Source organism: Bombina bombina, chromosome 1 (genome assembly GCF_027579735.1).
Source record: "Bombina bombina isolate aBomBom1 chromosome 1, aBomBom1.pri, whole genome shotgun sequence".
In the NCBI taxonomy this organism is placed as follows: Eukaryota; Metazoa; Chordata; class Amphibia; order Anura; family Bombinatoridae; genus Bombina; species Bombina bombina.
The window spans coordinates 1,397,416,133-1,397,704,490 of record NC_069499.1 but is presented as its reverse complement, the minus strand read 5'-3'; the positions used below and the strand labels follow the sequence as shown (position 1 = coordinate 1,397,704,490).

Below are 288,358 nucleotides of genomic sequence, written 5' to 3'. Positions count from 1 at the left end.
TTTAATTTTGCTTTCTCTTCTGCTCGGGGAGTTTCAGAACTCTCGGCCTTGCAGTATGGTTCACCTTAACTTATCATACATGCTGATAAGGTGGTTCTTCGTATAAAGTTGTTTTTCTTCCTATAAGTGGTTTAGGATAAAATTATTTCTCAGGAAACTGTTGTTTCTTCTCTATGTCATATTCCTTCTTCTCATAAGGACTGTTTGTTGCACAACTTAGACGTTGTGCGTGTTTGTCAGTTCTACCTTCAGGCGATAAAGGATTTTCGCCATTCCTCTGTCCTGTTTGTTTGTTTGTTTGTTTCTCAGGACGACGTGAAAGTCTGAAAGCTCCTGCTACTTTTTCTTTTTCTATGGTTGAGAAGTATAATTCGTTTGGTTCTTGAGACTGCTAGTCAGCAGCCTCCTGAGAGAATTACAGCCCATTCCATGCGGTCTGTCTCTCTTTCCTGGGCTTTAATAAATTAAGCTTCTTTGGAACAGATTTGCAAAAATGCAACTTTTCGAAATTTTACAAATATGATTTCAAGCAGTGGTGCCTTCTGTTTAGGTCTGCCTATCTTGTTCTCCCTCCCTAGTCATCTGTGTCCTCTAGCTTGGGTATTGGTTCCCAACAGTAATTGATGACGTTGTGGACTCGCCATATCTTAGGAAATAAAACACAATTTATGCTTACCTGATACATTTATTTATTTCCTGGATATGGTGAGTCCACGCCGCCGCCCTTTTTTTTATCAAGACTGATTTTTGACTAAACGTCAGGCACCTTTACACCTTTGTGTTTTTCCTTTTCCCTGCGGTCGAATGACTGGGGTTTGTGGGAAGGGAAGTGATACTTTACAGCTTTGCTGTGGTGCTCTTTGCTTCCTCCTGCTGGCCAGGAGTGATATTCCCAACAATAATTGATGACGTTGTGGACTCACCATATCTGGAAATAAATACATTTATCAGGTAAGCATAAATTTTGTTTTTTTTAAACCCTAGTAATTCTTCAGAATCTATTAAAAGCTGTATTCTGTAACTGGTGGTATCTGAGCTTCACCTTATAATACCTTCTCATTTATATTCTTACTGTTATTTTTATCATACTTTTACATTTGAATCTATGTTTTTCAGATGCCAAGAAGCAGAAACAAATGACCCCACAGGAGGCGCTGGGTACCAGGGTTCCCATACTGATTGTTCTAGAGCAGAGTCCCCAAGAACTCAACAGCGCACCCTACTGGGACCTGTCCCTCTGACCGTAACTACCCGTGCCTCCACCCTCAGGGATCATGAGGATGAAATATTTAAACTCTGACCTCAACATGCAGTGCTGATTTTTTTTTATAGCCTTTGTTTTTATTGTGATTTTTATTGTCTCTGAATGTTTACAAACTTATAAGTAATGTGATCTAGAGCCACAATGAACACGTCTACCCCCAGTTTCTCAATCTTCCTTATAACTAAAGCAGAAAAGCCTTGTTTTTATTCTAAGCTCTCATGAAAATCCGTAAATTATTTTTGGTCATATGATTTTAATATTTAATTTTTAAGAAAAGACACTTTCAATTAGCTCTTACTCTAATGCACTTTCTGAACAATTATTCTCTTTTGCACTAGGACAAAATTTAAACTTTCATGAGTTAAATAGAGTATGTAATATAAAAAACAAACAAACACATCAACTTTCTAATATACTTATATTATCAAATTGCCTATGTTCTCTTGGTATCATTTCTTGAAGAGCATACTTAGGTAGGCTCAGGAGTGTGCATGCGTTTTATGACTATTATGGCAGCAGTGTTTGCAGCAATGTATCAGTGTTATATAATACAATAATTGCTTTATATAGTGTTGAATACACTTGCAGACTCCTCAACATACATTTAAAATTGCACGCTATATCTGAATCATGAAAGATTTTCATTTTGACTTTTATATCCCTTTAATAAAAAAAGATTCTGTCAAAGCTGTTTGATTTTAAAGATTGTGGCCTTAAGGATAGAACAATGTTTTCTACATTTAAAAAAACTGGAATTCCATCTTTTAGTTGCAACACATTTAAAAAAAAAGTCTTTTATAGGACATCATTATACGATACAGAGCAGCGAATTAACTAGCTGGGTAATTAAACTGTCAATTTACTTGACAAATAAAGTGGTTAGTTTTTACTTAAAGGGGCATTAAACACAGAATTTACTTCCCCATAAATGGCCGGATTATGAGTGGAGCACTCCACTTGTAATACCAGTGCACTGGTATTATATAGAGCGCAATGCGAACGCGACCTCGCCTTCTATAGGCTCAAATGGGAGCCTTGTTCTCATGCTGTGAGACACGGTAAAGCACTTACCGCCGTGAAGGGGTGTAAGTTGCGCACTGATGGACAGCAAAGGCGCTATATATATATATATACACATATATATGTGTGTTTTTATGTGTATGTATGTATATATATATATATATGCATATACATTTATAGGAATAACACATTCCTCATAGACCGCAATGTAAAGGCACTTTTCAGTACCTTTTTCCCCCAACATCCCACACCCCCTCACTTTAACCCCTTAAAACTGCTTTGTACAGTTATATTTAAAAAAAAAATAAATAAATAACAAAAGTGAACAAAACTCTTTTTTTGGGGTGGGGCAATTGGGGGACGTTTTTAAAATTAACCTCTGACCTCTGGTTAATTTTCGGAGCGCAAATTTCTACCGCGAGCTTGCAATTGTAATCTAGCCCAAAATGTTCAATTGATGAAAATATAACAACATTGCAATATATTTGTCTTTTTTATCTTTCTTTTGTTGTAAAATAGCTGATAATTGTGCTTGTTTCACTTTCTTCTAGAAAGGTTTGAGCTTAAATTGTGTATTTAGGGACATTCCCAATACATCATTTTGATAACTTATTGTTACACACCAGAGTAGCATCCTGCAACCTGTCCTACATCTATAAACTTGTAAGAAGTACATGAAACATGTAAATATTCATCGTTTTATAGGAGCCGAAAATGACCACCAAGCTCCGCCCACCTACTCTGTGTATATTTTGGTATATTAAGGTTCAACTCGTCAATATGTTTTCCTACTCGCACACGCTGATTTGTGCATGTGCAATGTGAAATAGCTTACTTAAAAATTTTAATTGTACACTGCTAAACTGTAAGAAAACAGCTAACTTTACAAGAAGAAGGCTGTGGGCGGAGCTTGGTGGTTATTATTTAAAAGTTTCATGTACTTCTTACAAGCTTATAGATGTATAAGTAATAAAGCATAAGAATTGGGGTTAGACTGTCCCTTTAAGTATGCTGAGCAGTACACAGTGTTATATACACCTAGCCCTTATTGGCCACAAAAGCAGATATGAAGATTATGGTTATAAGAGGTGCATAAACAAAAAACTTCTAATAAATCATTTGTGGCAAATAATGTTTCTTCATAATTAGTTTGTTAATGAAAATCTATTCCCTTTGGGGAAGATCTTCAGGGCAGGAAATTAAACTAAAATAAGAAGTGAGTGCTATTGCTAGAAGCCAGCAGCAGCACAAAAAAGATTTTTTTTTTTTTTTTTTTAATTTTTGGATTTAGGATTGGCCAATTACAAAACTTAACATACTTACTGGCTGACACAGCAATGAATAAGCTAGCAAGGGCGTTGCTCAATCATTGTATAAATTTGAAGCCTTTCCCACCTGCAGAAAAGCCTTTCTGTCTTTAGAGTAACAGTTTTAATTGCATGAACAAATCAAAAAAAAATTTGTGTTGACTTGTTAAAGGGACTTCATTTATTGTATTTCTGATGAATGCAAAAAAAAAGTGTTAATTCTAATCTTCATGTGAAAAAAATGCACTTGTAAAGTGTTTATTCTTTTGATTTGCAAAACTATATACACTGTGCTTTAAAAGTTACAGCTTTAAATGTTTTTAATAAGTTATTGTGAATGCAAATCAATGCATTTTATTGATTGATTGCTAATTAAATACTATGCATATATACTAACAGCCAATAACAAGCCTGGATGGAAATAGAGAGACCTGTGCGCTTTTAAAGGCTATCTGATTCATTCTAGCGTGTTAATTTTTTCACTACTTACTGCTGAACTCAATTTAACCCTTGCCACACTGAACAACCCAGTTAGCCAATTTAGCAATGGCATTTGAACAAACCTGCCAATCACCAGCTGTGTTCAGTTCAGGAGCTGAAAATGCTTGCGTCTCCCAGGCAGAATTTTACCAATGTGCTTAACCCCTTTGTGTGGGTTAAAAGCAGAGTTCAGCAGTGAGCACTAAATTACATACACTAACAAATTAGATTAAATTGTAACATTTTTGTGCATATTTTTATTAATAGTCCTTCATGGCAGCTTACTGTAAGCAAGGCTTTTCTGAGTTCCCATATGATATATTCTCAGCAGTTATTAATATACATTTAGCATATTTATTTGTAAGGTATTTTTTCTTTTGTGGTATAAAAACTAGGGATCATCGGCAGAGTATTTTGAAATGGATAATGGACTTTGATGTTTTTAAGAAACTTTCTACAGCATTAAACCACAAGGTGGTGCAGATGCTCTCTTTGTGAAGACTATCAGATTTGTAGAAGACTTTCCTATGTACTTGAATGGCTACCGTACCGTGCACGAATTGTAAGGGAAGATAAGGTTCAGATGCTTCTAAACTGTCCACACAAGAATAACCCAGAATCATATTGAAAATAGAAATGTGTTTGTGACCTCGCTGGACACATTATTGTCACTGCTGATCTCAGTGCTTTAGGTCAAAGATGAGTCAGGTGTCTGGTTTGCTTCATTAAACAGTGGATTATCTCAGTTGCAGTTACAGTATAACAAACTGAGGACAAAAGTACAGCAAGAACTAGCCAGCAATAAAGTGATTCTCAAATTTGTGGTCTCAAGGGTTATTTGGGAAGATCTGTGTCCAACTTCAAAAGTCACCACACTCAGGAAGGTGTGGTGGTGGGTTCACTGTGTGTGTAAGTAAGTGTCTGTGTGTAAGTAAGTGTGTGTGTGTCTGAATATGGGGTGTATGTATATATATATATGTGTGTGTGTATGTGTCTATATGTGTGTCTGTGTAAGTAAGTTTATGTGTCTGTGTTTGTTTCTGTGTGTGTGTATGTGTCTGTGTTTGTTTCTGTGTGTGTATGTGTGTGTGTGTCTGTGTTTGTTTCTGTGTGTGTGTATGTGTCTGTGTTTGTTTCTGTGTGTGTGTGTGTGTATGTGTCTGTGTTTGTTTCTGTGTGTGTGTATGTGTCTGTGTTTGTTTCTGTGTGTGTGTATGTGCGTGTGTATGTGTCTGTTGATCAATTTGAACAGCTTTTACTTCATATTTCTAAAGGCAAAAAGCAACGTTTAGTTGATGATCTTTTATTATTTTATTTTTAAGTACAATGTCCCTTTAAAGGGAGATCAAAGCCAACATGTAAATTTCATAGAGAGTGCAATTTTATGTTTAGTTCTGTTATCAAGTTTGTGGACAAACATACCTAGATGTGTCTTGAGCACTACTGGGAGCTAGCTTCTGATTGGTGGTCTACACACATATGCCTCTTGTCATTGGCTCACTTTACGTATTTCGCTGGGTACCAGTAGTGCACTGTTTCTCTGGTGTTGACTTTAACTATGTGTTTAATCAATTTGCATAAATAAAACACCCAGTTTTATGTAAATGATATTGCAATAATAAAATGTACCAAGACATTAGTGGATTTTCATTTTGTAACTTTTATGCCTTTTAATAAAAGTTTTAAAGTGATAGTGATATCATAGCAGTGATATTAAAGGGATAGTCTAGTCAAAATTAAACTTTGATGATTCAGATAGAGCATGCAATTTTAAGCAACTTTCTAATTTACTCCTATTATAAATTTGTCTTCTTTCTCTTGGTGTCTTTATTAGAAAAAGCAGGAATGTAAGCATAGGAGCCGGACCATTTTTTGTTCAGCACCTGGGTAGTGCTTTCTGATTATTGTCTAAATGTAGCCACCAATCAGCAAGCGCTACCCAGGTGCTGAACCAAAAATGGGCTGGCTCCTAAGCTTACATTTAAAGTGAAGGTAAAGTTATTGGACCCATCAATCATAATTATAACCCTTTTACTAACTTACATACAGTCGCTAGTTTTTTTTTTTTAAAAAACATTATTGATTTATGTTATTTTCTCGATACATTTTTCTTACGGTTCCCTTCCGTTTCTCCTCCCATTCTCCATTTCCTGGTTTGGAATACTGTGACGTATAGAGCGGCCCCACCCGCTCTATACGTCTCTACTCTGCTCGTGCACATCGAGCATTGAATAACCGCGCATGCGCCTCATTTTCAGACTGTCATATTTGCGCATGCGTTAATAGCGGCTGCTGCTCTCTACTACGCATGCGTCAATACTTATTATGCTGCAGATAATGCAATCGTTTTTTACTTACCAATATAAAAGAAAAGAGCGATACAAATGTTTCTTATAGCTTGCCGCCTGAGTTCCTATGCTATTCCAAATATGCCCACTTGGAAAATGCTGAGTAGAAGATCTTACGCATGCGCATCTACATCCAACTGGTGATGACGAAATTTGACGGCCGCCTAACGGCCAAAGAAACCATTGGATGGCTGAACAACGTGATCGTTGTCTAAAAAAAAAAAAAATTCACGGGTTGATTTTCGGATAGCCGAATACATAACAAGAATATAAAATATCGCAGGTAATATAAAGATTAGAAAAAATTGATGAATGAAAGTTATATTTATTTTGCTGGATATATGTAATTCTTTATAATACAGCGTTTGACTTTACCTTCACTTTAAATAAAGATACAGAGAGAACAAAGAATAATTGATAACAGGAATACATTAGAACGTTGCTTAAAATTGCTTTTCCTAGCTGAATCATGAAAGTTTATTTTTGTCTAGCCTATCCCTTTAACTGCGGACTAACTGAGGTTACTAATCACAAGGGGTGGAACAAGCTTCTGCTTCTATAGTTTTATAAAATAAAATGTTACAGTGTAACTGATTAATTGCGGCCAATGACTCTATTTTAAGCAAGGAAGTATTCCTGTTTATCACTTGTGGTATTCCCATTTCTCTTATTGAAAATGATAATCTTTCTGTAAAGTAACTTCAAGCTCTTATTACCGTATTACACCTAAATGGCATAGAAAGACAGAACAAAAATCTGCATGGGTGCTTTTCAATTTTGAAAAGAACATTTTATTTTGCAATGTACTTCTATTAGCAAAAATACTTCTAGTAAAAGTTATTAACCCCACTCAAAGGGATCCAATCAGCAGCGCTAATCGTACAACTCAGATGTGCAACTTGCGCTGCTGATTGGATCAGAGGCAGTTTCCACTTGGACCAGCATTCTTCCCGGGTCCCGAGCAGCACTTCTACTATGTGTTTAACCCCTTTGCGGTTCATAGTCTTAAAATTACATTGTCTAATGAATTAGAGCATGTCATTTTGTTTACTATGACCCTTTTAACGTGTCCAATTTTGCTGTATAAGACCTGCTTTTCCCCTAGACGTAGATGACATAAATTGTCCTTTAAAGGACATTTAAACCACATAAAATCTTTAATTAAGGAAAATAAATTATTGCAGTTTTTGATGATAAATACTTCTATTCCACTTCCTTTAGAAAAGGTAGCTTAAGTTCAGGAATATGAAAGATAAAATTAAACTTTCTTGTTTCAGACAGATAATTATATTGTAAAAATCTACTTCATTATCTTTGCCTCCTTGGTTGAAATTTGCCCTTTTTCATGAGGTCATACTAAAGACTCAGGAGCGTGCACGTGTCTTGAGCATTATATGACAGCAGTGTTTGTAGCAATATTATACAAGCAACCTTTAGAGGGAGGCTGCAGCAGGAGGTGCTGAGTGACAGAAGGGAACACATAAAGCTTTGTCTTCACTTTATTTCTAGTACACACTGTGTAGATGTCTTCTTTATTAAACAGTACAGAAAGTGTTGAAAGTGGCGGTGCTGTGTCACCTCCAGGGAACCAAGCTGCCCACGGGGCTGGGAGCTGGAACCGGGGCTGGCAGCGAGCACCTGAAGGGAAGTGCTAACATTGCTTCATACTTTATCCTTTCTAATACACTTTATTAAACAGTAAATCTAGCTATACAGCTGTCATAATCACTATCTAGATTACCATTGAGTTTTACCATAGAGTAACTAAAGCTGCTGCGCTCTTAAGCTCCCTCTACAGGTTGCTCATATACATTGGTACACTCACTGCTGCCAAGTAACGTTTATGCTCTCACTCCTACACCTCATGACAAGAGTTCCAGTTTAAACCAAGAGAAATAGATACATTTAAACAAATAAGTAGATTAGAAAGTTTTTTTTTTTATTATCTCTAGTTGAATCAGAGCACAAACCTATTTACATATGTCCCTAAATTCCAAACAGTAAAGGCAGCACGGAACATGAATCTGCCAGGCTTTTCAAGAGGTGTATTCCTGAACTGTCCTTGATTTTTAAAAACTTGTAAACAATGTTAACAAAATGAAAGAGGAAAGTGTAGAATGATTTAAAAACAGTTTGCAATGCAAATACTTGAGCGCCTCTTTAATAGATCAGTCCTGCTGGTCTCCTTAGATCAGATCTTTTATCTTAAATCATACAGCATTTTCAATGCATATCACACCTGTGACATCCATCTACTGTTAGCTAACAGGAAGTATGCAAGATTCCCTAATTTGTGCTTATATCAGACTTGGCTCAAGTAAATTTATCTTTAAATCGCAAAAAAGATGCTTAAAGGGACACTAAACCCAAATGTTTTCTTTAATGATTCAGATAGAGCATATCTTTAAGTAGCTTTCTAATTTACTCCTATTATCAATTTTTCTTTATTTTTGGTTTGCTAAATGTAGCCACCAATAAGCAAGCTCTATCCAGGGTGCTGTACCTAAAATGGGACAGCTCATAAGCTTTACATTACTGCTTTTTAAATAAAGATAGAAAGAGAACAAAGAAAAATTGATAAAAGGAGTAAATTAGAAAGTTACTTTTAATCGCTTGCTCTATCTGAATCAAGAAAGAAAAAAACTTGGTTTATTGTCCCTTTAATAGATCATCATATGAGCCGGAAAAAAATCACAATATTTTTCCATATCGGGTAAGAAGTATTCCAGAAAAGCTGAGTTTGGCTGATAAAGAGGTAATTTGCAAAACATTACAGGAAGAGGAGTAGGTAGTTGGAATACTCTTTAAAGGGATAGTAAAGTCAAATATAACTTTCCTAAATAAGATAAAGCATGCAATTTCAAACTACTTTTCAATGTACTTATATTATCTAATTTGTTCTTTCGGTTTACTTTGTTAAAAAACATACCTAGGTAGGCTCAGGAGCAACAATTAGAGTTAGCTGCTGGTTGGTGGCTGCACATATACTGTATGCCTCTTGTCATTAGCTCACACAATGTGTTCAGCTAGCTCCCATTAGTGCATTACTGCCTCTTCAACACAGGATTCAAAGAGAACAAAGCAAACGTAATAATAAAAGTAAATTTGATTTTTTTTAAATGGTATATTCTATGCAAATAGTGAAAGAAAAAACTGGGCTTCTTGTTTCTTTAAAGGGACATAAAACCCAATTATTTTCTTTCATGATTCAGATAGAACATACAATTTTAAACAACTTTCCAATTTAATTTTGTTATTAAATTTTCTTCGTTTTCTTGTTATCCTTTGTTGAAAAGCAGTAAAGTAAGCTTATGAGTGTGCCCGTGTCTTCAGCTCTGTATTACAGCAGTTTTGCAACAATGTTATACATTGTCAGAGTATATGAATATTATGATGAATATTACATATGTATACATATATATGTGTATATATATATATATATATATGTATATTTTATACACTGTATATGTTAGATGAGACCTCAGGATTAATTGAACATGAGTTTGTTGAACACAGCTTCTAATCCACAGGGGGTCCCAACCCCCTTACCAGATAGCTGGATGAATACACATTTATCAGGATTGAAAATCAGCATAGCCTTTTGAAGCACGACCCCTGAGGTGTAAAATACACAAACATTTTTTTTCTAAAGGAACTAACTCAGTGACCCTATTCATTTGACTATATATGCAGAGTTTTATAACTCCAAGACATTTGGTGATGAGAGAAAAATATGCTTGGAAGCCCTCTGGTATTTGTCACCTAAGTTTTGTGATTTCAAAGTAAGGTTTGTTGCAAATACACAGCTAGGGGGAAGATGACACAGATAGAGTTGGATGCATTTTGCAAGGGGAACAATGTCAGTTTTCCATGCATGTTTGGAATGATTCATGATATATATATTGAAATTAAGCACATTGTATTAGGTGGATGATTGCTTCATGGTATATTCATATAAGAAAATAAATACAAGACATACATATTTTGAAAGCATGAATATCTTAGCCTCTGTGTGTTTAAGAATATAAATAGATGTTTGTGGGCCTAAAAGTAAATGATTAATAATACTTAATTTTATTTCAGATGGACCATAGACATATGAAATGCTTGGATCCCTTCTAATAATTATTTCTATTTTTATTGCAGACAACCATTGGTCATGAGCATCAATCTATGCACTTAGAAAGAGATGGAATGCCTGCATGAAATGAAATGTCATATCATATGAATGTGCAATAAATGTTTATAAAGTTTTAAATACATCTCTTAAAATATAGTGAGATGAAGATATGGAAGTTACTTTGATGTGATATGACTATGAAATATACATTTTTTTTGTTAGGCTAAATGAAATATAAATTATTTTAATATAATGTTAGATATATGTGATGTTTCATATCAAAATGATCAGAAAAGTCATTAAGATATAACTTATCCAAAGCAAATATTGGGAATAGTTGTTGCAGTAAATTATGATAAAATGAATAACCATTTCATAGAAATACTGATTTAAGTTGTTTCAAATGTTGCTGTGTCTGTCTGTGATGCCACCCAGTGTTGCCATGAGAGAACTACAGCCAGAAAGCTTTTTGGCTGTTGGAAATGGGATATTCAGATTATCCAATAGAGGGACACGGTTTCGAAGGGCCACCCATATTTCACACCTGTGATTAGACAATAAGTTGTATGCAGAAGGAAGGAGGAACACTGGCTGCAGAGTTTTGTAACTGACTGAAACTTTGCGTGGGACACTGTCAAACTATAAAAACAAAGTGGGCCATACTACTCCTATTCCATTGCAATTACACTTATTTTATATGAGGTGTGAAAAAATCTTGAAGTTGGATCTCATTTTGGTAACGTATATATATATAGAGTATAAGAAAAGGGCTGCTAATTACATGTGATATTTTAAAGTCACTGCAGTTTAAAGATACAGTTTTCTGGGTTTTGTAAGATAAGTCATATGCATAGCCTTTACAGTTAATAGATTTAAAGAGCAGATTATACTTTTAAACTGTGTGTCATTGTCCTAGATAGCTCTTAGCCTACCTATTTGTATGCAAGCATTTAAAGTAAACAATTACTATTGCTGGGCCTGGCAGAGTCAAATAAATAAATTGTATTTTAAATTGGTAATCCCAGCCTAGATATTATTTAAATTTGTATTTGGTAGACTAAGTGATTTATCTGTGAAAGTTCTGGTGTTTTAAGTCAATATTGTATTAGGATAAATTGCAGTTAAATAGCAGAATATATATATTATCCTATTGTTTTATAAACACTGTTTAGAATTGTATTGCTTGGATGTTAAAAGACTTGTATATAAGGCTGGTTTCTTAAGATAAGCGTGTAGGAATTTTGCATAGCATATTTAAATAGTTTTCAAGCGCCTATAATATTATTTAGTTTCCTTTTATTGCAAATATACTTCAATATGTTCATGGATATTAACTAAATAAAAGAATTCAGGTATTTATATTAATTGTATGGTCTAGTAGATGCATGGTTGATTAGGGTTGCTATTTTTTTGTATTGTGTTTATAACCCTGCCATAAACTGATATATTATTTTGGATAGCACTACTAAGATTCTTATAAATATACTGACATAATAATTGGAGGCACTGCTGAGATTTAATAATATCCATCATAATTGATATAATATATTTGTAAGTAAATAGAAATTATTATAAAAAAAAAATAAAAAAAAAATCATATTTCGATATTAATATTTTGAAGATATAATTTTTGAAGAGTTGAAATATTGAATTTCATATTTCGAGATTGATGTTAATATCTTGAAATATTATTAAAGATTAATTTTGAAAAATTAATAAAAATTAATTTTTCATATTTCAAAATTAATAAAAAATATAAATTTTTCATATTTTCAAAGTTAATCAAAAATATTAATTTTTCATATTTCGAAATATTAATTTTTCATATTTCAAAATTAATAATATTTTTTTTTTGAAATATAAATTTTTTTTTCTTCTCTCTTTTTATTGGCAAAAATTGTATTAGCGTTTTAGTTTAACTAAGTACTAAACCAATACAATAATGTCTGTAGCCAAAAGTGACTCATTTAATTCTATACATAGCGATGAAATTGGTCCCATTACAATACCCATTACTAATGGTCAGGTCCTTAAGAAAGATATCTTAAGTTACATTAAAAGGAAGTTAAATATTGCTCGTGAATTAAATGATTTTGTGGATATGCTTGAAACTAGGGCTAAAAATATTATCGTTAATAATAATATGTGGAATGAAGAGAATGAATTCTTCCAGGAATTATTAATGATTAATCAATGCAAGGCTCTTAAAAAGCGAGACGAACTAATACTAAAATGCTGGCCCCTTTTAATATGCATTATTGACGAAATGTCGTTTTGTGTCACAGACAAACGACTGCAAATACAGGAGCTAGAAAATAGTATTCGTTCCTTGCGCAGACGCGAAGAGGGTTTAAAAATAGCCAAAAATGGGGGCGGAGCCAGCTTCAGAAGAGATAGGACGTATACATTTTGAGCTCCTGCAAAACCATCAGATATTAAGCTTATAATACATTTAATTTATACTCCCTAACAACAGTAGAGTTCTTCTCTTATAAGGAGGAAGGCAACCTTTTTATAACTTCTGTTTACTGCGGCCTCCAGCATCTTTTCTGGCACCTGCACAGCGACGACCTAACAGACATCTCCGTGTGGCAGCAGGGATTACTTGATCTACAGCCATAACCTATTTTACTCTAGACCCTGGACTACACCACCAAATATGGCAGGCTTCACTGAACTAGCACAGGAGTCGCTACGGACACTGATGCAGCAGATGGACAATAACTTTCATGATCTAAAACTTGTACTAAGAGATCAATGTCACACAGGAACTACTCCTCTATCTAAAATGGCGGCTCCTACAGATCCCGACAAGTGCGATGAGACCTCGCAGTCTAATAACAGTGCACCAGCATCAGTGCCAGAGATGCCGCGGACCTGCATAGAATTTTCAGTACAAGACGTACGTTTAGGTGCAAAGAGGAGCCTGGAAGTGAAGAGGGGTCCAGTCCTATTAAAGCCGGATGGAGGTGAGCTGAGTGTTGGGGATAAAATGCCGCAGATCGCTACTACCCTGCTTTTGACAGATGTCTATTTCCCTGAGAGCTGGATTCCGGATTTCAGAGCAGCCCTGGATGTCTTGCAGGCTGATGACTTTCGGAGACCGTTCATTGCGGCAGGGTCATTGCAGGGTGCTTACCGTAAAGATTTAACGCTACCAAAAATTGCTATGGGGGATTTACACTCTTCACCTGAAAGGGGGAAATACCCAAATCCCATCCAAATTTCAAAAGGTCTTAGAGGGTCATGGCGACGCCCGGTACTCCTACACTTGGCAATGGTAATAAAAGATCTAAGCCGCTTACTAAGTTGTTCACAGAAGCCAGTTGCAGATCTCCCCTCAGAATGGCAAACAACATGGAGGATCATCAGGGAAATAGCTGAATGCCTTGAACTCTGTATTTTTTTTGCTCACAAGTTCGGTGTAGGCTGAAAACTCCCTTGCTATGAGAACATTCATTTATCATACCGTACATAACTCCAAATGGTGTGATGTAGCCTGTAAATGTTTATGTTCTCCTAGACACATACCTATTTGAAGTTAACGTAGTTTATGTCGACCCTCAATGCTTGCTTGTTTTGTCCCTCTTTAGAGTGACTTTATATTTCTATGTTCAGTTAATATCATTAATGATCTAGAGCTGGTATGACTGATTGTAAGTGAGATTGCATTAGGCTTGACCTATAGTGAGTATGCACAGCATACACATGAAGGCTACTTATGTGGCACTATATAAGACACTCTCTTATCCACTTTAACTTCATGCTGACTTATTCTTTACATGAGCTTTAATGATATTTCATGTTCCCTAAAATGTATTTTTGCCTATATAAAATTCTAATATCCTGTTAACCCTTAACCTGGGGTCTTCTCTCTTTAGATTATTATTAAGTAACCCCGCCCCCTTTACAACTTGTTTAGCGATAGGGTTTGCTGATGACTTCTCACTATGATTTTTATGCTGCAGCCATGTTAGTAGCTGCCGTTGCAATTTCACATATGATAACTTAACTGACAGCGCATAGATCAACTCCAGTTATTTGCAGTTTGTTTTTTATTTTTGTTAATATGATATCTCATTCTCTCCATCTGCTCATAATTCCTATATGTTGTTACCCGTGTTACCCATGTGTAAACTGCTAGTTGTGTTATGTCACTTCTGAAATATTTAGCAAGTTCCCTATTTTTGAGTTATTTTAAACAATTCTTAGTATGCAGCCCAGACTAAAGTGTTCCCTAGGTTGAGATGCAGGTTGACTCAGTTTCATATGTGGTTCACTTGATATTTGGTATTGTAGCAAATTATTACTATGCCTATCCTCTCACGCTCCTTTCCCAGCCTGTCCTAGACGACATATCTTTGGTTATGATGCGTACCATGTAAGGATGAAGTATAGTCTACTAGAGCCTCTACATATACTTGAGAGTTCAGAGTACTGCGCAATCTGTGGTAGTTGGCGTCTTAGTTAACATTATGCTAGTTCCCAAGCTGTTTATTGTACAAGAGACATTTATCATGTAGACATTAACGTCTGCGATATCAGAGTATAAGTGTCATATCCTGACTGTTTATATAAATACTTATAATGATAAGACTGGTGATACCCAAAAGTTAGCTCTAGGGAGAAATTACTGTTAAACTTGTCCCCGTAAGTTTACATATAGTAACAAGTCTTATATGGGACCCCTCGTATATGGGCATATATTATGTATAGTAACGAGTTTAATACAGGGCCTTTAGCATATAGATTTAACTTGTGTGCAGTTATAAGTGTTGTATTGAGCCCTACAGTATAGGGATGTAGATTGGGTATAGCAAACGGACTAACACAGCGCCCCCAGTTTAAGCTAGCAATAAGTCTAATATAGACATTTTTGGCCTCTGTTGAAATTTTTAGTACACGTATAACCCTTTAAGTACGGCCTCCAAAATGATATCTGCCCCCACCAGTTTCATGTGTCGTTCTCAGACAGGTCACTTCTTTCCTTTTTCTTATCCTAAGCTCCTTGGGCACAGCGTTCCTGCTCATTTAATCCCTGAGATAAAGATTTTTAAGCTTTGCATGATTCTGTTGTTAAGTCTGTTTGAACTTCACTCGAATGTATATGCTCTCAAAAATGCCTGCGTCTAGAAAGTTTCTAATTTCTCTATAATTTTTACATCTAATTCCTATAGTGATACACTAGTAGATCAATGGCCAAGTCCCTAGAGCATAATCTCCTAATCCATGTGGAAGTATACTAGATAGCCTTAACAGAGAAAGAACCTGGCTGCCATATATCATATGGAACATTATCTATAACCCTCAAATAGAACCTAATATACTGGCATATAAACGGGATTCTATGGAAATGTTGTGCCCTTTGGATACACCTTATGTTGCTCATCACTATACTCTGAGTGAACCCTGTCCCTGCCTTTCGACTGAACATACAAGAACTTATTTATTTGATGTATGCCCCTCTGTTTATAGAAGGTGACCTTTGTTTACTCCCTCCGCTTTCAGAACTTGACATTTTGCAGGACTCCGCCCCTCATTCCCCCTCCCCCTTTATTCCACTGTGAGCGGCTCTCGCCCGCTGAACTTCCTTTCCCCCTCCCCGCTAACTTGGTCCAAAAGTGGCCAAATAAAATCTAACCCCCAATTGCCTCAAACGTTGTCCCTTTAACAGATTAAATAAATGTATAAACAGCAATTTGGGGACCATTTCCATCATATATAAAAAAGAGGTTCCATTTCCATTACCATCTATCTCCACTCAGGTTATATTTGTCTAATAATTGTACTTTTGTTTGCTGGATTCTGATTGTAAATTTCGTTGTTTATAATGACAGTGAAACAAATACTTGACACTGTTCTTTATCATATAGATATGGTTCTGATTTTCTTCCAGAGATGTACAAATTTCATGCCCAGAATGGTTTTGTCTTTATCTCTCTGATATGTTTTAGGGTATATAATTACTGATATATCCTTATTGTCAATGGATGAATATTTACTGTAATGTGCTTTACAACCTCAATAAAAAATATATTTGAAAAAAAAAAAAATAGCCAAAAATGAAATGGATGAACTTGCCCAAAACCTAACAGCCTTAGATAAGCATAATACAGACTTAATCGCACAGATACAAGATTTAAATAAACAGCTTGCGCAAAGCCAGAGAGAATTAAGCGATTTAAAAAGGTCATAATGAAAACCCCTATATTAGCAGTGAGAATAATGCAGATAATGCTAACTCCTTTAGCAAACGCGTCAGGGACGAAGTACAAAAACATATGGAACAGTATAGACAAATGACCCCTAACGGGTCAGAAATAGATTTCCCGAATAGACAATCCCCCCAGGATGTAAATCCAGAGGACAGCTGTAGCGCAGCTGATGCGGGGGAGGGAAACTCTAACAGAGAATCCCAAAATAAGTCTGATAAAGTCTATGATTCCCATAAAATAATCACCTTCGTACAACGCGCAGTACCTATATTCTCCAATAAGGGAACAACGTCTGTAATTGATCATTTACAGGCTTTTGAAAATGCTTTAGCTATAATGAATGTTACAAGTGAGAAATTGAAAATTTAATTTCTGCCCTGGGTATTTGACAGTAAGCATCACAAATTCTTTGCTTCACTAAAGGATATGAATATTCATTCCTGGAATGGGGTAAAACGACAATGCAGAAAAGAATTCGGGAAATATCGCACTAAAACTGCCGCGAAAATAGCGGTATATGGTTTAAAGTGTCGTGCGAATCAGAGTCCAATCGAATTCCTTTCTGTATTGAAAAATGCGTACAGTATGGCTGAAGATAATCCCAAATTTGATCACTCAGAATTTGTAAATTTATTTTTTGAAGCACTGCCTACACCCATCAAAATCAACTTATCTAGAGATTTTGATGAGGACTGCTCATTGGAATGGCTGATCAAAGAGAGTACGAAGTTATACTCTATTCAGCAGTCCAGTGAGCAGGGGGTTAAAAAGGAGTCAAAACCCAAAATTGTGGCAGAAACTAGGGTGTCACCTAGCCCCCTCAATTTGGAATCTAAAAAGAGGACTTATGCAGAGGTGGCCAGTCAAAACAGGCCATCTCCACAGAGGTTTAATTCTGCCCCTCCCCCCACACAGGTTGAGGCGCAGGGAGACTATAACCAAAGTGGGGGACATAATCAGGTGAATAATTACTCACAAAGAGAATACTCACCAAATAATTGGTATCCGCGCAAGGGTAGATACAATAGGCGGAGAAGATATTCTCAGGGTAACCAGACACCCCAGGTATATAATGCTCCCCAAAGTACTAATACTGAACAAGCTGAACCCCAGGGGCAACCACGCCAGAATAGAAATAGCGGCCCTGATTCTGAGGGAACCCAATGGTCCAGGAATCAGTACAATGGGGCACCAAGAGATAGGCCCAGGGGTAGAGGTAACTTGTACAATCAGGTAGATATGCTGTTTACCCAGTTAAATCGGTTGAGCGAACAAATCGCTAATATGAGTCAAAAATTTACGGCTCAGCAACCGAACAATACTTTTTTAGGGGTACAGCCAGTGGTCAGCAGTGGACCACAGGCACAGTCATAAATACTGCAGTATCACCTGAAGGGGAGGGGAGAGATATGCAAAATGTAGTAATAAATACCAATGATACTAATCATGTTCTCTCCCCACAGACCGAAAACGGACAATTTAACTGTGGTGACAAGCAACCTTATCCGGGAAAAGTTAACAAATCTCTTCCCTTGCAGCTCTCTCCTAACCTTATCTCCACAGATGCAGTACAAAAGAATCCAACCGACCCTGTCATAGAGGAAACAGGTAGGTATGAAGGTTCCTCTGCATCGAATGACACAGCGAATTCAGGTAACACGTGGCAAAGCCCACAGATGTGTGAGAATGCCAATTTTATGTGTGAAATGGTAGAAACTGCAGGAAGATATTATGTATTAGTTGAGCTGCAAGATTCAGTCTCCAACCCTATCAGGGGATTAATTGACACTGGGTCACAGGCAACTATCTTATCCCACAGGTACTACACACAGCTAAATGAGCTAACACCCCACAAACCTAAAATAAGAGAATTTGACAGTTCTCTAATAGGTGTTGGGGGTGACTCCCTAAAAGTCTACGGTACTGCCTGGTTAAAATTTAAATTGGGGAACAGGGTCATAAGACACCCTGTCATTATAGTGGATCTGCCAACTGATCGTTTAATTATTGGTAGTGATATCCTGAAACGATTAAGCACCATAATTGATTGCATAAATAATGTAATTTGGTCACAAGTTAAACGGCCTATCAATTATGAAAAATCTGGTATATCTCGCACCCGACATAGCTGTCACGTGGTGGAAGAGAAACCAGATGCTGTGGAGATTCATTTCAGGAATAACTCTGTACCTGAAATCACTATTCTACAAATAGATGATCAGACTTCTTTTAGTGGCTCTGATGGTAATACTTTTAAAATATCGCCTGGAAAGATAGCGAATATTTCCCTAGATGGCGATGTATTAACCATATCACTCCACAAGGGGGATCATAAAATCCCTAAGGGGGGAGGCCACACTCAATACCTCACAGGGATTGAGAGAGTTAAAGAGGATCTATTTATCCCTATACAAGTACATGAGCTTGGTAAAACCAAGTATGCTAAAATAAACTTAAAACAGGAAGCTAGCTATATAAGCGAAGGTTTATTAGCGCAGATAGCTGAACCTAAAGTGATTAAATATCTTTCTCCCCAAGACCACTGTGTCAACGGCCTGGATGACAGGTCTGAAAGCTATAACATCACAGCTAAGTGCTTATTATCTATCTCTACTGGCAATAAGTCAGTGAAGCACCTGTTTTTAGTTTTAAATACTCCCCATAATCAAATATACATTGGCAATGATATCTTACATAGATATGCCATACAAATAGATTTGATTAATTCTTGCCTCTGGAGCAGGTTAAAGGGGGACCCTGAAGTATTTCAGGATGAAAATGCAGCCCTGAAATCAAACCAGCAATTGCCATATGCTGTGAATATGCAGGTATCTAGCGATGTTATAATTCCTGCTCGGGCTGATAAATTTCTTTTACCCTTACAGGTAAAGAGAGGTCATAAATTAAAAACTTCTGAAACACTGATTTGCCTCTCCCATAGAATACAAAATCTGGGTGTCACAGTGACTTACACTCCTATGGTGAATATTGGAACTATTCCAATACAAATTATTGTACATAACATGACCCCACAGGATATAACCTTATCCAAGGGAACTACCATAGGATATGCACTGGAATCAAGTTATTACACTTTTGGATTCCAGAATAATGTAATTGGGCTAATACCTGAAGGATACCTAACTGAAGAACAATTAATAGAACAATCCTTTGCATCTATGCCAGAGGGTCTATTTAATGTTCAGTTTATTTATCCCTTCAGCTCAGAGGAAGGCATCTGTAAAATTGAAGAAGCCTCTCTAGTGTTTGATCAACCAATCAAACAGCACGATTACCCCAATACCCAGAGTCATGGGAGCAATGTAAATTATAATCAAGGGGATCTCACCTCTAGGTTGGAAGAAGCCTATGAAATAGGACAGCCTGAAATCTTTCCAGGATTTCAGCAAATAGTCGAGGAGCAAATATCCTTAGCTAATGGCTGTTCCAGCGATGATGAACGCCAACAGCTGCGAGAACTCCTGATGGAGTACAAGGATATTTTCGCTAAGGATTCTTATGACTGTGGTACTACAGACTTGCACATTGCAAGGATACAAACAGATCCTAATGCGCCACCTGTATTTGTCAAACAATACAGACTTCCCTTAGCCTCATATGATTCTCTTGCAGAGATCATAAGGAATTTGGAAGAAAGAGGTATTATCAGACAGGTGCACAGCTCTTATAATAATCCTATTCTAGGTGTCCTTAAGCCCAATGGACAATGGCGTTTGTGTGCGGACTTAAGACAGCTAAACAAACGAGTATACATGTCTGGCTGGCCTGTACCATACATTGACCAATGCTTAGCACAAATGCAGGGATCCAAAATATTCACTGCCATTGATTGTGCACAGGGATATTGGACCATAAAGGTACATGAAGAGGACCAATATAAGCTAGCATTCTCCTTCCAAAAGGTTCAGTATGCATTCCAGAGACTTCCATTTGGATACATAAATTCTGGACATGAATTTGCTGTATTCATGCATAAGGCTATGCCTGACGCACTGGAAAGGGGGACCTTATCTTATGTTGATGATGTTTTAATCAAAAGCACAGACTTTGAAAACACATCACAGAGCTTAAACACGTCCTCAGCCAACTTAAAAGGGCAGGTGTCAAATTATCCCTGCAAAAAGCTCAATGGTGCCGCACTCGTGTAAACTTCTTGGGACATGAAGTTACCTCTGACGGATTAAATCCCCAGAAGAAAATGGTGGAAGCTATAGTGAATTCTAAAAACCCAACTAACTTAAAGGAATTGAGATCATTCCTGGGTATGACAAATTATTCTCGCAAATTCATTGATAATTATGCGGAATTAGCTAAACCGCTACTACTTCTCCTAAAGAAAGAGGTGAAATGGCACTGGAGTGAGTCTCAAGAGACAGCCATCAGAGAGCTGAAAAGAAAACTCACTCAAGCACCTTGCTTAGCGTACCCTGAAGGTGGTAAACCTTTCTTCTTAGAAACCGGTTACACAGATGTAAGCATGAGTGCTGTTTTATACCAAAAGCATGATAATTTGAACAAAGCCATTGCTTATGCGAGCAAAAATCTATCCCCAGTAGAAATAAAGTTCAACGATAGCGAAAAAGCCCTCTTATCTACCATATGGGCTCTACAAAATTTCCGCAGCTATATACAGGGCGAGAAAATTATTGTAGAAACGGCCCACCAGCCTTTGCTATATTTGCAAAGTGAGAGAATAAGAGATGGGAATTTGTCTAATAGCCGCATAACAGCGTGGACTCTTTCCTTGCAAGGCTGGCCATTAGAAATTCGCTACAAGCAGAATAAAAAGAATCCAGTCGCACAAGGGCTTGCTGATCTCCACGACTGTACTGCTAGAGATCCTGGGGAAGAATTATCAGAAGATGATTTTCTGGAGGAACAATTGCTTTCCCCATATAAAATGTACAATGAGGACCATTGTCAAACATTAACTTGGGTATATGTTGATGGTTGTTCTTACCATGCCACTATTGATAATGAGCGCAGATTAGTCGCTGGCATTGGTATAACTGGAGCAAATGGATTCCCAAATATATCTATAGGTTTCAACATTGGACCAAGATCCAGTCAGGTTGCAGAACTAACTGCTGTTTTCAGAACCATTGAAATGGCTATTGAACATGGTATTCATGAATTTGTGATCATAACTGACTCAAATTATGTGCGTGACAGTTTTGTTGAATACCTGCCAACTTGGAAAAGAAATGGCATGCAGAAAAGCAATAACAAACCAGTCAAGCATGGCAAGTTGTTCTGCGAGATTGATAATCTGGTAGTATCCAATGATTTAACCATACACTGGAAAAAGACCAAGGGTCATTCCAGAGTTCTAGGTCCTGATAAGGAAGGCAATGACCTTGCGGATTTGTTAGCCAAACAAGGATCCATAACTGGAGAACTCCTTAATATTGACCACTTAATGGGTGCAATTCAGGTAGAAGCCATTACCAAAAACCAGGCAAAACAATAGAGTGAGCCTAATTTGGTACAATGGAGTCAGGATTCTCCTAGTGAGGACCTGATCACTAGTCAAAAAGAAGACCCCATTGTAGGCATCTTCTATAAACACATAGAAGATCCTGAAAGCAACCCCATCTCAAAAGATGATTGTATTGGCAAGGAAGATCTTAGAATCTTAATAAAATCTAAATCACAATTCAAGTTACAGGAGGGTTTGTTAATTAGAACCTCCAAAACTGGCATCCAGCAGTGGGTAGTACCCACCAAGTTCAGAGGTCTAATGCTTCAACATGCCCATGATGCTCCCACATCTGGTCATCGTGGTGCCAAACTCACGTATGAAATATTACGTGATTATACTTTTTGGCCACATATGTTGAAAGTTGTTCAAACCTACTGTCAAGGTTGTTTAATCTGTCCACAGTTCCAACCCACTGCACCAACGCATAGAGCACCATTGCAGAAAAGGGGGATGGTAATGCCATGGTCAGATATACAAATTGATTTTATTGGCCCAGTAACAAGATGATCAAGAGGTAACAAATACATGTTAACCGTGACATGCCTGTTCACTAAATGGGTAGAATGCATTAGTGCACCTAACAATAGTGCTGAAACATGTGCAGCATTGCTCATCAACCATGTGTTTTCCAGATTTGGTTTGCCCCAAAGAATCGAATCAGATCGGGGGACCCACTTCACTAGCGAAGTGATGACCAAAATGTGGAAAATACTAGGGGTTAAAAGAAAGCTCCATATTGCTTATAGAGCTGCCTCAAGTGGTGGTGTAGAGCGTTACAACCAGTCCATTGTTAAAATCCTCAAAAAGTTTGTGAGTGAAACAGGTAAAGACTGGGATGTAAAACTACCTCTAGTCTTAATGGCATTAAGAGCAACTCCAAGTAGTGCTACCAAGATGTCACCTTTTGAACTGATGACTGGTAGAAGAATGGTTCTACCTCAGCATCTACTGTACATCAGACCAAAATTTGATAAACGCTGCCAATACACATCAATATGTGGAGAACTTAAGAAAACACCTGCAACATGCCTTTGCATTTGCTCAAAGGAATTTAGAAAGAGCCGCAACTGCCACTAAAACCTATTATGAGCTCAAAACATCCAAAAAGGAATATGAAATAAATGATAAAGTTTATCTTTATAACTTTGGAAGAGATCAGGTTAGGGAGAAGAAATTTCTTCCCTCATGGAAAGGTCCTTTTGTCATTACTGACAAAATATCTCCAGTGGCCTAAAAAATAAGGATCCCCAAACATGAAAGTTTCATAGATAAATGGGTCCATATCAATCAATTGTGAGCGTGTCATCCAAGATCCCAACTACAAGTCATAGAGGGAGAATGAAGTGTCATATCCCAAAATGAACTAAAGACCGACTGTAGTTTAAAGATGACCAACTGATAAACATGAAGGCTCAAAATAACAAACTTTCTACATAAGAGACTGTCTATGAGGTATACGGTTGATCCTCATCAAATACCACTGACTTTAAGCCAATTCAAATACATGTGTCCTACATCTATTTGAAGTTGGAAGGGGGATTTATGTCAGAGTATATGAATATTATGATGAATATTACATATGTATACATATATATGTGTATATATATATATGTATATTTTATACACTGTATATGTTAGATGAGACCTCAGGATTAATTGAACATGAGTTTGTTGAACACAGCTTCTAATCCACAGGGGGTCCCAACCCCCTTACCAGATAGCTGGATGAATACACATTTATCAGGATTGAAAATCAGCATAGCCTTTTGAAGCACGACCCCTGAGGTGTAAAATACACAAACATTTTTTTTCTAAAGGAACTAACTCAGTGACCCTATTCATTTGACTATATATGCAGAGTTTTATAACTCCAAGACATTTGGTGATGAGAGAAAAATATGCTTGGAAGCCCTCTGGTATTTGTCACCTAAGTTTTGTGATTTCAAAGTAAGATGTGTTGCAAATACACAGCTTGGGGAAAGGTGACACAGATAGAGTTGGATTTATTTTGCAAGGGGAACAATGCCAGTTTTCCATGCATGTTTGGAATGATTCATGATATATATATTGAAATTAAGCACATTGTATTAGGTGGATGATTGCTGCATGGGATATTCATATAAGAAAATAAATACAAGACATACATATTTTGAAAGCATGAATATCTTAGCCTCTGTGTGTTTAAGAATATAAATGTATAGATGTTTGTGGGCCTAAAAGTAAATGATTAATAATACTTAATTTTATTTCAGATGGACCATAGACATATGAAATGCTTGGATCCCTTCTAATAATTATTTCTATTTTTATTGCAGACAACCATTGGTCATGAGCATCAATCTATGCACTTAGAAAGAGATGGAATGCCTGCATGAAATGAAATGTCATATCATATGAATGTGCAATAAATGTTTATAAAGTTTTAAATACATCTCTTAAAATATAGTGAGATGAAGATATGGAAGTTACTTTGATGTGATATGACTATGAAATATACATTTTTTTTGTTAGGCTAAATGAAATATAAATTATTTTAATATAATGTTAGATATATGTGATGTTTCATATCAAAATGATCAGAAAAGTCATTAAGATATAACTTATCCAAAGCAAATATTGGGAATAGTTGTTGCAGTAAATTATGATAAAATGTATAACCATTTCATAGAAATACTGATTTAAGTTGTTTCAAATGTTGCTGTGTCTGTCTGTGATGCCACCCAGTGTTGCCATGAGAGAACTACAGCCAGAAAGCTTTTTGGCTGTTGGAAATGGGATATTCAGATTATCCAATAGAGGGACAAGGTTTCGAAGGGCCACCCATATTTCACACCTGTGATTAGACAATAAGTTGTATGCAGAAGGAAGGAGGAACACTGGCTGCAGAGTTTTGTAACTGACTGAAACTGTTTTGCGTGGGACACAGTCAAACCATAAAAACAAAGTGGGCCATACTACTCCTATTCCATTGCAATTACACTTATTTTATATGAGGTGTGAAAAAATCTTGAAGTTGGATCTCATTTTGGTAAAGTATATATATATATAGAGTATAAGAAAAGGGCTTCTAATTACATGTGATATTTTAAAGTCACTGCAGTTTAAAGATCCAGTTTTCTGGGTTTTGTAAGATAAGTCATATGCATAGCCTTTACAGTTAATAGATTTAAAGAGCAGATTATACTTTTAAACTGTGTGTCATTGTCCTAGATAGCTCTTAGCCTACCTATTTGTATGCAAGCATTTAAAGTAAACAATTACTATTGCTGGGCCTGGCAGAGTCAAATAAATAAATTGTATTTTAAATTGGTAATCCCAGCCTAGATATTATTTAAATTTGTATTTGGTAGACTAAGTGATTTATCTGTGAAAGTTCTGGTGTTTTAAGTCAATATTGTATTAGGATAAATTGCAGTTAAATAGCAGAATATATATATTATCCTATTGTTTTATAAACACTGTTTAGAATTGTATTGCTTGGATGTTAAAAGACTTGTATATAAGGCTGGTTTCTTAAGATAAGCGTGTAGGAATTTTGCATAGCATATTTAAATAGTTTTCAAGCGCCTATAATATTATTTAGTTTCCTTTTATTGCAAATATACTTCAATATGTTCATGGATATTAACTAAATAAAAGAATTCAGGTATTTATATTAATTGTATGGTCTAGTAGATGCATGGTTGATTAGGGTTGCTATTTTTTTGTATTGTGTTTATAACCCTGCCATAAACTGATATATTATTTTGGATAGCACTACTAAGATTCTTATAAATATACTGACAACATTAGCAGGGTCACTAGATGGCAGCACTATTTCCTGTCATGTAGTGCTTCAGGCATGTGCACGCTACCTACCTAGGTATCCCTTCAACAAAGAATAACATGTGAACAAAGCAAATTTGATCATAGAAGTAAATTTGGAAACTTTAAAAAAAATTGTATTCTGTATCTGAATAATGAAAGAAAATGTCTGGGTTTACTGTCTCTTTAAGCAGAAGAGATGTGTTATTAGGGTGACTATATTGCCGGTTTAAAAAGGGACACAAGAAAAATACATGTCAGGGCTGTTTTAAGAAATGTTTTGTATAAGAACCCTGACATATGTATTTTTCATATGTGTCCCTTTTTAAAGCGGCAATATAGTCACCCTATATGTTATGCATAATCTTATATTCATATCTGTCCTTTTTTCTTTTCCTGAACACTTAAAGGGACAGTCTAGGCCAAAATAAACTTTCATGATTCAGATAGAGCATGACATTTTAAACAATTTTCCAATTTACTTTTATCACCAATTTTGCTTTGTTCTCTTGGTATTCTTAGTTGAAAGCTTAACCTAGGAGGTTCATATGCTAATTTCGTAGACCTTGAAGCCCACCTCTTTCAGATTGCATTTTAACAGTTTTTCACCACTAGAGGGTGTTAGTTCACATATTTCATATAGATAACACTGTGCTCGTGCACGTGAAGTAATCTGGGAGCAGGCACTGATTGGCTAGACTGCAAGTCTGTCAAAACAACTGAAAAAAGGGGCAGTTTGCAGAGGCTTAGATACAAGATAATAACAGAGTTTAAAAGTATATTATTATAACTGTGTTGGTTATGCAAAACTGGGAAATGGGTAATAAAGGGATTATCTATCTTTTAAAACAATAAAAATTATGGTGTAGACTGTCCCTTTAATTATTTTCTCTTCCCTGTACCAAAGTACAAACCCTCTGGAAATCTATTTGTCTTCCCAGACCAGACCTATATATTTTTTTCAGGTGAGAACTCTGCAGCTCTGTCACGTTTATCACCCCCTAGAACGCATGATCCAGCAGAACTTTTTTTTTAATGGTTATAATATATATATATTTTTTTTAAACACCCTCTTTCATATACATGATAGAAATGTTTAGAGTTTACTGTCCCTTTAAGAAACCGTTTAAGGGATATTAAAGTAAAAATTAAATGGTTCAGACGAGTTTTTTTTAATAAAAAAAAAATAACGGGTCCATGCATTTAGGAGGACCTGTTGTTTTCCTTTCTCAGTCCCACTATTATGTGTAGTGAGTTACGTGTAGTGTACCATGAGACTATATTCAATAAGGAAAAGTGTGTTACTTCACAGCATGAGATCACAAATGAAAGAAAACAATGGTTCCCTTGCAATGCACAGGGCATCTTATGCTATTATTTGGAGGCAAAGCCATACTCCCTAACTACACCCCTCAATAATGAACCTGCCCCTAATATTTTTTGTGGTTTAGCACCTGGCAGTGTTGGAGGGTGTGAGCTCTGTCCAGGTGTCATATTTTGTTTATACATGGTCTCAAATTCCATATTTCACAAGTATAATGACAAAGCGAATTTGTTTTTCTCTATATTATCCACTGACTTTGCACCAAGCCATTTTTATACTGAAGGTGTAAAATATATTAATATATATTATTCATGTTACTAAGAAATATTTTACCTGCTTTATAACAAATGTATTTATTAATATTGGAAAAACAAAAAAGATACTTTTATCTATATATATTTATAGTATAATGATTGGGTACATGGGATAATTCACTAAAACCATCCCCATTCTAGTTAGTGGCAAACTATCACTTCCACAAAGGACGATATTTGCTCTCCACTTAGTAATACTAGATCACGCAAATGTGGACTAGTATTACAAGTTAGGTGCAATGCGACGTGACCTCATGTTCGCATTGCACAGAAGCTTTGCGCTCATGAGAGCGCGCTTCCATGGGCATGAGAACCTAGCGCAGCGAAGGGGGAAAGTCGTGCAGTGATGGGCAGCAAATATTGTTGAATATATACATATTTGTATATGTTTATATGTGTATAAACACATAATAACATATAAATATATACATATATATTTATAGAAAACACCCAGTCCCCATAGACCGCAATGAAAAGGTGCTTTTTAGTGCCGTTTTTTTTCTAACACCGCAAGCTCACAGTAGCAATAACCAGTCACTTGTAATGGCTAGTTATTTATCGCCAGCCTGTTAATGGGCTAATTTGCCTGTTTACGGGCATGCAATAAATTAGCACTCTACTTGTAATCTAGCCCTTAGTCTCTTCTATTTAACCTTTCATATTTTATTATATGAAGGTGAGTAACTTAAAATAGAGAGAGGGGTGAAATTTAGTGAATTAGATATATACATTGGAACTGGTAAAGTTTGAGAGTTTTTTTTATTTCATTTATTAGCGGTTAAGTAGAGATACAACATAAACAGTATTGTATTTGCATTACTTGTACATTGATAACATTTACATAAATAGAAACATTGCAAAAAGATGGAATAAAGTAGTACAAACAGTAGCAGTCTATCTCGTTCTTGAGTCTTCTATATTATTAAACTAAGTTGTATTAAAAGTGGGGGGAGTCTGTAATAAACTAAGTGATGGCAGATCTATGCAAATTCACCTTTCTGATTTCAATACCAGAATTAATGTCTGATAAGTCTGTCTCAGATGAGACCTGTGTCAGTGTTGAGACTACGGTTTATGAGCTCTTACAATTTCCATATGTATGTTTTTGGAGTGAAGGTTTGGTAGTCAATTTGTGTGTGAAGACTTGCATTGATATCAGGTTCCTCTGAGAGAGTTCAGATTCTGCCAATTTGAAATGATTTATGTACTGTAACTTCAAACTGGGGTTTAAACTGGTGTAGAGGGGAAATGGAAGGGGAATGGAGAGGGAAGAACAAACAAGAAAACAAAACAAGGAAACTAAACAAAACAATCCCAGCCAAGATCGGCCAAAGCTTTATGAAGACAATTCAAAGTGCTATTGTGATCGCTCATCTATGCATACATATAAAGTTAGCAGGCGAAAAACATTTGCTTAGTAATAATAATAAATCTGCTACCAGTGCAAAGATTCTATCTAGAGTATTTCCAATATCTTAGTGAGGTAATTGTGGTCTCCAAGACTCACCCACTGGTGCTGTCCACACGATGACCGTGTTTTCTAGAGGGGGAGGCATAGAACCCGCCCAGTCATCCGCCAGTAGTCTGCGCTGAAGTGTACACTGAAATGTCTCTAAGTGTAGGGATATGTGTTGAGAGATATAAAATACTTTCTCTCGCCAAGAGGGAGGGGGAAGATAGGTAAAGGTGTTCATTTGTCTGTATTATTTATGAGCCAACGACCCCTAAGCTGCTCAGTCATAAAGTATATGCTTTTCAAAAAGGGAGACAATATTTGTGATCTTGCAGTTGGAGGGAGATGTAGCAAGTATGGCTCCTATTTGCTTAGAAAAGACTTAATCCTGCCTTCTAATTCCTATTTGACATCGGCCTGTTCTATGAGGAGTTGAGTGTGTACTAGTCGAGTAAGTTCTGTTAGGTGCGATGGTTTGTGAGATGTCCACTTCCTAAGGATTAATTTCCTAGCTAGTAATATGGAGGTGTTGAGAAGTTTGTCTTGTGGGGAGGGATGAGTGAAGGTGTCAAGCATGGTTAAACTTATGTGTTATCCACACATTTTTGTTAGCCAATGCTGTGTCTTGTGTCAGAATTGGATTATTTTAGGGCAGAATAGATGTGTAACACCTGAGTTAATTAAGGAGCATTTAAGGAATTTGTTTACGGCTCCTGAAACCCACTTGGCACATCATTTGGAAGTGATATAGCTGAGGTATATGAATCTGAGATGCATTTCTCTAAGATCCATTGCTAAGGAGGATTGGGTCAGTTTCTCAAAGCTAGTAATTATGGTTTCTTCATCAATGTCTATGTTGGTGTTTGTTTACCATCTATGGCATAGCTCTTGTGTAGCTGAAGCCATTTTAGCCGTCATGATTGAGGTGTAGATGTCAGAGATATAGTGTGTTCCCTGCGTAGCTAAAGAGCACATATTGTCTATGGGAGTATTGACTGTGCAGTCCAGTCTGTCAGTTAAAAATTTGTGAGCATAGTGTGTGCTTTGTAGATATGCAAAGATACTATGTCTTGGAAGGTTAAATTTGCCCCGTAGGTCTGTGAATGAAAGAAAGTTGTTTGTGCCTGGTTCAAATAGATGGGCTATTGAGGTTAGTCCTTTGTTTTCCCAGTCTGTGAACATTTGAGTAGTCATTCCCGGTAGTAAGGTGGGATTTCCTTTCAGTGGTAAATGTTTAGTCATTGTATGAGGTATTCCTGTCAGGGTTTTTTCCCTGTTGTGTTTGCCATGTGCTGCTGGCAGCCATTTTACTCACCTTTCTTCCTGACTATGGTGCATTGTGGGGGATGCTGCTCACTTCCTGCACTTCCTTTTATGGCCAGACTGGTGTGCATCATCCATGTGAGACAGGATGCAGTCTCAGAATTGTGATGTCATCACTTATTATTTAAAGGGCTTCTGTTCAGTATGCTTTGCCTTTGCGTTGTCTCAGACCTGTTTGTGAGAGTTCCTGTGTATTACCTGGCTGCCTGACGTCCTTCCTGGTTCCTGATCCCTGGCTTGTTCCTGACTCTGCTGTTTTCCTTGTTCCTGATACTGGCTCGTCTGACTATTTGCTTTGGCTTCTGACTCGGCTCGTCTGACTACCAGCTCTGGTTTTGACTCCTGGCTTGTTATTTGACTTGTGGACTTTTTATTATTTTTTGCTATTAATAAAGGTGTGATTATTTTTGCACTTCTCGTCTCAGTCTGATTCCTGGCACTCTGACATTACGCAAAGGCCATGAATCCTGATGGTGCTAATAATCCACCTTTACCTGCCATCATTTCCAGGATGGATGAACAGGATCACCTTTTGGATCAATTTGCACTAGCCCTGCAAACCCTGCTGACTCGCACTGCGCATTTGGACCAAAGTGTTCCGCAAGTTATGGCTGCTCCTGTTTCCGCTGCTGCACCTATGCCTACCAGGAGCATGTCCGGTTCTGCACCACTACCCCAGTGATATGGAGGCGATCCTATTCAGTGCAGAGGGTTTTTGAACCAGGTGTTACTTTGAGATGTTACCTCAGGCATTTCCCTCTGACAGAGCTAAGGTGGGATTTCTCATCTTGTTACTCTCTGACACAGCTAATCCCTTGTGGGAGACTGGGCTAATCCCTTGTGGGAGACTAATAAACCTGTGATTTTAAATTACCCTGAATTTGTGGCCTCCTTTCGAAGGGTATTTGATGTTCCGGCTCGCTCCTCCTCTGCTGCTAAATGACTCATGTCCATTCAGCAAGGTACAAGAGCTGTTGCTCAGTATGCTATTGAGTTCCGTACGCTTGCCGCAGAGGTAGGTTGGAAAAATGAAGCCTTTGTTGCCGCCTTCTTTCATGGGCTCTCTGATGCGATTAAAGACGAAGTTGCTGCCAGAGATTTACCAGAGGATCTCGAGGCATTGGTGTCTTTTTTGATCCTAATTGACATCAGACTCAGAGAGAGGCCCTCTTTCAAGGAGCGTTTGCGGAAGCCTCCTGTTCCATTGTCTCCTACGTGTTCGTTCCCACCCATGCCTCCCTCTCCTCCCATGCCTCCTGGTCCAGAGTCACCAGGTACTGCTGAGCCGATGCAGCTGGGATTCACGCATCTCTCCGCGGCGGAGAGGACCTTTAGGAGGAGGGAGGGGCTCTGCCTCTATTGTGGGTTACAGGGTCACCTTTTGAAGTCTTGTCCTACACAGCCGGGAAACGCTCACACCTAAAGTCCAGTAGGGGGCAGACCTTGGGTGGTTTTTCCTCGTCCCAGGAACCGCTTAAGGAGAAACCTTTGGTCACGGTTGTCCTTTCCTGGGTGGGCTCCTCCATAGTCACTCAGGCTCTGGTTGACTCCGGTGCTGCGGGCTATTTCATTGACAGTGCTTTTGTATCAAAGCACTCCATTCATGTTTTGCCTCAGTCCGTACCACTTGCTATTGAGGCCATTGATGGCAGGCCCCTTCAGCCGCACTCGTTACTCACGAAACTGCTCTGTTGTCCATGGCTGTTGGGGCTCTCCATTTTGAAACCCTCCAGTTCCAGGTGATAAACTCTCCGCATTTTCTGGTTGTTCTGGGTTATCCCTGGCTCCAAAAGCACAATCCCAGTCTCGACTGGCGCAGGTCCGAAATTTTGTCGTGGTGCCCACAATGTATTTCCACTTGTCTTCGGAAACCAGTTTAAGTCTTGTGCACTTCTTCGGTATCTCAATTGCCAGAGGAGTACCGAGAATTCCTAGACATGTTTGACAAGGTGCGTGCCGGTACGTTGCCTCCTCACCGGTCTTACGATTGTGCCATAGACCTGCAACCCGGAGCCATTCCTCCTCGGAGCCGGGTGTACCCTCTGTCTGTTGCAGAGAATTGTGCTATGGAGGAGTATGTTGCCGATGCTCTGTCGCGGGGGATCATCCGCAAATCCTGCTTTCCTGCAGGGGCTGGCTTCTTTTTTGTGAAGAAAAAGGGTGACGAGTTAAGACCATGTATCGATTATAGGGGTCTTAATCGTCTTACCATTAAGAATGCTTACCCTATTCCGCTTATTACGGAACTCTTTGACCGCCTCAAGGGAGCTACGGTCTTTACTAAACTTGATTTGAGAGGAGCGTACAATCTCGTTAGGATTTAGGAGGGCCACGAATGAAAAACAGCATTTAACACCAGGAGCGGGCATTGTGAGTATCTTGTAATTCCCTTTCGCCTATGTAATGCTCCTGCTGTTTTTCAGGAATTTATTAATGATGTCCTACGAGATATGTTGCAACAGTGTGTTGTGGTGTACTTAGATGACATCCTCATACACTCACCCACACTTGAGGCTCATCGTTTTGATGTTACACGGGTTCTTCAGAGACTATGTGAGAACGGCCTGTTTTGTAAACTCGAGAAATGTGAGTTCCATCAGACTCAAGTAACCTTCCTAGGTTATGTTATCTCCGTTGCAGGGTTCTCCATGGATCCTGACAAGTTATCTGCAGTTCTGCAGTGGCCTCGCCCAGTTAATCTTCGGTCTATTCAACATTTTTTGAGGTTCGCCAATTACTATAGAAAGTTTATTAAAAACTTTTCTTCCTTGGTCAAACCTATCACAACATGACCCGTAAAGAGAATGATCCACTCCATTGGTCACCTACTGCCATTAAGGCCTTTGATAGTGTTAAGACTGCCTTTGCTGCCGCTCCAGTTCTGGCTCATCCTAACCCTGTCCTGTCTTTCGTTCTTGAGGTCGATGCGTCTGAGACTGGAGTAGGTGCCCTCTTGTCTCAACGTCCCACGCCTGACGGTTCCTTACATCCGTGTGGTTTCTTCTCTAAGAAATTGTCTCCAGCTGAGTGCAATTATGAAATTGGCGACAGGGAATTACTGGCCATAATTTTGGCACTTAAGGAATGGAGGCATCTTCTCGAGGGTACTAGCGGGCCAGTGCTCATTCTTACTGACCACAAGAATTTAACTTATCTATCTGAAGCAAAACGTTTGTCGCCCCGACAGGCCAGATGGGCGCTATTTTTGTCTCGGTTTAATTATGTGGTCTCCTACCTGCCTGGTAGTAAGAATGTTAGGGCTGATGTCCTCTCTCGACAATTTTCACCTCTGTCCAAGGAGGAGTCTGTACCTACTCCTGTTATACCTCCTGACCATATTTTGGCTACCATACGTACTAATTTGACTTCTCCCTTGGGGGAGGAGATCCTGGCTGCACAAACCAATGCACCTCCTGAGAAATCTAGTGGTAAGTGTTTTGTTCCTGAGAATCTTCTAACTAAACTTTTGCACACTTACCACTATTCTAAAGCCGCAGGTCACCTAGGCAAGAACCAAATGATTTGGTCTGTCACTCAGCAATTCTGGTGGCCAGGTCTTCGTTCTGATGTTGCTGCGTATGTTGCCTCCTGCTCAGTTTGTGCACAGAATAAGACTCCTCGACGTCTTCCTGTGGGTCTTCTTCAACCTATTGCTAATGGTGATCGTCCTTAGACACATCTTTCCATGGACTTCATTGTCGAGCTCCCTGTTTCCAATGGCAAAACTGTTATCCTTATGGAGGTTGACCGTTTTTCTAAAATGTCACATTGCATTCCCTTAATGAAGCTGCCTACCGCTCAGGAGCTTGCTTCAATTTTTGCCCGGTAGGTCTTACGTTTACATGGGTTACCCAAGGAGATAGTGTCGGACCGGGGTAGCCAGTTTGTCTCCAGATTTTGGCGTTCCTTTTGTGCTCAAATGGGGATCCAGCTTTACTTCTCCTCTGCATATCACCCTCAATCCAATGGGGCTGCGGAATGGTCTAATCAAGCTCTGGAACAGTTCCTCCATTGCTATGTCTCAGATCACCACAATAATTGGTCTGAACTGTTACCTTGGGCAGAGTTTGCTCATAATAGTGCTATTAATGCTTCCTCCAAGTTATCCCTGTTGATGGCGAATTATGGGTTACAACTATCCTTATTGCCCGATTCATTCATGTCTCAGGGTATTCCGGCTTTGGAGGAGCATCTCCGGCAACTCCGTTCCACGTGGGTGCAGATTCAAGATTGCCTTCATCGTTCTATGCAGCGCCAAAAGTTCCAGGCTGATCGTAGGCGTCTGCCCGCACCTTCCTACCAGGTTGGTGAGAAAGTTTGGCTGTCCTCCCGCAACTTGAACCTTCGTGTGCCTTCCAATAAATTGGCTCCCCGTTATGTTGGTCCTTTTTGAATACTCCGATGGGTTAATCCTGTGGCCTACGCTCTTGACCTTCCTCCTGCTATGCGCATCTCCAATGTTTTTCATGTCTCCCTCTTGAAACCATTGGTTTGTAATCGGTTTACCACTGTGTTGCCTCGTCCCGTCCTATTTTTGTTGACAAAAATGAGGAGTATGAGGTCAGCAGCATTATTGACTCTCGTATGTCCAGGGGCCGTGTACAGTATTTGGTTCACTGGAGGGGCTACGGTCTGGAGGAGCGTTCTTGGGTTCCCTCCTCTGATGTTCATGCTCCCGCCCTCCTCCGTGCCTTCCATGCCCGTTTTCCCAATAAGCCTTTTGTCCTCCCGCGGGGGAGGGGTTGTTGAGGGGAGGGTACTGTCAGGGTTTTTTCCCTGTTGTGTTTGCCATGTGCTGCTGGCAGACATTTTACTCACCTCTCTTCCTGACTATGGTGCATTGTGGGGATGCTGCTCACTTCCTGCACTTCCTTTTATAGCCAGACTGGTGTGCATCATCCATGTGAGACAGGATGCAGTCATCACTTATTATTTAAAGGGCCTCTGTTCAGTATGCTTTGCCTTTGCGTTGTCTCAGACCTGTTTGTGAGAGTTCCTGTGTATTACCTGGCTGCCTGACGTCCTTCCTGGTTCCTGATCCCTGGCTTGTTCCTGACTCTGCTGTTTTCCTTGTTCCTGATTCCAGCTCGTCTGACTATTCGCTTTGGCTCCTGACTCGGCTCGTCTGACTACCAGCTCTGGTTTTGACTCCTGGCTTGTTATTTGACTTGTGGACTTTTTATTGTTTTTTGCTATTAATAAAGGTGTGATTATTTTTGCACTTTTCCCCACCATCTACAAAGTCTGGACCAGGCCCTCAGGGGGTCTTTAAACAATATGTTATCCTTCACCTTAGGTGGGAGGGAGTGAAGGGAGGCATGGGGTAGGAAAGCTAGATGGAGCGGGTACATTAAGATGGTTTCCAACTGCCTATCATTGAATAGCGAGGTGCCCGCAAGCCATTCGAGAGCCAACATGGCCAGCGAAGACCAGTTGTACCACTCTACATTTGGGAGTTTTAGTCCTCCTCTGTGCTAGCTTGTAACAACTAATGCGTTGCTTTGTGGAGTTCCAGATAAACTTGGAAAATGCCCCACTGACAGCGGTTGGATCAGCTCTCGTCATTAGTAAGGGTAGTAGTTGCAATGGATGTAAAAGTTTGGGCATGGCAATCATTTTTAATAGTTTGATTTGTCCCAAGAGGGGCAGTGGTAACTTGGCCCATCCGGCCAATAAAGAATGAAGTTGTGTGAGTATAGGGGAGATATTAAGTTTGTAGATGAGATTGGGATTGGCGTGTAGTTGAATGACTAGATATTTGAATGGACCATCTTTACTTTGAAATGCTGTTTGTATCAGTGGGGAGTTAGTGGATTTCTTTAGGAAAATAAATTCTAATTTGGTAAGATTTACTTTGTACCCCAAAATTGCCCCAAATTGGTGAAAAATGTTAAGGAGTCTATGGATCATTTGATTTGGATTTTGTATGTATAAAAGAAGGTCATCGGCATAAAGGGATAAGTGTAATGAGTGCGGTCCAATGTTGACGCCTTCTACTAACTTTCTGATGTATATGGATAGTTGCTTAATAGCCAGATTGAACAAGAGGGACGATAACGGGCAGCCCTGCCTAGTACCTCTTTCTAAAATAAAGGGTTGGGAGACCTTGCCATTGATTAAGACTGATGTTCGCAGTCTAGTGTACAGAGAAGGTTATGGAAGTCGTCCTTATTACCAAATTTGTCTAGGGAGAACAGTAAATGGTCCCATTCGACCCTATCAAAAGCCTTCTCCACGTCAATGGCGAGAAGGCACGCATCTGGTAGTGATGTGAGTCACCCTTCTCCTCTAGCCTGCCAATAGTGGGAAATTACTGTGAGTGTCCTGCGTATGTTAGTGACTAATGAGCGGTGTCTCATGAATCCGGTCTGAGCTGCCTGTATGATGGTTCCCACTACCCCAGCCAGCCTCTCCGCCACGATGGCAGTGAAGAGTTTATAGTCGTTGTTTAACAACGATATGGGCCTATATGAGGCTGCCTGGGTTGGATCCTTATCCGGTTTTTATATTAAACACACATGTGCGTCTGCAAAGTCATCTGGGCGGGAGGCTGTTCCTTTTAGGTATACTGTAAATGTCTGGGCTAGTAATGGGCTTAATTAGTTTTGTAGAATTTTATAATATTTGATTGGGATTTTGTCTGGTCCTAGGGCCTTGCCTAATTTAGCTGCTCTTAAGGCTCTCCTCACCTCTAGTGGGAGTATAGGGGTGTTCAGTGTGTCCAATAGCTCAGATGTTAATGTGGGGGGTTTAACCTGCGTCCAGAACCTGTCTCTGTCAGAAGGGAGCACTGTTTGCTTAAAGTGCTGTGTAATAGTGTACAAATTCATCCATGATCTCCTTGTTGTCAGTATAGGTAGCATTGTCAGTGGTGATGGCTGTGATTAATGATTTAGGTGAGGTTAGTTTTACTACATTAGCAAGGAGTTTTCCTGTCCTATTACCATATCAATAGAATCTACCTTTTCTGTGGTGTTGAAAGAGCATGTCTTGATGTTTTAGAGCATCATCTCTGAGTTTCTTTAGCTCATAATATTGATTTATATTGGAAAGGGATGGGTGCATCAGGTAGTTATTGTATGCCGTTGAAACAGCAGAGTGTGTAGTGGTCTCTATGTGTTTACGTTTAGTGTTATAGTGAGCTGTGAAGTTAGTTATTTGTCCCTTCATAATCACTTTAGTGGCTCAGCAAAAGAGTCCCGGCGTAACAAGATGTTGAGCGTTGAAAGTGTTGTAGTCTAGCCATTGGGCCTTCAGGTGGTTTTGGAATGTTTTGTTATGGTATAGATACGTAGGAAATCTCTGAGCTCTCTGTGGGGGTTTGTGAGCTGTAATTGTAACCATATAGGAGCATGATCTAAGATTGGGATATCTGAGATTGTGATGTTTGGGACCTGTCTGTGCAGTGGAGGGGAACATAAGAAATAGTCGATGCGGGAGAGGGATCCATGCGCTTTAGATATGCAGGTGAAGTCCCTTTGTGTCGAGTGTCGTGCTCTCCACAAATCCATAATTCCTAGTGTAATTTTAAAGGAGGAGATCATGTCAGATTCTTTCTTGTGTGTTTTGGCAGTGGATTTAGTTTGATGTTTGGTGTGCGAGTCGGTTTTGCGGTATAGCGGTAAGGTTTGGGCCAAGTTGAAATCTCCTCCAATTAGGAGGGGTTTATCAGCGTGGTGCATTAGGTCAGTTTGGAGGGATTGCCAAAAGAGGGGAGCAGACGGTTAGGTCCGTATACATTGCATAAAGCATAGGTTTGTCCTGCTACCTGTAAGTCAGCAATGATGTAAATACCACCCGGGTCAATTTTAGTGGCTGTGATCTGTATTGGTAAACCTTTTTTTATTAAGATGGCTACCCCTCGTTTTTGCCCTTCATTTTGTATAGAGAATTTTGTCCACCCATCTGATTTTTAGTTTTTCGTGTTCAGTGTCTGTTAGGTGCATTTCCTGTATTAGGGCAATGTCCGTATGCAGGCATGCGAGGTGTTGTAGGACTATGCTCCATTTTGCCGGGGACGTAATGCCCCTTGACATTCCAGGACACTATATTAAGTGGGCAGGCCGTTTATAGTTTATAGTGTAGGTGAGAGCTGTGTGTTTTGCGGTGGGCGTAGATGATAGTTTGACTGTCATTGTAGGAAAGTATCAGTGAGGGAGATACGTTTATTGCCTTTGAGTCAATGTAACCAGGGTATATAAGGTACCATCCGAGGGTCCATGTATATATGTTTGTGATTTCTAGCTTACCAATCAGCATAATAGATGATGCTGGTTTATCTTGTCTATGGTCTGGCATCTGACTAGGCGGGTCCCCGCAGCCCACCCACGGGCTGGTGACATAAGGAGAAAGACACACACAATCAGTGGATGAGTGAATTCAAGATATGACTGGGAGGCCCAGCAAACACAAATAGGTAGCGCAAACACATATGAATTATAAAAAAACTGTAGGAGCTTTATATAAGACTCTAAGGCCTAGATTTAGAGTTTGGCGGTAGCCGTGAAAACCAGCGTTAGAGGCTCCTAACGCTGGTTTTAGGCTACCGCCGGTATTTGGAGTCAGTCAGGAAAGGGTCTAACGCTCACTTTTCAGCCGCGACTTTTCCATACCGCAGATCCCCTTACGTCAATTGCGTATCCTATCTTTTCAATGGGATCTTTCTAACTCCGGTATTTAGAGTCGTGGCTGAAGTGAGAGTTAGAAATCTAACGACAAAACTCCAGCCGCAGAAAAAAGTCAGTAGTTAAGAGCTTTCTGGGCTAACGCCGGTTCATAAAGCTCTTAACTACTGTGCTCTAAAGTACACTAACACCCATAAACTACCTATGTACCCCTAAACCGAGGTCCCCCCACATCGCCGCCACTCGATTAAACTTTTTTAACCCCTAATCTGCCGACCGCCACCTACGTTATACTTATGTACCCCTAATCTGCTGCCCCTAACACCGCCGACCCCTATATTATATTTATTAACCCCTAACCTGCCCCCCACAACGTCGCCGCCAGCTACCTACAATAATTAACCCCTAATCTGCCGACCGCCACCTACGTTATACTTATGTACCCCTAATCTGCTGCCCCTGCAAAAAAGCCGCGTTCAGATCCTAACGCAGCCCCATTGTTTGCTATGGGGAAACACTTCCTACGTCTGCACCTCTTAACATGTACCCCGAGTCTAAACACCCCTAACCTTACACTTATTAACCCCTAATCTGCCGCCCCCGCTATTGCTGACCCCTGCATATTATTATTAACCCCTAATCTGCCGCTCCGTAAATCGCCGCTACTTACATTATCCCTATGTACCCCTAATCTGCTGCCCCTAACACCGCCGACCCCTATATTATATTTATTAACCCCTAATCTGCCCCCCTCAACGTCGCCTCCATCTGCCTACACTTATTAACCCCTAATCTGCCGAGCGGACCGCACCGCTACTATAATAAAGTTATTAACCCCTAATCCGCCTCACTCCCGCCTCAATAACCCTATAATAAATAGTATTAACCCCTAATCTGCACTCCCTAACATCGCCGACACCTAACTTCAATTATTAACCCCTAATCTGCCGACCGAATCTCGCCGCTACTGTAATAAATGGATTAACCCCTAAAGCTAAGTCTAACCCTAACCCTAGGGAATAATTTATTTAATAAGAGTTAATTAATTTCGTTAGATTTAAATTATATTTAATTTAGGGGGGGTGTTAGTGTTAGGGTTAGACTTAGCTTTAGGGGTTAATACATTTATTAGAATAGCGGTGAGCTCCAGTCGGCAGATTAGGGGTTAATGTTTGAAGTTAGGTGTCGGCGATGTTAGGGAGGGCAGATTAGGGGTTAATACTATTTATTATAGGGTTAGTGAGGCGGATTAGGGGTTAATAACTTTATTATAATAGCGGTGCGGTCCGCTCGGCAGATTAGGGGTTAATAAGTGTAGGCAGGTGGAGGCGACGTTGTGGGGGTCAGATTAGGGGTTAATAAATATAATATAGGGGTCGGCGGTGTTAGGGGCAGCAGATTAGGGGTACATAGGGATAATGTAAGTAGCGGCGATTTACGGAGCGGCAGATTAGGGGTTAATAATAATATGCAGGGGTCAGCGATAGCGGGGGCGGCAGATTAGGGGTTAATAAGTGTAAGGTTAGGGGTGTTTAGACTCGGGGTACATGTTAAGAGTGTTAGGTGCAGACGTAGGAAGTGTTTCCCCATACCAAACAATGGGGCTGCGTTAGGAGCTGAACGCGACTTTTTTGCAGGTGTTAGGTTTTTTTTCAGCTCAAACAGCCCCGTTGTTTTCTATGGGGGAATCGTGCACGAGCACGTTTTTGAAGCTGGCCGCGTCCGTAAGCAACTCTGGTATCGAGAGTTGCAGTGGCGGTAAATATGCCTGTACGCTCCCTTTTTGGAGCCTAACGCAGCCATTCTGTGAACTCTCAATACCAGTGGTATTTAAATGGTGCGGCCAGAAAAAAGCCAGCGTTAGCTATGCGGGTCGTTACCGACAAAACTCTAAATCTAGGCCTTTGAGTGCAAATAGCAGTAATAACATTAATAACAACATTAGAAAAATGATGGTATTAGCCAAGGAAGGAAACTCTTCCCTTCCATTTCCAGGAAGCCTGTTCTGGCGGATGCCAAAGAAGTATTTCACGTTCATGTTCAATCCAAGTGAGAGCCAAACAGTATAGCTTCTTTCAAACTTCTCCATTTGGAGTCTCAGAGTCCAGATATTCTTGTAGTTGCTGGGGAGTTAGAAATAGCCTGGGACCCCTGCTTGTCACCAGTCTTAGTTTGGCAGGATAGAGTAGGGAGGCTTGTTTGCCCATCTTGAGTAATCTGGAGCAGAGAGGAGCAAATTCCTTCCTTTTTCTGGCAACGTCCGCCAAGAAGTCTTGGAATTTATTTTATCAAAATGATTTTAAATTTGTTATTAATGTGACAAAAGAATAACGAAAATAAATGTTTTCATATCTAGTGGTAACAACACAGTCAACATTTAAATTTATAGTGTAATTTAAGAAAAAATAATTAAGTGAGAATGTAACAATAGGACAAGGGTGGAAAACCTATAAGTTCCCAAGCTGGCGTGGCATTCTGCTGTAATTGTATTACCCAAAAGTGGCAGTGCACTGTAAAATTGTTGATGTTCCACGAGGGGTGGATCAAATGAACAATGATATTAATAAACTGGAGGTCAGGGTAAATGAATGGGATCTGAAATGTAATATTACCAAGAGCAAAATTATGCATATAGGATCCAAAAACCCAAAGGCCAATTATAGTTTCAATGGTACATTACTGACTGTAACTAAAGAAAAATGGGACTTGGGAATAATTATTTCAGATTATTTAAAATTTGGTACACAATGCCGCAGTGCAGCGAGTAAGGCCAGTCAAATACTTGGTTGCATTGGGAGAGGTATTAGTATAAAATTTATGAGAAATTGCTCTTTTAAGTTAATTTTGAATAAAAAAAACCCAGCTGGTTTTGTTCTTTCACACGACAATCCATTAAAATGGGCTGAGTGTGTCTGTATACCTAAGCCCAATATGAAGAGAGAAAAACTGAAAACATTTCATTACTTATCTCTCCTACCCCTGCATTGGGAGTGTAAATTCTTCTGCGCCTATGTTTACATAGCTTTCCTATAGCCAATACTGAAATACGCACATTTTCAGTATAGGTGAGCATACCACAGGCAAAAGCAGCTATTTCAAATGTCAAAATAAAAAACTCTTTGTAAATAATACACCCTAGCAGGTAAAATTGATAACTGGGAACAAATTAAAGGCAAGATATTTTACAGTACACTGTCCCTTTAATATATTATTTTGTTTTATGAATCTGTGATGTATATCAGGGATTTCAAAGAGATTGATCAAAATACTAGAGAATGTTTAGCATTTTTGCCATTACTCCTTTTAAACAGATAAAGAGCCTTTGTTTTGTTTTTATTTACCTGTCAAAAATATATATATATTTTTAAGTAGACAACCCAAGGTATTGATCTAGGTTCATTATTTCACTGCCAAATGTGATTATATAATTTTTTTAAATCTTTTTCACAAACTTTTGATTTTGAAACTATTTACATGCCGCTTGTGCAATCATGGCACAAATGATTGTAAAAGCTTCTCTAGGATCCCCTTTGTTCAGAAGTAGCAGCTTTGCCATTGATTTTTGGTAATTAGAAGGCCGTTAATTGCAGCTGCGCACTAAACTTCTATTATTCCCAGCAATTAAGGAGTTAATTAGGTAGCTTGTAAGGTTAATTTTAGCTCATACCCCTGATTCCTACCTGATCCCTCTCTAACAGCTTTACTCCCTCCAGTATGCTGTTTAGTTTGTGTTTTTTTAATTATTATTTTTTTTCTACAGTGTAGTGATCCTCCTCAACCCTCCCACCTCCCTGATCCCCCCAAATAGCCCTCTAACCCTTCCCCTTCCAATATTGGCGACCATCTTTAGTACTGTCTGCCAGTATCTATAGATACACATATATTTTTTTTATTTTTCCGTTGTATAGTGGTCCCCACACCTCCCATCTCTGGCGATCATTAGTTAGGGCCCACCATTCCAACTTTCTTTTTGTAGTGTAGCTTACCATCTCTTCCTCTTCCTTAATTTTTTTTTCTGTAGTGTAGAGCCCATCCCACTCTCTCCTCCCTCTGCTGCTGGACCGCCCACCCACCTCCCACTTTCCCTCTCCACTTCCCGCCGGCACCAGCAGATGATCCTTACAGACGGTGACAGTCACACACAATACCAAGGGGCTTAAGAATAAATAAATTCCCTACTTATGACATTTTGGATAAAGACTTTATTAATAGATGGAATCAAGCTCTGACGGACTGTTCCCTTACCCTTATTTCTCTGTTCATTGAGTATAAGGATGTCTTGCTCTTGGAGGTTAAAACTAAAATTGCTAGTGTACAGTGTGAGATGGATAGATTTAAACAATATGAGATTTATGTGAAGTTTGATACTATTTTCAAAAAAACAATTGAAGAATCAAAGAAATTGGTTATGCAGACAAAACACACAAAAATTTGAAGGGATCAAAAAGATTATACTCAGGGAGTTGTGTATGTATGGCGGCGACGCCAGAGAAACAATCCCTAATGATGCCAATTTTAATGTGAATGGTAACCATAAGAATAAACAACAAAAGAATTGGAGACATCGTAGGGGTAATAGGCAGAGGGCACAAATTCCTACACATGAACCCCCTATGAATTTATGCACAGCCCAAGAGTTTAAAAATAAGGGAATTTTAAAGAGTACAGATAGTCAAGGGGCTAGACCAAAGGTCCATTCTACAACTGTGATCCCAGGGACTGCCTCCCAACATCCCAATGTGCAGGTTTTTCACAAGGCCCCAAGACAATTTCAGGGGGAGGAAACTTAATGGGAAATACTCAGAGTACTCAGGGAGGGAATTCAGATCAGGCAAGATACTCTCTAAGGGTGAAGAACAAGAAACAAAAAAAAGTACCAGTGAATATGGTGATCAATATACAGGGAGTGCAGAATTATTAGGCAAATGAGTATTTTGACCACATCATCCTCTTTATGCATGTTGTCTTACTCCAAGCTGTATAGGCTCGAAAGCCTACTACCAATTAAGCATATTAGGTGATGTTCATCTTTGTAATGAGAAGGGGTGTGGTCTAATGACATCAACACCCTATATCAGGTGTGCATAATTATTAGGCAACTTCCTTTCCTTTGGCAAAATGGGTCAAAAGAAGGACTTGACAGGCTCAGAAAAGTCAAAAATAGTGAGATATCTTGCAGAGGGATGCAGCACTCTTAAAATTGCAAAGCTTCTGAAGCGTGATCATCGAACAATCAAGCGTTTCATTCAAAATAGTCAACAGGGTCGCAAGAAGCGTGTGGAAAAACCAAGGCGCAAAATAACTGCCCATGAACTGAGAAAAGTCAAGCGTGCAGCTGCCAAGATGCCACTTGCCACCAGTTTGGCCATATTTCAGAGCTGCAACATCACTGGAGTGCCCAAAAGCACAAGGTGTGCAATACTCAGAGACATGGCCAAGGTAAGAAAGGCTGAAAGACGACCACCACTGAACAAGACACACAAGCTGAAACGTCAAGACTGGGCCAAGAAATATCTCAAGACTGATTTTTCTAAGGTTTTATGGACTGATGAAATGAGAGTGAGTCTTGATGGGCCAGATGGATGGGCCCGTGGCTGGATTGGTAAAGGGCAGAGAGCTCCAGTCCAACTCAGACGCCAGCAAGGTGGAGGTGGAGTACTGGTTTGGGCTGGTATCATCAAAGATGAGCTTGTGGGGCCTTTTCGGGTTGAGGATGGAGTCAAGCTCAACTCCCAGTCCTACTGCCAGTTTCTGGAAGACACCTTCTTCAAGCAGTGGTACAGGAAGAAGTCTGCATCCTTCAAGAAAAACATGATTTTCATGCAGGACAATGCTCCATCACAGGCGTCCAAGTACTCCACAGCGTGGCTGGCAAGAAAGGGTATAAAAGAAGAAAATCTAATGACATGGCCTCCTTGTTCACCTGATCTGAACCCCATTGAAAACCTGTGGTCCATCATCAAATGTGAGATTTACAAGGAGGGAAAACAGTACACCTCTCTGAACAGTGTCTGGGAGGCTGTGGTTGCTGCTGCACGCAATGTTGATGGTGAACAGATCAAAACACTGACAGAATCCATGGATGGCAGGCTTTTGAGTGTCCTTGCAAAGAAAGGTGGCTATATTGGTCACTGATTTGTTTTTGTTTTGTATATATTGGTTTTTTGTTAAGTTGCCTAATAATTATGCACAGTAATAGTCACCTGCACACACAGATATCCCCCTAAAATAGCTATAACTAAAAACAAACTAAAAACTACTTCCAAAACTATTCAGCTTTGATATTAATTAGTTTTTTGGGTTCATTGAGAACATGGTTGTTGTTCAATAATAAAATTAATCCTCAAAAATACAACTTGCCTAATAATTCTGCACTCCCTGTATGTAAGAGATACTTCCCATGCCCTAGAGATCATGGAAAATGTGAGATGGAGAGAAGGGTACAGTTGGCTGACAATTGGTGTCACGTCACTGTACTCTTTGATCCCCCACTCCTTTGGTCTTAGGGCAGTTGAGTTCTTCTTGGACCTATATACTGATTTGCCATCAATCCTCAAAGAATTTGTGTTACGAGCTGTTAAATTCCTTTTGGAACACAATTTTTTCTTGTTTCAGGGACGCTACTATCTCCAGAGATGTTGGACCGCTATGGGAGCGAAATTCGCTCCTTCCAATGCCTACCTCTTTATGGGGTGGTGAGAAAGGTCCCACATCTATGGAGATAGTGGCGGTCCGTCATCTGGGTATATAATCAAATATATACGCTTCATTGATGATTTGTTGCTAGTGTGGTCGGCTGACCATACGGAGGCTATTGACTTTGTTGATTGTCTTAATGTTAATGATGTAGATTTAAAATTTACCTTTGAATGGCACCGTGAGACCATTACTTTCCTGGACGTCACACTCAAGGGTGTTTCCACAGAGAACAGAGTGGAGTCTGCTCTCTTCCGAAAATCTATTACTGGGAATAGTTTGCTTCATGCTAACAGCAGCCATCTGAAGCATGTCTTTAGAGGCATTGCTAAAGGACAGTTTATAAGGGTGCGGCGAAACTGCACCCTTGATAATGTATTTTTGGAGGAGAGCAGACACCTTAGTGAAAGGCTGTATGAAAGAGGATATCCTAAATCTGTTGTGAATAGTGGCTTTCATCAGGCCAAAAGGATGGACAGAAAGTCACTTTTCAATAAATCTTCAAACAATCATAGATTGGAGAATGATGCTCATAGATCAAAACCTAAATTCATCACTTCATACTCCAATCAATATGACCAAAATTGTAAACAAAAATCTGTCAATACTGATTGGAGACAAACAATTGAGGAATACAGTGACAAATAGGTGCATGTTTGTAGCCAAGAAAAATGTGTCACTGGGTAATATCCTCTCTCTCAGTATGCTGAAAGAGGATAACTCTGAGAGTTCCTGGTTAAGGAGTACGGGGACCTATAGGTGTAGTAGACGTACATGTACCTCATGTGATCATGTTAGAACTGGTAAAACCTTCACCTCATTTCATACAGGTGAAAACTTTGATACTTTGATAAATAGGGCACACATTTGTAGCTCATTATGTCTATGATTATGGTCTATTGACCGAAACCTGTCAGACAAGTTATTTGTGCTGGATCAGCTTGCCGTTTTTTTCTGCTTCATTTTATACTTTGGAATAAAGGTTTTTTTTATGCTCTAATCTTTGTGACTTCACTTCTCTCTTTTTTTCAAGTCACACACAATGTCACCATCTGTTACAATCTGGCATCTGCCTTCATATGGAACTGGAGCACCAATCGTTCCCTGGTTCCATATGCAGGCAGATGCCTGGAGCTCAGGAACTCCAGGTCTCGGTTGTAACTTTACAGCCAAGACTGCTGGAGCTTCCTGCAGCTCAGATGTATATATAAATTATGCAGTACAATGAGCTTTGTACCGCATGACATATATATATATATATATATATATATATATATATATATACGTCAGATTGGGTCAAGGGGCTAAAGGGACAGTAAAGTCAAAATTAAACTTAAAGGGACATAATACTCATATGCTAAATCACTTTAAACTGATGCAGTATAGCTGTAAAAAGCTGACAGGAAAATATCACCTGAGCATCTCTATGTAAAAAAAGGAAGATATTTTACCTCACAATTTCCTCAGCTCAGCAGAGTAAGTTCTGTGTAAAAAGTTATACTCAGCTGCTGCTCAGCTGCAGGTAAAAAAAAAGAATGAAGAAATGAACTGCAGCCAATCAGCATCAACAGTGCTGAGGTCATGAACTCTTTTACTGTGATCTCATGAGATTTGACTTAACTCTCATGAGATTTCATGGTAAACTTCCTTAAACTGAATAGGTAAATAACATGAGTGTGCACGAAAGCTCACTCCCTTAGCTGTCCCGGGACAGACATACTGATTTGCTGCTTAAAAGTCCTTTACAATGGGATGTGGCTACTGAGGAACTTTTGAGGTAAAATATCTTTCTTTTTTACATAGAGATGTTTAGGTGATATTTTCTAGTCAGCTTTATACAGCTACTGCATCACTTTTTGTTTCAACATTTGGGTATCACGGCCCTTTAATGACTCAGATAGAGTATTCCATTTTAAACAACTTTTCAATTTACTTATGTTATCAAATTTGCTTTGTCCTTTTGATATTCTTTGTTAAAGTAAAAAGCTAGGTGGGCTGATAGGAGCTTAGGAGCGCGCACTTGTCTTTAGTATTCTATGGCAGCAGTGTTTGCAACTATGTATAACATTGATATAAACATTGTTGCAAACACTGCAACCAGATGGTTAAAAGGATAGTGTACACCAATTTTCATATAACTGCATGTAATAGACACTACTATAAAGAAGAATATGCACAGATCTAAAACTCCAGTATAAAACCTTCTAAAAACTTACTCAGAAGCTCCCAGTTTAGCTCTGGTGGTGAGGTAGTCTGGGACACCCACTAAAAGGGGATGGGTAAACAAAAAGAGCAGACACCACCCCCCTGCATATGAAAAGACAGATAACATAAACAGGAGCCTGTAGGAGTCTGTAAACGCACGTATACATCTGGCACCGTGAGGCTTGGTTAGGAGTCTGAAAATCAGCACAATGTTATTAAAAAATAAGCAAAACTATACATTGTTACAAAAACACTCCCAGATGGGGTATATAAATGGATCATCTACAAAACATTTATGCAAAGAAAAATCTAGTGTACAATGTCTCTTTAAAGACATGTGCACGCTCCTGAGCTCACCTAACTGCATTTTAATAAAGGATACCAAGATAACTAGGCATAGTTGATAAAGCAAATTGGAAAGTTTAAATTGCATGCTCTATCCAATCGATTTAACCCCTTAATGACCACAATGTACCCTGTATGTCACTGGTCGTTAAGGGTTTTTTCAGGACATAATAGCACAAGTCTAGCAAGAACACGCTATTAATGCACTCCTCCAGCAGGCTTTGTGGAATAGAGCAGTCTCAACGCTGGTGGCAGGACCGCGCTATAAAACAATCAAGTCCCAAAAAAAGGCCAACGACATACAGGGTATGTCGCTGGTCCTTAAGGGGTTAAGTTACATTTTGACTGTAATGTCCTTTTTATCTTTAATTGCTGACATATATTAGAGTTACCCAGTAACAAAAATAATTGTAATGTTTCTTTACTGTCTCATAAAAAAAAGAAGTAAAATGCGTATGAAGATTTCTTTAATAAGATTATTGTCAGTTTGGACACACTATTTTAAAGTTTTTCTACTCTAGCTCTTAGGCTTTCCTTGTTTTTTCTTTATCAATTTGAGTAAAAGCTTAAATTATATAAAATATTTTGTCACTAAGGCCTCAATAACAATCTATCTGCAATTTGCTTCCAAAAATGTTTTTGATTTCCGACCAAATTAGTAATTGAGTTTTATCAAGTGATCACAATGCTACATTATTTTACTTTGTAATCCCTGTTAGTTACATTCACATTGCTATATTGCACATAGCTATTGTTTGAACACTTTTTCTTTCCCTAACTGACCTCAGCAGAAGAGATAAGGGAAAACTGTGTTTGAACAGGGCAGTGCCCAATACATTAGAGAGTAAAACTTTACACTAAAATTAATTTTAAATGAGAGATCTGAATAGTATTCTCTTGCTAATCTTTCATACAGATATATATATATATATATATATATATATATATATATATATATACAATGCCATTTTAAAATTGTGATTTAAAATTAGTTTGACAAAAAGCTGTGTAAACGGATAAAAAAAAAAGATCCAAAGTGTAGTATTTAATAAGTCAAAAATGCTTTCACTAAATGAGAAAAAAATAGTTTTCTAATTGATTTGAATGCTGGTATTGTGTCAATGCAACGTATTCAGGTCACACAATTGAAAATTAATAGGTGAGCTATTGTGAAGCCTTCAAACATTTTGCAATGGATTTGAGTTTAAAGGATCGTGCAATGCGCTTTGCAAAGGAATTGTGAATGATTGGAATGGACTGCGATGGTTGTTTTTTTCATTAGCACATGCTGTCTCATGACATCAGCATCCTTAATTCTCTACAGTTAATACATGCACGTGATTGCAAAAAAAACACATTACATTTTCAAGATAAGCAATAGATTTTTGATATATTGTGTAAATTACCTTTGATTGACCTTTTTATTAATACATAGACATTACAGATGACTCAGAGTCAGTTAAAGGGACATTAAACACTTTGAGATGATAACATAAAATGATAAATTACACACACACACATATATATATATATATATAAACTTTGCCATATACATATATTATTTATTTTGTCCCCTTTTCCTGTAATTCTATTCTGAAATTGTGAGCTTGTCAGTTCCTGTTAGAAATGGAAGTGCAGAACACTGTTATATTCCACACAGCCATTGGCTGCACACTCTAGTGACCTATTTAAAACTGTCCCTAATTGGCCACAGCAGAGAAAGTAACCTAAGTTACAACATGGCAGCTCCCTTTGTTTTATAGATACTAAACCTTTACACTTACTTTGTTTATATTTAAACAGCTAATGAAACTTAAAAAAATACATCTACATGTTATTCTCAGACTAATCTTTTCTTTGAATGCATCATTCTATCTAGCATTTATTTAGTGTATAATCTTCCTTTTTAAGCCTGATAGTAATAAATTAAACCTTGTGCTGAAACAGCTGAGGATTTATTTTGCACATTTTTAAAAGTGCCATAGCCATAACTGCTCTAATGTAGCAATTAAATGGGCATGGAAGTTGGAATTGAATTTGTGCTATTCAGATATAAGAATTAGAATACGTTGGGCTCCTCACAGCGCTTCCTCTATATCCTACTAGCTCCCCAGAAAGAGCAAGACACCTAGTTTGTCTTCAGATTCATAAACAGTTTAGATTAAATCTAGGGAGCGCCTCACAATGGGCAGGGATATTTTTAAACAACACTATACAGATAGAGGTAAAATAGTACAAATTTATTAATACATACACGATAAAAAATGTTTAAAATTAAACTGTGTTAGAATTACTCAACACAAAGATACATATAGTCTCATACAGTTATATTAATAAATAAAAACACCAACATTTTTCATGGATCCATGAATACAGTAAAAAATATGAATAAAACATATAGCTGTTACAAGAAAAAGTACAATCCTAAATGGTAAAAAAAAAAAAAAAAAATCTCAGTGGTAAGGGATTACTTGATATAAGTGTGTATATTATACAGTGTGTTGTGTCTCCAAGTGTGGTAAAAAAATCCCTGAATCCAGGGTATGGGATAATCTTCCAAGTTCCTTAGGGGCGATCCAGCCCTGTGATGGGTTTATCCTATGAGTAGTAGATGTGAAGGTGTCCAAGAAGGTGGTGATAATAAAAATGTGCCTTTAAAATGCAACAAAAATGGTGTCCTTGTGGTGTGGCCAAAAAAATAAAAATATAAATTGTGATGAAAATGTTATTTATGAAAAATAAAAATATATAAAAAATAAGTGATAAAAAATAATTCCAATATAGTCAATCTTAACTCACAAAGAAGTGAACAAAAGCAGATAATGCTGAAGTGTTCGTTCTGATATCCTAAATCCAAATGATACAACACAAAAGATTCCCAGTGTATCTGTGGAATACAAAAAACAAATAGTGCAATGACGCTAAAATATTCCTAAGTTAAATGAAATGAGGCTTACCATCAATAGCCAACGCGTTTCGGCCCTTCCTTGTGCCTTTTTCAAGACTGTATTGTACAGTGATCCCATACCCTGGATTCAGGGATTTTTTTACCACACTTGGAGACACAACACACTGTATAATATACACACTTATATCAAGTAATCTCTTACCACTGAGATTTTTTTTTTTTTTTTTTACCATTTAGGATTGTACTTTTTCTTGTAACAGCTATATGTTTTATTCATATTTTTTACTGTATTCATGGATCCATGAAATTTTTTGGTGTTTTTATTTATTAATATAACTGTATGAGACTATATGTATCTTTGTGTTGAGTAATTCTAACACAGTTTAATTTTAAACATTTTTTATCGTGTATGTATTAATAAATTTGTACTATTTTACCTCTATCAGTATAGTTTTGTTTAGAAATATCCCTGCCCATTGTGAGGCGCTCCCTAGATTTTAATCTAAACTATTCAGATATAAGTAAACGTTTTTTTTTTTTTAAAGTGTACATGTATATATACAATATATACAGTATATACCATATGACGTTTTACATACACATATTATATATAATGTAATTTTTTTTTAGTATCTTGTGTACAGTATGAGTCCTTTGGTTTCCACAGTGGTCTGTAACACCGTATTACACAATGTGTTACAGCTTTCTTTGTCAGCCAAGCGGTTAAAAGGGATAATGTTATACAATAACTATTTTGATAAAATACTTTTCCATGTCTATTTAACCCTTTCACTACTGAGACATCCAGACAAAAACTTGCCCAAAATACCAGAGCATTTTTAGCATTACTCCATTTAAACAAAAATAGAGCCTTGTTTTTTTTTTATTTACCTATCAGATCTATATATATTTCTTTCATGTAAATGGCAAGAGTCCATTAGCTAGTGACGTATGGAATATACATTCCTACCTGGAGGGGGCAAAGTTTCCCAAACCTCAAAATGACTATAAATACACCTCCCACCTCACTCATACTTCAGTTTTACAAACTTTGCCTTCGTTGGAGGATGGTGAAGCAAGTCGTGTTTCATTTCTTCTGTGAAAGGTGCTTCTAAGCATTTTGAAGCCCAGTTCCTCTCAAAGTACAGTGTTTGTCACCTATGGGAAATCTATTCTAAGGCTCTCTGTAAATTCGGTCGTGGGGATTCATCTGCCACCTCCCTTTACAGATTGACATTATACTCCTCTACCATTACCTTTGCTAATATGTTTCAGTACTGGTTTGGCTGTCTGCTATATGTGGATAGGTGTCTTCAGGTAAGTATATATCTTTTTTTAAGACACTCTCAGCTATATTTGGCACTTTATATTTTTAAAGTTTTAAATATATATTGCATATATTTGCCATGAGTCAGGTCTATGTTTATTTCCCTTTGCAGTCTAACAGTTTCAGCATGGAAAATTATGTTTTGGGAGAAATTTTGTATATTTTTTCTTACCTGAGATTTTTTTGCTAATTGTAACTTTGTTTTTTTAAATTTTCGTGGGCAAATTCGGCTCGCGATGGTGCAAAATACTTCTATTTATTGTGTCATTCTTGGCACAAATTTTTTTGCCACAAAGTCGCGCCTGTTATGACGTGAATTATGTCATTTCCTGTTAACCTTTGCCCAAAAGTTTTTCTCTCGGTATTTACGTCATCCTTGTTAGCGTCATTTTGGGCGCCAAAAAAGTTGTTATATTAAGTCTCTCATCTTTTCCTCTCTGCTTTCATTTGTTACAAAGGGCTATGATGTTTGCTTCTGCATATAAGTATTTTTTATAAGCATTTTTTCCCATTCCTGAAACGGCTATTTTGAGGAAATTTGGATATTTGTTTAAATGTTATTTTTTCTTTTTTGTTACATTTTTTCAAGATGTCTCAAACTGATCCTGCCTCTGATGTTACTGTAGGAACCAAGTTGCCTGAAAACATATCAACCAAAGCTAAGTGTGTATGTTGTAAATTGGCTGATCTTCCTTCTTCAGCTCAAGTATGTGGCACTTATGAGGAATTGTTTCATGCTGATAATGTTTCTATAAGTACAAATACATCTACTGTTCAACCTTTACAGTCTAATGTACATGATATTCCTGTAGATATTAAAGATTGTATTGCTGCAGCCATAGAAAAGGCTATGACTGCTATTCCGCCTTAAAATAAACGTAAAAGGTCTCATTACTTCTCATAAATATGATGAAGTTTGTATTTATCAACAGAATACTGAAGCATTGTCTTCTGATGAGGTATATTCTGACTCAGTGGATCATACTTCAGACTCTGAAATTGATAAATCATCTTTTCTTTTAAAGATGGAATATATACGTTCTTTGTTAAAGGAATTGTTTACTTTGGGTATTGAGGAATCTAGTCCTCTTGATAACAAGAATAGCTAACGTTTGAATTCTGTTTTTAAAACTTCTGAGGTTACTCCTGAAGTTTTTCCAATTCCAGATGCTATCTCTAATATGATTAATAAGGAATGGTCTAAGCCTGGTACTTCTTTTAATCCTTCTTTAATTGTATCCTTTACCTGTGTCTAATTTTGAGCTTTGAAAGAAAGTCCCTAAGGTTGATGGCACTATTTCTACTCTTGCCAAGCATACTACTATTCCTATGGAAGATAGTACTTCTTTTAAATATCCCTTAGATAGGAAGATTTAATCTTATCTTAGGAAGGCATATTTAAATACTGGCTATATTCTTAGACCTGCTATTTCTTTCATGTAATTGGCAAGAGTCCATGAGCTAGTGACGTATGGGATATACAATCCTACCAGGAAGGGCAAAGTTTCCCAAACCTCAAAATGCCTATAAATACACCCCTCACCACACCCACAATTCAGTTTTTACAAACTTTGCCTCCTATGGAGGTGGTGAAGTAAGTTTGTGCTAAGATTTCTAGGTTGATATGCGCTTCTCAGCATTTTGAAGCCCAATTCCTCTCAGAGTACAGTGAATGTCAGAGGGACGTGAAGGGAATATCACCTATTGAATGCAATGGTTTTCCTCATGGGAGATCTATTTCATAGGTTCTCTGTTATCGGTAGTAGAGATTCATCTCCTACCTCCCTTTTCAGATCGACGATATACTCTCTTCTGATAACCGTTTCAGTACTGGTTTGGCTATCTGCTATATGTGGATGGGTTTCTATTGGTAAGTATGTTTTCATTACTTAAGACACTCTCAGCTATGGTTTGGCACTTTATGTATTTATATAAAGTTCTAAATATATGTATTGTACTTATATTTGCCATGATTCAGGCGCGAGATTTTTTGGCACAAAGTTACGTTCGATGACGCAATTGGTCACTTCCGGCGTCTTAGTTGACGCCGAATCCTTTTACAAGGTTGCGTCTTCAATGACGCGAGTGTGTCATTTCCGGATGTTGTTAGCGCCAAAAAAAATTCTTTTGAGCCTATGCATTCTTTGGACATTAAACTACTTTCTTGGAAAGTGTTGTTCCTTTCGGCCATCTCTTCTGCTAGAAGAGTTTTTGAATTATCTGCTCTTTCTTGTGAATCTCCTTTTCTGGTTTTTCATCAGGATAAGGTGGTTTTGCTGACTTCATTTAAATTCCTACCTAAGGTTGTGAATTCTAACAACATTAATAGAGAAATTGTTGTCCCTTCCTTCTGTCCTAATCCTAAGAATTCTTTGGAGAGATCCTTACATTTCTTGGATGTGGTAAGAACTTTGAAATATTACGTTGAAGCTACTAAAGATTTCAGGAAGACTTCTAGTCTATTTGTTATCTTTTCTGGTTCTAGGAAAGGTCAGAAGGCTTCTGCTGTTTCCTTGGCTTCGTGGTTAAAGCTTTTGATTCATCAAGCATATTTGGAGTCGGGTCAACCCCCGCCTCAGAGAATTACAGCTCATTCTACTAGATCAGTCTCCACTTCATGGGCTTTTAAGAATGAAGCTTCAGTTGATCAGATTTGCAAAGCAGCAACTTGGTCTTCTGTGCATAAATTTACTAAATTCTACCGTTTTTATGTATTTGCTTCTTCGGAAGCAGTTTTTGGTAGAAAAGTTCTTCAGGCAACTGTTTCAGTTTGATTCTTCTGCTTATGTTTTAAGTTTTTCTTTTCATTTATGAGAATAAACTTATATTTTGGGTTGTGGATTTATTTTTTTTCAGCGAAAAATGGCTGTTTTTATTTTATCCTTCCCTCTCTAGTGATTCTTGCGTGGAGTTCCACATCACAGATATTGCTATCCCATACGTCACTAGCTCATAGGCCTCTATTTAACAAAGTCTGGCAGACCTGATCCGACAGTGCGGATCAGGTCTGCCAGACCTCGCTGAATGCGGAGAGCAATACGCTCTCCGTATTCAGCATTGCACCAACAGCTCACAAGAGCTGCTGGTGCAATGCTGCTCCCTGCAGACTCGCGGCCAATGGGCCGCCAGCAGGGAGGTGATCGTACTCAATCGGGTTGATTTCTGGCGATGTCTTTCCACCTGCTCAGAGCAGGCAGACAGGTTATGGAGCAGCGGTCTTTGTGAACGCTGCTTCATAACTGCTGTTTCTGGCGAGTCTAGCTCATGGACTCTTGCCAATATGAAAGAAATGAATTTATCAAGTAAGTTCTTACATTAATTATATTTTCTATAGCTGATGTTGCTGCTGCTTCAACTTTTTGGTTGGACATTTTAGCAGAGCAGCTATTGGATCCTGATTTGTCTAACGTTGTTTTTCTTCAACATGCTAATTATTTCATTTGTGATGCTATATTTGATATTATTAAGATTAATATTAAATCTATGTCTTTAGCTATTCTATCTAGAAGAGCTTTATGGTTTAAATCATGGAATGAAGATATGGTTCTTAAATCTAGATTACTATCATTATCTTTTCAAGGTAATTATTTATTTGGTTCTCAATTGGATTCTATTATCTCCACTATCACTGGGGGTAAGGGAGTTTTTCTGCCCCAAGATAAGAAATCTAAGGGTAAATTTAAAGCTCCCAATCGTTTTCGTTCCTTTCTTCAGACTAAAGAACAGAAAACCACTCCTTCCCCTAAGGCCTCTGGTTCCAATTGGAGCCCTTCCATGAATTGGAATAAATCCAAGCCTTATAAGAAACCAAATACAGCCCCTAAGACTGCATGAAGGTGCGGCCCTCAAACCAGTTCAACTGGTGGGGGGCAGATTTAAATTATTTCAAGACATTTGGGCAGATTCTGTCCAAAGTCAGTGGATTCAGGATATTGTTTCTCAGGGGTATCGAATAGGTTTCAGAATTCGACCTCCCATGGGAAGATTCTTTCTTTCCCATGTTCCAACAAAACCCTGTGAAGGCTCAGGCTTTTCTGAAGTGTGTTTCAGACCTAGAGCTTTCTGCAGTGATTGTTCCAGTTCCTCTACAGGAACAGGGTTTGGGTTTTTATTCAAATCTGTTCATTGTCCCAAAGAAGGAAGATTCATTCAGATCAATTCTGGATCTGAAAACTTTAAATCGTTTTGTAAGAGTTCCAACTTTCAAGATGGTGACTATAAGGACTATTCTGCCTTTTGTTCAGCAAGATCATTTAATGTCCACAATAGACTTAAAGGATGCTTATCTTCACATTCCGATTCATCCAGACCACTATCGATTTCTGAGATTTTTTTTTCTAGACAAGCATTACCAATTTGTCGCTCTTCCGTTTGGCCTAGCGACAGTTCCGAGAATTTTTTCCAAGGTTCTTGGTGCCCTTCTATCTGTAATCAGAGAGCAGGGTATTGCGGTGTTTCCTTATTTGGACAATATCTTGGTACTAGCTCAATCTTTTCATTTAGCAGGATCTCACACAAAACAACTTGTGTAATTTCTTCAAAAACATGGTTGGAGGATCAATTTACAAAAGAGTTTTTTGATTCCTCAGAAAAAAGTCACCATTTTAGGTTTCCAGATAGATTCAGTGTCCATGACTCTTTCTTTGACAGAAAAGAAACAAATAAAGTTAGTGTTAGGTTGTCTAAACCTTCAGTCTCTTTCATTCCATTCAGTGGCTATGTGCATGGAAATTTTAAGTCTCTTGATTGCAGCATTGGACGCGATCCCTTTTGCTCATTTTCATATGAGACCTCTTCAGCTTTGCATGTTGCACCAATGGTGCAGGGATTATTCTCAGATATCACAGTTGATATAATTAAGTCCCAACATTCAACAATCTCTGACTTGGTGGTTAGACCATCATCTTATTGTTCAAGGGGCCTCTTTTGTTTGTTCTACCTGGACTGTGATCACAACAGATGCAAGTCTTACAGGTTGGGGAGCTGTCTGGGGGTGTCTGACAGCACAAGGGGTTTGGGAACCTCAGGAGGCAAGGTTACCAATCAAAATTTTAGAACTCCGTGCTATTTTCAGAGCTTTTCAGGCTTGGCCTCTATTGAAGAGAGAATTTTGTATTTAATTCCAGACAGACAATATCACTACAGTGGCATATGTCAATCATCAAGGGGGGGACTCACAGTCCTTCAGCAATGAAGGAAGTATCTCTGAGAGTGGTCTCTTCGTCCGGATGTGTTTTTTCAATCGATACAGATGTGGGGTCCCCCAGAAATAGATTGGATGGCCTTGCATCTGAACAAGAAGCTTCCAAGATACCTTTCCAGGTCCAAGGATCCTCAGGCGGAGATGGTAGATGCTCTAGCAGTTCCATGGTCTTGCCAACCTGCTTACATTTTTCCGCCTCTGGTTCTTCTTTCCAAGGTGATCTCCAAGATCATAATGGAACAATCTTATATGTTTCTGATAGCACCAGCATGACCTCTCAGGTTTTGGTATGCAGACCTTGTCAGGAAGTCCAGTTGCCAACCTTGTCCACTTCCTTTAAGGCCAGATCTTCTGTCTCAAGGGTTGTTTTTCCATCAGGATCTCAAATCTCTAAATTTAATGGCATGGAAATGGATCGCTTAGTGCTTAGTTATAGAGGGTTTTCTGACTCAGTGATTAGCACTATGATACAGGCTCGTAAGTCTGTTTCCAGGAAAATTTATCACCGGGTTTGGAAAACCTATATTTCATGGTGTTCCACTCATAATTATTCTTGGCATTCTTTCCGAATTCCTAGGGTTTTACAGTTTCTTCAGGATGGTTTGGATAGGGGTTTGTCTGCAAATACTTTGAAAGGAGAAATTTCTGCTCTTTCTGTCTTATTTCATAGAAAGATTGCTAAACTTCCTGATAATAACTGTTTTGTTCAGGCTTTGATTCAAATTAGAGCTCTCATTAAATCTATTTCTCCTCCTTGGCGTCTCAATTTAATTTTGAAAAATTTGCAGGCTCCTCCTTTTGAGCCTATGCATTCTTTGGATATTAAATTACTTTCTTGGGGGGAGGAGCTGACTACCACTGAGGCAAAACGCACATTTTGGGAGCTCCAGAAATATTTAATGATTTTTTTGTTTTTATTGCCTATATTTTCAGTTTTTGAGAATTTGAGATTCATATGGAATACTTGCTTCCTACTACTACTTGGGGACTTTCAAGAGATAGATGCTCTAATTAATGCAACCCACAATCTCAAGTTCTCTCTTGCCTATCACAGAAACAATAGATGTGAAGCTATGGCCGCTTGTATTCTGCATCGGCTCAATGAGTGGCTAGATACCTGCAGTACAGGCTTTCAACTCGCCCGTTATCTACATCGCCTCTTTAGGCTTGACGCTGAATTATGTTGCACTGTTCCGAACTGACTGCTATTCTACTACCCAAATTGGATCTGCTGATGTCCTTTGTGACGCTCACTGGTTTAATCTATTCAGTTTTATACTGCAAGATACGGTTAATTTGCAGACAGCCTTTGTGCCCATAATGGGAGAAGCATGTGTGACCATCGGGACTGTGTTATAATCCACATTCAGACTGTGTCTTCCTCGTTATTTTTAAGTGACAAGCTTACTGTTATGTGTTTTGCACAGCTCTGAAACTTGTTTATATACAAAAATTGTTTATTTACAAAATGTAGTTCATTTACTTCATGTTCAAAAATGGTATGGTCACTGCTATAATCAGTTCAGTTTAGATAGTGTTCTACTATAGCTTTTCTCCCTCCATGTGACATTTTAAATGAAACGGTGAGAGGCCCTGTAGTTAACTATTTTGAGTTACTATACAAATTTTAACTTTCTCCATTAGAGGGAGGTCAAAGCTTAGATATAGATTCATATCTTAGGCAACTGGTGTTACTATGCTTTAGAGAACAACACGCCCAATGATTGCATGATATACTATGGTAGTAATGTTTCTTGACTATTCCTGATCTATATTGCTATAATCAGATACTAATGACTCTTTTAATGGCATGGTAGGAGAGATATAAGATTAAAACCCTAGATGCTTATAGATTAACTTATCTAGTCTACTATACTACTATGTCCCTGTGACAGCTAATATGTGCAAAGCCACTAGACTGTATAAAAGCTCCTCATCTAGGTTTCTACATCTTGTATTTTGTTGATCCAGCATGACTAACTTAATGTACTAACTTAATGTACTAGATAGCTAACACTAGGCTCCATTTGTTTTCATAGACTGACTGTTATTATATAATGATGATCCTCAGTTTAGATTTTAATAATCATAAAGCATAGTCTACTACAGTTTAGGTGGTTATACACTACCAGTAGTTGGTTGATGCTTCTCCGCAATCATATTGTCTACGGCTGTTAACAAACACTTATGCCAAAAAATGAATGCTTAGGAAGTTTGTTCTAGCGCTCTAAAACTTATTACTTCTAAAACTATGTACAGTCACTTATGTAAGGTTTGTGTACTATCTTACTCTGGAAGATTTTTGTTGATTGAAGCAGCCACCTGTTGATGGGTATAGAGCCCATGCCCAGTTGGCAGGGTTGGACTCGGAGAAAAGATAGAAAAGTTTAATTCCCTATATCTAAGGAAACAAAACCAATCTTTATATAATATATATGCTGAATCTATTTATTTTACTTCTATAGAGGTTGGATATACCCCTGAGCCTTATCCTTGTCATTTCTAGTATAGTATTGTTGTAATCTTACGGTTGTTGTTTGTAGTTCCAGTAGTAGTTGGCTAGTTCAAGGCTGAGATTTCCTATCCCTGAGTAATTGATTATATGTGCAACAATACTATAATTGGATAATTGAATATTCTCATGCCTTCGTACATTCCTACTCATTGAGTTTATTACCTTTTGTTCAAAATAATGTTTTAAAATGGCCTAACCCAGACCCTGGATTACCATCTATAACTTGCCCACACCACCCGCGCTCCCCCCCACTTACTCCATTGGGCTTACATTGTAAGCATAGGAAATTGCATCCTATAGCAACTCCAACCCCATATATCTTCATTTGTTGTATCTCCCTATCTTATCCTCAAGTCACTTTGTAATCATTCCAGAGGTCCAAGAGTGATTGCTACCTTCACATGAGGTATGCCATTTATCTAGTTCATTTCTCTAACCTACTTTAAGGGAAATTGATAACGCCTACATTACCCTGAAAAATATGACCAAAAATAAATAAAAAGAGATTTGGTTGAGCAAATACGGGTTACCTAACTAATAACAATTATCTTTATGTGTTAAAATGTCGTACTATGCCTGTACGATATAAGATACACAGTGGTGACCTTTTATATCACTCTAATGTAATATTTTGAAACATATTTATGTCACTGCTTGAAATGTAACCATATGACTGTCTTTATGTTATATAATCTTATTCTCAAATAAAAAATAATTTGGAAAAAAAAAGAAAATTGCTTTCTTGGAAAGTGTTATTTCTTTTGGCTATCTCTTCTGCTAGAAGTGTTTCCGAATTGTCTGCTCTCTCTTGTGAGTCTCCTTATCGGATTTTCCATCAAGATAAAGCTGTTTTGCGGACTTCATTTAAATTTTTGCCTAAAGTTGTGAATTCTAACAACATCAATAGGGAAATTGTTGTTCCTTCTTTATGTCCTAATCCTAAGAATACTCTTGAAAATGTCTTTACATTCTTTGGATGTGGTAAGGGCATTGAAATATTATGTTGAGGCTACTAAAGATTTCAGAAAGACTTATAGTCTATTTGTTATTTTTTCTGCCTCCAGGAAATGTCAGAAAGCTTCTGCCATTTCTTTGGCATCTTGGTTGAAACTTTTGATTCACAAAGCTTATTTGAAGGCGGGGCAGTCTCCGCCTCAGAGAATTACAGCTCATTCTACTAGATCAGTTGCCACTTCTTGGGCTTTTAAGAATGAAGCTTCAGTTGATCAAATTTGTCAAGCAGCAAATTGGTCTTCTTTGCATACTTTTACTAAATTTTACCATTTTGATGTGTTCGCTTCTTCGGAAGCAGCCTTTGGTAGAAATGTTCTTCAGGCAGTTGTCTCAGTTTGATTCTAATGCCTTTTTTATTTGATTTTTTTCTGACATTTTTAAGAAAAACTTAATTATTTTTTTGGATTTAATTTTTCAGTGGATTTAGCTGTCTTTATTTTATCCCTCCCTCTCTAGTGACTCGTGGATTTCCACATCTTGGGTATTATATCCCATATGCCACTAGCTCATGGACTCTTGCCACTTACATGAAAGAAAACATAATTTATGTAAGAACTTACCTGATAAATTAATTTCTTTCATAGTGGCAAGAGTCCATGAGACCCACCCTTTTTTGTGGTTTGATTTTTTTTTTTTAATAAAGCACATTATTTTTTCAAGTTCCTCTTTTTGTATGCTTTTTACTCCTTTTTTACACCTCACTTCTTGGCTATACGTTAAACTGAAGTATGAGTGAGGTGGGATGTGTATTTATAGGGATTTTGAGGTTTGGGAAACTTTGCCCCCTCCAAGTAGGAATGTATATCCCATTCGTAAATTATGTTATTTTTTAGTGGACAGCTTAAGGTATTGATCTAGGCCCATTTTGGTATATTTCACCGCCAAATGCCATCAAATAAAAATATTTGGTACCTTTTTCACAAACTTTGGGTTTCTCATAGGAATTATTTACATACTGCGTGTGCAATCATGGCACAAATTTTTGTAAAAGTTTCTCTGAGATGCCCTTTGTTCAGAAATAGCAGACATATATGGCTTTGCCATTCCTTTTTGGTTAAAATTGCAGCTGCGCACCACACTTCTATTATTCCCGGCAGTGAAGGGGTTAATTAGGTAGCTTAAAAGGTTAATTTTAGTTTTAGTGTAGAGGATAACCTCGCACCTGACAGTTCCTACCCCCTGATCCCTCCCAAACAGCTCTATTCCCTCCCCCACCCCTCACTGTTAACCCCGATCTTAGGTACTGGTAGACAGTCTGCCAGTATGAAAATATGAGACTTTTTTATATAAAATATAAATATTATTTATATATATTAAATATTATTTATATATATTATTTGCAGTGTAGGATCCCCCTTAGCCCCCAACCACCCTGCCCCCCCAAAAAAAGCTCTCTAAACCTCCCCCCCTCTAACTGATACCCACCATCTTAGGTACTGGCAGCTGTCTGCCTGTACCTATAAACTGCATTATTTAAAAAAAAATAAAAAAAAGCTTTTTTATTATTTTTTTAACAACTTTACTGTAGCGTAGTGTCCCCCCACCCACGATCTTTAGTTAGGGGGGACCCACACCTTCAGATCCCCTTTCCATTAGTGTAGCTGCCCCATCCTTTCCTGTCCCTTTGGTATTTTTTTCTGTAGCATAGGGCCCCTCCCACCTCCCTTTTTTCCGTAGCGTAGGGCCCCTCCCGTATCCCCTGCTGGGCCTCCTACCCGCCAGCCGCAGATACCTCCCGCCGGCACCAACAGAAGATTGTTGCAGACGGTGAAACATGCGGTGTCACCGTCTGTAACGATCAGGCATCTGCCCTCATATGGAGGCGGAACACCAAATCGCGTTTCGAATCCATATGAGGGAGATGCCTCAAACTTAAAGGGACATGAAACACAATTTTTTTCTTTTGGGATTTAGAAAGCGCATGTCATTTTAAACAACTTTCTTATTTACTTCTATTATCTCATTTGCTTCATTCTCTTGATATCACTTGCTGAAAAGTATATCTAGATATGCTCAGTAGCTGCTGATTGGTTGCTGCACATAGAGGCCTTGGCTCACACATGTGCATTGCTATTTCTTCAACAAAGGATATCTAAAGAATTGAGCAAATTAGATAATAGAAGTAAATTGGAAAGTTGTTTAAAATCACATGCCCTATCTGAATCATGAAAGTTTAATTTTGACTAGACTGCCCCTTTAAGGAGCTCTAAATCTCGGCTGTAACTTAACAGCCGAGATTGCTGGAGCATCCTAAAGCGACGACGTGTATATACGTGGTGCGGTACGATAGCCAAAGTACCACACAACGTATATATATATATATATATATATATATATGTCGTTTTGGGTGAAGGGGTTAATGTAAAGTAGCTGCTAGTTAGATCTGCACTAGTTATATGCAAATTATTTAAATAACAAGGTGTTAATTGTAAACATTTTACAGATGCATATTGAGATATAGAAAAGTGTCCCTGAGAAGTGCAAGGTCAAAATAAGTCAAGGCATCACTCTGAAGCCATTTTAAATTTGCCAATATAGCAGCATTAAAGGGACACTAAAGTTAAAATTAAACTTTCATGATTCAGATAGAGCATGTGGTTTTAAAAAAACTTTACAATTTATTTTCATTATCAAATTGGTCACAATCTTTTTATATGCACTTTCTGAGGCACCAGCTTCTACTGAGCATGTGCAAGCTTTCACAGTGTATATGTATATAAGTCTGTTATTGGCTGATGGCTGTCACATGATAAAGGGAGCCTGCAAATTAAAATAAAATGAAATGTAAGTACTATTCCCTTTTTCTTTTATGCACTTGCTTATTACTTAATTCTACTGTATTTAACCCTATAACTGCTGAGCCATTTCCACCAACTCTGCTAAGCAGTTTGGAGTTTTTAGATGCTGCTCACATTTAAGCTCCACTGTAGGTCATTTTCAGTGACAAACCCACACATATACTAAGTTTTTTTCTTTCTATAGACCCTGCAGATTAAACATATACCATTATTTTATGTATATGTCACAAGAGTAAGAACACTCAATCAAAATGTGTAAAGCAATTAGGGTTGCCACCTGTCCAGGAATGACCCGGAAAGTTAGGGTTTCCATTTGTGTTTTCGGGCTTGAAGCTGAGTCAGACCCGAACATGCACATGTCTGGGTTTGGTAGGAAACAGCTAAAGCCAAAATGATTACAATGTGCTTTTATAACATACTGCACATGTCTACAGTTATTTCTCTCTTGAGTGTGTGTGTGTGTGTCTGTGTGTGAGTGTATCTGAGTGTGCAAGTGTCTTTGTGTGGGAGTGTGTCTAAGTGAGTGTGTCTGAGTGTGCAAGTGTCTTTATGTGGGAGTGTATCTGAGTATGCAAGTGTTTTTGTGTGTGATTATGTGTCTGTGAGTGTGTATGAGTGTGCAAGTGTCTTTGTGTGGGAGTATGTCTAAGTGAGTGTGTCTGAGTGTGCAAGTGTCTTTATGTGGGAGTGTATCTGAGTGTGCAAGTGTTTTTGTGTGTGATTATGTGTCTGTTTGTGAGTGTGTATGAGTGTGCAAGTGTCTTTGTGTGGGAGTGTGTCTAAGTGTGAGTGTGTCTGAGTGTGCAAGTATCTTTGTGTTTGTCAGTGTCTTTCTGTGCGTGTGTCTGTTTGTGTGCGAGAGCAGAGGCGTAACTAGAAACCACAGGGCCCAGGTGTAAGAATCTAAGAAGGGCCCCCCTACCCCCCACCCCAAAAACGTGAATTTGATACATATTTGTATATGTATTTGATACATATTTTTTACATTTAACACAGAAAAAAAAGTGAATCAGATTACGTCCGCAAAAGGAAGTACCCTGTGCCCACAGTCTGTGAGATGGTCTGACCCCCTATTAATGTATATAGTGACACTGTTTAGCACACCAGTACTCTATATAGTGAGTCAGTGACACAGTCTGTAATCTGCCAGTGAGATGGCTGGCCTGACCCTACCCGCCCCAGTACTTTATAGAGTGACCACAGTAGTCTGTGACATGGTCCAGCCCCCCTGTACTGTATATAGTGGTACTGTATAGACTGACACTGTTTACCCCCCGCCCCCCCCCATGCTGTTGTAACAAGATCTGTAATTTGCTGGTTCCACAAACATACACACATACATGCATAAATACACACACAGTCACATACATACACACATACATGCATAAATACACACACAGTCACATACATACATACACACACACACACATACATGCATAAATACACACATAGTCACATACATACATACATACACACACACACATACATGCATAAATACACACACAGTCACATACATACATACACACACACACACATAAACACCAATGGGTAAAACAGAAACACTAACCCCTGCAGTCAGAGACACTAGTGAAGCATCATGTCACTCTCACATGATATCAGTGTAGGCAGTGGCAGGTCAAGTCCCTGTAGTTTCGCCCCTGTGCGAGAGTGTGTGTTAGTGTGTGTGTGTGAGAGTGTTAGTGTCTTTGCGTGTAAGAGAGAGAGTATGTGTGTGTGAAAATATAAATTGCATTAAAAGTTATAGGGGCTCAAAGATATGAGGTCTCAGGTGTTAGAAAAAAAGGCCTGCAAAGGGCTTCCACATGGTAAAACATACATACACATGTCTAAATATATGTATGTATTACTAAGGTATATATATTGTACCAAAATACCATGAGATATATATATAGAAATATGTATTTATAAATAAACAAAACATATTCTTCTATGTGAAGAACTTTGGAATGTGAAATATTAATATTTCATGTCGGGTTAGCGCACCTGGTTAAAAGCATTGGGGTTTGCGGGACTTGTTGGGTGTTATATTTTTTTTCACTTTTCACACTCCATTGAAGTCTATAAGGGAAAACATTAGCGCGGTCACAATATTTAAAGTCTGACTTTTTGGGCTAGTGTGCGAGCAAAAACTTGTTACTTTCAACTTGTAATATGAGTGCTATCCAATGCACGCAAAAAGCCGAAGTCAAGCACACTTGACGCACGAGGGGGAGCGATAACTAGCGCTTCACTCGTAATGTAGCGAATTGTGTGTACTCTGCAGAATTTTTTTTCCTGTGCTGTGCATGGCACAAGACTGTTCGGGTTTGGCCTGAACTAAAGGCTGCAACCCTTGAAGCAATGTATATGTTCATTAAACTTTAAGGCTGTTAACAATTGTGTGTGAGTTTTTCTTTTTAAGCACTAAAGTTAGGATTGCCACCTCTTTCTAGACAAAAATACCGGCCATGCTAATTTGCATAAATAATTATACAGCATAACTTAGGAACTAAAGCTGCTAGGGCTGATATTAAATAATTAATGGTTTACAATTAGATTCTAAAACGTTTCCACATGATATCGTCTTTATTTAATCTTTATTAGGTGGTAACCCTAACAGCTGTGCCTAGAGACCACCTTATTAAAAAATAATATATATATTAAAAAGTTATTAAACAAGGTTGCAAACAATGGTCTTCTTTTCTTATCTCTAACTCTAAGTAACTCTATAGTCAATCAAAACAAGAAGGGGTTAACCTCATAGAAATTGGGGCCTTTGGGTGTATTCATATAACTTTGATCTACACATAGGGGCTCCAATTGACACCAGATGATCACTGTTACCACAGTAACTTAGATAGCTTTATATTATTATTAGAGAGTTGCCTATGAGCTTTATAACAAGGGGTCATGGGGTCTCTAGGCTTTTTTGATGGCCTACTATAAGTGTAAATGTATTTAAATATAAAACTGTGGGTCTTAGGTGTTTCTAGTACTTAAGAGAGCTGAAATCGTGGGGTTTCAATACTTACTTCTCTATCCAGCTCCCTTAAAGGGACAGTGTACCCTAGCATTTTCTCCCCTTTAATTAGTTCCAATTATCTATTTTACCTGCTGAAGTGTATTAACATGTTTACAAATACAGTAGATCCTTTGCCTTTATTTCAGCCTTTATTCCTTTGGTATTCCTACCTATACTGAAAGTATAGGCTATTGGCTATAAGCTGTGTAAACAAAGACAGCATAAGAAATTACACTCCCAGTGGAGGTTGGGAGAGTCAGGGACGTGCACTCATAGGAGGCAGGGGAGGCAGCGCCTACCCTGCCATATGTGGCCAGAGCTTAATTAAATTTTAATTAAAACAAAAAAAAGTCCAAATTCCCCCCCCCCATGTAATGCTATGGAGAGGCAGGTACAGGAACGCTTCTCTCCATTGCAGTACATGGGTCAAAGGAAAAGCTGTGCTGCAGCGCCACCTGTGTTCTGTCAATATATTAGCAGCAACAATTGGGACCAATAGGAGGCACCCCTCTTGATGCCTCCTAGCAAGTAAAGGATATATAGATTAATCAGGATGCAGTGAGCAGGGTCATGTGACACAACTGGAAGCTGAGGTAACCTAAGAACAGATGACACCAAGCAGAAGAGTAAAATAGTATTCTACATCTCTTGTGATTCACAAATTGTGTTCAGATACAGCTCATTAACAGGGGGGACAGTAAGTGAGCATAACCCAATACTGACAGGAAGTCAAAGGGTCAATTCAAATTTAAATCCATAATTTAAAACCCAGAGTTTGAAGTTAAGTGTGCAGTGTCCACATTATTTAAACTAAAGTTTTTGACATTGAATATTGCTAAGCCTCCCTTTTTCATGGTTATTTGATTTAATTAGGTACAAACTCCATAAATGTTATGTCTGTTAAGTCAGAGGATGCAGTATCTATTTTTATTTTTCTCTGTGTCTCCATTTATTTAAAGACTGCTGTTAACTTGTAATTCACAAATCAATTGAAAGCTGTTGCATTGTGTTTTTAATATGTGCTGCTTTTATACAAGTTTATATAAATAAAAGGAGATAATGAGTCATTTAAAAAATAAATGTAATTATTGCAGTTGTTAAATGTTTTTAGAAATAATGCCACTGTAAAGTAACTGGTTAAACACATAGTCAAAGGGAGACATTTAAAATTAAACTTTCATGAATGAGGTAGAGCATGCTATTCTAATAGACTTTACCAGTTATTTATATTTTGAGAATTAGCATCAACTGTTACTGGCCCCATGTCAGCAAATCAAATTAGTTTTTGAAAGGAACATGAAAGTCATAATTAAATTTCCATCATTCAGATAGAAATTGCACACACAAAAAATAAAAAAACCTTTCTATTTTACTTTTATTATTATGTACTTCATTCTTTTGGTATCCTTTGGTGTCCTTTGTTGAAGAGCATACCTAAGTGTGCACGTGCGTTTCTTGAGCACCATATTGCAGCAGCTGTGTTGGCAGTATTGATAACTTGTCCTTTGTGTAAAATTTGTATGGTAAATTATTTCTTTTTTTACAATAAAGTAGTGAGTAGAGAAGAGATTGTGTATCATTCTAATTGCTTAGTAACTGGCACTGTGCCACAGAAGTGTGTGAGTGTGTATGTGAGCAGAGTGTGTGTGGGTGTCAGTGAGCAGAGTATGTGTGCTTTATTCTCCAGGTAATCAATACATTTCCGATGAGCTGCTGCTTTAGTGCAGTGTTTCTCAACCATGGTCCTCAAGTACCCCCAACAGGCCAGGTTTCCATTATAGCTGAATCAGTGCACAGGTGAAGTAATCAGTGGTTACTAACTTGCTCTCACCCATCAGCTGATTATTTCACCTATGCACTGGTTCAGGTATCATTTAAACCTGCCCTGTTGGGGGTACTTGCGGCCCTCTTTATATGTGTTTCTCCGGCGTATCATATCTAGTTGCCTCACCAGCTTCTGACCTCACTGCACGTCACTGGGGAGAGTGTGCGTATAGAAAGGGATACAATAAAGAGATCTGATTTCCCTGCAAGAACAAACAATTTTAATGGGTTGTGGTTGCAAAGAACAAAAACTATTATATTAAATTGTTTACAAATAGCTTCCTTGCTATTATGTCGGCATTTACAATAGCTGATTTTGCCTGTGGTATACCTACCTATACTGAAAGTTTCTATACTTAAAAAAATTTCATGATTCAAAGAAACATTTTCTCATATATTTTATGCTCTGCAGTTGGTATAACAAGTCATTGGAAACACATCAAGGAAAAACATATGTACAGTATACTGAGCCACTTCGTAAGTGGGGGTGTTTGTGTGTGGGGGGTGAGATTAACTCCAAGGTACAACATTTCACAGTATAAGGGACACATATCTTCAAAGAGTTTAGTAACTTGTGTTTTATTAATGCAATTTTTTTTGGCTAAATTGAAGAAACCAGAGAAAGGGGAGTTTAATAAAAAACTATTACTATTTCCTGTAGTGTGAACATTCTTCCTCCCCCCCCCCTCTCTCTCTCTATATATACAGACACACAAACATATACATGTACTGTAGGTGAATCTATAGTAATTTGTTCACAACTTGTTCTCCTATAAATATGTTGGATCATAATGCCCACTAACTTTATTTTAACTGGATGGGGTTACATTTTCAAAAGGCATGTTTACCATTCTTATGATTTCATTATTCTATTTTTAAAGTCTTTAGTGTCTTAAAGGGACAGTGTACTGTAAAATTGTTTTTCCCTTAATGTGTTTCCAATGACTTTTTATACCAACTGCAGAGCATAAAATATATGAGAAAATGTTTCTTTGAATCATGAAAGTTTTTTAAGTATAGAAACGTTCAGTATAGGTAGGTATACCACAGGCAAAATCAGCTATTGTAAATGCCGACATAATAGCAAGGAAGCTATTAGTAAACAATTTAAATTATTCCAGCAGGTAAAATGGATAATTGGGAACAAAGGGGCAAAAAAATTAGCGCCAACCAACCTTTTAAATTAGGTTTAAAAAAAAAATGATTTGATGCAGTTGATTAATATTTTATAATGTATCTTTCAATATTGTTTAAATTGTAAGCTGGCACTGGACAACCCTGCCATAGAATATAGCTTTATAAAAAAACAAAATTCACAAAATCAGACACAAATGTATTTAGGCAGAGACCTGCTTGTTTCTCCAGAACATGCCCCCTTGTTCAAGGCCAGACGTGTTTGTATCAGTTGATTCCCTTTCTTTTTCTCTACAAACCCATCAATGATTGAATGATGTACATTTACAATACATTCAGTTCTCTTGTATTTAATAGAAACCTTCCCATATACACTAACAAATAAAAAAACACATAAGTTTATTTTATCTTCACAGCCAGATTCCTTTGTAGCAGTGGCAGCTGTAGGAATGGGCAAAGGGTCAAGCTGGAAGATGGATTTGCTCACAGAAATTCAGTAGGAAAAAGACTCTGCAGTTACACAAATTATCTACAGCTGAACCCTTTAAAAAATAAGCACAGTGTTCATCTGTAAATGGATAAAAGGGCTCATTTGAGAGCCCATGAAAAAAGTGTATAGATGAACAGTGTAAAGTGTAAGAGACTGGTAGAGCACAAAAGATGTTAGATTTGGAAATTAATAGGAGATTTCCGAGCATTATAAAAAGTTGAAGGCAGCAGTGGTTCTAAGCGAGTTGCTATGTACTGTAGAGCTGAAAGGTTCCAGATACACAGTAGTGCCTTTTTACCATATCCAGTACTCTACACAGAGCAAGGAGAGAGGTAAAGGAGAGAGAGTAGTAGGTTGTAGAAAATTAAACCACAAGTTACTCCTGCATCCTTGATTTTTGTGGTTTAAGGGATATGAAACCCAGAAATATTCTTTTGTGATTCAGACAAACAATTTTAAGAAAGTTTCCAATTGACTTCTATTATCTTATTTGTTTGGTTCCCATGGAATTACTTAGGTAGGCGCCTGGAGCACTACATGACATAGAAACAGAGCTGCCATCTATGGGTAACTTTCTTGCAAAACTGCTGTCATATAGTGCTCCAGACACGTACACATGCCTGAGCTTAAGTCCCTGCTTTTCAACAAAAGATACCAAGAGAAGGAAGAACATTTAATAATAGAAGTCAATTATAAAATCAGGAAAAAAATGTTGAGTTGGATAGAAATATAGAAAGGTGAAGAATGCAAAGAGGAGGGAAATAAGCAGAGGGAAGGAGGGAAGAAAAGAGAATAAATGGATATGAGAAGACAAGTAAAACATATATATAAGTGCAGGAACAACATGGGTCAGTAGTTACTGTGACCACATAACACCATTGTATAAACATAACCAGGAGCACAGGTGTGACGGGAATTCATGGTCACAGGGAATCCGTAAATTAGACAAATGCCTGGATGTGTCCGCACTGTGATTTCAGTCACTGATATAACACTGACTGCTATTCAGGCTGGTGCCATTTGTTCAAATAATGTAACGTCTGTGCACATTCAGTCCAAGAGAAAAAAACATTACTTTGCATCTTCTCTAAACAAAAAAATAATATTTTGTAAAACCGCTGACATATAATCCGCTCATTGTTAGTCCATTTCCCAAAGGCAGAAACTGGTGTACCCCAAGCATAAAACAGTAAAAACTCCAATAAGACGATAGTACTCCTATTTGGCAACAACAGGTGAATGTTTCTGGGATTGCTGTACTGTTGTTAACATGGAATGTTCATAGAGTGGAGTCATGATTCCCACATTCTGACCTCCTATACATCTTGTGTTTATTCCAGAGTCTCTCACAAATTGCCCTCTTCAAGCAATTTGGTTATTCCATTGCAGATTTTTTGCAGATGTGGCCGTAAGGTGCTTTTTGGATCATAGAGTTGACTAAGCAGCTCGTGGTCTCCAAAGTGGTTGAAAACATGCTGGATGCGCCCAAGGGACTTTGGCTTTAGGTGCTTCTCCACCAGCCGCAGGAGCAAATTCTTACAATCCATAAGGATGTCAGATAGCACCTCCTTCTCAAAAGTGTACTCTACCTCGTAGAAGCTTATGGCTGTCATGGCGCCATTGTGCAGCTTATTTTTGAACTCATCGGCAAGAACAAGCTCTTCAGGGCTGAATTTGTTGTGCCGGTACAGGACACCTATTTTCACTGCAATCTTAATCAGGTTCTTGATGACCTTATGAGACTCAGTCTTATTCTTGGTGTACTCTTTTGATACCCGGTACATCTCATCGAGAATCTCGCTGCTGGTCTCATCAATAAACATATTAACCATTGACTTGGTGGCCATATGGCTCAGTATCTTTTTTTGTGCCTGCAGGGCCATATCTTTGGAGCTGAACTCCATGATCTGCAGGGTGACTAGAAAAGAGACAAGAAAGAAATTACAGACCTCATCTATACAGTATAAAATATAAATTACAAGTCACATCTATACAGCTTAAAGGGATATGAAACCCACAATTTTTCTTTCATGATTCAAATAGATCATGTCATTTTAAACAACTTTCCAATTTACTTCTATTATCTAATTTGCTTTGTTTTCTTTGTATCCTTTGTTGAAAAGCATACATAGGTACGCTCAGGAGCAAGTAGCTAGCTGCTGATTGGTGCCGCCTGTCATTGGTTTACTAATTTGTTTAGCTAGCTCCCAGTAATGCATTGTTGCTCATTCAATAGAGGATACCACAAGAATGAAACAAAATTGGTAACAGAAATAAATTGGAAAGTTGTTTAAAGTTGTATGCTCTGTCTAAATCAGAGCTTTCCAAACTTTTCATGTTAGTGACACACTTTTTACACCTACATAATTTTGCAACACAGTAATTCAGTTGTACTAGCAAACAGGGGGGTTAAACTAACTTGTTTTAAGAGATACGGACTCATACATAAATTATATAATAATGAAATGTATTTACAAGTAACAGTATGTAAGTATGTGTAAGAATTAGAAAAAAGTTTAATAACACCAATAGCTACTTACTATTTTAATGGGATGTATGAGGTTGATGGGATGAACACAGTTTCTGAATATTTGGTGGAATATTAGATAAAGACACTCGCATTTCATCATCAAGCATTTTTAAGCTTCCACTTCCTATCCATATATCAAGAGCAGCAATGCACTACTGGGAGCTAGCTGCAAAAAACCCCCCCAAAAAACACTGACTTCTGCTCAGCGTTTAAGCTGCCGCCCTAGTCCGACTGACTACTGCCCGTGCTGCAAACACATTGCTATCCCACTCACTGACTACACATGCAGTCATGAGCCGATTGAGGAAATTACACGTGCAGTCAGGAGCCAATGTGCCGCCAAAGCCGCCAATGGGAATAGTTTCAGTTCCCCGTGAGCTGCGCCACTAGGTTAAGATGATCTGTAACCCACTAGGTATCAATAACGTGTCAACCACGTGGTATGCGTAGCAGGCAGACAGAAAGTCGGAAACCCCCCAAAAAAATTAAAAAAATTTAAATTAAAAAAAATGTGTGCTGAAGCAGGGACACACCTACACACTACCGCCGACACACTAACGTGTCACGACACACAGTTTGGAAAGCACTGGTCTAAATAACGAAAGAAAAAAAAATTGTGTTTCTTGTCCCTTTAAATCCACAACCAGGATACACTTGGTAGGACTACCAGAGAACACTTCATATTTATAAAAAAACAAACAAACAAACAACCCCCCCCCCCCCAACAACTTACAGTCTCAAATTTGCTGCTCTTTTGAATCAATTATATATGTTTTGCTGCTTGTGTTTTTAAGGCATTAGTATTTTATTAAAAATATATATTTTTTTGCATCTGCTGTGTAGTATTATTATGTCTATTGTGTGAATAAAATATTTTCTTCTTGTGTAATTTTAATTCAAACTTAAATTTTCCATAAAATAGATTTTTGTTATGATTAGAAAGAATTTTGTTATGATTTTAATGCGAATAAACACATTTTAACTGCTAGGGTTGACATCACCAGTAAAAAGGGGTTCAGTAAACACCTAATTACAAGACATTTTTGTTCTCTTGCTATAAAATAATATCAGCCAAGTCTAAACTTTTTTTAAACAAATTAACATTTTGTTTGCTGCAGCTGTTTTAAACTCCACCCACCACCACCACTTGCTTAATTTGCTTCAATCTGAGCTTGAATCTGCAGCTGACAATGTTAGACCCAGTCATATGGTTAGTATAAAGTGCACATTTTTGCAGTTCTTATCTTTTAAAGCTAATTAGGGAAATATAGCAAGGATACAGTTGATAAGTCAGCAGGTTTTTGAGAATAAGAAAAGCCTCAATTTTCAGAGCTAAATGGTACGAAAAGGGGACAAAATAAATAAAGTGGCATTAAAGGGACAGTCAAGTCAAAATTAAACTTTCATGATTCAGATAGGGCATACAATTTTAAACAACTTTCCAATTTTCTTTTATCATCAAATTTGATTTGTTCCCTTGGTATTCTTTGTTGAAAGCTAAACCTAGGTAGGCTCATAAGCTGTCTAAACCCTTGGAGGCTGCCTCTTATCTCAGTGCATTTAGACAGTTTTCCACAGCTAGAAAGTGCTAGTTTATGCGTGCCATATAGTGGAGTTACTTATGAGTGAGCACTGATTGGCTAAAATGCAAGTCTGTCAAAATAACTGAAATAAGAAGGTAGTCTGCAGAGGCTTAGATACAAGGTAATCACAGAGGTAAAACGTATATTAATATAACTGTGTAAGTTATGCAAAACTGGGGAATGGGTAATAAAGGGATTAACTATCTTTTTAAACAATACAAATTCTGGAGTAGACGTTCCCTTTAAACACTATATACATTTTATCATTTATTAAGCATAGTATTGAGGTTATTTCCCACCTCCCCCTCCCACCACCATGTTGAAATGTATCTTTCACTACATTCTAGTGTTGTCGTGTTTGCACATGAGCAGCAACTCTCCTTGATACTTGTAGTGTAACCTAGGTAACATAATAGCACCACCCAAGATTAGAGGGAGGTGCATAAATGTTTAAGGGACACAGGCCCTTTGAAATTTCCCTAGACACATACAAAACACGGAATTAGTCTTACGTGGTGAAAACCAATCTTCATGGCATTTGAGAAAGATGCCTGTGTGGCATCGAAATGTTATGCATATACTGTCATAATATTTAAAATTTTATAAATATATACATATATATATATATATATATATATATATCAGGGCTCAAAGCAAGTAGTGAATGATAGTGAGTGATTGTTAAACAATTACTCTCTATCAAAGGCTGGGAGTGTAGGTGCAGCAATGAAATACTGCTGTAAAGATGGAGCATTGATTTGAAAGTGGAGCGTTGCCGCGACGGTGGAGCACAGTTGCGCTGAAATTAAGCACGGGTGAAGTGCAGAGGCATCATCAACAGGATTGCGGCTTATATGAGATAAGTTGGGCCCTGATCTGGCTGATTTGAGGTCTGGGAGCAATACAAAATGAGAGGATAGGAGGCCATATGTAAACAGAGAAGGCTGATTGGTCGTCAGTAACAATTAAGTATCATTTCTGAATTTAGGTGGTTGAATTTTGGAGCTGTATGCATATAAACTTGAGCAACAACAGAAGTTTAAGAGATTTTGAAGGCTTTTCAGAGATTTTTGCTTTCAGATATCCTAGTCAGGTTGCAAAGAAGGGGAATTTGCTTAAAACATGAATTTATAGGACTATTGTGGGGAAATAAGAAATGCTCCTTCTGTACCCATAGAACAGTTCATTTTTAGCAGATAACTCCCTTAAAGGGATAATGTATTTAGGCACACAGCTAATACGTTTTTTTTGTATTCAAAATAACTACTGGGACACTTTTTCTTCTTCCCCCACTGCCACTACCTCTTGATTACATAGCTTTTCTACAGCAATACTGCAGTGTTGGAGAGAAGAGTAGCAAAATCAGCTATTTCAAATGATTGTCCCCTTTATGAAGCTAAAAGCCAGCTATGGTTAGTTGTCCCGGGTTATTACCCAAGCAAAATAAAAAAAAGAAGAAAATTGGACACTAAGCAGATTTGTTTCATGTCCCTGCTGCCTTAGATTAAACCTGCCCTGGTTTATACCACTGTGCATCATGTGAGAGGGCGATAAATGCTGTCTATACACTTCCAAATGTACAGTAACTGTATAAATGTTTAATAATTGTATTAAAAGGAGTTAATTTGTAATGGGTTAAAATAAAAAAAATAAAACAACTGCACAATAAGGTGTTTGACAATAGCTAAACATATACAAAGAGATGGTGGCGTAGTGGGTGTGGTGTGGGCGGGTGAAGGGTTAGATCAGTGGCGAGTAACATTTTGACCTTGCTAGTAGCATAGGACTTGACATTTTGAGCCCTTTATATATATATATATAATCTATATACAGTATCTCACAAAAGTGAGTACACCCCTCATATTTTTGTAAATACTTTATTATATCTTTTCATGTGACAACACTGAAGAAATGACACTTTGCTACAATGTAAAGTAGTGACTGTACAGCCTGAATAACAGTGTAAATTTGCTGTCCCCTCAAAATAACTCAACACGCAGCCATTAATGTCTAAACCTTTGGCAACAAAAGTGAGTACACCCCTAAGTGGAAATGTCCAAATTGGGCCCAATTATCCTTTTTCCCTCCCCGGTGTCATGTGACTCGTTAGTGTTACAAGGTCTGAGGTGTGAATGGGGAGCAGGTGTGTTAAATTTGGTGTTATCGCTCTCACACTCTCTCATACTGGTCACTGGAAGTTCAACATGGCACCTCATGGCAAAGAAATCTCTGAGGATCTGAAAAAAAGAATTGTTGCTCTAAATAAAGATGGGCTAGCCTATAAGAAGATTGCCAAGACCCTGAAACTGAGCTGCAGCACGGTGGGCAAGACCATACAGCGGTTTCACAGGACAGGTTCCACTCAGAAGAGATGAAAAGGTGTTTGGAGTTTACAGCGCAAATAAATGCTTAAACCTGTTGAAATTATATATATATGTTCCCAATTTTGCAGAAATTGCGAGTAATAGATTTCTCAATTACTAATATTTCCAACCTTACTTAGTGATGTGTTTGATGTGCAGTCCCTAATTAGGGATTGGTAACCATCCAATTAGTTAATCTTATGCAGTATGGAGTACAGCTTGAAAAAGGCCGGTGTATATGGCTGAAACGCGTAGCTCCTACTGCTTTGAACTGCTTTGAACTTACTCAGCCTCTGTGCTGAGACCACTTTTTACCCGTCATTTGGATATTTAAAAATCTGACATCCATCGGACCGTCGCTGATCACTGCTCTGACCCTGACACAAGATTGAATCTAAGACCGTAGAGCCCGAAATACCAAATACAAAAAACCCTCAAGAAAAACTTTCAAGACACCCGGACCAGACAGTTCACAGAGACTCAGGTAACCCAGGCTCCAAAATCGGCTTGTAGGAATTGACAGAGGCAGACAGTAAGTGAAACATTATCACATTCTGAGACTGCATCTCACCGCGTTGTCCTCATTTGACTCCACACATCATACTGTGCTGTCCTCACACTCACAATGGGTTGCGAGTGTGACATGCTATCACTTCACTAAAGACACAAGGATTACCCACATTAGGCTCTAAGACCGCTTCGCTGTGTTCTACATGGGCAGACAGTGAGAGGATCAAAAAAACTATTTTACACTTCTCTTGTACGCTATTCCTGGACTTATCTTTCAGTTGAATTATTTACTGATGAACTTTCCATGTTCAGTTAAATTATTAACTGATGAACTTTTAAAATCAATATTATATTGAGAAAATACACTTTTTTTTTTAATCAGTCGGCCGACTGCATTCTATTGTATCTGTTTTACTCTGTTCTCACATTGTGGTATTAATTGAATATATCAATTTTATGTCAATATCTATTTTTTATCTTTTATTTGGAACATATAAACTTCATATTTTATATCAACTTTGTTTTAACGTTTTATTGGTTTTTATTTGATCAGTTGATGTAATAAATTTATTTATACTACACCCAAAGAGAACTTGATGTTTCCACACCTATATACTGCATAAGATTAACTAATTGGATGGTTACCAATCCCTAATTAGGGACTGCACATCAAACACATCACTAAGTAAGGTTAGAAATATTAGTAATTGAGAAATCTATTACTCGCAATTTCTGCAAAATTGGGAACATATATATATATATATATATATATAATTTCAACAGGTTTAAGCATTTATTTGCGCTGTAAACTCCAAACACCTTTTCATCCTTTCACACCTCTGTACAAGATATTCATAGGGGAAAATCATAGGAGTTTTTAGCTTACCTAACATTTGGCAGCGCAAGAAAGTTTTTAAATTTCTTCTTCCACTCAGAAGAGGCCTTGCCATGGTCGACCAAAGAAGTTGAGTGCACATGCTCAGCATCATATCCAGAGGTGGTCTTTGGGAAATAGACGTATGAGTGCTGCCAGCATTGCTGCAAAGGTTGAAGGGGTGGGGGGTCAGCCTGTCACTGCTCAGACCATATGCCGCACACTGCATCAAATTGGTCTGCATGGCTATCGTCCCAGAAAGATGATGAACAAGAAAGCCTGCAAACAGTTTGCTGAAGACAAGCAGACTAAGGACATGGATTACTGGAACCATGTCCTGTGGTCCGATGAGACCAAGATAAACTTATTTGGTTCAGATGGTGTCAAGCGTGTGTGGCGGCAACCAGGTGAGGAGTACAAAGACAAGTGTGTCTTGCCTACAGTCAAGCATGGTGGTGGGAGTGTCATGGTCTGGGCCTGCATTAGTGCTGCCGGCACTGGGGAGCTGCAGTTCATTGAGGGAACCATGAATGCTAACATGTACTGTGACATACTGAAGCAGAGCATGATCCCCTCCCATTCGGAGACTGGGCCGCAGGGCAGTATTCCAACATGATAACAACCCCAAAAACACCTCCAAGATGACCACTGCCTTGCTAAAGAAGCTGAGGGTAAAGGTGATGGACTGGCCAAGCATGTCTCCAGACCTAAACTCTATTGAGCATCTGTGGGGCATCCTCAAATGGAAGGTGGGGGAGTGCAAGGTCTCTAACATCCACCAAGTCCATGATGTCGTCATGGAGGAGTGGAAGAGGACTCCAGTGGCAACCTGTGAAGCTCTGGTGAACTCCATGCCCAAGAGGGTTAAGGCAGTGCTGGAAAATAATTGTGGCCACACAAAATATTGACACTTTGGGCCCAATTTGAAAATTTCCACTTAGGGGTGTACTCACTTTTGTTGCCAACGGTTTAGACATTATTGGCTGTGTGTTGAGTTATTTTGAGGGGACAGCAAATTTACACTGTTATACAGGCTGTACACTCACTACTTTGCATTGTAGCAAAGTGTCATTTCTTCAGTGTTGCCACATGAAAAGATATAATAAAATATTTACAAAAATGTGAGGCGTGTACTCACTTTTGTGAGATACTGTATATATGTATGTGTATATATATCTTACATACATGTAACAGACAAAATTTAGAGATAATTGCTTATGATTTTGTCTCTTACCGTTTTTAATATCCGGTGACTGTGAAGAATTTTGACATTTCATTACTGCAGATTATTATTAGCCCAGGGTGACAAGTGAAGGAAAATGGGGAAAGTGGTGACAGACCGATCAGAACGCTAATCCCCTCATTGTGTTACTGACAAATGTTATTTGAAAAAAAAATTCATATTAAATATCTTGTAAATATTGACTTCCTCACAGACGATGCTATCTTTATTGCTTTCATTTACAAGTGTAATTTTAGTCAAATGAAGAGATTATATAGTGCTTTTGCAGGCAAAACTTTCCATAAGGTGCATTTAGAACATGTTAAGTCAAATTTCAGCAATAAAAGACAACAGTAATCATGCTTTCTAGGATTGTGGGAAATACGTCTTCCATTTTAAAGACATCAATTACTTAATGTTACCCTATTAAAACAATCACAGCAATTAGTTCAGCTTGTTCCTATGTCAGCCTGCAACATTAATTGATCTGTGGCTGCCTGTAAATGAGAATTTAACAGACACGCTGAGGGCACTCCCTCTTCCTGCAAGCAAACACCTAGCAAACAGAGGGTCACGGACGCCTAATTCCACTGATGTGGTACAGGAAGTGGTGAGGGTTTATGCAAGTTACACCCTCACCCATCTCTCATCTGCATCTAACTTCTTTTAAAGGGATAGAAAGGTCAAACTTTAAATATGTATGGGTGCTTTTAAAGTGAAGGTCCATTTTGATGAATTAGTGCCCGGTTTTTAATAAACCTATTAAAAACAAGGGCACTTTAATTAATCAAAATTGACATTTCATTGTTTTCTTCAAAAACGTACCTTTTAATCCTGAATGCCGCTCCAGCGATTCACCCGACCGTCGGAAGCCTCTGCAGATGTCAGAAATGACGAATCAGGCTTCCTCCAATCACAGCTTTCTTGGCCTGATGCAACGCTGTGATTGGAGGAAGCCGGATTTGCTTGCGACGGGCGGAGGAAGTGCTGGAGCAGCTGCCAGGATTAAAAGGTAAGTTTTTGAAGAAAACAGTGAAATGTCAATTTTGATGAATTAAAGTGCCCTTGTTTTTAACAGGTTTATTAAAAACCGGGCACTAATTAATCAAAATGGACCTTCACTTTAAATAAGAGCATTTTTACAATATTCATCCATTAGCAGAAACTGCTCCTAGAAAATGTTATTAATGGTTTTCAGTAGCATACGCATATATGCTGTGAGTGCCCCATGCATCAGCATTCACCACACCTCAGAGTCAGCAGGGGCTTCACTGATGCAATACACACCAGCACCTACAGGATTCTGAGCAGGCATGGTGTTTGAATCTTTGCTTTAGTAACATATGGCATATGCTGCTGAAAAAGTAATCGCTTTTACTAGAAGCATTTTTGCTAATTGAAGTATTTTGTAAAAATGCTTCTATTTAAAATTGAAATTCACCCATGCACTTTTCAAATTTGACCTTTCGATCCGTTGAACGGAATTTTTTAGACATGTGCACAGCAGAAAAATTTGTCTCGGTTCATTTCCGACCGATTCAGATTTTTTTCGAATTTCGTTTCGGATCGATTCGAATTTGGATACATTCGAATGTATTCGTTTCGGATTCATTCGGATTTGAATAAATTCTATATATTCATTTATCGGATTCGATTCGTAAATTCGGAAGATCGGTATGCGTTATGTTGATTCAGATGGTTCCAAGTTACACAAACGGAATTATTTCACTGTTCTTTCTCACTAAATTTATTATCTCACTAAATTTATTTTTAATACTGAATTGTTATTAGTCCATGGCCATTCGAATGTAACAAATAAATCCAAACTAATTCGGATTTATTCATTACAAATGCATTCGGATTAGTTTAGTTTCGTTGCTAGGGTAATTCGGAAATTCTAATCTCCGAATTTGGCGAATTCGTCCGAATTTAGATTCGGAACGAAATGAAACGCACATGTCTAGAATTTATAGATAACCCAACCCGTCTCTACACCTCCTCACATATCAATAGGGATTATATACATTTCAGTGTTCTCCACAGAAAAGTTTGCACGCTGGGTGGATTTATAAAGTAGCGGGGTTGGGGCTGTGAAATATTTTTTAATATTATAACATTTTCTGCATAAATTAATTGCCTAATTTAACATAAATTTAATTAATGATAATTTGTGCAGTACGCATTGGAAATTAATATTGACTAATATTTTAGCTGTGTGGTCTGTTAAATCAGCCGGGTTGTGTACACAATAAAAAGGTCCTGCATTTTCTAAGCACCCTACAACTAATACAACCTCTCTCTACATCACATACATTGTAATTCATAAACAGATTTTTACCTTGTTTCAATAAAATAATTTTGTGAAACTAATACTTTGTTGGAGAAAACTCACAGCAATATTGACACTCAAAAATGACAAAGATTCATAAAGATTTGTAACCCCTCCTTGTCACAGCAAGTTCTGCTCCATTATTATCAATGGAGCCACATTTTTCTCACTTATTACTTGGAGGATAATGGCATCAGAAATATACTTTTAAACCCTTTAAGGACCGTGAATTTGAGAAAAACTTGCCAAAAGTACCACCTATTAACACTATATATTTTTTTGGCATATTTCATGCCACGATGCGTCGCCAAATGCGTTCATATTAAAAAAACTAACTTTTTTTATACAAACTTTGGATTTCTCACTGAAATTATTTACACACAACTACTGCAATCATAGGACAAATGGTCGTAAAAGCTTCTCTGGTTCCCCTTTGTTCAGAAACAGCAGACATGCATGGCTTTTCTACTGTTTTTGGCAAGTTGCAGCTGCGCACCAAACTTCTAAAATTTCCAGTAGTGAAGGGGTTAATCAGGTAGCTTGTAAGGTTAATTTTAGCCGTAGTGCAGAGATTACCCTCCCGCCCAGCCCACTGATCCCTACCTTATAACTTCCAAACAGCTCTCTTCCCTCCCTCATCCCCCACTGGTCACCAGTCTGCCATTATGCAGTCTAGGGATAGTATATATATATATACATTTTTTTTTTAATTTCTGTGGTGTAGGGAACCCTTCTCATCCACCAACCTTACGGATAACCACCCACAAACAGCTTGCTACCCCTCCCTCCTCTCACTAGGTGCCCCCATCTTAGGTACTGGCAGCTGTCTGCACTCCCTTAGATTATGAAGGTAGATGCCTTCTGCCTCTGGCTGCGGGCTTAGCTGTCAGAGTTGACAGCCGGGACTGCAGCATGAGGCAGAAGGTTAGACGTAGCTACTGCGTCAACAATGTATACTAAGCAAAGTACCCTGTCAAGTAGTAGCTACATCCAAAAGGTTTAAAATTAGAAACGTATTAAACAAAAACAAAAAATTGTTTTTTCTCTCTGCACTTAGGTCATCATCACCTGTTACAGACCACCCACTGCCTCGTTGAACCACCTATACACATCTTCCATAAAAAGAGCAATCACATAATTTTGTAATGTGCCAGAGCATTTTATTACTGCACTATTGTTTGCGGAAAACTCCTGCTAAGCGGTATAACACATAGATAAAGTCAGCGCTGAGCACCAATTAACATTCCATTCAGGGCTGGCATATGTGAGTAACTGCCAGTCACTGGCCTAGTTAAGATTTTAAGTGGAAGTGGATAATTTTTCCAGAGCTGAGTTCAACTACAATGTCTGTTTAATATATCATCAACCTTTAGTGATTATTATGTCTCTTCCTGATCATTCATCTCTTCCCCATAACTGTCTGTTACTGTCTTAGACACTCAGTTTGATGCTACAATGGCTAAGAATTCTTGAACAAATGGAATAATTATGGTGTAGGAAACATGCTTCAGAGTGTTTTTCAAATTAAGTTTCCTCTTAAAAGGGTCACAAAAGTACTGTGGATAATGAGATTTTCTGTTTCACAAATTAGCATTGTTTAGTTAGATGAAATTGTGGCAGAAAAAGTAAAAAATTTGTATTGTCGTCTGTAGAGAAAAACTGGCTTCTCTCATGTTAAAGAGTTGCTTCCACGCAATAAAATCTGATAAAAAGTACACTGACCTCACCATATAACAAGGGCGTACCAGACCACGTCCACGGGGGTACTGTAAATTCTCCTGGGTTGCTATGCAATGTCTCGTTTACTCGTTTGCATCACACATGAGCACTAACACTAAACTTTACATTTTCCTGCAATGTCATATCATGGTTAGCAAAAGTGAGTTAATAAGTAGCCAAGTGGGGGTTAATACACTTTAGTAATGTGACTTTGGCTTTTATAAAGGGACACACTAACTGCATACATTGTAATGTAACTAGGACGTTGCAGAAAGGTTTAGTGTACCTTTAAATACAGAAAAAGACAAGCCCAGTGATCTCTCCCCCTTCTGTGAGGTGCTGTGCCATACAAGGTGTGAATAAGGTAATGTGGTATCTCTCCTCCTTCTGTGAGTTGCTGTGCCATGCAAGGTGTGAATAAGGTAATGTGGTATCTCTCCTCCTTCTGTGAGGTGCTGTGCCATACAAGGTGTGAATAGGGTAATGTGGTATCTCTCCTCCTTCTGTGAGGTGCTGTGCCATACAAGGTGTGAATAAGGTAATGTGGTATCTCTCCTCCTTCTGTGAGTTGCTGTGCCATGCAAGGTGTGAATAAGGTAATGTGGTATCTCTCCTCCTTCTGTGAGGTGCTGTGCCATACAAGGTGTGAATAAGGTAATGTGGTATCTCTCCTCCTTCTGTGAGGTGCTGTGCCATACAAGGTGTGAATAAGGTAATGTGGTATCTCTCCTCCTTCTGTGAGGTGCTGTGCCATACAAGGTGTGAATAAGGTAATGTGGTATCTCTCCTCCTTCTGTGAGGTGCTGTGCCATGCAAGGTATGAATAAGGTAATGTGGTATCTCTCCTTCTTTGAGGTGCTGTGCCATGCAAGGTGTGAATAGGGTAACATGGTATTTCTCCTCCTTCTGTGAGGTGCTGTGCCATGCAAGTTGTGAATAGAAATGTGGTTATAGGAGCTATGTATCTGGAGCTGGGTTTCACATGAGCATTTAACTGCCAAGCAGAGACTGTAAGGGCCATGCATTTGGTCCTGGGCATGAGTTCAGCATACAGCTGGCATAAAGGGTGTTCAGGAGGCATTAACTGGTCTGGGATTGGATGATGGTATATAGCTGTCATAATGTATGTGCATGGGCATTCATCTGATGTGATGAGGGCCTATATTAGGCCTAAAGGGAAATGAATTAAAGGGACTCTAAACCCAATTTTTTTCTTTCATGATTCAGATAGAGCATGCAATTTTAAGCAACTTTCTAATTTACTCCTATTATCATTTTTTGTTCTCTTGCTATCTTTATTTAAAAAGCAGAAATGTGATGCAAAGGAGCCGGCCCATTTTTGGTTGAGAACCTGGGTTATGCTTGCTTATTGGTGGATAAATGTAAGCCTCCAATAAGAAAGCACTATCCTTGGTGCTGAACCTAAAATGGGCTGGCTGTTAAGATTTACATTCCTACTTTTAAAATAAAGATAGCAAGAGAACAAGGAAAAATTGATAATAGGAGTAAATTAGAAAGTTACATAAAATGTCATGCTCTATAGAAAAAAATTGGGTTCAGTGTCCCTTTAAGTCTAGGTCTGGTGTGGGAATAAAATTGTCATAAAAGGTGTGCTGAGTACATGCATCTGGTCTGAAGTTTATTAAGTAGGCACATAATAAGCAACTTTAACATAACCTTTTTTTTTCATGCTAACATTTTTAAAATTTCAATAAGTTTAAAAGGACATGTTAAACATATGGTAAATCACTTGAAAGTGAGCACACCTGTAAAAAGCTGAATAGAAAATACCACATGAACATATCTTGGTAAAAAAGGAAGATATTTTACCTCAAAATTTCCTCAGCTAACCAGAGTAGATGCTATGTAAGGAGTTATCCTTCAGTGACTCTTTTAACTGCCATCTACATGGTGAAAAAGTAAAAGCCAGTCAACATTATCAATGGTCTTGTAGGATTTCAACATTATCTCACAAGATTTCATAAAAACTTCCTTAAAGGGACATAATGCTCATATGCTAAATCACTTGAAACTGATGCAGTATAACTGTAAAAAGCTGACAGGAAAATATCACCTGAGCATCTCTATGTAAAAAAGGAAGATGTTTTACCTCACAATCTCCTCAGCTCAGCAGAGTAAGTTCTGTGTAAAAAGTTATACTCAGCTGCTCCCAGCTGCAGGTAAACAAATTAAAAAAATGATGAAATGAACAGCAGCCAATCAGCATCAGCAGTGCTGAGGTCATGAACTCTTACTGTGATCTCATGAGATTTGACTTAACTCTCATGAGATTTCATAGTAAGCTTCCTTTACCTGATTGGTGAAATAATATGAGAGTGCACGATGCTAGTCCCTTCAGATGTCCCAGGACAAACACACTAAAATGCTGCTTAGAAATCCTTTACAATGGGAGGTGGCTACTGAGGAACTTTTGAGGTAAAATATCTTTCTTTTTTACATAGAGATGTTCAGGTGATATTTTCTAGTCAGCTTTTTACAGCTATGCTGCATCACTTTCAAGTGTTTAAACATTTGGGTATTATGGCCCTTTAAACTGAAAAAGGGAAATAAAGTGACTGTGTCTGCACATGCCAGATACTACTGCCTTGTAAGTCCCGGGACAAGCATCCTGATTGAATGCTTAGTGATCCTCTACAGCGTGATGTGGCTACTGGCGAAATGTTGAGGTAAAATATCTTCTCTTTTACAAAGAGATTGTCATGTGATATGCTCTAGTCAGCTTTTTACATATATGCTGCATCATTTTCATCTCATTAAAGGGACATGAAACCCAGATTTTCTTTCATGATTAATTTGCTTTGTTATCTTCTTATCCTTTGCTGCACATATACCTGTATGCCTCATGTTATTCGTTTACCCATGTGCATTGTTGATTCTTCAACAAAGGATACCAAGAGAACGAATCAATTAAAGATAATAGAAGTAAATTATAAAGTTGTTTAAAATTGTATCTCCATCTAAAGGTGAGGAGAGTCAATGGCTTCATTCATTACTGTTGCGAATTAAGAACCTGGCCTCCAGGAGGAGGTAAAGACACTCCAGCCAAAGGCTTAAATACCTCCCCCACTTCCCTCATCCCCCAGTCATTCTTTGCCTTTCGTCACAGGATGACGGCAGAGAAATGCCGAAGGTTCGGAGTAGTCTCTTATGGAGGGTAGTACTCTTTGCATTGGGACTGGAGTTTTAAGTAGTCCTGTCAGCCACTCAGTGAGAGCCTGGGCGAAAGTTAGAGTCCGGAGATGCAGGGAGAGTCTTTCTGCGAAACCATCCCGACTCATTAACAACTCCACAAGCAATAAGCGTTGACGAGTTTTGCTGCCTGCTTTTTACACTCAAGTCCATGTCAGGAGCGAGGCTACTAACCTGTCACACTTGAAGGGTCGTGTTCCTGTTCCATGGCGTAGATTCTGGTAAGATCATTTCATTTTTTATTACATAATGATAACACGGAAGACAGGGTCACAGTGTAATGCCTCTTATCTTTAAAGAATCAAGGGTTAATATTCCTGGAAAGGGGATTATTGAACAGGGGGGGTTATACATGATATTGTTTATTGCGTCATTGCTGCGTTATGTGCGAGATGAGGCTCTGGCTTCAGGTGACTTACGGGAGTATTGCGCAGCTCTTTTTTTTGTGCGTTTTCTCCTTATGCAGGGGCGGTCCTGCCAGGCATTCCATGTGACCGGTTGTGGCTATCTCTCTTCCTCTGTTGATCAGCGGCGCAGGAGACCAACTGGTTTCTGTAGTCCGGGTCATAGGAGCTGGTGAGTACCCTGGCAATTGGAGGTTATAAATTAAGTTATTATTAAATTATTAAGTTAATCTATTCCGTAATAACAGTGCAAGCTATGGAGGACTCTGACGCGTTAGAGGGTTCTACCTCCTTAACAAGGTCTCATTCCTCATTCCTGTGTTTATTGTGAGGAGGTTCTGGTAGAACTGCCTGCTCAACTATGTTCCACATGCCTTAATAAAGATACAACATCTAAAAGTAAACTGATGTCTAGTACTACTGGGGGTTCCCCGTCCCGTGAGGTGCATTCCCTGCATTCATCTCCAATTGCACATGCAGCGCCCCAGGGTCCAATCATTACTCCTGCGGGAGAGATTCGTTGACCGTCAGATTTTGTGGATCAACGGCAAACGGCGGTATCGAAAATGATCCATCCCTTACCACGTTCTGCTAAGTGCAAGCGTAGGGCGTATCATGGCGGCCTGGCCCAGGGGTTGTCTACACCTATGGAGATATCAGAGGCGTTATATGATGACAAGGCCCACTCCGACTCTTCGGAGGAGGCCCTTTCTGGGTCGGAGACTGTGTCATCTAAACCTCCAGCTGCTGAGGATAGATAATTTGCGCTTTTTGCTGAAGCAAGTGCTTGCTACTCTGGAGGTTCCGGAACAGAAGCTTCGGGAGGAACCGGCGATTCCTAAGTTTGATAAGGTATATGAGGACAGGGTGGTTCCTCAGGCCTTCCCGGTTCCTGTTAAGATGGCTAATATTATTAAGAATGAATGGAGCGATTAGGTTCTTCCTTTTCCCCTTCTTCTTCCTTTAAGAAACTGTTCCCCATTCAGGACTCTCAGCTTGTGCTGTGGGGTACTGTCCCTAAGGTGGATGGTGCTATCTCCATGCTTGCGAAGCGGACAACTATTCCCCTCGAGGCTAGTTCGTCGTTTAAAGAGCCCATGGATAAGAAGTTGGAAAACATGTTAAGGAAGATGTTTCAACACACAGGGTTTGTTTTTCAGTTGGCAGCGGCCATATCCGGGGTTGCCGGAGCTGGCGGCGGCCATATCCGGGGTTGCCGGAGCTGGCGGCGGCCCGAGAGTCTTCGCGAAGGTTCTGGGGGCGCTACTTGCAGTGGCTAGAGCCAGAGGCATTGCTGTGATGCCCTATCTGGATGACATCTTAGTCCAGGCGCCGTCGCTCAGTCTCGCAGAGGATCATTCGAGGGCTCTTCTTCTTTTGCTCCAATCTCACGGTTGGAAGATCAACTCAGGAAAGAGTTCCCTGGTTCCCAGCAACAGGGTGGCATTCCTGGGAACGATAATATACTCTATGTCCATGAAAATATTTCTCACAGACCATCGACACAGACATCCTCTTGTCTTGCCCTTCAGTCCTCCTCAAGCCCCTCGGTGGCTCAGGGTATGGAGGTGATCAGACTCATGGTTTCCAGCATAGACGTCATTCCATTTGCCAGGTTCCATCTCAGACCTCTTCAATTGTGCATGTTGAGACAGTGGAACGGCGATCGATTCAGATCTATCACAGCAGATATTCATGGATCCTCGAACTTGGATCTCCCTCTCTTGGTGGATCTGTCCGGATCAACTGTCCATGGGGACATCCTTCTTGAGACCATCCTGGGAGATTGTGACCACTGTCGTGAGTCTGGCAGGATGGGGAGCTGTTTGGGGTGCCAGGATGGCACAAGGAAAATGGACCCGGGAGGAGTCTCTCCTTCCGATAAATATTCTGGAACTCCGAGCAATCTACAATGCTCTGAAGGCATGGCCTCCTCTGGGGTCATTCAGCTTAGTCAGATTCCAGACTGACAACATTACCTCGGTGGCTTACATCAACCATCAGGGGGTATGAGGAGCTCCCTAGGCATGAGGGAGGTGTCTCGGATCTTGGAGTGGGCAAAGTCCCACAGTTGCTCGCTCTCAGTGATTCACATTCCAGGTGTGGACAACTGGGAAACAGATTTTCTCAGCATGCAATCCTTCTATCCAGGGGAATGGTCTCTCCACCCCAAAGTGTTTGCGAAGATTTGTCTCAGGTGGGGATCGCCGGAGATAGATCTCATAGTTTCCAGACTCAATTGCAAGCTACCCCGATACAGGTCGAGGTCCAGGGATACCCAGGCAGAGCTTATAGATGCCTTGGCGGTGCCTTGGGGTTTCAGCCTAGCTTACATTTTTCCACCATTACCACTTCTACCTCGTGTAGTGGCACGGATTAAACAGGAGCGAGCTTTGGCCATTCTGATTGCTCCATCGTGGCCGTGGAGGATGTGGTTTGCGGATCTGGTGGGGATGTCATCCTTTCCATCATGGAGGTTACCCTGTCGCAGGGATCTGCTGGAACAGGGTCCGTTTCAACATCAAAATCTCGATTCTCTGAGGCTGACTGCGTGGAGATTGAATGTCTAGTTTTGGCTAGGAGAGGCTTTTCTGAAACTGTGATTGATACACTCGTCGCATCTACCATAAGGTGTGGCGGACTTGTCCTGGTGTGAGAAGCATGGATATCCTTAGCATAAGGTGAAGGTATCCAGGATTCTGTCTTTTCTCAGAGAGGGTTTGGAGAAAGGTCTTGCCGCCAGTTGCCTTAAGGGACAGATTTCGGCATTATCAGTCTTGTTGCATAGGAGACTCGCTGAGCTCCCTGACATACAATATTTTGTTCAGGCTCTGTTTAGAATCAGGCCTGTCTTTAGACAGTCTGCTCCTCCATGGAGCTTAAACTTGGTCCTTAAGGTATAACAGAAGGTTCCGTTTGAGCCTATGCACTCCATTGACATTAAGATTCTGTCCTGGAAGGTTCTTTTCCTGTTGGCCATTGCATCGGCACGCAGAGTATCTGAACTGGCTGCTTTGCAATGTGAGTATACTTATCTGGTTTTTCATGCGGATAAGGCTGTGCTTCGCACTGGTTTGGGGTTTCTTCCCAAGGTGGTGTCTAACCATAACATCAATCAGGAAATAGTTGTTCCTTCTTTATGTCCTAACCCTTCTTCTTCTAAGGAGAGGTTACTTTATAACCTGGATGTGGTTCGTGCCTTAAAGTTCTATCTTCAGACTACAAAGGATTTCAGACAGTCTACATCTCTTTTTGTGGTGTATTTAGGAAAGCGCAAGGGGCAGAAAGCCTCTTCTACTTCTTTGTCCTTTTGGTTGAGGAGATTGATTCGCTTGGCCTATGAGACAACGGGACATAAGCCTCCTCAGAGGATCATGGCTCATTCAACTAGAGCTGTGGCTTCGTCGATGGGTGGACCTAAATTGAATTAATCTTCTGGCACCATTTATACCTTGATGTTTCTCCTACTGTTTCTTGTTCCCTCGGCAGAATGACTGGGGGATGAGGGAAGTGGGGGAGGTATTTAAGCCTTTGGCTGAGGTGTCTTTGCCTCCTCCTGGTGGCCAGGTTCTTAATTCCCAACAGTAATGAATGAAGCTGTGGACTCTCCTCCCCTCGATCTAAAAGAAATTATCAGGTAAGCATAATTAAGTTTTTTCTATCTGAATCACAAAATAAGTTTTTTTAGTTTCACGTCTCTAAGTATTTTTTATATAACCTCCCTTTAAATACTGTTCATTCACAAGCATGATAGAAATGTTAGTATTTACTATCCCTTTAAGTTCTATATTGCAGAAACACAGTAGTATTTTTTTTCCTCAGAAATAAAAGCAGAGAATATTCCAGCTACTGAATATTCAATTATAAAATATGCCTTTGTTGCATCACCTCATAATTTGTATAGTTTGAAGGTATTGAGGAGGAGCATGTTCCTGCCCAAACAATAAGTGTCACTCAGTATTATTTGCTGAGGGGACACATGCATTAACAGAAGCACATGGTACTGTATATCTGAGCTTGCGGAAACATGAACTCTATTAAAAGTAAATCAATATATAAATACATCAGTCTTTTCATGTGGGTGCTCGGCAGTCTAAAAAAGAAATAAGGCATTAAGCATTTATCATCACATAAAACACAAAGGGCTAGATTACAAGTGTAGCGCTAAATTATCGCACACTCGTAAACGGGCAAAATGTGCCCATTTGTGGGCGCGTGATAATTAATCACCCATTACAAGTGGCTGGTTATTGCTAGCACGAGCTCGAGGTAGCAATCAGCACTTATAGAATTAACCATAGATCAGATCTCTGGTTAATTGGAAAAAACTGCCCCAAACGGCCCAAAAATATTGTCTAGTGTAGTTTATTAAAAAAATAAAGATGGCAGCATCTTTATTTTTTAATAAAATTACTGCACTAGTGCCTTTACATTGCTGTGTATGGGGAACTGTGTGTCTCCAGTAAATATATATGCTTATATACACATATTAACACATATATATGTATATCAGCATAGACATATATATTTATATTTGCTGTCATCGCTTCGCGACTTACCCCCTTCTCTGGTGCTGAAGTTCTGATGCCATCTCTGACGGCATCAGAACGAGGCTCCCATAGGAGCCTATGGAAGCGCACTCTCGTGAACGCAATGCTTCCCAGCAATACGAACGCAAGGTCATGTTCGCATTGCTGAAAACTTGTAATACCAGTGCACAATGGATATTTAGCGCTCCACTTGTAATCTGGCTCAAAGTATGTGTAGATAGATAGTTAGATAGATAGATATAGATAGATTTATTTAGTAAAGTTTACTAGTCAATGGTTAAAAAATATAGGAAAAAGTAAAATTATATATATATATATATATATATATATATATATCTATATATATATATATATATATATATATATTTAAAACTCCACCACCTGGTTAAAATTTTAGCCAATATTAATCTAAAATTAGTGAATATTTCAATGATTATTGCTAAAATTATCATTAAATAAATGTATGTCAACTTATGCAATTAATTTGCACTTTTGATAGCAGAAAATCTTATAACTAGAAATTATCACACTGCCACTTTATAATGCCACTCAGCTGGCACAGCTAGCAACATTTTCTGTGGAGAACATTTTATATATATATATATATATATATATATATATATATATATACATACATTTGTATAATTTATCATTTAAGAGTTTTAAGCTTAATTCCAGTTTTTTAGAAAAAAAGAAAACATATACAAACACTTCTGCAGAACCATTTGCAAGGGCTGAAATCTATAACACTATATTTTTCTTGGCAGAAAATACAATGAACATAAGTATCGACTGATCTGCCTCAGAAGTGTCAAACTAAAAATACTCACTGCTTCTGTTTTCTGTAGAGCCCTGGTCTTAGATTTTAAAATGAAGTGTTACCCAGACAAGATGTTCAGGATGCAGGAAATATTTCCTGTTTAATTAGAAAAAGAAAGATCTCTTCAAAAGCAAGCTATTATGTCTGACACAGTACAATTAGCCTGCAGCTCATTGTGTTATCAGGTGCAGATCTATTGTGAATGGCTGTGTATCAGCTTTCTATACAAGATAAACCATGGCAGCGGAATATAATACCATAGTAGAGCATTCTCCCGGATCTATGGAATACCACTGCACAGCGCATGACAAGGCTAATAATAAAGCACAGTTTAAATACTTTTCTGTAAATTATCATTTCATTTAAAGGGGTAGTCTAGTCAACATTAAACTTTCATGTTTCAGATAGAGCATGCAATTTTAAGCAACTTTCTAATTTACTCCTATTATCAATTTTTCTTCGTTCTCTTGGTATATTTATTTGAATGTAAGCATAGGAGCCGGACCCTTTTTGGTACAGCATCTGGGAAGCACTTTCTGATTGGTGTCTAAATGTAGCCACCAATCAGCAAGCTACCCAGGTGCTGAACCAAAAATGGGCCGGCTCCTAAGCTTTACATTCAAATAAAGATACCAAGAGAACGAAGAAAATTTGATAAAAGGAGTAAATTAGAAATTTGCGTAAAATTGCCTGCTCTATCTGAAACATGAAAGTTTAATTTTTACTTTAAGGGAAAAGGAAAGAAATTTGTTTAATCATTTGGGATGCCATGCATTACGCCAAGAAGGTAAGGGGCATAAAAGTATCACATTATTATCTTCAGATAGTAGAATTAAGCATAATTGAATTCTTTTTTCCCTAGAAGTGCTTGTCTTACTAGGCCTTAAGGACTGATTGTTCACTGACTTATAAGCAAATCTCCCACTGCTCTATTGGCGGACAGTAAAAACATGCTTGCTTCTCAGTATAGGATCATTAATTTTACAGAAAACTCTTGTCCGCCTGCTGCCCTCCATAACCTCTTACGGTCCGCCCATTTCAACTGCTAAGGGTGCTGACTCCATGCTCACTTCAGCTCCCATTTCTCCTGCCTCAGCATCCTGATGAGCTAATGACAGCCCCAGATCTCCATCCTGTCCTGTAGCACCTCTCCTCACCACAAGGGTTTTTGTTGTTATCCTGAGATATCAGTGCAGGCCACAGCTATAGTCTCTTTGGGGGCCTAGAATGCCACAATGGATGAGGTCTGCCTAAAGTCCCATCTGTAGCCACCTTGGAATAACCTCCTCCACTGACATCTTCAGCTTGAAGCTGCTGCTGAATCTAAGCAGTTCCCTTACTCTCCACCATGCAGACATCATCTTCAGCAGGTCCTGGGCGTCAGACATGGCAACTAACAGCTGCACTCACCACACTGGCCATGCAAGGAAAAGAAGTAGCTCCTCCTGGCATGTTATTTCCAGAATAACCTGCTCCAACCCATACCCATTACATGAACATAAGGTCCCCACCTCATTCATTAACTTTCACCCCTTGTTTGTGCAGGCCACAGATGCCGTTAAGACCCTTTTCCTGCTATATATTCATGCAGGGTTCCGGGAAACATCTATTTACAAAACTTTCAATACAACAGATATAAATTATTTGAAAAATAAAAATGTGTCAACCAAATAATCCAATACCGACCAACAGATTAATCAAATACCAAAAATGTGATAATGTTTTGTGTGTACATTTTATGAATAGAATGCAAATGAGGAATAATTTATTATTTAACTGAATGTTTTTAATTTTTATCGATTGTAAGTGCTGTTGATAGGTGGAGTGAATAAGGAAAATTAACCTATCAGATGAACTGACCAATCAATTTGAATTGAACACCCACCAATCAACCCAGAGTAAAGACTATAAGAAGCAACAACTTGAAAGTCTCCTTGAAAAAGCTGGAATTGTTCAGCAAAACATATGTCAGAGTGGAGTGTCAGATACGTACTAGTCACCAGGAGGGGTTTGAACTTTGATATGGCTACGGGTTTACACTTACTGTGTTTTAATGTTGTCCTGCTTGTAAGGACTAATATACACAAAGTGTATATTAAGATATAAATTATTTAGTATTAGGGATGCACCGAAATTTCGGCCGCAGAAAGTTTCGGCCGAAAATGGCATTTTTGGCTATTTCGTTTTTCGTTTTTTTAGCCTGTTATTTTCGGTAAAATTATTGTATAACATGTTTCAAATTTGATGCTAGCCTAGAGCTGCTGTTTAAGTTTATTACTTGACTTACTGTTCTGCATATAATGAGTTTTCTAGGACTATACTTTATTTGGATAATTGGCAAAAAACAAACTGTTAAATATGATTGTTACATAGAACTAAATGAAGAATAATACAGTATATTAATATTTATAATTGTTTTAAGTAGGGATGCACCAAAATTTTGGTCGCAAAAACATATGGGCCAAAAATGGCATTATTTTTTGCCTGTTTTTTTTCTCTTTCTTGGTAAAATTATTGTGTAGCATATTTTTGTGTTGATATTTTTGTCCAGTTTTAGTGTGTTACTTTCAATAAAAGGGTGGGCTTTTTTATTGGCTCTAATTATGCAAAAAAATAAAATAAAAATGATTAATTTGAAAAATTAAATTTTCGGTATCAGTTTCGGTTTTCGGCCAAATGCATCTTGGATTTTCGGATTCGGTTTCGGTCCAGAATTTTCATTTCGGTGCATCACTATTTAGTATGTTTTTAATGCTGGTTATCGACATCACTACTGGTTAACATATACACAGCTCTTTCATTGGAAGGCAAGAATCTCTTTTTTTTAGGTTTTATGGATGAAGACGTCTCCCGGTAAATCGATCTTCAGGGTGTTAGTGTTAGGTTTTTTTAAGGGTGTATTGTGTGGGTTTTATTTTTAGGTTAGGAACTTTGGGCGGCAAAAGAGCTAACTGCCCTTTTAAGCGCAATGCCCATCCAAATGCCCTTTTCAGGGTAATGGGGAGCTTAGGTTTTTTTAGATAGTATTTTATTTGGGGGTTGGTTGTGTGGGTGGTGGGTTTTACTGTTGGGGTACAAGTTACAGGTAAAAGAGCTGATTACTTTGGGGCAATGCCCCGCTAAAGGCCCTTTTAAGGGCTATTGGTAGTTTAGTTTAAGCTACTGGTTTTTTTATTTTGAGGGGCTTTTTTATTTTAATAGGGCTATTAGATTAGGTGTAATTAGTTTAAATATCTGTAATTTGTTTATTATTTTCTGTAATTTAGTGTTTTGTTTTTTGTACTTTAGCTAATTTCATTTAGCTACTTGTATGTAATTTATTAAAATTGTATTTAATTTAGTAAATTTATTTAATTATAGTGTAGTGTTAGGTGTTATTGTAACTTAGGTTAGGTTTTATTTTACAGGTACTTTTGTATTTATTTTTGCTAGGTAGTTAGTAAATAGTTAATAACTATTTAATAACTATTCTACCTATTTAAAATAAATACAAACTTGCCTGTAAAATAAAAATAAACCCAAAGCTAGATACAATGTAACTATTAGTTATATTGTAGCTAGCTTAGGGTTTATTTTATAGGTAAGTATTTAGTTTTAAATAGGAATAATTTAGAGTTTACAGAAGGGCTGCGTTAGGCTCCAAAAAAGGAGCGTAGAGCATATTTACCGCCACTGCAACTCTAGATACCAGCGTTGCTTACGGACGCGGCCAGCTTCAAAAACGTGGTGCACGATTCCCCCATAGAAAACAATGGGGCAGTTTGAGCTGAAAAAAAACCTAACACCTGCAAAAAAGCAGCGTTCAGCTCCTAACGCAGCCCTATTGTTTCCTATGGGGAAACACTTCCTACGTCTGCACCTACCACCCTAACATGAACCCCGAGTCTAAACACCCCTAACCTTACACTTATTAACCCCTAATCTGACGCCCCCGCTATCCCTGACCCCTGCATATTATTATTAACCCCTAATCTGCCGCTCCGTACACTGCCGCAACCTACGTTATCCCTATGTACCCCTAAACTGCTGCCCCTAACATCGCCGACCACTATGTTATATTTATTAACCCCTAATCTGCCGCCCCCGCTATCGCTGACACCTGCATATTATTATTAACCCCTAATCTGCCACTCCGTACACCGCCGCAACATACATTATAGTTATGTACCCCTAATCTGCTGCCCCTAACACCGCCGACCCCTATATTATATTTATTAACCCCTAATCTGCCCCCCACAATGTCGCCGCCAGCTACCTACACTTATTAACCCCTAATCTGCCGACCGGATCTCGCTGCTACTATAATAAATTTATTAACCCCTAAAGTCTAACCCTAACACTAACACCCCCCTAAGTTAAATATAATTTAAATCTAACGAAATAAATTAACTCTTATTAAATAAATTATTCCTATTTAAAGCTAAATACTTACCTGTAAAATAAACCCTAATATAGCTACAATATAAATTATAATTATATTGTAGCTATTTTAGGATTAATATTTATTTTACAGGCAACTTTGTATTTATTTTAACCAGGTACAATAGCTATTAAATAGTTAATAACTATTTAATAGTTACCTAGTTAAAATAATTACAAAATTACCTGTAAAATAAATCCTAACCTAAGTTACAATTAAACCTAACACTACACTATCAATAAATAAATTAAATAAAATACCTACAATTACCTACAATTAAACCTAACACTACACTATCAATAAATTAATTAAATACAATACCTACAAATAAATACATTTAAAGGCACACTGTACCCATTTTTTTTCTTTTGTAATTCAGAAAGAGCATGCAATTTTAAAGGGACAGTATACACTCATTTTCATATAACTGCATGTAATAGACACTACTATAAAGAATAATATGCACAGATACTGATATAAAAATCCAGTATAAAACTGTTTAAAAACTTACTTAGAAGCTGTCAGTTTGGCTCTGTTGAAAAGGTAGCTGGAAAGCCCACTGCAAGTGGCAAATAAGACACACCCCCCCCTCCCCCTTCTTTTGCATATGAAAAGACCCTTTACACAAACAGGAGCAAGCTGGAGTAGGTAGTCGAGCGTATTCACATAAAACTTTGGGGCTTGGTTAGGAGTCTGAAAATCAGAGCAATGTTATTTAAAAATAAGCAAAACTATACATTAATTAAAAAAAAAACTTTATGGGCTATATAAATAGATCATCTACAAAACATTTATGCAAAGAAAAAATGAGTGTATAATGTCCCTTTAAGCAACTTTCTAATTTACTCCTATTATCAATTTTTCTTCGTTCTCTTGCTATCATTATTTGAAAAAGAAGGCATCTAAGCTTTTTTTGGTTTCAGTACTCTGGACAGCACTTTTTTTTTGGTGGATTAATTTATCCACCAATCAGCAAGGACAACCCAGGTTGTTCACCAAAAATGGGCCGGCATCTAAACTTACATTCTAGCATTTCAAATAAAGATACCAATAGAATGAAGAAAATTTGATAATAGGAGTAAATTAGAAAGTTGCTTAAAATGTCATGCTCAATCTGAATCACAAAAGAAAAATTTTGGGTACAGTGTCCCTTTAAATAAACTATCTAAAGTACAAAAAATAAAAAAGAACTAAGTTACAAAAAATAAAAAAATATTTACAAACATTAGAAAAATATTACAACAATTTTAAACTAATTACACCTACTTTAAGCTCCCTAATAAAATAACAAAGCCCCCCAAAATAAAAAAATGCTCTACCCTATTCTAAATTAAAAAAGTTCAAAGCTCTTTTACCTTACCAGCCCTTAAAAGGACCTTTTGTGGGGCATGCCCCAAAGAATTCAGCTCTTTTGCCTGTAAAAAAAACACATACAATACCCCCCCCCCCAACATTAAAACCCACCACCCACATACCCCTAATCTAACCCAAACCCCCCTTAAATAAACCTAACACTAAGCCCCTGAAGATCTCCCTACCTTGTCTTCACCTCACCGGGTTCAGCGATCGGTCCAGAAGAGGGTCCGAAGTCTTGATCCAAGCGACGGCTGAAGAACTCCATCATCGGGCTGAAGTCGGAAGTCCATCATCGGGATGAAGTCTTCTATCAAGCGACATCTTCAATCTTCTTTCTTCCGGAGCGGATCGGAGCCATCTTCTTCCCAGCCGACGCGGAACCATCCTCTTCAACCGACGCCTACTCGCCGAATGACGGTTCCTTTAAATGACGTCATCCAAGATGGCGTCCCTCGAATTCCGATTGGCTGATAGGATTCTATTAGACAATCGGAATTAAGGTAGGAATATTCTGATTGGCTGATGGAATCAGCCAATCAGATTCAAGTTCAATCCGATTGGCTGATCCAATCAGACAATCAGATTGAGCTCACATTCTATTGGCTGTTCCGATAAGAAGATTGAAGATGCCGCTTGATAGAAGACTTCATCCCGATGATGGACTTCCGACTTCAGCCCGATGATGGAGTTCTTCAGCCGCCGCTTGGATCAAGACTTCGGACCCTCTTCTGGACCGATCGCTGAACCCGGTGAGGTGAAGACAAGGTAGGGAGATCTTCAGGGGCTTAGTGTTAGGTTTATTTCAGGGGGGTTTGGGTTAGATTAGGGGTATGTGGGTGGTGAGTTTTAATGTTGGGGGGGTATTGTATGTGTTTTTTTTACAGGCAAAAGAGCTGAATTCTTTGGGGCATGCCCCACAAAAGGTCCTTTTAAGGGCTGGTAAGGTAAAAGAGCTTTGAACTTTTTTAATTTAGAATAGGGTAGGGCATTTTTTTATTTTGGGGGGCTTTGTTATTTTATTAGGGGGCTTAGAGTAGGTGTAATTAGTTTAAAATTGTTGTAATATTTTTCTAATGTTTGTAAATATTTTTTTATTTTTTGTAACAGTTCTTTTTTATTTTTTGTACTTTAGTTAGTTTATTTAAATGTATTTATTTGTAGGTATTGTATTTAATTAATTTATTGATAGTGTAGTGTTAGGTTTAATTGTAACTTAGGTTAGGATTTATTTTACAGGTAATTTTGTAATTATTTTAACTAGGTAACTATTAAATAGTTATTAAAGGACCAGTCAACACATTAGATTTGCATAATAAACAAATGCAAGATAACAAGACAATGCAAAAGCACTTAGTCTGAACTTCAAATGAGTAGTAGTTTTTTTTATAACAAATTTCAAAGTTATGTACATTTCCACTCCCCTTGTACCATGTGATAGCAATCAGCCAATCACAAATGCATATACGTGTAGTCTGTGAATTCTTGCACATGCTCAGTAGGATCTGGTGACTCAAAAAGCGTAAATATAAAAGACTGTGCACATTTTTTTTAATGGAAGTAAATTGGAATGTTGTTTCAAATGACATGCTGTATCTGAATCATGAAAATATAATTTGACCTGAGTGTCCCTTTATCTATTTAATAGCTATTGTACCTGGTTAAAATAAATACAAAGTTGCCTGTAAAATAAATATTAATCCTAAAATAGCTACAATATAATTATAATTTATATTGTAGCTATATTAGGGTTTATTTTACAGGTAAGTATTTAGCTTTAAATAGGAATAATTTATTTAATAAGAGTTAATTTATTTTGTTAGCTTTAAATTATATTTAATTTAGGGGGGTGTTAGGGTTAGAATTAGCTTTAGTGGTTAAAAAATTTATTATAGTAGCGGTGAGCTCCGGTCGGCAGATTAGGGGTTAATGCTTGAAGTTAGGTGTCGGCGATGTTAGGGAGGGAAGATAAGGGGTTAATACTATGTATTATAGGGTTATTGAGGCGGGAGTGAGGCGGATTAGGGGTTAATAACTTTATTATAGTAGCGGTGCGGTCCGCTCGGCAGATTAGGGGTTAATAAGTGTAGGTAGGTGGCGGCGACGTTGGAGGGGGCAGATTAGGGGTTAATAAATATAATATAGGTGTCGGCGGTATTAGGGGCAGCAGATTAGGGGTACATAGGGATAACTTAGCTGGCGGCGGTGTACGGAGCGGCAGATTAGGGGTTAAAAAATGTAATAGAGTGGCGGCGATGTGGGGGGACCTCGGTTTAGGGGTACATAGGTAGTTTATGGGTGTTAGTGTACTTTAGAGCACAGTAGTTAAGAGCTTTATAAACCGGCGTTAGCCCAGAAAGCTCTTAACTACTGACTTTTTTCTGCGGCTGGAGTTTTGTCGTTAGATTTCTAACGCTCTCTTCAGCCACGACTCTAAATACCGGCATTAGAAAGATCCCATTGAAAAGATAGGATACACAATTGACGTAAGGGGATCTGCGGTATGGAAAAGTCGCGGCTGTAAAGTGAGCGTTAGACCCTTTCCTGACTGACTCCAAATACCAGAGGGCGGTAAAAACCAGCGTTAGGAGCCTCTAACGCTGGTTTTGACGGCTACCGCCCAACTCTAAATCTAGCCGTTAGTTAATTATAGGAATATTTATTTATATTTATTTAAATTATATTTAAGTTAGTGGGTGTTAGGTTTAGGGTTAGACTTAGGTTTTGAGGTTAATATGTTTATTATAGTGGCAGCGACGTTGGGGGCGCAATATTAGGGGTTAATAAATAGTATGTAGGTGTCGGCGATGTTGGGGGCAGCAGATTAGGGGTTAATACATATAATGTAGGTGGCGGCGGTGTCCGGAGCGGCAGATTAGGGGTTAATAATATAATGCAGGTATTGGTGATGTCGGGGACGGCAGATTAGGGTTAATAAGTGTAAGATTAGAGGTGTTTAGACTCGAGGTTCATGTTAGGGTGTTAGGTGTAAACATAACTTTTATTTCCCCATAGGAATCAATGGGGTTGCGTTAGTGAGTTTTACGCTGCTTTTTTGCAGGTGTTAGACTTTTTTCAGTGGGCTCTCCCCGTTGATTCCTATGGTGAAATTGTGCACGAGCACGTTACACCAGCTCACCGCTGACTTAAGCAGCGCTGGTATTGGAGTGCGGTAATGAGCAAAATTTTGCTCAACGCTCACTTCTTGTCTTTTAACAACGGGTTTCTGAAAACTCGTAATACCAGCGCTAAAGGTAAGTGAGCGGTGAGGGAAAACTGCTCGTTAGCACCGCATATCCTCTAACGCAAAACTCTTAATCTAGGTGATTGTCTTTCCCTTAAAAGGCAGAGACAGGGCTTTAGACTTAGATGTAACATCTGCAAACCAAGTATTTAGCTATAGAGCTCTGCGAGATAGGATAGCAAAGCTAGAAATATTAGCTTCCAAACGAACTACTTGCATGCTGGCATCACAGATAAAAGTATTAGCCAGTTTTAAAGCCTTGATCCTATCCTAAATCTCCTCTATGTTAGTCTCTTCCGAAATCAGATCAGATAAGGAGTTGCACCAATAAGAGGCTGCCCCAGCAACAGTAGCAATACTCGCCACAGGCTGCCAATGTAGACCCTGGTGTAGAAACATCTTTCTTAAGTAACCCTCCAGTTTCCTATCCATGGGGTCCTTAAAGGAGGAACTATCCTCTAGAGGAAAAGTGGTCATCTTGGCTAAGGTGGATATAGCGCCGTCTACTTTAGGAACAGTATGCCAGAGATCCCTCACAGATCTTTTTAAACCCAAGATCAGAACTACTAGATTGAGAAATGTGCTTAGATTTTCTCTTACCAGCAGTAGGAAAAGAGTTCAGAGCTGCAGAGACTGCCAAAGTAATTTGTGCAGCAAAATCACCTGGTAAGAACATTCCAGGAGCTGACTGAGAGGAACTGCAAGGAACTGCTTGTGTGACTGCCAAAGATTTAGACGTCTGAGGAGAAAGTACAGGCATGCTACGGACAACATTGTCCTGAGAGACAGATGGCTCTGAAAGGGTGTCTTTATTTTTAGAAAGCCACATTTATTATCAGCTTCCATGATCCTGTCTTGAATAAAAGTTCTCAGAAGGATATACTCTGATCCAGAGAAATTAAAAAACTTAAATTATAAATTTAGTCTAATAATATATTGAGAATATAGAAATCAATTAACACCTAAATTCCCCAGCCTTGCTAGGGAACAGACTTACCCCACCTATGACCAGGAGCGATTCCCATACCAGAAGAGCGTTACTACAGGATCGGTTGTAGGATTCACTAAACCACACTCCCAGTAAAATTCAGACTCCAGACCGGTCCCTCCTTAAGCTTCTACTAGCCACAGCACTGTCTACCCGTTCTAAAACACAGCGGTAGAACCGAACAAGCCAGCACTTCACTGCTCAAAAGCCGGATACAAACTGCACCGTAATGCTAGAGAGGCGTAAGGAAGTGGTCACGTAATCACATCAAATTGTATAGGAGTATAATAAGGAGCTGGGTACCAGGAAGAGACCGGAAAGGTCAAAGTGGAGTTGACAAGCCAGGGGTCAAACCAAACAGTCACAAGAAGCAGAATCAGAATCCAAAAGAGTAGTCAGGGAAATCCAAGGTCAGAACCAATCAGGCAACAAACAAGGTGAAATCAGCAGGCAGAAGAATAGTCAAAGGAGGTCCAGGTCATAAGCCAAGGGTCGATATCCACATATATAGCACAAAACAGACCCAGAGATAAACTCAATACAAAGGCAATGAAATAGAGAAACGGAATGGCATTTAAACTAATAAGTGCGCCAAAGGTTATGCGATGCATCACAGGTGATGCAATACGTCACAGACAACACGATACATCACAGGTGACACGATAGATACATAAAGGTAACGCAGTACACCACAGGTAACGTGATACGTCACAAGTGACGCGAGACGGAGCAAACTGGCATCAAAACAGTGTGATGGCAACCTAGAGTCATAACACCACCTTTATGGGGAGTTAATCCTTTAAGTGCTGAACTCCTTCTAACCTAGAAGGGAAAGACACTTACCTGTGGATCTGCTATAGGGCATGTACAGCAACAGGAATGCCAGACTCAGCAGACCTCTGACAGATTACCTGTAGAAAAAGAAAAGCTGAGTAACCAACCCTGGTTTTCTAAATAGGGGTAGCATAAATGTTAGAAGGGAAGCAAGGACTACCTCACCATCTTCTAACTGCTAAAAGCCACCATTACTCTTACTAAAGAGGATTACATGGACACAGCATAGCCCCAATCCTTGCTTGCAGGGAAAAGTACCCATTAAAAGATTAAATTATCTTGAGACACCATCTTCCCACATACTCCTGTTGAGAAAGGCAATGAATGACTTGGGATTATGGGTAATGGGAGTGACACTTAACAGTTCTGCTGGGGTGTTCTTTGCCTCCTCCTTCTGGCCAGGAGTTGAATTCCCACTAGTAATTAGAATGGATTTGTGGAGTCTCCATGCCAATTGGAAAGAAATATTGCTTATGCAAGCGCAATATTTGGGTTCCACTCAGTAATACCAGCGCATGCAAATGTGCACTGGTATTACAAGTAATGGGTGCCTCATTCTCATGCCTACAGACACGGGGTTAAGTGGTGTAGCGATGGGCAGCAAATATTAAATATATATGTATATGAATATATACATATATATTTATGTGTTTATATGTGTATATACACATATTAACACATAAATATATATGTATATCAGCATATACATACAGTATATATTGATAGAGAACATACAGTTCCCAATAGACCGCAATATAAAGGTTCTTTTCAGTGCCTTTTCACCCGCACACTTTAAGTCAATAAAATTGCTTTGTGCCCATTATGTTTAACTCACACTTAAAATAAAGGTAACGTCTCTAAATAAAAGTAGATTGTATAATATTTTAGTTAAATATTATGGCCTAGATTACAAAAGGAGCATACAAATATTAGCGCTATTGTGCGTTAACTTCACTCACATATGATCAAAACCCCTTAAATTTCTGCTCTTATGATACAAGTCCAAAGTTATTTTTTATCTCTCTAGCAATAGTCCAGGTAACATCTGCATGTCATATAGTGCAGGTGCGCTAAATCCCTTACATAATGGACTGGCGTGCAGTAAAAGGAATGTCGATTATCACTCGAGCGCTAATGATGATACGCAAGAAGCGGAGTTCTTCATCTAGTTATGCGTAAAGAAGTTTCAGCCTCGTTGAGATGCTCTGGTTAAAATCCACTTGTAATACAAGACTGTGCATTATGTTTAGAGCAAGACCAAGCACAGCATAACACAGAAATGTATTATTCACTAATTTAACCGTACATACTACTCACATTTACACAGGCTTAATTAACTAATGATAATTGTGGAACTGCTTATAGATACCAAATTAACAGTCATTTTTCTGTCTAGTGTCTCCAAGAGCTGCACAAAAACCCTTGAAGGGGCGGGATGTGGCCCTTAGGCAACTCCGTTTTAGAAAGTGATTGACACTGTGTGGATCCTTTTCTCCTGCCCCAGAGCTCAGCTTTAAACCCTGCCCTTGTCAATAGCACAGTATCTCCTTCTTTCATTATTCAGACAGAGCATACAATTTTAAACAGCTTTCAAGTTTCCTTCTCTTATTACATTTACTTCATTCTCTTGGTATCATTTGTTAAAGGAGCAGCAGTGCATCACTGGGAGGTTGCTGAACACATTGGCTGAGCCAATGACAATAGGCATATATGTGCAGCCACCAATCAGTAGCTAGGTCCCTGTAGTGAATTTCTGTTCATGAGCCTACCTACATATGCTTTTCATGAAAGAACACCAAGAGAACAAAGCGAACTAGATAAAAGAAGTGAATTGGAAAGTTGTTAAAAATTGCATGTTCCATGGAATCATTAAATATTTATTTTGACTTTACTGTCCCTTTAAGTAAGATTATCAATGTTGCTGCTCATGACAGGCAAAAACATTGTTTTTAAACAGTAGTAAAATACCAGCTGATTTGGGTGTGGATATTATTGCTATGCACTTTGCCAGACATGAGCATTATTTGCTTGCACAATAGCACAGGTGAGGCTGCAGTTATGCTCTGTGAGTCTGTAAGGATATGAATGTGTCACACAAAAAGTAAACAGATTGTGTATATATAAATAATATTTGTATTTAGTTATATACTGGAGATTACATTGGAAACAAATTTTAAATTTAAATCTGCTTGTAATAATAAAAATAAAATAAATAAATAGAAACATATATACTGTATATAAACACATACATACAGTATAAATTGTAAACATAAATATAAAATACTATCTACTACATATTAAAAATTAAGTAGTGCACATTGTTCCTGGAAAATTTGACAAAAGTGCATTATAGTTACATATTTTGATCCCCTATGGGGCTTTGGTCCTAAGGTTATTTATTTTTTCAATTCTGATACAGTGGCTGATACAGCCAATCACAAGTCATGCCACCTGGCTTATTGAAAGAAAACAGAAAGAACTCTTGCTATTTTTATCTTAAAGGGACACTGAACCCAATTTTTTTTTTCGTGATTCAGATAGAGCAGGCAATTTTAAGAAACTTTCTAATTTACTCCTATTATCAATTTTTCTTCGTTCTCTTGCTATCTTTATATGAAAAAGAAGGCATCTAAGCTAAGGAGACAGCCAATTTTTGGTTCAACCCCTGGACAACACTTGTTTATTGGTGAGTGAATTTATCCACCAATCAGGAAGAACAACCCAGGTCTTACATCTAAACTTACATTCTTGCTTTTCAATTAAAGATACCAAAAGAATGAAGAAAATGTGATAATAGGAGTAAATTAGAAAGTTGCTTAAAATTGCATGCTCTATCTGAATCACGAAAGAAAAAATTTGGGTTGTGTCCCTTTAAATGGGTTGTGCACTTTAATGATGTTATTTCAATAAAAACCATTTTAACATAAATGGGTCGTGCACGGAAACTTGCTACACTTAGCTCTTTAAGGTGAAAACAGACAGAGATGCAAGGAGAATGCTCTGGTATCTTTTGTCCAGTATTTCAACAGGCTATCCAGTAAAACCTCTACAAAAATCCTGAACATTTAAACGTCAAGTGTTTGTAATGTCCTCTGAGTGGCAGCACATTGTTAAAGTGAATGTAAATTTGATGCTAAAGTGCCCGGTTTTTACCGGCAACCATAGATGGTATTAAAAACACTCCTCTGTGTGATCTACTGGCAGTCATGGGAGGGGTTAAATCACTGTTTTCCTGGCTAGCTAAGAGAATACACATGTGGGCCTAACATAGAGCTTTGGGTAGGGGCCATTGTGTCACCCACTAACCACTTTTGTCCAGTCACAGGTCTACAGGTTTTGCAGTTTTTTTGTGGAGGACATATGTAGTTTAGTATGACTTGGCTACACTGCCTGTTGCATTAGAAATTAAAAAAAAAAAACTTGGGACCAACAGTCAGCCAGGGGAATAAGGAAAACACACAATATTGAGGTTTAAAATATATAATTTGAATAATCTTAAGTAGCTTTTACTAGGAACAATAAGCACTTCTCTGTGTAATGATCAATATGTTATCATTTACTGTTCCTTTCAGGGATGAGAAGCAAGAAAGGCTGTGTATTGTAGAGCCTTTTTTTCTAAAGGACATACAAGTGCAATACTATATTTTAAAATTCTCCAATGTCTTAAAGTCTTTATTGCATGCATATATAACAAAACCAATTCCAGAGCAGAAATGCCCTACTGGTAATTAGCTGAACACATCTGCTGAGCCAATGAAAAGAGGCATGTGTGTAGCCACCAATCCCAAGAATTGCTGATCCTGAGACTTCCTAGGTATGTTTTTGAACAAAGGATATCAAGAGAATGTTGTACATTTGAAGCAAACTTGAAAAGTCTCCTTAAATTGCATGCTATAACTAAACCTTGAAAGTTACATTTTGGCTTTCACGTCCCTTTAACTTTCTTCAACTGCATGTGTGAACCACAATGCACCTTACTACCATATATAGAAAAGGTTGCGATTAGTAGTGAGGTCCATTTTTTCAGGGGAATAAGGTAATCAGTGAAAAATATAAAAATATACATACATTTTACAAATAAAGCTGCATACAAGTTGCAGTTTTGTGTAGTTTCCTATATACGTGTCCCTTTAAGCTTTTTCAACATGCAACATTTTGTTCTGTTAAAATGTAGGTTCATTAAAGCAATATCACAAAATATTATAAAAGTCAACTGAAGAGAAAGAAGGCTAAACTAGACTGCCATATTCATGCAGAGGGCATTATTTATGTATATAATCAGTATAAACCAATAAGAAAAATGGGTGGGTGCAATTTTGCTGTGAGTCTGCCCTTCCTCAACCATGATTAGTTAACAGTAAAAAGGGGAGGAGACTGGGTAGAAACATAGATGATAGAGTGTAAATGGAGACAAAAATAAGGTCAGATATGGCCTTAGAATTGCACATAAAATATGTAACAAATGTTATATTTAATCATTAAAAGAGTTACCATGATTCAGATAATAGCATTTTACAACACTTTCAAATTAACGTGTATTATCAAATTTAAAAGGATATAAGAGTACAAAAATAAAATGTCCCATGTAGTGCATATCAGCAAAGATGACCAGCAAGCCTCAAGGCGTAAAGTAAAGTTCTTTATTGAAAACACGATAATAAAAAGCATAAAAGCTTATCCCTCATTGACAAGTGAGAAAAGGTCCTACGCGTTTTGGCAGCCCCCTGCCTTATTCATGGACTAACAATAAAGGTGTCAAAGCACTTTATATACACCTGTGTCCCCAGGTGTGAGAATTACTTGTCAGAAATTTAAAGGGATATTACCTGTTTATACATATTACTTTACAAATCGTAATACAAAAGGAACAAAGAGAGATGACAATCAGATAAGTTATTAAAGACATATTTCATATGTTACTAATAATTTGTTAATTAAATATCTAGATTCAAAGAATAAATTCAATGATATAGAGAGAGATCATTATCTAGAAATATATTCAAACTTAAGCTTTAGAGGCATTATTCATAGGTACCATTGTTACTAAACCTTCCTAGTGCATTGGCATGCCTGAAAATTGTTAATACAAAAGGTAATCAGGTACATGTCCCATGAGTATAGTGCGGGTATGAAAGTATTGGGTATTATTCTCATGCTATCCTAACTAAAGAATTAGTTGAAGTTTACCAATATACTAATTTATACTATAATATTAGTTGTAAATGATTATTATGATATGAAATGAGCAAAATATTTCCACTATTCAGTATCATGGAGTCATATCTAATCCAATAATGTGTATGTCTGTTTTAGGGGTAGGATACAGTAAGTACCCATATTCAAAACCCTTTATTGCTAAACATTAAATGCCCAATGTTTATAGAACAGTTATTTAGTAGGTATATAATCAACTAATAGCTAATGAGAACAAAGTATTTTTTCAAAAGATACAAATAGCCAGCCATTGCAATAATGCAAAAGGTATAGATATATACACACTTCTAGGCATTAAAGAAGGAAAATATCATAACATATTTGTGGCTGTGCTACTTCAGCACACATACAGTGGGTAACCCTAACTCCTATACAAATCGCACACCATCGCAGTAATGCTAAAAGTATATATGTACACTAAAATTAAAGGGAAGTGTCTTAACATCCATTTAACAGTGCTAGTTATTCCGCACACATATAATATATTATCCTAACCCTTATAAAGGTTAGTAAAACAAAGTCTGATAATGGTAGTCCAATAGTCTCAAAAGCTATAAGACATGGTCATATATTCAACGTTGATGGGTCCAGAAATTGATGACATCACCATCAATATTAAAGCCAAGAGGTCTTCTAGTCTTAAGCTTGAAGATCCAAAACGCTTCCCTGTATAGTAACTTGGAAGCACGATCTCCACCACGAGTGCATGGTTTAATATGGTCTATAATTTGCCATTTAAACCCGGCCACAGCTTTGTCATGGGCATGAATAAAGTGCCTGACTAAGTCAGAGCATTCAGTTCCATTTTCAATATTTTTCAGGTGTTCCCTGATCCTGCTCCTACCCTCACGGGTGGTGCACCCCACGTACTGTTTGTTACACTGGGTGCACTCTACCAAGTAAATTACAAATTTGGTTCTACAATTTGTGTAGGAAGTAAGATCAAACACCCTCTGAGTTACACATGACTGAAAGTTATGTGTAACATTAGTAAAACTGCAGGATATACAATTGCTAAAGTGGCATTTATAGTGGCCCTTTACTTCTAGCCAGCTACCCCTCCTCATGGTGGGCTGCCTCAACTGGCTAGGAGATAACACATTACCTAATGTACACCCTCTCCTCGGTACAAAGTTGCAACCTTGTGACATATAGTCTTTAAGGTATCTTCAGCTGTAAGTATAGGTAGGTGTTTATTAACAATTTCACAAATGTCTTCAAATTGAGCACTATATGTTGTAATAAATGCTGGTTTTGACGGATCAAATTGGTTCTTTAAATGTTTGTTAATTTTGGAATCTTCCAAAAGAATGCCTATCCATCCGGGTAACCTCTAAGAGGGCACGGTTCAGTGTCTTAATCTTGTAACCTCTCTCTAACAAATCATTTATGAGGGTCTCACTTTCTCTCTTGAAATCCTGTTCATCCGTACAATTCCTTTTAATACGGATGAACTGGCCCTTGGCTACGCCAAAGCCAGTATATCTTGGGTGATTGCTCCTGCCATGAAGCACAGCATTAGTTGCAATCGGTTTCCGATATAGTGTTGTTTTAACACTGCAAGTGTCATTGTTCGCTATCAATAGCAGATCAAGATATGGTATAGACATTGAGTCACATTCATAAGTGAACTTAAGATTGACGTTATTGGCGTTCAAGTAGCTGATAAAGTCATTAATTTTTTGATGACCTCCTGTCCAAATGAACAGGAGGTCATCGATGTATCTTTTGTACATCAAAATATCAGAATGAAACGGATTAGTATCTCCAAAGACATGGCACACCTCCCACCAACCCATAAAGAGGTTGGCGTATGCGGGGGCAAACTTGGCCCCCATTGCTGTGCCACGTCTTTGGAGATAAAAGTAGTGCATGGCTACTTCTACCTAGGCTACCTAGGTATGCATTTCAACAAAGTATACAAATAGAACAAAGTGAATATTATAAATGAAGATAATAGACCTTTCTTAACCATGGAAGTGTAGTTTTGATTTGCACGTCTCTTTGAAAGACAACATTTACTTCTGTTATCAAATTTGCTTCCTTCTCTTGGTATTCTTTGTTGAGGAGTTAAACCTAGGTAAGTTCAATAGCGAGCATGTGTCATTAGCACTCTACTGCAGCAGTGTTTGCTACACATATTGCTGCTATACAGTGATAAAAACATGTGCACACTCCTAAGCTCCAATGAGACTACCTAGGTTTATTGTCTAACAAAAAATACCAAAAGAAGGAAGAAATAGAAATAAACAGATTTTTTTTCAATTACAAGATATATCTAAACCATGAAAGTTTAATTTTGACCTCACTGTCTTGTTTGATCAGTGTTATAGCTCAATAATATGGCCTTAGATGAGGATTTTTAAAGGGTGCGACAAAGTGACTGTTTAAATGACTTTAAAACACGTTTTAAGCAGACAGTTTGTAATATAGCACTACTTACCTGATGATATATGCTATATATACACTGTATATAACAAATTGTGTTTTATGTACCTTTAATTATGCACAAGCGACTTGTTTCCTGGTACAGTTGCTCAGTTTTTCAGCACCATATACTTTCTTTCAGGCAGAGAAATTGCTTGTTTGTTTGCTGAGAAACTTGCATTGATGGGCAAATCCTAGATAACTTACAAGTTAGATGTCTACAGGAACTGGCATGTGAGTTTTAAGATTTTAATGACAGGGCAACTAAATTGGTTCACATCAAGATTGCTGCAGCCGCTCTGTTGTGGTGACCAGAATGTTGCTATCGCCTGACTGTAGCAAGCAACATTACCGCCTGAGGGCAAATAGTGAGAATGTGTAAATTCCTGTTAAATCTATCATAATCAGCAGTAGTCTCTATCCGTCAAGGAAAAAGACGTTTGTACTTCATTCAATGCACATTCATTTTTATTTGCAGCTAAGAAAATGCATTGTAAATTTCACTGTATATATATATATATATTTTAATTAAGAAAAATCAATATTCCTGCGCTGAAAAATAAAAAAAAGTTTTTTGTTGGTGAGCTTGTGCCGCTGTTCAGCAATAGAATTCTTGGAGTTACAAGATATTTCCCAGGATTATCCATTAAAGAACCACAAAATGCAGTAGAATTGTATAATTAATAATTGAAAAGACAATGCAATAACACCTACTCTGAATTTCCAATAAGCAGTAGAATTTTTTCTGACAAATTTATATTTTCTCCCATTTTCCGGCCCCCTGTATCATGTGACAGCCATCAGCCAGTCACAGACTAGTATATGTATAACCTGTGAGCTTTTGCACATGCTCATTAGAAAGTGTGTATATAACAAGATTGTGCAAAATTTGATAATGGAAGTAAATTGTAAAGGGTCTTAAAACTGCATGCTCTTTCTGAATCATAAAAGTTTATTTTGACTTGAGTGCCCCTTTAAGAAACTGTATTTTTTCTTTATTATATGCAAATATAAATAAATAAATAAAAAATACTTAAAAAGGACATTACAGTGATACAATTGCATGCTCTAATTTATTAGAGAATATCATTATATCGTTAGCATCGCTGCAATGCAAAGGATTTAAACACAAAGGTGAAGTAACACCCGAAGCCACAGAGTACTGCTGGTACCAAGCAGAAATTGTCACTGATCCAATCAATAGTTCTAGTTGCTCAGCTGGGTCATGCGACTAGCTCTGCTGATTGGATCAGTGTCAGTTTTTCCTTATGGGCTAGCAGTGCTCTGCATCTCATGAGTGGTACTTTAACTATGTGTTTAACCATTTTGTTGGGTCGCTGGTGATAACATTAAATGCTATAACATATTAGAGCATATCATTTTCACACTATAATGGTCCTTTAAAGTCTTACTTGTCCACTGCAATTTCTTACCAATCCATTAAAAAAAAGAGGCCATTTTTAACCCTGACAATCATTACAGATAAGCCTTAACCAAACCCCTAGTTAATAACTTATACGCCTAAACCTAAGCATAATCCCCTTACATGATGTCAACAACTTTATCAATCTCCATGGCAAAATCATTATTGACAACAGTGTTTCTGTGGGATCTTCATGCTGTGACATTTCTGCAACTGTAAGATTATCTCCCATAAGACATAGTGACTGCATACCAGTAAGATTAGGTAACCCCTTGAGACAATTTGCAGGTGATTATTTTATTGTTATAACTGATACATTCCAGACCTGTTGTAATAAAACACAACATTCCAGGGTAGCATTATACCACATCAACTAATACCTGGCAAACATGAAGATGGGAAGGCTGTTGTGCAAATTGCATGCATAAAATATATGTCATTAAAGAGAATTAATGCATTCTGATGCACAAATATGTTGTAATTCACTAGCTATGGGTTCATCCCATACAAAAGGGTTACAGGAACATGAAACCTAAATGTTTCATTTTATTATTCAGATATAACATACTAATTTACTTCCATAATCTGATTTGCTTCCCTCTCTTGTTTTCCTTTATTGAAAAGCATACCTAGGTAGGCTCGGGAGCAGCAATGCACTATTGGGAGTTTGCGCTGATTGGTGGCTGCACGTGTATGCCTTTTGTTATTGGCTCACTCACTGTTTTCAGCTAGCTCCCAGTAATGCATCGCAGCTCCTTCAAACAAAGGATTCCAAGAGAATAAAGCAAAATTTGATAAAAGAAGTAAATTGGAAAGTTGTTTAAAATTGTATGATCTATCTTAATAATGGAAAAAAGAAATACTGGGGTGGCTGAAATGATCGTCTGAGGTTGCCATTACCCTTGTTCAGAGGAGAATTGCCTGGTATTTCTGGGCTGGACTGACCTTGTTAGGTCGGGATCAGATTGATATACTTAAGGAGAGTTCTCCTCTGTGAAAAGCAGAATTGAGCAAAAAAAAAAAAAAAAGCTATTCCCAGGTGGTAACCCGGGCTATAGAACAAGCCACTGAGCTTTCTATATGTATCTTGTCATTGGTTCACCCACTGTTTTCAGCTAGCTCCTAGTAATGCATTGCTGCTCCTTCAACAAAGGATTCCAAGAAAATTATGCAGATTTAATAATAGAAGTAAATTTGAAATGTGTTTAAAAAGTGTATGCTCTAGTCTATATGAATGATGAAAGAAAAATTTTGGGTTTCATGTCCCTTTAAGCAAATGTAAACTCCGGCTCCTGGGTGGAACTTTTGCTTCTGTATTTAACCCCTGGGAGGGAAGTTTAATGGGTAGTTGTTAGTTAGAATTACATCATGCAAAGTTTAAATCAGAATGTCCCTTTAAAGGGACATTAAACACTAAGGGCAAGATTACAAGTTGAGCGTTATGACTTTTCCATGTGCAATATGGTCTTTTTGCAATCAATTTCCATTGCGCAGCTATTACAAGTTTTGTAAAATCGCTATTGACATACAAACACATACATAGAGAAACATGGATTTATATGTATAGAGATATGTTTAACTAAGGATATAATGAAAATATTTTACATTACAATCTTATGCACATTAAACAATATCTCAAAGGGATTTTCAAAGAGATATTCGCATATAGATCGAGATATCTAGACATACATATATATATATTAATATACATATCTCGCTATATATAGATATATCAGTCCAAAAATCATCACATATATAGAGAAATATTTATTTATAAATAAATAGAACATATTCCGTTACGAAACATTTTTGCAATATGAAATAATCATATTTTCATGTACACTTTTCAAAGAGAATACGTCAAGGGCTTTGCGCAACATATTAGTTTCTTTGTTGTTTTTCTATATGTCTTCTCCATTGAACTTCTATGGTGAATACGTGAACGTCATAAGTAATTTTGCAACTTGAGGAACACCAGATCAAGACTCTGTCATGGCCAGTGCAATCTCTAGACCCGGACCCCACTGAAAACCTCTGAAATGTGACCAAGGGGAAGATGGATTGTCGCAAGCTATCAAAGTCCAGCTGCTTAAATTTTTGCACCAGGAGTGGCATAAAGTCACCCAATAGCAACGTGAAAGACTGGTGGAGAGCATGCCAGGACGCATGAAAGTTGTGACTGAAAATCAGGGTTATTCTACCAAATATGGCTTTAAATCATTAGTATTGAAAATGAACTTGTTTTCTTTGCATTATACGAGGTCTGAAAACACTGCATCCTTTTTGTTAATTTGACCAGTTATCATTTTCTGCAAATAAATGCAATGTTATTAATTGGAATTTTGGAGAAAGGTTGTTTGTAGTTTATAGAATAAAACAAAAATGGTAATTTTACTCAAACACAAACCTATAAATAGTAAAGCCAGAGAAACTGATCATTTTATAGTGGTCTCATTTCCCCCCCCCAGATATATATATATATATATATATATATATATATATATATATACACACTGTATAAACTGTGTATATATACATATATATATATATATATATATATATATATATATAATATTTTTCTTTTTTTGCTGTAACAACTGTCTAATTATATTAGTTTGTTTAGACGCGGTAACAAATGCCACACTGTGTATTTCTACTAAATTGGTTCTACAACCAATAAACGTGCAGTTGGTGACCCAGCACTCGATAGGACCTGCAGTAATAAAGCTTTTCCATTTACTTCACCATTAGCCATCCATCAAGTCACACCTAATAGGTTCCTAAAGCAATGAGCTATGTACCTGCTGAGCACATCAAGGAGCGCTATCTCTCCCACCATGAAAACATTAACCTCTTCCCATCTGAAGCCGGCTGAGCTCTGCTCTGACCTCCATTAGTGAGAAGGGTTAATTAATGTTTATTCCCCTTACAGTTTACCTCCAGTGGTTTTCATGCATGCCAACCATGCCTGACTCATCCCAAAGTTAATTTCTGTTTAGGAAGAAAAGTAAACAGCCTAGTGTGCGCTGTACACAAGGATTTGGCTGTACGCCTGTTTAGAGAAGAGCAAGGCTGGCCAGGATTACACTACAACAGACACATTTATAGGGAAATCTGTATTCTAAACATATTTTCTTACAGCCCTTCAATGTGCAGTATTTTAATTATCCTGAATGCTAAGGAGAAGAAATATAATATGAACAAAATTAGTTTGTAAATAAAAGTAAAAACCCCTTAAAATTAAAAAAAAATTCTAAAAAAAAAAATACCAGCTGCAAAATTGCAAGGCAAAAGATTTTTGACAGATAAAAAAGTTGAATTTAAAACTAGTAAAAACACTAAATTACAGAAAGAAGTGCGTTCTGAATATATAGTATAGAAATGCAAGCAAACAAGGCTTTATTTTATGTCAGTCCTTAGAATGAGTTTAGGAAGACAGGCAAGTGGTTGAATACAACATAGACATATTGGTTATCTATCTTCCAAAAAAGTAAGACGGGAAGTTCATCATATCTGGGCATTAGCCATGTAATCCTTTATTGACATTAAAGGGACATGAAACCCAATTTGTATTCATGGTTCATATAGAGTATACAATTCTAAACAATTTTGCAATTTACTTTTATTATGAAATGTGCTTCATTCTCTTGGTATCCTTTGTTGAAGGTGCAGCAATGCATTACTGGGAACTAGCTGACACATCTGGTGCTTCAATAACAAGAGGCATATATGTACAGCCACAAGTTAGTTACTAGTTCACAGAAGGGCATTGGTGTTCCTGTGTCTACCTAGGTATGCTTTTCAACAAAAGATACAAAGAAAACAAAGCACATTAGATAATAGAAGTATGCTGGAAAGTTGTTTAAACTAACATAATCTATCTTAGTCATTTAAGATTAATTTTGACTTTACTGTCCCTTTAATATATATGTAATACAATAAAATATACTAACCCTATACAGTGGCAAAAAGAGTATGGTGACATGGATGCATAATCGTGGAGTTGACCTGCAGAGGTTTAGGAATTGTGTAGATGGTAGGATTCAGTTTGTGCAAAAAAGGTTTAATGGACAGATCTCTGAAAAAGTGCGTCTAGAGCACAGGAAAAGCGTCAGCTTAGACGTCCGTATAGCCCTCAGTATGGTCTTGGCACTGTACCTGTAATAAAACTCTGTACTTTTAAACTGCATTCATCCACAGTGTCTGCATTACTAGCAGTGTAACATATAATTCCCCATAAAATGGTTAACTGCATATAGTAAAAAAAAAACAACAAAAAAACTTTGAAACATGCTTTCACTGTGCCTGCTTTTTCTGTAATTAATTGATTCAGCAAACTGTATTTTCTACTGCCTTCCAATAGGCTGGAGTGTTTCCTGCAGGATTCAGGACTCTACAACAGGCTACGTAGTGAAATTTATATCTGTCCACAGTAAAGGAGATATGTCAGCAATATTCAAGAGGCTTTTCAAGAGGTACATCCCTGAATTATACAACAATGCAAATTTTGCTATAAAGGGCTAAGGCAGAGAGGGGCGTACTTATGTGTCCCTGTCCCCCTCAGCTCATCTCGGGCGGGATTTAACATTTACACGCAAGCACTTTTTTGCGCTTGCGTGCAATGCCGTCCCTGCCTGCACACAGCCAATCACACTCGGGCAGGTGCTGTCAATCTCCCCGGTCAGATGAGACCGGGGAGAATGAAATTCTTGACCTAAGAGATGGAGAAGAGGATAGGAAGCAGTCTAATGACCGCTGCTTGATAAATACTGGCTGCAGGTTCTCTTGTGAGAACCTGCAGCCATGGATGGGCGAAGGGCTTGATAAATCCAGCCCATAGTGCTTAATAAATTACTGTCCCTAAGATGCAAAGAACAAGTAATGTCCCTAAGATACAAAGCACTGTATCACTATATGGCAGCTAAAGAGTTAATGTGCTAGGTAAGAATTAGCCGACTTCTGTGATTTGCACAACTGACTGCGAGTTGCTCTCTTTATACAGTTGGAGTGTTAGCTGATCTCTTAGTATTGCTTTTTCATGTCAGCACAGAGAGTGACTTTGTATAGAAACAAAGATGTCGGGAAGGCGTAGGCTGAGTGGTGAGGATAGATTTTACCATGACCATACTGCACCTACTGTTTGTAAGTGCACAAAGACAGGGCAGGGTTGTCAGAGTGTGACGCCTGTATTGTTAGGGGGTTTATGGAGACCTACAATTGGGTGTTTAAAAAGGGACATGAAACACAACATTTTTATTTCATGATTCAGATAGAGCATACAGTTTTAAACAATTTTCCAATGTACTTCTATCATTTAATTTGCTTCATTAAGGGAGCTACAGTAGCTGCTGATTGGTGGATGCACGTATATACTGTACCTCTTTTCATTGGTTTGCTGATGTATTCAACTAGCTCCCAGTAGTGCATTGCTAATAATATAATATATCAACTGTTAAATAAACATACTCAAAAATGTTCTTTTTATTCTTTGAATAATGTATTTTCCTTGCTGAAAAAAACTTATTTATGTGGGTATTTTCCCAATCAGCCAGTAAGCAGCAGAGTCCCAGGACTCAGTTTTACATATCATACACATTATCTTAGTTTGACTGTTAATCTAAATAGCTTTTATTAACTCCTTTTCATGCAACAAAACAAAGTTTAAAGGGACAGTCAACACCAGAATTTTTGCTGTTTTAAAAGATAGATAATCCCTTAATTAACCATTTCCCTGTTTTGCATAATCAACACAGTTATAATAATACACGTTTTACCTCTGTAATTACCTTGTATCTAAGCCTCAGCAGACTGCCCCCTTATTTCAGTTCTTTTGACAGACTTGCAGTTTAGCCAATCAATGCTCACACCTCGGTAAATTCACGTGCAAGAGCTCAATGTTATCTATATGAAACATGTGAACTAATGCCCTCTAGTGGTAAAAAACTATCAAAATGCATTTAGATTAGAGGCGGCCTTCAAGGTCTAAGAAATTAGCATATGAACCTCCTAGGTTTAGCTTTCAACTAAGAATACCAAGAGAACAAAGCAAAATTGGTGATAAAAGTCAATTGGAAAGTTGTTTAAAATGACATACCCTATTTGAAACATGAAAGTTTTTTTTGGACTTGACTGTCCCTTTAACATGTTTAACTGCTGCTCTTCTGAACTATGTCCCTCTTTTATTATTTCTACATAATACATTGCAGCCCTTTCTCAAAGCCAAAGGATAAAAGTGACATACAAGTATAAAGAGAAACTGCTCACAATGTATTAGAGCTCATTTTTGTATATTAAAGGGACAGTAAACACCTTACGATTTTAATATACAAAGTTTAGATACAACATACAACAACTTTGCAATACACTTTATTATTTATTGTGCCCCCTTTTCATGTGTTTTAGCGCTGGAAATTCTGACTTTTCTATTTGTCAGAACTGAAAAAGCACACTGCAGACTACCAGGCTATCCCTGCTACATACCTTTTCCTAATTGGGTTTAACTTGCACTTTATCCTAAAAACATGACTGTAGCTAGCCTTGTAATCAGCAGACTCAAGCCCAGATTGGTTCCTCCAGATGAGGCAATTGGTGGGTGGAGTTTGGCTAATATAAAACAACTGCAGCAATCACTATGCTAGTTTGTTTTAAAAATGTTTAGTCTTGACTGATATATATTATTCTATAGCAAGAAAACAGTAATCTCTTCTAATCACAGGGTGTTCACTGTCCCTTTAAAGGTACTAAAAAAGTCCAAAAAGAAAAATGCTCTAATGTGCATGAGAATTTTTTTTTTTTTAAAAGGTGCAATGCACTACTGGGACCTAAATCTGCCTTATTCTGCAGTGGTACTGGAGCATAACTTTGACTATGTATTTAACTCCTTAGCGGTAAAACAAGGGATGCGTTTAACAAACTGCTTTAGCTAAGAAGAGCCTTTTATTTTTACACTAGAATGTCCCTTTAAAAAAACATGAGATAAAAATTCTAGAAATGCACCTTTTATTTTCAACTAGAAAAAGGGAGAATATTTTCCCTAAAACAGATCCTGTCCATTTTTAAATATATTTAATTACTTTGTATTGCTTGATTTGTAAAAATGGGGCTTGCAAAGTTAGCAAGTGAGTTCACACATCTCCTTTAAAAATGTCCTTCCCCGTGCAGGTCTTGTTTCACTATTTGTGAATATTAGGCATATTTGTTTTGACTGATTTACTGTTATAGACTGTAATAACAAATATCCAGAAAGAAGGTCAAATGTCTCATTTTTGCAATGCTTGCAAAATTGTTTACAAACATGAAACAAACTATCCAATAGGCTGGAGTGTTTCCTGCAGGATTCAGGACCCTACAACAGACTATACAAATCTAGAAGCAAATACAAATTAAACCACAATGAAAATGGCAATTCAATTTATATTAATTGTAAAAGTAATTTTTGTATCACTGTCAAGGCCTCTATGTTAAAGGTGTATAAAAGTGCAAAAGCAAACAAACATATCTAAGAACATTTTAGTATTGCACTATTGATTGCATATGATAATATATTTAACCCCTGCCAAAAGGTTAAGCACATAGTTAAAGTATGTTAACTGTAGCAATGCACTACTCGGACCTACTTGAAAAAAAATGGAAAGCCCAATGAAAAGAATAATATGTGTGTAGGGTGCATTGCTACCCCTGAGCCTTCTGAGGTATGCATTTCAATAATGAATACCAAGAGAACGAAGTACATTTAATAGCAAAAGTACATTAAAAAGTATCTTTAAATTACATGCTCTATTTGATCCATGAAAGTGTAAGTTTGAATTTCATATACCTTCAAACTCTGCAGTATCCTGATGAGTTTTTATTTCTGTGAAAATTACTTGACACAGAATTCAAGAGTTAGCACCATTTTGTTTTACATTCAGTGGTGACGGTCTCTACAAGGGCTAAAGCAGTCTTTAGATAGGGGCCGATGTCTAGAGGCCTCTTAAAATACAGAGGTTATCTTCAGAAACCCAATAAGCAGGCGCCACTAACGATATCTATTAGAGGTCAACTCCATTAGAGAGCAAGGTCAGTTTGTCAAAGCCAAGGTGTAAATGATGTCCACTCCTTACAATCTTATATAGGAGGTGCAGGATACACTTCCCATTCAATTTACCAGATCCATTTAAAACTAAATTATAGGAAGTCTATATATAAACAATTTTATTTGTCTTAGATTCTGCTTCTAAGGCAAGGCGTAAAAATCCATACATATACTTTTTGTGGCATGTTACAATTAGTTTTTTTCATCTTGGTTTATTATTAACAGTTAAAGTTCAAAATATACCATATTTTCTCATTAGAATAAATTTGCATAAAGGATAATGCATCATAAATCAGGAATTAAAGCTGCCTGTGCGGATTAAACAATCATTTGTGTATAATTAGATTTTTCAACACTTAGAATAAGTTTGACAATGATAGCATCTTTATTTCTAAATGTAATCTTAATATTCAACTTTGACCTTAACTATTAAAATACCGGCCATGTTAGTAAAACACCCAGCTGGGTGGCAACCGGAAATGGGTCTGATTCTAAAGTTAATTACAAAGAGTTTAACAACTTGTTATGCCACTTTTTACCCTGAAAACAATGCGTCTCGCTAAAGGGTGTATACTGCATTTAGTAAGGGCAAGAGATGCAGACATTACAAAAGTACACAATAAAATTCTTATTTTAAAAAATATTACAAAAGGAATAATTTAACCATTCACACAAAAATATGCAGGAAAAAAATAGTATTGTTAAGGAACATAAAAAATTGGCACAAAATTCTTCACCAAAAATTGCTATTGGCTGTGCGCGAACAGGAGGTGTCGCTGCACATTAGCCGTAGTGTGTAATGATAAATGTGGGCAGCTTATTGCTGCCTGCTAGATGCAAAGCTGGGCGGACAGGTGCGATGATGTACGCCTTCGTCCGCCGTACTTTGTTAAATCTAGCCAATAGAAACATAAATTTTGACAGCAGATAAGAACCGAAGGCCCAACAAGTCTGTAGAATAGTCTTGTACTTATCATTGGCATTCTTTTTTTTTTTTTTTATAGTATTTTATTAATTTTCAGATAGATTCACAAATCAGAAGGAAAAAGCGAAAAATAACAAACAAACAACACAAAAAAACAAAACAAAAACATTACATACATTTTCCGTACTGGGATTAAAATAAACAGTAATAGCAAGTGCCATAATAATCGTTTTTTCCCATAGCTTAAGAAGAAAAGAAAAAAAAAGATATATATGTAACTCCTCTCTCCTCCTCCACCCCCCCTCCCACAACCATAATCTATATCGGTACCCAATATTCCGGAAAGTAACCTGCGTGTACATTTTGCAATACATATTCAGTGGTACTAAATGGCTTAACTAATTGAGTTTGCACGTTTTCTGGAAAGCTTTTAATGACCTTTATCCATTTTTTTAAATAATTTTGAATTTGAGTATTACTGGGGTGTTGTATAGATATTTGTTCAATGACACATTAATTTATCAATGTCTTTTTAAATTCTACGAACTTAGGTACTTTTGGAGATTTCCATCTTTTTAATATGAGGTTTCGCACTAGTAATATTATAGTATTAATTAGATTATTATCTTTGTGTTGTTCTGAGTATTTTACTAGGAAAAACACATATTGTTTTAGGATTTCATCCCCTATTAATAAATTCTTTTTCAGCCAGTAATTAATTTGTAACCAAAGTTGATGAATTTTGGGACATGCCCAAAAATAATGTACTGTATCTGCTGCTTGTATATTACATTTCGGGCAAGTGTGCTTTGATTTATACCACTTTCTAAGATTATGTGCTGTTATGTATACTTTATTTATTACTTTCAAGTGTGATTCACGCCATACGGTTGGTACCCATGTTTTATTTATTATTCTAAAACTCTCCTGTACATCTGAACTGTTTATACTTGGAAAATCCTGTCGCCATTTATTTGTAATTCCCTCTATCTGGGTTAAATTAGAATTGGAGTTTATCAAACTGTATAAATGGGCTATTGAGTGTATTCCACCTTGAAATAGTTTGATTCTACTTTCTAATGCCCCTAATGTCCATGTTGGATTGTACTTTATTTGTAGCTTATTGATATAGTTCCTGATTTGTAGGTAAGCATAAAAGTCTCGATTAGGTAAATTAAATTGGCTTGCTATGTTTTGGAAGGAGTCAATACTTAGGTTTGGTAGTAAGAGTTGTTTAATATATATTAGACCCTTGGCTTCCCATTGCGAAAAAACCCCATAGGAAAGACCTGGTGTAAATTCTGGGTTCCCCATAATAGTTAGATAATTTGAACAGTGGGGATTGATTTTATTTTCCAAGCAATACTTTTGCCATGCCAATATTATATGTTTAAAAGTGTACATGTTAGTGATTATTACTGGTAATTTATCATTGGCATTCTTAGTGAAAAACTGGAAAGCATAATACAGGAATTGGATAGATTGTCTTACTGTGCTACTCAGTTGACTCTAGGTAAATCTAAATCTAAACCTGTGGTTCTCAAACTTTTTAGATTAGTGTCAAATTTTATAACATTTCAAAAATTTCCTGGCACACTTTGTGGACGAATAAAAAAAAAAAAATACAGGTACAAAACCCTTTATCCAAACTGCTTGGGACTGGAAAAAGTTTGGATTTCAGAATACTTTGGATCTTGTAATATTTGTATGTTTGCAGTTGTAAAAAAACATATTATGTATTTTAAGCAATATTTACTTGTCATAATATAGTTTATACATGCAACTTAAAGGGGCAGTCTAGTCAGAATTAAACTTTCATGATTCATATAGGGCATGTAATTTTAAACAACTTTCCAATTTTCTCTTGGTATTCTAAGTTGAAAACCTAGCTAGGCTCATATGCTAATGTCTAAGCCCTTGAAGGCCTCCTCTTATCTGAATGCATTTGGACAGTTTTTCACAGCTAGAGGGCATTAGTTTATATGTGCCATATAGATAACATTGTGCTCATGTCTGTGGAGTTACTTATGAGAGGGGTTGGCTAAAATGCAAGTCTGTCAAAAGAACTGAAATAAGGGTGCAGTCTGCAGAGGCTTAGATACAAGATAATCACAGAGGTTAAAAGTATATTAATATAACAGTGTTGGTTATGCAAAACTGGGGAATTGGTAATAAAGGGATTATCTATCTTTTTAAACAATACAAATTCTGGAGTAGACTGTCCCTTTAAATGTAATTTTATATTGGTTTTATACATGGTACCATCAGAAAGATAGCACAGTACTGTAATCATAAAGGGATTAGCTCTTATTTAAAATTTGTATTTTAGCCTACAAAACCAAACCAATAACACAGGCAGAGAAGATTGTGATTTTTGGTGGGGGGAAATTGAAATTTTAATTATTTTATTTAAAAAAATATATATATTAATGAAAAAGTCTGGATTTCAGAATTCTGGATTTATGGATTTGTACCTGTACTATATTTTAACTAATTGCACTGATTTAATGAAAAAAATAAATACAAATTTGCAGCAGGATAGCCTAGAGTAGACATTTTTATCATGGGTGCATATCTTGGATTGCACAATTAACCCCACCACTGCTTCACGTATTACACTTTATTTTGATGCCACCTCTAGCGGCACATTAGTGTGCCACGGTGCACCATGGGATCACCACTAATCTAGACTAATGTGACTATTACAAATAACCGTCCATCTAGTAAGTCTTGTTTACTGCCTGAAAACCCAACTGATAGCTCACATCAGAGTTCTTTATAGCAGTCTGCACATTGATCAGATAATATGTACAGTTTTTAGTTAGTATGATAAACACAGAATTCTTTTGCAGATAATAGAACACTTGACCAATCTTATCTACTACTTGTTTTTTCTGATGTTAACCCTCAAACTTTATTTGGTTATTGACCTTTTATTATATGTTGGAGAGTCATATGCATATACACATAGCTAATTGCTATTAAAGGGATACTAAACCCAAATGTCCACTTTCATTATTCAGATAGAGCATGCAATTTTAAAGGGACACTGTACCCAAAAATTTAATTTCGTGATTCAGATTGAGCATGAAATTTTAAGCAAATTTCGAATTTACTCCTATTATCAAATTTTCTTCATTATCTTGGTATCTTTATTTGAAATGCAAGAATGTAAGTTTAGATGCCGGCCCATTTTTGGTGAACAACCTGGGTTGTCCTTGCTGATTGGTGGATACATTTATCCACCAATAAAAAAGTGCTGTCCAGAGTACTGAAACAAAAAAAAAGCTTAGATGCCTTCTTTTTCAAATAATGATAGCAAGAGAACGAAGAAAAATTGATAATACGAGTAAATTAGAAAGTTGCTTAAAATTGCATACTCTATCTGAATTACAAATGAACAAATTTGGGTTCAGTGTCCCTTTAAGCAACTTTCTAATTTACTCCTATTATCAATTTTTCTTTTGTTATCTTGCTATCTTTATTTAAAAAGCAGGAATGTAAAGCTTAGGAGCTGGCCCATTTTAGGTTCAGCACCCTGGATAGCGCTTGCTTATTGGTGGATTCATTTACCTATCAATCAGCAAGCGTAACCCAGGTTCTGAACCAAAAATGGGCCAGCTCCTAAGTTTTACATTCCTGCTTTTTAAATAAATATAGCAAGCGAACAAAGAAAATTTGAGAATAGGCGTAAATTAGAAAGTTGCTTAAAATTGCTGCACTATTTGAATCATGAAAGAAGAAATGTGGGTTTAGTATCCCTTTAAGAGGTACTTTTACATATTTACCACACATCCAGTTAAACCTTCGCTTTCTCTATTTCTCGTCCTGTTAGCTGCAGCTAAGGGACATTTAATTTGTTAATGGAAACACCAATATTTCTGCACTGCATAATGTGTACATAATCCTGTTCAATTCCTTTTTCATATTATTTGTGTAAGTTTCCTTTCTCAGTGCCTCCTCTCTGCTTGTCACTTTTTTGTTGTCCCTGTCTTGTATGATAGCTAATCTCTGGATTTCATTTGTGACAGGGACACATAATTAAAAAAACTATTCATTCTTGCCTTTATTTAGTAAAATATTTGTTCTGCCCCCTTCTAATATGTGACTGCTTTGCAGCTTAAGTGAAGCTGGCTTTAGATTTGGGGGTGCTAAAGAAATGAATGGGGATACAACCCCCAAACTATCACATTTTTCTAAAAATGAAGGATGCTAACTGTGTACAACACACTGATATTGTAAAAGATCTGGGGCTAAGTGAAAAAAAAACACTAGTAGTAATTTATGGAATAGACTTCCAATAAATGTGAAAGGTAAATTACAGTAAGGGTTTATTCAGGAAAACATTTTCTGTTCAGCAATGTAAATAAAGCTATGGTTTTTAGTCAACAAGCAGAGAACAAAATAGATATCTTTCATCAAACCTGCAAGTGTAATTGTAGTTTCCTAGCTAGATGTTTTCTCTGCGTGTCCCTACAAGAAAAGGCTGCCTGAGAGGCAAATTCATATGACACAAACTGTCCAGCTGCAGGGTGGTGATTGCCCTACTGGGGTGCTGCTGCCAGTCACCTCCAGATATAGCCTATTATTACAGGTTAGGTAAATAAAGCACTTCATGTACTCACTATCATCATGCACCTAGTACAATAGAGGTAAAACAATACACAGGTAACGTCTCCTCTCTCAGAGCACTTCATGATTAAGTTACTGTAGTTATATGAAACTGATGCAATACTTGCTTAAAAAAAAACAGATACAGAAGTTGCAAACGGATCTGCAAATACTTCCTTTTCTTTTTCATTCTGTGGTTAAGTACATAAAATGAGTCAGCTAGTGACTTTGCTGTGCCTTTAAGAGATAGCTACACTCATATACACCTAGGTACCCTTCTCAGCTCTCTGTATCACCCCACTCACCTTGCAGTGATCTTCGTGCCCCGGCTGCTCACACTTTTGCAGATTGAGAGTCCCGCTTCTGACAGATACACAAATTCTGTGATAACGTCTCAGACACTTCCTTGAGGAACTTGAGACCTGTCCCGCCCATTGTGTAGGGGAGGGAGGTGTGGGCCAAACTGCCTTAAGAGACGAAGTTCAGCTTAACCTGGGCTCTGTCATTCTGCTTATCCTATGGAACTTGTTATATATGAATATTCTTTCTTAAAGGACTGCAGCCACACCTCAGACCAATGCTGGCACCAGGATCAGTGTTTCTGACAAGCTGTCTGTGCCAAAATCTGCTTGCACAACCTTATAAAATATTTGTACACCTTGAGGCAAAAACCCTTAGCAAGTAATAACAGTGAATACCATATGCTGTTATGTCTCTGATTAAAAAGGTGTTGTTTTAAATAGTTACAAAGAAAAATTATGTTAAAAACAGCTTTTAAATAATTACCTGTGTTTCTTCTATTACAATCCACACGAGAGTAAAGTGCTATATAATTTGCAATTATTATTATTAGTTTCAAATGTTATATCTTGGATGTATGCACAGCTTGTTTTCAATATTACATTTTTTTCCCTGCATGTTCAGTTTATTACTACATAAGCAAGGTTTTGGTTTATTGAAAACTAAAGGGACATGAAAACCAAAAATGTGTTTTCATGATTCATATAGGTCTCAAAGTACAGGCCCTGGGGCCATTTGTGGCCCCCAATATAGTTTCATGTGGCCCTCCTTTGTTTAATAGGTAAACCATTAATTTGGGTTGTCATTTTTTTTTTAAAGGGACATTTTACACTAGATTCTTCTTTGTAGAAATGTTTTGTAGATGATCTATTTATACAGCCCATCTGGTAGTGCTATTTTTAATAACATTGTGCTGATTTTCAGACTAACCAAGCCTCACAGTGTCAGATGTATACGCGTGTTTACAGACTACTGCTGGCTCCTGTTTAATCTCTCTTTTCATATGCAGGGGAGGGGGAGAGTGTCTACTCCCAGCCCCTTTCACTGGCTGTTCCAGCTAACCTCATCAACAGTGCTAAACTTGGAGCTCCTAAGTAAGTTTTTAAAATGTTTTATACTGGAGTTTTAGATCAGTATCTGTGCATATTCTTCTTTATAGTAGTGTCTATTACATGCAGTTATATGAAAATTGATGTATACCCTTTAAGGTTCTAAGAGGTATAACCAGTTGATGTTCTATATAGGCACTCACAAGATAAATATAAAGACAAGTGTTCAGTGTAGACTCCCACTCTGTCCTGCTTGGATAAATGTCACTTTATACAGTTCCAGAATGATCACTTCACTTGGCACTAACAAGATATAGTGTAGACACCTGTGTATGTCTCTTGTTGGCTACAACTCCCACCATGCACTACTACTTGGGTAAATGTCACTTCAAGTTCCTAGTATATCCAGTTCCGGAGCACTTATTCTGTTCAAGTGGCCCCCATGGGTGAAGAACATTTGGCCAGTGGCCCCCAGATACATTGAGCTTGATACCCCTTGCATAGAGAATACATTTTTTTAAAAAAAAAGTTTAAAATTTACTTCTATTATCAAATTTGCTTTGTACTCATGTTATTCTTTGTTGAAGAGATATCTAGATAGGTTGCATGCACTCTGGTGCACTATGTGATAGGAAATAGTGCTGCCATCTAGTGCTCTTGTTAACCTATAGCATTATTGCAAAGCTGCTGCCATATAGTACGGCAGACACGTGCACACTCCTGAACTTAACTTCCTGCTGTTCAACAAAGGATAACAAGAAAACTAAATTTCATAATAGAAGTGGGAAAGTTGTCTAAAATTGTATACCACTTCTTCTGTCACAGAGCTCCATGGTTGCAGCACTCAGTATGAAGATATGGAGCTTAAAGGGACAGTATACACCAATTTTCATATAACTGCGTGTAATAGACACTACTTTAAAGGATAATATGCACAGATACTAATCCAAAAATCCGGTATAAAATAGTTTAAAAACTTACTTAGAAGCTCCCAATTTCGCTCTTTTGAAAAGGTTATCTGGAACACCCACTGAAAGTGGGTGTATAGTCAAAAGAGCATACACTACCCCCCCTTGCTCTGTATATGAAAATACTCTTTAAACAAACAGGAGCAAGCTGGAGTAGGTATACTTCAGTATACTTCTAAAACTTTGGGGCTTGGTTAAGAGTCTGAAAATCAGCTCAATGTTATTTAAAAACAACCAAAACTATACATTTAAAAAAAAAAAAAAACCCTGTATAGGCTATATAAATGGATCATCTACAAAACATTCAGATAGAGCATGCAATTTTAAGCAACTTCCTAATTTACTCCTATTATCAATTTTTCTTTGTTCTCTTGATATTTTAATTTGAAAAAAACAAGAATGTAAGCTTAGGAGCTGACCCATTTTTGGTTCAGCACCTGGGTAGTTCTTGCTGATTGGTGTGTAAATATAAGGAAAATGTAAAATTTGTTAGAAAAAAATCTACTGCTCATTTAAATGTCAGTGTCTTTTTATTATGCATTTGCTGATTATTAAAGGAGCAACAATGCATTACTGAGAGCTAGCTGAATACATTGGTAAACCAATGACAAGAGGCATATATGTGCAGCCACCAATCCCCAGCTAGCCCCCAGCTCCTGAGCCTACTTAGGTTTCCTTTTCAATAAAGGAGATATAGAGAACAAAGCAAATTAGATAATAGAAGTACATTTAAAAATTGTGTGTTCTATCTGAATCACGAAAGAAAATGTTTGGGTTTTATGTCTCTTTAAGGGGAACATAGACCAGAGGGTTCACTCAAAAAGTGTTTACAAACATTCCTTCTGTATACTGCAGTAGTGTAAACCTCACAGTAGAAATCAATCTAGCAAGCACACACATACGTTCTGTTTTTATTTATATGTTACCTTTAGTGGGAAATTCATTTTTTATATTGTGTAATTAGATATATGTGTATCATTTTCTTTAATTTACTAGAAAGAAATTCCAATAATAGATTATTTTATTTTAAGTGTTCATAGGGGGTTGGAAAGAGGGGGAAATGCCCCTCACCTCTGGAATTTTGCTCTTTATATACAAGAATGTGCACTTTTTTATGCCAATGACCATTTTTAAAATGATGTGCAGCTTTTGTTTTACAGCAAGTACCACTCTACTGCTGCACATGTTGCCACAATATTTTGTGCTGGACATTTCAGTTTTCTGCCCGCCACCTTACCCTGAAAACATTTATATTATACCCCTGAACAGTAAGAGAAAGTAGTTAAAATTAGGACAAGAAAATTAAATGTTTATAGTTAAAAACTGGATAAACTTAAACAGTGGCGACTCTAGAGGATTAACATCTTCTATTTTGAATCCCCTTTAAAGGGACATGAAAAAACTCAATTGTTTTCTTTCATGATTTAGAAAGAACATGCGATTTTAGACACCTTTCTAATTTACTTCTATTATCTAATTTGTTTCATTTTCTTGATATCCTTTGCTGAAAAACATATCTAGATAGGCTCTGTAGCTGCTGATTGGTGGCTGCACATAGATGCCTTATGTGATTGGCTTACCCACGTGCATTGCTATTTCTTCAACAAAGTATACCTAAAGAATAAAGCAAATTAAATGATAGACGCAAATTGGAATGTTGTTTAAAATTGTATTCTCTATCTGAACCATCAAAGAACATTTTTAGGTTTAATGTCCCTTTAAGTTGGAGAGTAGTGATGTCGCGAACCTAAAAATTTCGGTTCGCGAACGGCGGACACGAACTTCCGCAACTGTTCGCGAACCAGCAAACCGGGCGAACCGCCATTGACTTCAATAGGCAGGCGAACTTTAAAACCAACAGGGACTCTTTCTGGCCACAATAGTGATGGAAAAGTTGTTTCAAGGGGACTAACACCTGGACTGTGGCATGCCGGAGGGGGATCCATGGCAAAACTCCCATGGAAAATTACATAGTTGATGCAGAGTCTGGTTTTAAGCCATAAAGGACATAAATCACCTAACATTCCTAAATAGTTTGGAATAACGTGCTTTAAAACATCAGGTATGATGTTGTATCGATCATGTAGTGTAAGGGTTACGCCCGCTTCACAGTGACAGACCAAACTCCCTGTTTAAAGGTACAGTCTACACCAGAATTGTTATAGTTTTAAAAGATAGAGAATCCATTTATTACCCATTTCCCAGTTTTGCATAACTAACACATTTATAATAATATACTTTTAACCTCTGTGATTATCTTGTATCTAAGCCTCTGCAAACTGCCCCTTTTTTCAGTTCTTTTGACAGACTTGCAGTCTAGTCAATCAGTGCCTGCTCCGAGATAACTTCTCGTGCACGAGCACAGTGTTATCTATATGAAATACGTGAACTAACACCCTCTAGTGGTGAAAAACTGTTAAAATGCAATCTGAAAGAGGTGGGCTTCAAGGTCTAAGAAATTAGCATATGAACCTCCTAGGTTAAGCTTTCAACTAAGAATACCAAGAGAACAAAGCAAAATTGGTGATAAAAGTAAATTGCAAAATTGTTTAAAATTACATGCTCTATCTGAATCCTGAAAGTTTATTTTGGCCTACACTGTCCCTTTAACGCACCGCAAACAACCGCAAACTCCCCATTTGCACAAGGTTGGATACCAAGCTAGCCATGTCCCGTTCCTTGTCCTCACTGATGTAATTGACGTTCTGTTCCTCCACCCAGCCACGTACAACACCAAGGGTCCCCGAAAGGTGACAACAAGCCCCCTGGGACGCCTGCTGTGTTTGGTCTTCCACCTCCTCAAAGCCACCTTCCTCCTCTGACTCCTCTTCTTCAGACTCCTCTCTCTGCGTTGCCTCTCTCTGCGTTATTATAAGGTGTGTTAAGTAGTACTATTCCTATCAGTTTAATCCCTGTGGTGTCCCCTATCAGGGGACGTGTATATGGCATGGATTTTAGGAACCGGGAGATGGAAAAAGATGCTTGGTCGGTCCTCCTACTTCAAATTTGGGGCACTGCGCGTGCAATCTACTGTGCCACCAGATATTAGTGGTGTGTTAAGTAGTACTATTCTTATCAGTTTAATCCCTGTGGAGTCCCCTATCAGGGGACGTGTATATGGCATGGATTTTAGGAACCGGGAGATGGAAAAAGATGCTTGGTCGGTCCGGCCACGAGATAGATAGATTTGATAGATAGATACATAGATTAGATAGATAGATCAATAGATACATTTGATAGATTCGATAGATAGATAGATAGATTTAATAGATAAATAGATAGATTTGATAGATAGATAATTTCCCAGACAGAGAATTACAAGACGTGCGGTCTGGGACCCATGGTAAGGTTCCCAGAGGCAGTTGCGGCGCCCGAGGCTCTGATTAGAACAGAGCACTCTGGAACGTATCTGCCCTCGGCTGAAATCGGAACATTCTTTAGCTTTCTATCTGTTGGCCAAATGTCCGTCTGCCAAATGTCCGTCTGCCAAATGTCCTTCTGCATTTTGTCAGAGCACCGCGTGCAATCTACTGTGCCAACAGATATGAGTGGTCTGTCAAGTAGTACTATTCTTATCAGTTTAATACCTGTTACGTCCCCTATCAGGGTACGTGTATATGGCATGGATTTTAGGAACCGGGAGATGGAAAAAGATGCTTGGTCGGTCCGGCCACGAGATAGATAGATTTGATAGATAGATAGATACATAGATTAGATAGATAGATCAATAGATGCAATAGATAGATTTGATAGATACGATAGATAGATAGATAGATTTGATAGATAAATAGATAGATTTGATAGATAGATAATTTCCCAGACAGAGAATTACAAGACGTGCGGTCTGGGACCCATGGTAAGGTTCCCAGAGGCAGTTGCGGCGCCCAAGGCTCTGATTAGAACAGAGCACTCTGGAACGTATCTGCCCTCGGCTGAAATCGGAACATTCTTTAGCTTTCTATCTGTCGGCCAAATATCCGTCTGCTAAATGTCCGTCTGCCAAATGTCCATCTGCCAAATGTCCTTCTGCATTTTGTCAGAGCACCGCGTGCAATCTACTGTGCCAACAGATATGAGTGGTCTGTCAAGTAGTACTATTCTTATCAGTTTAATACCTGTTACGTCCCCTATCAGGGTACGTGTATATGGCATGGATTTTAGGAACCGGGAGATGGAAAAAGATGCTTGGTCGGTCCGGCACGAGATAGATAGATTTGATAGATAGATACATAGATTAGATAGATAGATCAATAGATGCAATAGATACATTTGATAGATACGATAGATAGATAGATTTGATAGATAAATAGATAGATTTGATAGATAGATAGATAGATAATTTCCCAGACAGAGAATTACAAGACGTGCGGTCTGGGACCCATGGTAAGGTTACTTCCTTTTGCACAATCAAGTACAGGTTGGGGATTGCCTTTTGTGCATTGAAATTTCGGCCGTGTACCTTCCACTGCGGTGTCCCCTATCAGGGGACGTGTATATGGCATGGATTTTAGGAACCGGGAGATGGAAAAAGATGCTTGGTCGGTCCTCCTACTTCAAATTTGGGGCACTGCGCGTGCAATCTACTGTGCCACCAGATATGAGTGGTGTGTTAAGTAGTACTATTCCTATCACTTTAATCCCTATTACGTGCCTTTTTTTGTTTTGTTTTTTGAAGCCACAGTGCAGCACCAGAGGCCAGAAAAATTTGGCATGTACACATGCCTGAAAATAGGTATTGTTGCAGCCGCTGCCGTAGCAGCGGCCAGAAAAATTGATGTTTGTTTCCCTGGCAGAAAGTGCCCTAAAACATTGCGGCTTGAACACTAGTTGGTGGCGGATAAGTCACGCAAGTCATCCGGCATTCGAAGATAACATACAGCAGCTTGTGGACCATTTATAGCCCAAGGCAGATCATCTCATTAGGCCTTTTTTACTCGAATGTATCGCCCAATGTCAGTCCCTTCGGGATCCATCCCTCATTCATCTTAATAAAGGTGAGGTAATCTAGACTTTGCAGCACTGAAGGTACTTTCTGACAGGACACTTGAAGCAGGGCAGGCCAGAAGTTCTATAGCAAATTGGGATAGCTCAGGCCACAGGTCAAGCCTGCACACCCAGTAGTCAAGGGTTTCATCGCTCCTCAGAGTGTCGAGATCTGTAGTTAAGGCGAGATAGTCTGCTACCTGTCGGTCGAGTCGTTCTCTGAGGGTGGACCCCGAAGGGCTGTGGCGATGCATAGGAGTTAAAAAGCTCTGCATGTCCTCCATCAACAACACGTCTGTTAAGCGTCCTGTCCTTGCCGGCGTGGTCGTGGGAGTCGGAGGATTACTTTCACCTCTTCCCCTGTTAGATTCCCGTTGTGCTGTGACATCACCCTTATACACTGTGTAAAGCATACTTTTTAATTTATTTTGGAACTGCTGCATCCTTTCCGACTTGCGGGAATTTGGTAACATTTCAGGCACTTTATGCTTATACCGGGGGTCTAGTAGCGTACACCCAGTACAGTTCGTTTTCCTTCAGTTTTTTTATACGAGGGTCACTCAACAGGCACGACAGCATGAAAGACCCCATTTGCACAAGTTTGGATGCCGAGCTACTCATGTCCCGTTCCTCGTCCCCAGTGATCTCACTGAAGGTATGTTCTTCCCCCCAGCCACGTACAACACCACGGGTACCAGATAGGTGACAACGAGCACCCTGGGATGCCTGTTGTGGTTGGTCTTCCTCCTCCTCCTCCTCAAAGCCACATTCCTCCTCTGACTCCTCTTCCTCACAATCCTCTTCCAGCGTTGCCGCTGGTCCAGCAAGCAATGCTGATAAGGCTGTTTCTGGTGGTGATGGTGACCACAACTCTTCCTCTTCCTCTTCACGCTCATCTACGGCCTGATCCAGCACTCTTCGCAGGGCACGCTCCAGGAAGAAAACAAATGGTATGATGTCGCTGATGGTGCCTTCGGTGCGACTGACTAGGTTTGTCACCTCCTCAAAAGGATGTATGAGCCTACAGCCATTACACATGAGCGTCCAGTAACTTGGCAAAAAAATCCCCAGCTCCGCAGAGGCTGTCCTAGCACCCCGGTCATACAAATACTCGTTAACGACTTTTTCTTGTTGGAGCAGGCAGTCGAACATTAGGAGTGTTGAATTCCAACGTGTTGGGCTGTCGCAAATCAAGCGCCTCACTGGCATGTTGTTTTGTCGCTGGATATCTGCAAAATTCGCCATGGCCGTGTAGGAACGCCTGAAATGGCCACACACCTTCCTGGCCTGCTTCAGGACGTCCTGTAAGCCTGGGTACTTATGCACAAAGCGTTGTACTTGCCCAATTTCAATGCCGCCAACAAATTACTTCCGTTGTCAGAAACCACTTTGCCGATCTCCAGTTGGTGCGGAGTCAGCCACTGATCCACCTGTGCGTTCAGGGCGGACAGGAGTGCTGTTCCGGTGTGACTCTCTGCTTTCAGGCAAGTCAACCCCAAGACGGCGTGACACTGCCGTATCCGGGATGTGGAATAGTACCTGCGTAGCTGGGGGAGTGCCGTTGATGTGGAGCAAGACGCAGCAGCAGAAGAGGACTCAGCCGAGGAAGAGGTTATGGAAGAGGATGGAGTAGGAGGAGTAGAGGAGGTAGCAGCAGGCCTGCCTGCAAGTCGTGGCGGTGTCACCAACTCCTCTGCAGAGCCACGCATTCCATGCTTGGCAGCCGTCAGCAGGTTTACCCAATGCGCAGTGTAGGTGATATACCTGCCCTGACCATGCTTTGCAGACCAGCTATCAGTGGTCAGATGGAACCTTGCCCCAACACTGTGTGCCAGACATGCCATTACTTCCTTTCGCACAATCGAGTACAGGTTGGGGATTGCCTTTTGTGCAAAGAAATTTCAGCCGGGTACCTTCCACTGCGGTGTCCCATTTGCTACAAATTTTTTGAACGCCTCAGACTCCACCAGCTTGTATGGTAAAAGCTGGCGGGCTAAGAGTTCAGACAAGCCAGCTGTCAGACGCCGGGCAAGAGGGTGACTTTGGGACATTGGCTTCTTACGCTCAAACATGTCCTTGACAGACACCTGACTGTGGGCAGATGAGCAGGAACTGCTACGGAAGAGAGACGGAGTGGCGGATGGTTGAGAGGGGGCAAGGAGGACAGCAGTGGTTGACGTGGCTGAAGATGCTGGACCAGGAGGAGGATGGTGGCTTTGAGTTTGTGTGCTGCTTCTACTCATGTGTTCATCCCATCGGCGTTTGTGATGTGAGATCATGTGCCTTCGCAAAGCAGTTGTACCTAGGTGGGTGTTGGACTTCCCACGACTCAGTTTCTTTTGGCACAGGTTGCAAATGGCATCGCTATTGTCAGAGGCAGACACACCAAAAAAATGCCACACTGCTGAGCTCTGCGATGACGGCATTCTGGTGGTGGCAACAGCATGCGTTGATTGGCGTGCTGTCTGGCTGACCACGGGTGCCGATGCATGCTGTCTGACTGTGCCACTAGCTCCTTGCGATGACCTCCCCCTGCTTTCAACTCGTCTCCTCCTCCTCCTCTCTGTCTCCCCATCTGAACTTTCCCCCTCTTCTTCTTCTCTTCTAGTGGGCACCCACGTGACATCCACGGATGCATCATCATCAACCGCTTCACTTGTATCTGATAAATCAACAAAGGAAGCAGCAGCGGGTACAACATCATCATCATCATCACACCGTACGTCCATGTCTGTAATGCTGCCTGACTGAGACATATCACTGTTATCTACATCCTCTGTCAATGATGGTTGCGCATCACTCATTTCTTCAAACTGATGTGTCAATAACTCCTCTGACAGATCAAGTGAAGCAGCTGTGGTGCTAGTGTTGGTGGTGGCGGCAGGCGGGCGAGTGGTCACTTGAGAGGTGCCCGAAGCTAAGCTGGAGGTGGATGGTGTGTCAAGGTTCCGAGCGGAAGCTGTAGAAGATTGGGTGTCCTGTGTTAGCCAGTCAACTAGGTCCTACTCAGAACTTTTCGCGTTCATGGTACGTGGCCTCTGAACACTGGGTATTATTGTAGGGTCAAAGGGAATCACAGCACCACGACGACACCTGCGGGGTGGCCTGCCTATGCCTGTCATTTTTTTTAAATATGTACACTTACACTACTATTAAACAAAATATGAGTGGTGCCACTGGGCAAGTGGGCACAGTATACGCTGTGAGCCTGACACAAAAAAGCAGACTGATGTTTCACAGTCAAAAAAGTTTTTTTTTTAAATATTTACACTACTGTTACAACAAATATGAGTGGTGGCACTAGTTGGCAAGTGGGCCTGGCACACACGCTGGCAGGCAGGCAACTGCAATTAGATTACACTAGCAGACTGATGTTTCACAGTCAAAAAAGTTTTTTTAAAAAAATATTTACACTACTGCTATAACAAATATGAGTGGTGGCACTAGTTGGCAAGTGGGCCTGGCACACACGCTGGCAGGCAGGCAACTGCAATTAGATTACACTAGCAGACTGATGTTTCACAGTCAAAAAAGTTTTTTTTTAAATATTTACACTACTGTTATAACAAATATGATTGGTAGCACTAGTTGGCAAGTGGACCTGGCACACACGCTGGCAGGCAGGCAGACAACTGCAATTAGATTACACTAGCAGACTGATGTTTCACAGTCAAAAAAGTTTTTTTTTAAAAATATTTACACTACTGTTACAACAAATATGAGTGGTGGCACTAGTTGGCAAGTGGGCCTGGCACACACGCTGGCAGGCAGGCAGGCAGACAACTGCAATTAGATTACACTAGCAGACTGATGTTTCACAGTCAAAAAAGTTTTTTTTTTTTAATATTTACACTACTGTTACAACAAATATGAGTGGTGGCACTAGTTGGCAAGTGGGCCTGGCACACACGCTGGCAGGCAGGCAACTGCAATTAGATTACACTAGCAGACTGATTTTTCACAGTCAAAAAAGTTTTTTTTTTAAATATTTACACTACTGTTATAACAAATATGATTGGTGGCACTAGTTGGCAAGTGGGCCTGGCACACACGCTGGCAGGCAGGCAACTGCAATTAGATTACACTAGCAGACTGATGTTTCACAGTGAAAAAAGTTTATTTTTTAAATATTTACACTACTGTTACAACAAATATGAGTGGTGGCACTAGTTGGCAAGTGGGCCTGGCACACACGCTGGCAGGCAGGCAACTGCAATTAGATTACACAAGCAGACTGATGTTTCACAGTCAAAAAAGTTATTTTTTAAAATATTTACACTACTGTTACAACAGATATGAGTGGTGACACTAGTTGGCAAGTGGGCCTGGCACACACGCTGGCAGGCAGGCAACTGCAATTAGATTACACTAGCAGACTGATGTTTCACAGTCAAAAAAGTTTTTTTTTTAAATATTTACACTACTGTTACAACAAATATGAGTGGTGGCACTAGTTGGCAAGTGGGCCTGGCACACACGCTGGCAGGCAGGCAACTGCAATTAGATTACACTAGCAGACTGATGTTTCACAGTCAAAAAAGTTTTTTTTTTAAATATTTACACTACTGTTACAACAGATATGAGTGGTAGCACTAGTTGGCAAGTGGGCCTGGCACACACGCTGGCAGGCAGGCAACTGCAATTAGATTACACTAGCAGACTGATGTTTCACAGTCAAAAAAGTTTTTTTTAAAATATTTACACTACTGTTACAACAAATATGAGTGGTGGCACTAGTTGGCAAGTGGGCCTGGCGCACACGCTGGCAGGAAGGCAACTGCAATTAGATTACACTAGGACACTGATGTTTCACAGTCAAAAAAGTTTTTTTTTTTTAAATATTTACACTACTGTTACAACAGATATGAGTGGTGGCACTTAGCAAGTGGGCCTGGCACATACGCTGGCAGGCAGGCAACTGCAATTAGATTACACTAGCAGACTGATGTTTCACAGTCAAAAAAGTTTTTTTTTAAAATATTTACACTACTGTTACAACAGATATGAGTGGTGGCACTTAGCAAGTGGGCCTGGCACACACGCTGGCAGGCAGGCAACTGCAATTAGATTACACTAGCAGACTGATGTTTCACAGTCAAAAAAGTTTTTTTTTTTAAATTTACACTAGTGTTACAACAGATATGAGTGGTGGCACTGCAGGCAGGCAACTGCAATTAGATTACACTAGCAGACTGATGTTTCACAGTCAAAATTACACAGGCAAAACCCCCCCCCAAAAAAAACAGACTGATGTTCTAGCCCTAAAACGGGCTTTTTGGGGTGCTGTCCAAACAGCAGAGATCAGATGAGTCCTTCAGGACTGTAGAGGACACTAAATACACTAGCCTAGCTATCAATTTCCCGAAAAAATCAGCAGCAGCTACACTGTCCCTCCTCTCACTAACAATGCAGGATCCGAATTAATCTAAAATGGCTGCTGCCCAGGAGCTGGGAGGGTCTGGGAGGGAGTGTCTGCTGCTGATTGGCTGTAATGTGTCTGCAGACTGCGAGATACAGGGTCAAAGTTTACTCAATGATGACGAATAGGGGGCGGATCGAACATCGCATATGTTCGCCCGCCGCTGCGAACGCGAACAAGCTATGTTCGCCGGGAACTATTCGCCGGCGAACAATTTGCGACATCACTATTGGAGAGGAGTGTAAAAAGTTAAACATGCTTGCCCTGCCCATAGAACAACTGTAAGTACACCTCCACCCACCTGTTCCCACACATTTGCCCCCATAATAAGGTTTCTGGAACTGCCACTGACTCTCACATAAAATAGACTTACATCTGCAAAATTAAGGGAAGATTACAAGTGGCACGCTAATGTCCAGTTTCCCTGTAATTCCATTCTGAAATTGTGAGCTTTCAGTTCCTGTTAGACATGAAAGTGCAGGACACTGTTATGTTCTACACAGACATTAGCTGCACACTCTAGTGACCTATTTATAACTGTCTTTAATTGGCCACAGCAGAGAAGGTCACCTAAGTTACAACATGGCAGCTCCCATTGTTTAATAGACACAAAAATGTACACTTATTTTGTCAATATTTAAACATCTAATAAAACTTTAAAAAAAATGCACCTACATGTTATTCTCAGACTAATCTTTTCTTTGAACGCATTATTCTATCTAGCATTTATTTAGGCCTAGATTTGGAGTTTGGCGGTAGCCGTGAAAACCAGCGTTAGAGGCTCCTAACGCTGGTTTTAGGCTACCGCCGGTATTTGGAGTCAGTCAAAAAAGGGTCTAACGCTCACTTTTCAGCCGCGACTTTTCCATACCGCAGATCCCCTTACGTCAATTGCGTATCCTATCTTTTCAATGGGATCTTTCTAACTCCGGTATTTAGAGTCGTGGCTGAAGTGAGCGTTAGAAATCTAACGACAAAACTCCAGCCGCAGAAAAAAGTCAGTAGTTAAGAGCTTTCTGGGCTAACGCCGGTTCATAAAGCTCTTAACTACTGTGCCCTAAAGTACACTAACACCCATAAACTACCTATGTACCCCTAAACCGAGGCCCCCCCCACATCGCCGACACTCGATTACATTTTTTTAACCCCTAATCTGCCGATCGCTACCTACGTTATCCTTATGTACCCCTAATCTGCTGCCCCTAACACCGCCGACCCCTATATTATATTTATTAACCCCTAATCTGCCCCCCACAACGTCGCCGCCAGCTACCAACACTTATTAACCCCTAATCTGCCATCCGCACGCCATCGCCGACCCATATATTATATTTATTAACCCCTAACCTGCCCCCCACAACGTCGCCGCCACCTACCTACAATAATTAACCCCTAATCTGCCGACCGCAAAGAGCCGCCACCTACATTATAGCTATGTACCCCTAATCTGCTGCCCCTAACACCGCCGACCCCTATATTATATTTATTAACCCCTAATCTGCCCTCCCTAACATCGCCGACACCTAACTTCAATTATTAACCCCTAATCTGCCGACCAAATCTTGCCGCTATTCTAATAAATGTATTAACCCCTAAAGCTAAGTCTAACCCTAACACTAACACCCCCTAAGTTAAATATAATTTAAATCTAACGAAATTAATTAACTCTTATTAAATAAATTATTCCTATTTAAAGCTAAATACTTACCTGTAAAATAAATCCTAATATAGCTACAATATAAATTATAATTATATTATAGCTATTTTAGGATTAATATTTATTTTACAGGTAACTTTGTATTTATTTTAACCAGGTACAATAGCTATTAAATAGTTAAGAACTATTTAATAGCTAAAATAGTTAAAATAATTACAAAATTACCTGTAAAATAAATCCTAACCTAAGTTACAATTATACCTAACACTACACTATCAATAAATTAATTAAATACAATACCTACAATTACCAACAATTAAACCTAACACTACACTATCAATACATTAATTAAATACAATACCTACAAATAACTACAATGAAATAAACTAACTAAAGTACAAAAAATAAAAAAGAACTAAGTTACAAAAAATAAAAAAATATTTACAAACATAAGAAAAATATTACAACAATTTTAAACTAATTACACCTACTCTAAGCCCCCTAATAAAATAACAAAGCCCCCCAAAATAAAAAATGCCCTACCCTATTCTAAATTACAAAAGTTCAAAGCTCTTTTACCTTACCAGCCCTGAACAGGGCCCTTTGCGGGGCATGCCCCAAAGAATTCAGCTCTTTTGCCTGTAAAAAAAAACATACACTACCCCCCCCCCCAACATTACAACCCACCACCCACATACCCCTAATCTAACCCAAACCCCCCTTAAATAAACCTAACACTAAGCCCCTGAAGATCTTCCTACCTTATCTTCACCTCACCGGGTATCACCGATCGGTCCTGGCATCAAAATCTTCATCTAAGCCCAAGCGGGGGCTAGACATCCATCATCCGACGGCTGAAGAAGTCCAGAAGAGGCTCCAAAGTCTTCATCCTATCCGGGAAGAAGAGTAGATCCGGACCGGCAACCATCATCTTCCAAGCAGCATCTTCTATCTTCATCCGATGAGGACCGGCTCCATCTTGAAGACCTCCACCGCGGACCCATCTTCTTCCGACGACGACTTCCCGACGAATGACAGTTCCTTTAAGGAATTCGAGGGACGCCATCTTGGATGACGTCATTTAAAGGAACCGTCATTCGGCGAGTAGGCGTCGGGAGAAGAGGATGTTCCGCGTCGGATGGAAGATGATGGCTCCCGAAGAAAGAAGATTGAAGATGCCGTTGATAGAAGACTTCAGCCGGATCATGGACCTCTTCAGCTCCCGCTTGGATGAAGACTTCAGCCGGATCATGGACCTCTTCAGCTCCCGCTTGGATGATGACTTCAGCCGGATCATGGACCTCTTCAGCCCCCCGCTTGGGCTTGGATCAGGACATCGGAGGAGCTCTTCTGGATTGATCGGTGAACCTGGTATGGTGAAGATAAGGTAGGAAGATCTTCAGGGGCTTAGTGTTAGGTTTATTTAAGGGGGGTTTGGGTTAGATTATGGGTATGTGGGTGGTGGGTTGTAATGTTGGGGGGGGGTATTGTATGTTTTTTTTTACAGGCAAAAGAGCTGAATTTCTTGGGGCATGCCCCGCAAAGGGCCCTGTTCAGGGCTGGTAAGGTAAAAGAGCTTTGAACTTTAGTAATTTAGAATAGGGTAGGGCATTTTTTTATTTTGGGGGGCTTTGTTATTTTATTAGGGGGCTTAGAGTAGGTGTAATTAGTTTAAAATTGTTGTAATATTTTTCTAATGTTTGTAAATATTTTTTTATTTTTTGTAACTTAGTTCTTTTTTATTTTTTGTACTTTAGTTAGTTTATTTCATTGTATTTATTTGTAGATATTGTATTTAAATAATTTATTGATAGTGTAGTGTTAGGTTTAATTGTAGGTAATTGTAGGTATTTTATTTAATTAATTTATTGATAGTCTAGTGTTAGGTTTAATTGTAACTTAGGTTAGGATTTATTTTACAGGTAATTTGTAATTATTTTAACTATTTTAGCTATTAAATAGTTCTTAACTATTTAATAGCTATTGTACCTGGTTAAAATAAATACAAAGTTACCTGTAAAATAAATATAAATCCTAAAATAGCTATAATATAAATATAATTTATATTGTAGCTATATTAGGATTTATTTTACAGGTAAGTATTTAGCTTTAAATAGGAATAATTTATTTAATAAGAGTTAATTAATTTCGTTAGATTTAAATTATATTTAACTTAGGGGGGTGTTAGTGTTAGGGTTAGACTTAGCTTTAGGGGTTAATACATTTATTAGAATAGCGGTGAGCTCCAGTCGGCAGATTAGGGGTTAATGTTTGAAGTTAGGTGTCGGCGATGTTAGGGAGGGCAGATTAGGGGTTAATACTATTTATTATAGGGTTAGTGAGGCGGATTAGGGGTTAATAACTTTATTATAATAGCGGTGCGGTCCGGTCGGCAGATTAGGGGTTAATAAGTGTAGGCAGGTGGAGGCGACGTTGTGGGGGGCAGATTAGGGGTTAATAAATATAATATAGGGGTCGGCGGTGTTAGGGGCAGCAGATTAGGGGTACATAGGGATAATGTAAGTAGCGGCGGTTTACGGAGCGGCAGATTAGGGGTTAATAATAATATGCAGGGGTCAGCGATAGCGGGGGCGGCAGATTAGGGGTTAATAAGTGTAAGGTTAGGGGTGTTTAGACTCGGGGTACATGTTAGAGTGTTAGGTGCAGACGTAGGAAGTGTTTCCCCATAGCAAACAATGGGGCTGCGTTAGGAGCTGAACGAGGCTTTTTTGCAGGTGTTAGGTTTTTTTTCAGCTCAAACAGCCCCATTGTTTCCTATGGGGGAATCGTGCACGAGCACGTTTTTGAGGCTGGCCGCGTCTGTAAGCAACTCTGGTATCGAGAGTTGCAGTTGCGTTAAATATGCTCTACGCTCCTTTTTTGGAGCCTAACGCAGCCATTCTGTGGACTCTCAATACCAGAGTTATTTTAAAGGTGCGGCCAGAAAAAAGCCAGCGTTAGCTACGCGGGTCGTTACCGACAAAACTCTAAATCTAGCCGTTAGTGTTTAATGTCCCTTTAATATTAACAGAACTAGTTAAGGGTTCACAAAATTCCATTCTGTATAAATGAAAACTAAAAAGTCAGTGTACTCAGTATGATGTTTTGTCAGTGCAAGTGCCTGGAATCTAACTTCTTCTTTTCTTAAAGAACAAAACATAATCACGAGTTAACTTCTGCATTATCTGTAGAGTAAAAGGACCGCATGCTGTTGGCGCATTGAAAACCCAGAAATACAGAAGGAAGTATGATCCAAGAAAGAGATGCTCAGAGCCACAATAAGAATGAACGTTTACATTCTGTTACCAACCAGTTCGTTTTTCTGCTCTTTAGTCTTTATTGACTTCTTTCTTGCATTACTGTTTAATGAACCATCATATTATTACAACATTTGAAGGCAAAAGAAAATTCAAACTATAAAAAAAACTGTGTTTTATCGTCCAAAATGACACATTTATTTTCAAAGTAAAGAAAATAATTAAACAACCACTTAAAAAACATGTAAAAACAATAGTTCAGATTTGTTGCCAACATTTTTGGATAAATGATATGTAAAAGTACAATATATGTTTATAGCTCGTAAGTGGTAAACTCTTAAAGGGATATCAAACCCCCATTTTTTTTCATGATTCAGATAGAGCATGCAATTTTAAGCAACTTTCTAATTTACTCCTATTATCAATTTTTCTTCATTCTCTTGGTATCTTTATTTGAAAAAAAAACAGGAATGTAAGCTTAGGATCCAGCCTATTTTTGTTTCAGCATCCGGGGTAGCACTTGCTACATTTATCCATCAGCAAATGCTACCCAGGTGCTGAACCAAAAATGGTCAGGCTCCTACGTCCGGCTCCTAAGAGAACAAAGAAAAAATGATTATAGGAGTATATTAGAAAGTTGCTTAAAATTGCATGTTCTATCTGAATCATGAAAGAAAAAAAAAGGGTTTAATAACCCTTTGAGTTAAACAAATGACATTTGCCATTGGTCACATAATATCAAGAGGACAATGAGCCGTGACCATGATGCTCCACATAGTAAGAAAGGTTTTATAGTTGGTTGACAATGTGACACAGTCAGGGCCGGACTGGGAATAAAAAGCAGCCCTGGAAAAATATGAAGACCGGCCCTATTTTCCGTTAAGTCGGTAGAAAGCACATGCCCCATTTTTCTCAGAGGGGATTTCTGGGATACTCCTTCCCCAATATTTTTTTCAGAATTAAATTATATTACTTTGCAAATAAATAAAAATGCCAGATTTATGTTATTTAGGTACCCTACAACCCAATTGCATCCATTAATCACCCCTTTAAATTGTAGCTTTCCAGCCCCAGTTTCTGCAGCCCACCGGAAAATCTCCTGGTATCCTGGTAGGCCAATCCGGCCCTGGACACAGTTTCCTTTCTACCTATGTTTCATCTGTGTTTATTCCTTTATCATTGGTGTTAACCATAAGACATTTACAGAGCCATGTTACCACTACCTTAAAAAAATAGACTGTTTTGTGTCAAATAAGGGGTTTTCATGGGTGAAGGTGGATAGAAATAGACTTTAGGTCATCACTCCCCCATTTTATCACTCTAAATGTAGTACACAATGGTTTAAGAAAGATCCATTTTAACATACAACATGCAATAGCTAAAGGGTCATTTGACTCCCTCATTTAAGAAACAATATTTTCCTCTTGCCTCTGATGGACCTCATGGGTTTATTTTTGGCCAAGAGAGAGGCCCTCCCATATTCATTCCTCTAAACCTAATATGTAATGGGTTGTGATCTGTCATATACATAACAACCTTGTAATAATTAGATGTTCTCTATCTGCCTATCAGACTCCAGATGTGTAAAAGGCTGGTAGAAAATAGGCTACATCAACAAGGGCCTTATTTTAATGTAAGATCATGTTTGAGATTCATTGAGGCTCTCTTCATCTATCTTTTCTACTCTTATGTTAGTGGACGGTCCTGCTATTAACATATATAATTGTGGTAAGTTTCTCAATACTTGATCCTTTGCACAAACGAAACCCATTAGCAATGCAAAAAAGCATTAATTACAACCTCCACACTTACAAAAAAGGTTATGTTGTAAATTATTTGCATGCCTAGCTTATTAGAGTAAAGTAGTCTCGCTGGAACGAGAACCATCTCAGAAACCATGTAGACATGAACATGGTGCTCTAGAGGCGTGGCCATGTTTTTATTAACCTGAACCTGGTTCAAACATGCGTAATTCATAGACGCTATTGCCTCTATGAAGTATTTGTCTTTTGGTTGAGTGAGTCTATTACAAAGCTGACAAGGCTTTTTATTTTCCTTTCATTTTTCTTTTGTGCATAGGTTAAAGTGCATAGTTTTATATGGATAGTGTTTATTTTATTTTATTTTAGCTTGTTGCTTGTAATGTTTTGAAGTCTCACATCTGGTGAGCCAATGGCAAAAAATAAAACAGAATCTGGTATTAAAGGTAGATGGTTAGAAAAGTTAAATAAAGCCTAGTGCACCCTATACTTTTAGTGTATAGCGTAGAGAGTGTTATTTGTCCATTATTGAGCTCATATAACAAATGTTGAGTTATGTGTTGCGCATGAGCGCAATCCAAAATACCAATATAAAATTTAGAGTTTTTTTGAGACCTGATCTAAACGATTATCGCTTGCTAGTTTGCATTACAAACACATGAAAATGCTACAAAATAAAGGATTTAAATTATATTTGGACTTAGTACTTAGGAAACAAAGGTTTATTAATAAAAAAAAAAGGTTTTGTGGCAGAATTAAAGGGACAGTATACACCAATTTTCATATAACTGCATTTAATAGACAGATACTGGTCTAAAAATCCAGTATAAAACCTTTTAAAAGCTCCAAGTTTAGCAGTGTTGATGAGGATATCTGGAACACCCAGTGAAAGGGGCTGGGTGCAAATACCCCCCCCCCTTCTCTGCATATAAAAAGACAGATTAGACAAACAGAAGCCAGCTGGAGTCTGTAAACGCATGTATATATCTGACATGTTAGGGCTTGGTTAGGAGTCTGAAAACCAGCACAATGTTATTAAAATATAAGCACATGTTTTACAAAAACACTCCAAAATGGGATACATAAATAGATCATCTAGAAAACATTTATGCAAAGAAAAATCTAGTTTATAATGTCCCTTTAAAGGGATAAGGTATATGTGTACATTGTTCGATTAATAAAAAAATAACTTTGAACTTTTAATATGAGCATCAAAATAGAACTGCTATAAATTGTGCTCCAGCAATATCAACGCACAATAGCGCTAGCATTTTTGTGATCCACTTGTATCCTAGGCCATATCATGGCTATCCTGAATACCCTTTGTTTGCTGTAACCCAATCCCATTTTAGTCCCCTTTTTTGGTGAAAGTTATATACACAAATCTGTGTACTAAAAAAAGGGCTAGATTACGAGTGGCGAGCTAACTCTTAAGCAGAAGCAAAAAGGGTTTATCACTGCTCTTTGCACACGTCGGAAGTAGCACGCATATTACAAGTTGATTTTTAATTTTTTTTATTACAAGTTGATAGTAAACACGTTCGCTTTAGAGCAATTGAATTTGACGCGTATCGGGATATTGCGACTTCAGAGCTCTGGTTAACTGTTATGCAAGACAAAAAAGTTGCACAAAACATACCAAGATGACATTTAGAAGTACAGTTACACTCATAATAACACTGTCTAATAAAAATGATTAAAACAAATATTGCTTAAAAAAGTTATAAGGGCTCAAGGATATGAGATCTCAGGTGTTAGAAAAAAAAGGACTGTTTATATGTGTGTACATATGTATTTATGTGTATATATGTATTTACAGACATATATACACATATAAACACATAAATACATATGTATACATATATATATATATATATATATATATATATATATATATATACAGTATATGTGTGTGTGTGTGTGTGCATTGGAGCCCTTTGCAGTCAAGTAGCTGAAAACATATAAAATGTAGAACAAAGGAGTGGACACAGCGCCCAAAAGAGGCCTAGGGGTCGATATACACAATGACGATAGGAATATAGTACAATAAATTTATTCAATTATATACTAAACAACTTAAAAACTTAACAAATAGAGGAGGCAATAAAAATAGAACAAGTTCAAAAACCCTTATTCCTTATAAGGAAAAAAAGGGTGGGGTGGGGTACAAAAACAAGTTACCAATGTACAAATCAAAAATCTATGCTATGTGATATAACCACTATAGCATATGAGCGGAGACAAGTGCATAAAACAGTTAAAAAGAAAGCTGCTAATTACTGATGACGATGTCCCAGTGCAGGCTGGATAATAAGGCTAGATACAAGTACTTATATATAAATCAAAGAACTAGCGCACAATTAAAAACAAACTAAAGTTAAATGAAAACTAAAGTTAAATAAAATGGAGGCAGCTTATTACTGGTGACGATGTCCCAGTAAAGGCTGGATGTGATGGCTGGTTAATACAGTGCAAAGTATGTAGCACGATAAAAAACAGCCTGCAGTTATGGATCCATATCTGAGGGCTAACCGCGGTGTGCTGTTATAGAATAAAGTGTGCTGATAGCGGAGTCCGCCCCTAATTAATTCCAAATAACAAATGGCAAATACACAGTGCTATCGCACAGTGTGAGCAAGGATGTATAATAGTGCCAAATGGCGATGAACAGGTGATAAAACAAACAAATGTCACATTTAAAAAATAAGTGGAAAAAATATATAGTACAGAATAATACAAATGAAGGTCCAAACAATGTATCGTGGAAAAAATATATATAAGTGAAAAATAGTGGAAAAAATGGTTTAGAAAAATGTAAGTTCAAAAAATGTCAGTGAACCAAATAATGTCAGTGAATAAAAAAATAATAAAAAATATCAATCACGTTGTATCCAAATGCAAAAGTGCTCAAATGTAGAAGTGCTCCAAATATAAAAGTGAAAAAAGAAGAAGACCTTGGATCCAAATGAGTCCTTGATGGAAATCAGCTGCTCCTGTGATGTACTGGTCGATTCCTAAAATAAAAAATAAAACATAGCGTAGCACAATTTAATATGCTCAGAAATATTGAAAAGATGCTTACCAATGGGTCTACGCGTTTCAGTCCTCAATGGACCTTTATCAAGACTTTATCAACACCTTTATCAGTCTTGATAAAGGTCCATTGAGGACTGAAACGCGTAGACCCATTGGTAAGCATCTTTTCAATATTTCTGAGCATATTAAATTGTGCTACGCTATGTTTTATTTTTGATTTTAGGAATCGACCAGTACATCACAGGAGCAGCTGATTTCCATCAAGGACTCATTTGGATCCAAGGTCTTCTTCTTTTTTCACTTTTATATTTGGAGCACTTCTACATTTGAGCACTTTTGCATTTGGATACAACGTGATTGATATTTTTTATTATTTTTTATTCACTGACATTATTTGGTTCACTGACATTTTTTGAACTTACATTTTTCTAAACCATTTTTTCCACTATTTTTCACTTATATATATTTTTTCCACGATACATTGTTTGGACCTTCATTTGTATTATTCTGTACTATATATTTTTTCCACTTATTTTTTAAATGTGACATTTGTTTGTTTTATCACCTGTTCATCGCCATTTGGCACTATTATACATCCTTGCTCACACTGTGCGATAGCACTGTGCATTTGCCATTTGTTATTTGGAATTAATTAGGGGCGGACTCCGCTATCAGCACACTTTATTCTATAACAGCACACCGCGGTTAGCCCTCAGATATGGATCCATAACTGCAGGCTGTTTTTTATCGTGCTACATACTTTGCACTGTATTAACCAGCCATCACATCCAGCCTTTACTGGGACATCGTCACCAGTAATAAGCTGCCTCCATTTTATTTAACTTTAGTTTTCATTTAACTTTAGTTTGTTTTTAATTGTGCGCTAGTTCTTTGATTTATATATAAGTACTTGTATCTAGCCTTATTATCCAGCCTGCACTGGGACATCGTCACCAGTAATTAGCAGCTTTCTTTTTAACTGTTTTATGCACTTGTCTCCGCTCATATGCTATAGTGGTTATATCACATAGCATAGATTTTTGATTTGTACATTGGTAACTTGTTTTTGTACCCCACCCCACCATTTTTTTCCTTATAAGGAATAAGGGTTTTTGAACTTGTTCTATTTTTATTGCCTCCTCTATTTGTTAAGTTTTTAAGTTTTTTAGTATATAATTGAATAAATTTATTGTACTATATTCCTATCGTCATTGTGTATATCGACCCCTAGGCCTCTTTTGGGCGCTGTGTCCACTCCTTTGTTCTACATTCCTCATTTTTTGGGGGTTGGTTAGACCCTCTCTGTGCACCACAGCATAGGGGTTATCTTAGCGCTAGATTACCACACCTACCAATCGAAAACATATAAAATCATAGATATGCAATATTCATATTTAATAAAGTGTTTACCTATGTATTTACTGTAAATATTTCACATTCCAATGTTCTTCTTCTTAAAAATATATTTATATATATATATATATATATATATATATATATATCTATGCCTATATATAATCATCCATACATAGAGAGGTATATATATGTGTATATCTATCTATCTATCTATCTATCTATCTATATCTCTCTCTCTCTATATATATATAAATAAATATATATAGGAACAGATATATATTGTACCAAAAAAAACCAGGCGCAAGTAAGGGTGTTAGTTTTCCCCCCACTTTTCCTGTTCCATTAAAGTCTATGGGGAAATACGTTAACACAGTGGCAAAATTCCAACTTCGACTTTTTGCGTGCGTTGTGTTATCGCTGGTGCCAAAACTTTTTAGTTTCAACTTGTAATAAGCACAAGCAGGAGCAATAAATATCTCTCCACTCATTGGCTAGCCCACAATGGGGCTCCACCCATCATAAAACACATTTATTTCTGTAACAGAATCTTAACTTGAATAGCCTGAAAGAGTTAATCAAAATAAATAATGATAGATACTCTTTCTTTCCAGGTGCTATTTTTCACACCAGTCCGGCATCCAGAAATATTTAATAAACAGCCCCAATAGTTCATAACAATGCATAATGCAGAGATTACATCCTCCTCTTTCACAATGCACTGCAGCGCAACAAGTTACTCAGAGAGGAAGCAGAATTGATGGTTGATTTCCTGCTGACTTCCTGTTTCTTTTCATTTCTAAGTATCTTCGTGGAGGAAGCGTTTTAACATGAAGCTCCTTTAAATGACTTACTCCGGAGATGTGCAGAAGGGGAGACCCTGATCTTTCCTATGTTACTGATCCAGATGTGGGACACAATGCACAGAAGCTCAAACAGGGGTCACAGCCAGCTGTGCCTTTTTGCTTGACTCATATGTATTGCACAGTGTCCATTTTAGGACATAGTCAAATTTCATATTTCTACATAAGGCTGACAACCACTTTGATTTGTGACACCTTAAAGGCCATGTGAGCCTGACAGTGACCAACAAAGGTCAGTGATCAGGTTGTGGTCAGGGTCACATGGCATTTTGGATAAACTAAAATGTCAAGTGACTATGACAGCAACAGCGACTGGGACCTTTAAGGTGTTATGAATCAAAGTGATTGTCAGAGTCATTTGGAAATATGCACTCAATCTGCTATGTGACTATGATATTTGACAATGTCCTAAAATGGACAATGTAGTATTGCTTTGTGTTTTTATGTATTGTTTCTTTTTTGTAAGTCTATAATGTTAAGATACATTAGATTTGGTTTTGTGCTTCTAGAACAGACCCATTTTTCATTCAAGTTGGGCATCTTATCCTTATAGATAATATCTGGAGTTTTTTTTTTTTATCAGATAATGTTGTGCATCTACAGTAGATCACATACTTATCGCCCATCATTAGAGCTTCTTGCCTCAGCATATCTGCCTGCCTATCCAGGGATAAGATTATTGTTTATAACAGATTGTATTAGATTGATCAGATTTGTTCTGTAGTTTTTCATTTTTAAGCAAAACTGACGTATGATTAATAAAACTGTTTGCCAATAAAGCATGTAACTAAATGAAAGGAATCTTAATAACAATATCTAGGCATGTGCATTCAGATGCTTTCTTAGAATCAAAATGCAGAAGAAGGCCAAATTACAAGTGGTGTGGTAAAATGCGTTTCGCGACCACGAAAACTTTACTAGAGTTAAGCTTTTTGCGCTAGTTGAGTTACGCTCATACTACAAATGAAAAAAAAAAATATTTTGCGTAAGCGGTAACCCGACTAGTGCAAATATCCTAACATATTATTGAGTGCGTGTGCATTTATTCCCCCATAGAAATCAATGGAGAAAAAAAAGTAGAAAAAAACCACAGACAATCACATTTTCGCGTTCTCTATAGAAGTTAATGGAGAAATTTAAAAAAAAAACTAAAAAAAACCTAAAAAAAACCTAATACCCATCGCGTACATAACATAGCATATTCACATTAGCAAATGCAAAATATTTACAGTAAATACATAGTTAAAATCTTTATTAAATATGAATATTGCATAAATATGTTTTAACATGTTTTCATCTACTTAAAGGGACATTAAACCCAAAAATTTTCTTTCATGATTCAGATAGAGAATACAATTTTAAACAACATTCCAATTTACTTCTATTATCTAATTTGCTTCATTCCTTAGATATCCTTTATTGAAGAAATGCCAATGCACATGGGTGAGCCAATCACAGGAGGCATCTGTGAGCAGCCACCAATCAGCAGCTACTGAACCTATCTAGATATGCTTTTCAGCACAGGATATCAAGAGAATGAAGCAAATTAGACAATAGAAGTACTTTTAAAGTTGTTTAAACTTGTATTCTCTTTCTGAATGATGAAAGAAAAAGTTTGGATTTCAAGTCTCTTTAATGGCAAAGGACGCTAATGCACTTATATATGTCTATATGTGTGTACATATATATTTATGTGTTTATATGTGTATACCGGTATATGTGTATGTATATATATATATATATATATATATATATATATACACACACATATACATACTTTAATATATATGTACATATATATATATATATATATATACAAATAATTCTTTAGCAATGGACCTGTATGTATCGCAATGTTAAAGTACTCATCTCATATCTTTGAACCCTTATAACTTTTGTGTGTAATACAAAAACCTCCCAAACTCACGCCTCCACCCATTTTAGCTCATATTTGCCTCATGCATATTTCTCACAAACATAATGAGTAGTTAATTATTCGTTCACACACAGAAAAGCATGTCTAGGCATATACAGTATATGTAAAAAATTATTGTGGGATAACAGAAAGCACTTGGATGTACAGCATATACTGCTTGCAAACACTATCTACACATCTGTTTTTAGACCACTCACATTTAAACCGGCATTTATCAACTGCCAAACCCTCAAATGATCCTGTCCGCCTGGGATTGTAGAATGCGAGCAGCAATACATTACCTGTATTTAACATTGTACAAGTGTTTGCTTATGCAATGCCCCCCCCCCTGCTTGCATTAGACCAATGGCGCATATGTAGGGGTTGTCAATCATCCAAGGGTGAACGTACCTAGGGTTATTTAATCCGCCAGCTAATAGCCGGCTGTACTGTTTAGGAAGTCTGATGACCGCTGCTTTTTAACTTTCGGCTGCAGGTTCGCTAATGTGAGGCTGCAGCGATGGACCCCCAGAGCTGCATACGCAGCTTGATAAATGGGGGCCTTAATGCGTATATCTCTTTTTAGGCTTGATGCTTCAGATACGTGGCAGGAAATTGTTACACCTGTAACATCATATATTTGAATATTTAAAGTGACATACATTCATATATACATAGCTGTACCACACATTAAGGGAGGGGAAAAAAACTATCTATTTATATAGAAAATAAGTATCAATAAGAGTGGTCACTGGTAAAATAGTGGGCTAAGTTGCAATTACTAACCAAACAACAGCAGTGAAGCAATACGGCAGAAAAGCAAGGAAGGAACTACCGTTGGTGCATTGGTGGCATCAGGGCCCAAGTGCTTGGGGTACCCATAGCAGGCAGTCTATACATAGAATGTGTACAATCCTAATGCAGGGGAGGCTTTCATTACTGCAGGTTGCAGGGCCATAAATCTATGCTCAAAATCATTGTAGAGAGCAGCATAAACATTATTTCTATTGCTTACTATTTTGGAGTTTGGGGGGCCCAAAAAACTTTTGTACCAGAGCCGCCTGTTCAGTAGGTTCCGCTACTGCAGAAAGGAATAGGAGATTGCTGTTCACCTCCGCTTGTTCTTCAAATGTATATTTTGTTTGGCTAAATATCTTAATGTCATAGGAGACCTGTGTGTATGTTATTATGTATATCTATGTGTGTATGTATATATGTGTGGGTATGTATATGTGCACTGCACATGTATTATATATGGTGTATATGTGTATGAGTGAGTGTGTGTGTATGTATTATATATGTATGTGTATGATTGAGTGTGTGTGTATGTATATGTGTTTATCAATGTGTGTGTATGTATATATGTGTGTGTGTGTATGTTTATGTGCATATCTATGTGTGTGTATATGTGTATATCTATGTGTGTGTATGTATATATGTGTGTGTGCATGTTTATGTGTATATCTATGTGTGTGTATGTATGTGTTTATCAATGTGTGTGTATATCTAGCGCTGCGGAATCTGTTGGCGGTCTACAAATAACCGATAATAATGTATATATGTGTGTGTATGTTTATGTGGATATCTATGTGTGTGTATGTACAGGGAGTGCAGAATTATTAGGCAAATGAGTATTTTGACCACATCATCCTCTTTATGCATGTTGTCTTACTCCAAGCTGTATAGGCTCGAAGGCCTACTACCAATTAAGCATATTAGGTGATGTGCATCTCTGTAATGAGAAGGGGTGTGGTCTAATGACATCAACACCCTGTATCAGGTGTGCATAATTATTACGCAACTTCCTTTCCTTTGGCAAAATGGGTCAAAAGAAGGACTTGACAGGCTCAGAAAAGTCAAAAATAGTGAGATATCTTGCAGAGGGATGCAGCACTCTTAAAATTGCAAAGCTTCTGAAGCGTGATCATCGAACAATCAAGCGTTTCATTCAAAATAGTCAACAGGGTCGCAAGAAGCGTGTGGAAAAACCAAGGCGCAAAATAACTGCCCATGAACTGAGAAAAGTCAAGCGTGCAGCTGCCAAGATGCCACTTGCCACCAGTTTGGCCATATTTCAGAGCTGCAACATCACTGGAGTGCCCAAAAGCACAAGGTGTGCAATACTCAGAGACATGGCCAAGGTAAGAAAGGCTGAAAGACGACCACCACTGAACAAGACACACAAGCTGAAACGTCAAGACTGGGCCAAGAAATATCTGAAGACTGATTTTTCTAAGGTTTTATGGACTGATGAAATGAGAGTGAGTCTTGATGGGCCAGATGGATGGGCCCGTGGCTGTATTGGTAAAGGGCAGAGAGCTCCAGTCCGACTTTGGGCTGGTATCATCAAAGATGAGCTTGTAGGGCCTTTACGGGTTGAGGATGGAGTCAAGCTCAACTCCCAGTCCTACTGCCAGTTTCTGGAAGACACCTTCTTCAAGCAGTGGTACAGGAAGAAGTCTGCATCCTTCAAGAAAAACATGATTTTCATGCAGGACAATGCTCCATCACACGCGTCCAAGTACTCCACAGCGTGGCTGGCAAGAAAGGGTATAAAATAAGAAAATCTAATGACATGGCCTCCTTGTTCACCTGATCTGAACCCCATTGAGAACCTGTGGTCCATCATCAAATGTGAGATTTACAAGGAGGGAAAACAGTACACCTCTCTGAACAGTGTCTGGGAGGCTGTGGTTGCTGCTGCACGCAATGTTGATGGTGAACTGATCAAAACACTGACAGAATCCATGGATGGCAGGCTTTTGAGTGTCCTTGCAAAGAAAGGTGGCTATATTGGTCACTGATTTGTTTTTATTTTGTTTTTGAATGTCAGAAATGTATATTTGTGAATGTTGAGATGTTATATTGGTTTCACTGGTAAAAATAAATAATTGAAATGGGTATATATTTGTTTTTTGTTAAGTTGCCTAATAATTATGCACAGTAATAGTCACCTGCACACACAGATATCCCCCTAAAATAGCTATAACTAAAAACAAACTAAAAACTACTTCCAAAACTATTCAGCTTTGATATTAATGAGTTTTTTGGGTTCATTGAGAACATGGTTGTTGTTCAATAATAAAATTAATCCTCAAAAATACAACTTGCCTAATAATTCTGCACTCCCTGTATATGTGTATATCTATGTGTGTGTATGTACAGTATATATGTGTGTGTGCATGTGTATGTATATATGTGTGTGTATATGTTTATATCTATGTGTGTTTATGTATATGTGTGTATGTACAGTATATGTGTATATCTATGTGTGTGTATGTATATGTGTGTGTGTGTGTATATGTATATATTTATGGGTGTGTGTATGTATATGTGTATATCTATGTGTATCTATGTATATATGTGTAAGTATGTATGTATACATATGTGTTTATCAGTGTTCATGTATGTGTATGTATCTATATATATGTGTGTGTGTATGTATATATCTATGTGTGTGTATGTATGTATGTATGTATGTATTTGGTATGCATATGTGTATATCTATGTGTATGTATGTATGTGTATGTATGTATGTATATATGCGTGTGTATCAGTGTGCATGTATATGTGTGTATATATATATATATATATATATATATATATATATATATATATATGTGTATGTATATATCTATGTGTGTGTATGTATTTGTATATGTATGTATGTGCATTGCATATTTTGTAATAATAAAGTGAATCTGTTTAGTTTGCATATATTTTGCAATCAATTAGGGCACAGACAGAAAGGAAAGCATTTTTTTAAGGAAGGTCATATATTTATATACAGTATATTTAAAAATAAAAAATATTCCCAAAGCACAACCCAAGTTATCAACAAGTATAATATTTATTTTAATTTTAATTTAAACTTTGACTTCCCCCCTTTAGATGAATACTTCAAGTATTCATCTAAAGTGGGGAACTTCGGAAGTCAAAGTATAAATTATATTAAAAATAAATATTTAATTTGTGAATTGCATATTTTTTGTAACAAGAAACAAATACTGCAATCAATTAGGGCACAGAAAGGAAATTAGTTTAATGCTGGTCAGTTATATATCTATATATTTAAAATAAAGAATATTCCCAAATACCAACCCAAGTAACAAGTATAATATATATTTATTTATTACATTTACACTTTAAATTCCCCCTTTACATGAATACTTGAAGTATTCATCTAAATGGGGGGATACTTAACTTGAAGTATTCATCTAAAGGTGGGGGGGAGTCAAAGTATAAACTATAATAAAAATATATAACAAGTGAAGGCAGCAAATAAATCAATGAAGAAAGCAGACTGCATTACTTTTACTTACAGACTATTAACTTCAATGAATGGGATGGGATTTGAGAGGAGATGCAATCATGCAAATTGCAATGCATATAGCACGCAAGCAGTTCAGAGGCGTATTTAGGTTTTGTGCTGCCCTAGGCACTCAAAATTCTGCTCCCCCCCATAGGTTTTAGGCCTTTTTTAGCCATAATATTTGTGGTCAGGGCATAACATCACAATATAAATAATGTAGACACAGTATATGTTTTAAAACAACTATGGAATACTATCTGCTAGATTACGAGTCTTGTGTTAGCCTTAAAAAACAGCGTTGAGAGGTCCCAACGCTGCTTTTTAACGCCTGCTGGTATTCCGAGTCTTGAAATGACAGGTGTACCGCTCACTTTTTTGGCCAGACTCGAAAATACCACAAATTCACTTACGTCAATTGCATATCCTATATTTTCAATGGGACTTGCATAGCGACGGTATTACGAGTCTAACCAAAAGTGAGCGGTAGACCCTCTTCTGTCAAGACTGATACCGCATTTTTAAAGTCAGTAGTTAAGAGTTTTATGAGCTAACGCCGTAGCATAAAACTCTTAACTAAAGTGCTTAAAAGTACACTAACACCCATAAACTACCTATTAACCCCTAAACCGAGGCCCCCCCACATCGCAAACACTATAATACATTTTTTAACCCCTAATCTGCCGAACCGGACATCGCCGCCACTATAATAAATATATTAACCCCTAAACCGCCACACTCCCGCATCGCAAACACTAGTTAAATATTATTAACCCCTAATCTGCCTGCCCTAACATCACCGACACCTACCTACATTTATTAACCCCTAATCTGCCGCCCCCAACATCGCCGCCACTATAATAAAGTTATTAACCCCTAAACCTAAGTCTAACCCTAAACCTAACACCCCCTAACTAAATATAATTTAAATAAATCTAAATAAAAGTACTATCATTAACTACATTATTCTTATTTAAAACTAAATACTTACCTGTAAAATAAACCCTAAGATAGCTACAATATAACTAATAATTACATTGTAGCTATCTTAGGGTTTATTTTTATTTACAGGCAACTTTGTATTTATTTTAACTAGGTAGAATAGTTATTAAATAGTTATTAACTATTTAATAACTACCTAGCTAAAATAAAGACAAATTTACCTGTAAAATAAAACCTAACCTAAGTTACAATTACACCTAACACTACACTATAATTAAATTAATTCCCTAAACTAGATACAATTAAATACAATTAAATACAATTAAATACAATTATCTAAAGTACGAAAACAAACAAACACTAAATTACAGAAAATAATAAAATAATGAAAAAATGTTTTAAACTAATTGCACATAATCTAATCCCCCTAATAACATAAAAAAGCCCCCCAAAATAATAAAAAGCCCTACCCTATACTAAATTACAAATAGCCCTTAAAAAAAGTACAATACCCCCCAACATTAAATCCACCACCCACACACCCAACCCTACTCTAAAACCCACCCAATCCCCCCTTAAAAAAACCTAACACTAACCCCTTGAAGATCACTCTACCTTGAGAAGTCTTCACCCAACCGGGCCGAAGTCCTCAACGAAGCCGGGCGAAGTGGTCCTCCAGACGGGCAGAAGTCTTCATCCAAGCCAGGAAGAAGAGGTCCTCCAGACGGGCAGAAGTCTTCATCCAGGCGGCATCTTCTATCTTCATCCATCCGGCGCGGAGCTGCTCCATCTTCAAGACATCCGACACGGAGCATCCTCTTCAAACGACGTCCAACTGTAGAAAAAAAATTATTAGTTATATTGTAGCTATCTTAGGGTTTATTTTATAGGTAAGCATAGTTTTAAATAGGAATAATTTAGTTAATGATAGTAATTTTATTTAGATTTATTTAAATTATATTTGTTAGGGGGTGTTAGGGTTAGACTTAGTTTTAGGGGTTAATAACTTTAATATAGTGGCGGCGACGTTGGGGGCAGCAGATTAGGGGTTAATAAATGTAGTTAGGTTGCGACGACATTGGGGGGCAGATTAGGGGTTAATAAATATAATGTAGGTGTCGGCGATGTTGGGAGCATCAGATTAGGGGTTCATAAGTATAATGTAGGTGGCGGCGGTGTCCGGAGCGGAAGATTAGGGGTTAATAATATAATGCAGGTGTCAGCGATGTTGGGGGCGGCAGATTAGGGGTTAATAAGTGTAAGATTAGGGGTGTTTAGACTCGGGGTTCATGTTAGGGTGTTAGGTGTAGACATAACATTTATTTCCCCATAGGAATCAATGGGGCTGCGTTAGGAGCTTTACGCTGCTGTTTTGCAGGTGTTAGTTTTTTTTTCAGTGGGCTCAGCCCCATTGATCCCTATGGGGAAATCATGCACAAGCACGTTTAGCCAGCTCACCGCTAACGTAAGCAGCGCTGGTATTGAGGTGAGATGTGGAGCAAAATTTTGCTCTCCGCTCACTTTTCTGCGGCTAACGCCGGGTTTATAAAAACCCGTAATACCAGCGCTGTCTGTAGGTGAGCGGTGAGGGAAAACTGCTTGTTAGCACCACACAGCCTTACCGACAAAACTCGTAATCTAGCCATATGTTTCTTGTAATACAAAAATATAGATTGTATGTTTTTAAAATAAAAGATGCAGGGACAAGGAACATGGTTTGCTTATTTCCAAAAAAATGCATATATATATATTTCTAAATGCGGCCCTTTATTTGGCTCCTAAGTCTGACCTGTTCCAACTGCCGCAGCCCACACATATACACACTAAAAGCAGTACTGATCTCAGGGATTGTTTTTTTTTAATTTTAATATATATATATATATATATATATATATGTATAATTTTTTTTCTAATTAATTGCATTTAGTGCTAAGTTATTTTGCACATTACTATGGGAGGACAGAGCCCCTCAGAATGGTTAGCACTGGAATGTCCTATATAATGAAATAATATCCTCTATAGCAGTCACCAGAGTTAAAGGGACATGAAACCCAAATTTTTTCTTTCGTGATTTAGAAAGAGCATGTCATTTTAAACAACTTTCTAATTTACTTCTATTATATAATTTGCTTCATTCTCTTGATATCACTTGCTTAAAAGCATATCTAGATAGGCTCAGTAGCTGCTGATTGGTTGCTGCACATAGAGACCTTGCGTGATTGGCTCACACATGTGCATTGCTATTTCTTCAACAAAGGTTATCTAAAGAATTGAGCAAATTAGATAATAGAAGTAAATTGGAAAGTTGTTTAAAATTACATGCCCTATCTAATTTTGACTAGACTGTCCCTTTAAGCTCACTTGCAGCCAGAGGGATCCATCCTGAAATCCTGGTTGAACAGGCAGCAGCTATTAATACATGCCTCACTATATCACAACACTGTTATGAACAAGTACAACCCGGGAGCCTGAGTCCGCAACTTATAGATTCACGGGGGGAAAATATGCGGCGAACTATTCAGTATCGTGACGCACCTTAGCATGCGCTCAGGTTCTATAGATTGCGTTATCGTCTTGCCGGCCGCTCCTCTCTGCTCTGCTCCTCCCATCCCACATCTACACTCTTCTCTTTGTTAAAGACCATGCATAGTAGAAAGGTATAGGCAAGTAATGTAGACTTGGTTGCCTAAGTTGCCTCCGGCTCCTTTTCTTGTCTGAGTCGCCTCGCCTGACTCAGTCCTCCTCCTTCACCCCACGTGGCCACACACTACTGCTGCAGCAGTTAAAATTGTGTGCGCACTGCGCACAGCGCATGGGTGGGAGGAGCTGAGCAGGAGCCACAGGGTAATCAATTTGTGGACCGGACTCTGGAGTCATCCGAACCCGGTCCACATATTGCAGGTGCAGTCTGCAGGGCTTCAGTGACTGTCTGCCAGTGAGTGCCAGGACTTGAAGTTGTGTGTTGTGTTACTTTACTTACCTGTTCGGCTCCATCCTTCTGCAAGTCTCCATGATGTTGAATTGATTATATGGTTATAATGATTATAATGGCCCCACGCTGCATACTAAGAGTAACAATCTACTACCACCGGCCTGCACATGCAAGAGAGGGTCCCCCCACACCCATCCCCACTAGTACAAAAGCCAAAAGAAAAAAAAAATTATTAGAAAGAAAAAACTTTTTTTTTTTATTAATACATTTTATTATATATATATATATATATATATATATATATATATATATATATATATATATATATATATATATATATATATATATATAAATCCAGCTAAATGATGCATGGGGCCCTTTAAGATGCCGGGCCCTTGGGCAAGGGGCAATTTGCCCGACTTGTCAGTCCGTCCCTGTGTGTATGTATATGTATATATCTATGTGTGCGTATGTATGTGTGTATGCATGTGTGTGTATGTATGTATATATATATGTGTGTGTATGTATATGTATATACTGTATCTATGTGTGTGTATGTGTATAATGGAATGCTCTATCTGAATCATGAAAGGAAAATTTTAGGTTTCATGTCCATTCAACTCTGGCCATACCTAGAGGACTCCAGAAAATGTTGATATTAAATGGACTTATCATATAAAAAGGAAGCATGCAAGTGGCGAGAAATTTTGGTGCATGCTAGTATGATTTGTCTGGATTCCTATCTTTCTGATATTCTATATTCAATATGTACAAGATATTGATAGTTGAGCATGCAGAGAAAGAAGAGACTGACAGGAGAGAAGAGAATGGAACCACAGAATGGAGATGAGTGGCCTGGTCAGTTGGTAGAGTGGCTGGGCATTCTGGAGAGCAGTTTTATTTTTTTGTGTATCGATTTGGATCTTGGGGATCGACATCCATTATCGGTAATAAATGGTACCATTGTGGGGAAATAGATATAGAATATCAGGGAATTATCAGACGCTGCTGTGTTTGACTCGGTAATCTTGTGCATTCTGATCATTTAAATAAAAATAATTATCAGACAATAACATTTTTTTTTACATTTCTAATGAGAATTTTGGAAAGATTGGAATTGACTTCTATATTAGATGTTTAAGTGAACAGAATGCATAAGAAATGTTAGATAAATAAAATGTTAAATTATGAGGAGTGGCGTTGCGGAGGGGAGGAGCTAGCAGGTGAAGGTGCGCTGCTGCTCCGTGTTGGCCTCAGCTAGAAGGAAACCATACCCTTCCCCCTCAACGCTATAGCCATAGCCCAGAATTGGGGCTTGAATTCGGGACAACGGATTCACTGGTTGAATAGTGGAAAAAAGTACAAGGTTGGAATAAAAACTACGGACACCTTTTCCCTGACAGCTAGCGGTGTATGCACTGCTGAATACCGGGAGTTTGAACAGCTGGTTCCCTGTTATTAACAACCAAAGGATATCGATAAGCATCGGCTGCGAGGATGGCAGCCTGGCAAGGTAACAGGGAAATTTAAGAAGCAGAAGTATTGACGCCAAACATCAAAAGTGTTTTCCTAATTGAAGGACGGCTGATGTAGATACTGCTTGCCTACTTGCCTGTTTGCCGCATTTCAGAGGTTTTTCTACGCTGAATACTGTGGGCTTGGAATAAGAAAGGACTTACCTGTGAAACAGCCCGCCTGGTTCTGGGTTGGAGCGGGTATGTGGTGTCCGGAGTATCGGGGTCTTTTGGCTCTCCCCGTCTTCTTCTTGTGACCCCGGGTGTGCGGAGAGTGTTTCGGCTCCTGGTTGGAAGAGGTGAAGGTAGCGGATTACGTCATCACCCACCGCCGTCTCTCTCTCGCCTCAGTCCGGTGAAGATTCCAGTGTGTGGCGTGCCTCGTCTACTGCAGAGGGAGAGCTAGGAGTGGGCTCTCCTCTAACAGACAAGGATATTGCGGTGAAGACCATGAGAGGTACGGTAAGCCCACACTGTGGAGTTTAAGACTTTTTTTGCTGGCTGGACTTAGACGGGACAGTTATACAGAACGAATGCCCCATTTTGTCTCCTGTCTCCCCCTCCACACTCAAACCTAAGATAAAGGAAGACTGCTAAGGGGAGAGATAGGGAGAGGAAAAGTGCGAAGAAGGGAGATAAAAAGGAAATTTAAAAAAAAATGACTGATTTGAGTATTACACAAAATACACAGAACTTTGACTGGGAAGATCTAAGATTCCGGCTCTTTATGTAGCTGACTGCTTTTGGGCAGAAAGTGTTCTGCAAATAAATTTTACTAAGGGCTGTGATTACTATACTGGGTAGGCTGAAAATGTAAAACAGATTCTAGGCAAACAGGGAGAAAATAATTTTTTATTTTTCCACATTTTTGATAGATTTTGTGAAGAAACATCTGAAATTTTTTTTGCTGTTGTTATATGACTTCTGTATGGTTCTAGAATGTTATCTGATTAGGATGGTGTGTATTAGAAAAGGGAAATATATGATAAGTTAATGGTAAGAGGGAATTTATCTAGTCAGGATTGTTTGCTTAAGGTAATTTTCTTTATTAGATTTGTAAGTTTCCCTATCTGGCTAACAGAGGCTGGTCTTATTTTTATTCACTGAATTGTTAGCAATAACGAATTCACTTTAAAAAAAAAAAAAAAAAAAAAAAAAAGGGGGTTACGGGGGGAGGGGGGGCACTCTTTCACTGTCGAAAGTTTTTTTTTTACACTTGGTGTACTTCATTGTATTAGGTTTCTCTTTTTTTTTTTTGCACAAAATAACCCTTCTTAAGTGGGGAGTAAGTGTTACACTCACATATATGGATAAGTTTATGACACAGACAAAGAACAAATCTCCAGCGATGGCAGCCAGGAACAGGGATAAAAAAAACAAAGGACAAAGTAAAACAATAGCTGAGATAAATAACGAGAGTTTTAATCAGATAGCTACCCAGACACTGATTAAAAATATATCAGAGATCTTTATTCCCCAATTCGACCAGGTTAGAGCAGAAATATCAGGGTTAGCAACTGAAGTTAGGCAATTCTCTAGAAGGTTGTCTGAAGTAGAACAAAGGATCTCCGACATAGAAGATAACAGTACTATAAATGAGTCTAAAATAACTAAAATGGAAAAAAGCATAAGGGATTTACAGAATAAAACAGATGACTTAGAAAACAGAGCCAGACGAAATAATCTTAAAATAATAGGTCTTTCTGAAAAAACACAATACAAGGATTTAAAATTTTTTATATCTATTATTCTACCAGAGATGTTAGGAATCCCTGCTAATGAATTACCCTTTCTGATTGAGAGAAGTCATAGGATAGGACCTTTAAAAGAAGATAGGAGCAACGATAGGCCGAGGCCCATAATCGCCAAATTCCTCAACTTCCAAGATAAACTAAAGTTGCTTCATTATTATAGGAAAAAAAGGGAAGTGATCATTGAAGATAGAAAAATCTTAATCTTCCAAGATTATTCAGCAGAAGTTTCAAATAAACGTAGAGAGATGGCACCAATATGCACCCAACTAATAAATAATGGGGTGAGCGCTACTTTAATTTATCCTGCTAGGATTCGCATTCAGGAGGCAAAGGGAATAAAAATGCTTGAAAATATAAATGAAGCTGAATTATTTATGAAGGGTATAAAGTAAACTAAGGTGTACTGGTTATAAGTGAGAATTCAGCTGTTAGATTTGACTAAAGAGAATTTTGAAATATCACGGATGTTTCCACTCGTCCGCGCACCATGTAGAATTTTAATGTTTTTGGGGGGCGGCGGGGGGGCCATTTGTGTTTTTTTTTTTTTTTTTTTTTTAAACCACCCTATCTCTTTTATACATAAGCTATGCTAGGTTGTATTAAATTTACCTTGTGGAATGTAGGCGGAATTACCTCTCCCCTAAAAAGAAAAGCAATCTTTAAACAGCTCAAAACATTAGGAACTGATATAGCTTTACTACAGGAGACCCATTTAAAAAAGAAAGAGTTGGAAAAATTGAAAACTAATTGCGTTGGTACAATGGTAGGTACTCCCTGTAAAAGTAGAAAAAGAGGAGTAGCTATCCTAATAAAGAAAAACTTAGAATTTAAGATAAAGACTTGTTTTTTAGACCTAAATGAGAGATATATACTTTTAAAAATAGAATTGCTGGGGAAAATTATTACAATTTGCAATATATATGGACCAAATGAACACTCCCCTAAGTTCTGGGCAGATCTTCAGACACACATATTGGTTGAGGCAGAGGGTTTACTCATATTAGGGGGAGATTTTAACATGGTATGTCAAGTACCAATAGATAAGTTTAGAGAAGGGGAAAATATTAAAAAAAGTAAAAGGGATAATCTAGAATCCAGACTTCTTAAAAAACTTATGAGTAATCTGAATGTTAAAGATATATGGAGGGAAAATAATCCTGTGAGTAAAGATTATACCTGTATGTCAAAAACACACAAGACCCTCTCTAGAATAGATATGTTTCTGATCTCGGAAAAATTGTTTGATGTTGAGGTAGATACCACAATAAGAGACGTGACCCTATCAGATCATGCTCCTATAACACTAAATTTGAAGATAAAGACGTATAATTCAATAATTAAAAGGTTTCGTTTCCCAACATACCTATTGGAAAACGTGAAGTTTAAAACATTTTTAGTGGCAAAGTGTCAGGATTACACTCGTAATAATTCTGAACATTCTAATAGACCTGAACTCTTTTGGGAAGCATCTAAAACTGTAATAAGAGGAGAAATCATAGCATACCTATGTATGATTAAAAAACAAACAAAAAAAAGAGAGAAGGAAATTACTAGAAGGCTCACGCAAACATATAATAGAGTTATAAGTGAATCTTCCGAATTTAACTGGAAGAAATATAGAGAGGCCAAAGAAGCAAGAGATATATGGCTGTTAAATAACACCGCACAACAAGAGATTAAAGCCAGTTCAAAATACTTTAGATACGGGAATAAATCTGGAAAATTACTTGCGAAATTGGCTAATAAAGCTAGGGGTCATAACTTTATTTCTGCACTGAATAAAGAAGGAGTAAAATTGAACAAAACAGAGGAGATTATGAAAGTATTAGAAGAATATTACCAAAAGGTATATAGTGCTGAAAATTTAAATCTTGGTAATAAAGAAAAATTTTGGTCTAATTTAAAACTCCCAAGGATAGATAAGGGTGAGATGAATAAAATAATAGAACCTATCACAGAGAAAGAAATTGAAAAGGCGATAAAAAAACCTTAAGAATAACAAGTCTTCTGGCCCAGAATTATTGCCTAATGAGTATTATAAAATTCTATCTGAGCACATAATACCTAATCGTAAGTCTCTCTTTAACTCTTATTTTTGTGATGGAAAAGATATGTCAAGTAGTTTTACATCTTCCTGGACTTTCTTAATATTAAAACCAAATAAAAAAAGTGATCAAATGGATTCATACAGACCCATATCTCTCTTAAATGTAGATTATAAGATACTAAATGGTATAATGGCAGAGAGATTCCAAGTGATACTCAAACATGTAATACATAAAGATCAAACTGGGTTTCTGAAAGGTAGAAACTCTGCATCTAATATTAGGAAAGTTTTTCTTGTTTTAGACCATTTTAAGAAGCAGAATGATAGGAGGATACAAGATAAGGAACCTGATGCAGCGATCATCTCATTAGACGCCCATAAAGCGTTCGACTCCATAGAATGGAATCACTTATACACTTCTCTAAAGCAGTTTGGTTTCCATGAAAGGATAATTAAGCTGATTGAAAAACTTTACAATTTTCCTTGCACAGCACTATTAGTCAATGGTCAAATTTCGTGTGAAATAATTTTAAAGAGAGGTACTAGACAAGGGTGCCCTTTGTCACCTTTACTATTTGACATTGTCATAGAACCTTTAGCATGTGTTTTGAGAGAAAAGATAGAGGGAATTAAAATGGCGAAATATGAATGCAAGATCGCTGTCACGCTCAGCTGCTGGGAAGCTCTGCAGTCCTCTCTGGGTGCTTGATTGACAGGTGTCTGAGCCACCCCTTCCTGATGATGTCAACCAGGCTTTTTATTCTGGCTTCCTGTTTCTCCAGTGTCCGTTTGTTTGTTAACTTTGAGGCTTCTGTTAGGATTTCGCTGAGGAATCTCTCTAACTGCTGCTTTTCTGTTGCCAATCTCTTCAAGGACTTACTATGCCGGATTAACCTTCAACCTCCTGAATACCTGTCTCCAATCAATGCAAGTACTGTTTGTTTAGTGAAACTTTCAAACTTCCTTTTACCTGCTGCAATCCCTGCATATTCAGACTACTCTGTGTAGTACTATTCAAATACTGTTATTTCTGTGAATCCTTCAATCTGCATGTTTACCTGTTTCCAAACTCTGCAAATACAATTATTCAGTGTAAACCTTCAAACTGCTTGATATCCTGTTGCCAATCTCCACAAGTACTGATTAATCTGTGTTAACCTTCAAACTACCAGCTTACCTGTTGCTATCACTGCAAGTTCTGACAACACAGTGTTAACCTTCAAACTACCTGATTACATGTTGTTAATTTTGCAAGTTCTGACTACACAGTGTTTACCCTCAAACTGCCTGATTACCTGTTGCATACTCTGCAAAGACTGTCTACACAGTGTTAACTCTCAAACTGCCTGATTACCTGTTGCATACTCTGCAAAGACTGTCTACTCAGTGTTAACCCTCAAACTGCCTGATTACCTGTTGCATACTCTGCAAAGACTGTCTACACAGTGTTAACCTTCAGACTGCCTGATAACAAATGACCTACTCCTGCATTATTAACTGTTTCCTGTTTTACCCTTCTTCTGTCTGAGTATAAGTGACTTTCCCTGCTCTCCTCATTCTGTGGAAGGCATTTCCTGAAACCAGTTCCTTATTCAGAAGTCTATCTGGCTGATATAATGAATTACTTTGGCACAGGCTAACCCTGCTCCATATCGTGAGTACTTTGTTTTTTGGAGGTTGTCGTGGGGTCACGTCCTGGATTAAGGGTGTTGTTTAAGTTCGCCCTTGCATTTGGGTCTACTTCTGGATATTTCCTAACCTGACAATCGCCCTATATGCAGATGATTTGCTTCTATTTGTAACTTGGAAAAAAACATCCCTATAATAATGGAAGTAATAAATAATTTTAGTACGTTTTCTGGCTATAAAATAAATTCTAGCAAGTCTGAATTAATGATGATCAATGGGCAAATTGGAACAAAAATTAAGGAATATTTTAAAAATTCACCAGAAGGTATAAGATATTTAGAAATATACATATCTCGATCTGAAGACAGGTGGTATAGTATGAATCTTACTCCGTTATTTAAAAAAATAAGTGAAGACCTTAAATTTTGGTCAAAATTGCCTCTTTCTATCCTGGGTAGAATAAATTTATACAAAATGATAATCTTTCCCAAAATACTTTATATCATGCAAAATATTCCAATACCAATCTCTAAAAAAGACCTAAAAAAATTGCAACTAGATACTCAAAAGTTTATCTGGAGTGGAAAGAAATCTAGAATTTCAATGAAAAAATTATCTCTATCGAGGGAAAACGGGGGATCGGAACAGCCAATAGAATGCGAGCTCAATCTGATTGGCTGATTGGATCAGCCAATCGGATTGAACTTGATTCTGATTGGCTGATTCCATCAGCCAATCAGAATATTCCTACCTTAATTCCGATTGGCTGATAGAATCCTATCAGCCAATCGGAATTCGAGGGACGCCATCTTGGATGACGTCCCTTAAAGGAACTGTCATTCTTCAGTTGGACGTCGCCGGATGAAGATGGGTCTGCGGTGGAGGTCTTCAGGATGGAGCCGGTCCTCATCGGATGAAGATAGAAGATGCCGCTTGGAAGATGATGGTTGCCGGTCCAGATCTACTCTTCTTCCCGGATAGGATGAAGACTTTGGAGCCTCTTCTGGACCTCTTCAGCCACCGGATGATGGATCGCCAGCCCCCGCTTGGGTTGGATGAAGATTTTGGAGCCAGGACCGATCGGTGATACCCGGTGAGGTGAAGACAAGGTAGGATGATCTTCAGGGGCTTAGTGTTAGGTTTATTTAAGGGGGGTTTGGGTTAGATTAGGGGTATGTGGGTGGTGGGTTGTAATGTTGGGGGGGGTATTGTATGTGTTTTTTTTTACAGGCAAAAGAGCTGAACTTCTTGGGGCATGCCCCGCAAAGGGCCCTGTTCAGGGCTGGTAAGGTAAAAGAGCTTTGAACTTTAGTAATTTAGAATAGGGTAGGGCATTTTTTATTTTGGGGGTCTTTGTTATTTTATTAGGGGGCTTAGAGTAGGTGTAATTAGTTTAAAATTGTTGTAATATTTTTCTTATGTTTGTAAATATTTTTTTATTTTTGTAACTTAGTTCTTTTTTATTTTTTGTACTTTAGTTAGTTTATTTCATTGTAGTTATTTGTAGGTATTGTATTTAATTAATGTATTGATAGTGTAGTGTTAGGTTTAATTGTAGGTAATTGTAGGTATTTTATTTAATTAATTTAATGATAGTATAGTGTTAGGTTTAATTGTAACTTAGGTTAGGATTTATTTTACAGGTAATTTTGTAATTATTTTAACTATTTTAGCTATTAAATAGTTCTTAACTATTTAATAGCTATTGTACCTGGTTAAAATAAATACAAAGTTACCTGTAAAATAAATATTAATCCTAAAATAGCTATAATATAATTATAATTTATATTGTAGCTATATTAGGATTTATTTTACAGGTAAGTATTTAGCTTTAAATAGGAATAATTTATTTAATAAGAGTTAATTAATTTCGTTAGATTTAAATTATATTTAAATTAGGGGGGTGTTAGTGTTAGGGTTAGACTTAGCTTTAGGGGTTAATACATTTATTAGAATAGCGGTGAGCTCCGGTCGGCAGAATAGGGGTTAATAATTGAAGTAAGGTGTCGGCGATGTTAGGGAGGGCAGATTAGGGGTTAATACTATTTATTATAGGGTTAGTGAGGCAGATTAGGGGTTAATAACTTTATTATAGTAGCGGTGCAGTCCGCTCGGCAGATTAGGGGTTAATAAGTGTAGGCAGGTGGAGGCGACATTGTGGTGGGCAGGTTAGGGGTTAATAAATATAATATAGGGGTCGGCGGTGTTAGGGGCAGCAGATTAGGGGTACATAAGGATAACGTAGGTGGCGGTCGGCAGATTAGGGGTTAAAAAAATTTAATTGAGTGGCGGCGATGTGGGGGGACCTAGGTTTAGGGGTACATAGGTAGTTCATGGGTGTTAGTGTACTTTAGAGCACAGTAGTTAAGAGCTTTATGAACCGGCGTTAGCCCAGAAAGCTCTTAACTACTGACTTTTTTCTGCGGCTGGAGTTTTGTCGTTAGAATTCTAACGCTCACTTCAGACACGACTCTAAATACCGGAGTTAGAAAAATCCCATTGAAAAGATAGGATACGCAATTGACGTAAGGGGATCTGCGGTATGGAAAAGTCGCGGCTGAAAAGTGCGCGTTAGACCCTTTTTTGAGTGACTCCAAATACCGGAGGTAGCCTAAAACCAGCGTTAGGAGCCTCTAACGCTGGTTTTCACGGCTACCACCAAACTCCAAATCTAGGCCTTATCCTCCTACACACTGCATAGCAATTGGTTGATATGTGCAGGTGTTTATTTATATAAGTCTCTAATTGGCTACAGCAAAGAAGATAGATCAACAATGAAAGTTCTGCTAATAAAATTAAAGTTTTAAACATTTGTTTAATACAGATCGTTTTCAGTGCAGACGCAGTGAATAATTTCTGATGCATATATAAAAAATTACTTTAAAGGGGCATTAAATTGTTCAAGATAATAATTTTAAATGATTTTTGTATGTAGTAAAGCAACTTTGCAATATACTTTTGTTATTTAATTAGTTCCTGTTTTTTTTTTTTTTGTAATTTAGTTCTGAATATTGTGGGCTTTCCAAATTCCTGTTAAAAATGAAAGTGCAGACACAGCTGTAATCCCCACAGTCTTGGGTTGCACACTCTAGAAAGACATTTATAACTGTCCCTAATTGGCAGAAAAAGAAACACAAGTTACAATATGGAGGCAGAAACAGAAACACAAGTTACAATATGGAAGCAGAAAAAGAAACACAAGTTACAATATGGAAGCAGAAAAAGAAACACAAGTTACAATATGGAAGCAGAAAAAGAAACACAAGTTACAATATGGAAGCAGAAAAAGAAACACTGCTTTCTGTTAGTCTTATATTTTCAATATTAAAAAACTAATGTAATTTAAAAAAATGCATGTATATATTATTCTTAGGCTAATATTTGCTCTGAATATATCATTCTATCAATGGTTTATTTAGTGATTAATATCCCTTTAAGGTTCTTCTGAGTTTGTCTCGACTCATATGATGAGAGACAAACATTGTCCTAAGTCAGGGAACTGCAAGTTTCTTTCCCTGCATTGTCCCTCCATTTTATTTAGAAACTCAAGACAAAAATTATATATCCCCAAAAAAGTTATCTACTGCAATGAGAACAGACACTTGAGGTCAAGGGGCATATTTATCAAGCTCTGATTGGAGCTTGATGCCCTGTGTTTCTGGCGAGCCTGCAGGCTCGCCAGAAACAGCAGTTATGAAGCAGCGGTCACAAAGACCGCTGCTCCATAACCTGTCCGCCTGCTCAGAGCAGGCGGACAGACATCGCCGGAAATCAACCCGATGAGGTTGATTAACACCCCCCTGCTGGCGGCCTATTGGCCGCGAGTCTGCAGGGGGCGGCGTTGCAACAGCAGCTCTTGTGAGCTGCTGGTGTAATGCTGAATACGGTGAGCGTATTGCTCGCCGTATTCAGCGAGGTCTGGCGGACCTGATCCGCAGTGTCGGATCTGGTCCGCCAGACCTTAATAACTAGAGGCCCAAGAATTCTCTTATGTCCTAAGGCTCTTTATAAATAAATTATACTATTGTCAGCTTTTACTAACAGGAAATGGGATTGCTGCACCCTAGGTGAAGACGAGCATGCCTGTATTTTTATAAATCAAGCAAGTGCATATGTTGAATAGAATAGGAAAAAAGTTTAGATAAATCAATACAGTTTAAAGAGAACACCAAAAAGTAAATTGGGAATCTCAGGTTCTCTGAGCTTGCAGTTTAAGACAGTGTGAACAGTAGACACAACACAATTAAATAGAGGAGAGGTTTGAAGGTATGTGGTCAGTAGTGATGTCCTGAACTGTTTGCCGGAGAACAGTTCCCGGCGAACATTGCTTGTTCGCGTTCGCCGCCGAGGGCCCCCTATTCGTCATCATTGAGTAAACTTTGACCCTGTATCTCACATTCTGCAGACACATTACAGCCAATCAGCAGCAGACACTCCCTTCCAGACCCTCCCAGGTCCCGGGCAGCAGCCATTTTAGAATCATTGTGATGCAGCTTTTGAAGAGAGAGGAGGTTTAGTGTTGCAGCTCCTGATTTTATAGGGAAATTGATAGCTAGGCTAGTGTATTTAGTCTCCACTACAGTCCTGAAGGACTCATCTGATCTCTGCTGTAAGGACAGCACCCCAAAAAGCCCTTTTTAGGGCTACATCTGGCTTTTTTTTTGTTTTGTTTTCCAGTCTTTTTTTTTTTTTTTTGCATAGGGCTAGAACTCCAGTGGTTTTTTTTTTTTTGCATTTGCCTGCCTGCCACCAGCCTGTGTGTGAGCCTCACAGCATATATTGTACCAACTTGCTCACTGGCACCACTCATATCTGATGGTGTAACATTATTTTAAATTAAAAAAAAAACTTTTACATTAGTTTGCTACTTGCAAGTTTAATTTAATTTAATTTTCCATCAGGCCTGTGTGCCAGGCACACAGCATATACTGTGATTAATTCCTCTGTACCACCACTCATATCTGGTGGTCTAACATTAGTGTAAATTAAAAAAAAAAAAAAAAACAACTTTTACATTAGTTTGCTAATTGCAAGTTTAATCTAATTTCATTTTCCATCAGGCCTGTGTGCCAGGCCAACAGCAAGCATATACTGTGATTAGTTCCTCTGTGCCACCACTCATATCTGGTGGTGTAACATTATTTTCAATTTAAAAAAAAAAACTTTTACATTAGTTTGCTAATTGCAAGTTTAATCTAATTTCATTTTCCATCAGGCCTGTGTGCCAGGCCAACAGCAAGCATATACTGTGATTAATTCCTCTGCGCCACCACTCATATCTGGTGGTGTAACATTATTTTCAATTTAAAAAAACAAAAACGTTTACATTAGTTTGCTAATTGCAAGTTTAATCTAATTTCATTTTCCATCAGGCCTGTGTGCTAGGCCCACAGCAAGAATATACTGTGATTAATTGCTCTGTGCCACCACTCATATCTGGTGGTGTAACGTAACATTATTGTAAATTAACCCCTTAATGACCGAGGACGTGCAGGGTACGTCCTCAAAAAAAAGGCAGTTAACGCCTGAGGACGTACCCTGCACGTCCTCAGTGTGGAAAGCAGCTGGAAGCGATCCTGCTCGCTTCCAGCTGCTTTCCGGTTATTGCAGTGATGCCTCGATATGGAGGCATCCTGCAATAACCTTACATGGCCATCCGATGTAGAGAGAGCCACTCTGTGGCCCTCTCTGCACCGGACATCGATGGCCGGTATCGTTGGTGGGTGGGAGCCGACTTGGGAGGTGGGTGGGCGGCCATCGGTGTGCCGTGTGACATGAAGGTGGGCGGGACCGTCGGGGGGCGCTACACTACGGAAAATGATTACAAAGTTAAAAAAAAAGCAAAAAAATAGATTGTGGAGGGGTAGGGGTTGGTTTTGTGTGGGGGGAAGCTACACTACAGAAAAGTTTAAAAAATGTAAAACAAAAACATTTTTTCTTCTAAACTGGGTACTTGCAGACAGCTGCCAGTACCCAAGATGGCGCCCATTAAGTTAGAGTGGGAGGGTTATAGAGCTGTTTGGGGAGGATCAGTGAGGTTGGGGGCTAAGGGGGGACAGTACACAGCAGCATATGTAAATATGCTTTAAAAAAAACACAAAAAAAATACAAATATAGCTTTTATTTTAGTACTGGCAGACTTTCTGCCAGTACTTAAGATGGCGGGGACAATTGTGGGGTAGGGGAGGGAAGAGAGCTGTTTGGGAGGGATCAGGGGGTCTGATGTTTCAGGTGGGAGGCTGAGCTCTACACTAAATCTAATATTAACCCTGCAAGCTCCCTACAAGCTACCTAATTAACCCCTTCACTGCTAGCCATAATACACGTGTGATGCGCAGCGGCATTGAGCGGCCTTCAAAATACCAAAAAGCAACGCCAAAGCCATATATGTCTGCTATTTCTGAACAAAGGGGATCCCAGAGAAGCATTTACAACCATTTGTGCCATAACTGCACAAGCTGTTTGTAAATGATTTCAGTGAGAAACATAAAATTGTGAAAAATTTAACGTTTTTTTTAATTTGATCGCATTTGGAGGTGAAATGGTGGCATGAAATATACCAAAATGGGCCTAGATCAATACTTGGGGTTGTCTACTACACTACACTAAAGCTAAAATTACCCCAAAAAGCTCCCTACATGCTCCCTAATTAACCCCTTCACTGCTGGGCATAATACACGTGTGGTGCGCAGTGGCATTTCGTGGCATTCTAATTATCAAAAAGCAACACCAAAGCCATATAAGTCTGCTATTTCTGAACAAAGGGGATCCCAGAGAAGAATTTACAACCATTTGTGCCATAATTGCACAAGCTGTTTGTAAATAATTTCAGTGAGAAACCTAAAGTTTGTGAAAACATTTGTGAAAAAGTGAACATTTTTTTTTATTTGATCGCATTTGGCGGTGAAATGGTGGCATGAAATATACCAAAATGGGCCTAGATCAATACTTTAGGTTGTCTACTAAAAAAATATATATACATGTCAATGGATATTCAGAGATTCCTGAAAGATATCAGTGTTCTAATGTAACTAGCGCTAATTTTGAAAAAAAAAAAATGGTTTGGAAATAGCAAAGTGCTACTTGTATTTATTGCCCTATAACTTGCAAAAAAAGCAAAGAACATGTAAACATTGGGTATTTCTAAACTCAGGACAAAATTTAGAAACTATTTAGCATAGGTGTTTTTTGGTGGTTAATAGATATGTAACAGATTTTGGGGGTCAAAGTTAGAAAAAGTGGGGTTTTTTTTCAATTTTTCCTCATATTTTATAATTTTTTTATAGTAAATTAAAAGATATGATGAAAATAATGGTATCTTTAGAAAGTCCATTTAATGGCGAGAAAAACAGTATATAATATGTGTGGGTACAGTAAATGAGTAAGAGGAAAATTACAGCTAAACACAAACACCACAAAAATGTAATAATAGCCTTGGTCCCAAACGGACAGAAAATGGAAAAGTGCTGTGGTCATTAAGGGGTTAAAAAAAAAATTACATTAGTTTGTTAGTGTAATCTAATTTCATTTTCCATCAGGCCTGGGTCTCTCAGGCACACAGCATATACTGTTATTAATTGCTCTGTGCCACCACTCATATCTGGTGTAACATTATTTTAAATTAAAAAAACAAAAACTTTTACATTAGTTTGCTAATTGCAAGTTTAATCTAATTTCATTTTCCATCAGGCCTGTGTGCCAGGCCAACAGCAAGCATATACTGTGATTAATTCCTCTGTGCCACCACTCATATCTGGTGGTGTAACATTATTTTCAATTTAAAAAAAAAAACTTTTACATTAGTTTGCTAATTGCAAGTTTAATCTAATTTCATTTTCCATCAGGCCTGTGTGCCAGGCCAACAGCAAGCATATACTGTGATTAATTCCTCTGCACCACCACTCATATCTGGTGGTGTAACATTATTTTAAATTTAAAAAACAAAACTTTTACATTAGTTTGCTAATTGCAAGTTTAATCTAATTTCATTTTCCATCAGGTCTGTGTGCTAGGCCCACAGCAATCATATACTGTGATTAATTGCTCTGTGCCACCACTCATATCTGGTGGTGTAACGTAACATTATTGTAAATTAAAAAAAAAAAAAATTACATTAGTTTATTAGTGTAATCTAATTTCATTTTCCATCAGGCCTGGGTCTCTCAGGCACACAGCATATACTGTTATTAATTGCTCTGTGCCACCACTCATATCTGGTGCAACATTATTTTAAATTAAAAAAAAAACTTTTACATTAGTTTGCTAATTGCAAGTTTAATCTAATTTCATTTTCCATCAGGCCTGTGTGCCAGGCCAACAGCAAGAATATACTGTGATTAATTTCTCTGTGCCACCACTCATATCTGGTGGTGTAACATTATTTTCAATTTAAAAAAAAACTTTTACATTAGTTTGCTAATTGCAAGTTTCATCTAATTTCATTTTCCATCAGGCCTGTGTGCTAGGCCCACAGCAAGCATATACTGTGATTAATTGCTCTGTGCCACCACTCATATCTGGTGGTGTAACGTAACATTATTGTAAATTAAAAAACAAACAAATTTACATTAGTTTGTTAGTGTAATCTAATTTCATTTTCCATCAGGCCTGTCTGCCAGGCCCACAGCAAGCATATACTGTGATTAATTCCTCTGTGCTACCACTCATATCTGGTGGTGTAACATTATTTTCAATTAAAAAAAAAAAAACTTTTACATTAGTTTGCTAATTGCAAGTTTAATCTAATTTCATTTTCCATCAGGCCTGTGTGCCAGGCCAACAGCAAGCATATACTGTGATTAATTCCTCTGCACCACCACTCATATCTGGTGGTGTAACATTATTTTAAATTTAAAAAACAAAACTTTTACATTAGTTTGCTAATTGCAAGTTTAATCTAATTTCATTTTCCATCAGGTCTGTGTGCTAGGCCCACAGCAATCATATACTGTGATTAATTGCTCTGTGCCACCACTCATATCTGGTGGTGTAACGTAACATTATTGTAAATTAAAAAAAAAAAAATTACATTAGTTTATTAGTGTAATCTAATTTCATTTTCCATCAGGCCTGGGTCTCTCAGGCACACAGCATATACTGTTATTAATTGCTCTGTGCCACCACTCATATCTGGTGTAACATTATTTTAAATTAAAAAAAAAAAAACTTTTACTTTAGTTTGCTAATTGCAAGTTTAATCTAATTTCATTTTCCATCAGGCCTGTGTGCCAGGCCAACAGCAAGCATATACTGTGATTAATTCCTCTGTGCCACCACTCATATCTGGTGGTGTAACATTATTTTCAATTTAAAAAAAAAAACTTTTACATTAGTTTGCTAATTGCAAGTTTAATCTAATTTCATTTTCCATCAGGCCTGTGTGCCAGGCCAACAGCAAGCATATACTGTGATTAATTCCTCTGCACCACCACTCATATCTGGTGGTGTAACATTATTTTAAATTTAAAAAACAAAACTTTTACATTAGTTTGCTAATTGCAAGTTTAATCTAATTTCATTTTCCATCAGGTCTGTGTGCTAGGCCCACAGCAATCATATACTGTGATTAATTGCTCTGTGCCACCACTCATATCTGGTGGTGTAACGTAACATTATTGTAAATTAAAAAAAAAAAAAATTACATTAGTTTATTAGTGTAATCTAATTTCATTTTCCATCAGGCCTGGGTCTCTCAGGCACACAGCATATACTGTTATTAATTGCTCTGTGCCACCACTCATATCTGGTGCAACATTATTTTAAATTAAAAAAAAACTTTTACATTAGTTTGCTAATTGCAAGTTTAATCTAATTTCATTTTCCATCAGGCCTGTGTGCCAGGCCAACAGCAAGCATATACTGTGATTAATTTCTCTGTGCCACCACTCATATCTGGTGGTGTAACATTATTTTCAATTTAAAAAAAAAACTTTTACATTAGTTTGCTAATTGCAAGTTTCATCTAATTTCATTTTCCATCAGGCCTGTGTGCTAGGCCCACAGCAAGCATATACTGTGATTAATTGCTCTGTGCCACCACTCATATCTGGTGGTGTAACGTAACATTATTGTAAATTACAAAAAAAACAAATTTACATTAGTTTGTTAGTGTAATCTAATTTCATTTTCCATCAGGCCTGGGTCTCTCAGGCACACAGCATATACTGTTATTAATTGCTCTGTGCCACCACTCATATCTGGTGTAACATTATTTTAAAAAAAAAAAAAAAACTTTTACATTAGTTTGCTAATTGCAAGTTTAATCTAATTTCATTTTCCATCAGGCCTGTCTGCCAGGCCCACAGCAAGCATATACTGTGATTAATTCCTCTGTGCTACCACTCATATCTGGTGGTGTAACATTATTTTCAATTAAAAAAAAAAAAACTTTTACATTAGTTTGCTAATTGCAAGTTTAATCTAATTTCATTTTCCATCAGGCCTGTGTGCCAGGCCAACAGCAAGCATATACTGTGATTAATTCCTCTGCACCACCACTCATATCTGGTGGTGTAACATTATTTTAAATTTAAAAAACAAAACTTTTACATTAGTTTGCTAATTGCAAGTTTAATCTAATTTCATTTTCCATCAGGTCTGTGTGCTAGGCCCACAGCAATCATATACTGTGATTAATTGCTCTGTGCCACCACTCATATCTGGTGGTGTAACGTAACATTATTGTAAATTAAAAAAAAAAAATTACATTAGTTTATTAGTGTAATCTAATTTCATTTTCCATCAGGCCTGGGTCTCTCAGGCACACAGCATATACTGTTATTAATTGCTCTGTGCCACCACTCATATCTGGTGCAACATTATTTTAAATTAAAAAAAAACTTTTACATTAGTTTGCTAATTGCAAGTTTAATCTAATTTCATTTTCCATCAGGCCTGTGTGCCAGGCCAACAGCAAGCATATACTGTGATTAATTTCTCTGTGCCACCACTCATATCTGGTGGTGTAACATTATTTTCAATTGAAAAAAAAAACTTTTACATTAGTTTGCTAATTGCAAGTTTCATCTAATTTCATTTTCCATCAGGCCTGTGTGCTAGGCCCACAGCAAGCATATACTGTGATTAATTGCTCTGTGCCACCACTCATATCTGGTGGTGTAACGTAACATTATTGTAAATTAAAAAACAAACAAATTTACATTAGTTTGTTAGTGTAATCTAATTTCATTTTCCATCAGGCCTGGGTCTCTCAGACACACAGCATATACTGTTATTAATTGCTCTGTGCCACCACTCATATCTGGTGTAACATTATTTTAAATAAAAAAAAAACAACTTTTACATTAGTTTGCTAATTGCAAGTTTAATCTAATTTCATTTTCCATCAGGCCTGTGTGCCAGGCCCACAGCAAGCATATACTGTGATTAATTCCTCTGTGCTACCACTCATATCTGGTGTTGTTACCGAACATTATTGTAAATTTAAAAATAAACGAATTTACATTAGTTTCTTAGTGTAATCTAATTTCATTTTCCATCAGGCCTGGGTCTCTCAGGCACACAGCATATACTGTTATTAATTGCTCTGTGCCACCACTCATATCTGGTGTAACATTATTTTAAATTTAAAAAACAAAACTTTTACATTAGTTTGCTACTTGCAAGTTTAATCTAATTTCATTTTCCATCAGGCCTGTGTGCCAGTCCCACAGCAAGCATATACTGTGATTAATTCCTCTGTGCCACCACTCATATCTGGTGGTGTAATGTAACCTTATTGTAAATTTAAAGAAAAACAAATTTACATTAGTTTGTTAGTGTAATCTAATTTCATTTTCCATCAGGCCTGGGTCTCTCAGGCACACAGCATATACTGTGATTAATTGCTCTGTGCCACCACTCATATCTGGTGCAACATTATTTTAAATTAAAAAAAAAAACTTTTACATTAGTTTGCTAATTGCAAGTTTAATCTAATTTCATTTTCCATCAGGCCTGTGTGCCAGGCCAACAGCAAGCATATACTGTGATTAATTCCTCTGCGCCACCACTCATATCTGGTGGTGTAACATTATTTTCAATTTAAAAAAAAAAACTTTTACATTAGTTTGCTAATTGCAAGTTTCATCTAATTTCATTTTCCATCAGGCCTGTGTGCTAGGCCCACAGCAAGCATATACTGTGATTAATTGCTCTGTGCCACCACTCATATCTGGTGGTGTAACGTAACATTATTGTAAATTAAAAAACAAACAAATTTACATTAGTTTGTTAGTGTAATCTAATTTCATTTTCCATCAGGCCTGGGTCTCTCAGGCACACAGCATATACTGTTATTAATTGCTCTGTGCCACCACTCATATCTGATGTAACATTATTTTAAATTTAAAAAACAAAACTTTTACATTAGTTTGCTAATTGCAAGTTTAATCTAATTTCATTTTCCATCAGGCCTGTGTGCCAGTCCCACAGCAAGCATATACTGTGATTAATTCCTCTGTGCCACCACTCATATCTGGTGGTGTAACGTAACATTATTGTAAATTTAAAGAAAAACAAATTTACATTAGTTTGTTAGTGTAATCTAATTTCATTTTCCATCAGGCCTGGGTCTCTCAGGCACACAGCATATACTGTTATTAATTGCTCTGTGCCACCACTCATATCTGGTGTTAGATTATTTTAAATTTTAAAAACAAAACTTTTACATTAGTTTGCTAATTGCAAGTTTAATCTAATTTTATTTTCCATCAGGCCTGTGTGCCAGGCCCACAGCAAGCATATACTGTGATTAATTCCTCTGTGCCACCACTCATATCTGGTGTTGTAACGTAACATTATTATAAATTACAAAAAAAACAAATTTATATTAGTTTGTTAGTGTAATCTAATTTAATTTTCCATCAGGCCTGGGTCTCTCAGGCACACAGCATATACTGTTATTAATTGCTCTGTGCCACCACTCATATCTGGTGAAACATTATTTTAAATTTAAAAAACAAAACTTTTACATTAGTTTGCTAATTGCAAGTTTAATCTAATTTCATTTTCCATCAGGCCTGTGTGCCAGGCCCACAGCAAGCATATACTGCGATTAATTCCTCTGTGCCACCACTCATATCTGGTGGTGTAACATTATTGTCAATTTAAAAAAAAAATTTTTTACATTAGTTTGTTTGTGTAATCTAATTTCATTTTCCATCAGGCCCGGGTCTCTCAGGCACACAGCATATACTGTGATTAATTGATCTCTGCCACCACTCATATCTGTTGTAACATTAGTGTAAATTTTTTTAAATTTTTTTTTTACATCAGTCTGCTAGTGTTATTTAATTTTAGTTGCCAGGCCAGCCTGCCACTAGTGCCAGCCTGTGTTGTGTCAGGCTCCCAGCATATACTGTGCCTACTTCCATCCCCAGTGCCACCACTTATATCTGTTGTAACATTAGTGTAACTTTTAAAAAAAAACTTTTACATCAGTCTGCTATTTTTTTTTTAATTTTAGTTTCCAGGCCAGCCTGCCACTACTGCCAGCCTGTGTGTCAGGCTCCCAGCATATACTGTGCCTACTTCCATCCCAGTGCCACCACTTATATCTGTTGTAACATTAGTGTAACTTTAAAAAAAAAAAAAAATTACATCAGTCTGCTAGTGTTTTTTTAATTTTAGTTTCCAGGCCAGCCTGCCACTAGTGCCAGCCTGTGTGTCAGGCTCCCAGCATATACTGTGCCTACTTCCACCCTCAGTGCCACCACTCATATCTTCTTCTTTAATAGTAGTGTAAGTGTACATTTAAAAAAAATAAACTTTTTGGATTGTGAAACATCATTCTGCTTTTTTGTTTCAGGCTTGTAACCTTGACGCACCATCCACCTCCAGCATAGCTTCGGGCACCTCTCAACTTGTGACCAGTGCCACTCGCCCGCCTGCCGCCACCATCAACACTAGCACCACAGCCACTTCACTTGATCTGTCAGAGGAGTTATTTACACATCAGTTGGAAGAAATGAGTGATGCGCAACCATCATTGACAGAGGATGTAGATAACAGTGATATGTCTCAGTCAGGCAGCATTACAGACATGGACGTACGGTGTGATGATGATGATGATGTTGTACCCACTGCTGCTTCCTTTGTTGATGTGTCAGATACAAGTGAAGCGGTTGATTATGATGTGTCCGTGGATGTCACATGGGTGCCCGCTAGAAGAGAAGAAGAAGAGGGGGAAAGTTCAGATGGGGAGACAGAGAGGAGGAGAAGGAGACGAGTTGGAAGCAGGCGGAGGTCGTCGCAAGGAGATAGTGGCACAGTCAGACAGCATGCATCGGCCCCCGGGGTCAGCCAGACAGCACGCCAATCAACGCATGCTGTTGCCACCACCAGAATGCCATCATCGCAGAGCTCAGCAGTGTGGCATTTTTTTTGTGTGTCTGCCTCTGACAACAGCGATGCCATTTGGAACCTGTGCCAAAAGAAACTGAGTTGTGGGAAGTCCAACACCCACCTAGGTACAACTGCTTTGCGAAGGCATATGGTCTCACATCACAAACGCCAATGGGATGAACACATGAGTAGAAGCAGCACCCATACTCAAAGCTGCCATCCTCCTCCTGCTCCAGCATCTTCATCCACGTCAACCACTGCTGTCCTCCTTGCCCCCTCTCAACCATCCGCCACTCAGTCTCTATTATGTAGCATTTCCTGCTCATCTGCCCACAGTCAGGTGTCTGTCAAGGAAATGTTTGAGCGTAAGAAGCCAATGTCCCAAAGCCACCCCCTTGCCCGGCGTCTGACAGCAGGCTTGTCAGAACTCTTAGCCCGCCAGCTTTTACCATACAAGTTGGTAGAGTTTGAGGCGTTCAAAAAATTTGTATCTATTGGGACACCGCAGTGGAAAGTACCCGGCAGAAATGTTTTTTCTCAAAAGGCAATCCCCAACCTGTACTCGATTGTGTGAAAGGAAGTAATGTCATGTCTGGCACACAGCGTTGGGGCAAGGGTCCTTATGACCACTGATAGCTGGTCTGCAAAGCATGGTCAGGGTAGGTATATCACCTACACTGCTCATTGGGTAAACCTGCTGGTGGCTGACAAGCATGGAATGCGTGGCTCTGCAGAGGAGTTGGTGACACCGCCACGATTTGCAGGCAGGTCTGCTGCTACCTCCTCTACTCCTCCTACTCCATCCTCTTCCATAACCTCTTCCTCGTCTGATTGCTCTTCTGCTGCGGCGTCTTGCTCCACATCAACGGCACCCCCCCAGCTCCCCAGGTACTATTCAACATCCCGGATACGGCAGTGTCACGCCGTCTTGGGGTTGACTTGCCTCAAAGCAGAGAGTCACACCGCACCGGCACTCCTGTCCGCCCTGAACGCACAGGTGGATCAGTGGCTGACTCCGCACCAAATGGAGATTGGCAAGGTTGTTTCTGACAATGGAAGTAATTTGGTGGCGGCATTGAAATTGGGCAAGTTGACTCATGTGCCGTGCATGGCACATGTGTGTAATCTGATTGTACAATGCTTTGTGCTTAAGTACCCAGGCTTACAGGACGTCCTGAAGCAGGCCAGGAAGATGTGTAGCCATTTCAGGCGTTCCTACACGGCCATGGTGCACTTGTCCGATATCCAGCGTCAAAACAACCTGCCAGTGAGGCGCTTAATTTGCGACAGCCCGACACGTTGGAATTCAACACTCCTAATGTTCGATCGCCTGCTCCAACAAGAAAGAGCTGTTAACGAGTATTTGTATGACCGGGGTGCTAGGACAGCCTCTGGGGAGCTGGGGATTTTTTTCCACGTTACTGGATGCTCATGCGCAATGCCTGTAGGGTCATGCGTCCTTTTGAGGAGGTGACAAACCTTGTCAGTCGCACCGAAGGCACCATCAGTGACATCATACCATTTGTTTTCTTCCTGGAGCGTTCCCTGTGAAGAGTGCTGGATCAGGCCATAGATGAGCGTGAAGAGGAAGAGGAAGAGTTGTGGTCTCCATCACCACCAGAATCAGCCTTATCAGCATCGCTTGCTGGAACAGCGGCAACGCAGGAAGAGGATTGTGAGGAAGAGGAGTCAGAGGCTGTGGCTTTGAGTAGGAGGAGGAAGACCAAGCACAACAGGCATCCCAGGGTGCTCGTTGTTGTCACCTATCTGGTACCCGTGGTGTTGTACGTGGCTGGGGGAAGAAGATACCTTCAGTGAGATCAGTGAGGACGAGGAACGGGACATGATTAGCTCGGCATCCAACCTTGTGCAAATGGGGTCTTTCATGCTGTCGTGCCTGTTGAGGGACCCTCGTATAAAAAAGCTTAAGGAGAACGACCTGTACTGGGTGTCCACGCTACTAGACCCCCGGTATAAGCATAAAGTAACTGAAATGCTACCAGTTTCCCGCAAGTCGGAAAGGATGGAGCAGTTCAAAAATAAATTAAAAACTATGCTTTACACAGCGTATAAGGGTGATGTCACAGCAGCACAATGGGAATCGAACAGGGGAAGAGATGAAATTAATACTCCTCCCACGACCACGCCATCAAGGACAGCACGCTTTCCAGACGTGTTGTTGATGGAGGACATGCGGACCTTTTTAACTCCTATGCATCGCCACAGCCCTTCGGGATCCAGCCTCAGAGAAAGACTCAACCGACAGGTATCAGACTACCTTGCATTAACTGCGGATCTTGACACTCTTAGGAGCGATGGGCCCCTTGACTACTGGGTGTGCAGGCTTGACCTGTGGCCCGAGCTATCCCAATTTGCAATCAAACTTCTGGCCTGCCCCGCTTCAAGTGTCCTTTCAGAGAGGACCTTCAGTGCAGCAGGAGGTTTTGTCACTGAGAAGAGAAGTCGCCTAGGTCAAAAAAGTCTTGATTATCTCACCTTTATTAAAATGAATGAGGGATGGATCCCGAAGGGACTGACATTGGGCGATACATTTGAGTAAAAAAGGCCTGATGAGATGAGCTGCCTTGGGCTACAAATGGTACACACGCTGCTGTATTTTATCTTCGAATGGCGGATGACTTGCGTGACTTATCCGCCAAGAACTAGTGTTCAAGCCTCAAGGTTTTAGTGCACTTTAGAACTGTTCTACAAACATCAATTTTTCTTGCCACTGCTAAAGCTTACGGCTGCAACAATACCTTATTTTTCAGGCATTTGGACATGCCTAATTTTTCTGGCCTCTGGTGATGCACTGTGGCTACAAAAACAAAACCAAAGAAAAAGGCACATAACAGTGATTAAACTGTTAAGAATAGTACTCATTAACATATCACTCATTTCTGGTGGCACATTAGATTGCACGCGCAGTGCCCCAAATTTGAAGTAGGAGGACCGAACAAGCCTCTTTTTCCATCTCCCGGTTCCTAAAAATTATCTCCGGGTTCCTAAAAACAATGCCATACCTGTACAATTGTGCAAAAGCAAGTGATGGCATATGGGGTCTTTCATGCTGTTGTGCCTGTTGACGGTCCTTGACCCTCGTATAAAAAGGCTGAAGGAGAACGACCTGTACTGGGTGTCCAAGCATCTTTTTCCATCTCCCGGTTCCTAAAAATTATCTCCGGGTTCCTATAATCGATGCCATACCTGTACTCGATTGTGCAAAAGAATGGCATATGGGGTCTTTCATGCTGTTGTGCCTGTTGAGGGTCCTTGACCCTCGTATAAAAAGGCTGAAGAAGAACGACCTGTACTGGGTGTCAAAGCATCTTTTTCCATCTCCCGGTTCCTAAAAATGATCTCCGGGTTCCTAAAATCGATGCCATACCTGTACTCTATTGTTCAAAAGGATGGCATATGTGGTGTTTCCTGCTGTTGTTCCTGTTGAGAATCCTGGACCCTCGTCTAAAAAGGCTGAAGGAGAACGAGCTGTACTGGGTGTCCAAACATCTTTTTCCATCTCCCGGTTCCTAAAAATTATCTCCGGGTTCCTAAAATCGATGCCATACCTGTACTGGATTGTTCAAAAGGATGGCATATGTGGTGTTTCCTGCTGTTGTTTCTGTTGAGGGTCCGGGACCCTCTTATAAAAAGGCTGAAGGAGAATGAAGTGTACTGGTTGTCAAAGCATCTTTTTCCATCTCCCGGTTCCTAAAAATTATCTCCGGGTTCCTAAAATCGATGCCATACCTGTACTCTATTGTGCAAAAGGATGGCATAGGTGGTATTTCATGCTGTTGTGTCTGTTGAGGGTCCTGGACCCTCGTATAAAAAGGCGGAAGGAGAACGACCTGTACTGGATGTCAAAGCATCTTTTTCCATCTCCCGGTTCCTAAAAATTATCTCCGGGTTCCTATAATCGATGCCATACCTGTACTCGATTGTGCAAAAGGATGGCATATGGGGTCTTTTATGCTGTTGTGCCTGTCGAGGGTCCGGGACCCTCGTATAAAAAGGCGGAAGGAGAACGACCTGTACTGGATGTCAATGCATCTTTTTCCATCTCCCGGTTCCTAAAAATTATCCCCGGGTTCCAATAATCAATGCCATACCTGTACTCTATTGTGCTAAAGGATGGCATATGTGGTGTTTCATGCTGTTGTGCCTGTTGAGGGTCCGGGACACTCGTATAAAAAGGCTGAAGGAGAACGACCTGTACTGGATGTCAAAGCATCTTTTTCCATCTCCCGGTTCCTAAAAATTATCTCCGGGTTCCTATAATCGATGCCATACCTGTACTCTATTGTGCAAAAGGATGGCATAGGTGGTGTTTCATGCTGTTGTGCCTGTTGAGGGTCCTGGACCCTCGTATAAAAAGGCGGAAGGAGAACGACCTGTACTGGATGTCAAAGCATCTTTTTCCATCTCCCAGTTCCTAAAAATTATCTCTGGGTTCCTATAATCGATGCCATACCTGTACTCTATTGTGCAAACGGATGGCATATGTTGTGTGTCATGCTGTTGTGCCTGTTGAGGGTCAGGGACCCTCATATAAAAAGGCAGAAGGAGAACAACCTGTACTGGATGTCAAAGCATCTTTTTCAATCTCCCGGTTCCTAAAAATTATCTCCGGGTTCCTATAATCGATGCCATACCTGTACTAAATTGTTCAAAAGGATGGCATATGTGGTGTTTCCTGCTGTTGTTTCTGTTGAGGGTCCGGGACCCTCTTATAAAAAGGCTGAAGGAGAACGAAGTGTACTGGTTGTCCAAGCATATTTTTCCATCTCCCGGTTCCTAAAAATTATCTCTGGGTTCCTAAAATCGATGCCATACCTGTACTCTATTGTGCAAAAGGATGGCATAGGTGGTGTTTCATGCTGTTGTGCCTGTCGAAGGTCCTGGACCCTCGTCTAAAAAGGCGGAAGGAGAACGACCTGTACTGGATGTCAAAGCATCTTTTTCCATCTCCTGGTTCCTAAAAATTATCTCCAGGTTCCTATAATCGATGCCATACCTGTACTCTATTGTGCAAAAGGATGGCATATGGGGTGTTTCATGCTGTTGTGCCTGTCGAGGGTCCGGGACCCTCGTATAAAAAGGCGGAAGGAGAACAACCTGTACTGGATGTCAAAGCATCTTTTTCCATCTCCCGGTTCCTAAAAATTATTCCCGGGTTCCAATGATCGATGCCATACCTGTACTCTATTGTGCTAAAGGATGGCATATGTGGTGTTTCATTCTGTTGTTTCTGTTGAGGGTCCGGGACACTCGTGTAAAAAGGCTGAAGGAGAACGACCTGTACTGGATGTCAAAGCATCTTTTTCCATCTCCCGGTTCCTAAAAATTATCTCCGGGTTCCTAAAATCAATGCTCCTTTCAGGCAGGCCAGCTCTTTGCATACCAGCCCACAGATTCTGTAACAAGTCTTGCAAGTAGAGTTGCAGCAAGAATGCAGGGTCAGAACCACTGCAACTGGTATACCTGAAAGAATCAGACGGTCCCAGACCACATGTATGTCCTATTGTTGTACTTTGTTAGTATAATTATAGATCATGATGGCCATATAGACCTCCCCCGATAGGTGGGAGTAACAGGGATGAAAGTGCTAAGCATAGTACTACTTAACACAACCTTACCATGGGTCACAGCACGCATGTTTTATTATTATAATTTGTAAGGGTAATCATGCAGGCCATATAGACCTCCCCCGATAGGGGGAGTAAGAGGGATTAAACTGCTAAGAATAGTACTACTACTTAACACAACCTTGTTACCGTAGGTCCCAGACCACATGTCAGATTGTTGTACTTTGTTAGGCTAATTATATATCATGCCGGCCATATACATCTCCCCCTTGGGTCCCAGACCGCATGTATTATTGTTATACTTTGTAAGGGTAATTATATATCATGCAGGCCATATAGACTGCAAGCTTGGCGGACCTAAACAGGTGATGTCTCATCGGCCTGACAATGTTTTGAATATCGGGGCCTTAGTGAGATAAACAGCTATAAAGGTAAATTTGCCTTAGAGAATCCTAGTAAAGGATCTCATAGCACCAATGGATCTTTTTTAGAGAATCTCGTCTGAGAGGAAAGCTTTAGAGAATGGGGACCACAGTGTCTAGTCAATTAAATATTCACCAATATTTCATAAGAATGTGAAGTCTAGAGTATTATATTAGCTCACATTTCAAAATCTTTTGTCTTAGGCCAATAGATTATGGATTAAATATTAGCCAAGAAAGAGACTGTTTAAGCCCCTCCCCATTTTATTTTATTTCAGATTAAATTTTTTATCTTTTTAAGTAAATGATTGAATAAGTGGGTGCATTTATTTTTGACAATACAGAGACATCATTTCAGAGCCCTACATTTATTACTATAAACTTGGTGTCTAAAAACTAAGATAAATGGACATAAAATTACAAATTGAGCCAATGACAAGTGGTATATGTGTACAGCTGAGAAGTTACTTGATCCTCTAGATGGTGACATCATGTTTAGAACCCAAATAATAAGCCCATACACCCATCAGAAACCTTGTACCAAAGGGTCACTTCACCCTCCAGTTATCTCCTGGGCAGTGAGTAAATTCCAGTGGGAGGGCTCTGAATTTGTGTGTGTTTAACAAAAATATAAACCATACTTAAAGGGATATGAAACCCAAAACATTTTTGGTGACTCAGACAGAGCATACAATTTTAAAAATGTTCCCAATTTACTTATTTTATCAAACTTGCTTCATTCCCATGTTATTCTTTGTTGAATAGATACCTAGGTAGGTGTGTGTAGCACTACATGACAGAAAAAAAGTGCTGCCATCTAGTGCTCTTGCAAATGGATAACATTCTTGCAAAACTGCTGCCATATAGTGCTCCAGAAATGGGCACACTCCTGAGCTGACGTCCCTGCTTTTCAACAAAGATATAAAGAGAAAATTTGATAATAGAAGTAAATTAGAAAGTTGTTTAAAATGACATGCTCTGTCTAAATCATGTCCCTTTAATAAACAAAACAATAGAAACAAACTTGGTTATCATTTGGACAGTTTGACAGTGGAAGTTTTGTAACCTTTTATAAACCAGGTTTGCAGTAATGTAGAAGAGCTTTGTAACAACTGTCTCAGCTAGTCATCCATTAGACCACTTTAAGGGGACATGAAAGTCAAACTTCCATGGATTAGATAGAGCATGCAATTGTAAAATACTTTTCAATTTACTGTTAGTATCCAATTTACTTTGTTCTCTTGGCATCCAATGTTGAAAAGCATACCTAGGTAGGCTCAGGTGCAATGGCTGTACACATATACCACTTGTCATTGGCTCAATTTGTAATTTTATGTCCATTTATCTTAGTTTTTAGACACCAAGTTTATAGTAATAAATGTAGGGCTCTGAAATGATGTCTCTGTATTGTCAAAAATAATTGCGCCCACTTATTCAATCATTTACTTAAAAAGATAAAAAAAATCTCTTATTTAATCTGAAATAAAATAAAATTGGGAGGGGCTTAAACAGTCTCTTTCTTGGCAAAAATGTAATCCATAATCTATTGGCCTAAGACACAAGATTTTGAAATGTGAGCTAATATAATACTCTAGACTTCACATTCTGATGAAATATTGGTGAATATTTAATTGACTAGACACTGTAGTCCCCATTCTCTAAAGCTTTCCTCTCAGACAAGATTCTCTAAAAAAGATCCATTGGTGCTATGAGATCCTTTACTAGGATTCTCTAAGGCAAATTTACCTTTATAGCTGTTTTTCTCACTAAGGCCCCGATATTCAAAACATTGTCAGGCCGATGAGACATCACCTTTTTAGGTCCGCCAAGTTCGCAGTCCGTCGGTCTAAAATGGTTCAAAAGGTATAGCTTAGAGCTAAGATGGGGGTCAGTTCTTTGAATATTAGAAACCCATGTCAAATGTTTCTCAATTTAAATATAGGTTACTCCTATAGAACTCGCGTAAATCTCCCACAGAATGCCTGTATATTCATCATGTCTGCGATCGACTTTGTTAATAAAAACAAAAACTTCCTATTAAAACTATAGGAGTTGGGGAATTGTATAGTATAATGTTAGAATATATTTGTAAACTGTAAGTGTGATTGTACTAATCATCTATTGTGTATCAAGGCGTGTATTTTTACTTAATTTAAGTTTGCTATTGCACGCTCTCAGTATTATAGATATAGAAATAGATTTATTTTAATATAGAACACGTTTGCTACAGTGCAATCTCAATATTATAAATAAAACATGATCGTGCATTCGCAATCACAATATTGTTGAATTATGAATATGAAAATATTGTGAAATATAAAGAACACAACATCACGATCGCAATAGTGTGAAATATGAATACTGTGATTGCGATTGCACATTCTTAATTGAATGTAAATATAGTGAGTGCGCGCAATAGCAATCTTAAAATAAGTGAAAATACACGCCTCAGTACACAATAGAAGATTAGTACAATCACGCCAACAGTTTACATACATATTCTAACTTTTTGAGTTTCTATTGACATATGTAAATTGTATTGTCATACAATACTGTGTAAAGGGATCATTTACATTACACCTTCAATGTAGGTGGCAATGCTGCTTTGTATATATCGGCAGTATCAGAGAATCATCGCTACTCACTGAAATGTATGGTGAAATGTTTCTTGGCGATGCTGCCTTTAAACAGTACTGTCAGCCCTTGGAATATTTTGCTGGCTTTCTCGACATTGTTATGGATCCCTTTTGAATATCTTGCCACCTCTTGACACTTTCGATCATCGAGGCTAAGAGCCTGATATCCAAAACCTTGATGCTCATGTGAATTGATCTAAACAATCTCATTGATACTGCGAGGAGGCCCTTAATAAAAATATAGAAACAATTTTTTTCTTGACAAATATTTATGTTGCTATGTAGTGTTCTTTATGTGAAACAGAGATTTCTCTCCATGCCTGCAAGGTTTTGAATACCAGGCCCTAAGAGAGGATCCCTTCAGTTCCATATGATAAGGAGAGACAAAGGTAGGGGAAGAACTTCCACAGTTGCAACAGGCACAGCTGCGACCGGGCCCTGGAAGTCTGCCACTCTGGGGGGGCCCCACCCAGCAGATGCACACTGTGCATTGCAGCTGGCAGGTGCTCAGCTGCATAGAGGCCTGCGAGCATGCGGCGATGGTATTGCCAAAAGTGACACTATTTCCTGCACGCGGCCATTTGTAGTGTGGGCAGGATCTGGGCGGCCATGCAGCAATTCGGAGCTGCACTGCGGTGTGCTTTACTGTGCTGCACTATGCTGTGCTGCAGACAGAAGAGAGGGGAAGAATCTGCCTTTGCGAGAGCAGCAGAGAGACAACAAATGAACTTGTGAGGAAAGAAACATAAATAAAGTAACCAGTTTGTTTTCCCCCTGTCTCTCTCTCTCTCTCTCCCCCTTCATGGATTCTTGCCATGAGGTTTCTAGTTACGCCTTTCTAGTTACGCCTTGCATTACAATATAGTGCTAAATACAAATAAAATCCTTTATTGTAATATGAAAAAATCTTTATAAAAATGTCTATAGAACAATACATTGGCTAGATTACAAGTAATGTGCTAAGAGTTAGCGCGGGCAAGTTGAAAGTAAATGCGACCGCACAAGTTCAAACAAAATTTGCGCTAGCATGACTGAAGACCTCATGTAAAGGGTTAGGGCTAAATAATAAGTTGCACCAAACACTACATAAATACATTAATAAAGTGTTACACTTATATATACATTATCTGATATAAATTTTTCATAGAAATATTATTACAACAAGTTATAAGGGTTAAAAGGTATATGGTATATGACAAATTTTTTGAATGGAAAGGGCTGTAATGTATATATACATACATATACATGTCTAAATATGTGTATTTATATATACATACGTACAGTATATATGCATATAAATGTGTATTTATGTGTTTATATGTGTATACACCTATATACATGTATACACATTTATACACATATATTTTATACACTTTTGAGCCCTTTCCTTTTAAATACTTGAAAACATTTTTTATTCATATTTAATATTTAATAATGTGTTTTACTGTGTATGTACTGTAAATATGTTACATTTCAATGCTGTTCACATAGAGAAAAATGTTTTGTATTTCTTCATATTTATTTCTATATATATCTGTATATATTTATACCTGTATATATTCATGTAGATACATAGGTATAGATATATATTTTATAAAAAAACCCCCATAAAATATATATTAATATTTATTTCTATATATATCTGCTTATATCTATACCTGTACATATTCATGTAGATATATAGGTATAGATATAGATATATATATATTTTATAAAAAAAAACCTCATATATATATATTTATATATAATTAAAAAAAAAAACACTTTATTCTTTGCAAAAAACACAGGAATGTAAAATATTTTTTGCACTCTCCATTGAAGTCTATGGGGAAAAGTTATCGCAGTTGTAATATCTGAAGTCCTACAGTTAGCGCGCGTGTTGGATTTTTCTCACATGCCAACTTTTTTCATTCAACTTGTAATACTCTTGCTATCCTGCTCACATTACAAGTCTACTTTCAGCGGTATTAGTGCCCAAGTGTGAGCGCTAAATACAAATTCACTTCTAATCTGGCCCAATGTGTTCTCAGTGCTAAATATTAATGCATTTACAGACACAAACTACCAAAAACGTAAGCATAGTAAAGAGGTAACATTACATGCATAAAAGCCTATATGAATGGGCAGATCAGATAGAGATTCCCATACAAAAGATGATAGGACAAGAGGATTATTAACGCCCGGCCATCATCAGACCCCACTAGTTACATTTTCTAAAAATGTCCAGTGCCACATTGCCAGAATGATATCTGCTGATTTTCCCTTCAGAGGGTTCCCACCAACTAGAAGCCCCCAAAGCACCCTTTTTAGTTCTGCTTTTTTTCTTGGACCACAAAAACCATAGCACACATTCTCAGTTCTATTTTTCCCCGGGGCTGCAAAAAACTAGTGAAGAGGTCTGCATGACTTAAAGGGACAGTAAAGTCATAATTAGACCTTCACTAGGCGATAAGCCTGCTCAGAGGGCAGTCTATGTTTACAAATACAAGCTACATTTACAAAAAATAAAAAATGTAAAATGACAGAAAAAACAAAAACAAAGCTATCCAAATTAAAAAATTTAAACCTAAACTAATACCCCTATAAAAATAAAAAATCTCCCCAAAATAACCCCCCCCTAATCTAATACTAAACTACCAATAGCCATTAAAAGGGCCTTTTGTAGGGCATTACCCTAAGTTAAACAGCTCTTTTACCTCTTTAGTCCCCCTAACAGTAAAACCCCCCACCCACCAAACCCCCCAAAATAAAAAACCTAACACTAAAAAAACTATACTACCCATTGCCCCTAAAGGGGCATTTGTATGGGCTTTGCCCTTAAAAGGGCAATCAGCTCTTTTTCTAGCCCAAAAAAACCCTAATCTAAAAAAAAAAAACACCCCAAAAATTAAAATAAAATAGCCTAAACCTAAGCCCCAAATATGTACTCACTGTTCCTGAAGTCTGGCAGAGAAGGTCTTCTTCCAGACGGATCCATCATCTTCGATCTTCGTCCGCATTGAAGGCGGCGTGGAGCGGAGGTGCAGAACTGTGTTCCTGATGCCTGGATCCACAGCGGCGGTCCTCAAGGGAGGCAGGTCCTTGGCGGTGGTCCTCAGCGGCGGCAAGGCATTGCTCGGCAGCATGGAGGCTCCTCTACATCCGATGTCCGTCGTAAACTGAAGATTGAATGCAAGGTACCGCAATCAATTTGGGGTACCTTGCATTCCTATTGGCTGAAATTTTGAAATCAGCCAATAAGATTTCAGTAGCTCTCATCCTATTGGCTGATTTAAAAAATTTCAACCAATAGGAATGCAAGGTACCCCAATAAATATGGGGTACCTTGCATTCAATCTTCAGTGTGCAGCGGACGATCACATGAAGAGGATCCTCCACCCGCTGAGGACCGCCGCCGCCGAGGACCAGCACATCTGGGAACACCGCTCCTCACCTCCGCTCTGCGTTACCTTCAATGTGGATGAAGATAGAAGATGATGGACCCGCCTGGAAGAAGACCTTCTCTGCCGGACTTCAGGAACCGTGAGTACCTATTTGGGGCTTTAGTGTTAGGCTCTTTTTTGGGCAATTAAAAAAGTGAAAAAGAGCTGAATGGGTTGGTAAATTAGGGGTTAATATGTTAATTAAGTTTATTGCTTTGGGGGTGGATGGCGGTTTAGGGGTTAATAAATTAATTATTTAATTTGCGATGTGGGGGAATGGTGGATTAGGGGTTAATAGATGTATTAGGTAGTTTGAGATGCTGGGGTTGGCGGATTTAGGGGTTAATAATTTTATTATGTAGTTGTTTTTTGTTTTTTTTCTTAATACTTCATGCGGACGGTTATTTATTTTTTTCTTAATACTTCGTACGGACGGTTAAGATTTTTTTTAAATTCTTTTTGCAGGCATTTTTTTTAATACTTATTGTGTGTGGTTAGGTTTTTATTTTGTTAATACTTATTGTGGGCGGTTAGTTTCTCTTTTAATACTTATTGTGGGCGGTTATTTTTATTTTTTTAATACTTATTGCGTGGGGTTAGTTTTTTTTGTTGTAATGCTCCTCTTACCTTCGCTGCATCCCGGTGGATTCCGAAAATGGCAGGGTGGTAAAAGAATGGTGAATTCTTTTGTCTGCGCGCGCAGCCAACATTCTTTTGGCTGCCTCGCGCAGTCAACATTCCTTTGAGGATGCGTGATCAACTGGCGACGGACGCGTTACAAACGCTATTATAGTATAGATGATTAAGGCAGAGCATACAATTTTAAACAACATTTCAATTTACTTCTATTATTTAATTTGCTTCCTACTCTTGTTACCCTTTGCTGAAAGGTTTATCTAGACAAGCTCAGGAGCAGCAAAGAACCTAGGCCTCCATTACTAGACATGTGCGATTCGATTCGGTCCGAATCGAAATTCGGACGAATTTGTCGAATTCGGAGATTCGGATCAATTCGAATTTCCGAATTGTGGTAGTGCCGAATCTACCGAATAAATCCGAATCGATTCGAATTTATTCGGTAGATTCGGATGGATTCGGATGGCCATGTATTGTACAGTATATTAGGTTTATCACTCTGCTATGGGTTAAACCTAATATACAGTACATAATACAAGTGTAATACACAGCACATCCCACCTAACACTTACCTAAATTCCGAAATTCCGAATCGATTCGAACCGAATCGAACCGAATTTTTCACGAATCCAAAAGAATCCAAATGAATCCGAAACGAATTCATTCAATTTCTTCCGAATTCGAATCGATACGAACCGAAATTCGAATCAATCCAAACCGAATTTTTCGAAGCTGCACAAGTCTATCCATTACATATGCAGCGTTGCCCGCAAAATCCTCCGCCGCCAGTTTTTACGCGATTTTGGTATTACATATACGGCGTAGCATACAAGTTACGCGCGTATATATCACCAGTCGCTCGCAATTATTACTCCCATAGGCTAACATGGGACCTGGTCGTAAATCGGTATCCAATATCCAGCACAAGACTCCATTTTTACTTCGCCATAAAAGGCAGCCGTAGCAGGCCTTGCGGTGAGTATGGGAGCACCGTAACTCCTGAAAATGCCTGCTAAAATAAACTAACACCTAATGCATGCGCAATGTCTATCTACCTGTCAACCGCAATCCCCCACCGCAATAACTAATAAAGTCTATTAACCCCTATATTCGCCATCAAACCCACACCGCAAGTAATAACTAAATTATTAACCCCTAAATCCGCCAACCCCAACATCACAAACTACCTCTTAAAACAATTAACCCTTAATCTGCCATTAACCCACAACGCAATAAACCTATTCAAGTATTAACCCCTAAACTGCCATAGCCCACATAGCCTATTAAATGTATTAACCCCTAATCTGCCGCCGCCAACGTCGCTGCCACTATAATAAAGTTATTAACCCATAAACCTAAGTCTAACCCTAACCCTAACACCCCCCTAACTTAAATTTTATTTAAAGGGACAGTGTAGGCCAAAATAAACTTTCATGATTCAGATAGAGCATGCAATTTTAAACAATTTTCCAATTTACTTTTATCACCAATTTTGCTTTGTTCTCTTGGTATTCTTAGTTGAAAGCTTAACCTAGGAGGTTCATATGCTAATTTCTTAGACCTTGAAGCCCACCTCTTTCAGAATGCATTTTAACAGTTTTTCACCACTAGAGGGTGTTAGTTCACATATTTCATATAGATAACACTGTGCTCGTGCACGTGAAGTAATCTGGGAGCTGGCACTGATTGGCTAGACTGCAAGTCTGTCAAAAGAACTGAAAAAAGGGGCAGTTTGCAGAGGCTTAGATACAAGATAATCACAGAGGTTAAAAGTATATTATTATAACTGTGTTGGTTATGCAAAACTGGGAAATGGGTAATAAAGGGATTATCTGTCTTTTAAAACAATAAAAATTCTGGTGTAGACTGTCCCTTTAAATAAATCTAAATAAAATTACTATTATTAACTAAATTATTCCTATTTAAAACTAAATAATTACCTATAAAATAAACCCTAAGATAGCTACAAGATACTGAATAATTACATTACATTTTACTAGGTACAATAGTTATTAAATAGTTATTAACTTTTTAATAGCTACCTAGTTAAAATAAATACAAATTTACCTATAAAATAAATTCTAACCTAAGTTACAATTACATCTAACACTACACTATCATTAAATAAATTAAATTAATTAACTACAATTACCTAAAATTAAATACAATAAAATAAAATAAACTAAAGTACAAAAAAACAAACACTAAATTACAGAAAATAAAAAAAATTACAAGAACTAATTACACCTAATCTAAGCCCCCTAATAAAATAAAAAAGCCCCCCAAAATAATAAAATTCCCTACCCTATACTAAATTACAAATAGCCCTTAAAAGGGCTTTTTGCGGGGCATTGCCCCAAAGTAATCAGCTCTTTTACCTGTAAAAAAAGAAATACAACCCCCCCAACATTAAAACCCACCACCCACACACCCAACCTTACTCTAAAACCCACCCAATCCCCCCTTAAATAAACCTAACACTAACCCCTTGAAGATCACCCTACCTCCAGCCGTCTTCACCCAGCCAGGCAGAAGTCTTCATCCAATACGGCCAGAAGCCTTCATCGAATCCGGGCAGAAGAGGTCCTCCAGATGGGCAGAAGTCTTCATCCAAGCGGCATCTTCTATCTTCTTCCATCCGACGAGGAGCGGCTCCATCTTGAACAAATCTGACACGGAGCATCCTCTTTGTTCGACGTCCAATTGAAGAATGAAGGTTCCTTTAAATGACGTCATCCAAGATGGCCTCCCTTCAATTCCGATTGGCTGATAGAATTCTATCAGCCAATCGGAATTAAGGTAGGAAAAATCCTATTGGCTGATGCAATCAGCCAATCGGATTGAAGTTCAATCTGATTGGCTGATCCAATCAGCCAGTAGGATTGACCTCACATTCTATTGGCTGTTCCAATCAGCCAATAAAATGCAAGCTCAATCCTATTGGCTGGGGGGCTTTTTTATTTTATTGGGGGGCTTTTTTATTTTATTAGAGGGCTTATTAGGTGTAATTAGTTTAAACTTCTTGTAAATTTTTTTTATTTTCTGTAATTTAGTGGGTTTTTTTGTGTACTTTAGTTTATTTTATTTTATTTTAGGTAATTCTAGTTAATTAATTTAATTTATTTAATGATAGTGCAGTGTTAGGTGTAATTGTAACTTAGGTTAGGATTTATTTTACAGGTAAATTTGTATTTATTTTAACTAGGTAGCTATTAAATAGTTAATAACTATTTAATAACTATTGTACCTAGTTAAAATAAATACAAAGTTGCCTGTAAAATAAAAATAAATCCTAAAATAGCTACAATGTAATTATTAAATATATTGTAGCTATTTTAGGGTTTATTTTATAGGTATTTAGTTTTAAATAGGAATAATTTAGTTATTAATAGTAATTTTATTTAGATTTATTTAAATAATATTTAAATTAGGGGGGTGTTAGGGTTAGACTTAGGTTTAGGGGTTAATAACTTTATTATAGTGGCAGCAACGTTGGCGGCGGCAGATTAGGGGTTAATACATTTAATAGGCTATGTGGGCTATGGCGGTTTATGGCGGTGGGTTAATGACGGATTAAGGGTTAATCAATTTAAGAGGTAGTTTGCGATGTTGTGGTTGGCGGATTTAGGGGTTAATAATTTAGTTATAACTTGCGGTGTGGGTTTGATGGCGGATATAGGGGTTAGTATTTTAAATAGGCATATTGCGTTGTGGGGGGTTGTCGGTCTAGGGGTTAATACATTTAATATTAGTAATGAGAGGGGGGATTGCGGATATAGGGGTTTTACATGTCGGGATTATTTTTGGGAGGCATGTTAGACTTTTACGGGAGATTTGTTATTTTATTAGCTTTTCTTAGGCACCGGCAGTTTTTAAAGTGCCGTAAGTCACTGGCGACTCCAGAAATTTGTATTTACGCTCATTTCTGGACATCGCTAAGTTTATCCGACTTACGGCACTTTAGTAACTGCCAGCGGGGTTTATGTAATACCCCAATGTGCGAGGTGAAATTATGGGCGGCGCAGGTTCCCACGCTTGCGCCGAAACCTGCACGTATATTTCTCCAACATAGGTGTGTCCGGTCCACGGCGTCATCCTTACTTGTGGGATATTCTCTTCCCCAACAGGAAATGGCAAAGAGCCCAGCAAAGCTGGTCACATGATCCCTCCTAGGCTCCGCCTACCCCAGTCATTCTCTTTGCCGTTGTACAGGCAACATCTCCACGGAGATGGCTTAGAGTTTTTTAGTGTTTAACTGTAGTTTTTATTATTCAATCAAGAGTTTGTTATTTTAAAATAGTGCTGGTATGTACTATTTACTCAGAAACAGAAAAGAGATGAAGATTTCTGTTTGTATGAGGAAAATGATTTTAGCACCGTAACTAAAATCCATGGCTGTTCCACACAGGACTGTTGAGAGCAATTAACTTCAGTTGGGGGAACAGTGTGCAGTCTCTTACTGCTTGAGGTATGACACATTCTAACAAGACGATGTAATGCTGGAAGCTGTCATTTTCCCTATGGGATCCGGTAAGCCATGTTTATTAAGATAGTAAATAAGGGCTTCACAAGGGCTTATTAAGACTGTAGACTTTTTCTGGGCTAAATCGATTCATTATTAACACATATTTAGCCTTGAGGAATCATTTATTCTGGGTATTTTGATATGATTATATCGGCAGGCACTGTTTTAGACACCTTATTCTTTAGGGGCTTTCCCTAATCATAGTCAGAGCCTCATTTTCGCGCCGGTATGGCGCACTTGTTTTTGAGGACAGCATGGCATGCAGCTGCATGTGTGTGGAGCTCTGATACATAGAAAAGTCTTTCTGAAGGCATCATTTGGTATCGTATTCCCCTTTGGGCTTGGTTGGGTCTCAGCAAAGCAGATTCCAGGGACTGTAAAGGGGTTAAATATAAAAACGGCTCCGGTTCCGTTATTTTAAGGGTTAAAGCTTCCAAATTTGGTGTGCAATACTTTTAAGGCTTTAAGACACTGTGGTGAAATTTTGGTGAATTTTGAACAATTCCTTCATACTTTTTCGCAATTGCAGTAATAAAGTGTGTTTAGTTTAAAATTTAAAGTGACAGTAACGGTTTTATTTTAAAACGTTTTTTGTGCTTTGTTATCAAGTTTATGCCTGTTTAACATGTCTGAACTACCAGATAGATTGTGTTCTGACTGTGGGGAAACCAAGGTTCCTTCTCATTTAACTATATGTATTTTATGTCATAAAAAAATGATGCCCAAGATGATTCCTCAAGTGAGGGGAGTAAGCATGGTACTGCATCATCCCCTCCTTCGTCTACACCAGTCTTGCCCATACAGGAGGCCCCTAGTACATCTAGTGCGCCAATACTCCTTACTATGCAACATTTAACGGCTGTAATGGATAATTCTATCAAAAACATTTTAGCCAATATGCCCACTTATCAGTGAAAGCGCGACTGCTCTGTTTTAGAAAATTCTGTAGAGCATGAGAACGCTGATGATATGGTTTCTGAAGGGCCCCTACACCAGTCTGAGGGGGCCAGGGAGGTTTTGTCTGAGGGAGAAATTTCAGATTCAGGAAACATTTCTCAACAAGCTGAACCTGATGTGATTACTTTTAAATTTAAGTTGGAACATCTCCGCGCTCTGCTTAAGGAGGTGTTATCCAATTTGGATGATTGTGATTATCTGGTCATTCCAGAACCACTATGTAAAATGGAAAAGTTCTTAGAGGCCCCGGGGCCCCCCGAAGCTTTTCCTATATCCAAGCGGGTGGCGTACATTGTTAGTAAAGAATGGGACAGGCCCGGTATACCTTTAGTACCTCCCCCCATATTTATAAGATTGTTTTCCTATAGTCGACCCCAGAAAGGACTGATGGCAGACAGTCCCCAAGGTCGAGGGGGCGGTTTCTACTCTACACAAGCGCGCCACTATACCCATAGAAGATAGTTGTGCTTTCCAAGATCCTATGGATAAAAAATTAGAAGGTCTGCTAAAGACGTTTGTTCAGCAAGGTTCCCTTCTACAACCAATTGCATGCATTGTCCCTGTCACTGCAGCCGCGTGTTTCTAGTTTGATGAGCTAGGAAAGGCGATTATTAGTAATTCTTCTTCTTATGAGGAGATTATGGACAGAATTCGTGCTCTTAAATTGGCTAATTCTTTCACCCTAGACGCCACCTTGCAATTGGCTAGGTTAGCGGCGAAAAAATTCTGGGTTTGCTATTGCGGCGCAGAGCGCTTTGGTTAAAATCTTGGGCAGCGGATGCGTCTTCCAAGAACAAATTGCTTGACATTCCTTTCAAGGGGAAAACACTCTTTGGCCCTGACTTGAAGGAGATTATCTCTGATATCACTGGGGGCAAGGGCCACGCCCTTCCTCAGGATAGGTCTTTTCAAGACCAAAAATAAACCTAAGTTTCGTCCCTTTCGCAGAAACGGATCAGCCCCAAGGGCTACGTCCTCTAAGCAGAAAGGAAAGCAGGCCAGGAAACCTGCCACTGCTACCAAGACAGCATGAAATGCGGGCCCCCGATCCGGGACCGGATCTGGTGGGGGGCAGACTCTCTCTCTTCGCTCAGGCAAGAGATGTTCTGGATCCTTGGGCGCTAGAAATAGTCTCCCAAGGTTATTCTCTGGAGTTCAAGGGGCTTCCTCCAAGGGGGAGGTTCCACAGGTCTCAGTTGTCTTCAGACCACATAAGAAGACAGGCATTCTTACATTGGGTAGAAGACCTGCTAAAAATGGGAGTGATTCATCCTGTTCCATTAGGAGAACTAGGGATGGGGTTCTACTCCAATCTGTTCATAGTTCCCAAAAAAGAGGGAACGTTCAGACCAATCTTAGATCTCAAGATCTTGAACAAGTTTCTCAAGGTTCCATCGTTCAAGATGGAAACCATTCGAACACTTCTTCCTTCCATCCAGGAAGGTCAATTCATGACCAAGGTGGATTTCAAGGATGCGTATCTACATATTCCTATCCACAAGGAACATCATCGGTTCCTAAGGTTTGCATTCCTGGACAAGCATTTCCAGTTCGTGGCATTTTCTTTCGGATTAGCCACTGCTCCTAGGATTTTCTCATAGGTACTAGGGTCCCTTCTGGCGGTGCTAAGACCAAGGGGCATTGCTGTAGTACCTTACTTGGACGACATTCTGATTCGAGCGTCGTCCCTTCCTCAAGTAAAGGCTCACACGGACATTGTCCTGGCCTTTCTCAGATCTCACGGATGGAAAGTGAACGTGGAAAAGAGTTCTCTATCTCCGTCATCGAGGGTTCCCTTCTTGGGAACTATAATAGACTCCTTAGAAATGAGGATTTTTCTGACAGAAGCCAGAAAAACAAAACTTCTAGACTCTTGTCGGATACTTCATTCCGTTCCTCTTCCTTCCATAGCGCAGTGCATGGAAGTGATAGGTTTGATGGTAGCGGCAATGGACATAGTTCCTTTTGTGCGCATTCATCTAAGACCATTACAACTGTTCATGCTCAGTCAGTGGAATGGGGACTATTCAGACTTGTCTCCGAAGATACAAGTAAATCAGAGGACCAGAGACTCATTCCGTTGGTGGCTGTCCCTGGACAACCTGTCCCAAGGGATGACCTTCCGCAGACCAGAGTGGGTCATTGTCACGACCGACGCCAGTCTGATGGGCTGGGGCGCGGTCTGGGGATCCCTGAAAGCTCAGGGTCTTTGGTCTCGGGTAGAATCTCTTCTACCGATAAATATTCTGGAACTGAGAGCGATATTCAATGCTCTCAAAGCTTGGCCTCAGCTAGCGAGGGCCAAGTTCATACATCAACCATCAGAGGGGAACAAGGAGTTCCCTAGCGATGGAAGAAGTGACCAAAATCATTCTATGGGCGGAGTCTCACTCCTGCCACCTGTCTGCTATCCACATCCCAGGAGTGGAAAATTGGGAAGCGGATTTTCTGAGTCGTCAGACATTGCATCCGGGGGAGTGGGAACTCCATCCGGAAATCTTTGCCCAAGTCACTCAACCGTGGGGCATTCCAGACATGGATCTGATGGCCTCTCGTCAGAACTTCAGAGTTCCTTACTACGGGTACAGATCCAGGGATCCCAAGGCGGCTCTAGTGGATGCACTAGTAGCACCTTGGACCTTCAAACTAGCTTATGTGTTCCCGCCGTTTCCTCTCATCCCCAGGCTGGTAGCCAGGATCAATCAGGAGAGGGCGTCGGTGATTTTGATAGCTCCTGCGTGGCCACGCAGGACTTGGTATGCAGATCTGGTGAATATGTCATCGGCTCCACCATGGAAGCTACCTTTGAGAGACCTTCTTGTTCTAGGTCCGTTCGACCCACTCCAGCTGACTGCTTGGAGATTGAACGCTTGATCTTATCAAAGCGAGGGTTCTCAGATTCTGTTATTAATACTCTTGTTCAGGCCTGAAAGCCTGTAACCAGAAAAATTACCACATAATTTGGTATATCTGTTGGTGTGAATCTGCAGGATTCCCTTGGGACAAGGTTAAGATTCCTAAGAGTCTATCCTTCCTTCGAGAAGGATTGGAAAAAGGATTATCTGCAAGTTCCTTGATGGGACAGATTTCTGCCTTGTCTGTGTTACTTCACAAAAAGCTGGCAGCTGTGCCAGATGTCTAGCCTTTGTTCAGGCTCTGGTTAGAATCAAGCCTGTTTACAAAATTTTGACTCCTCCTTGGAGTCTCAACCTAGTTCTTTCAGTTCTTCAGGGGGTTCCGTTTGAACCCTTACATTCCGTTGATATTATGTTATTATCTTGGAAAGTTTTGTTTTTGGTTGCAATTTCTTCTGCTAGAAGAGTTTCAGAATTATCTGCTCTGCAGTGTTCTTCTCCTTATCTGGTGTTCCATGCAGATAAGGTGGTTTTGCGTACTAAACCTGGTTTTCTTCCAAAAGTTGTTTCTAACAAAAACATTAACCAGGAGATAGTTGTGCCTTCTTTGTGTCCTAATCCAGTTTCAAAGAAGGAACGTTTGTTGCACAACTTGGATGTAGTTCGTGCTCTCAAATTTTACTTAGCAGCTACTAAGGATTTCAGACAAACTTTGTCTTTGTTTGTTGTTTATTCTGGTAAACGGAGAGGTCAAAAAGCAACTTCTACCTCTCTCTCCTTCTGGATTAAAAGCATTATCCGATTGGCTTATGAGACTGCCGGACGGCAGCCTCCTGAAAGAATCACAGCTCACTCCACTAGGGCTGTGGCTTCCACATGGGCCTTCAAGAACGAGGCTTCTGTTGATCAGATATGTAAGGCAGCGACTTGGTCTTCACTGCACACTTTTTCTAAATTTTACAAATTTGATACTTTTGCTTCTTCTGAGGCTATTTTTGGGAGAAAGGTTTTGCAAGCCGTGGTGCCTTCCATTTAGGTGACCTGATTTGCTCCCTCCCTTCATCCGTGTCCTAAAGCTTTGGTATTGGTTCCCACAAGTAAGGATGACGCCGTGGACCGGACACACCTATGTTGGAGAAAACAGAATTTATGTTTACCTGATAAATTACTTTCTCCAACGGTGTGTCCGGTCCACGGCCCGCCCTGGTTTTTTTAATCAGGTCTGATAATTTATTTTCTTTAACTACAGTCACCACGGTAACATATGGTTTCTCCTATGCAAATATTCCTCCTTAACGTCGGTCGAATGACTGGGGTAGGCGGAGCCTAGGAGGGATCATGTGACCAGCTTTGCTGGGCTCTTTGCCATTTCCTGTTGGGGAAGAGAATATCCCACAAGTAAGGATGACGCCGTGGACCGGACACACCGTTGGAGAAAGTAATTTATCAGGTAAACATAAATTCTGTTTTGATCGCACCCCTAGGTTCTAGCTGCTGATTGGTGGCTGCATATATATACCAATTGTCATTGGCTCACCCATGTGTTTAGTTAGAATCAAGTAGGGCATTGCTGCTCCTTTAACAAATGATACCAAGAGAATAAAGCACATTTGATACTAGAAGTAAACTGAAAAGTTTTTTAAAATTGCATGTTCTACCTAAATTATGAAAGAAAATTGTTGGGTTTCATGTCCATTTAAATTATAGTGTTAAAAAACAAATACTACTGTAAGGAACACTATAAGTAGCATCAGTCCCTTAATGGGTTAAAATACCTCTACAATCATATACTAGATATATATGGGGGATAGCTATACATTTATGCTACAAAGCTACAATGCAACAATTCACCAATGGTGCAACAAAGTATAATGCAGCCATCCATATTTGTTTAAAAAATTAGCACCCCATGCGTTACCAAGCTGTAATATACATTGCATCAAACGTACTAGTGGTGTATCTCTACCACATGAAAAACAAAGGATCTGCCAGATCCACCTTGAAGCATTGTGGTGGTTGGTTATGTGTAATCCACTCAGTATGGAGTGCTAACAAACTGTGGCCTAGATTTAGAGTTGGGCGGTAGCCGTCAAAACCAGCGTTAGAGGCTCCTAACGCTGGTTTTTACCGCCCGCTGTTATTTAGAGTCAGTCATGAAAGGGTCTAACGCTCACTTTGCAGCCGCGACTTTTCCATACCGCAGATCCCCCTACGCCATTTGCGTATCCTATCTTTTCAATGGGATTTTTCTAATGCCGGTATTTAGAATCGTGGCTGAAGTGAGCGTTAGAAATCTAACGACAAAACTCCAGCCGCAGAAAAAAGTCAGTAGTTAAGAGCTTTCTGGGCTAACGCCGGTTTATAAAGCTCTTAACCACTGTGCTCTAAAGTACACAAACACCCATAAACTACCTATGTACCCCTAAACCGAGGTCCCCCCACATCGCCGCCACTCTATTAAATTTTTTTAACCCCTAATCTGCCGACCACACACCACTGCCACCTACGTTATCCCTATGAACCCCTAATCTGCTGCCCCTAACACCGCCGACCCCTATATTATATTTATTAACCCCTAATCTGCCGCCCCCAATGTCGCCTCCACCTACCTACACTTATTAACCCCTAATCTGCCGACCGGAGCTCACCGCTACTATAATAAAGTTATTAACCCCTAATCCGCCTCACTCCCGCCTCAATAACCCTATAATAAATAGTATTAACCCCTAATCTGCCCTCCCTAACATCGCCGACACCTAACTTCAAGTATTAACCCCTAATCTGCCGACCGGAGCTCACCGCTACTATAATACATTTTTTAACCATTGAGCTAATTCTAACCCTAACCCTAACACCCCCCTAAGTTAAATATAATTTTATTCTAACAAAATAAATTAACTCTTATTAAATAAATTATTCCTATTTAAAGCTAAATACTTACCTGTAAAATAAACCCTAATATAGCTACAATATAAATTATAATTATATTGTAGCTATTTTAGGATTAATATTTATTTTACAGGCAACTTTGTATTTATTTTAACTAGGTACAATAGCTATTAAATAGTTAATAACCTACCAATAAATAAATACCTAAATACCTACAAATAAATACATTTAAATAAACTAACTAAAGTACAAAAAATAAAAAAGAACTAAGTTACAAAAAATAAAAAAATATTTACAAACATTAGAAAAATAATACAACAATTTTAAACTAATTACACCTACTCTAAGCCCCCTAATAAAATAACAAAGACCCCCAAAATAAAAAAATGCCCTACCCTATTCTAAAATTAAAATAGAAAAGCTCTTTTACCTTACCAGCCCTGAAAAGGGCCCTTTGCGGGGCATGCCCCAAAGAATTCAGCTCTTTTGCCTGTAAAAAAAACAAAACCACAATACCCCCCCCAACATTACAACCCACCACCCACATACCCCTAATCTAACCCAAACCCCCCTTAAATAAACCTAACACTAAGCCCCTGAAGATCTCCCTACCTTGTCTTCACCACACCGGGTCCCGATCTGTCCAGAAGACCCTCCGAAATCTTCATCCAAGCCCAAGGGGGGCTGAAGAGTGACGTCCATCCTCCGCCTGAAGTCTGGATCCAAGCGGCGGCTGAAGGAATCCATCATCGGGCTGAAGTCTTGATCCAAGTGGGCGCTGAAGAAGTCCATCATCGGGATGAAGTCTTCTATGAAGCGGCATCTTCAATCTTCTTTCTTCCGGAGCCATCATCTTCCAGCCAACACGGATCCATCCTCTTCTACCGACGCCTTCTCGCCGAATGACAGTTCCTTTAAATGACGTCATCCAAGATGGCGTCCGTCGAATTCCGATTGGCTGATAGGATTCTATCAGCCAATCGGAATTAAGGTAGGAAAATTCTGATTGGCTGATGGAATCAGCCAATCAGATTCAAGTTCAATCCGATTGGCTGATCCAATCAGCCAATCAGATTGAGCTTTCATTCTATTGGCTGATCGGAACAGCCAATAGAATGCAATCTCAATCTGATTGGCTGATTGGATCAGCCAATCGGATTGAACTTGAATCAATGATTCCATCAGCCAATCAGCCAATCAGAATTTTCCTACCTTAATTCCGATTGGCTGATAGAATCCTATCAGCCAATCGGAATTCGAGGGACGCCATCTTGGATGACGTCCCTTAAAGGAACCGTCATTCGTCGGGAAGTCGTCGGTGAAGATGGATGGATCCGCGCTGGAGGTCTTGAAGATCAACCGGTCGTCATCGGATTGAAGAACATAGAAGATGCGGCTTGGATGAAGATGTTTGCTGGTCCGGATGTTCTCTTCTGCCCGCTTGGATCAAGATTTCAGCCGGAGGATGGACGTCACTCTTCAGCCCCCGCTTGGGCTTGGATCAAGATTTCGGAGGCTTGGATCAAGACTTTGGTGGAAGGATCGGTGAACCTGGCATGGTGAAGATAAGGTAGGAAGATCTTCAGGGGCTTAGTGTTATTTAAGGGGGGTTTGGGTTAGATTAGGGGTATGTGGGTGGTGGGTTGTAATGTTGGGGGGGTATTGTATGTTTTTTTTTTACAGGCAGAGCTGAATTATTTGGGGCATGCCCCGCAAATGGCCCTTTTCAGGGCTGGTAAGGTAAAAGAGGTTTGATCTTTTTTAATTTAAAATAGGGTAGGGCATTTTTTTATTTTGGGGGTCTTTGTTATTTTATTAGGGGGCTTAGAGTAGGTGTAATTAGTTTAAAATTGTTGTAATATTTTTCTAATGTTTGTAATTATTTTTTTATTTTTTGTAACTTAGTTCTTTTTTATTTTTTGTACTTTAGTTAGTTTATTTAAATGTATTTATTTGTAGGTATTGTATTTAATTAATTTATTGATAGGGTAGTGTTAGGTTTAATTGTAGATAATTGTAGGTAGTTTATTTAATTTATTTATTGATAGTGTAGTGTTAGGTTTAATTGTAACTTAGGTTAGGATTTATTTACAGGTAATTTGTAATTATTTTAACTAGGCAGCTATTAAATAGTTATTAACTATTTAATAGCTATTGTACCTGGTTAAAATAAATACAAAGTTGCCTGTAAAATAAATATTAATCCTAAAATAGCTACAATATAATTATAATTTATATTGTAGCTATATTAGGGTTTATTTTACAGGTAAGTATTTAGATTTAAATAGGAATAATTTATTTAATAAGAGTTAATTTATTTTGTTAGAATAAAATTTTATTTAACTTAGGGGGGTGTTAGGGTTAGGGTTATAATTAGCTTTAGGGGTTAAAACATTTATTAGAGTAGCGGTGAGCTCCGGTCAGCAGATTAGGGGTTAATACTTGAAGTTAGGTGTCGGCGATGTTAGGGAGGGCAGATTAGGGGTTAATACTATTTATTATAGGGTTATTGAGGCGGGAGTGAGGCGGATTAGGGGTTAATACATTTATTATAGTAGCGGCGAGATCCGGTCGGCAGATTAGGGGTTAATAAGTGTAGGTAGGTGGAGGCGACGTTGGGGGCGGCAGATTAGGGGTTAATAAATATAATATAGGGGTCGGCGGTGTTAGGGGCAGCAGATTAGGGGTACATAGGGATAATGTAGGTTGCGGCGGTGTACGGAGCGGCAGATTAGGGGTTAATAATTGTAGGTAGGTGGTGGCGACGTTGGGGGCAGCAGATTAGGGGTTAATAAATATAATATAGGGGTCGGCTGTGTTAGGGGCAGCAGATTAGGGGTACATAGGTATAATGTAGGTTGCGGCGGTGTACGGAGTGGCAGATTAGGGGTTAAAAAAAATATGCAGGGGTCAGCGATAGCGGGGGTGGCAGATTAGGGGTTAATAAGTGTAAGGTTAGGGGTGTTTAGACTCGGGGTACATGTTAGGGTGTTAGGTGCAGACATAGGAAGTGTTCCCCATAGGAAACAATGTAGCTGCGTTAGTAGCTGAACGCTGCTTTTTTGCAGGTGTTAGTTTTTTTTTCAGCTCAAACAGCCCCATTGTTTCCTATGGGGGAATCATGCACAAGCACGTTTTTGAAGCTGGCCGCGTCCGTAAGCACCGCTGGAATTTAGAGTTGCAGTGGCGGTAAATATGCTCTACGCTCCTTTTTGGAGCCTAACGCAGCCCTTCTGTGAACTCTAAATACCAGCGGTATTTAAAAGGTGTGGGAGAAAAAAAGCCAGCGTAGCTAACGCACCCCTTTGGCCGCAGAACTCTAAATCTAGCCGTGGGGCTGTCTCTTCAACTTTTGCACCACAAATAAATAGTAGTGATTTGACCTCCTTGACTGTCACTTATTTCTTCCAAAAGCCTTTTCTAGACCACAAAGGTGTATCTGGGAGAAAATGGTTTCTGGAAATGGAATAGTTATGTCACCACACAAGATCCTTCACAAAATTCTCTAACAGCAATGTTTACCTTAAAGGAACAGTCAAGTCCAAAATAAACTTTCATGATTCAAATAGGGCATGTAATTTAAACAACTTTCCAATTTACTTTTATCACTGATTTTGCTTTGTTCTCTTGGTATTCTTAGTTGAAAGCTAAACCTAGGTTAGCTCATATGCTAATTTCTTAGGCCTTGAAGGCCGCCTCTTATGTGAATGCATTTTGACAGTTTTTTACCACTAGAGGGCGTTAGTTCATGTGGGTCATATAGATAATATTGAGCTCACGCATGTGAAGTTACCTAGGAGTAAGCACTGATTGGCTAAAATGCAAGTCTGTCAAAATAACTGAAATAAGTGTGCAGTTTGCAGAGGCTTAGATACAAGGTAATCACAGAGGTAAAAAGTGTATTATTATAACTGTGTTGGTTATGTGGAATTGGGGAATAGGTAATAAAGGGATTATCTATCTTTTTAAACAACAAACATTCTGGTGTTGACTGTCCCTTTAATAGTTTTTTATCTCACTATGGACCCGATTCTATAAAGGTCTCAGGGCTGGTGAGATTCATTAGGAAATAAGAATGCTCGCCAGCACTTATATTTCCCTGGTGGAATTCTATAAAGCCCCTTTACCCTGAAAATAGGGTACATACATTACAAAAGTGCACAACGAAAATCATAATTTAAAAATCATGCAAAATGAATAATTGAACCACACACAAAAAAATTGTCTCTCAAATTCCAGCGTTAAATTTGTAAACATTTTCGCCCTACAGATCTCACTGTTTTTTCTAGCAAATGAAAAGGTGGTGAGCTTTTATCAAAATACTTAAAACACTAATTACTCTGATGGCAGTGGAGGGCCCTCTAGTGGGCCTGTAGCAAACTTAAGGGATAGCTGACTTGAAGTCTGGAGTGTTCTAGTGTGTGTATGTTACAATGTTGCAAGTGGGTGGGCGGGTGTACCTCTTGCCTTTATAGGGTCCTGTTGCAGTGGATCCGGCCTCTTCCTGCTTCCAGACTTTAAGGAGAATTTTCTTCTGTGCTGGATCTCTTCCAATTGAGACCTTCTGTTGTTATGGAGCGTGCCAGGCGTAATTCCATGCCTCCTCGGCGGTACAGGGATGCGGTTGGAGAGCCATCACGGCGGAGGAGACCTGGAGGGGAAAAGGAGGCATCAGATCTTGACAATGTGGTACCCCCTACCCCCCAAACCTGTATATCATCTAGGCCCACAATCTCTGCTAGGCAGACCGTGAGGAGGGAGTTGGATTTGCCCCCTAGGAGTAGGGCTGAGGGTGGATCTGGTTCTAGGGCCCTGAGGGGCGATTCAGGGGCGGCCCCTGTCATAGTGACTTCTACTCCCACCCATGTTTTTCCAGGACAGGCCCAAGGTAGTGTGGGGGCCATGGGGGAGCAGCATCCTTCGGGAGTGGACCTGCTGCAGCAGCTCCCGGCACTTCCGCCGGCCGCTTTGGCTGCTGTCCTGGTGCTGGGGGTCGAGTGGTGGTGGCGGTGCTCCTGCGCAGGCTGTCCCTGGGCCTACTTCATTGTTGGGGCGTGGCCACACCCACGCACGTGACGTGCAACGTGACTCCTCCCCCTCTGACGGGTCATCAGTGGGGGAGGAGCGTGGGCACGCGCGCAGGAGACGACGCCCTGCATCCAGGCCTAGGACACCATCCGGAAGCGCCCCCAGTAAGTTGGGGAGGCTCCGGTTGGCGGTGGCGGTGACGGCCTCAGAGGGTAGGAGGGTGGTCCGGGAGACGAGAGAGAGGGATCCGGGGGAGCCCAGACAGCAAGGGCAGGTTCCGGTAACGAGCATCAATAGGGGCAGAGACGCGGATGACGCCAGTAACGCTGCATTAGGAGGTTGTAACACAAGGGATCTCAGGCATCAGGAAAGCCGCTTGACTGGGTCTGGTAGTTTGGGGTGTGTTCCAGGGCGCTCGAGGGTCAGGATATCAGTATGTCTGGGGGTTTGGGCCATGCTGGGGCAGCGCCGGACAGGCAATTAAGTGGTGTGAGTGAGGGCTTGGATGGCAATTTACATACTGCTAGCGTGCAGCGTGAGGTGAGGGAGTGTGTGAGCCAGGTCATGAGTGTGCAGGAGGACATGAGGCGGAGGGCTGTGGCAGCTGGCTTAGGGGTGCAGGAGGGGACGAGGGGAGGTGAAAGGGATGGCTGTGGCCCTTCTGGGGCTCTTACTGCCACTCAGAGTACTCCCCAGTCTATTTTCTCTTCGCAGGGATCTGCTGCATGTGAGCAGAGAATGCAGGCCGGAACAAGCAGCCAGCTGGAGCCACCTGTAACAGCGTCAGCCGACCAGCAACCCCCTTCTTCCGGGACAACGCAGCAGTTGGCGCAGTCAGGTGAGTGCACCATCACTGACATCACACACACAAACATGGGTTCTTCCTCTAGTAACTCAGGCTCTGATAGTGAGGCAGGGCTAGGGTTAGTTGGTAAGGGGCAGCACCAAATGTTTAGAATGATAAAGAAATTAGTGGCAGCGCAGGTGCAGACGAAGGCGGTCGTGCAAGGGGCAGTTGAGGGCGCGCCTTTATCGCAGGTGGGGGAGGCGTCACGGGGATACATACCTGTGCTTGGTCCACTCCCTGTATGGGCACTTTAAATCAAGGGTCATTAAGAAAATACAGGAAGGTAGATATGTCAATATCTACGAACTATCTCTGGAGGCTTGCAGAGCTAAGGAGAGGGCGGCCGAAGGGTCGGGCCCCAAAAAAGTACGGCGTCCAGAGACGTATGAGGAGTGGCAGATGGGATTTAGGGTGCTGGCATCTTGTTACGTTGACAGATGGCCCACCCAAGGGCATAATCTCTTTAAATCACAGGACACCATTGGGGATATCCATCTGAGGTTTAAAGAGGGTGCATGGTGGGATTATGACATGGCATTCCGCAAGAAGATGGTGGGGAACCCCATATTGCACTTTGGGACACAGGAAATGCACTTGTGGTCCAAACTGGGGCGGGAAAGGTCCACCTCACCGCCAAAGGGGGGCAGGCCTGGTGCCGCGCATTCCCTCCCACGCCAAAAGAAGCATGGGAGAGAATGCTGGAAATTCCAGGACAAACAGTGTGACAGAGGAGTGAATTGTTCCTTTCGCCACATCTGTAAGTTTTGTAGCGGACCGCACCCGGGTTCGGAGTGCGTGAAAAGAAGGGAGTCCTGAAGGGCCCCGCAGAATCCAAGAGGGAGCGTTGGGGTCAAGGGCCCCAAATCCACTGAGAGTTGAGGCGATGGCGCCATGGTTGGCGCATTACCCTGACCAGGAGGCGGCAGTCGTCAGGGTTGAGGGAGGGTTTCAGGATTCCGATAACTTCGCCCGTGGAGGGTTCTACGGTTCATCGTAACCTGAAAACAGCTTACGAATTCCCTCACGTGGTAAGGGAAAAGTTGGCCAAGGAATTGGTGCTGGGGAGGGTGATCGGGCCATTTCGGGAGCGCCCGTTCAAGTATCTGGTGGTCTCCCCACTTGGAGTGGTCCCAAAAAGGGAGCAGGGCAAGTTCATGTTAATACACCAATTGTCTTATCCCAAGGGAGCTTCAGTGAATGACACAATTGATCCAGACCTTAGCTCGGTACACTACCGGTCCTTCGACAAGGCACTTGGGGTGGTACGGGCTAAGGGCGGGGGGCATTATTAGTGAAATTGGATATAGAATCCACATTCAGGTTGCTCCTGCTTCATCCTTCTTCCTTTCGGTTGATGGGAATGAAGTTTGAAGGTGACTTTTATGTTGACAGGTGTTTGCCGATGGGTTGCTCACTTTCGTGCGCCCTGTTCGAATGTTTCAGTTCATTCCTGCACTGGGTGGTGCAGAGGGCATCCGGGGGTGGGGCCGTGGCCCACTACCTAGATGACTTCCTGCTGGTAGGGGGTTCGGGAACAGACGAATGTGCCAGGGAGATGGAGGTGATGCAGGGGGTGATGGCCGAGTTTGGGGTTCCGCTCGCGGAAGACAAAACTCAGGGCCCTTGCACGTGTCTCACATTTTTGGGCATAGAGATCGAAACAGTGGCATCTCTATGCAGGTTCCCAAAGGATAAAGTTGACTGCCTCTTAGAGACGGTTCAAGCAATTGGGCGAGTGGATTGCATCACCATTAAGGAACTGCAATCATTGTTGGGTCTCCTTAACTTCGCAGGGAGGGCCATCCCCATGGGGAGGGCCTTCAATCGCAGGCTTGAGGGTCAATTGAAAGGTCCTCGTGGTCAGCGGCAATGGTGTTGGGTTACGACACAGATGAAGGAGGACTTAAGAGTGTGGGAACAGTTCCTAGTTCATTTCAACGGGGTTTGCCTTTGGAGGGCTGGGCCTATCTGCAACCAGACCTTGCATCTGTTCACGGATGCGGTAGGGGGTCTGGGGTATGGTGCCTATCTGGACGGGGACTAGAGTGCGGAGGTGTGGAAGGCAGATTGGGTTTCTGCTGGCCTTACCCGTAATTTGGCTTTACTCAAGCTTTTCCCTATAGTGGTAGCGGTTGAGCTCTGGGGGGACCGTTTGGCTAATCAGTCTGTGATTTTTTGGTCTGATAATATGAGTGTGGTATAAGCCATAAACAGATTGTCAGCGGCTTCCCCAGTGGTGCTGACTTACCTTAGACACCTGGTGTTGCGCTGCTTGCAACTTAACGTTCGCTTTACAGCGCGGCACGTGCCAGGTGTGAAGAACGGAATTGCAGACACCCTCTCTAGATTTCAATGGGGTCAGTTCAGGAGGGTGGCTCCAAGAGTGGCAGCAGAAGGTCTAACATGCCCTCCCTTTCTTTGGCAGCTGGCGGGGGTTGGGAGACCATTCTCCCCCTGATCAGGGCTTCGCTGGCACCTAAGATGTGGGCGGCGTACATGTCGCACTGGAAAGCGTGGGAGCGCTTCAGTGAGCAGAAGGGCTTCTTAATTCAACAGGCGTCTCAGGTACACGTTCTGTAATGGTTGGCGTGCTTGAAACAAAGAGGGTGTGTCCAGATTGTCGGCTCTTAGTAGGTTGGCGGCTTTGTCATTTTTTAATAAGGCGTTGGAGCTGTCAGACTTTACAAATGCTTTTCTGGTGAGGCAAGTCTTGAAGGGGTGGGGCCGGGTGGCCCTACGCTCCAAAGACCCAAGGGAGCCGATCACTGCGGCAAGGTTGCGGCAGTTGGTGGGGAAATTGGGGTCTGTATGCTCTTCGTCATATGAGGCCTGTTTGTTTCAGGTGGCGTTTGCGCTGGCGATTGCGGGGGCTTTGAGAATAGGGGAAGTGGTGTCCACTTCGAAGAAGGGAGATGTTGGGGAAATTAAAATGGAGGGCCTCAGAGGATGGCCTGCTCCTGCTTATCCCGAGATCCAAGACAGATCAGGAAGGAAAAGGAGCTTGGTTGCCCTTACGGAGGCATGAATTCCCAGAATGCTGCCCGGTGCTGAGCGTGGAGGCGTATTGCCGTGTGCAGCTGGCAGGAGCACGGCAATTTCTCATTCATGAAGACGGAAGCTCTCTCTCGTCTTTTCAGTTCCGCAAAGTGTTAAACATAGTTGCGGTGGCGATAGGCTTAGATTCGTCCAGAATAGCCCCACATTCATTTAGAATTGGGACAGCAGCTAGCGGGTCGTCGCAGCCAGACATTAAGAGGTTGGGGCGCTGGAAATCAGAGCGCTATAGGGGTTACATTCGCCCCTTGACTGACTAGGGTAAGCGTGGGGGCGAGATTTAGGGGCTTTCAGGTGCCTTCCCAACCGGGGGGAGGACGGAGGGAGGCATGTATTAGCCAGCGGGCTGCACTTCATTTGTCCCTATCCATGTTGTTCTAGGTAAGATAACTCCCCCGGTTCGTATGTGGATTATTGGTCATTCCTTTATCCACTGGGCGACCATCAGGGCGCTTCATTCCCCAGACGGGCAGCAGCTAGGATTGGCTTCATCCAGGGCTAACATTCGCTGGCTTGGTCGCAGGGGGCTAAATTGGAATGAACTACCCACCCTGTTACAGGATGCACATAGGAGGTGGGGAAAGCCTCAAGTGATTGTGGTGCATTTGGGGGGTAATGACTTGGGGTCTATCCCTGTGTTGGATTTAATCAGGATTATGACTGCAGATTTGAAATGGGTGAGTGCATGGCTCCAGGACGTGAGGATAGGTTGGTCAAACGTGGTTGCACGGCTGCGTTGACGTCATATTCTCACTCAGAGGGCAGCATATAACGTCTGCAAGAAAGTGAACAGGGAAATGGGAAGAGCGGTCACGGCCTTGGGAGGCTTTGTCATTAGGCATGATTCCATCACGGCTGACAAAAAGGCCCTTTACCGAACGGATGGGGTTCACCTGATGGACGTCGGGTTAGACATCTTTTTGGCTGACCTTAGGAAAGCCTTGTCATCGGTTGTTTAAAAAAAAAAAAATTGTTATTGTTTACCTATGTTAGTAGGAAATTTCTGTGCTATGGTTGGCATCTGACTGTTGTGATGCACAGTAATCAAAAAAAAAAAAAGAAAAAAAAAGGTTTTAGGTTATGTTAAGGGCTGGGTTGGTTAGGGGTGGCGGCAAGAGAAAGTTGTCCTTTTCTTTTGTGGCGGTCGGGCAAGGCCCTGGGAGTGGGCACGGAGAGAGCAGAGTGACGACCCAAACTCAGGGAGAGGTGTCGCCCACTAAGTGCCGGCTTAGGGGTTCCTCTCCCTTTGAAGACCTGCAGGCCGAAGAGCTCTCCATAACAAATCTCTCTCTCTGTGCCAATGAGCGTGCGCAACCCTATGCCACGCTGCAAACATCGGAGGGGCCTTGACCGTCAATCAGTAGGGGTTAGGTTAGTGAGAAGATTCCTCCACCAGCTGTAAGGAACTTGCTACAAGTTCAGTTATAAGTTATTTAAAAGCTGCCTAATATTGGATAATATTAGACAAAATTAAATATGTTTATTTAATAAACGTGACTATGACCGGTCTTTTCCCCAAGCAGTGGTGTTGTGTATTTATTATAAGTTAGTTCAGAGAACATAGGACGTAATAGGAGGTTTATCCCTTATGGCAGTGGAGGGCCCTCTACTGGGCCTGTAGCAAAATTAAGGGATAGCTGACTTGAAGTCTGGAGTGTTCTAGTGTGTGTATGTTACAATGTTGCAAGTGGGTGGGCGGGTGTACCTCTTGCCTTTATATGGTCCTGTTGCAGTGGATCCGGCCTCTTCCTGCTTCCAGATTTCAAGGAGAATTTTCCCCGTCCGCCCGTCCCTGGATGAAGGTATGTGGTGGCAAGAAGGTATAGATTCTAAGTTCTGCCCCCGGCGGGGGTAGGTTTAGTTGAACTAGCTCCATAAGCCCGGTGTTTTAAGATAGTCATCCACCTCTCACAGGCGTGTTGTACGACTCGGTTGGAGGGGTCGCCTTACTGGGTTGGCTGAAATATGCCCTAGCTGGCGGTCGGACAAGGCCCTGGGAGCGGGCACGGAGAGAGCAGAGTGACGGCCCGAACACAGGGAGAGGTGTCGCCCACTAAGTGCCGGCTTAGGGGTTCCTCTCCCTTTAAAGAGCTGCAGGCCGAAGAGCTCTCCATAACAAATCTCTCTCTCTGTGCAAATGAGCATGGCCAACCACATGCCACGCTGCAAACATCGGAGGGGCCTTGACCGTCAATCAGTAGGGGTTAGGTTAGTGAGAAGATGCCGGAGAAAGAGGTGATAGATTTGCGCTAGAAAAAGAGGGTATGGCTAGTGAGTTTAGAAGGGATTTCCTCTAAAGATCCCAAAGTGAGAGATAGCATGCAAAGGGAAAACACACCAGCGCCTAAAATAGGCTGTTATATCCAAGAACCACAGAGTTAGTATAAGGATAAAGAAAAATATTTATTACTAGATTAATATGGGACAAGAAATACAATTTTTTAAATTTTAAAAAATCCTCACTCAATCTAAAAGACTAAAATAGGTGCAGGTTGGCCAACCTTGGAAACTAATATTGAAATAGATAGAAGTGTCTATAAGTATAAAACATATGTTAAAGTATAAAACATATGTAAGAGTTAGATATAAAATGAGCACATTAAAAGCGAATAGAATTTTGCAACACACAGCGATATACCGTATATAACATATGACAAATTATAAACTAAAAATTGCTGATAAATCTGAGCACTAAACACTAACAGACCTATTAAGAGTACTATTATAACAACCACTTCTGATCGTGGGTTAAGGCAATGTCCGATGAGAGTCTATAGGACTGTATTGTCAGTAGTTCAAGTAGCAGATTGCTTCAGTAAATGAAGAACGGATTAAACCTGTATGGTTTTTGTTAGCCCGTATAAAGTGCAGCTGAATGGTACCTTTTTTGTTGTCTATCCAGTTATGGCAACAATGTGTGTCTTCTCATAAAGGCTGCGTAAGGGTAATACTTCCAATTTCTCCGAAGTTAGCCGATCGTGAAGCCGCTTACTTCCTCTTGGCGTTCTCCCGCTGTGCGCCTACAGAGTGCGCGCCTTCTCCTGAAGGCGCTCTGATAGGTCCTGGCTGTTTGGGGGGAGTAACCGCACTCGATCAGATTAGGTTCCCGGCTCTACGGCTATAGTGGTGTGTGATGTCTAGGACGTCCTATGCGTCCAAAGCAGTCTCCTTGGTTAGGAAAAGATAGCAGCAACGCGTTTTAACTGAGAGAACTCAGTCTTTGTCAAGCTGCTTTTCCTTAGCTGTGTGGGGCTTAAGTAGCCTCTAACAATTAACTATTAAGCGGAACTTAATCATTTAATTAGCAGTGGAGAAACCATTTGAATTATTAAAGGCATATTAATAAAATAAACATATAATAAATGAAGGCTTATTATAGAAGAATAGTCTGATATAACATAACATATAATACCCTTTGGTTAGATTGGTAGTAACTTTTGCTAGATTAAGGATTTTCTTATATAAAGATATAGATCTCACTAATGGTTATTCTCTATGGCTAGCCTAACTAACCGGCTTCAAGATCGGCTAACTTCGGAGAAATTGGAAGTATTACCCTTATGCAGCCTTTATGAGAAGACACATATTGTTGCCATAACTGGATAGACAACAAAAAAGGTACCATTCAGCTGCACTGTATACGGGCTAACAAAAACCATACAGGTTTAATCCGTTCTTCATTTACTGAAGCAATCTGCTACTTGAACTACTGACAATACAGTCCTATAGACTCTCATCGGACATTGCCTTAACCCACGATCAGAAGTGGTTGTTATAATAGTACTCTTAATAGGTCTGTTAGTGTTTAGTGCTCAGATTTATCAGCAATTTTTAGTTTATAATTTGTTATATACGGTATATCGCTGTGTGTTGCAAAATTCTATTCGCTTTAATTTTCTCATTTTATATCTAACTCTTACATATGTTTTATACTTTAACATATGTTTTATACTTATAGACACTTCTATCTATTTCAATATTAGTTTCCAAGGTTGGCCAACCTGCACCTATTTTAGTCTTTTAGATTGAGTGAGGATTTTTTAAAATTAAAAAAATTGTATTTCTTGTCCCATATTAATCTAGTAATAAATATTTTTCTTTATCCTTATACTGACTCTGTGGTTCTTGGGTATAACAGCCTATTTTAGGCGCTGGTGTGTTTTCCCTTTGCATGCTAGTGAGAAGATGCCGTTACCAGCTGTAAGGAACTTGCTACAAGTTCAGTTATAAGTTATTTAAAAGCTGCCTAATATTGAATAATATTAGACAGAATTAAATGTTTATTTAATAAACGTGACCGTGACCGGTCTTTTCCCCAAGCAGTGGTGTTGTGTATTTATTATAAGTTAGTTCAGAGAACGTAGGACGTAATAGGAGGTTTATCCCTTAAAGGAAAATCTATGCATACAGAAATAACAGGGATTTTAAAGTATAGTGCACTGAAAACATCATAATTTGATTTTTATTAGGCGTAATATTAAAGTTTAAACATGCGCCGGGTTCTCCCTGTGTTCTTCGTCCCCCATTGTGAACTTTTACATAGCAGATAGTGCTAATTATTTCTATGGGAGGCATTTCACCACTAGAGTGTCGGCGTGGAAAACCACGTCTAGACTGGAAACATTTTTAGAATCTGCCCCTAAGAGACATTTTTTGCATTTCCATATGCAGAGGAGAGTCACCTACATTATAATAGATTGTGCAATAAAATTAGAAGTTTAAAAAGCATATTTAAAGTACAATGTAAAAATTATAATCAATGGACCTAATAAAAATATTATAAACAATGTACATTAAAATTGTTATTGAAGGTATGCAGCAAAATGAGAATTAAAGTTACGCAGCAAAATTCTTATTTGCCCAGGATTTTTTAAAAAAAATTTAATTTACAGATTAAAAAAATATTAAATATTTAGGGCCATATTACGCTATTCATACGCTCAAATCCATATTACAAGTGGAACGCTGTTAAAATTACTGGAAATTCGTTTGTGCATTTTCATGGTAATTTACGCTCCCCATATTTTCTATGGGCAGTGTTGAGCAGGAATGTCCTGAAAGGTCGCATACAGAGTTTGGCTGGAGGAAACAGTTGCACTAAACTATTCTATTTACCCCTAAACCACCACACCCCTCATCGCATAGTAACCCACTAACATCTAAACCCCTTAACCTAACACCCCCTAAGTTCATAAGTTACCCCAAAACAGACTAACCTTACCTGTAAAAAAACTAAACAAAACCTTACAGTACCTTTAAAAAAACTTAGATAAAATATAAAACACCTAGCCTTACCTGCTAAAAAAAAACAACCTAACCTTAAAACTAACAAACTTACCATTACAAGAAAACAACAAACAAAAAATTTTCAAAAAATAAAAAAGAGTTATGCCTATTATAAAACTTCACTTAAAAAAATTGGCCTTAAGTGTCAGCTCTTTTTCTTAAAAAAAAAAAAAAAATCTACACAACTCTACAATTAACCCCTCCAATAAAATTTCTCAAACAATTGCCCTGAAAAGGGCTTTTGGCTGGGCAGTGCCCCTTAAAGGGCTTTTAGCTCTTTTGCTGCCCAGAACCCCCCCAAATAACCCCTAACACTAAACCCCTGAGTTGGTACTCACCAAAGATGAATCAGGGCAGCTCCATCTTCATCCCAGCGGCAATCTTCTTATCTTCATTCCAGCGGCGATCTTTTATCTTCACCCGGGCGATCTGCTTCCAAATCAGGCAATAAAATGAAAGCTATTTATATTGGCTGATCTAAAATTGAAAATCAGCCAATAGAAATTCAAGGGTACCCCTGTATAAAGGGGGTACCTCGCAATCAAAATTCAGTGTACGGCTGGTGACCACATGAAGAGGACACCGGGGACCAAAGATAAGAAGATCGCCGCTGCGATGAAGATCGACCATCACTGGGATGAAGATGGAGCACCCCCTCCAGAATTCATCTTTGGTGAGTACCATCTTTGGGGCTTTGTGTTAATTTTTTTGGGGTGTTTTTTTATTTTTTAGAATAGGGTTTTTGTTTTTTTATGGGCAGCAAAATAGCTAAATGCCCTTTTAAGGGCAATGCCCAGACAAATGCCCTTTTTAGGGAGTTTTTTTTTAGATAGCCTTTTCTTTGGGGGTTAATTGTAGAGTTGTGTAGATTTATTGTTTTAAGAAAAAGAGCTGGCACTTTAGGGCAATACAAAAGTCCCTCTGGGCAGGAAAATAACTAAATTCCCTTTTACGTCCAATGCCCACACAAATGCCCTTTTAAGGGTCAATTTTTAAAATAGTTTTTTTAGATAGTGTTTTTTGGGGGTGAGTAATTGTTGTAGAGCTGCTCCATAACCCTTGTGAGCTGCTGGTGCAATACTGACAATCATGGCGGCCCGCATGCGCATTTCCTAGCGATTCTGGCCCAACGCATGCGCAAATTGTCAGCTGGTTGCAAAATCTGACAGAATAGCTGTCTGTCATCGTATTTTGCAACCACAATGTGCGCATGCAACAGACGAGTCACAGAATCCAACCGGCGATGGCTCTAGCTCAACGGTTTGTACCTCCCCCTAAGCTCCCCTTCTGCATGTACTGGCCGCACAGGCCAGGGAAGGAGCATTGCAGCTGAAATGTGCCTGTTAGAATATTGGCAGTTTAAAATAAGGGGGTCTCTCAGTCACAAAGAGCTGGGCTGTGTGCTCTGGAACTGATCACTTTTTACACCTAGCACGCATATTCAAATTAGAGGTGTGAAACTGAGGCGCGATTGGAGGATGTGAGAGCCTGAAAAATTCTGAATTCCAACCTTTTTTTGTTGGGCGGTCGTTAGAGCCATTTATAGAAGATCTAAAAATATGAATTATAAGTTTTAGAATAGGCATAACTCTTTTTTATTTTTACTTTGCGAAGGGGGTTGTGACAGTCAAGGGGTAAATAGTGTAGTGGGCTACTTGTCAATGGGTGTGTGTGGCAGTTAAGGGGTTAATAGTGTAGTGGTTTACTTTGCGATGGGGTGTGTGGCATTTAGGGGTCAATAGTGCAGTGGTGACTTTGTGGTGGGCTATGCAGCAGATAACGGGTTAATAGTGTAGAGTTTACTTCACATAAGGCTATGTGGCAGGTTAGGGGTTATTAGAGTAGGGGCTTTATTGCAATTCGGGTTAGTGTGCAAGTATGTACGTTAACATGGGCACGATATTGTCCCTTCTGCTCTTTGTGCGTGTCGGATTAGCGTGCAAGTGAAAAATATTTACTTTCAACTTGTAATACAAAGAGCAGAAGTCGAGCAGAGTTGGCGTGTGAGCAGGCGCGGTAATTACTGCTCCACTTGTAATCTAGCCCTTAATGTTCTAAAGAATTTCAGACTAAGAAGTTGAAATTGTCCTGAAAAATGTAAATAAAATAAAAAGAATGTAACAGGAATCTTTCAGACTTGGGCAGTTGCTTATCTCAGTAGATACTTGTTTTAGAGTTAAAAAGATTGGATGCTTTAAATTAAAATAAAATTATATTTTGCTTTTTTTTGTCCTTCCACCTGGAGAAATATCTCTTTGTGTGAAGGTACTATGGAAACAAAATGTATGAGAGACAATCTTGAAGAAAATTAAAGTAAAGTTGGAGATTTTGGAAACAGCAAAATATGATAAGAATGAAGAATCTTGGCAGGGTATTTCAAAGTTAATGCAGAGTTTGAGACAACAATTTGGCAATGAATGTTAATGTGGGTGGCTTAATATAGATTTATAAATAGCTTCATCCCTAATATAAACCTTCAAACACTGGGTGTTTTGCCAAGATAAACACGTTACTGAACAGCATGCAATACTTGTTGCTTAAGTGGCGATATCCAAGAGGTCGTGAAAGAAAGGAATGCCACACATAAACCCCAATACATCATGCTAGCTGACAATTTCAGCACCATGGACAGTAAATTAAATTTGAAGACCCTAATTTATCCAAAAATAGCTGTGCTTTTTTATAAAGCCGCATTGATATTTTGAGAATGGAGTAAAAATAGGCACTTGAGGGAAAAATATGTTTAACAGTAGTGAGCAGATGGTTGTCATTAACTTTTTTTTCTTTCAAAATTGATGCAGTCATAAATGGGTTATCATAAGGTTAAAAGGACATGCTTATGAAAGAACAGAAATTAAACAGTTTGGAAATGTTTTTGACACATCAGTGTTAGTGGTGTGTTTCCTAATGGTCACTGTCTGATAATGACAACTCCCTCAACTCTGTTGGTAGAGAGGAACATGCCTCTGCAAACCTGACGCAAAAAGATTGTTTAGTTAGGAAAGAAACAAAGTCATTAATACAAACATATGTGAGCACCTGGCCATCATACCTATATGAGCTTCCCATTCCAATTAAAATGAAAGGTTTTCCACAAGATTTTGGAGTGTGTTTTTGAGAGTTTGTGCCCATTCAGCCAAAAGAGCATTTGTAAGGTAAGTCATGTTTAATAAGAAGGTCTGGCTTATAATCAGTATTTAAATTCATCCCAAAGGTGTACAATAGGATTGAGATCAGGGCTCTGTGTAGGCCACTCAAGTTCCTTCATACCAAACGTCAAACCATGTCTTTTTGGACCTTGCTTTGTGCACAGGGGCACAGTCATTCTGGAATAGGTAAGAGACTTCCCTAAACTGTTGCCACAAAGTTGGAAGCATCCAATTGTCTGAAATATCTTTGGATCCTGTAGCATTATGGTGAGCCTTCATTGAAACTAAGGGTCATATCATAATCCCTGAAATACAGCACCAGACCATTATTCCTCCTTTACCAAACTTTCCAGTAGACAGTAGCATTCTCTTGGCCACCCTTCATTCTTACATCAGACTGGGAGATAGTGAATCATGATTTATTATTCCAGAGAACACGATTTCACTGCTCAACAGTGGTGGCTTGCTTTACACCACTCCAACTGACGCATGGCATTGTGCATGTCGATGGGAGGCTTATGTACATCTGCTCTGCCATGGAAAACCATTTCATGAAGCTCTGATGCACAGTTATTATGCTGTTTGGAACAGTGCAGTGAGTGATGCAATAGATGATATGCAATTTTATATGCTATATTCTTCAGCACTCGGATCCCACTTTTGTAAGTTTCATGGTCTACCACTTAGTTTCTGGGCAGTTCTTGCTCTTAGACATTTCCACTTCACAATAATAACACTTACAGTTGACCGGGGCATATCTTGTAGGGAAAAAATTTCATGAACTTACTTGTGGCAAAGGTTTCGTCCTATGACAATGCCAGAGTCACTGATCTATTTAGTAAAATCCATTGTACTGCAAATATTTTTCAATGGAGATTTCATGACTATGTGCTGGATATTATGCACCTGTTAGTAAAAGGTGTGGCTGAAAAACCTGAAATCAATCATTAGCACACATTCCAGTGCTTGGTACTAGGCTAACATACCTGATTTTTACATTTCAAATAAAGAGTCAACCTGGAAATCTTCTCATTGATATAATGGGCTACTCTTAGACCCTGTCTTGTCACATCGAATCTGAAAGCTAAAGAAGAAAAATGAAAAACAAGGAACCACTTTAGAAAACAAACTTCAGTGATATGACAAACTGTACAATAGAGAGCCTATTGCCTGTTAAAACATTCTATAATCTGAACATAAAGATATAAGAAGAACCTAAAGTTTAGTTCATAGCTCTAACACCTGCTACTGGGTAAATGTTTCTCAACAAGCTGGGCACTAACCATATATGTATGCTAGAAAACATATAGCAAAACAGTAGTAATCTGTTCCTGTTTTGCTCACTGTGCAGAGGTAGGGTCAAAGAAGGAAACTATAGCATAAACTCTAAGGAGATCACTTAGACAGTGACCACTAAAGATAAATACAGTTATACTTATAACTTAGAAGCCTTGCAACAATCAAGCGGGGACAGTTAAGTTCAGACTCAGTCATGGTAAGAGTGAGTAAAAAAAGGGGTAAATAATAAAACCTCACTCAAATCCCTCTTTAAATATACTTAAATATTTATTTCACGAATGGCTAGTACTATTAGTACAGTTAGTAGATATTCACCGCTAAGTTGATGTTGTTATAAAATCCTTCAATCTTATCTCAGGTGGACCATACTAAAATTGTTTATACTGATCATAATTCAAACTTTAGCAGCCAAAAACTTTGAAGGCTCCAAATGGGACATATCTGAGAAAAAAAATATATAGCAAAGACAATACACAACAATACATCTTTAAGAAATAAATTATAGCAGCCTGTATATTGGTACCAAAGATCTATAAGCTTACTACACATAATTGCACAGCAGAAATATACTATGTGATCTTATACACAAGGGAATAAACATAATAACAAGTTGAACAGTCAAATTAGGCACTAAGTTCTTGTACAGTGACATCACATAACCAAAAATCAAGGGCAAGACAATAGAATTATTAAAGTAAAAGACTATAAGACACCCAGGAGGTGTAATGAAATAAAAGGAAATTCAAACAATAGGGGGATGTTAACCATTATTTACAGGCAACAGGCATAAGCATCAGACCTGAATGCCATCATTATGAAACATATAGGGGCCGATTTATCAATGTCTGGCAGACATGATCTGCTGTAGCGGATCATGTCCGACAGACATCGCTGAATGCCGACAGCATACGCTGTTGGCATTTAACATTGCACCAGCAGTTCTAGTGAACTGCTTGTGTAATGCCCTCTCTGCATTTTCGCGGGCAATCAGCTGCTAGTAGGGGGTATCAATCAACCCGATCATACACGATCGGGCGGATTGATATCCGTAGCCTCAGAGGAGGAGTACGAATTAAGGAGCAGCAGTCTTAAGACCGCTGCTTCCCAACTCCCGTTTCCTGCAAGCCTGAAGGCTCGCGCGGAAACACATGCATTGGGTCCGACCGTCCGAGTGACTGTTTGATAAATCGGCCCCATAGCCTGCAATTTATATACTTTAATAAACAGTTAACCATTCTGGTACACACAGTGGTGGTTCTGTAAATAATGATAGAGACTAGAAATATGTAACAACAATTAAGGCAAAATACCCACGGTAAATCTCTTATCATCTTTCCATATGGGAATACCATAGTTGTTCTAACCTAAATCAAACTTAAAGTGATACTAAACCCACATTTTTTATTTCATGATTCAGATAGAGCATACAATTTTAAGCAACTTTCTAATTAACTTCTATTATCAATTTTTCATCGTTCTCTTGCTATCTTTGTTTAAAAATCAGGAATGAAAAGATTAGGGGCGGACCATTTTATGTTCAGCACCCGCTACAGCAGATCTTGTCTGCCAGACATTGATAAATCGGCCCCTATATGTTTCATAATGATGGCTTTCAGGTCTGATGCTACATTTAGACACCAATAAGCCAGTGTAACCCAGGTTCTGACCCAAAAATGTGCCGATCCTAAGCTTTACACTCCTGCTTTTTAAATAAAGATAGCAAGATAACGAAGAAAAATTGATAATAGGAGTAAAGAAGAAAGTTGCTTAACATTGCATGCTCTTTCTGATTCATTAGAGAAAACTTTAGGTTTAGTATTCCTTTAACATAGCTATAAACAACCTTGGATGAGGGGACTAGAAGCCCTTCTAGGAAAATTCTTCACTACCTGTAACTTCAAAAAGTGCATAAACCACTATAAGTGAATAAACCAATTAAGGTATAGCATTGGCATGTAGTCCAGGAGATCCACTGAAAATGGGAGGACAGCGTAAGCCATAGCCTCTATTTATCAAGGTCTGTCGGACCTGTTCCGACAGTGCGGATCAGGTCCGACAGACCTCGCTGAATACGGAGAGCAATACGCTTGCTGTATTCAGATTGCACCAGCAGCTCACAAGAGCTGCTGGTGCAACGCCGCCCCCTGCAGACTCGCGGCCAATGGGCCGCCAGCAGGGGGGTGTCAATCAACCCGATTGTACTCGATCGGGTTGATTTCCGGCGATGTCTGTCCTCCTGTGACCGCTGCTTCATAACTGCTGTTTCTGGCAAGCCTGCAGGCTCGCCAGAAACACAGGGCATCAAGCTCCATTCGGAGCTTGATAAATATGCCCCATAGCCTCCAAGTATCCATGTTCATGCCCAGCAATCCAGCATGCGATTTCCACTTTCCTATGCTCTGGGAAAAATATGTACAGGTAATCTGCAGCCAGCCCCAGTCTTCAGAGTCTAATCCAAGAGATAAAAAACAACCCTGGGGCCTCCCAATGATCGATTCAATAAGTGTGTGTGACCCACATGCATTCAGAGACTACAGACAAGTTTGGAATTATCTATCTTTTTAAACAATAACAATTCTTGAGTAGACTGTCCCTTTAAGAAGACTTTACTACAATCAAAATTCCAGGCCACTTCAAAATCCAGCATTTTAATAAAATCCTTACAAATGCTGCAATTAAAAATAAAATGATTTAAATATAAATTGAAATATAAAAACAAACAATATGGAACTAAAAAGTGTAGATTTGGCAAAACCAAGAGTGGATTTTTTAAAGACAGAATAATAGTTATTTTAAGTGTCCTTATATGTTTTCATCCTTGGTAGTACCTTTCATGTCTACCCCACATCAATATTTGTTATTTTTACATATAAAACCTTAATACAGCTGATTTTCAATTACTTCAACACGCCCATCCAATGTTGCTGCTATTGTTTTCACCATAAATTAATGGGCATTATGTCCTATTAAAGGTGTATTGAGTGTATACGTGCTCACAAGTGACTCCGAAGAGATGCATGCGCAGCTTGTCTGTTACATAGACACAGCAAATTGCAATGAGGCATGAGACTGTTTACACTGGTGTATATTAGTGGTGCTAATGAACGGATCATTTGCTGGATCAGCAGTTAATCTTTAGCATGCACACAATTTATTCTAAGGAAGGGTATTTGACTGACTATGCCACATCATGAATTCTGATAGAAAAACAAACTTAAAATATGGCCATTGCAGTGGCAAAAATGAAAAGATTAAACATCTTTATTGAAAATATAGGTATCTGGATGTGGCATATGCAAGGAAAATACTACCAGGGGTGAGCTTTATAAGGACACTTTTTGTAATGGAACATTTACACTCCCTTTAACTTCTAGGGCCCGATCCAATATGCAGCGTCACCCGCAAAAGCCGGCGACGCCAAATTTTGCGCGGGTTTGGTATCACATATACGGCGTAACATAGAAGTTACGCTCATATATTTCTGCCTTCGCCCGTAGTTTTTTGGCCCATAGACTGACATACAAAACTTACGCGCGCAGATTTCTGAAAATCTACTCCATTTCCCTCTCGCCACAAATTGCAGGCGCAGTAACCCTTGCACTGACTAACAAACCAACGTAACTCTCTGAGGGCTTAGCAAACACATACATAATCACATACATATCAGCAGCAGATCTCAAACAGTTCAACCTCTTTTAAGCATTCATAATTCCTGCCCCTGCAAGTGTGTCAAACCAATCACAAACAGCACAACCTCTCACCTGCAGCCTTAAAACACCTGCCAATGCACACCCTCATTAGCCACCATGTTTCCCCTGCATTATATTGCATACCTAGAGAGACAGCATCGTGGGGCACAAGGGGTGCTGGAAGCCCTACAAGCCCCTGTTTTGGATGATATACCTGCTGCTGAGGTCCCTGGTCATGGTGCTGTATCCGTCCCTGCTCCTGCTGCTGCTGCTGTCCCTGCTCCTCCTGCTGTTGTCGCTGTTCCTGGTGCTGCCCAGGCTGCTGTTGCTGCAGCTGGCCCTAGGCTAGCAGGGCCTATAAGACGAAGGCATCAGCAGGGGGGAAGAGCACCAAGAATACACAGGGTTAGGGTCACCCTGTTTGGGATGACAGAAGTGGAGGTCAGGGAAAAATATCGCTTGACTTCTGCAAGCCTCATTGATCTATATGAGGTCTTGAAGGATGATATTGACCCTCAAGCGAATAGGAACCGAGCTCTGACTGGTATGCAGAAGCTGTTGTGTGTTGTACACTTCCTGGCATCCGGCTCATTCCAGTCAACAGAGGGGCTTGTGTCTGGCCTAACGCAGTCTACCTTCTCCAGGATTCTAGGGGAGGTTTTAACTGCTCTAGATAACCAGACACAGCGATACATTCATTCCCCCTGTACCCCCCAGGAATGGAACCGTCTTAAACAAGGCTTCTATTGACTGGGGGGTATTCCCAATGTCATGGGGGCAATTGATTGCACACATGTGCGTATCGTGGGCCCACATGAGGAGCCAATCCTCTATATTAACAGGAAAGGGTTTTACTCCTTGAATTGCCAGATGGTCTGCGATACCACTTATGATGTTTGTTGTGATATTATAATATATAATGCTTTCTTCCTAGTTTGTGCTCTGACTTGTAAATGTATATAATTGTCAGATATATTTCTAAACCACCTGGATTTACAAACACTACACCACTCTGAAATTCACACATGTGTATGCAGGCTTTCCATTGAGTGCACATGATTCCTACATCATGCGCCAGACCTCTTTATTCCAGCTGTTTGAAAATGGAACACTCTCGGGAGGATGGCTGCTTGGTGAGTACCTTCATTCTGTCTGTATATTTCTACTAAAGGGACACTAAACACAAATGATGTTTTATCTGAATCATGAAATAAAAATATTGTATTTCATGTCCCTTTAAAATAGAATTTTGGTCTAGACTAATCCTGGCATCAAAGTAGATTGCTTACAATGCCCCAATTTAATGTTTTGGTTAAATATATCTTTTAAATGAAAACCATGTTATGTTCCTTTAAGCACATGATGTACCTGTAGTAATCAGAATACATATGTTACATGACAGGTGACGCAGGGTACGGCTGCAGACCATGGCTATTAACCCCCTTGATTCAGGTGTCTGGATGTTACAGGCGGAGCTTTACAGTATAACCCCAACAAAGTGTGTTCCATTGTCAATGCATGTTGTATTCTACACAACATTGCTGTGGACACACGTATATTAGGGGACATGGAACCAGACGAAGAGCAGCAGCAGCAGCTGGTTCCTGTACCTGAGGATGTGGACAAGGGGACACTGAGGGGGAATGAAGTGAGGGATTCTGTCATCCTGGAATACTTCACCTGTAAGTTACTTGTTCATAAGTACAGTAAACCGTAACATTCACATGTATTATGATGTTTGACTGTACCTCACCAACCATTGCATGTGTATATATCATGTCTTGCAGAATTATATACTGCGGATTTCCACTGCATGTAAGTGAAACTACTACATCCCAACCCCCTTCCCTTAACCACCCTAATTACTGTATATTTCTCATTTGTTTAATTCATGTTTAGGTCACTATGATTTATTGACTATCATTAAGAATGATGAAAATGGATGTTTATACCTTATGTTCACACCTTCTGTAAATACATTATTAGTTAGATATACCCATGTGTCAATTTATATTGGATGTGAGAAACCTTGATTTACATCTTATAAGTGAATATTACTATATGTACCCTTCATACACAACTATGTGATGTGGTTTATAGAACATGAATATGTCATAAACATGATAATAATACCTTTTTTGGACATTTCCACACAGGTATTATTATATGTTTTAACAATATTACTGTACTAAAACACACCTCACATGGATGTGGATGACAATTATATGGTAAATAACAGAGGACAAGATTTATGGTGAACTATAAGAATATTTTTTTTTTTTCTTGGCTTCTTGGATGAGGGGGCTGAGGTGACTGGAGTGGATCTCCTGTTTCTCCTGGGTTGTGTGGATTCAGATGATTCTGCTGGAGTGCTGGCCACAGATGAGAGGCTGGAGGCAGTGTCCTGCTGGTGTGTGAAGTGCTCAACCAACACACCCAGGAGTTGGTTTTGTTCCCGCCATCTGTTGTCAATCTGCATCTGCATATCAGAAATAACTCTCATCATCTGAGACTGGTTTTGGACTAGTCCATTTAAGGATGCTGCCATGTCCCTCTTCAGCTCGATGGTATGCTGGAGTAACCTCTGTTGGCTCCTGTATAGGGATGGGCGAATGTTTCGCAACATTCGAAAAACGGCACGAATTTTAACACATTCGTTCGTTCAAATCGAATTTCGAATGTTTACATAACATTCTAACATTCGATTTTCGAATATTCGGTTTCGAATTTTACGATTAAATTCGAAAATATTCGAATTCGAAAAATTCGAATTTAGATTGTAATAGTATTTCTAATGCTTTTTCTTTAAATGTAATATTCGAATTATGCAATATTCGAATTCGAAAAATTCGAATTTAGATTGTAATAGTATTTCTAATGCTTTTTCTTTAAATGTAATATTCGAATTATGCAATATTCGAATTCGAAAAATTCGAATTTAGATTGTAATAGTATTTCTAATGCTTTTTCTTTAAATGTAATATTCGAATTATGCAATACGTGTATTCGAATTCGAAAAATTCGAATTTAGATTGTAATAGTATTTCTAATGCTTTTTCTTTAAATGTAATATTCGAATTATGCAATACGTGTATTCGAATTCGAAAAATTTGAATTTAGATTGTAATAGTATTTCTAATGCTTTTTCTTTAAATGTAATATTCGAATTATGCAATACGTGTATTCGAATTCGAAAAATTTGAATTTAGATTGTAATAGTATTTCTAATGCTTTTTCTTTAAATGTAATATTCGAATTATGCAATATTCGAATTTGAAAAATTCGAATTTAGATTGTAATAGTATTTCTAATGCTTTTTCTTTAAATGTAATATTCGAATTATGCAATATTCGAATTTGAAAAATTCGAATTTAGATTGTAATAGTATTTCTAATGCTTTTTCTTTAAATGTAATATTCGAATTATGCAATATTCGAATTTGAAAAATTCGAATTTAGATTGTAATAGTATTTCTAATGCTTTTTCTTTAAATGTAATATTCGAATTATGCAATACGTGTATTCGAATTCGAAAAATTCGAATTTAGATTGTAATAGTATTTCTAATGCTTTTTCTTTAAATGTAATATTCGAATTATGCAATACGTGTATTCGAATTCGAAAAATTTGAATTTAGATTGTAATAGTATTTCTAATGCTTTTTCTTTAAATGTAATATTCGAATTATGCAATACGTGTATTCGAATTCGAAAAATTCGAATTTAGATTGTAATAGTATTTCTAATGCTTTTTCTTTAAATGTAATATTCGAATTATGCAATATTCGAATTCGAAAAATTCGAATTTAGATTGTAATAGTATTTCTAATGCTTTTTCTTTAAATGTAATATTCGAATTATGCAATACGTGTATTCGAATTCAAAAAATTCGAATTTAGGTTGTAATAGTATTTCTAATGCTTTTTCTTTAAATGTAATATTCGAATTATGCAATATTCGAATTCGAAAAATTAGAATTTAGATTGTAATAGTATTTCTAATGCTTTTTCTTTAAATGTAATATTCGAATTATGCAATACGTGTATTCGAATTCGAAAAATTCGAATTTAGGTTGTAATAGTATTTCTAATGCTTTTTCTTTAAATGTAATATTCGAATTATGCAATATTCGAATTCCAAAAATTCGAATTTAGATTGTAATAGTATTTCTAATGCTTTTTCTTTAAATGTAATATTCGAATTATGCAATACGTGTATTCGAATTCGAAAAATTCGAATTTAGATTGTAATAGTATTTCTAATGCTTTTAAATGTAATATTCGAATTATGCAATATTCGAATTCGAAAAATTCGAATTTATATTCGAATTCGAAAAATTCGAATTTATATTCGAATTCGAAAAATTCGAATTTATATTCGAATTCGAAAAATTCAAATTTCGAATGTAGACATTCGATATAATTATAAACATACGAATTCGAAAGTGACATTCGAAAACTGTAAATAACATTCGATTTTCGAATTTTTAAGAATATTCGTTCTTATCGACATTCGAATTTAGAATTCGAATTTCGGTAATAACATTCGTTCTACATTCGAAATTCAAAAATTTGCACATTCGCCCATCCCTACTCCTGTAAAACCTGTGTTGGTCTCTCTGTCTGCTCTCGCAGCTTGCTATGAGCCTCCTCTGTAGTGAAATGTATTCGTCTCCCAGGGGAGAATAAATTGGATCTATAGGCTCTTGAGCAGCAGGGATTGTAGGTGCAGGTTCAGCTCTAGCTGCTGGTGCATCATGGACATCCTCAGCTGCTGGTGCATCATGGACATCCTCAGCTGCTGGTTCATCATGGACATCCTCAGCTGCTGGTGCATCAGGGACAACTACAGATGCTGGTGCATCAGGGACAACTACAGCTGCTGGTGCATCAGGGACAACTACAGCTGCTGGTGCATCAGGGACAACTACAGCTATATGCTCCTCTTCAGATGGTGGAGCTCTTCCAAGGGAAGAGGATGGTGGAGCTCTCCAGGTGGACTGGTAGTCCCATTGACGACTAGTGTGCGACCACTCATCCTGTCCAGTTTGCATTTCCTGTGCGTAAAAGCCATGACTGGCCTGATATTGGGGGGGGGGGTAAATACATGTACCCTTTGGGGCTTACTTGGTTCCCCCTCAAAGCCAAAAGAATAATCCTCCGGCCAGGTATCTTGCCAGGGCTCGTCTGACAATGTTGGTGGCATCACGTCTGGGTCCTCAACAGAGGCAATCCAACCCAGCTCATGCCTGGGAGCATACTGTCCTTGTTGCTGAATTCCTCGGACTGGTGGTGGAGGTCGATGCATTCTTTGGACTGGTGGTGGAGGTGGATGCATTCTTCGGACTGGTGGTGGAGGTGGATGCATTCCTCGGACTGGTGGTGGAGGTGGATGCATGCCTGTTTGCACCCTGGTGACAGGAGGTTCTGTGGAGGAGTCAAATGATGAGAGGGATTAGTACAATCATATATATGTCCATGTGGGCATACAATGTACATTGATACATGCTAGGGCCTATACTCATTCTCATGTCAAACTCTATAACATGCATGTGCACATTGTGATTTGTGATATGAGGGATTTTAATATGCAAAGTATACATGTATGTGTTTCATACAATAGTTATGTGCACATGTCAGTGATGGAGAAAATGTGTTCTTTAAGTGACACTATGGTCACACAATTTCCTTTAGCCTGATGTAGGCACATAACGTGCTTTCGTAAGCTAAAAGTATTGTGATGGCGAAAGTGGCCTGTGTTACTCTGAGACATGTTAGAATTTCACTATCCCACCTCATATCATGAATTTCAATGTGTTAAGTAGCATTAAATGGACATTAAACCCGTTTTTATTCTTTCATGATTCAGCTAGAGCATGCAATTTTAAACAACTTTCTAATTTACTTCCATTACCTAATTTGCTTCATTCTCTTGATATTCTTTGCTGAAAAAGATATCTAGATAGGCTCAGAAGCTGCTGATTGGTGGCTGCACATCAATGCCTCATGTGATTGGCTCACCCATGTGCATTGATATTTCATAAACAAAGGATATCAGAATAATTAAGCAAATTAGATAATAGAAGAACATTGGGATGTTGTTTCAAACTGTATTCTCTATCTGAATAATGAAATAAAAAGATTTGGTTTAATGTCCCTTTAATGTGAAATATAATTGTAGATGTTTTTGTTAGTAGGCCAAATACCATGCTCCTCATTGTGTACATGAATGTGTGACATTAAAGGATGTTATATCTCAAATACATATAATACTGGTGTGTGGGATGTTACTCACCAGCATGCTGTGCTGATGTTGCAGCCCCTGAGTCACGAGCCCCTGGAAGTCCACGGACTGCTGTGATACTCAGGTACCTGCGTATCATCTCCTACCATTCATTGTATTCAGCTTCCTGGGGTGGACCACCACCTGTTCCCCTCTGGTGCATGGCTTCTTGGCCCATCTTCTCCTTCACCCACCTCTTACAATCGTTCCACCTTTTTTTAAGGCCCTCGACAGTCCTCCTCTGCGGGGCCACACTGTTTACTGCATCCTCGACCAACAGCCATGCATCCTTACGCCTTCGGGCAACTCCTTTGCCCTTCTCCTAGCTAAAGAGGGCACTGTGGTTGTCCATGACGGCCTGGACTAGCGCAACATTCTCATCGAATGAGAAGTTGAGGCATCTCATGCGCTCATCGTCTGTGGCCGCCTGGCTTCCTCCCTGGGATGTCCCTGGTGTGGGTTCCTTCCTATCCTCTCCCTCCTCCCCCCTTCTGTCCCCATGTGCACCCTCTGTCCCTCTTCTAAGTGTGCCTGGTCTCGGGGCAACCCCACTCCCATCATCCCTTCTGGCTCTCCCTCTCCCCACTCCACTTACTCCCTGACGGGGACCCTGCTGCTCCTCCTGTCCACTACAATAATCCTCTCCCTGCAACTCCGCTCCCCTCCTCCCCTCCGCCCTACCTCTCCCTGCCATCCTCAAACTACACACACTCACACACTCCCACTCACTTCCACTTCAATCACACACAATCACAACCAAACACTCAGCCTATCACACTGTAAAATATAAATACAATGTGTGAGGTGCTAGAAAAAAAAAGTGTTGTGTATTTTGTATATGTATGTATGCAAAATGTAAAAAAAAGTGTAAGTTAATGTACAGGCTTACCCAAACAAAAATCCGACCTAACTAACTTTTATGATCTGCGCCTCTCTCACTGCTCTTACTAAATAACTGAACTCACTGTAGTGTGCTGTAGCTCCAAGAACCAACCAAACACACTAAAGAAAATGGCGGCTGCGCATGGGTTTATGTATGAATTTTGAATCGCGTAATTACGTGGCGCATCTTTTAGAACTGGCGGTTATTTTTTACGATTCTTAGCCTAATTTGCATAAAACTACTCTTTATTGAGACTTTACGTGAACAAAATACTGGCGTAAGTACTTGCGACGACTAAAATGTGTATTTGCACACATTTTAGTTGACCGCCGGTTTTTCATACTTACGCCAGTTTAGCATCTGACGGCGCAGTATATGTGATAGCTCGAGTTGCGAGGTGAAATTACGGGCGGCGCGGGTTCCCTCACTTGCACCGAAAACTACGCCGTATATGGGATCGCGCCCCTAGAGTGGAAGATGTACTCAGCACTCAATGATGTGTTTGGGTAATCAGATATTTCTTAAAAACTAATAAATCCACTCCAGTCTCTTAATTTTGAGACTTAAATTGCAGTAAGGCAGATACAATAAATAAATAAATTATATTAAAGAATTATTTTACTACACAGTTAAACATGTTGGGCCAGATTACGAGTGGAGCGCAAATGTTTGCAGCCGAGTTGGTATTACAAGTTGAAAGTAAACGTGATCACTTGAACGCAATCGCAATTTATGCTAGAATGATTGCCGTGACTTCAGTGCCCTGGTTTACTGTTTCGCAAAACATAAAAGTGTCACAAAACACATCAAAAATACATTACAAAGAATAGTTACACTTAAAGGGGTAGATTTATCATAGTGCAAGCGGACATTATACAATGTAGTGTATCATGTCCGCTGCACACCGATTAATGCCGACAGAATACGCTGTCAGCATTTATCATTGCACCAGCAGTTCTTGTGAACTGCTGGTACAATGCCGCCCCCTGCAGATTCGCGGCCAATCGGCCGCTAGCAGGGGTTGTCAATCAACCCGATTGTATTCGATCAGGATGATTTCTGTTCGCGATCTCAGAGCAGGCGGACAAGTTATGGAGCAGCGGGATTTAGACCGCTGCTTCATAACTTGTGTTTCCGGCGAGCCTGAAGGCTCACCAGAAACACGGGACATCAAGCTCCATACAGAGCTTGATAAATCGGCCCCGAAGGCTCAACGATATGAGGTCTCAGGTGTTATAAAAAAAGGCAACCAAAAGGCTTTAACATACAGATACATACTTATACATGTCTAAAGATGTATATGTATGTGTATATATTTATATATACTGTATACATATGTACTGTATATATATATATATCTACATATGTGTAGATATGTTTTTATGTATTTATATGTGTATATATGTATATATAGACATATATACACATGTAATCACATACATACATATGTGCACATATATAGACATATATACACATATAAACACATACATACATATGTGCACATATATAGACATATATATATAAGTTGTAGCCCTTTGCAGTTAAGTAGGTGAAAACATGTAAAAGCATATTTATGCAATATTTATTTTTAATATAGTGTTATACTGTGTATTTACTGTAAATATTTGACATTCCAATGTTCTGCACATAGCAGAATATGCTCTATGTATTTCTAAATAGACATCCCTATATATATATCTGTATATATCCATACCTATATATAATCATCTATATACATATAGGTATAGATATATATTGTACCAAAAAAACATCAGAAACATTTGTATTTATGAATAAATAGACCATACTCTGTTATTTAAAGAACACTGGAATGTGAAATATTCATATTTTCATGTTGGGTTAGCGCAAATGAAAATGTGTGATTGGGTTTGCGCGAGAGTGGGTTTTTCCCCCCACATTTTTTTTCCATTGACTTCTATGGGGGAATACGTGAATGAGCACGTGATATTCTAACTTCGGCTATTTGCACTTGTTGGGTTAGCACGAGAGCGAAAATAGTTTACTTTCAAATCATATGAGCATAACCTGACAAGTGCAAAAAGCTTACTTCTAGCGCAATTAACGCTCGAGTGGAAGCGTTAATTTGCACTCCACTTGTAATCTGGCCCATTAAGGGTTACTATATTTTGGGCCAGATTATGCGTGGCATGCGTTCATTTGTGCGAGGGGTGTTCTTTTACTCTCAAATCCATATTGCAAGTGGCACACTGTTTAAATTACTTCAAATTTGTTTCCGCAAACTCACGGTAATCTACACTTCCCATATTCCATATTTTCTATGGGTGGAGTTGAGCTGTAATATGCTCTTATAATACAAGTTGAAAGTAAATGCAATCAATTGAATTTAATCGCATTTTCAAACTTTTTACGCGACTTGAAAGTTTGCATAAAGAGTTTGGTCATAGGAAAAAGTTGCACTAAACGACACTATTAACCTCTGAACTGCCACACCCTCACATCGCAAAGTACCCGCTACACTATTAACCCCTAAACCGCTATACACCTACATCGCAAAGTACCCTGATCAGACCCAGACTGAACGTCGGGCATACCTGGCAATTGCCCGGTAGGCCCTGCGGTAGTTTAGCCCCGCCCACCGCTACCGCATTCAATTTTTTTTTGAAAACTGAGAATAATTATTTTTTTGTAATATAAAATGTAATAATAAATGTTTATCAATATGTACAAGTATTAATATGTTTAACTTTGTAACACATTCACATTTTGTCAAATGCCTGTATTGCACTTTTTCCAAAGCAAGCGCAAGCCAATCAATTAATTCCTATGATTGAGCACTGAGTGACACACTCAGCACGCGGCTGCACTGCACTGATGCCGCGTGCCGCATCTACGTGACACACAGGCTGTCAGATGATCAGAGAGAACTTGGAGGGAGAGATGCCGAGCTGCCACATCCAGATCCAGTTGAGTGACCAGTGCAGACCAGGAGCAGACTCAGCAAGTGGCCAGGTGAGCCTGAGCTCAGACAGAGAGGAGGACCTTTTTTTGGTAGTAGGACCAGTTTTACATCTCTGCAGCCATATGGGGATGACATGCACGGCGCACAATCTCCACTTGGTGGGGTGTTGGAGTGGGCGGGAAAACAACTGGTCTGGCTCAGTTTGAAGAAGCAGCAGAGAGAGTCAGAGAGAGACATGAACAGACTGGTGATGCAGCAGTCTCAGTGAAGAACAGAAGTGAACATATTCTATCTGACTATCTAGTCTAAGTCTACTGTGAAAATATTAAATAATCAGCAGGTAAGCTGTTTTGTTCAAAAATTATTATTGCTGACTCACAGTAATCCCTAATCAGAATAGATTATCATACCATGTCCCTTAATGTCAACATGTCATTGTCATGAGTCACTCACATGTCACATGCTGATATTTTCTGATACTGTCATGAGTCATTCTCATGATGGCAGTATCAGAATATATCAGTAATTTGTGACATGTGAGTGACTGTCTGACCCCTCTGTGTGCCCACCTGCATCATGTTTGACCCCTCTGTGTTCCTGCCTGCATTATGTCTGTCCCCTCTGTGTGCCCCTCTGCATCATGTCTGAAACCTCCGTGTGCCCCTCCGCATCATGTCTGACCCCTCTGTGTGCCCCTCTGCATCATGTCTGACCCCTCTGTGTGCCCCTCTGCATCATGTCTGACCCCTCTGTGTGCCCGCCTACATCATGTCTGTCCCCTCTGTGTGCCCCTCTGCATCATATCTGACCTCTCTCTGTGCTCCTCTGCATCATGTCTGACCCCTCTCTGTGCTCCTCTGCATCATGTCTGTCCCCTCTGTGTGCTCCTCTGCATCATATCTGACCTCTCTCTGTGCTCCTCTGCATCATGTCTGACCTCTCTCTGTGCTCCTCTGCATCATGTCTGACCCCTCTCTGTGCTCCTCTGCATCATGTCTGACCCCTCTCTGTGTTCCTGCCTGCATTATGTCTGACCCCTCTGTGTGGCCCTCTGCATCATATCTGACCCCTCTGTGTGCCTGCCTGCATCATGTCTGTCCTCTCTGTGTGCCCCTCTGCATCATATCTGACCCCTCTGTGTGCCCCTCTGTATCATGTCTAACCCCTCTCTGTGCCCCTCTGCATCATATCTGACCCCTCTGTGTGCCCCTCTGTATCATGTCTAACCCCTCTCTGTGCTCCTCTGCATCATGTCTAACCCCTCTGTGTGCCCGCCTGCATCATGTCTAACCCCTCTCTGTGCTCCTCTGCATCATGTCTGTCCCCTCTGTGTGCCCCTCTGCATCATATCTGACCCCTCTGTGTGCCCCTCTGTATCATGTCTAACCCCTCTCTGTGCCCCTCTGCATCATATCTGACCCCTCTGTGTGCCCCTCTGTATCATGTCTAACCCCTCTCTGTGCTCCTCTGCATCATGTCTAACCCCTCTGTGTGCCCGCCTGCATCATGTCTAACCCCTCTCTGTGCTCCTCTGCATCATGTCTGTCCCCTCTGTGTGCCCCTCTGCATCATATCTGACCCCTCTGTGTGCCCCTCTGTATCATGTCTAACCCCTCTCTGTGCTCCTCTGCATCATGTCTAACCCCTCTGTGTGCCCGCCTGCATCATGTCTAACCCCTCTCTGTGCTCCTCTGCATCATGTCTGTCCCCTCTGTGTGCCCCTCTGCATCATATCTGACCCCTCTATGTGCCCCTCTGTATCATGTCTAACCCCTCTCTGTGCTCCTCTGTATCATGTCTAACCCCTCTCTGTGCTACTCTGCATCATGTCTGTCCCCTCTGTGTGCCCCTCTGCATCATATCTGACCCCTCTGTGTGCCCCTCTGTATCATGTCTAACCCCTCTCTGTGCTCCTCTGCATCATGTCTGTCCCCTCTGTGTGCCCCTCTGCATCATATCTGACCCCTCTGTGTGCCCCTCTGTATCATGTCTAACCCCTCTGTGTGCCCCTCTGTATCATGTCTGTCCCCTCTGTGTGCCCCTCTGCATCATATCTGACCCCTCTGTGTGCCCCTCTGTATCATGTCTGACCCCTCTGCGTGCCTGCCTGCATCATGTCTGTCCTCTCTGTGTGCCCCTCTGCATCATATCTGACCCCTCTGTGTGCCCCTCTGTATCATGTCTAACCCATCTCTGTGCTCCTCTGCATCATGTCTGTCCCCTCTGTGTGCCCCTCTGCATCATATCTGACCCCTCTGTGTGCCCCTCTGTATCATGTCTAACCCCTCTCTGTGCTCCTCTGCATCATGTCTGTCCCCTCTGTGTGCCCCTCTGCATCATATCCGACCCCTCTGTGTGCCCCTCTGTATCATGTCTGACCCCTCTGTGTGCCTGCCTGCAACATGTCTGTCCTCTCTGTGTGCCCCTCTGCATCATATCTGACCCCTCTGTGTGCCCCTCTGTATCATGTCTGACCCCTCTGTGTGCCTGCCTGCATCATGTCTGTCCCCTCTGTGTGCCCCTCTGCATCATGTCTGACCCCTCTGTGTGCCCCTCTGCATCATGTCTGACCCCTCTGTGTGCCCCTCTGCATCATATCTGACCTCTCTCTGTGCTCCTCTGTATCATGTCTAACCCCTCTCTGTGCTCCTCTGCATCATATCTGTCCCCTCTGTGTGAATGCCTGCATCATGTCTGTCCTCTCTGTGTGCCCCTCTACATCATATCTGACCCCTCTGTGTGCCCCTCTGTATCATGTCTAACCCCTCTGTGTGCCCGCCTGCATCATGTCTGATCCCTCTGTGTGCCCGCCTACATCATGTCTGTCCCCTCTGTGTGCCCCTCTGCATCATATCTGACCCCTCTGTGTGCCCCTCTGTATCATGTCTAACCCCTCTCTGTGCTCCTCTGCATCATATCTGTCCCCTCTGTGTGCCCGCCTGCATCATGTCTGACCCCTCTGTGGGCCCCTCTGCATCATGTCTGGCCCTTCTGTGTGCCCCTCTGCATCATGTCTGACCCCTCTGTGTGCCCCTCTGCATCATGTCTGACCCCTCTGTGTGCCCCTCTGCATCATATCTGACCCCTCTGTGTGCCCCTCTGTATCATGCCTAACCCCTCTCTGTGCTCCTCTGCATCATGTCTAACCCTTCTGTGTGCCCGCCTGCATCATGTCTGACCCCTCTGTGTGCCCCTCTGCATCATGTCTGACCCATCTGTGTGCCCCTCTGTATCATGTCTAACCCCTCTGTGTGCCCGCCTGCATCATGTCTAACCCCTCTGTGTGCCCGCCTGCATCATGTCTGACCCCTCTGTGTGCCTGCCTGCATCATGTCTGTCCCCTCTGTGTGCCCCTCTGCATCATGTCTGACCCCTCTGTGTGCCCCTCTGCATCATGTCTGGCCCTTCTGTGTGCCCCTCTGCATCATGTCTGTCCCCTCTGTGTGCCCCTCTGCATCATATCTGACCCTCTGTGTGCCCCTCTGTATCATGTCTAACCCCTCTCTGTGCTCCTCTGCATCATATCTGACCCCTCTGTGTGCCCCTCTGTATCATGTCTGACCCCTCTGTGTGCCTGCCTGCATCATGTCTGTCCTCTCTGTGTGCCCCTCTGCATCATATCTGACCCCTCTGTGTGCCCCTCTGTATCATGTCTGACCCCTCTGTGTGCCTGCCTGCATCATGTCTGTCCCCTCTGTGTGCCCCTCTGCATCATATCTGACCCCTCTGTGTGCCCCTCTGTATCATGTCTAACCCCTCTCTGTGCTCCTTTGCATCATATCTGACCCCTCTGTGTGCCCCTCTGTATCATGTCTGACCCCTCTGTGTGCCTGCCTGCATCATGTCTGTCCTCTCTGTGTGCCCCTCTGCATCATATCTGACCCCTCTGTGTGCCCCTCTGTATCATGTCTAACCCCTCTGTGTGCCCCTCTGCATCATATCTGACCCCTCTGTGTGCCCCTCTGCATCATATCTGACCCCTCTGTGTGCCCCTCTGTATCATGTCTGACCCCTCTGTGTGCCTGCCTGCATCATGTCTGTCCTCTCTGTGTGCCCCTCTGCATCATATCTGACCCCTCTGTGTGCCCCTCTGTATCATGTCTAACCCCTCTGTGTGCCCGCCTGCATCATGTCTGACCCCTCTGTGTGCCCGCCTACATCATGTCTGACCCCTCTGTGTGCCTGCCTGCATCATGTCTGTCCCCTCTGTGTGCCCCTCTGCATCATATCTGACCCCTATGTGTGCCCCTCTGTATCATGTCTAACCCCTCTGTGTGCCCGCCTGCATCATGTCTGATCCCTCTGTGTGCCCGCCTACATCATGTCTGACCCCTCTGTGTGCCCGCCTACATCATGTCTGTCCTCTCTGTGTGCCCCTCTGCATCATATCTGACCCCTCTGTGTGCCCCTCTGTATCATGTCTAACCCCTCTCTGTGCTCCTCTGCATCATATCTGTCCCCTCTGTGTGCCCGCCTGCATCATGTCTGACCCCTCTGTGGGCCCCTCTGCATCATGTCTGGCCCTTCTGTGTGCCCCTCTGCATCATGTCTGACCCCTCTGTGTGCCCCTCTGCATCATGTCTGACCCCTCTGTGTGCCCCTCTGCATCATATCTGACCCCTCTGTGTGCCCCTCTGTATCATATCTAACCCCTCTGTGTGCCCGCCTGCATCATGTCTGATCCCTCTGTGTGCCCGCCTACATCATGTCTGACCCCTCTGTGTGCCCGCCTACATCATGTCTGTCCCCTCTGTGTGCCCCTCTGCATCATATCTGACCCCTCTGTGTGCCCCTCTGTATCATGTCTAACCCCTCTCTGTGCTCCTCTGCATCATATCTGTCCCCTCTGTGTGCCCGCCTGCATCATGTCTGACCCCTCTGTGGGCCCCTCTGCATCATGTCTGGCCCTTCTGTGTGCCCCTCTGCATCATGTCTGACCCCTCTGTGTGCCCCTCTGCATCATGTCTGACCCCTCTGTGTGCCCCTCTGCATCATATCTGACCCCTCTGTGTGCCCCTCTGTATCATGTCTAACCCCTCTCTGTGCTCCTCTGCATCATGTCTAACCCTTCTGTGTGCCCGCCTGCATCATGTCTGACCCCTCTGTGTGCCCCTCTGCATCATGTCTGACCCCTCTGTGTGCCCCTCTGTATCATGTCTAACCCCTCTGTGTGCCCGCCTGCATCATGTCTAACCCCTCTGTGTGCCCGCCTGCATCATGTCTGACCCCTCTGTGTGCCTGCCTGCATCATGTCTGTCCCCACTGTGTGCCCCTCTGCATCATGTCTGACCCCTCTGTGTGCCCCTCTGCATCATGTCTGACCCCTCTGTGTGCCCCTCTGCATCATGTCTGGCCCTTCTGTGTGCCCCTCTGCATCATGTCTGTCCCCTCTGTGTGCCCCTCTGCATCATATCTGACCCTCTGTGTGCCCCTCTGTATCATGTCTAACCCCTCTCTGTGCTCCTCTGCATCATATCTGACCCCTCTGTGTGCCCCTCTGTATCATGTCTGACCCCTCTGTGTGCCTGCCTGCATCATGTCTGTCCTCTCTGTGTGCCCCTCTGCATCATATCTGACCCCTCTGTGTGCCCCTCTGTATCATGTCTGACCCCTCTGTGTGCCTGCCTGCATCATGTCTGTCCCCTCTGTGTGCCCCTCTGCATCATATCTGACCCCTCTGTGTGCCCCTCTGTATCATGTCTAACCCCTCTCTGTGCTCCTCTGCATCATATCTGACCCCTCTGTGTGCCCCTCTGTATCATGTCTGACCCCTCTGTGTGCCTGCCTGCATCATGACTGTCCTCTCTGTGTGCCCCTCTGCATCATATCTGACCCCTCTGTGTGCCCCTCTGTATCATATCTAACCCCTCTGTGTGCCCCTCTGCATCATATCTGACCCCTCTGTGTGCCCCTCTGAATCATATCTGACCCCTCTGTGTGCCCCTCTGTATCATGTCTGACCCCTCTGTGTGCCTGCCTGCATCATGTCTGTCCTCTCTGTGTGCCCCTCTGCATCATATCTGACCCCTTTGTGTGCCCCTCTGTATCATGTCTAACCCCTCTGTGTGCCCGCCTGCATCATGTCTGACCCCTCTGTGTGCCCGCCTACATCATGTCTGACCCCTCTGTGTGCCTGCCTGCATCATGTCTGTCCCCTCTGTGTGCCCCTCTGCATCATATCTGACCCCTCTGTGTGCCCCTCTGTATCATGTCTAACCCCTCTGTGTGCCCGCCTGCATCATGTCTGATCCCTCCGTGTGCCCGCCTACATCATGTCTGACCCCTCTGTGTGCCCGCCTACATCATGTCTGTCCTCTCTGTGTGCCCCTCTGCATCATATCTGACCCCTCTGTGTGCCCCTCTGTATCATGTCTAACCCCTCTCTGTGCTCCTCTGCATCATATCTGTCCCCTCTGTGTGCCCGCCTGCATCATGTCTGACCCCTCTGTGTGCCTGCCTGCATCATGTCTGTCCTCTCTGTGTGCCCCTCTGCATCATATCTGACCCCTCTGTGTGCCCCTCTGTATCATGTCTAACCCCTCTGTGTGCCCGCCTGCATCATGTCTGATCCCTCTGTGTGCCCGCCTACATCATGTCTGACCCCTCTGTGTGCTCCTCTGCATCATATCTGTCCCCTCTGTGTGCCTGCCTGCATCATGTCTGTCCTCTCTGTGTGCCCCTCTACATCATATCTGACCCCTCTGTGTGCCCCTCTGTATCATGTCTAACCCCTCTGTGTGCCCGCCTGCATCATGTCTGATCCCTCTGTGTGCCCGCCTACATCATGTCTGACCCCTCTATGTGCCCGCCTACATCATGTCTGTCCCCTCTGTGTGCCCCTCTGCATCATATCTGACCCCTCTGTGTGCCCCTCTGTATCATGTCTAACCCCTCTCTGTGCTCCTCTGCATCATATCTGTCCCCTCTGTGTGCCCGCCTGCATCATGTCTGACCCCTCTGTGGGCCCCTCTGCATCATGTCTGGCCCTTCTGTGTGCCCCTCTGCATCATGTCTGACCCCTCTGTGTGCCCCTCTGCATCATGTCTGACCCCTCTGTGTGCCCCTCTGCATCATATCTGACCCCTCTGTGTGCCCCTCTGTATCATGTCTAACCCCTCTCTGTGCTCCTCTGCATCATGTCTAACCCCTCTGTGTGCCCGCCTGCATCATGTCTGACCCCTCTGTGTGCCCCTCTGCATCATGTCTGACCCCTCTGTGTGCCCCTCTGTATCATGTCTAACCCCTCTGTGTGCCCGCCTGCATCATGTCTAACCCCTCTGTGTGCCCGCCTGCATCATGTCTGACCCCTCTGTGTGCCCCTCTGCATCATGTCTGTCCCCTCTGTGTGCCCCTCTGCATCATGTCTAACCCCTCTGTGTGCCCGCCTGCATCATGTCTAACCCCTCTGTGTGCCCGCCTGCATCATGTCTGTCCCATCTGTGTGCCCCTCTGCATCATGTCTGACCCCTCTGTGTGCCCCTCGGCATCATGTCTGACCCCTCTGTGTGCCCCTCTGCATCATGTCTGTCACCTCTGTGTGCCCCTCTGCATCATATCTGACCCTCTGTGTGCCCCTCTGTATCATGTCTAACCCCTCTCTGTGCTCCTCTGCATCATATCTGACCCCTCTGTGTGCCCCTCTGTATCATGTCTGACCCCTCTGTGTGCCTGCCTGCATCATGTCTGTCCTCTCTGTGTGCCCCTCTGCATCATATCTGACCCCTCTGTGTGCCCCTCTGTATCATGTCTGACCCCTCTGTGTGCCTGCCTGCATCATGTCTGTCCCCTCTGTGTGCCCCTCTGCATCATATCTGACCCCTCTGTGTGCCCCTCTGTATCATGTCTAACCCCTCTCTGTGCTCCTCTGCATCATATCTGACCCCTCTGTGTGCCCCTCTGTATCATGTCTGACCCCTCTGTGTGCCTGCCTGCATCATGTCTGTCCTCTCTGTGTGCCCCTCTGCATCATATCTGACCCCTCTGTGTGCCCCTCTGTATCATGTCTAACCCCTCTGTGTGCCCCTCTGCATCATATCTGACCCCTCTGTGTGCCCCTCTGCATCATATCTGACCCCTCTGTGTGCCCCTCTGTATCATGTCTGACCCCTCTGTGTGCCTGCCTGCATCATGTCTGTCCTCTCTGTGTGCCCCTCTGCATCATATCTGACCCCTCTGTGTGCCCCTCTGTATCATGTCTAACCCCTCTGTGTGCCCGCCTGCATCATGTCTGACCCCTCTGTGTGCCCGCCTACATCATGTCTGACCCCTCTGTGTGCCTGCCTGCATCATGTCTGTCCCCTCTGTGTGCCCCTCTGCATCATATCTGACCCCTCTGTGTGCCCCTCTGTATCATGTCTAACCCCTCTGTGTGCCCGCCTACATCATGTCTGACTGACCCCTCTGTGTGCCCACCTACATCATGTCTGTCCCCTCTGTGTGCCCCTCTGCATCATATCTGACCCCTCTGTGTGCCCCTCTGTATCATGTCTAACCCCTCTCTGTGCCCCTCTGCATCATGTCTGACCCCTCTGTGTGCCCGCCTGCATCATGTCTGACCCCTCTGTGTGCCTGCCTGCATCATGTCTGACCCCTCTGTGTGCCCCTCTGCATCATGTCTGGCCCTTCTGTGTGCCCCTCTGCATCATGTCTGACCCCTCTCTGTGCTCCTCTGCATCATGTCTGACCCCTCTGTGTGCCCCTCTGCATCATGTCTAACCCTTCTGTGTGCCCCTCTGCATCATGTCTGACCCTTCTGTGTGCTCCTCTGCATCATGTCTGACCCCTCTGTGTGCTCCTCTGCATCATGTCTGACCCCTCTGTGTGCCCCTCTGCATCATGTCTGGCCCTTCTGTGTGCCCCTCTGCATCATGTCTGGCCCTTCTGTGTGCCCCTCTGCATCATGTCTGGCCCTTCTGTGTGCTCCTCTGCATCATATCTGACCCCTCTCTGTGTTCCTGCCTGCATTATGTCTGACCCCTCTGTGTGCCCCTCTGCATCATGTCTGACCCCTCTGTGTGCCCCTCTGCATCATGTCTGACCCCTCTGTGTGCCCCTCTGCATCATGTCTGGCCCTTCTGTGTGCTCCTCTGCATCATATCTGACCCCTCTGTGTGCCCCTCTGTATCATGTCTAACCCCTCTGTGTGCCCGCCTACATCATGTCTGACTGACCCCTCTGTGTGCCCACCTACATCATGTCTGTCCCCTCTGTGTGCCCCTCTGCATCATATCTGACCCCTCTGTGTGCCCCTCTGTATCATGTCTAACCCCTCTCTGTGCTCCTCTGCATCATATCTGTCCCCTCTGTGTGCCCGCCTGCATCATGTCTGACCCCTCTGTGTGCCTGCCTGCATCATGTCTGTCCTCTCTGTGTGCCCCTCTGCATCATATCTGACCCCTCTGTGTGCCCCTCTGTATCATGTCTAACCCCTCTCTGTGCTCCTCTGCATCATATCTGTCCCCTCTGTGTGCCCGCCTGCATCATGTCTGACCCCTCTGTGTGCCTGCCTACATCATGTCTGTCCTCTCTGTGTGCCCCTCTGCATCATATCTGACCCCTCTGTGTGCCCCTCTGTATCATGTGAAACGACGCGTCAGGGGTCTCCTCTCTTTTTTTAAACTTGCCTCACTAGTAGTTACTAATTTAAAAATAACAGCATGTAAAAAAACTTTCAAAGAATAGACGTAGAAGAATTTGTTAAAGTTTGGTTGCTAATGCTAACTATAGTTACTCGAATCATAGGGTGGCTTTGGTACTAAGCAGGCATGCTCTGTGGCGGAATGTCTTAACGGCACATAGGATATCTGTTACAACTCAATTTTGATAAGGCATTAGAAACTCAGTACTCGGTTTGATATAAGTTTTCATTTAGTAAATACTGTTTACAGCCTTAGGCGTCAGTCCTTCTCTGACAGGATTAAACAGTTAACAACAAACGCTGCTATAAACCAGCTTTCTATTTAAGCCCCTAAAATATATAGGGCTACACAGTGTTTTAGAAATAATAATACAATCTACATATGACCGTGATATAAAGACCATCTCTTTATCTGTGGGCTACATACAATTTAGTAACTTGCATTTACATTACATAGAGGCAACATAATTAATATCAGTGTGTAGCAAGAGGTGATCATACAACACTAGTCTCTGTAGAAAATTTAATGCACATCCTGCAGTGTTTCAGATTACTTCCTATGGTAATATTCTACTAATACTATGGTATGCTACTAATACTATGGTATAAGATTGTGACATACTATATCATAACTAGTGATATTATATAGAGGGTACAGCCTCAAAACAATATCTCTCATCTCTATACAATACTGTTTCAGTATCTATTTCCTACTATTGCCGATGCAATAAACAACCATAAGCAGCAAGATAGACATATTTACTAATTGTAAGCTGCCACCATAGTCAGTATCTATATTTTTAGCACCAACATATATTAGCAGTTTTAGATTGCAAAGTCCAAGGATAACTGGATAGTGTCAATATATATTGCTTACAATATAAAGCTCATAAATTACATATATATGCATAGCAAATCAGACACTATTGAGAGTAACATAGGCCCAAGAGGCTATAGTTCTCTATGTTAGCTCTTGAGTCCAGTTTGTAGTTAAAATCTACTGCTTTAAATACTACAAGTTCTACTTCTGTATCACAATTAAAACATGCTGTTTTTTCACTCAGCACAGTGAGAGTGTTTTTAAATATTTAGGGCAGCTCTATCATCCACCAAAGCTGTCTTTTTAAAAAAGATACTAATAAAAGTTAATTTTTAACGTACAATATCACTTTAGTTGTTCAAGGCACAGTAACCGAATTATACTACCAAAATAAATGTTATAACAGTGCATAGAAGCATTCTTTTTTCCAATGGCTAACCTGCCTCACCAGCAGAAGTAGTCATAAACAGTACTAAATTGTATCCCCATGCTTACGCACTGCTCCTCAAGTGTTTAATAGGATTTACTGATATACTCAACATATTATATTACAAAACACTATAGGAGTAACTATAAAGTCCTATCAATATAAAAAGGTTCTAATTTTCCTTTTTCCGCTCGCCTCTATGTGCCCGCCTACATCATGTCTGTCCCCTCTGTGTGCCCCTCTGCATCATATCTGACCCCTCTGTGTGCCCCTCTGTATCATGTCTAACCCCTCTCTGTGCTCCTCTGCATCATGTCTGACCCCTCTGTGTGCCCCTCTGCATCATGTCTGACCCCTCTGTGGGCCCCTCTGCATCATGTCTGGCCCTTCTGTGTGCCCCTCTGCATCATGTCTGACCCCTCTGTGTGCCCCTCTGCATCAGGTCTGACCCCTCTGTGTGCCCCTCTGCATCATATCTGACCCCTCTGTGTGCCCGCCTGCATCATGTCTAACCCCTCTGTGTGCCCGCCTGCATCATGTCTGACCCCTCTGTGTGCCTGCCTGCATCATGTCTGTCCCCTCTGTGTGCCCCTCTGCATCATGTCTGACCCCTCTGTGTGCCCCTCTGCATCATGTCTGACCCCTCTGTGTGCCCGCCTGCATCATGTCTGACCCCTCTGTGTGCCTGCCTGCATCATGTCTGACCCCTCTGTGTGCCCCTCTGCATCATGTCTGGCCCTTCTGTGTGCCCCTCTGCATCATGTCTGACCCCTCTCTGTGCTCCTCTGCATCATGTCTGACCCCTCTGTGTGCCCCTCTGCATCATGTCTAACCCTTCTGTGTGCCCCTCTGCATCATGTCTGACCCTTCTGTGTGCTCCTCTGCATCATGTCTGACCCCTCTGTGTGCTCCTCTGCATCATGTCTGACCCCTCTGTGTGCCCCTCTGCATCATGTCTGGCCCTTCTGTGTGCCCCTCTGCATCATGTCTGGCCCTTCTGTGTGCCCCTCTGCATCATGTCTGGCCCTTCTGTGTGCTCCTCTGCATCATATCTGACCCCTCTCTGTGTTCCTGCCTGCATTATGTCTGACCCCTCTGTGTGCCCCTCTGCATCATGTCTGACCCCTCTGTGTGCCCCTCTGCATCATGTCTGACCCCTCTGTGTGCCCCTCTGCATCATGTCTGGCCCTTCTGTGTGCTCCTCTGCATCATATCTGACCCCTCTGTGTGCCTGCCTGCATCATGTCTGACCCCTCTGTGTGCCCCTCTGCATCATGTCTGACCCCTCTGTGTGCCCGCCTGCATCATGTCTGACCCCTCTGTGTGCCTGCCTGCATCATGTCTGACCCCTCTCTGTGCCCCTCTGCATCATGTCTGACCCCTCTGTGTGCCCCTCTGCATCATGTCTGGCCCTTCTGTGTGCCCCTCTGCATCATGTCTGACCCCTCTCTGTGCTCCTCTGCATCATGTCTGACCCCTCTGTGTGCCCCTCTGCATCATGTCTGACCCTTCTGTGTGCCCCTCTGCATCATGTCTGACCCTTCTGTGTGCTCCTCTGCATCATGTCTGACCCTTCTGTGTGCCCCTCTGCATCATGTCTGACCCTTCTGTGTGCCCCTCTGCATCATGTCTGGCCCTTCTGTGTGCCCCTCTGCATCATGTCTGGCCCTTCTGTGTGCCCCTCTGCATCATGTCTGGCCCTTCTGTGTGCCCCTCTGCATCATGTCTGACCCTTCTGTGTGCTCCTCTGCATCATGTCTGACCCCTCTGTGTACCCCTCTGCATCATGTCTGACCCCTCTGTGTGCCCCTCTGCATCATGTCTGACCCCTCTGTGTGCCCCTCTGCATCATGTCTGACCCCTCTGTGTGCCCCTCTGCATCATGTCTGGCCCTTCTGTGTGCCCCTCTGCATCATGTCTGGCCCTTCTGTGTGCTCCTCTGCATCATATCTGACCCCTCTCTGTGTTCCTGCCTGCATTATGTCTGACCCCTCTGTGTGCCCCTCTGCATCATATCTGACCCCTCTGTGTGCCTGCCTGCATCATGTCTGTCCTCTCTGTGTGCCCCTCTGCATCATATCTGACCCCTCTGTGTGCTCCTCTGCATCATGTCTGACCCCTCTGTGTGCCCCTCTGCATCATGTCTGACCCCTCTGTGTGCCCCTCTGCATCATGTCTGACCCTTCTGTGTGCTCCTCTGCATCATGTCTGACCCCTCTGTCATAGAGGGATCAGACATGATGCAGAGAGGCACACAGAGGAGTCAGACATGATGAAGAGGGACACACAGAAGGGTCAGACATGATGCAGAGGGGCACACAGAGGGGGCACACATGATGCAGAGCGGCACACAGTCACAGAGGGGGAGGGGGTACACATGATGCAGAGGGGCACACAGAGGGGTCAAACGTAATGCAGAGGGGCACACAGAGGAGATAGACATGATGCAGATGGGCACAAAGAGGGGTCAGACATGATGAAAATATGTTTTTCATTAAAAAACTTTATTTTGGCTTTGTTGTGTTTTTTTTTTATATTTTACTTTATTTTTTTATACCAACCAATTAACAAAATACAGTGATTATAGGGTGTTGGAAATGTTAAATGTTTTTGTAACTTAAACAAGTATTAAACTTGCCATGTTTGGAATACGGTTAAATAAGAAATGGTGAGCGGAGAGGAGTGGGCCTCTTTACCCTAAAATGCCCAGGCCTTTTTTTGGTCCCAGTCCGGGCCTGATCCCGATACACTATTAATCCCTAAACCGCCAGACCCCCACATCACAAAGTACCCGCTATACTATTAAACCCTAAACCACCACACACCCCACATTGCAAAGTCCAATCTATACTATTAACCCCTAAACCACCACACCCCCACATCGCAAAGTACCCCTACACTATTTACCCCTAAACCACTAACATCCCAATCGCAAAGTACCCACTAATCTCTAACCCTTCTAACCAGCTAGCCCCTAACACCCTTAACCTAATACTCCCTAAGTTACCAAAAATAAAACCTTACATTAAATAAAAAAAGCTAAAATTACATAAAAAAACCCATTACATTAAAAAACCCAACATTACATACAAAAAGATAACATTACATAAAAAAGCTAACGTTTCAGAAAATAAAAACCTACCTTTACAGAAAAAAAAACTTAAATATTTACCAAAAATAAAAACCCCACAGTTATGCCTATACTAAAACTAAAGCACCACTTAAAAAAAAAACTCACCTCAAAATAAAAATCCTATGTTAACATTAAAATAAAATATAGCAATAGCCCTTAGAAGCTATTTTTCACAAAAAAATACTACCCTATTCTACAAGTAACCCCCCCCCCCCCACCCAGACAAAGAAGCCTATCTAAAAAATTTTTAAAAAAAACTGCCCTGAAAAGGGAATTTGGTAAGGAATTTCCCTTAGATGAGCATTTGGTAGCCTTAAAGCTCTTTTGCTGTCCAAAAAAACCAAAACCCTATTCTAAAAAATAAGAATTGTAGTAAAAACTATAACAAGTTATTTCCATTTTTCAAACATTTTTGACAGACAATTTTTGCATGTGCATAATAGGTTAGCTTCATAGATGCTGTGAGATTATCGAGGGCTTGTTTTAAAGGTGAGATCATGTTCGAAATTCATTGTGCTTCACTTCACCTTTATTTTCCACAGTTCCTACCATAAACATCTGTAGGTGCGTGAGGTCCCCAATACTTGATATCTCGCAATACAAGCTTTTAGCAACGAGGAAAAAAAAATAATTACAATTGCAAATTTTCCTTTTTCCGCTCGCCTCTATGTGCCCGCCTACATCATGTCTGTCCCCTCTGTGTGCCCCTCTGCATCATATCTGACCCCTCTGTGTGCCCCTCTGTATCATGTCTAACCCCTCTCTGTGCTCCTCTGCATCATGTCTGACCCCTCTGTGTGCCCCTCTGCATCATGTCTGACCCCTCTGTGGGCCCCTCTGCATCATGTCTGGCCCTTCTGTGTGCCCCTCTGCATCATGTCTGACCCCTCTGTGTGCCCCTCTGCATCAGGTCTGACCCCTCTGTGTGCCCCTCTGCATCATATCTGACCCCTCTGTGTGCCCGCCTGCATCATGTCTAACCCCTCTGTGTGCCCGCCTGCATCATGTCTGACCCCTCTGTGTGCCTGCCTGCATCATGTCTGTCCCCTCTGTGTGCCCCTCTGCATCATGTCTGACCCCTCTGTGTGCCCCTCTGCATCATGTCTGACCCCTCTGTGTGCCCGCCTGCATCATGTCTGACCCCTCTGTGTGCCTGCCTGCATCATGTCTGACCCCTCTGTGTGCCCCTCTGCATCATGTCTGGCCCTTCTGTGTGCCCCTCTGCATCATGTCTGACCCCTCTCTGTGCTCCTCTGCATCATGTCTGACCCCTCTGTGTGCCCCTCTGCATCATGTCTAACCCTTCTGTGTGCCCCTCTGCATCATGTCTGACCCTTCTGTGTGCCCCTCTGCATCATGTCTGACCCCTCTGTGTGCCCCTCTGCATCATGTCTGTCCCCTCTGTGTGCCCCTCTGCATCATGTCTGGCCCTTCTGTGTGCCCCTCTGCATCATGTCTGGCCCTTCTGTGTGCCCCTCTGCATCATGTCTGGCCCTTCTGTGTGCTCCTCTGCATCATATCTGACCCCTCTCTGTGTTCCTGCCTGCATTATGTCTGACCCCTCTGTGTGCCCCTCTGCATCATGTCTGACCCCTCTGTGTGCCCCTCTGCATCATGTCTGACCCCTCTGTGTGCCCCTCTGCATCATGTCTGGCCCTTCTGTGTGCTCCTCTGCATCATATCTGACCCCTCTGTGTGCCTGCCTGCATCATGTCTGACCCCTCTGTGTGCCCCTCTGCATCATGTCTGACCCCTCTGTGTGCCCGCCTGCATCATGTCTGACCCCTCTGTGTGCCTGCCTGCATCATGTCTGACCCCTCTCTGTGCCCCTCTGCATCATGTCTGACCCCTCTGTGTGCCCCTCTGCATCATGTCTGGCCCTTCTGTGTGCCCCTCTGCATCATGTCTGACCCCTCTCTGTGCTCCTCTGCATCATGTCTGACCCCTCTGTGTGCCCCTCTGCATCATGTCTGACCCTTCTGTGTGCCCCTCTGCATCATGTCTGACCCTTCTGTGTGCTCCTCTGCATCATGTCTGACCCTTCTGTGTGCCCCTCTGCATCATGTCTGACCCTTCTGTGTGCCCCTCTGCATCATGTCTGGCCCTTCTGTGTGCCCCTCTGCATCATGTCTGGCCCTTCTGTGTGCCCCTCTGCATCATGTCTGGCCCTTCTGTGTGCCCCTCTGCATCATGTCTGACCCTTCTGTGTGCTCCTCTGCATCATGTCTGACCCCTCTGTGTGCCCCTCTGCATCATGTCTGACCCCTCTGTGTGCCCCTCTGCATCATGTCTGACCCCTCTGTGTGCCCCTCTGCATCATGTCTGACCCCTCTGTGTGCCCCTCTGCATCATGTCTGGCCCTTCTGTGTGCCCCTCTGCATCATGTCTGGCCCTTCTGTGTGCTCCTCTGCATCATATCTGACCCCTCTCTGTGTTCCTGCCTGCATTATGTCTGACCCCTCTGTGTGCCCCTCTGCATCATATCTGACCCCTCTGTGTGCCTGCCTGCATCATGTCTGTCCTCTCTGTGTGCCCCTCTGCATCATGTCTGACCCCTCTGTGTGCCCCTCTGCATCATGTCTGACCCCTCTGTGTGCCCCTCTGCATCATGTCTGACCCCTCTGTGTGCCCCTCTGCATCATGTCTGACCCTTCTGTGTGCTCCTCTGCATCATGTCTGACCCCTCTGTCATAGAGGGATCAGACATGATGCAGAGAGGCACACAGAGGAGTCAGACATGATGAAGAGGGACACACAGAAGGGTCAGACATGATGCAGAGGGGCACACAGAGGGGGCACACATGATGCAGAGCGGCACACAGTCACAGAGGGGGAGGGGGTACACATGATGCAGAGGGGCACACAGAGGGGTCAAACGTAATGCAGAGGGGCACACAGAGGAGATAGACATGATGCAGATGGGCACAAAGAGGGGTCAGACATGATGAAAATATGTTTTTCATTAAAAAACTTTATTTTGGCTTTGTTGTGTTTTTTTTTTATATTTTACTTTATTTTTTTATACCAACCAATTAACAAAATACAGTGATTATAGGGTGTTGGAAATGTTAAATGTTTTTGTAACTTAAACAAGTATTAAACTTGCCATGTTTGGAATACGGTTAAATAAGAAATGGTGAGCGGAGAGGAGTGGGCCTCTTTACCCTAAAATGCCCAGGCCTTTTTTTGGTCCCAGTCCGGGCCTGATCCCGATACACTATTAATCCCTAAACCGCCAGACCCCCACATCACAAAGTACCCGCTATACTATTAAACCCTAAACCACCACACACCCCACATTGCAAAGTCCAATCTATACTATTAACCCCTAAACCACCACACCCCCACATCGCAAAGTACCCCTACACTATTTACCCCTAAACCACTAACATCCCAATCGCAAAGTACCCACTAATCTCTAACCCTTCTAACCAGCTAGCCCCTAACACCCTTAACCTAATACTCCCTAAGTTACCAAAAATAAAACCTTACATTAAATAAAAAAAGCTAAAATTACATAAAAAAACCCATTACATTAAAAAACCCAACATTACATACAAAAAGATAACATTACATAAAAAAGCTAACGTTTCAGAAAATAAAAACCTACCTTTACAGAAAAAAAAAACTTAAATATTTACCAAAAATAAAAACCCCACAGTTATGCCTATACTAAAACTAAAGCACCACTTAAAAAAAAAACTCACCTCAAAATAAAAATCCTATGTTAACATTAAAATAAAATATAGCAATAGCCCTTAGAAGCTATTTTTCACAAAAAAATACTACCCTATTCTACAAGTAACCCCCCCCCCCACCCAGACAAAGAAGCCTATCTAAAAAAATTTTAAAAAAAACTGCCCTGAAAAGGGAATTTGGTAAGGAATTTCCCTTAGATGAGCATTTGGTAGCCTTAAAGCTCTTTTGCTGTCCAAAAAAACCAAAACCCTATTCTAAAAAATAAGAATTGTAGTAAAAACTATAACAAGTTATTTCCATTTTTCAAACATTTTTGACAGACAATTTTTGCATGTGCATAATAGGTTAGCTTCATAGATGCTGTGAGATTATCGAGGGCTTGTTTTAAAGGTGAGATCATGTTCGAAATTCATTGTGCTTCACTTCACCTTTATTTTCCACAGTTCCTACCATAAACATCTGTAGGTGCGTGAGGTCCCCAATACTTGATATCTCGCAATACAAGCTTTTAGCAACGAGGAAAAAAAAATAATTACAATTGCAACACTTCAGAAACACACTTGAAAAACAGTTTATATATATGCAACTGTAAAATATTTACGTTTGTTTTCGTTTGGTAAAGTAGTCTCGCGAGATGCAGCGAAAGTGTCTCATAAAGCTATTTCAAAGTGGTTGAGGCTGTCTCCTTTTATCTGTTTTCAAGTTTGTTTGTTTTTGCTTAATTAGTGTCAATTGTTTTAATTTAATGCTGTTTAATATTTTGAAGACGTGGGATGCCGGTATTCTGGAAGGCTGATGATACATTAGAGAACGACTTGATATTACAATTCTGTGGTAAAACTGAAATACTAGAGAAGGGTTAGCGCAAATTACGTCGCTCATATTGAAAGTTGAAAGTTATAGGTTTGCGCTTCAGCAACAGCCAAAACTGTACTAAAATAATAAGTGCAACTTGAAACCTAAATTAAAAAACTATTTTCACAAAACACATCAAAAAGATATTACAATAAAGTATTACACTCCTATATAATACACTTTTTTTTTTTATAATTTTTATTGAGGTTCTTTTCAAGGCAAACAATTTGTAAATGTCAATACACACTATAGAGAAAAAGAAATTATTACAAGATAAGCTACCATAACAGATCAGGTAAATACACAATAAAGTTAAATGACAAATTACACTTTTAAAACGAGCAGTAAGTGCCGTTCAAACTGTACACCCACTATATGATTTAAGCGGCCACTCTTGGACCAGATAGAGTTGCAGTAAACATAATATAGAGTAGGTAAACATTAATGTGAGAGGGCCACTCATGGACCCCGAGTGAAGAACCTCTTTTTTACTTTTATTAACTAGAATTAGGAGATATAATGATAAGGGAATCATCAATGGTAAGGATTTAAATAAGCAGCTCAAAATGTAAGATCTAATATTGCTATGGGGGGGGGGGGCGGCGATGAAAACAAAGGAGGAAAACGCAGTTATATATACTTTTAGGTATACACCTAAGACCTGCAAATAAACAGTTATTGATGAGGATACACTAATATACAGATGCACAATTTTAAAGAACACTGGGGGGTGCCAGGACGCAGTGTAATGGACATTCTTAGAAGTAGGCTAGTACTTATTCATATTAAGATTGGCAGTCACTAGGTTAATATGGGGATACGCTGACCCAGCCGCAGCCAGCGCACCACTAGGAAAGGTTAAGTTATAGTGACTCTTTAAAAGACCCTGCCTACCATATAAGATAATCAAACTCCCAATACCCATCCAAGTGTTGTACAATAGGTATAGCTATTTAAGGGATCAGTTTAAATTGCTCCGAACTTCCTCACAGCAGTGAATTATACATGAATAAATACAAATGAGATGCTAAATGGGAACGTAAACTGAGTCCAACTAGGGAATATGGGTTAAAATAATACAGTTCTACTTATTAGTGTGATATGGTGCATTTCACGAGGGATTGTGTGAAGTTCTCCATAGCTAGGGGTTATGTGATGTTAAAACTTTATACATACTGTAATATTTAAGTATTGATGGACTTGCTCATAATTGGTTATTCAGTTACTTGCAGAGACATAGGGGGCTAATAGTATTATGTATACATAAATACATACTTACCCAAACAGAATAAAAGTATGATTATTGAAATAAATGAAAAACCAGATAAATGGCTGATTACAATCTAATCCCAGTGACTCGTTATAGTAAACGGTATAGATTTTGGCTTGGGCACAGGAAACAACATTAAAACACAATTACTATATATGGTTACCGAACAGCTCATAGTAATATAGCACAAAACATGTGGGTAACAAAAAAAAGCAAAAAAAGTCTGTTTAAGCTAAAAGTGCAAAAAAGAAAAAGAAAAAATGTGTATGAGGGGCTAAATGTCTGGGTGAATAGCTTTAATCGATTAATATCTACCACCAAGTTTCAAACCGGGAGTCATCATAATCATGGTAGTGTGTTCGCTCATATAAGATCTAATCCAAGAGATACTAGAAGCCACTTATCTGAAAGATCGTTCACCAAGCCGTGGGCCTCTGAGCGTAAAAAGCGACAATTTCTAAAGTGGATTTCGTGAGTGTTCTCTGTTAATTATGCCCCCGGTATCAGATGTAGGAGAGGGGAACCATCACAACTGAAGAACCTTTATCTATCCCACTCCCAGTCGTAGGATTAGGCGTGCACAAGCTGGATGCCGGAGCTCCTTGTGGTATCGTTGCCTGCCAAGAACAGCCAGGGCTTTGCGTACATACTTATTTCTCTGAGTCCCAGATACATGGTAGTATCCCCTGTCATCCACCTTGTTGGTGCTCAGAAGAAGGAAATTCTGGTAAGCAGGGCTGGCCACCATCTTTAGATAGGGCAAAACTGGGACCAGGGATTCAGTAGGGTCCCCTGTCTGCTTCTTGATGTCGTGAGTCACAATAGGGCTGTAATTGCTCTTGAGAGCATGCACATCTCCGTTTATAGGCAGAGGCTTTGCAGTGTTGCTGTGATGTGTAAGAGGTCCTCGATCGGCATCAGATTTTTGTTTAAGCGTCTGGGCACTCATTGATGAGAAGTCTGTTCTTTGGTGTGTTGTCGCCTTTGGTAGAGAGCTAATATGATAATCTTGGTGCGGGTCGTTCTTTTTAGCAGACCGGACAATATGTATAGATCTTGAAGTTAGGAGTAATATATAGACACATATATATGCGCACACACACACACACACACATATATATGTCCACCTGATAGGGGCCATCTTGGAATGGTAGCTGCCAAAATTGTAAAGGTGATGAAGTGGTGAAGCTGTAAAAAATATGAGGAAGGGATGAGGAAGTATCAGTGCTGGGTAATATCTCTCTATGCACTGCTGGATCACACAGAGTTAAATTACTGCTCTGTATTACTGTACTAATCAAAATTGTTAAAATCTTTTTTTTAAGTATATGCTTTATGTTGATGTTACTGGCACAAAAATGTTGAATAACTTCTCTATCTGAGTGTGTTACCAGTGCAGAAAAGGGTATAGATCTATTTGTGTTATGGGCACAGAAGGGATTAATAAAAGCTTGTTATGCATTAATGGGTTAGTAAAGGTTCTAATCACCTTTGTTTGTGTGTCACGATTTGAAAAGGCTAAATAAGTGCTGTAAATGTTACTGGTTCAATCAACAGCCTGGATGTGTGTTTCTGGCACTGAATTATATGCATGCCAATTTGTCAGATCTGAAGCTACCATTTAACTTGCTTTAATTATCTTTAGAGGACATTGATCTATTTTGAGGTCTTGCGTGTTGCTTCTACCTAGCACAAAGGGTATAAAGGGGGCATTAATCTGGTTTGAGATCTGATGTGTGGATGTCTAGCTGGCATAAAGTGGTTGCAGGGGGCTTACATATCCTGAATATCTCTTTTTCTCTTTCTTTCTTCCTTTCATTTTTCTTTTCTTTTACCTTTCTCTGTCTCTCCCTTGATCACAATGTTTCTCATGTGAGGAAGAGGAAGAGAAAGGGAGAGAAAGTGGTTGCAGGGGGCTTACATATCCTGAATATCTCTTTTTCTCTTTCTTCCTTTCATTTTTCTTTTCTATTACCTTTCTCTGTCTCTCCCTTGATCACAATGTTTATCATGTGAGGAAGAGGAAGAGAAAGGGAGAAAAGGAGAAAGAGAGGAAGACAGAGAAGAAAAGAGAGAGATAGAGATACAGAGATGAAAGAGATGGCTCACTCTCTATAGCTTTCTTCTTATCTCTCTCATCTCTGTATCTCTATCTCTCTCTTTTCTTCTCTGTCTCCCTCCCTTTCTCCTTCTCTCCCTTTCTCTCCCTCTGTTTCCCTTTGTTATAATTTTTTTCTCTGTTTTTTTCTCTATCTTTCTCTTATTCTCTTCCTCCTACACCCATCTAAACATGCCTTGTTAGAAACTCATATTATAATAATGAGAACTCATTAACTTTGTGCTACTATTCAAGAAGTGATGAAAACGGAAAATGTAAGCTTTATTGTCAATAAAACAAACTGATTGTTCTTGTGCTACTTATGTCGGAAGAAAACAGTAGGAGTTTAAATCATTTAGTAATTGTCAGAGATATACTGACATTATTTAGGAATATATTAAAAACGACACTCAAAGCAAATACAGTACAGATATATCAAAGGATGCACTAAACAAATCAAGGTTAAGATATTTAGAATGGAATGTAATGCATATTACAGAATAACATATTACGTATTAACTGCAAATAAATATGTTGAATTCGCTATAATGCTATAACCACTGGTAGTTATGCAATTAGCTAGGAATATTTAGCTCGTAAATATCTTATTAGTGCAACACAATACTTCAGTTGCTCCTTACTTGTGTGGCTGAAACTGAAAATGACTAAATGCCGACTACACTGGGTCACTTGTCTGTGGTATCTGATTTGGTGTCACAGAAAAACAGGACTATTATTCCTTAAATGGAATGTAGGAAGGTGAAACGCAGATTGGCAGCACATTATTTTATGAATTGTACCCTTGTGGCACTCAGTGACGTGCAGTGAGGTCAGAGGCTGGTGAGGCACTAGATATTATACGCTGGCGAAACACATGTACAGAGGGCCGCAAGTACCCCCAACAGGGCAGGTTTAAATGATAGCTGAACCAGTGCACAGGTGACATAATCAGGTGATGGGCGAGAGCAAGTTAGTAACCACTGAGTTACTGATCAGCTGATTACTTCACCTGTGCACTGATTCAGCTATAATGAAAACCTGGCCTGTTGGGGTACTTGAGGACCATTGTTGAGAAACACTGCACTAAAGCACCAGCTCATCGGAAATGTATTGATTACCTGGAGAATAAAGCACACATACTCTGCTCACTGACACCCACACACACTCTGCTCACATACACACTCACACAATTCTGTGGCACAGTGCCAGTTACTAAGCAATTAGAATGATACACAATCTCTTCTCTACTCACTACTGTATTGTAAAAATATAAATAATTTACCATACAAGTTTTATACAAAGGACAAGTTATCAATACTGCCAACACAGCTGCTGCAATATGGTGTTCAAGAAACGCCACTTAGGTATGCTCTTCAACAAAGGACACCAAAGGATACCAGAAGAATGAAGTACATAATAACAAAAGTAAAATAGAAAGTTTATTTATTTATTTTTTTGTGCAATTTCTATCTGAATGATGGAAATGTAATTATGACTTTCATGTTCCTTTCAAAAACTAATTTAATTTGCTGACATGGGGCCAGTAACAGTTGATGCTAATTCTCAAAATATAAATAACTGGAAAAGTCTATTAAAATAGCATGCTCTACCTCAATCATGAAAGTTTAATTTTAAATGTCTCCCTTTGACTATGTGTTTAACCAGTTACTTTACAGTGGCATTATTTCTAAAAACATTTAACTGCAATAATTACATATATTTTGAAATGACTCATTATCTCCTTTTTATTAATATAAACTTGCATAAATGCAGCACATATTAAAAACACAATGCAACAGCTTTCATTAATTCATTAATTTGTGAATTACAAGTTAACAGCAGTCTTTAAATAAATGGAGACACAGAGAAAAATAAAAAGAGATACTGCATCCTCTGACTGAACAGACGTAACATATATGGAGTTTGTACCTAATTAAATCAAATAACCATGAAAAAGGGAGGCTTAGCAATATTCAATGTCAAAAACTTTAGTTAAATAATGTGGACACTGCACACTTAACTTCAAACGCTGGGTTTTAAATTATGGATTTAAATTTGAATTGACCCTTTGACTTCCTGTCAGTATTGGGTTATGCTCACTTACTGCCCCCCTGTTAATGAGCTGTATCTGAACACAATTTGTGAATCACAAGAGATATAGAATACTACTTTACTCTTCTGCTTGGGTTATACTCAATTACTGTCCCCCCCTGTTAATGAGCTGTATCTGAACACAATTTGTGAATCACAAGAGATGTAGAATACTACTTTATTCTTCTGCTTGGGTTATGCTCACTCACTGTCCCCCTGTTAATGAGCTGTATCTGAACACAATTTGTGAATCACCAGAGATGTAGAATACTACTTTACTCTTCTGCTTGGGTTATGCTCACTTACTGTCCCCCCCCTGTTAATGAGCTGTATCTGAACACAATTTGTGAATCACAAGAGATGTAGAATACTACTTTATTCTTCTGCTTGGGTTATGCTCACTCACTGTCCCCCTGTTAATGAGCTGTATCTGAACACAATTTGTGAATCACCAGAGATGTAGAATACTACTTTACTCTTCTGCTTGGGTTATGCTCACTTACTGTCCCCCCCTGTTAATGAGCTGTATCTGAACACAATGTGTGAATCACAAGAGATGTAGAATACTACTTTATTCTTCTGCTTGGGTTATGCTCACTTACTGCCCCCCCCCCCTGTTAATGAGCTGTATCTGAACACAATTTGTGAATCACAAGAGATGTAGAATACTACTTTACTCTTCTGCTTGGGTTATGCTCACTCACTGTCCCCCTGTTAATGAGCTGTATCTGAACACAATGTGTGAATCACAAGAGATGTAGAATACTACTTTACTCTTCTGCTTGGGTTATGCTCACTCACTGTCCCCCTGTTAATGAGCTGTATCTGAACACAATTTGTGAATCACAAGAGATGTAGAATACTACTTTACTCTTCTGCTTGGGTTATGCTCACTCACTGTCCCCCTGTTAATGAGCTGTATCTGAACACAATTTGTGAATCACAAGAGATGTAGAATACTATTTTACTCTTCTGCTTCTACTCTAATTTGTTATACCAGCTGCAGTGTTAAATGTATGGGAAATTGATTCTTTAGGCTCAGTTTTAATGTGAAATGGCTTCCAATTAAAATGGGGTGAGCCTTCAGGACGCACAGACCTGCTTATCTTATCTCTCTCTATGTTCAAAGACCAATTCTTAGGTATTGAACTGGAGAGTGGTCTAAAAATAGGACAATTTCATTTCGGGGGAACAAGACTCAGCTACTTCAGACCAACCAGAAGTGTACAAACAGAGTCAATATAAACCCTAAACCCATCCCCAAACACAAAAACCTGCCTATTTGGTAGTGATAGCAACCAACAGAACAGTGTAATTAAAATATAGTGCAATAAATCTGTACACAAAGTGAAAGTAAAATACAGAGCATTAAAGGGACATGAAACCCACAATTTTTCTTTTCTTATTAAGATAAAGAATACAATTTTAAAAACATTTCTAATTTACTTCTATCATCAAATTTGCTTTGTTCTCGTGTTATTCTTCTAGGTAGGCAGTGTGCACATGCCTGAAGAACTACATGATAGGAAATAGTGCTGTCATCTAGTGCCCTTGCTAATGTATAACATTGTTGCAAAACTGTTGCCATATTGTGCTTCAGACACGTGACAGGGTGAATAACATGAGCTATATTTATTACAGCAGTTACATACCAAAATGAATCAGACATGTCCCCAGCAGACCTTATCTCAAATCTACTGCACTTCTGATGCATCATGTGCCTTATGTGTAAACAGTGCACAGGAAAGGGTAGAGGGACGTTATGACAGATTGAATCATTAAAAGTGGAGCCGTAAGCTACCAAAGTTGGAGACAGCTAAATATAGTTTTGCGCAATTGCATGCAGTCGCTCTTTTCGTTTATATGTAAGTTAAGGTAAGGTTCTGTTAACACTTCCAAACAACGTCGGATTCGTCAAAACCTTACACTATAAATGGTAGCCTATATGCACCTTACCTGTGATTGCTTCTAGACAGAGAGACCTGGGAGTTATATAGGTCATAAAAAGATATATTGAATTTATTTATTTTATTTAAGGAAAAGGTTTTGGGTTTTATTATATTTTTTACATTTATTTATATATGTAAGATTTATTACTGCTGCAGTAATAGGCCTGTTTGGAATCTGGGATATATGTGCTTGTTTATATTTTTATATGTAAATTTATATTGATATTTAGAAGAATGTAACAAATATGTAAGCAATATTTTTGTTTTAAATTCAGTGTTTAAAGACTCCCTTACAACTGTCCCGATATGAGAGGGACAGTCCCTAATTCTGAAAATCTGAAATTAGGGAACGTTTAAAGGAAGGCAGATTAGGGGAAAGTCTGACAGCGCGAGCAAGTGCGTTCCATTGGGTTGGTGTCGTACAAGAGTATTCCTGCAGTCTAGCATAGGAAGAGATGATGATAGAAAAATGCAAGGAGGAGATCATTGTTGGATCTTAGGGGGCGGGTTGAAGTATATTTCTTGATTAGTGAGGACTGATAATGGGGAGCAGCGTTGATAAAGGCTTTGTAGGTCAGGATGAGAATTTTAAATTTAATTCTGTTGTGAATGGGGAGCCAGTGAAGGGACTCACAGAGAGGTGCATCAGACACAGAGCGGCGGGAAAGGTGGATTAGCCTGGCAGAGGCATTTAGGATGGATTGAAGGGGGGGAGGCGAGAGAAAGGAAGGACAGTTAGTAGGCTATAGCAGTAGTCAATTCAGGAAATTACAAGGGTGTGAATTAGTTGCTTAGTGGTGTCAGTGCTCAGAAACGGACTGATTTTGGAAATATTATGTAGGTGGTTGCAGCAGGATGAAGAGAGCAATTGAATGTGGAGGATGAAGGAAAGATTTGAGTGAAGTGTAACTCAGAGGCAGTGGACTTTTTGCCATCGGCAGTGATAGGAAAGTTAGGAATTGGAGAAGAGCTAGATGGGAGGGGGGGGGGGGGGGTTAAGAAGGAGATCAGTCTTGAACATGTTAATTCTTATGTGGTGAGAAGCCATAAAGTAAGAAATTCAAGATAAGCAGTCTTTGATGTAAGAAAGGACAGATGGAGAGAGGGTAGAGGTGGAGAGATAGATATGAGTGTCAATAGCATAGAGATGATATTTGAAGCTATAACTGCTGATAAGTTTACCCAGTGAAAAAGTATAAATGGAGAAGAGTAGAAGATCCAGGACAGAGGTTTGAGGTACTCACACCGACAGAGGTATTGAAGAGGAAGAGTCACCAGAAAGGAACCTGTTAAAAATATAAGGGTGGATCCAAGAGTGAGCAGTGTCCCAGAGACCAAGAGAAGGGAGAGTCTGTAGGAGGAAGGGGTGGTCAACTGTGTTGAAGGCAGCTGAGAGGTCAAGTAAGATAAGTATGGAATAGTGGCCATTGCTGTTCTCAGAAGGAAAATTGTTAGTAACTTGAGTGAGGGCAGTTTCAGCTGAGTGTTGGGGATGGAAGCCAGATTGCAGGTGATCAAGTAAGGATTTGGAAGTCAGGAAGTTTTTCATACGTTTTTTCAGAATATTATAAGTAGGACACCATTTTTCTTTACATCACAATATCAGTAATTTCCTTTTGAGCATTACAGCATCTCCTGTTTTTTGTTCTTCTGGCTTTTACCTTGCACATACTCTTATTTTTGACACACCCACATTAGTCTCCACTATTTCTCCACCATTTTACAGTAAGATTTTACTTTTTTCTATATAGCATTTACTATGCTTTATATTATTCAGGTTTTATTTTTCTTCCCTCTATTTTTCTATACACTGTCGAAAGATTTATTTTTTTGTTTGAATCACATTTCTCCTTATTTTACTTGAAATAGAGTTGGATTTTATCCATATTATCTATTTTATTATTAAAAATGTGTTTGAATGTATTTGATTTACCTTAATGTTAATGGAGTTATGATGAGATAGATTGTTATACCAGGTTAAATATTGTGGCCAGCAAGGAGTTAAAGTTAATGGTTTTTACATCCCAATTTCCTGACAAAGTGCCTTTGTGTTGTGGCTTGTTCCAATACGGTTTGTTTTTTGTTTAAATGCTGCAATAAAACTGAACATTATTTTTATTATTATTAGCGGTAGTAGTATTTCTGTACTGGATTTTACTGTCTGCCCATGTGAAACACATACATCTAACCCCTTATGGTTTTAATGGTATATAGCAGGGAATTAAATACAGGTTGGCATCATTACAGAAAATCAGTGAAAATACTCTGCACTCTGCGGGGCTTTGTATAAGTGAAGTGCTAAAAGCATACAGGGATTTTTATTTATTTTTTTATTCTGAAAGTTACAAGAAGATATTTAAAATAGTATTTCTTGTTCCTTGCAAGAAAAGGATTGATCACTAATTGCATGCACTACCAACCTATAATTACCCACACCTCCTGTAGGCACCCAAGTGCATGTGCTATACCTGGCATATACCCCAAAAACTATACCCACCATCTGCAGAAACTACCCATGGCATTGTCACTGTCCATTGGAATATGAAGGAAACAGAAATATTAGTATTTTTTTGCATTCTATTTATACCACTTATAACATGTCATATTTACCTACCTGCTGTTGTATTATCTTACGGCTAGATTAAGAGTTTTGCGTTATGAGCGGCTCGGTGCTAACTTGCAAGTTATTTCCACCGCTCAACTCCCTATAGCTGCTGCTATTACAGGTTTTCATAAACCCGGCGTTAGCAGGCAATATGGCAGCGTTGGGCAAAATTGAGCTCCATACCGCACACAAATACCAGCGCTGCTTTGAGCTGGTTTTACGTGCTCGTGCATGATTTCCCCATAGACATCAATGGAAAGAGCCGGCTAAAAAAAAAAAGCCTAACACCTGCAATAAAGGAGCGTAAAGCTCCGTAATGCAGCCCCATTGATTCCTATGGGGAAAGAAAATGTATGTTTACACCTAATACCTTAACATAAACCCTGAGTCTAAACACCCCTAATTTGCCGCCCCAACATCGCTGACACTTACATTACACTTATTAACCCCTAATCTGCCGTCCCCGACATCACCGCCACCTACATTACACTTATTTACCACTAATCTGCCCCCCTCAACATCGCCACCACCTTCCTACACTTATTAACCCCTAATCTGCCGTCCCCAATGTCGCCGCCACCCACATTACACTTATTAACCCCTAATCTTCCGTCCCCAACATCTCTGACACCTGCCTACATTTATTAACCCCTAATCTGCCGCCCCCAATGCTGTCGCTACCTACCTACACTTATTAACCCCTAATCTTCTGCCCCCAACGTCTCCGCCACTATACTAAATTATTAACCCCTAACCCTAAGTCTAACCCTAACACCCACTAACTTTAATATAATTAAAAAAAATCTAAATAAAAATTACTATTAATACCTAAATAATTCCTATTTAAAACTAAATACTTACCTATAAAATAAACCCTAAGCTAGCTACAATAAAACTAATAGTTACATTGTATCTATCTTAGGTTTTATGTTTATTTCACAGGTAAGTTTGTATTTATTTTAACTAGGTAGACTAGTTATTAAATAGTTATTAACTATTTACTAGCTCCCTAGCTAAAATAAATACAAATTTACCTGTAAAATAAAACCTAACCTGAGTTACACTAACACCTAACCTTACACTAATTAAATAAATTACATTAATTAAATACAATTAACTAAATTACAAAAAATAAAAAAGAAATTATCAAATATTTAAACTAATTACACCTAATCTAATAGAATAAAACCCCTAGCCTAAACTAAACTGCCAATGGCCCTTAACCCTTTAATGACCACAGCGCTTTTCCATTTTCTGTCCGATTGGGACCAGGGCTATTTTTACATTTCTGCGGTGTTTGTGTTTAGCTGTAATTTCCCTCTTACTCATTTACTGTACCCACACATATTATATACAGTTTTTCTCGCCATTAAATGGACTTTCCAAAGATACCATTATTTTCATCATATGTTATAATTTACTATAAAAAAAGTATAAAATATGAGGAAAAAAAATGGAAAAAAATACACTTTTTCTAACTTTGACCCACAAAATCTGTTACATATCTACAACCACCAAAAAAATTCCATGCTAAATAGTTTCTAAATTTTGTCCTGAGTTTAGAAATACCCAATGTTTACATGTTCTTTGCTTTTTTTGCAAGTTATAGGTCCATAAATACAAGTAGCACTTTGCTATTTCCAAACCACTTTTTTTCAAAATTAGCGCTAGTTACATTGGAACACTAATATCTTTCAGGAATCCCTGAATATCCATTGACATGTATATATTTTATTTTAGAAGACATCCCAAAGTATTGATCTAGGCCCATTTTGGTATATTTCATGCAATCATTTCACCGCCAAATGCGATCAAATTAAAAAAAATTGTTCACTTTTTCACAAATTTTTTCACAAACTTTAGGTTTCTCACTGAAATTATTTACAAACAACTTATGTAATTATATCATAAATGGTTGTAAATGCTTCTCTGGGATCCCCTTTGTTCAGAAATAGCAGACATATATGACTTTGGCGTTGCTTTTTGGTAATTAGAAGGCCGCTAAATACTGCTGCGCATCACACGTGTATTATGGCTAGCAGTGAAGGGGTTAATTAGGTAGTTTGTAGGGAGCTTGCAGGGTTAATTTTAGCTTTAGTGTAGAGATCAGCCTCCCACCTGACACATCACACCCCCTGATCCCTACCAAACAGCTCCCTTCTCTCCCCCACCCCACAATTGTCCCCGCCATTTTAAGTACTGGCAGAAAGCTTGCTAGTACTAAAATAAAAGTTTTTTTTTTAAGCATATTTACATATGCTGCTGTGTAGGATCCCCCCTTAGCCCCCAACCTCCCTGATCCCCCCCAAAACTGCTCTCTAACCCTCCCCCTCTGCATTATTGGGGGCCATCTTGGGTACTGGCAGCTGTCTGCCAGTTCCCAGTTTGCAGAAAAAAATGTTTTTTTTTTGTTTTTTCTGTAGTGTAGCTTCCCCCTTCCCCCCCCACAGACCAACCCTCACACCTTGATTGATTGATTTTTTTTTAAAACTTGTATTCCCCTTTTTGTAGCACTTTTATTAAACTTTTTTCTGTATTGTAGCGGTTCCCACCCGCTCCCTCCCCTTGCACGCGCCCACCCTCCCGTGCGTGCGCCCCGGTCATCCCCGCCCATGATCCCGCCTCCCTTCACATCACCAGGGCCAACGATGGCCGCCACCCGCCTCCCACACCGGCTCCCACCCACCAACGAATTAAGCCACCGATCTCCGGTGCAGAGAGGGCCACAGAGTGGCTCTTTCTGCACCGGATGGCTTAAAAAGGTTATTGCATCGAGGCATCACTGCAATAACCGGAAAGCAGCTGGAAACGAGCAGGATCGCTTCCAGCTGCTTTCCACAATGAGGACGTGCAGGGTACGTCCTCAGGCGTTAACTGCCTTTTTTTTTAAGACGTACCCTGCACTTCCTTCGTCGCTAAGGGGTTAAAAGGGCCTTTTGCGGGCCATTGCCCCAAAGAAATCAACTCTTTTACCTGTAATTTTTTTTTACAAACAACCTCCCAACAGTAAAACCCACCACCCACACAACCAAACCCCCCCAAATAAAATCCTATCTAAAAAAAACTAAGCTCCCCATTGCCCTGAAAAGGGCATTTGGATGGGCATTGCCCTTAAAAGGGCATTTAGCTCTTTTTCAACCCAAACCCTAAGCTAAAAATAAAACCCACCCAATAAACCCTTAAATAAACCTAACACTAACCCCCGAAGATCCACTTACAGTTTTTGAAGACCGGACATCCATCCTCAACGAAGCTGGAAGAAGTCTTCATCCAAGCGGCAAGAAGTCCTCAAAGAAACCTGGAGAAGTCTTCATCCAGGCAGGAAGAAGTGGTCCTCCAGGCGGGCAGAAGTCTTCATCCAGACGGCATCTTCTATCTTCATCCTTCCGATGCGGAGCGTCTCCATCTTCAAGACATCCGGCGCGGAGCATCCTCTTCAATCGACGGCTCTTCCAGAATGAAGGTTCCTTTAAGGAACGTCATCCAAGATGGCGTCCCTTGAATTCCGATTTGCTGAAGATAGAAGATGCTGTCTGTATGAAGATTTTTGCAATTTAGTTAATTGTATTTAATTAATGTAATTTATTTAATTGTAGTGTAAGGTTAGGTGTTAGTGTAACTCAGGTTAGGTTTTATTTTGCAGGTAAATTTGTATTTATTTTAGCTAGGTAGCTAGTAAATAGTCAAAAACTATTTAATAACTAGTCTACCTAGTTAAAATAAATACAAACTTACCTGTGAAATAAAAATAAAACCTAAGATACAGGGAGTGCAGAATTATTAGGCAAGTTGTATTTTTGAGGATTAATTTTATTATTGAACAACAACCATGTTCTCAATGAACCCAAAAAACTCATTAATATCAAAGCTGAATAGTTTTGGAAGTAGTTTTTAGTTTGTTTTTAGTTATAGCTATTTTAGGGGGATATCTGTGTGTGCAGGTGACTATTACTGTGCATAATTATTAGGCAACTTAACAAAAAACAAATATATACCCATTTCAATTATTTATTTTTACCAGTGAAACCAATAAAACATCTCAACATTCACAAATATACATTTCTGACATTCAAAAACAAAACAAAAACAAATCAGTGACCAATATAGCCACCTTTCTTTGCAAGGACACTCAAAAGCCTGCCATCCATGGATTCTGTCAGTGTTTTGATCTGTTCACCATCAACATTGCGTGCAGCAGCAACCACAGCCTCCCAGACACTGTTCAGAGAGGTGTACTGTTTTCCCTCCTTGTAAATCTCACATTTGATGATGGACCACAGGTTCTCAATGGGGTTCAGATCAGGTGAACAAGGAGGCCATGTCATTAGATTTTCTTCTTTTATACCCTTTCTTGCCAGCCACGCTGTGGAGTACTTGGACGCGTGTGATGGAGCATTGTCCTGCATGAAAATCATGTTTTTCTTGAAGGATGCAGACTTCTTCCTGTACCACTGCTTGAAGAAGGTGTCTTCCAGAAACTGGCAGTAGGACTGGGAGTTGAGCTTGACTCCATCCTCAACCCGAAAAGGCCCTGCAAGCTCATCTTTGATGATACTAGCCCAAACCAGTACTCCACCTCCACCTTGCTGGCGTCTGAGTCGGACTGGAGCTCTCTGCCCTTTACCAATCCAGCCACGGGCCCATCCATCTGGCCCATCAAGACTCACTCTCATTTCATCAGTCCATAAAACCTTAGAAAAATCAGTCTTGAGATATTTCTTGGCCCAGTCTTGACGTTTCAGCTTGTGTGTCTTGTTCAGTGGTGGTCGTCTTTCAGCCTTTCTTACCTTGGCCATGTCTCTGAGTATTGCACACCTTGTGCTTTTGGGCACTCCAGTGATGTTGCAGCTCTGAAATATGGCCAAACTGGTGGCAAGTGGCATCTTGGCAGCTGCACGCTTGACTTTTCTCAGTTCATGGGCAGTTATTTTGCGCCTTGGTTTTTCCACACGCTTCTTGCGACCCTGTTGACTATTTTGAATGAAACGCTTGATTGTTCGATGATCACGCTTCAGAAGCTTTGCAATTTTAAGAGTGCTGCATCCCTCTGCAAGATATCTCACTATTTTTGACTTTTCTGAGCCTGTCAAGTCCTTCTTTTGACCCATTTTGCCAAAGGAAAGGAAGTTGCCTAATAATTATGCACACCTGATATAGGGTGTTGATGTCATTAGACCACACCCCTTCTCATTACAGAGATGCACATCACCTAATATGCTTAATTGGTAGTAGGCTTTCGAGCCTATACAGCTTGGAGTAAGACAACATGCATAAAGAGGATGATGTGGTCAAAATACTCATTTGCCTAATAATTCTGCACTCCCTGTAGATACAATGTAACTATTAGTTATATTGTAGCTATCTTAGGGTTTATTTTATAGGTAAGTATTTCGTTTTAAATAGGAATTATTTAGGTATTAATAGTAATTTTTATTTAGATTTATTTTAATTATGTTAAAGTTAGTGGGTGTTAGGGTTAGGGTTAGACTTAGGGTTAGGTTTAGGGGTTAATAACTTTAGTATAGTGGCGGCAATTGTGGGGGAAGCAGATTAGGGGTTAATAATAGTAATGTAGGTTGCGGCGATGTTAGGGACAGCAGATTAGGAGTTAATAATATTTACCTAGTGTTTATGATGCGGTAGTACGGCGGTTTAGGGGTTAATATGTTTATTATAGTGGCAGCGATGTCCGGAGTGGCAGATTAGGGGTTAATAATTTTATTTTAGTGTTTGCGATGCGGGAGGGCCTCAATTTAGGGGTTATGGGTAGTTTATGGGTGTTAGTGTACTTTTTAGCACTTTAGTTATGAGTTTTATTTTACAGCTTTGTAACATAAAAGCCATAACTACTGACTTTCAGTTTACGGTACGGATCTTGACGGTATAGGCTGTACCGCTCACTTTTTTGCCGGACAGGTAAACTCGTAATACCGGCGCTATGGAAGTCCCATTGAAAAATGACTTTTTGAAAGCTGAGGTAGTTACGTTGCGTTACAGCCAAAAAAGTGTTTTAAAACACGTTAAATTTACCATTATTTTAAATACGCTACTTATTCCCAGTCACCTTCTTCACAATACTCGGGCATTAAACTTTGTCAAAAAGTTCAGCAATGAAGAAAAAAGTGCATTACCCCACTGGACTTTTTTTTTAATATACACACAAGCTTAACAAAAAGTACCTAATATTTAATCAAAAATAGAAGTTTGAAAAAAAATAAAAAAGTTGTTTCATGAACAGATGGCCTCACTGAAAGCAACGTTTTGGCCTCCCATAAAGAGAAGATATTGAAGAAGCAAAAATGTGATACCTAAAATGCCTAGACCCTCCCATCACAGACAAAGCAATTTTCTACATTTTTTTAATATTAATATACATGCTGCTCTGTATAATGATTTTGAGGATAGATAAATGGACCTAAAGGGCATTTGGATGGGCATTGCCCTTAAAAGTTTTTTTAAAAAAGTATAAGCACTCTGATAACTGACTTGTGTTACAAGAGGGATGCTTTCTGGTTACCTAGGTAACCACACCAAGCCTCCTCCCCCAGTCTGCAACCGGTAATGTGTGCAGACTTTGCTAGGGGGTTTCCCACATTGCTTCCCTATCTTCTACCACCAGTCCAAGTAGCGTGATCCATTATTCAAGGTCAAAGATTCCAGACCTGTATAGGACCAGCTCAAACACCTACACTAAAAAAAAAAGTTATTTCTTAATAATCTGATTCTTTGATAGAGAACTAGAATTCCAAAAAACACAAGTAAAAATGTCAAATGTATACTTTAACATACCCCTGCAAGCAACGCAGTACCCTTTCGGTTTTTAACACTCAAGCGTTTCTCAAAGCCACAGATACACGTCTCTTATACGCGATTTAGTAATAATGCCTCACGATAGGCCACTAGTAAAATCAATCACCAGAAGATACCCCTACTTTGTAGTTTTTGGCCAATCAAAATCTTAGAAAGATTATATACTTCTAAACATTCCAATTTAACATACTAGACCACTGGTTCCCAAACTGTGGGGCGCACCTCCCCAGGGGGGCACCAGAGCTCTTAAGGGGAGGCGCGAGAACAGGAGCGGGTTTTTTTTAATTTTTTTTATTCATGTGCATTGCCAAACTCCCTAACGAACAGCAACGTGACAGGGAGCACCTTATGAGCATCATTGGCGTAAGTACAGATGGCCAGGAAGTGGGCGCTGATAATAGTTTCCTTGTCTTTGTAACGGCAGCCCTTATTTTGAGCACTGTACTTGCTGTAACTAGAATGGCCCTCAGCTGGTACACGGATGCATGTGCTGACTGTTCTCACTGTAAAATACGATTTTGCCTCACAGCTATATAGATATAATATTAACATATTCATCATACGAATATTATATCTATATTCTACAGTGGGAACAGCCAGCATATGCATCCGTGTACCAGCTATAGGGCATCCTAGTTACAGCCAGCACAGTACTGAAGACTGACTCATAGGCAGTTATAAATAATTAATATTCATATGTATAGACAAGATCATGTATGTGTGTGCATGTGCGTCTTTGTGCATGTGTGTGTGTGCTTATGCATGTGTGTGTGTGTGCTTGTGCCTGTGTGTGTGCTTGTGCATGTGTGTATGCTTGTGAATGTGCTTGTGCTTATGCGCTTGTGCATGTGTGTGTGTGCTTGTGCATGTGTGCTTGTGCATGTGTGTGTGTATGCTTGTGCATGTGCTTGTGCATGTGTGTGCTTGTGCCTGTGTGTGTATGCTTGTGCATGTATGTGTGTACTTGTGCATGTGTGCTTGTGCATGTGTGTGTATGCATGTTTGTGTGTGCTTGTGCATGTGTGTGTGTGCTTGTGTGTGGGGGGGCTCAACTTGAAAGTTTTCGCCAATGGGGGGGGGGGGGCTCAATGTGCAAGACTTTGAAAACCTCTGTACTAGACCTACCTTAAAAGGGCTCAGCCTCTCCATTCTATTGCACCTGCACATATTTATCATGCTTCCGCTACTAACTAAACACTAACAACCAATGAGAACTTACCTTTCACCTTTGAGCCCTAGCAAAGCGGGGCTGGCAACCCCATGCAGCATCTCACAATCTATATAGAGAGGGGTCTGAAGCTTTTAGCTTCAGTTGCGCTGTGAGTGCCAGCGGTAAAGTATCAAGGGGAAGGGGAACTGCTGCTTAAGCTCTACGCAACTAATCAGTGTCTAAAACAGATACATCTATCAACCTTCTTCCAGGGGACATTTCCAGGGACATGATTTGTCTGGGGACAGTCTGCTCAATCCGGGGACTGTCCCCTAAAATCGGGGACGTCTGGTCACCCTAGTTTTAACTGACAATTAAAGCTGCTACTTTTTCTTTGTACAGTGTTTTTCTTATGTTTGTACATGATACTCCCGAGGTTTAAATTAGTAGGTATTAAGTGCTATGTGTAAAAAAAAAGGCATTTGGAGCAGTATAAAAATCTCGCAAAAACTTTAGTCCTGTATAAAACTTTCAAATCATTTACTTATGCTGCCAAACGGTTCAGAGGCCACTACAGAACACTGTGCAAAAAATTAAACTATTCAGCTGAGCAGAAACATTGCCCTGGCTGCTGCTGCAACGATTTGATATCAGCCTGCCCCTTGTCCCCTCACCCTCCTGCCTGGGTAGTAAGACCGCCTCTCTAACATGCAGGATTAGAAGCAATGCCCGCTTAATGTGACATAATAATGGCGACTGGGTGCGGTCACTCCTCACTCTGCAGGGATAGGGCTAGGAGTATCTTGCAAAACCCATCGTACAACTGTACAGCAATAAATTGTGTATAAACAGCCTTGGATTAAAGGGGAGATAAATCTCTAGCGATGCTGATGATCTGACTCTTTGTCTTAACTTCTCTCAGATCTTACCCGTGGCCAGAGTATTCCTGACCTCTGTCCTCAGAGACTCACAGCATACTGCCACACTCCACTAGTAAGTAGACACAGTGAGGCTCCTGAGGTGACAGAACTTCCAATTTAGACCTTGAGGCAACACCATGGCACGGTCGCTGCCTTCTCATGCCTGAGCTCAAAGACGAGTCAACACGGCACATGCAGTCACATGCGCCAAGAACCACTGACTGTGTATTTGGCGCATGTATGTGATGACCATGTATGGGCCCAATAGAATTAAGTTTTAAGTTTTAAGTTTAAAAAAAAAAAAAAGATTAAAAAAAAAAAAAGGCATGGGGCAATGCGGGACAGACGTCAATATTCCCGGGACAGACCCCTAGGGCGGTATGCTATTTGTGTGACAAATTCCAACGCAATGAAAGACTATGCCACTACTCAAACTCTCATGCATATGGGGCTGGCTAAAAAAAAAGGAGTCAGTACACAAATTTCCAACCACAGTCACCTCCTCTTATCAAAACAAGCCTCTGTCCTCACTGCTCATCTGCTTCAAGTTAGCAAGCACTCTCCCCTGCATCTAGTAAGTCAGTGACACAGTATCTATGTAAATCAAGTTCTCCTGCTCTTTTGAATAGCATTGACAGTCAGTTGAATCCAATTAGTGACTCTTTTGTAACCAGTGAAGCCTTTAATGCAGCCCAGATCGTGATGTCATTAGTGGGCGGAGCTTGGCAGCCATTTCAAATTTACCAGAAACAATAGCCATTTAAAATAACTTGTTTTACTGTTACTGCTGCATGATATAGAAAGGGTGCAGAGGGATATTTGCATCTTAATCTCAAGTAAGACTTTAAGATGACTATGGTGTAGACTGTCCCTTTAAGTGCATTGGAATCTAACTAATGCTTTAAAAGCAGTATTCTAATCCTTCCAATAACAACTATCAAACATATTTTTTACGATTTATGGACTTTTCTGTTTTAAAGCCTTGAAAGCACATTTTGCACAGCTTATCTATTTGCAGTTTTTTTTCAGTGTAACATTTTGCACATGCTCATTTCATGTGTATTAACTAAAATAATGTATATTTAAAATATATAACACCTTTTTTTTATGGACAAATGCGTATTTTACTGTTGAATAAACTTATATTTGCTGTAATATTTTTGGGACTTGTACCATTTACCAATATAGCTATTGCAGCCTAGGTATATTACAGTATTAGCTGTGTTCAAAAATTTTAGTCAGCAGATTGCAGCACTGCTCGACGTGTTCAGTGTTGTAGCCAACTCTTAGGGCCTGATATTCAAAACCTCTCCGCTCAGGCGAGATATTCTAAGAAGCCTCTTAAAAAATGTTAGAAACACAAATTTTATCTTGAGAAATGTTTACGTTGCTATGTAGTGCCTTTTATGTGAAACAGAGACTCCTACATTACAATATAAGGTTTAAAAAAAAAAAAAAAGATTTTGCATGATTTCTCTCTATGACGTTTTAGCCTATACCGCAACTATCCATTCCGCACTCAAAAAATGGCTTTTCAGTGTGGAATATTCAGCTCACCCGTATTACAGGTTGTGGGGTCCGGCTATTCCGCTAGCGTTATAGCTTATACCACCACGATCCATTCCGCTATCAAAGACCAGTAGTTATGGATTTTGCCAAACAAAAATGTTTCACAAAACTCATAACAAAAATGTTACAAAGTACACTAACACCCATAAACTACCTATTAACCCCTAAACCGCCACCCCCATATCACAAATACTACAATAAACCTATTAACCCCTAATCCACCGCCCACCAACATCGTCAACACAAAATTTCAGATCAGCCAAAAGGATTACAGCTGCTTAAATCCTATTGGCTGATATGAACAGCCAATAGGATTTAAGTAGCTCTCATCCTATTGGCTGATTTGAAAATTTCAGCCAATATAAATGCAAGGTACCTTCAGTGTGTGATGGACAATTACATGAAGAGCAACCTCCACGCTGGATGTCTGCGCGGCCACGCTGGATGTCTGCGCGGCCGCCGTTCCAGCTCCTCTCCATGCCGCCTTCGCTTTGCGCCACCGAGATGAAGAAAGAAGATGGCCCGTGCTGGATGAAGATGGATCCGCCTGGAAGAAGACCTTCACTGCCGGACTTCAGGAATAGTGAGTACCTTTCTTGGGGTTATTGCTAGTTTTTTTGTTTTTTTTGGGGGGGTGTTTTTTTTTTAGAGTAGGGCTTTTTTATTGTTGAATGGGCATTAAAGAGCGGATTCCCCTTTTAATGACAATGCCTATACAAATGCCCCTTTAAGGGCAATGGGTAGCTTAGGTTGTTTTTGGAGTTAGGTCTATTTTATTTTGGGGGGTTGGGTGGGTGTGGGGTTTAACTGTTAGGGGTAATTGGTTTATTTTAAAGTAAAAGAGCTGTTAAACTTTAGGGCAATGCCCTACAAATGCCTTTTTAAGGGCTTTTGGTAGTTTATTCTTATTTTAGGGGGTGTTTTTATTTTGGTGTGACTTGTTTTTATAGGGGTAATAGATTAGGTTTAATTTTTTTTATTTTGGATAATTTCGTTTATTATTTTTTGTAATCTTAGATTTTTTTTATTTTTCGTATTTTTAGACTTATTTTTTATAATGTTAGGTTGTTGTTTTTTTAGTAATGTTAGGATTTTTTTCATTTTGTAATTCAGGTTTTTTATTTTTAGTATATATATATATATATATATATATATATATATATATATATTTTAAATAGTAATGTTAGGTTTATTTATAATTTAAGCTTAGTTTTTTTTTATTTCACAGGTAAATTTTAATTTATTTGAAGGTAGTTATATTGTAAGTTTAATTTAAAGTTAGGAGGTGTTAGGTTTAGGGGTTAATAGTTTAATTTAGTTTGACGCAATGTGGGTGTTTGGTGGTTTAGGGGTTAATAGGTTTAGTTTAGTATTTGCGATGGGGCGTATTATTGGTTAATAGTTTTATTTAGGTGTTAGCAATTTGGGGGGTCGGCGGTTTAGGGGTTAATATCTTTAATTAGTGTTGGCGATGTCGGGAGCAGCGAATTATGGGTGTTTAGACTAGGGGTTTATGTTAGGGTGTTAGATTTAAACAAAGCTTTCTTGTCTCCATAGACATCAATGGGGAATGCGTTAGAGCGATCCCCATTCCGCAATCGCAAGTGTTAGTTCTTTTCTAACACTTTTTCTCCATTGATGTCTATGGGGGAAAACGTGCATGAGCACGTCAAGACAGGACTTTGCTTTTGTGCGTTATGGAGCTTAACGCACCATATTGCAGAACACAAGAAGGTTTTTTGGTAACTTGTAATGGCAGCGCTATGGAAAGTGCGATACCGCAAAAATGTTAGCGTTATTTAAGCACCGGGTTTAGCGCACAACTTGTAATCTAGGTGTATGGCAGTAAAGGTTTGGATATCAGGCCCTAAGAGCGTAAAAAAAATGCTAGTCATCTTCCTTATTTGCTCAATGTCAGATTTGGACTTATATGCAGTTTTACTGGCATTTGAGGGACTTGGCTGATATCCTATAATAAGCTGTAATGTTACATTATGAGAATATCATGTACTGTAGACTTTACTTGTGTTTTATTACACTGTGTATAAAAAGCTTGTGATGTCACATTATGAGAATATCATGTACTGTAGACTTTAGTTGTGTTACATTACACTGTATATAAAAAGCTTGTGATGTCACATTATGAGAATATCATGTACTGTAGACTTTAGTTGTGTTACATTACACTGTGTATAACAAGCTTGTGATGTCACATTATGAGAATATCATGTACTGTAGACTTTAGTTGTGTTTTATTACACTGTGTATAAAAAAAGCTTATGATGTCATATTATGAGAATATCATGTACTTGACCTGCTATTTCGTCAAGAACCGGCCCTTACCTTTTTAACACCACCTTTTAACATTTTATAATACACACAAACAAATAAAGACACTAGACTTGGCGTTGGTAAAAATTGGCCGCAGCTCCTTTATTTTAATAAATATTAAAAAACTTTAATAACTTTAATAACTTAATAAATAACAACAAATATTGCAACCACATATACATAACATACCCAAAAAACCAGTGGTGCTAGCCCCTATTTATTTCTTTATATCTAATGGCCGTCAAACCACCAATGGACCCAACCGTGCAAGTGATTGGGCCCGTCAATACCAACACATAAAACCTCTAAGGAACCCTGTGCCCTTAGAAACCCAAAATAGAATTCCCCCCCATGGGAATTCTAAATACCTCCGCATTAACAATTGGCCATAACCTGCTGCACTTGTAAGGGCTAGCACCCCCGCCCAAAACTGCGACAATAAACCTATAAACAAGAACCATATAAATTAGGGACGGGTGGGAGGGAGATGCTTTCTGACACAAATTTTTTAGCAACTGCTGGCTTTCCAGCTCAGCTCCGTTATAAATAACCTCCTACCCTGCTCCGCCCCTAACTCCTCCTAACTACACTGCCTACTTCCTCTGCAGTCAAAGCTCCCTCCAGCTAGCTGTGCACCGCTTCCAGGAGCCCCTGTAGACTTTAGTTGTGTTACATTAAACTGTGTATAAAAAGCTTGTGATGTCACATTATGAGAATAACACTTACTGTAGACGTTAGTTGTGTTACATTACACTGTGTATAAAAAGCTTGTGATGTCACATTATGAGAATATCATGTACTGTAGACTTTAGTTGTGTTACATTACACTGTGTATAAAAAGCTTGTGATGTCATATTATGAGAATATCATGTACTGTAGACTTTAGTTGTGTTACATTAAACTGTGTATAAAAAGCTTGTGATGTCACATTATGAGAATATCACTTACTTTAGACTTTAGTTGTGTTACATTACACTGTGTATAAAAAGCTTGTGATGTCATATTATGAAAATATTGGGTACCCTACGCTGGGTACGGTTGGGGTCCGTTTGTGAACACTTAGGGTACAACTCAACGGATCAAAATTACACCTTAAAGGGACAGTCTACCATAGAATTGTTATTGATTTAAAAGATAGACAATCCCTTTATTACTCATTCCCCAGTGTTGCACAACCAACACTGTTTTATTAATATACTTTTTACCTCTGTGATTACCTTGTATCTAGGAACCTTCTTCCAGCCACCTGATCACATGACTGTGACTGTTTATTATCTATTGACTTGCAGTTAGCATTGTATTGTGCTAGATCTTAAATAACCCCCTGTGACTGAACACAGTGTTATCTATATAGCCCACGTGTACTTTCTGTCTCTTTGTGTTGAAAAGAGATATAAAAAGAATGTTATAAGAGGCAGCCCTCAAAGGCTTAGAAATTAGCATATGAGCCTACCTATGTTTAGTTTAAACTAAGAATACCAAGAGAAAAAAGCTAATTTGATGATAAAAATAAATTGGAAAGTTGATTAAAATTAAAAGTCCTATCTGAATAATGAAAGTTTAATTTATACTGGACTGTCCCTTTAAGGAACTAATATATACTATTTAGGGCTAAATAAGGTACAAATATTATTCCAAATGTCAAAGGGTCCATGTCTGTACAATTTAAACCCCCAAAAAAGGTACAATCACTTGTGTGACTAAAAGGTTGAGGGGGATGGGTGGTTTAAGGCTGCCAAACCCTGCAAGTCCATATAATTTGTGCACCTAAATTATTTAATGAACACATAATTGGCAATCACCAATAATGAATTCAACATACATAGTGTACAGCAAAATAATTAGTGTTCAATGGTAGTTGGTAATATGCAAGAGGTGGGAGAGGCAACAAAAAATACTTAACAACCCACATCTTCAATTACACTGTGTTGCTGGTTCTAAACAGCACACAAACACTAAACATTTGAATGTTTATATTTAGTTATATTAACTTAAATTACAAAGAAAAAAAAAATCATTTTTAATTCTATAATATAAACAAGTGCTGTTTAAGAACCTGTTATAAAAAAAAAAATTGTAACCCTTCCCCTGTCACATACATGGACATTGTGTAAGACGCCATAGCGCCATCTATTGATTTAAAGTTCCTTGATATGTGTAACACAGCTCTATCTATTGGTAGAAGGTTCATCATCAAAATGTGTACTGGAGAAATAGACTAATTTACATATATTTTGCATAGAGTGACAATTCAATGTATGTTTGTGAGTTTTATCGTTCATCCCTCTCCTTAATCCACCTTCCTTTCATAAGAGTTATATTTTATTATTATTATTATTATTATTAAGTTGTTTTCTATATGTTTATGTTTTATTTGGCATGTCACCCTAAGTTTAATAGGGTGTTGTTAGAGTCTAGTACAAAGTGAAATAAAGCATTTTGAGTATCTCCTTTAGGAACTATTTTTTTTGCTTGGTTCTTTCAGAAATTTCAGTAGCAGTCGTAGGACCTGCTATTTGGCTATCATTTCTTAACTTATCAAACTGTTGTATAGCTATTTTAATTTTATCTGATAAAGAACACAATACGTGAATGCATGTTTGATTGTTATGTAATAAATTTGATGGAACAGCATTTTTAATATTGAGAACAAATTTGCCATCATGAGGTACAAATGGCTTGTCACTGGGGCAGTACACTTAAAAGGCCAAATTTGCACTATTTTAAAGGGTACATTATGGTACCATAGCATTGAGGTCCAATCTAGTCACCAAAGGTACATATTTGCATTTGAAAGGTACAATATGCAAGGGTACAAATATGTACCCATGTACCTTTGAGGGTACTGCCCCAGTGACAAGTTGTTGTACCCCTAAAGGTACAATTCTTGCATGTTTTTTTCTGACAAATAAGGGCTACTACACATATTGCACATATGTCTGCACGTGGTATAAATCACACAAAACATTTACAAACAAATATCTGACTCTATAAATTTCAGAAGGAAAGCATTGTATTTTTCTTAGCATAAGATTAGAAATGTGCATCGGTCAGACAATAGGGTGTAGGAAGCTCTCATCCTATTGGCTGATTTGAATTTGAAGAATTGAATCAGCCAATAGGAATGCAAGGGATGCCATTTTGAAACGGGTACCTTGCATTCAACTTCAGTGTACGGCGGTGATTGTATGAAAAGGACGGATGTCATCGCCCTCCAGGATAGCTCCTCTCCGTGCCGCCGGGATGAAAATAGAAGACGTCCCTGAGATGGATGAAGGTGTCGCCACCTAGATAAAGACTTCTCGCCGCCTGGATGAAGATGGATGTCCAGACTTCAGGAACCGTGAGTAGATTTTATGGGGTTAGTGTTAGGTTTTTAAAACATTTTTGGGGTGTTTTTTTTTTAGATTAGGGATGGGCACTTATAAAAGAGCAAAGAGCTGAATGCCCTTTTAAAGGCAATGCCATACAAATGCCCCTTTAGGGGCAATGGGTAGCCTAGGATTTTTTAGAGTTAGGTTTTTTTTATTTTGGGTGGTTGGGGGGGATTACTTTTAGGGGGGACTTAGTAATTTTTTAAGGTAAATTAGCTGTTTAACTTAGGGCAATGCCCTACCAAAGGCCCTTTTACGGGCTGTTGATAGTTTATTGTAGGTTAGGGGGTGTTTTAATTTTGAGGGGGTGTTAGGTTTAGGGGTTAATCATTTTATTTAGTGTTTTGCAATGAGGGGGGGGGCAGTTTAGGGGTTAATAGGTTCAGTTTAGTAGTTACGATGTGGGGGCTGGAGGTTTAAGGGTTAATACTTTATTATAGTGTTGGCGATGTGGGGAGCGGCGAATTAGGGGTCAATAACTTTTATTAGTGTCGGCGATGTTGGGGGCGGCGGATTATTATTTAGACTAGGGGTTTATGTTAGGGTGTTAGGTTTAAACGTAACTTTCTTTTCCCCATAGACATCAATAAGGTTGCGTTACGGTGATCTCCATTCCACGATTGCAGGTTTTAGTTTTCTTTCTAACACTCTATCCCCATTGATGTCTATGGAGGAGAGCGTGCACGAACACGTAAACTTAGCCCTTAGGCTTTTGTGTGGTATGGAGCTTAACGCACCATAATGCACAGCACAAGGAGGCTTTTCAGTAACTCGTAATGGCAGCGCTGTGGAGAGTGCAATAATGCAAATTTTTGGGCGTTATTTTCGCACCCTGTCTAGTGCAAAACTCGTAATCTAGGTGTAAGTTTGTTAATATACATTCATTTGGTACTGAAATTTGTGAAAAATATTAAATGTCAAACACACTAAATAAAAACCCTTCCTACATTATTTATCCCCTACACTAGTTAACCCTTAAACCACCACACCGCCTTCACAATAAACCCCCTACACTATCAACCCCTAAACCGCAACAATCCCCATCACAATAAACCCCTTACACTATTTAATCCCTAAACCGCCACAAATCCCATCGCAATAAAGGTGCTACACTATTAACCCTTAAACCTACTTAACCCCATCACAATACACCCCCTACATTATAAACCACTAAACCAACACAATCCCATCGCAATAAATCCTCTTTACTATTTCACTCCTAAACTGCCACAAACGTCATCAGAGAATAACCCCCCTACCTTATTAACCCTTAAACCGTCACAACCCCCATTGTAAAAAAAACCCCACACTATTTAGCCATAAACTGTCATAAGCCCCATTGCAACAAACCCGTATTCTATTAACCCCTAAACCTCGACCTCTAAAAATTGCCCTGAAAATGGCATTTGGTTGGGCATTGCCCTTAGAACCTCCAACCCAAATAGAACCTATCACTAAACCACAAAGATGGTACTCACCAAACTTTAATCTAGCTCCTACGTGGTGGCGGTGGTCCATCTTTATCCCGGCAAGGGGTTTTAGAGTAAATTGGGATAAATGTGCAGTGAAAGCCTTTGTTTTGTGGAGCGAATTAGAGTTGAGTGGATGGTCTGTTCAGAAAGAGGCAATTGAAATGTTGGGTATAAAGTTTGTTGAGGATTTAAAAAGAGTATGATAGTTGGAATAAAGTGTGTGAGAAAGTGAAGAAAAACATAGATTTTTGGTAATTGAGAAGTCTGAGTATGGAAGGCAAGGTGCTTATGGCGAAGGCTGTGTTGATGTGAATTGCGTTTTTCCTGCCCCATATGATAGTTTGAGGACGATTGTGAGAATTATTTGTGTGTTTATGAGGAATTCATAAATGGAGATGCATGAGATTGACATTTTTTTGTTGATTAAAGGCCGGATTATAAGTGTCGTGCAAACAGCAAGCGATATCGCAGGTTAAATTGCGCTCGTATCACAACTTGAAAGTAAAATGCGATCTTGTGAGAGCAATCATGATTTACGATAGAATGATGGCCACGACTTCAGAGCTGTGGTTAACTTTTTCGCAAAAATAAAAAGTGGCACAAAACACTTTAAAAATACATTACAGAGTATACTTACACTCATAATAACACCATCTAATAAAATTATTTAAACAATTATTGCACAAAATAAGGTCTCAAAGATATAAGATCTCAGGTGTTAGAGAAAAAAAAGCCGGCCAAAGGGCTTTAACATAGACCTACATACTGTACATTTCTAAAGATGTATATGTATGTATATACATATATACACTTAGAAATACATAAATACATATGTACACATATATAGACCTATATAGAAGTGCATTGGATCCCTTTGCAGTCAAGTAGATGAAAACATGAAAAAGCATATTTATGCAATATTCATATTTAAAGGGACAGTCAAGTCCAAAATAATAATAATATTTGATTCAGATAGGGCATGTCATTTTAAACAACTTTCCAATTTACTTTTATCACCAATTTTGCTTTGTTCTCTTGGTATTGTTAGTTGAAAGCTAAACCTAGAAGGTTCATATGCTAATTTCTAAGACCTTGAAGGCCGCCTCTAATCTGAATGCATTTTGACAGTTTTTCACCACTAGAGGGTGTTAGTTCATGTGTTTCATATAGATAACATTGAGCATGTGAAGTTACCTAGGAGTGAGCACTGATTGGCTAAAATGCAAGTCTATCAAAAGAACTCAAATAAGGGGGCAGTTTGCAGAGACATAGATTCAAGGTAATCACAGAGGTAAAATGTGTATTATTATAACTGTGTTGGTTATGCAAAACTGGGGAATGGGAAATAAAGGGATTATCTATCTTTTTAAACAACACAAATTGTGGTGTTGACTGTTCCTTTAAGTAAGTGTTATTTTCCTATATATATATCTGTATTTATCTATACCTATAATCATCTATATATATATAGGTATAGATATAATATGGAACCAAATTCCATTACATATATATAGAAATATGTATTTATGAATAATTAGAAGATATTCTTCTATATGAAGAACATTGTAATGTGAAATATTCATATTTTCATGTTGGATTAGCACACATTAGAATATCATTTTGGGTTAGCGCATATGTAAATATGCGATCAGGATTTTGCATTTGAGAAGATGCGATCGGGTTTGCACTCGAGTAGAGTGTTAGATTTTCCCCCCACTTTTTTTCTCTATTAACTTCTAGGGGGGAAAAGGTTATCATTTGCACAATAGTCTAATTGTGGTATAAATAAGCTGTTTGTGCTCGTCGGGTTAGCACGAGCGAAGCAACTTTTTACTTTCAACTCATAATACCAGGATAATAGGCATCTGGTGTGTTTGAATGCTCCTTGGTTTTATAGTTTGGTGGACAAGTGTGTTCAGAAATAAGAAGTTTGGTTCAGAATGCACGTTATCCTAGAGCTCGTTGTGGAGCAATGGAGAGTGTGATGCATGTGTTCTGGAAATGTGAATATGTGAGAGAAGTATGAAAAGCGCTTGGGGAAATGATTATGGGTAGGACTGGGGTGCAGTTGGTAACATTTGATATGATGATGTATTTATTATTACAAAATAAGGCAAGGGTGTTATGGTTGTTGGCGTGTTGTGTTAACAAAAGCTTGTGGTATGTTAGGAATATTTTAGTATTCAGAAAGGATATGATAGATGTGGCACGGTGTGCTCGTTTGATCCGTAGAAGGCTATTTTTTTTATTTTTACCTTGATAGGAAAAGACTAGGAACTGAAGACTCTGAGGGCATCTGGAAGACTAAGAAAAGGAAATACTGGTATAAATAGTTTTGTTTTATTAGGGGCACTGTTAATACTTTGTTGTTATTTAATTGTTTTGTTATTAGTTTATTCCTTTTTTCCCCTCCTTTTCTTTCTATAGGGTCAGTATAGAGAGACTTAGGGATAGCTGAACAGTAAGACTTAGTTTTAGTTAAAAAAATTTTAGTGATAGAGATAGTCATTACATTCTCCTTTTTTTCTCTTTTATTTAAATTATGTTAATGAACTGTTTTATGTTTTTTCCAGGGGCGTTTTTAGTTTTTTTTTAGGGAGAGAAGGGAAGGAGAGGAGAGAAGGAGGGAGGGAGAAGAGGAAGCGAGGGAGAAGAGAGAGGAGGGATGGCGAGGAGGGAGAGAAGAGAGGAGGGAGGGAGACGAGAGAGGAGGGAGGGAGGGAGAGTAGAGAGGAGGGAGGGAGAGGAGAGAGGAGGAAGGGAGGAAGAGGAGGGAGGGAGAGGAGAGAGGAGGGAGGGAGAGGAGAGAGGAAGGAGGGAGAGGAGAGAGGAAGGAGGAAGGGAGAGGAAGGAGGGAGGGAGAGGAAGGAAGGAAGGAAGGAGAGAGAGGGAGGGGCAGGAAGGAGGAAGAAGGAATGGAGGGAGGGGAAGGAAGGGAGTGAGAGAGAGGAGGGAGCCAGGTAGAGAAAGGAAGGAGAGATAAATAAAATAACCAGTGCAGGGACACAGCATATTTTTAATTACTATTAAAGAGATAGCGTAAAGAGTTAGTAGCTTGCCTGGCTGGATGGTAGACATTCGGCTCCTTGTATAAGAGAAGACTTTTCCACTCAGGAGATCAGCAGCAGCCATGTGGATCTATCAATCACCAGGCGCAGGGTCCCATCTTGCTGCAGTCCTTCCCCTCAGCATTCTCTGCTTACTGGACTGGCAGTGTGACACTGTGCCTATTGGCACAGCGCGAGAAAATGAGCCGGTCTCAGATCAGTCTACTCTCTGTCTGTAATCAAACTGATAAGCCGCAGCAGTGCAGCACCATAAGAAAAAAATGAGTGGCTCCCGGTCCCGCCTCCACCAAAGGGAAGAAGAATCATCAAACTATATAAAGTTAAAAGGAAGCGTTTATTCAAGTACAGTCTGTACTTGAATAAACGCTTCCGTTTCACTTTACATAGTTTCTTCTTCCCTTTGCTGGAGGCGGGACCGGGAGCCACTCATTTTTTTCTTATGGTGCTGCACTGCTGT

The 288,358-nt window shown here is 39.6% G+C and overlaps 2 protein-coding genes across 6 annotated transcripts in view; one reads left to right on the top strand and one right to left on the bottom strand.

Moving 5' to 3' along the window:
- LYSMD1 (LysM domain containing 1) overlaps positions 1-5,707 on the top strand; it is a 65,195-nt gene extending 59,488 nt beyond the window's left edge. Inside the window, exon 4 of the mRNA XM_053704986.1 lies at positions 1,117-5,707. Within this exon, the coding sequence (XP_053560961.1) occupies positions 1,117-1,300 (184 nt within the window). The 3' untranslated portion in view covers positions 1,301-5,707. The remainder of the gene's footprint in view (positions 1-1,116) is intronic.
- A 64,717-nt stretch (positions 5,708-70,424) lies between these two features.
- On the bottom strand, positions 70,425-224,617 carry TNFAIP8L2 (TNF alpha induced protein 8 like 2). Of its 5 annotated transcripts, XM_053704948.1 has the most exons (3): positions 224,518-224,598; positions 158,634-158,853; positions 70,425-72,498 (listed from the first exon to the last, which is right to left on the bottom strand). In XM_053704948.1, exon 3 carries the CDS (start codon positions 72,482-72,484, stop codon positions 71,927-71,929), a length of 558 nt encoding a protein of 185 aa, XP_053560923.1. In that variant the 5' UTR covers positions 72,485-72,498; positions 158,634-158,853; positions 224,518-224,598; the 3' UTR covers positions 70,425-71,926. The 5 variants fall into 5 exon arrangements, 4 of the variants coding, with proteins under 4 accessions (XP_053560923.1, XP_053560916.1, XP_053560932.1 ...); XM_053704941.1 differs by lacking the exons at positions 158,634-158,853; positions 224,518-224,598 and adding an exon at positions 126,513-126,745; XM_053704957.1 differs by lacking the exons at positions 158,634-158,853; positions 224,518-224,598 and adding an exon at positions 85,541-85,561.
- Positions 224,618-288,358: the final 63,741 nt, after the last annotated feature.

Excerpts from the sequence above, each read along its gene's own strand:
- TNFAIP8L2 (XM_053704948.1), bottom strand. The coding sequence starts at position 72,484 with ATGGAGTTCAGCTCCAAAGATATGGCCCTGCAGGCACAAAAAAAGATA.